The 238900-nt window shown below is 39.9% G+C and overlaps 6 protein-coding genes and 1 non-coding gene across 10 annotated transcripts; 2 read left to right on the top strand and 5 right to left on the bottom strand.

Annotated features, from left to right (window-relative positions):
• Window positions 1-25235: 25235 nt before the first annotated feature.
• Window positions 25236-128150, bottom strand: tmem104 (transmembrane protein 104). Of its 3 annotated transcripts, XR_009826513.1 has the most exons (11): window positions 127617-128150; window positions 127342-127408; window positions 123073-123194; window positions 117585-117666; window positions 101102-101195; window positions 97989-98072; window positions 78829-78928; window positions 75914-76010; window positions 41105-41198; window positions 26759-28374; window positions 25236-26576 (listed from the first exon to the last, which is right to left on the bottom strand). XR_009826513.1 is itself a non-coding variant. In XM_062050315.1 (10 exons), exons 2-10 carry the CDS (start codon window positions 127384-127386, stop codon window positions 27611-27613), a joined length of 1482 nt encoding a protein of 493 aa, XP_061906299.1. In that variant the 5' UTR covers window positions 127387-127408; window positions 127617-128150; the 3' UTR covers window positions 25236-27610. The 3 variants fall into 3 exon arrangements, 2 of the variants coding, with proteins under 2 accessions (XP_061906299.1, XP_061906300.1); XM_062050315.1 differs by having other exon boundaries at window positions 25236-28374; XM_062050316.1 differs by lacking the exon at window positions 127617-128150 and having other exon boundaries at window positions 25236-28374; window positions 127342-127558.
• A 983-nt stretch (window positions 128151-129133) lies between these two features.
• On the bottom strand, window positions 129134-146760 carry LOC133652007 (5-hydroxytryptamine receptor 3A-like). Its single transcript, XM_062050312.1, has 9 exons — window positions 146584-146760; window positions 146355-146515; window positions 138887-138931; window positions 138704-138813; window positions 135734-135906; window positions 135501-135655; window positions 135224-135434; window positions 129679-129825; window positions 129134-129542 (listed from the first exon to the last, which is right to left on the bottom strand). The coding sequence occupies exons 1-9, from the start codon at window positions 146621-146623 to the stop codon at window positions 129316-129318; spliced, it is 1269 nt and encodes a 422-aa protein (XP_061906296.1). The 5' UTR covers window positions 146624-146760; the 3' UTR covers window positions 129134-129315.
• Window positions 146761-146868: 108 nt separating this feature from the next.
• On the bottom strand, window positions 146869-163238 carry tsen54 (TSEN54 tRNA splicing endonuclease subunit). Of its 2 annotated transcripts, none has more exons than XM_062050311.1 (12): window positions 163114-163238; window positions 158681-158839; window positions 158541-158604; window positions 158389-158472; window positions 158183-158281; window positions 158071-158123; window positions 157894-158001; window positions 154669-155095; window positions 154450-154585; window positions 150069-150129; window positions 149872-149985; window positions 146869-147135 (listed from the first exon to the last, which is right to left on the bottom strand). In XM_062050311.1, the coding sequence occupies exons 4-12, from the start codon at window positions 158452-158454 to the stop codon at window positions 146985-146987; spliced, it is 1215 nt and encodes a 404-aa protein (XP_061906295.1). In that variant the 5' UTR covers window positions 158455-158472; window positions 158541-158604; window positions 158681-158839; window positions 163114-163238; the 3' UTR covers window positions 146869-146984. The 2 variants fall into 2 exon arrangements, with proteins under 2 accessions (XP_061906295.1, XP_061906294.1); XM_062050310.1 differs by lacking the exon at window positions 163114-163238 and adding an exon at window positions 162326-162833.
• trnat-cgu (transfer RNA threonine (anticodon CGU)) lies at window positions 162794-162865 on the bottom strand. Its single transcript has one exon. It is a non-coding gene; the product is annotated as a tRNA-Thr (tRNA).
• A 20040-nt stretch (window positions 163239-183278) lies between the features above and the next one.
• LOC133652005 (polycomb protein suz12-B-like) lies at window positions 183279-202226 on the top strand. Its single transcript, XM_062050309.1, has 16 exons — window positions 183279-183949; window positions 184550-184596; window positions 184678-184742; window positions 191949-192017; window positions 192084-192133; window positions 192215-192300; window positions 192369-192597; window positions 193921-194023; window positions 194096-194201; window positions 195490-195664; window positions 195732-195820; window positions 198016-198159; window positions 198223-198380; window positions 198440-198638; window positions 200561-200640; window positions 200718-202226. Exons 1-16 carry the CDS (start codon window positions 183793-183795, stop codon window positions 201022-201024), a joined length of 2064 nt encoding a protein of 687 aa, XP_061906293.1. The 5' UTR covers window positions 183279-183792; the 3' UTR covers window positions 201025-202226.
• Window positions 202227-204307: 2081 nt separating this feature from the next.
• On the bottom strand, window positions 204308-223478 carry crlf3 (cytokine receptor-like factor 3). The gene is made up of 9 exons (XM_062050308.1): window positions 223344-223478; window positions 218131-218258; window positions 213854-214061; window positions 213692-213779; window positions 211526-211703; window positions 208742-208970; window positions 208544-208682; window positions 206058-206176; window positions 204308-205996 (listed from the first exon to the last, which is right to left on the bottom strand). Exons 2-9 carry the CDS (start codon window positions 218245-218247, stop codon window positions 205731-205733), a joined length of 1344 nt encoding a protein of 447 aa, XP_061906292.1. The 5' UTR covers window positions 218248-218258; window positions 223344-223478; the 3' UTR covers window positions 204308-205730.
• Window positions 223479-224303: 825 nt separating this feature from the next.
• On the top strand, window positions 224304-232387 carry LOC133652003 (mpv17-like protein). The gene is made up of 4 exons (XM_062050307.1): window positions 224304-224875; window positions 224949-225019; window positions 225089-225118; window positions 228585-232387. The coding sequence occupies exons 1-4, from the start codon at window positions 224569-224571 to the stop codon at window positions 228798-228800; spliced, it is 624 nt and encodes a 207-aa protein (XP_061906291.1). The 5' UTR covers window positions 224304-224568; the 3' UTR covers window positions 228801-232387.
• The last annotated feature ends 6513 nt before the right edge of the window (window positions 232388-238900 follow it).

Raw genomic sequence — 238900 nt, 5'->3', positions numbered from 1 at the left:
AAGGTGCATTAAAAAGCACCAAGGGGCGCTAAAAGGACCCAACATGTCAACCATTTGGAAGCCTGAAGAAAGCGGAAAAGACACATCAACAACAACTGACTAATATTACCTTTTACACAATATCACACTTGAATATGAATCTATTAAACAATCTATGTAAATTATATATATTTAAACACATTAAAAATGTGTTTGTAAAAACATATTTAAAATAAATAACAATTTAACATGCATAAAACGTCCCTGGAAACATAAAATAAAAGTTCAATGGAAACAAATTCATAATGTGTCCATAAAGAACACAATCCAAATAAATATAAATGTAAAAATATTAAAATGTGTCTAAATTGCGGGGATTTTACTGACCTCTGCCTCAATGGGTACTCGGCGCCATTTAGCCTTTCTCGAAGAAAAAACGCACTATGCTTGTGTTGTTTGATTGTGCAGAGCGTTTAACTCACGGAAAGGATAAACGTTTCTTCATAGTTCCTCGACAGGTTATTAAAAGGGAAGATTTGTGGAAACGACGACGACAAAAGTATAGCTCACACTCCAGTCCAAGGGAGCAGAGTCAATAAAATGCACAAGCTTGCAGTGATCACTTTGTTAAAAGTTTGTTTGATATACTTTTAATGGTTATTATTTCCCATTCAAGTATTATCTTGATATTATTTGTATTTCTTAAACTCATGTTAACTACGAGTGTTTTGTAAAGCACCAACTCGGTGAGTCTAAATAAAAGAAAGCAATTGTGAACAAAACCTAAAAGAGTTCAGTTTTTACCAAAGACAACAATCACAAATGAATATTTCAGCACATACACAATGTTGACATTTACAGTTATATTTTGATAAAGACAACAATCATAAATTAATCTTTCAGCGCATACACAATGTTGAAATCTATAGTTATATTTGAAATAAACAATCATAAAATAAGCTTCCAGCACATACACAATGTTGACATCTATAGTTATATTTGAAATAAACAATCATAAAATAATCCTCAAGCACATACACAATGTTGACATATTTAGTTATATTTGAAATAAACAATCATAAAATAATCTTCCAGCACATACACAATGTTGACAACTGTAGTTATAATTTGATAAAGACAACAATCATAAATGAATTGCTCTACTATGCAAAGCGAAAGCCATTTATCAACAACATCCAGAAACGCCGCCGGCTTCTCTGGGCCCGAGATCATCTAAGATGGACTCATGCAAAGTGGAAAAGTGTTCTGTGGTCTGACGAGTCCACATTTCAAATTGTGTTTGGAAATATTCGACATTGTGTCATCCGGACCAAAGGGGAAGCGAACCATCCAGACTGTTATCGACGCAAAAGTTCAAAAGCCAGCATCTGTGATGGTATGGGGGTGTATTAGTGCCCAAGGCATGGGTAACTTACACATCTGTGAAGGCACCATTAATGCTGAAAGGTACATGCAGGTTTTGGAACAACATATGCTGCCATCTAAGTGCCGTCTTTTTCATGGACGCCCCTGCTTATTTCAGCAAGACAATGCCAAGCCACATTCAGCACGTGTTACAACAGCATGAATTCGTAAAAAAAAGAGTGCGGGTACTTTCCTGGCTTGCCTGCAGTCCAGACCTGTCTCCCATCGAAAATGTGTGGCGCATTATGAAGCGTAAAATACTAAGGCTGCAGCTAACGATTCTTTTTCTATCGATTAATCTATAGATTTTTTTCGATTAATCGGTTAATCTATAGATTATTTTTCCGATTAATCTATAGATTATTTTTCCTTTTACCGATTATTTTTTTATTCAAAATGAAGATGAAAAAAAAAATATAGGCCAGTTTTTTCAAAAGGCATGGCTTTTATTTACAAAAAAAAAGAAGTATGGCCACTCAGTCAACATTGACAACAACATGACTAAATATTATGTAACAATGTAAACATTTAAAACTTTTAACCTTTAACAAAATTAAAAGTAGCTTATTTGCTTTTTAATGTGCAAATATAAAAGTCAACATCCAGTGCAAATCTTAATATTCTGCAATAGTATAAGCATTTCAAAAGTAAAAGTATTGCTTATTTTGCTTTAAAATGTGCAAAAATAAAGATAAACATCCAATACAAAAAAGTGTAAAACGAAATATTCTGTAACAACAGTGTAAACATTTCAACAAAAGTGAAAGTATTGCTTATTTGCTAAAATGTGCAAAAATAAAGATAAACATCCAATACAAAAAAGTGCCAATCTAAATATTCTGGAGCACTGTAAACATTAAGTATTGCTTTTAAAATGTGCAAAATAAACATCCAGTCCAACACAGTACACAATAACCAATTCTACTCATTCCAGTGAGTGACTAACAGTTGTAATGAAGAAAGGTTAGCATGTCTACATGCTCTGCTTCTTTTCTTGTTTACAATATTCCCAGCAGCTGAAAATAGGCGCTCAGAAGGGGTCGATGTGGCTTGAACTGAGAGGTAATTAGCCTTCACCTCAAGCCAGGACTGCGAGTGAGCTGAGCTGCAGTTTAAGTTTCTAGAAGGTCAACGGGCTCATAGTGATGTTACTAGTAGTTGACTGGGAGGTGTTTATTATCATTTGGGGAGAGTCCGCTGCCTGATGCTCACCTGCTAAACACCTATCTGCTCCACGCTGAAGCGCTGACTACATTCGCTCTGAATACGCACTGCTGATTGGCTGATAATGCTTCGTGTGTACCAATCAGATGGTTGTGTGGGTGGGACAATGCTGCGTGTGTACCAATCAGGTGGTTGTGTGGGTGGGACAATGCTGCGTGCTGAGACAGAGGCAGGAGCGAAGCAGCTTGTTAAGACTTTAGCGGCTAAAGCTAGCTTTAGCTTAGAAACTCGTTCGGTACACCCCCGTACCGAACCGAAAGCCCCGTACCGAAACGGTTCAATACAAAACACATACCATTACACCCCTAGCAGATACAAATGACACATTCATGTTTTTGTGTAATGATGACAACGTATGCTCACACGGACGATTGACTAGTTGATGGTTGATGGTTTTCTTTTCAAATGTTCGTTCATAGCCGTTGTGCTGCTATGATAGGCCATTTCCGCTCGACACAGTGTGCATACAACAACATTATTAGGCTGTGTATTGAAATACTTCCACACTTTTGACGACTTTTGGCGTGATTTCTCCCCCTCGCTCGCACCGCTCGCATCGTCTGCTTTGCGCTTCGCCATGACGGTAGTGTGACGTAAATATGCGACGCGTCGACGCACAAAAACGGCGTCGACGTATTTACGTAACCGATGACGTCGACTATGTCGACGCGTCGTTTCAGCCTTATAAAATACGACAGCGGAGACCCCGGACTGTTGAACGACTGAAGCTCTACATAAAACAAGAATGGGAAAGAATTCCACTTTCAAAGCTTCAACAATTAGTTTCCTCAGTTCCCAATTGTTTACTGAGTGTAGTTAAAAGGAAAGGCCATGTAACACAGTGGTGAACATGCCCTTTCCCAACTACTTTGGCACGTGTGGCAGCCATGAAATTCTAAGTTAATTATTATTTGCAAAAAAAAAAAAAGTTTATGAGTTTGAACATCAAATATCTTGTTTTTGTAGTGCAGTCAATTGAATATGAGTTGTAAAGGATTTGCAAATCATTGTATTCCGTAAATATTTACATCCAACACAATTTCCCAACTCATATGGAAACGGGGTTTGTATAATAAAATATAATTATACATAAGATATGTTATGGACCCTATAATATCAATAATATCTTTATATATAATATATGTTATGTACACAATAATATCTATAATAAAATATAATCATATATAGTATATGTTATAGACACTATAATTTCTATAATAAAATATAATCATATATAATAAATGGTATAGACACTATAATATCCATAATGATATATGTTATGGACACTATATTATCTATAATAATATATAATCATATATAATATATTTGATAGGTTCTTCAGTCCAAACGCGTCCTGTCATCATGACATCACTTCCTGTCGTCGTGTCCTTAATCATCCCGCCGTGTCCGTCTTTGCTCACAAGGACAACGTGTCGCTTTAATTAATGTCCTTCCTTTCTTCTTCTCATCTGCTGCATGAGAGGACTGTCATTACGGCGGCACATTTCCTTGATGTGAACGCCTTCGTGGACCAGTCAAGGTCAAGGAAATGTGAAAGACAAAAACCTTGTCTTCCTGCGGGCTCCTTTGAGTGTGTTGAAGTTGTTGACATGGAAAAACAACAACAAATACACACGCATACACAAACAGTAAATATGGAATATTATTCATCTATCCGTTTTCTACCGCTTGTCCCTTTCAGTAAACTTGAATAAGTATACTGTGTGTACTATGTGTACTATTGTGTACTGTTGACAGTGTATTACTGTCCCAAATACATTACAGTTAATTATTGCTATTTGTGGTGGTTACGTTCCCAGACCTCTCATAAACAGCAAATAAAGGCCAGTAATCAAGACGCCCATACAATGTATATTGTATAGTGTATTTTTATGTAAATATATATGCATATATCTATATTTATATGTACATTTATATGTATATTCATATGTACATGTATATGTATATTTAATTGTAAATTCATATGTAAATGCATATGTATATTTAATTGTAAATTTACATGTGTATGTATATTTGTATGTACATTTATATGTATATTTATTATATATACATTTATATGTACATTTAAAAAACCCAAAACCAGTGAAGTTGGCACGTTGTGTAAATGGTAAATAAAAACAGAATACAATGATTTGCAAATCCTTTTCAATCTATGTTCAATTGAATAGACTGCAAAGACAAGATATTTAATGTTTGAACTGGAAAATATTAGCAAGTATTAGCTCATTTGGAATTTGATGCCTTCAACAGGTTTCAAAAAAGCTGGCACAAGTGGCAAAAAAGACTGAGAAAGTTGAGGAATGCTCATCAAACACTTATTTGGAACATCCCACAGGTGAACAGGCTAATTGGGAACAGGTGGGTGCCATGATTGGGTATAAAAGCAGCTTCCATGAAATGCTCAGTCATTCACAAACAAGGATGGGGCGAGGGTCACCACTTTGTTAACAAATGCGTGAGCAAATTGTCCAACAGTTTAAGAACAACATTTCTCAACGAGCTATTGCAAGGAATTTAGGGATTTCACCATCTACGGTCCGTAATATCATCAAAAGGTTCAGAGAATCTGGAGAAATCACTGCACGTAAGCGGCAAGGCCGAAAATGCTTGTGACCTTCAATTCCTTTAGGCGGTACTGCATCAAAAAGCGATATCAGTGTGTAAAGGATATCACCACATGGGCTCAGGAACACTTCAGAAAACCACTGTCAGTAACTACAGTTTGTCGCTACATCTGTAAGTGCAAGTTAAAACTCTACTATGCAAAGCGAAAGCCATTTATCAACAACACCCAGAAACGCCGCCGGCTTCGCTGAGCCCGAGCTCATCTAAGATGGACTGATGCAAAGTGGAAAAGTGTTCTGAGGTCTGACGAGTCCACATTTCAAATAGTTTTTGGAAACTGTGGACGTTGTGTCGTTCGGAACAAAGAGGAAAAGAACCATCTGTTATAGTTCAAAAGCCAGCATCTGTGATGGTATGGGGGTGTATTAGTGCACAAGACATGGGTAACTTACTCATCTGTGAAGGCACCATTAATGCTGAAAGGTACATACAGGTTTTGGAGCAACATATGTTGCCATCCAAGCAACGTTATCATGGACGCCCCTGCTTATTTCAGCAAGACAATGCCAAGCCCTATTCTGCATGTGTTACAACAGCGTCGTTTCGTAGTAAAAGAGTGCAGGTACTAGACTAGCCTGCCTGTAGTCCAGACCTGTCTCCCATTGAAAATGTGTGGCGCAATATGAAGCCTAAAATACCACAACGGAGACCCCAGGACTGTTGAACAACTTAAGCTGTACATCAAGCAAGAATGGGAAAGAATTCCACCTGAAAAGCTTAAAAAATGTGTCTCCTCAGTTCCCAAACGTTTACTGAGTGTTGTTAAAAGGAAAGGCCATGTAACACAGTGGTAAAAATGCCCCTGTGCCAACTTTTTTGCAATGTGTTGCTGCCATTAAATTCTAAGTTAATGATTATTTGCAAAAAAATGATGTTTCTCCGTGTGAACATTAAATATATTGTCTTTGCAGTCTATTCAATTGAGTATAAGTTGAAAAGGATTTGCAAATCATTGTATTCTGTTTTTATTTACCATTTACACAACGTGCCAACTTCACTGGTTTTGTGTTATGTACATTTATATGTATATTTATATACACATTTATATGTACATTTATATGTATATATGGACATGTATATGTATATTCATATGTGCATGTATACTTATATTTATATGTGCATGTATATGTATATTAATGGCATGGTAATAAATTCAGGATTATTCTGCCGTGCCAAGGCACCGCAGTGCGCTACACCGGCTCGCCCCTCCCCCTCCAAACGTTGAATATCCTCCTCTGAATTGGGATCAACACTTACAATAAAAGAGCGTTGTAATTATTAGATTGGATTCAACTCCAATAATCCTCCTTTAAATGGTATTGTTGCCTAGCGACGAAGGAAGCTAACAAGCTAAATGAACAATAATCCAGGTTAAAAACTGAAAGATGTCAGACATATTCATTCAGGATATTTTAAACGTGCACTTATCACTAAAGGATGGATAGAACCAGTCAAATGTTGACCCGAAATCAGAGGGATAACAAATTATTTCACTTTTAATTTGGATTGTGCTCCGAGACCACCATCAACTACTGGAACCATACATACACCTTTCTTCTGTCATTGTATCATATCTGGACTCAATGTTAGCAATATTTACTTGCATCCTTTTCCTCTTCTTCTCTCCTTATAAACTGTGAAGTGCAACTACTTGATTTAGTGTGCACTTATGCACTGAGAGACTAAGGCTAAGTACAAAGTGCGTACTTAGACTAAGTGTACACATGTATACACTTAAAACTGAGTGTAAGTAAACAAGTGTAACACACAAAGACTGAGTGTAAGTACACAAGTGTAACACACGTATGTACAAACCCTGTTTCCATATGAGTTGGGGAAATTGTGTTAGATGTAAATATAAACGTAATACCATGATTTGCAAATCTTTTTCAACCCATATTCAATTGAATGCACTACAAAGACAAGATATTTGATGTTCAAACTCATAAACTATATATTTTTTTTGCAAATAATAGTTAACTTAGTATTTCATGGCTGCAACACGTGCCAAAGTAGTTGGGAAAGGGCATGTTCACCACTGTGTTACATGGCCTTTCCTTTTAACAACACTCAATAAACGATTGGGAACTGAGGAAACTAATTGTTGAAGCTTTGAAAGTGGAATGCTTTCCCATTCTTGTGTTATGTAGAGCTTCAGTCGTTCAACAGTCCGGGGTCTCCGCTGTCGTATTTTAGGCTTCATAATGTGCCACACATTTTCAATGGGAGACAGGTCTGGACTGCAGGCGGGCCAGGAAAGTACCCGCACTCTTTTTTTACAAAGCCACGCTGTTGTAACCCGTGCTGAATGTGGCTTGGCATTGTCTTGCTGAAATAAGCAGGGGCGTCCATGAAAAAGATGGCGCTTAGATGGCAGCATATGTTGCTCCAAAACCTGTATGTACCTTTCAGCATTAATGGCGCCTTCACAGATGTGTAAGTTACCCATGTCTTGGGCACTAATACACCCCCATTCCATCACAGATGCTGGCTTTTCAACTTTGCGTCAATAACAGTCTGGATGGTTCGCTTCCCCTTTGGTCCGGATGACACGATGTCGAATATTTCCAAAAACAATTTGAAATGTGGACTCGTCTGACCACAGAACACTTTTCCACTTTGCATCAGTCCATCTTAGATGATCTCTGGCCCAGAAGAGCCGGCGGCGTTTCTGGGTGTTGTTGATAAATGGCTTTCGCTTTGCATAGTAGAGTTTTAACTTGTACTTACAGATGTAGCGAGTTACTGACAGCGGTTTTCTGAAGTGTTCCTGAGCCCATGTGGTGATATCCTTTAGAGATTGATGTCGATTTTTGATACAGTGCCGTCTGAGGGATCGAAGGTCACGGTCATTCAATGTTGGTTTCCGGCCATGCCGCTTACGTGGAGTGATTTTTATACCCAATCATGGCACCCACCTGTTCCCAATTAGCCTGCACACCTGTGGGATGTTCCAAATAAGTGTTTGACGAGCATTTCTCAACTTGATCAGTATTTATTGCCACCTTTCCCAACTTCTTTGTCACGTGTTGCTGGCATCAAATTCTAAAGTTAATGATTATTTGCACAAAAAAAAAAGTTTATCAGTTTGAACATCAAATATGTTGTCTTTGTAGCATATTCAACTGAATATGGGTTGAAAATGATTTGCAAATCATTGTATTACGTTTATATTTACATCTAACACAATTTCCCAACTCATATGGAAACGGGGTTTGTACTTCAAGACTAAGTTTAAGTAAACAAGTGTTACACACTTATATACATAACACTGACTGTAGGTAAACAAGTGTAACATACAAAGACACTTAAAGATTAAGTGTAACTGCACAAGTGTAACTGCACAAGTGTAACACACTTCTGCACTTAAAGACTAAGTGTAAATACACAATGGTAATACACTTATGCACTTAAAAACTAAGGGTAAATACACAAGTGTACCACACTTTTGCACTTAAAACTGAGTGTAACTGCACAAGTGTAACACACTTTTGCATTTAAAGACTAAGCATAACTACACAAGTGTAACACACTTATGCACTTAAAGACTAAGTCGAAGTACACAAGTGTAACACACTTATGCATTGAAAAAAGGGTAACACACAAAGGTTTGATGGACACGTGATGGACACATGATGGACACGTGATGGACACATGATGGACACATGATGAACACGTGATTGACACGTGATTGACACATGATGGACACGTGATGGACTCGTGATGGACACATGATGAACACGTGATTGACACGTGATTGACACATGATGAACATGTGATAGACATGTGATGGACACGTGATGGACACATGATAGACACATGATGAACACGTGATTGACACGTGATTGACACATGATGAACATGTGATAGACATGTGATGGACACGTGATGGACACATGATAGACACATGATGAACACGTGATTGACACGTGATTGACACATGATGGACACGTGATGGACACATGATGAACATGTGATTGACACGTGATTGACACATGATGAACATGTGATAGACACATGATGGACACGTGATGGACACATGATGGACACGTGGACACATGATAGCCACGTGATGAACATGTGATGGACACATGATGAACACGTGATTGACACATGATGAACACATGATAGCCACGTGATGAACATGTGATGGACATGTGATTGACACATGATGAACACGTGATTGACACGTGATAGACACGTGATGGACACATGATAGACACGTAATGGACACATGATAGACACGTGATGGACACGTGATGGACGTAATGTTTTTAAATATTTTTTGAATGTTTTTAATAATTATGTTTAAACGTTTTATGTAATATTTCTAATGGTTTAAAAGTTTTCAAAAATGTTTCCGTTTCTAACATTTCGAATGTAAATGTTTGTCATGTATTATTTATTTATTCATAATATTTTTAATGCTTAAAAAATCTATATATTTCTAATATTTTTATCTAATAAGTCTAAGATTTATATTACAAATAATATTATATTATTTACATTGAAATGTATGGGCAGCACGGTGGCAGAGGGGTTAGTGTGTCTGCCTCACTATAAGAAGGTCCTGAGTAGTCCTGAGTTCAATCCCGGGCTCAGGATCTTTCTGTGTGGAGTTTGCATGTTCTCCCCGTGACTGCGTGGGTTCCCTCCGGGTACTCCGGCTTCCTCCCACCTCCAAAGACATGCACCTGGGGATAGGTTGATTGGCAACACTAAATTGGTCCTAGTGTGTGAATGTGAGTGTGAATGTTGTCTGTCTATCTGTGTTGGCCCTGCGATGAGGTGGTGACTTGTCCAGGGTGTACACCGCCTTCCGCCCGATTGTAGCTGAGATAGGCTCCAGCACCCCCCGCAACCTCGAAGGGAATAAGCGGTAGAGAATGGATGGATGGATGGACATTGTAATGTTTTTGAAAATGTTTTTAATATTGATAATTTTTATGTTTGAATGTCTTATTATATTTTCAATGTTTTACAATATTTATTTCAATGTTTATAATATTTATAGTTTTTATCTTTAATGCAATATTTTTTTTTTAAATAGTTTTTTTTTTAAGGTTTTTGGAATTATTTTTTTAAGTTTTTAATGTTTATGTTTTTAAATGTAATATTTCAATGCCTCCAGTGTTTTTTTTTAGATATTTTAATGTTTTTAATATTTACCATTTTAATTTTTTATATGTAATATGTCTAAAATGTTATTGTTTTAAATATATTTTTCTAATGTTTCTAATATTTGTTTTTTAAATATATATATATATTTTTTTTAATTTTTCTAAAAAAAATATGTTTGTTTTGAATGTAATATTTCTAATGCAATTTTTTTTTTAGTTGATGTTTCCAACGTTTTCATGTTTTAGAATAAATATATATATATATATATATATATATATATGTATGCGTTTCTTAATATTTATCATTTTCATATTCGTAATGTGATATGTCTAAAATGTTTACGTTTTAGATGTTTAAATTTTTTTTGTTACTTTTTAATATTTATATTATGTTTTTTAATTCAATATTTTTAATACAGCATGTATTTGTTATTTGATGTGTTTTATTGTAGTCAAGATAGAGTATTTAGTAATCTATTACTTCTAAGGACGTCCAGTGAGTGTTTGCTGCACAAAAAGGGAGTTGTGCTGTGATGTCCAATATGAGCAAGAGTTGCATCATCATGCCAGCGTGTTGCATCACACATTCCTCAGCGGATGCTTTGAAGATTTCCTTCAATTTATTCTTGCGTGATTTGGTTTGCTGTAAATCTTGTCAAAGTCCAAACGCTGCAGTCCAACTTTCAAACTCCACATTGTCTTCATCTCTGTGGAAATGATGCCTGACAACAAGCACACAACAAACTGCAGCACCGCCTGCTGGACCTGGCAGGTCACTGCACCTTTTGGCCACAATGCAGGCGGACTGGAACGAGAGGATGGAGAACAAAAGGACGGAGAACAAAAGGATGGAGCACAAAAAGATGGAGAACAAGGAGGACCTTAATTGACTACAGCGCTGGACTCCAATGGCGGACTCGTGCAAAGCACTTTGGGTACATTTTTGACCATATATGGAGATATGTGCTGACGGCACACTTGGGGAAAAATATCACACATTGAGAAGACTCCAAATGGTTTGTTTGGAAGAAGAATGACCGCCATAACCACAACACCAGGGGGTGCTCCACTAACCACGTTAAACCCAGATTCCGAACTAACAAAGGTCTTAACTCATTCTCTTTCTATGCCACATCAATGTGGAATGCGCTCCCAACAGGTACAAAAGAAAGGGCATCTCTATCCTCCTTCAAAACCGCTATAAAAGTTCACCTCCAGGCAGCTACAACCCTAAACTAACACCCTCCCCGGATTGCTAATAATCAAATATAAACAATCAAATGCAGATTCTTTTTCTTATGCCTTCTGATCTCTCTCTCTCTCTCTCTCTCTCTATGTCCACTACTTGATGTCCATACCCCCCCCCCCCCCACCCCGCCCCCCCTCCACACTCCTGATTGTAAATAATGTAAATAATTCAATGTGATTATCTTGTGTGATGACTGTATTATGATGATAGTATATATGATAGTATATATCTGTATCATGAATCAATTTAAGTGGACCCCGACTTAAACAAGTTGAAAAACTTATTCGGGTGTTACCATTTAGTGGTCAATTGTACGGAATATGTACTTCACTGTGCAACCTACTAATAAAAGTCTCAATCAATCAATCAAAGGCAAGATTATTTTATAAACATCTCTCCATGCCTCCAGGCTTTGATTGCACATCATCAGGACTTCTGCAGATCTCAGATACACAACAGCAGTACCAACAAGGAAGAAAGTAGGTCCCCTTTAACTTATCATCATTTATGCCAACTTTCACTAACATGATAACTTGTGCTAAATTGTACTAATTTGTGCTAACTCTTGCCAACGTGTGCCATCTTGTTCCAACTTTCGCTAACGTGATAACTTGTGCTAACTTTTGCCAAAATGTCCTATATTGTGTTAACTTGTGCAAACTTTCGCTAACTTTTCCCATCTTGTGCCAACTTTTGCTCATTTGTGCCAATTCCTGCCATCTTGTGCTAACTTTTTGCCAACTTCTGCCGTCTTGTGTCAACTTGTGCCATCTTTTGCCACCTTGAGCCAAACTTTTGCCAAATTGTGCTAACTTGTCCCAACTTTTACCAACGTGCTACATTCACTCCGTTACGTCTACTTGAGTAACTTTTGGGATAAATTGTACTTCTAAGAGTAGTTTTAATGCAACATACTTTTACTTTTACTTGAGTATATTTATAGAGAAGAAACGCTACTTTTACTCCGCTCCATTTATCTACATTCAGCTCGCTACTCGCTACTGATTTTTATCGATCTGTTAATGCACGCTTTGTTTGTTTTGGTTTGTCAGAGAGACCTTCAAAGTAGGATCTATGCATGCCTGCGTTTCACCAATCAAATGCAGTCACTGGTGACGTTGGACCACTCAAACAGAGCCAGGCGGTCACGTGATTAACTGCACATAAAGTTTCAGCGGCAACAAGCTTAAGCTTACATGAACTCAACATCATATTTGAGGAAGCACATCGCGGTAAGTAACGTTAGTAGATATTTTGGCTATCACCGCAGGCTGATGTTAACTTCCCAGCTATGAATCACTGTCAAATGTACATCGTGTGGGGACATTTATTAACCCACTGCAGCCTCATAGAGAGATAGACAAAGACACACACACACACACACACACACACACACACACACACACACACACACACACACACACACACGCATGCATAGAAACACCAATCAGAAGTGCACAGTGTGTTCCCAGATGCAGCCCACACCTATCAGTTTATGGTTTGCGTAAAGGCTAACTTGTTATTTTCCTTTGTAATCTCTGCCTACTAAACCTATGGTGCTGTTAAGTTATTGTGGTTCAATTTGCCTTAATTTTTTGTATGTTAATGTCTTATTATTTAATACATATTATTGTTTTAGTTGCTTAAGAGATATTCCTGGCTCTGAATTTGCTCATTGCTACTTTTATGTTTCTGTGCATTATTTGTTGCCGTCATCATTAAACGAACAGGTTACTCATCAGTTACTCAGTAGTTTTTTCACAACATACATACTTGGGTGACTACTCCTTACTTTTACTTGAGTAATAAATCTCTAAAGTAACAGTACTCTTACTTGAGTACAATTTCTGGCTACTCTACCCACCTCTGCGTGTGTCCGCTCGTGCAAACTTGTGCTATGTTGTGCCATCTTGATCTAACTTGCGCTAACATGATAACTTGTGCCAACATGTACTAACTTTTGCTAACTCTTGCCAAAGTGTGCCATATTGTGCCAACTTTCACTAACATGACCACTAGTGCTTATTTTGAAAATGTAATTTTGTTCATAGATTATACACAATTTGTTGTTGTGTTCCCTAATTTTCAGTGTACATTAATTAAAAAACATTTTCTTGAATAAAAAAGAAATTAAAACAATATAAAACAATTACATAAAAAATAGTAATTCATGAAAATGTTAGTGTAACAGCAGCACACACAATCACGGACTGTATGTATCCCTTGCAGACTGTATTGTTCTATATTGTAGGAACCAGAATATTAATAACAGAAAGAAACAACCCTTTTGTGTGAATGAGTGTGAATGGGGGAGGGAGGTTTTTTGGCTTGGTGCACTAATTGTAAGTGTATCTTGTGTTTTTTATGTTGATTTAATAAATAAATAAATAAAATAAAAAATAAAAACTTGTGCCATCTTGTGCCAAATTTGCGCCAACTTCTGCCATCTTGTACTAACTCTGCGAACTTGAGCCATCTTATGCCAACTTGTGCCATCGTGTGCCAACTTTGTGCTAATAATTCATGCCCACTTGGGCCATCTTGTGCTGAACTGGGTTAATAATTTATGCCAACTTGTGCTAATAATTTGTCAACTTGTGTCAACGTGTGCCATCTTGTGCTAACTTGTGCCATCTTGGACATCTTATGCCAACTTGGGCCATCTTGTGCCATCTTGGACATTGTATGCCAACTTGGGCAATCTTGTGCCAACTTGTGCTAATAATTCATGCCAACTTGGGCCATCTTGTGCTAACCTGTGTTAATAATTTATGCCAACTTGTGCTAATAATTTGTCAACTTGTGCCAATGTTATCTAACTTGTGTCAACGTGTGCCATCTTGTGCTAACTTGTGCCATCTTGGACATCTTATGCCCACGTGTCCCATCTTGTGCTAACTTGTGCCATCTTGGACATGGTATGCCAACTTGGGCCATCTTGTGCTAACTCTGCGAACTTGGGCCATCTTATGCCAACTTGTGCCATCTTGTGCCCACTTGTGCTAATAATTCATGCCAACTTGGGCCATCTTGTGCTAACCTGTGTTAATAATTTATGCCAACTTGTGCTAATAATTTGTCAACTTGTGCCAACGTTATCTAACTTGTGTCAACGTGTGCCATCTTGTGCTAACTTGTGCCATCTTGGACATCTTATGCCAACTTGGGCCATCTTGTGCTAACTTGTGCCATCTTGGACATCTCATGCCAACTTGGGCCATCTTGTGCTAACTTGTGCCATCTTGGACATCTTATGCCAACTTGTCCCATCTTGTGCTAACTTGTGCCATCTTGGACATCTTATGCCAACTTGTCCCATCTTGTGCTAACTTGTGCCATCTTAGACATCTTATGCCAACTTGTGCCATCTTGGACATCTTATGCCAACTTGTGCCATCTTGGACATCTTATGCCAACTTGGGCCATCTTGTGCTAACTTGTGCCATCTTGGACATCTTATGCCAACTTGTCCCATCTTGTGCTAACTTGTGCCATCTTGGACATCTCATGCTAACTTGTGCCATCTTGGACATCTTATACCAACTTGGATCATCTTGTGCTAACTTGTGCCATCTTGGACATCTTGGACATCTCATGCTAACTTGTGCCATCTTGGACATCTTATGCCAACTTGTGCCATCTTGGACATCTTATGCCAACTTGGGCCATCTTGTGCTAACTTGTGCCATCTTGGACATCTTATGCCAACTTGTCCCATCTTGTGCTAACTTGTGCCATCTTGGACATCTTATGCTAACTTGTGCCATCTTGGACATCTCATGCTAACTTGTGCCATCTTGGACATTTTATGCCAACTTGGATCATCTTGTGCTAACTTGTGCCATCTTGGACATCTTATGCCAACTTGGACATCTTGGACATCTCATGCTAACTTGGGCCATCTTGTGCTAACTTGTGCCATCTTGGACATCTTATGCCAACTTGTCCCATCTTGTGCTAACTTGTGCCATCTTGGACATCTTATGCTAACTTGTGCCATCTTGGACATCTCATGCTAACTTGTGCCATCTTGGACATTTTATGCCAACTTGGATCATCTTGTGCTAACTTGTGCCATCTTGGACATCTTATGCCAACTTGGACATCTTGGACATCTCATGCTAACTTGTGCCATCTTGGACATCTTATGCCAACTTGGATCATCTTGTGCTAACTTGTGCCATCTTGGACATCTTATGCCAACTTGGATCATCTTGTGCTAACTTGTGCCATCTTGGACATCTTATGCCAACTTGGATCATCTTGTGCTAACTTGTGCCATCTTGGACATCTTATGCCAACTTGTCCCATCTTGTGCTAACTTGTGCCATCTTGGACATCTTATGCCAACATGGGCCATCTTGGACATCTTATGCCAACGTGTCTCATCTTGTGCTAACTTGTGCCATCTTGGACATCTTATGCCAACATGGGCCATCTTGTGCTAACTTGTGCCATCTTGGACATCTTATGCCAACATGGGCCACCTTGTGCTAACTTGTGCCATCTTGGACATCTTATGCCAACATGTCTCATCTTGTGCTAACTTGTGCCATCTTGGACATCTTATGCCAACATGGGCCATCTTGTGCTAACTTGTGCCATCTTGGACATCTTATGCCAACATGGGCCATCTTGTGCTAACTTGTGCCATCTTGGACATCTTATGCCAACATGTCTCATCTTGTGCTAACTTGTGCCATCTTGGACATCTTATGCCAACGTGTCTCATCTTGTGCTAACTTGTGCCATCTTGGACATCTTATGCCAACATGTCTCATCTTGTGCTAACTTGTGCCATCTTGGACATCTTATGCCAACATGGGCCATCTTGTGCTAACTTGTGCCATCTTGGACATCTTATGCCAACGTGTCTCATCTTGTGCTAACTTGTGCCATCTTGGACATCTTATGCTAACTTGTGCCATCTTGGACATCTCATGCTAACTTGTGCCATCTTGGACATTTTATGCCAACTTGGATCATCTTGTGCTAACTTGTGCCATCTTGGACATCTTATGCCAACTTGGACATCTTGGACATCTCATGCTAACTTGTGCCATCTTGGACATCTTATGCCAACTTGGATCATCTTGTGCTAACTTGTGCCATCTTGGACATCTTATGCCAACTTGTCCCATCTTGTGCTAACTTGTGCCATCTTGGACATCTCATGCTAACTTGTGCCATCTTGGACATTTTATGCCAACTTGGATCATCTTGTGCTAACTTGTGCCATCTTGGACATCTTATGCCAACTTGGACATCTTGGACATCTCATGCTAACTTGGGCCATCTTGTGCTAACTTGTGCCATCTTGGACATCTTATGCCAACTTGTCCCATCTTGTGCTAACTTGTGCCATCTTGGACATCTTATGCTAACTTGTGCCATCTTGGACATCTCATGCTAACTTGTGCCATCTTGGACATTTTATGCCAACTTGGATCATCTTGTGCTAACTTGTGCCATCTTGGACATCTTATGCCAACTTGGACATCTTGGACATCTCATGCTAACTTGTGCCATCTTGGACATCTTATGCCAACTTGGATCATCTTGTGCTAACTTGTGCCATCTTGGACATCTTATGCCAACTTGGATCATCTTGTGCTAACTTGTGCCATCTTGGACATCTTATGCCAACTTGGATCATCTTGTGCTAACTTGTGCCATCTTGGACATCTTATGCCAACTTGTCCCATCTTGTGCTAACTTGTGCCATCTTGGACATCTTATGCCAACATGGGCCATCTTGGACATCTTATGCCAACGTGTCTCATCTTGTGCTAACTTGTGCCATCTTGGACATCTTATGCCAACATGGGCCATCTTGTGCTAACTTGTGCCATCTTGGACATCTTATGCCAACATGGGCCACCTTGTGCTAACTTGTGCCATCTTGGACATCTTATGCCAACATGTCTCATCTTGTGCTAACTTGTGCCATCTTGGACATCTTATGCCAACATGGGCCATCTTGTGCTAACTTGTGCCATCTTGGACATCTTATGCCAACATGGGCCATCTTGTGCTAACTTGTGCCATCTTGGACATCTTATGCCAACATGTCTCATCTTGTGCTAACTTGTGCCATCTTGGACATCTTATGCCAACGTGTCTCATCTTGTGCTAACTTGTGCCATCTTGGACATCTTATGCCAACATGTCTCATCTTGTGCTAACTTGTGCCATCTTGGACATCTTATGCCAACATGGGCCATCTTGTGCTAACTTGTGCCATCTTGGACATCTTATGCCAACGTGTCTCATCTTGTGCTAACTTGTGCCATCTTGGACATCTTATGCTAACTTGTGCCATCTTGGACATCTCATGCTAACTTGTGCCATCTTGGACATTTTATGCCAACTTGGATCATCTTGTGCTAACTTGTGCCATCTTGGACATCTTATGCCAACTTGGACATCTTGGACATCTCATGCTAACTTGTGCCATCTTGGACATCTTATGCCAACTTGGATCATCTTGTGCTAACTTGTGCCATCTTGGACATCTTATGCCAACTTGGATCATCTTGTGCTAACTTGTGCCATCTTGGACATCTTATGCCAACTTGGATCATCTTGTGCTAACTTGTGCCATCTTGGACATCTTATGCCAACGTGTCTCATCTTGTGCTAACTTGTGTCATCTTGGACATCTTATGCCAACATGGGCCATCTTGGACATCTTATGCCAACGTGTCTCATCTTGTGCTAACTTGTGCCATCTTGGACATCTTATGCCAACATGGGCCATCTTGTGCTAACTTGTGCCATCTTGGACATCTTATGCCAACATGGGCCATCTTGTGCTAACTTGTGCCATCTTGGACATCTTATGCCAACATGGGCCATCTTGTGCTAACTTGTGCCATCTTGGACATCTTATGCCAACATGTCTCATCTTGTGCTAACTTGTGCCATCTTGGACATCTTATGCCAACTTGGACATCTTGGACATCTCATGCTAACTTGTGCCATCTTGGACATCTTATGCCAACTTGGATCATCTTGTGCTAACTTGTGCCATCTTGGACATCTTATGCCAACTTGGATCATCTTGTGCTAACTTGTGCCATCTTGGACATCTTATGCCAACTTGGATCATCTTGTGCTAACTTGTGCCATCTTGGACATCTTATGCCAACGTGTCTCATCTTGTGCTAACTTGTGTCATCTTGGACATCTTATGCCAACATGGGCCATCTTGGACATCTTATGCCAACGTGTCTCATCTTGTGCTAACTTGTGCCATCTTGGACATCTTATGCCAACATGGGCCACCTTGTGCTAACTTGTGCCATCTTGGACATCTTATGCCAACATGTCTCATCTTGTGCTAACTTGTGCCATCTTGGACATCTTATGCCAACATGGGCCACCTTGTGCTAACTTGTGCCATCTTGGACATCTTATGCCAACATGTCTCATCTTGTGCTAACTTGTGCCATCTTGGACATCTTATGCCAACTTGGGCCATCTTCTGCTAACTTGTGCCATCTTGGACATCTTATGCCAACATGTCTCATCTTGTGCTAACTTGTGCCATCTTGGACATCTTATGCCAACATGGGCCACCTTGTGCTAACTTGTGCCATCTTGGACATCTTATGCCAACATGTCTCATCTTGTGCTAACTTGTGCCATCTTGGACATCTTATGCCAACTTGGGCCATCTTCTGCTAACTTGTGCCATCTTGGACATCTTGTGCTAACTTGTGCCATCTTAGACATCTTATGCCAACTTGGGCCATCTTCTGCTAACTTGTGCCAACTTGTTTATAATAATTTATGTCAACTTGTGCTAATAATTTGTCAACTTGCGCCAACTTTATCTAACTTGTGTCAACGTGTGCCATCTTGTGCTAACTTGTGTCAACGTGTGCCATCTTGTGCCAACGTGTGCTAACTAGCTAGCATGCCAATCAATGCACAACAACCATCCTAAACGTTTCTCCGAGTCACACAGCAAAGTTTTTTTGAACACGGCGCCAACTGCTGGATCTGCATCCTCCGCTCATTGGCTTGGTCCTTTTGCTGACCAAGCAAAACTTCCTACTCTTAGCGCCTGGCAGAGGTACGGAAGTACGAGAGCTTCTTTGCGTAGTCGTCCTAACAGCTGGCGTGCGTGTTGGCTGGCGTTACGTCGCGTCGGTGCAGGCGAGCGGTGATGGACGCATGTGACCTCCTCACTCAACCCTGGCGGCAACTTCAAGCCCGGACTCTTCAAGGCTTTAACCCACAATGAAGCGTGTGTGTGTGTGTGTGTGTGCGTGTGTGTTTGTGTGTGTGTGCGGGCTACATTGCCGTCAAGGGTCATCAATCAGTGTTCCAATCTCGTCGTGACGCGGACTGAGAAACAATCATGGCCGCTTCACCTTCACGTGCACACGTGTCCAAGGTCACAGAGGTCAACCAAAACGTCCTTCAAAACAGCTGAGATCTCCAAACACACACACACACACACACACACACACACACACACACACACACACACACACACACACACACACACACACACACACACAATTAGCACCAAAACCCCGATGGAGCGGAGATGAAGGCGAGCCGCCGTCTGGACTCTCCCGCCGCGACGGTGATGGAAAACATTAATTCACAGCAGCTTCATCTTCCTCATCTTCATCTTGTTGCCAAACATCCGTTCCCAAAATAGCAGAGGAAGACTTTTCAGCGTGAAAACACTTCATCAGCTGGACACTTCCTTAGGTACGCCACTATGTTGGGATCAATCTTTCTTAAAAGGGCAACTGCACTTTTTTATCATTCACAATTATTATGTAAGACAAGAACACAAATGTTTTTCCTTTTTTTTTATGCATTCTAAATCGTAAACTATGGCAAGTAGGAGGTGGATAACAATCCAGCTAATAAGAGCACACTGTTGCGCCAAAAAAGCCCTCTCAAAACATCCAAAAAGCACCAACAATACTCTGCATATTACTCAAGTATTAGCGATATTGTTAGGATAAGTGCTAACACAGAGGAACTACTTTTAGTGGCGCATTAATTACAGAGTGCCAACAAGCTTATGCTGCTATATTAACACACTGAGCTGCTGCATCGCCTCTGAGTTGGTGAAAGATTATTCTAGATTATAAATCATGCCACTCACCTGGATAGTAGAAGGTTGTGGACATACACTGAGAAGTTGGCCAACTTTGACACCCAACTTAGACCCGGAGATGGCGAGAAAGACACGAAAAGAGGTTCGTTTGCGCTACCTTTGTGAGGATTATGATTCATTCTTCATATAACCTGGAAGATATAAGCATCCCAGTGAGAGCAGACATTGTACAGTGAGTGATTGTTTTATTGTGTCCATAGTTTGTATTTCTTATTTAGCACTTAGCAATACTGCTACATGATGCTTAGTGTGTTGTTGTTGAAGGGAACGTGAACATTGTGATGCGTCCGTGAAATTAATACGCAAATAAATGTACTCCTTAAGATGATGTCATCAAGATGTCTCAATCTCCCTGCAGTACCTGTGCTGACCCACTAGGGCTCACGGACCCCCTGTTGAAGACCTCTGATCTACACCAACATGAGAGCAGTTTACTAGTACTAGTACTACGAGTAGTAACTACTTCAAATGCATGTATTTTTTAATTCTAATATTTTGAATATTTTAATGTTTTTACGCGTTTAATTTTTCCATCCATCCATCCATTTTCTACCGCTTATTCCCTTCGGGGTCGCGGGGGGCGCTGGAGCCTATCTCAGCTACAATCGGGCGGAAGGCGGGGTACACCCTGGACAAGTCGCCACCTCATCGCAGTGTTTAATTTTTCTAACATTTCTAATATTTATCTTTGTTTTTTATGTAGTATTTTTATTTGTAATAATTTGTTACTGTTTCTAATAAATATGTTTGAGTTTTTTATGTTATATATTAATGTTAGTGTCTTGGAATTATTTTTTATTTGATGTTTTCAAAGTTTAAAAAAAATATATGTTTCTGATATTTTTTTTTATTTTTATTATAGTTGTAATATTTTTAATATTTTAATTTTTCAAAATAATGTTTTGAGGTTCCTAATATAGTGTTTTAATAGAATATCTATTTTTTATTTGTATTATATTTGATTTATAATACAGTATTTTGTAAAATATTGTTGCTTATATTCTCAAGTACCAAGTTATATGTTTCTGAGGTGTACGTGTCAGGTTCAAACACTGATGACATCTATTAAACAAGACAAGAAGCAAAGAATTAAACAGAGACAGAATTAAATTTGGCTCAATTTGAGGAGAGACGCCTGGACACTGTACCTTTTGCACAGGTGGCGAAAGATTGTACGCCACCTCTTATTTGGACTTTCCCTGATTACATGGCAACAGCTGTTTCTAAGGGGCGTGGGTCGTAAACAGCCATCGCCTTTGATTACAACAGTTCAAAAGAAAAGATCGTAAACAGTTCACAGAAAAGGTCGTACAACAGTTCAAAGAAGCTGTGCCTGGAGGGGAGTCTGGTCCTGCTTCCTCTTCGCTTTTGTAGTTCTTGGGTCAAGACAATATCTTTCTGTTGATTACAATACACGAAAGAAACAGAACACCTTCATGTTGCTTCCCATCGTACACAGTAGAGTTTTACAAGCCTTTTGATTGGTAGGATTAAAGACAGCTTTTGTCCTCTCGCCGGGAACTCAATGTAACACAAAGTATTGTGATAACTTAGATACAATTATTCTACAATCATTAGAGCAAACATGGCGTGTCAAGGTGACACAGGAAGACATTTCCGAGCGAACAGTCGGCTAATGAAGGGAGAGTCAAATGACTGTCATGTTGTTTCCATGATAGCGCGGCGTTAACGAGCGAGAACACGGACGCCTCTGACTGCATGGCGACATCCAATATTGGACCTGGTGAAACTTTGCAGACTTATCAGTTTGCTCTTTACGCTGACATCTCTTCACCTTTGAAGCGATGCTAAATGCTAATGAGGCGTCTGATGCGCGGAAGTGTTGAAAAAAGTTTACAAAGGGTCTGCGGCCGCCTCGCTACGTGACCCTGAGGTGCCTTTCTTCCACATAAAGGTGAAAATCTTTAGGAGAAAGGAGGCGAGAAGAGAGCAAACATCAATAAAAGAATATTAATAAACAAGATGCTAACTAACTGAAGCTAACAAAGATAAGAAACAGGAAGAATCCATGAAATAACAGCAATGTTGTTCAATGATTATTACGTATGTCTAGCTTGTGTGCTATTGTGTGCTTAGTTGTTGTGTAGCTGCTAACTCCTCGTACCCTACAGCCTAGCATGTTTACCTTTTGTAAATGAATTGACTAAAATAGAAGAAATAGTGTGCTTATTGGAGGACATTTAGATGTTATCTCTGTCCAGCTTTGTACAAGTAAACACGCTGCAGGACTGCTTGTATCGCACATGATATCACGCACAAGTGAACACGCTGCCGGACTGCTCGTATCACAGGACGTCACACACAAGTAAACAAGCTGCAGGACTGCTGTTATCGCACCTGATATCACACACATGTAAACACACTGCAGGACTGCTCGTATTGCACATGATCTCACACACAACTGAACATGCTGCAAGTCTGCTTGTATTGCACATGATGTCACACACTAGTAAACACGCTGCAGGACTGCTGTTATCTCATATGATATCGCACACAAGTAAACACGCTGCCGGACTGCTCGTATCACAGGACGTCACACACAAGTAAACAAGCTGCAGGACTGCTGTTATCGCACCTGATATCACACACATGTAAACACACTGCAGGACTGCTCGTATTGCACATGATCTCACACACAACTGAACATGCTGCAAGTCTGCTTGTATTGCACATGATGTCACACACTAGTAAACACGCTGCAGGACTGCTGTTATCTCATATGATATCGCACACAAGTAAACACGCTGCCGGACTGCTCGTATCACAGGACGTCACACACAAGTAAACAAGCTGCAGGACTGCTGTTATCGCACCTGATATCACACACATGTAAACACACTGCAGGACTGCTCGTATTGCACATGATCTCACACACAACTGAACATGCTGCAAGTCTGCTTGTATTGCACATGATGTCACACACTAGTAAACACGCTGCAGGACTGCTGTTATCTCATATGATATCGCACACAAGTAAACACACTGCAGGACTGCTTGTATCGCACATGATGCCACACGCAAGTAAACACGCTGCAGGACTGCTCGTATCGCATATGGTATCACACACATGTAAACACGCGGCAGGACTGCTCGTATCACACATGATATCACGCACAAGTAAACACGCTGCAGGACTGCTTGTATCACACATGATATCACGCACAAGTAAACACGCTGCAGGACTCTTGTATCACACATGATATCACAGACAAGTAAACACACAGCAGGACTGTTTATATTGCACATGATATTACATACAAGTAAACACACTGCAGGACTGCTGGTATCTCATATGATATCACACACAAGTAAACACACTGCAGGACTGCTTGTATAACAGGACATCACACACAAGTAAGCAAGCTGCAGGACTGCTTGTATTGCACATGATATCACACACACGTAAACACGCTGTAGGACTGCTCGTATCACACATGATATCAGATACAAGTAAACACACCGCAGGACTGCTGTTATCTCATATGATATCACACACAAGTAAACAAGCTGCAGGACTGCTTGTATCGCACATGATATCACACACATGTAAACACGCTGCAGGACTACTTGTATCGCACATGTAATCACACACAAATAAACACGCTTCAGGACTGCTTGTATCGCACATGATATCACGCACAAGTAAACACGCTGCAGGACTGCTTGTATCGCACATATCACATACAAGTAAACACACTGCAGGACTGCTATTATCTCATATGATATCACACACAAGTAAGCACTGCAGGACTGCTTGTATCACAGGACATCACACACAAGTAAACAAACTGCAGGACTGCTGTTATTGCACATGATATCACACACAAGTTAACACGCTGCAGGACCGCTTGTATCGCACATGTAGTCACACTGCAGGACCGCTTGTATCGCACATGACATCATACACAAGTAAACACGTTGCAGGACCGCTTGTATCACACATCACACACAAGTAAACACGCTGCAGGACTGCTTGTATCGCACATGATATCACACACATGTAAACACGCTGCAGGACTACTTGTATCGTACATGTAATCACACACAAATAAACACGCTACAGAACTGCTTGTATCGCACATGATATCACGCACAAGTAAACACGCTGCAGGACTGCTTGTATCGCACATATCACATACAAGTAAACACACTGCAGGACTGCTGTTATCTCATATGATATCACACACAAGTAAGCACTGCAGGACTGCTTGTATCACAGGACATCACACACAAGTAAACAAACTGCAGGACTGCTGTTATTGCACATGATATCACACACAAGTAAACACGCTGCAGGACCGCTTGTATCGCACATGTAGTCACACTGCAGGACCGCTTGTATCGCACATGACATCATACACAAGTATACACGTTGCAGGACCGCTTGTATCACACATCACACACAAGTAAACACGCTGCAGGACTGCTTGTATCGCACTTTATTTTGTACTATTGAGTTTGCCTTGATCAGACATTTGTATGTAAACAAAAAATAAGGAAAAGTGAGTAATAAAAAATAAATATAAAAATAATAAAATATTGTGTTGATATTCCATCCATTTCTACCGTTTATCCCCTTCTTGTTACACTGTCAATAGCACACAGGACAAATACAATAAAACATTAACAGTTAATACATGTGATCAGTATCTCACTCAGGGATGATTGATATTGGCAGCATCAAGGCCGTATTGGCACATCCATCATTCCAGCATCAAAACATTCAAAATAACAAGTTTCAATCTGATTTAAATTCCCACTTTTTCTGTCACTCCACATTTCCACACGTCAGTTTTCTCTAAAAATGTTCTCTAGTGGATGTTGTCACGTGTAGTCATGGCAACACATGGAGGAAAAAGATGAAAGCGAAGACATGAAGATGAAATTTTACTTTAATGAACTTTTTTTTTTCAAACTTTCATTATAAAAAAAAAACGATTGAGGCAGCAAAGCTTTGAAGTGGAGTCACATGACACAAAGAGCGGCGGTTATTGGTCGGGATTGTCAGGGTTATGAAAAGATAAGGAGCACATCAAAAGGCACGTTTTAGAATCATCATCTTCATCATCATCATCTTCTTCAGGGTGTCTGTCGTCCTTTCTTTAAAGAGCGTCTCTCACTCCTAGTGACGTCATCGCCCACTTTCTCACATAAATGATGTCATCACTCTCAGGAGGACTAAGTTATTGATTATTGATTAGTTACACCTCCAATCACTTCCCAAAGAGTCTCAGCTGTTCCTAATATTGTGCTCATCTTGGTCCTTTGGCTCTAGTCCAGGTCCTGAAACTCTTGGCGGGTGTTTTGGTCCACACCCGCCATCTTCTACCCGCCTAAAAAGTCGTTTATTTATGTCTACAGAGGGTCTGGGTTAGTTTTTACCGCACACTCACTTCAAGAAGAATGCACTACCGACATGACAAGTCCGAAAGAGAAAGAGATGATATGTTATTATCTGCTCACAGATGCTACCTGGTGGTTGTTTGGGCACACTGCAGCTAGTCCTGGATAAATGAAGCAACGCCCAGTCCTGAATGCAGGGGTGTCCAAAGTGCGGCCCGGGGGTCATTTGTGGCACGTAGCTAATTTTTTTTTTTTAATACAATTGTTAGCATTTTAATATCAGCATGCTAGCTTTTTTGCTAATTTTGTAGGTATATATACACCTCAGTGTCAAATGTTTTGTTACTTGACTAATGATACCTGTTAGCATGCTAACGTTAGTATGCCACCTTTTTTTTAAGTTAATTTTGTAGGTAAACACCTCAGTCATATTTTGGTACTTAATGCATGCCAATGTTAGCATGCTAGCATTTTTGCTAATTTTGCTGGTATACACCTTAGCGTCAAATATTTTGTTACTTGACGAATTGAATTATACCTGTTAGCATGCTAACTTTAGTATGCCAGTTTTTATTTTTTTTAGCAAATTTTTTAGGTATACACCTCAGTCATTATTTGGTACTTGATGCATGCCAATATTAGCATGCTAGCATTTTTGCAAATGTTGGTTTACACCTCTGTCAGATATTTTATTACTTAACAAATGATTCCTGTTAGCATGCCAACGTTAGTAATGTTAGCTTTTTGTTGGTTAATTTTGTAGGTATACATCTCAGTCATATTTTGGCACTTGATGCATACTAATGTTAGCAGGCTGGCATTTTTAAACAACATTTTCAGGTACACACCTCAGAGTAATATATTTTGGTACTTGACGCAGGTTACAATGAGCATTTTAGCATGAGACATATATTTTAGTTAATTTATCAGGTATACACCGCAGTGTCATATTTTGGTATTTCACTTATGCTAACTGTAATCATGCTCTTGTTAGCATGTTAGCATAGTACTATTAGCATGTTAGCTTTTTTAGTTCATTTTGCTCATGTTTTTTGTTAACTGACGCTATCTGGCCAGCTTGCTAACTGTTAGCATTTCATTTCTGCTTTGGCTCTTCAGCATGCCTCCGAAATTTTTAATGAAATTGCATTTTCTCGTTCTTTGGAAAAAAAAATCTACATATTGTACTGGTTTTAAAGGAGAAAACTACCAAAATGGCCACCGCATCCTTTGATTTGTCAGTCTATGGCCGTCAGTGGAAAAACTTTGGGCGCCCCTGCCTTAATGCTTCAGTCCCACGCAGGATTCTCACAAGAATGAGGCTAAAACTAACCCAGATCCGCTGTGAAAGTGTCAAGGTCAACAATTTGTGAGGCCACAATCCAGCAGATATGAAAACTTTGGAAACTGTGGTCCTTCCTGGCCCAGAATGAGGTTCCGCGCGCGGACGTGCGGTCACTTCTTGGCGTCGGTCAGGATGATGTTGGCCGTGACGAACATGAGGCAGAAGACGGCCCACAGCACCACAAACCACACCCACACGGCGTGGCGGAAGGGCGAGCGGTGCTTGTTGATGGCGTCGCGGCCCATGACGGGCTCCACGTGGCGCCGGGCGTAGTGCACCAGGAGCGCCGGCACCACGTACTGAATGCCCGTGCCGGCGTAGGCGCCTGTGATGCCCACCATGGTCTCCAGGTTGTGGGTGCAGAAGGCCACCAGGACGGGCGGCACCAGGGTGATGAGCGGGAAAACCACGCGGTCCACCACCCACGGGTAGGTGCCGCCGTCGCGGTGAAACAGCGTCTTCCAGTTGTTGCGCAGCGTGACGGCGATGATGGGGAAGTTGGTGCTGATGGTGAAGACTGGGAAGAGGCCCAGGAAGTAGCGCAGGAAAGGCACGTCCAGCACCTCGCAGTTGTCGGTGAAGTCCAGCGTGTACATGTCGTGCAGCAGCGAGTTGTCGAAGCAGAAGATGGCGGTGAAGGACAGCAGCAGGTAGAAGGCCAGGATGAGCACGTAGTCGGCCAGCACCAGCACGCCCACGCGCTTCTTGTCCGAGATGGGCGTGACCAGCGAGGGCAGCGAGTGCTGACACATGAAGGAGTACACGCACACGCCCAACAGGTTGGGCACGCCTGACAGCGAGGCGGCGGGCGGCCGGCCCTCGCCGGCGCCTTTGCTGATGCGGATCAGCGCCAAGATGATCATCATGGTGAACGCTGGGAACACAAAACAAGACCTGGACGTGACAACCTAACCATGCGAACGGAATACTTCAAGAAGTATACCGTGTACACTGTCCCAAAGTAGAACTACTACTGTCCTTGTGCACTTCCTGGAAATGACCGACAATATATTCACCTTCTTCTTCTCTCCTTTTTCATGGTCAATTGCAACCACTCCGGTTAGTCCCTCCCCTTTTGCTACGTAGCCAAGATGGCGACTATTGAGTGTCCTTCACTGCACACTGTCTTACAGCAAGTACAAACCCTGTTTCATTATGAGTTGGGAAATTGTGTTAGATGTAAATATAAACGGAATACAATGATTTGCAAATCCTTTTCAACCCACATTCAATTGACTGCACTACAAAGACAAGATATTTGACGTTCAAACTCATAAACTTTTTTTTTTTTCTTCAAATAATTAACTTAGAATTTCATGGCACTGTGTTACATCACCTTTTCTTTTAACAACACTCAATAAACGATTGGGAACTGAGGAAACTAATTGTTGAAGCTTTGAAAGTGGAATTCTTTCCCATTCTTGTTTTATGTAGAGCTTCAGTCGTTCAACAGTCCGGGGTCTCCGCTGTCGTATTTTACGCTTCATAACGCGCCACACATTTTCAATGGGAGACAGGTCTGGACTGCAAGCGGGCCAGGAAAGTACCCGCACTTTTTTTTTACGAAGCCACGCTGTTGTAACACGTGCTGAATGTGGCTTGGCATTGTCTTGCTGAAATAAGCAGGGGCGTCCATGAAAAAGACGGCGCTTAGATGGCAGCATATGTTGTTCCAAAACCTGTATGTAGCTTTCAGCATTAATGGTGCCTTCCCAGATGTGTAAGTTACCCATGCCTTGGGCACTAATACACCCCCATACCATCACAGATGCTGGCTTTTCAACTTTGCGTCGATAACAGTCTGGATGGTTCGCTTCCCCTTTGGTCTGGATGACACGATGTCGAATATTTCCAAAAACAATTTGAAATGTGGACTTGTCAGACCACAGAACACTTTTCCACTTTGCATGAGTCCATCTTAGATGATCTCGGGCCCAGAGAAGCCGGCAGCGTTTCTGGATGTTGTTGATAAACGGCTTTCGCTTTGCATAGTAGAGCTTTAACTTGCACTTACAGATGTAGCGACCAACTGTATTTAGTGACAGTGGTTTTCTGAAGTGTTCCTGAGCCCATGTGGTGATATCCTTTAGAGATTGATGTTGGTTTTTGATTCAGTGCCGTCTGAGGGATCGAAGGTCACGGTCATTCAATGTTGGTTTCCGGCCATGCCGCTTACGTGCAGTGATTTCTCCAGATTCTCTGAACCTTTTGATGATATTATGGACCGTAGATGTTGAAATCCCTAAATTTCTTGCAATTGCACTTTGAGAAACGTTGTTCTTAAGCTGTTTGACTATTTGCTCACGCATCCTTTCTTGTGAAAGACTGAGCATTTTTTGGGAAGCTGTTTTTATACCCAATCATGGCACCCACCTGTTCCCAATTAGCCTGCACACCTGTGGGATGTTCCAAATAAGTGTTTGATGAGCATTCCTCAACTTTATCAGTATTTATTGCCACCTTTCCCAACTTCTTTGTCACGTGTTGCTGGCATCAAATTCTAAAGTTAATGATTATTTGCAAAAAAAAAAAAAAGTTTATCAGTTTGAACATCAAATATGTTGTCTTTGTAGCATATTCAACTGAATATGGGTTGAAAATGATTTGCAAATCATTGTATTCCGTTTATATTTACATCTAACACAATTCCCAACTCATATGGAAACGGGGTTTGTACAACATCCAGTACTGCATTTTCACATACTTCTCACGGTGAACACCTCAAAGTGGAAGTGAGCACATAAAGAAAGAGAGTCGTCGTCAGAAGAAGAAAAAGAATGTGAGACTTTTATACTTTTAATAACTTGATGTGGTCTTGCTTGATGGTTTGTTGTACAGGAAACTGTTCAAAGTACTCACTCTTCTAGAACACTAAGGAAGACAAGAAGTAGCCAAGGAGGAAGAAGAAAAAGGTGAGGAGTATTTTACTGTTAAAAGTACACAGTGTACACAGTATACTTAACAAAGTCTAAGTATTACATTTGAGAAAGTATATAGTATAGTATAAGCATATAAAATATAGTATAAGTATATGGTATAGTATAAGTATATAGTATAAGTACAGAGGATGGTATAAGTATATGGCATAGTATAAGTATATAGTATAGTATCGTATAGTATAAGTAATACGTATATATAGTATAAGTATAGTGTATAGTATAAGTACATACTATAGTATAAGTATATAGTATAAGTACATATAAATATATGGTATAGTAAAAGTATAAAGTATAGTATATGTATATAGTATACCATAAGTAGATAGTATTGTAAAAGTAGACAGTATAGTATAATATAATATAATATAAATACGTAGTATAGTATAAGCACTGAATATAAGTACATAGCATAGTATAAATATATGGTATAGTATAAGTATATAGTATAGTATAAGTGCATAGTATAAGTAGATAGTATAGTATAAATGTATGGTATAGTATAAGAATATAGTATAGTATAAGTACACAGTATAGTAGAGGTATATTTTATAGTATAAGCAGATAGTCAAGTATAAGTACACAGTATAGTGTAAGTATAAAGTATAGTATTTGTATGAGTAGATAGTATACAATAAGTAGATAGTATAGTACAAGTATATAGTATAGTATAGGTACATAATATAGTATAAGTATAAAGTATAGTATAAGTACATAGTACAGTGTAAGTATATAATATGTTTTAAGTACATAGTATAGTATAAGTACATAGTATAGTATAAGTTTATAGTATAAGTACATACATATATGGTCTAGTACAGTGGTTCTCAACCTTTTTTCAGTGATGTACTCCCTGTGAACATTTTTTTTCATTCAAGTACCCCCTAATCAGAGCAAAGCATTTTTGGTTGAAAAAAAGAGATAAAGAAGTAAAATACAGCACTATGTCATCAGTTTCTGATTTATTAAATTGTGTAACAGTGCAAAATATTGCTCATTTGTTGTGGTCTTTCTTTAACTATTTGGAAAAAAATATAAAAAGAACTAAAAACTTGTTGAAAAATAAACAAGTGATTCAATTATAAATAAAGATTTCTACACATAGAAGTAATCATCAACTTAAAGTGCCCTCTTTGGGGATTGTAATAGAGATCCATCTGGATTCATGAACTTAATTCTAAACATTTATTCACAAAAAAAAAAATCTTTAACATCAATATTTATGGAACATGTCCACCAAAAATCTAGCTGTCAACACTGAATATTGCATTGTTGCATTTCTTTTCACAGTTCTTTTTGACAGACATTTAAAAAAAATCTCACGTACCCCTTGGCATACCTTCAAGTACCCCTATTTGAGAACCACTGGTATAGTATAAGTAAATAATATAGTATAAGTACATAGTACAGTATAAATATATGGTAAAGTATAAGTATATATTATATTATAATTGTATAGTATAAGTACATAGTGCAGTATAAAGATATATGGTAAAGTAAAAGTATATAGTATAGGTACAAAGTATAAATTTGTATAAGTGTGTGTCTGACATGTTTATAATACAAAGTATCAACAACAGGAAGTAGAAATATGAAATGACGGTATCTAACATGTTAGTTGTGAGCAGGACATAAAACAGTAAAGGAACAACAGGAATGATGGTGGTCATAAACGACAGCATAAACATAATAGACAGGATTATGATGAGATGTAGTAAAACTGCAGGTGAATGTCTAATTAGTGAGGTCACATGACAATTATGGGTTCTACTTCCTGTTCCTGTAAATTTGTCACAACAGGTTAAAGGTTGAGGTGGCGTTCAAGGACACGTACGCATGTAGGAAATAAAGACACTCACACGTGTGAGTACAATTAGAAGCATTTATGTTTTATTCTTCATCTCAATCTGATTATTTACAATATATGTATAATGACTGCTACTTGAGTCTGCCCTTTTTTTATTTTATTGAGTAAAACCATATTCTTCTTACAATATCACTTTTATTTTGACAGTGACGTTTTAATTACTGCTACTTGAGTCGGCCATTGGTATTTTACTGTGCATAAATATAACTATCACTGAGTTTTATTGCAGTAAATAACTTTAAAGACAACATTAGACACCAGATGGTTTTTAAACAATGGTTGTGTAGGAAGGTTACTATCTAATAAACATAATTACCGTATTTCCTTGAATTGGCGCAGGGAATATAGTATTCGCACGTCTAGAATTACTGCCGGGTCAAACTCGTTTTTCAAAATAATTAACGCATGCTTGGCCTTATCGCCGGTTTATTATTGAAGCTGGATCAAATTCGTTTCGCAAAATATTAATTTTATTATCGCATGTCTATAATTTTCGCCGGGTCAAACTCGTTTCGCAAAATATTTAACATATGGCTAGAACTTCCACCGGGTCAAATTCGTTACGTCACGAGTGACGCATCTGTCCTCATTTTCAAAATGGAGGAAGCTGCTTTCAGATTGAGTGAGCCTATGGCTTTGCACTTTGTTTATATTATATATATGTTTTTTTGCATTCTATTTTAGTTACTTTGAATTTATAACCCCCTGGCGCTGCTTTGTATTCTTTTTGTACTGTTTTGTACTACTTTTGTACTTATTTGATTGTTGAAATGTTGAAATGTATAAATAAAACTTTAAAAAAAAAAAAAAAGAAAAAAAAAAGGAAGCTGCTTTCAGTAGTTTACAATCGCACAAAGGAAAAAAGATAAAGAGCTTTTCAGTAGGATTTAAGGTCCAAGCTATTGAATACCGGTACAGTATGCTAAAGAGAACAGTAAGCAGCTATGTTTTATTAATATACCGTAGCTGCGTGTGTGAAATACTGTATAAGTCATTAAATGACTCCCGCCTCCTGGTGGTAGAGGGCGCTGCCGCGCTAGTGATCCTTCTTGCGACTTCCGGTACTGCAGAAGAAGTGAACACACGCAGCAAGAGATTTTTTTTTCTTTTAACAAGGATTTCATACCGGTATCTAAAATAAAACAGTTTTCTAAACTGGACTTTCAATCGAAGCTGGATGTAATAATTAAAGGAATATCTCCATCGAAACAGAGACTTTTAAAACTGAAGAAAGAAAATAAGGAAGACTTCTATAAACAAGTTATCGATGCTTTTGGTCAGAAGGAGCTGCAAATGGACTCCATTTATAAGTACAGGTAAGACCATAATAACGTTTTTTTAATTAAATGTGCTTTTCATGATGGTATGCTTACATCACACTCAAAGCGCACGCCTAAATTTTATGGATTCCTTTTGGTAAACGCCGGAGTGAGAAGAGGTTTTAAAATAATTACCGCATGCACGGCCATCCCGCCGGTTTCCGGTAAACGCAGGTGTGACAGGAGGTTTTAAATTAATTAACGCCCCTGCGGCTATTCAAGGAAATACGGTAATCATGATTTTATAGACATGAGTTGATGGATTAGTAGTACTACACAACCATTTGTACAATGACAATAAAGTACTATTCTATTCTACTACTTAACTGCTTTCCTAAAACTACAACAAAGGAGCACTCACACACACACACGAGGAAGCTTTTCAAATTAAAAAGCCGTTTTACTTTGTCATTACTTGCATTGGGGCCAAGTGGTGCAGTGACCCAGCAGGTCCAGCAGGTGGAGCTGTGATGAATCTCCTCACTATCACTCTCTAGCTCCCTCTATCACTCTCCCTCTCTATCACTCTGCCTCTCTCACTCTACCTCTCTATCACTCTTCCTCTCCCACCCTCCTATCACACTATCCCTCTCCCTCTATCATTCTCTATCAATCACTCTCCCTCTCTATCACTCTTCCTCTCTCGCCCTCCCTCTATCACTTTCGCTCTCTCCCTCTATCACTCTCTCTCTCCCTCTATCACTTTCTCCCTCTCCCTCTATCACTCTCCCTATGTTACGCGCTATCAATTTCCCTCTATCACTCTCCCTCTATCATTTTCCCATATCACATTCTCACTCTCCCTCTATCACTCTCCCATATCACATTCTCACTCTATCACTCTCCCTCTAACACTCTCCCATAACACTTTCTCACTCTCCCTCTATCCGTCTCCCTCTTTCACTCTCCCATATCACTTTCTCCCTCTATCACTCCTAATCACTCTCCCTCTATCACTCTCCCATATCACTTTCTCACTCTCCCTCTATCACTCTCTCTCCATCAATCACTGTCCCTCTAACACTCTCCCTCTATCCCTCACTCTCTCACCTGCTCACGCTCTCACACTCTCACTTACTCACACAATCTTTCTCTCTCACTATCACTCACTCACTCTTGCTCTCATGCTATCATTTACTTACCCCCTCAATCGCTCTCTCGCTATTACTAACTCTCGCTATCATTCACTCACTCTCACTATCATTCACTCTTGCTATCATTCACTCACTCACGCTCACTATCATTCACTCTTGCTATCACTCACTCTCGCTATCATTCACTCACTCACTCTTGCTATCATTAACTCACTCACTCTTGCTATCATTCACTCACTCAATCTCTCTCTAGCTATTACTCACTCTCACTCACTCACTCTCTTGCTATCACTCATCCACACTCTCTCTCTCGCCATCACTTACTTTCTCACATTCGCGATTGGTCTCTTGCTATTACTCGCACACGCTCTCTCTATCGCTCTCTCTCTCTCGCCATCACTCACCTACTCTTGTCATCACTTACTCTTGTGATCGCTCACTTGCTCGCTCTATCACTCACTCTCTGCAGCCATCACTCACTCGCTCACTCTTGCTATCACTCACTCACTCACTCACTCACTCACTCGCTCACTCTCGCCATCACTCACTCTCTCAGCTATCACTCTTACTCTGTGGTTATCACTCAGAGTGAATTGAGCGTGCGTGTAAGAGGCACACCTGAGGATCAGGTAAGTGTGATGTTGTGATTTAAATTGTGTTGCACCAGGCTGTGGGTGACCTTGAAGGGGGCCGAGAGCTGTGGGGTCATGCTGGGATTTAAGAGCCCTCTCAGGAGAAGAGGTCTCACGGCTGCTGCTAGCAAACAAACTAATAGCAGACGCTCTCAAAGCTCCAGGGAGTGTTTGGAGGAAGTGTGGCCTCCATTTACAGGCAGGAGTCATCTCAAGTGCAACTGTGCACGTTTGGAAGGGGGTGAAACAAGCGTCTCTTTAGAAGGACAAATGTTCAATTTTAATCTACAAACCACATGGAGGACATTACAGCATATCATAGCAATCTCAGGATACTGCCTCCTTGTGGTGAGAAGTGATAAACACAAAAAGAAGGCAGTCAAAGTCCAAAAGTCTCAAAGTGCAAAATGCATCTGGAACTTGAACTTGTCTTGCTGTAGGTACACAGGTCAACATTGATTCAACAGAGACTAATCACAGAAGATGGTGCAGAGTGAAGTGTGAAGGGGATCATCTTCATGGTGATGCTCAACCTTCATCACACCTCTGAGGTTTCCTCTAAATGGAATTGTTCAAGACCTCCAAGAAGAGGCGTTCGCTTCATTAAGACCAGAGGACCATACTTCATGGTTTCACGCTTAAGGCCACCAGAGACCCGACAACCTCCACAAGCAATCAGCCTTCATCTGGCCTTCTCAAGCACACAATGAAGACAAATGTATTGGGACAGCAGAGGCGAAGGTGGACATTTGCTAAAGCAGGGGTGTCTGAAGTGCGGCCAGGGGACCATTTGCCGCCCGCAGCTAAATTTATAACTGCCCGTGCCACATTTCGAAAATACTATTACAACAACAAAGTGGAATAAAAGACTAAACGGGTGAATTGTAACAAGAAAAAGTTGCAATGTTGACTCTTATAACACAAAGCTGCAATGCAAGCTTTATTTTTTCTTTTAAACTGTCATTGCTTAAATAATGAATCAAAATCAATGTTATGAATTATTGACCTTTTCAACGCTCCAATTACTTGAAATATTCCACTTTGAAATATTTTGGGGTGAAAATATTGCATATTTTGTGTGTTTGCCATATAAAAAAAAATAATTTGCCAAAAAGAGCATAAAACAAACAAACAAACAAACAAACAAAACACTTATAATCAATGGATAGATCTGAAGATGATTTAGAGATTTAAATGTTGAAAGTAAAACTTTTTTTTTTTTTAATGTATGACTTAATTTTAACACTTTTATGAGTGGGGCCCTTTTGGATCCCCAATGATTTTAGTGTTGTTGTTTTTAAACTGTCATTGTTCAAAAAATAATAATGAATTAAAATCAACGGTGTTACAAATTATTGACCTCTCTCCAATTAACATAAAATAATTCCACTCTGGAAATATTTTTGGGGAAAAATACTGCATATTTTTAGTTTTTGCCATAAGATAAATAGGTTTCTTTGACAATAAAAAAAGAGCATAAAACATTTTAAAAATGTAATATCTGAAGTTAATCTAGAGGTATAAGCATTGAGAAAAAAAAGTGTATGACCTATTTTTAACATTTTTATGACTGGGACCTTTCCGAGTCCCCGGGAGTCGGAAAAGTCATAAATTAAAAAAAAAGGTATATATTGTATTGGTTTTAAAAATAAAAGATATCAAAAATTGCCCCCACATGCTTTGATTTTTTAATTTGTGGCCCTAGGTGGAAAAAGTCTAGACATCTCTGATCTACAAGGTGTTGGAGTGTCTGTGTAATGAGGAACATCAGACATACAGTATGACTGAGTCAATGTGTGACTGCCTGATGATAGAACATGTCAACGTGGATATTGGGATCCCCTGGAGGCCTTAATGTTTGCATCCCAGAGGGGAGGGAAGCCAATACTATGAAAATGGAGGTTGTTAACCAAGCCCCCACCTCTCCAGCACTCAAAATCAACTAAGCCTCTCGCTGCGCCCTGCAGGGGTCTTTAGAGGGTGGTCTTCCTGACAGATCTACAATACAACATATTAAGGGTGCGCGAAAAAAATCTATTCACATTTTTATTCATCCCGATTCTAAACCGATTTATAATTAGCAAAAATCTAATAAAAATGTTTTCATAAGAATCAGTACAAACATTTTGTACACCGTCTCCATACAACCAGAAGGAGCTTTTCTAACCTGTTTTGATAAAATTTCATTACTATTACACCAAATAATAAATTGCAAGAATCGGTTTGAATCAAGAATCGTGTTGAATGGAGAATCAATTCTGAATCGAATCATCACTTCAGGAATCGGATGGAATTGTTAAGTACCTAAAGATAAAATATTCAGTCTTCTCTTTGCGTCAGTGTTGTTCTTGTGTTTGAATGAACACTAACACGATACAGTGGTGGAAGGGCTGACTGAAAACTGGCGTGACAAGGCCAGGAGGCGGAGCCAAAGCACGCCAGCCTTAACCCTGACACGGTAGCCAGGTGACAGCGGGTAAGAGGGCCAATGCTGGGTCACACGTTACATCTGTCCAATCACACCAGGAAGGAAGCAAAGCCAGCTGAGCAGGTATGCTGAGCACTCCAGGGGTCCCATTGGGATCCAATCACAGCATGGCACGAGGACAATTCATTATTTCCAAGACGGATGCTACCATTTTAATTCCAAGTAAACATTGGACGTGTGAAAAGGATGAGGCCTGTGCTGGAAAGACTCACGAGGTGACACAGCCAATCAATTAGCAGGACGCAGAAGATGGAGGCGTCCATGAGTGGATGAAGGCAAAGATTGAAAGGTGGAGCAAACAACACCTCGTTGTGTTATTTAGTGCGAGCGTGTTTGCTCACAGATGTGGCGCTATAGCTCTGTGGCCGCGGCTTTCGACCGCCACCCCCACTCGGACGGGCAGTTTATTTTCTTTCATGGCATCGTGAGTGACAGTCCAATCAAGGCTGCGATGGGCCGTCAAGCCTGTCAAGGTGAGGAATGAGAGGAGATGGCAGGGCAAGACACGGAGCAGGACCCAAACGTGATGGACGGACCTGAGCGCCACAACTGGAGGGAGAGGGGACACTGAAAACATGTGGTAATGGGAAAAAGGGCTCATTGGAGGTGGGGGACGTATGTATGTACCGTTTGTGACAAGTGTATGTATGGATGTATGTACCGTATGTGACAAGTGCATGTATGTCTGTATGTACCGTATGTGACAAGTGTATGTATGGATGTATGCATGTACCGTATGTGACAAGTGTATGTATGGATGTATGTATGTATGTACCGTATGTGACAAGTGTATGTGTGGATGTATGTATGTACAGTATGTGAAAAGTGTATGTATGTCTGTATATACTGTATGTGACAAGTGTATGTATGTACTGTATATGACAAGTGTATGTATGCATGTATGTATGTACGTACGTACGTACGTACGTACGTACGTACGTACTGTGTGACGAATGTATGTACGTACTGTACTGTATGTGACAAGTATGTATGTATGTACTGTATGAGACAAGTGTATGTATGTATGTATGTACTGTAGGTGAGTGTTTGTATGTACTTGTGTGCGTGTGTATAAATGTATGTGTGTGTATGTACGCGTGTGTGTACATTAACATAGCAATAAACTAATAATTCATGGTTGGTTAGCTAGAATGATTACGTAAACTATACAGTATGAGAAGGATGCAGAGAGGAGTATGAGGTGGAAAAAAATATTGATACGACAATATGTCGCAATACTTTTTCCTAACATTACTATACATACAGTACAGGCCAATAGTTTGGACACACCTTCTCATTCAATGCGTTTTCTTTATTTCATGACTATTTACATTGTAGATTGTCACTGAAGGCATCAAAACAAGGAATGAACACATGTGGAGTTATGTACTTGACACAAAAAGGTGAAATAACTGAAAACATGTTTTATATTCTAGTTTCTTCAAAATAGCCACCCTTTGCTCTGATTACTTTTTTGCACACTCTTGGCATTCTCTCGATGAGCTTCAAGAGGTAGTCACCTGAAAGGGTTTTCACTTCACAGTTGTGCTTTTGAAGCATAGTTTTGATGCCTTCAGTGACAATGTAAATAGTCAGGAAAATAAAGAAAACGCACTGAATGAGGAGAAGGTGTGTCCAAACTTTTGGCCTGTACTGCATGTGACAAGTGTATTTATGTATGTACAGTAAGTAATGAGTGTATATGTATGGACTTGTGCGCGTGCATGTGTGTGTGTGCACATTAATATAGCAATAAACTAATAAGTCATGTTTTTTTTAGCTAGAATGATTACGTAGACTATACAGTATGAGAAGGATGCAGAGGTGAGTACGAGTGGGAAAAAAAAATCTATACTTTTTCTTAACATTACTATATATATATATATATATATAAACATATATATATATACATATATATATATATATATATATATATACATATATATATATATATACATATATATATATATATGTATATATATATATATATATATATATATAGGGCTGCAAATCTTCGGGTGTCCCACGATTCGATTCAATATCGATTCTTGGGGTTACGATTCGATTAGAAATCAAATTTTTTTTGATTCAACGCGATTCTCGATTCAAAAACAATATTTTTACAATTCAAAAGGATTCTCTATTCATTCAATACATAGGATTTCAGCAGGATCTACCCCAGTCTGCTGACATGCAAGCAGAGTAGTAGATTTTTGTAAAAAGCTTTTATAATTGTAAAGGACAATGTTTTATCAACTGATTGCAATAATGTAAATTTGTTTCAACTATTAAATGAACCAAAAATATGACTTATTTTACCTTTGTAAAAATATTGGACACAGTGTGTTGTCAAGCTTATGAGATGTGATGCAAGTGTAAGCCACTGTGACACTATTGTTCATTTTCATATATATATATTTATTTATTTTTTATAAATGTCTAATGATAATGTCAATGAGGGATCTTTAATCACTGCTATGTTGAAATTGTAACTAATATTGATACTGTTGTTGATAATATTTATTTTTGTTTCACTACTTTTGGATTGTTCTGTGTCGTGTTTGTGTCTCCTCTCAATTGCTCTGTTTATTGCAGTTCTGAGTGTTGCTGGGCCGGGTTTGGTTTTGGAATTGGATTGCATTGTTATGGAATTGCTGTGTATTGTTTTGTTGGATTGATTAATTAAAAAATTAAAAAAAATAGATTTTTAAAAAATGAGAATCGATACTGAATTGCACAACGTGAGAATCACGATTTGAATTTGAATCAATTTTTTCCCACACCCCTAATAAATATGGCAGTGCCATGTTGGCATTTTTTTCCATAACTTCCATCCATCCATTTTCTACCGCTTATTCCCTTCGGGGTCGCGGGGGGCGCTGGAGCCTATCTCAGCTACAATCGGGCGGAAGGCGGGGTACACCCTGGACAAGTCGCCACCTCATCGCAGGGCCAACACAGATAGACAGACAACATTCACGCTCACATTCACACACTAGGGCCAATTTAGTGTTGCCAATCAACTTATTATTTTGGATAACCTTGTTACATTGTTTAATGCATCCAGCGGGGCATCACAACAAAATTAGGCATAATAATGTGTTAATTCCACGACTGTATATATCGGTATCGGTTGATATCGGAATCGGTAATTAAGAGTTAGACAATATCGGAATATCGGATATGGGCAAAAAAGCCATTATCGGACATCTCTATTACTATTTATTATTATCAAATTAGAGGGATGATATGTTAGAGCTTTGCTTACCAATCCATCGCATGAGTGAGGTGAGGATCTGAAGATATTTGGTCTTCTGAGCGTTGAAAAAAGTGAAGGGTCCCAACAGAACAGTGAAGATGCTCTGCAACAAATAAAGAAGACAGGATGTAATATTGTGACACTAACATTGCACTTTTTACAGTATTTTCCTTTTTTCAAGTTAGGCCAGAGGTGACCAAAATGCGGCCAGGGGCCCATTTTTGGCCCGCCCCTTAGTTTTTTTAATGGCCTGTGGAACATTTTAAAAATACGATTAAAACATTTAAAAATTGGAAACAGGTGAAATGTAACTAGAAAATGTTGCGATGTTGACTCTAATAACACAAAGCTGCAATGCAAGCTGTTTTTTCTTTAAATCAGTCATTGCTCAAAAAATAATAATGAATCAAAATCAGTGTTATAAATTATTGACCTACTCAAGACTTAAATTCTTCACATCAAATATTCCACTTTGACATATTTTTTGGGGGGAAATATTGTATATTTTGTGTTTGCCATATAAACAAAAGTTTTCTTTGACAAAAATTGCATAAAACAAACATAAAACTTTTTTTTTTTTAAACTTTAATCGACGGATAGATCTGAAATTGATCTAGACAGGCATGTGATTTGAACTTAATGAAAAAGACTGAAAATAAGCCCGAGGTCTGGGGGCCGCAGGTGGGGGGACAAGTCATGTTGTTTATGTTTCAAAATTATTTAAATATTCAATGTCAAAATATAAACAGTCCAAAAAATGAACAAATGTCAGCTACTGTTTTGTTCTAAAAAAACAAAGAAAATTAAATGTAGGATTTAGACAGGCTATATTGTAGCAAAAGTCATCACATGTCTGCCACAATCATGTGTGTTCTTAAATGTGTATTCCACGTCTGCCATGTCAGGAGCAGTTTTGATTTGGGCTTACATGGTAAACAACTCAAATGAATGTATTGGGCATTGTTTTATCCAGACGCATACATTTGTCCAAATGTGGCCAGGTACACGCATTGTGGGTTTCCTGGACGTCGTCTACATCGCTAAAAGAAAAATATAAGGAAGAGCATCCTTCTGTCATCTTACACTGTTTTTTTTAATATATAAATTGCCCGCTTGAATAGTCCCTCTTTTCTCGTCGTCATTTGGGATGTGCGTGTCTGTCGTGATTTCTCTTCCTGGTTCGATGACTCGCCTGTAATGTTTTGCACTAATCTCAACCAATCGTGACTCATCATTGTAAACCAACCAACCAATCCCGGATTTTATTATACGTAAACCAACCAATCATCATTGAGGTTCCCGTATATTTTGTCCCCCGCCTGTGGAGTTGCTTCGCGACGCAGCTTCGATTTTTAAGTTAATAATTTTTAATAGAAAACCGTAGTTTTTACCACTGGATTATCAAAAACCGTACTCATTACGGGAAAACCGTAGTTGTTGGCAGGTATGGCAAAGAGGCGGATCAAGATTTTAACACACATTGTAGGTCGGAAAAAACAAGACAAAGGGAAAATATTTTTACAATATTTTTACAGAGATAAGAAAGACGGATTTCCGACTATAGACGGAAAAATCATATGCCTGATTTAAGTGTTAAAGGTAAACAAAATAAAACTGCATGACTTACTTTAAACACTTTCATGAGTGGAGCCCTTTTGTGTACCCAAAAATGTATTGGAACTTAATATTTTTTAAACTCAAAAATTAATATCAACGTTATGAATTATTGACTTATTTATATATATTCAAATATTCCAAGCTGAATTTTTTAAGGGAAAATATTGCATATTTTGTGTTTTTGCCATTAAAACAAAGTTTTGACAGAAAGGGCATAAAATATTAAAAGAAAACATTTAAAAACAATATTTGTATTGACGGACCGATCGGAAGTTGATCAAGAGATTTGAGCATTAAGTAAAAAAAATTAATATATGAAAACATTTTTACATTTTATGATTGAGACCCTTCTGGGTCCCTGGGACCAAACTTAACACACACACACAAACACACATGTTGAATTGGTTTTGAAAATTAAAACTATTACAATGGCTTCCCCGCATGCTTTAATTTTTCAGTGTGTGGCCCTCAGTGAAAATGTTTGGACACCCCTGGGTTAAGCCAAGGTCTATTAAAACCCTTTGGCCACACTCCAAAGTAAAGTAGACGGCAAGGTGAGTACATCCACAGTCCAAACAACTGATTGCCTATCAGCAGCTTTCTTTATCACCAGCTGCCATCAGAGGCAGCAGATCAGCTCCGGCTCTAATTCCGTCTGTCCTCCGTCATCAGCGTGTGACATCATTGCGTCTCCGTGCAGACTCTGGGTCACATGATCTCTTTCCCTTCGTCCCAGCAGTGTAATAAAACGGCCACATTGCAAAAGTACAGTATTTTTAGTGGTGTGGGACAGTATGATGAAAGCCCCGCTAAAGACGAGAGGTCAGCTGTGGTATGCACCAGCAAGGTGGTGTATGAATGTGAGCGCAAACAACATAAATCTGCAGAGTAATGGTGACACCTGGTGCTTATTTATCTTTGTAAGGCTGAGCAGAAGGATACAATAACCATGCGTTAGGAAGAGAGCAATCAATGGCTGCTTTTTTTTGCTGAAGTATTGTTGCGTTACACTGCTTCAAATATAGCCATCGACCGATTATATTTTTTTCCGATGGATTACTAGTAGTCAAAGAGGCCGATAATTGATATTTGGAGCAGATATTCATTTGCAGTAAAAGTTTTTTTAAAACATGAATAGTACACCTCAGTTAACAGCTGGACAAAGCTTTAAGTTATTTGAACATAATTTTTTTTTGAAACGTGGAACCAGTTTTATGCTGCGCTAATGTTGTGGTTAATTTAGCAGCAAAAACATTAAACACCTTAATTATGCGTGTCTAAGAGGAGCATCAACATTTGCATTTCAAAATTTGGCAAATATGGCGTTTCTCTACATCACAATAACTCGCCATCTACTCAGTTTTATACAATTTATAACAGTTTATGGATACATTGTAAAGTTTTGTCGTGACGAATCCTGAAATATTGCGAGTATTTTAATAAAAACTATTTTGGGCTCCTGCACGTAGATTATATAGTTGAGACATTTTTCAAGATGGCTGACATAATTTCTTCCTGGATGTCACAGAAAGTATGAGAATGTGTGAGCTGCTGCCTGCTCTTCTGTACTTAAACAAATAATCTCCTATTTGTCAAGATATTTGTTTGGATTTTTGGCAGAGATATCTTTTCTTTTGTCCTCATGTCCACCCATATCTGCTGCGTTATTTGATTGAATAACAGAACATGAAACTCTGCGCGCTCCTTTAATGACCCACGCTCCCGAGTGCTGCAGACGGAGGCTTGTCGAGGGACTTCTTTGTTGCAATAGCCAATAAAAACTAAACAGGCCCGGGCATATGCCAGGAAAGAACGTCAAAATATGGTTTTCCTGGCAAAAATGAAAAGTTTTGACATGTAAGCAGAGGAGACATACTACAAGAGACCAGCACTACTTTAGAGGGAGAGAAAGGAGGGCGTGGCCGTGTGAGCGCAGCTGAGCAGACTGTAGAAGAATTCTCACAAGACCTCAAATAAATACCCTTTCAGATATCAAATATTTGGTGAGAATAATTAACAATAAGTGTCATTTATTTTCTTGAATGATTTTGTGAATGTTGTCTGTCTATCTGTGTTGGCCCTGTGATGAGATGGCGACTTGTCCAGGGTATACCCCGCCTTCCGCCCGAAATGCAGCTGAGATAGGCTCCAGCGCCCCCCGCGATCCCGAAAGGGACAAGCGGTAGAAAATGGATGGATGGATAGATTTTTCTTTTTAAAAATGGGCTCCAGCAAAAAGGGAACTTTTCTCATGCAGACCATGCAGTGCTTCTTACCACCTAACTATTTGTATTTTATTTTTTTCAAACACAAAATACTGCGATCATATGTGTATATATTATATCGGCTGATGCAAGTATGTTGTAGCAAAAAAAAAAAAAAACGTAAAAAAGCTCAATAAAATAAAAAGGCTGATAATGATAAACATCAAAATGCCAAATAATCGGTCGATCTCTATTCAAATACAACTTTTAGTGCCACTTAAAAAGCTGGTCCACTGAAATGTTTTTAAGATAATATCAATTGCTGTGTAAAGATGTCATGTTAGGGAAGTGGTAATTTGCCTTCACACTGCAACTAACGACTATTTTGATAGTCGATTAGTCATCGACTATCTTAACAATTAGTCGACTAGATTATAACACATTCAGTGACTCTAATTTGCCATCAACTTTTAAATTCAGCTTGAGATATTTTTAGGCATGTGCTCACAAACAACAAGATGACTAATTCATAAACATTTATTCATGATGTAATTATGCTGCTCATTAGGCTGTTACAAAAATGTAAATAATTAAACTTGTATCCATTTAAAAGTAAGGACAGGAAAAGTAAAAAAAAACAAGTATTTTTTATAATGTAAAAAAAGGACAGTTAAAAAAGCAGCAATAAGAACAAACAATAAAACAACAAAACTATAAAACTTGCTCAAAAAGAAAATTATTTTTTGATGAAGTGTTTAAAAAGCTGCACACTAATTTATTATTGATTATTGATTAAATCCTGGCATTTTTAGCAATCTAATAGACTCAATGCACATAATTGTATCATTGATTTTTTTCTCAACCTGTTAGCTACCTAATAGATTGTATGTTTAATCTTACGAAACCTGAGCATTGGTGCCAAATGTTTTGTGTGCGCGTGCGATTGACGTTCGTTATTGTGCCTTTCTTCATTGCATTGCAAATTTCCGCTGCTTGCGTAAGTCCTTGAATTGATGAAGACAAAGTTAAGGTAGCGGACTTTGGCTGAAATGATACTTTAATCAATGTTTCACACAACTTTGCCTCACTCTTGTCAGCTGGTTAGCAAGGTACAAGCTAACAATCTTACAGAGTTGAGACCGCATCCTGCAGATGTCTGACATTCTCCGCCTTAAATGCTAACATATCACTGATATAGTGTCATAAAAACAAGATATGCTTTGCAAAATGAGCATGTTTTTAACAAGAATAGGTTGAAATATCACCACATTTTACATGTTTTCACCCACGATGTTAATGCGAGTAGCGGTGCTGACTCGCGATTGATGACGTCACGAGTATGTTGACAAACGTATTTGTTGGCAGCAAAATTTATTGTCGACAATGTCGACGGATCGTTGCATCCCTACATGGCATACATACCCGATCTATAGCCTCCTACGAAAAAGCTCAACTCAGAATCGTACTATTCACATTGACGTGGAAAAAATCAGATACAGGTCAAGTAGGGGCAAAAAATCAGATTTGACCTGCAGTGTGAACAAGGCCCGAGTCAATGTGTGCCTTGTGATAGAAAACGTCAATATTGGGATCATCTGGAAGCCTTTGTGTTTGCATCCCAGAGGGGATGGAAGTCATTACTATTTGTTCATTGAGCGTGGCAGATAATCGCTCGGTCTCTATTCAAATACAACATTTAGTACCACTTAACAAGCTGGTCCGCTGAAATATTTTAGCTGAAATAGGATAAAACCAACTGCTGTAATGAGTGAAGTAATCTGGTACCAAGTCATGTGCTATTGAGGGTAAAAAGCGTAATGGTGGTATGCGGGGTCACATGACTGATGAATGTGTGGACCTCCCATGAATCAAGAGGACACTTCCAAAGCGAATCACCCTCAGGACACAGCAGTCCAGTCAAGTGTATCTTCACAAACACCTGCAAGAAGGCACCTGGCAGTGGAAGCGGGTCAGTAGCAGCCCAAGTTTCATATGTGGTGCAAATGATCTGCCAGAGGAAAATGGATCCCGTTGAGTCATCAAGTTGTGAGCCATGTGGAGGACCAGTGACTAACTAATCATCCCAGAAAAAACATGATTTCCTACAAACGACCACGGAGATGCTTAAGTGTGTTTCAGACCACCGGCTTCATGTCGCCTCTCTCATCAGGACGCGATATTTGTCGGTTATTACCTTGGTACCTGAAAACATGGTTAGAACTCATGTAGGATTTGTAGTATTGATACTTCCTTACCAAGTCAATACTAACGTGCAAAAAATATATGGACACCTGCTTTTTTTCAGTATTGTCACCAGGGGTGCACGAATTTGAGGAAAAAGCTCATTGCGATTTTTCTCTCCAAAACTGTGATTAGCGATTTTTATATTTTAGACATGAAAATGCATAAACCTGCAAAATAACGAGACAAGGAAGACATGTTACTTTTAGACTGTCTGAAGGTCACAAACATTATTACAATATGCAATAATTTAATATGCAGACAAACTCAGAGCATTTGTCTACATGCTGCTCATAAACTGAACAAAATAAACAATAACTATACAGTGTTTATAATGTAATAATCATCATATTGCAAGTAACCATTTTAGGAAGGATATACCGTATTTTTCAAAGTATAGAGCGCACTCGGACATAAGCCGCACCCACTAAGTTTTAGAAGAAAAAAATGTTTTTCTATATATTTAACCTTTTTTTTTTTTTTTTTTTTTTAAACTCTCAGGGCTCCCTTCAAGTTTGGTTACGGGGACCCGGGAGGGTCTCAGTCATAAAAGTGTTTAAAAAAACTATATATGTAACTTTTATTTTAATTATTCAAGGCTTAAATCTCTAGGTCAACTTCAGGTCTGTCAATAGAACGTTTTTTTTTTTATGTTTATGTTCTTTTTGTCAAAGAAAACATTAATATTAATACTATGTGGTTCGGGCATCTGGTCAGGATGCCACCTGAACGCCTCCCTAGGGAGCTGTTTCGGGCACGTCCGACCGGTAGGAGGCCACGGGGAAGACCCAGGACACGTTGGGTAGACTATGTTTCCCGGCTGACCTGGGAACGCCTCGGGATCCCCCAGGAGGAGCTGGACGAAGTGGCTGGGGAGAGGGAAGTCTGGGCTTCCTTGCTTAGGCTGCTGCCCCTGCGACCCGACCTCGGATAAGCGGAAGTAGATGGATGGATGGATAGACTATTAATATTCAATATTTTCCCCATGAAAATATTTCAAAGTGGAACATTTGATGAGAACTTATTAGAGCCTTAAATAGGTCAATAATTCATAACATTGATTTAAATGTTTCAGCAATGACAGTTAAAAAATAAAACAAAGTACCACTAAATTTTTTAGGAATCCACTCATTAAATTGTTAATGTCACACTTTTTTAATTTTTTTTTTTACTTTCAACACTTGAGTCTCTAGATCAACTTCAGATCTATCTGTTGGTTGTAAGTTTAAAAAAAATGTTTTATGTTTGTTTGTTTTCTGCCCTTTTTGTCAAAGAAAACTTTGTTTTTTTATATGATAGGAAAGGCACACAATATGATAAATGATAAATGGGTTATACTTGTAATAGCGCTTTTCTACCTTCAAGGTACTCAAAGCGCTTTGACAGTATTTCCACATTCACCCATTCACACACACATTCACACACTGATGGCGGGAGCTGCCATGCAAGGCGCTAACCAGCAGCCATCAGGAGCAAGGGTGAAGTGTCTTGCCCAAAGACACAACAGACGTGACTAGGATGGTAGAAGGTGGGGATTGAACCCCAGTAACCAGCAACCCTCCGATTGCTGGCACGGCCACTCTACCAACTTCACCACGCCGTCCCCAATATGCAATATTTTCCCAAAAAAATATTTTAATTTGGAATATTTGATGTGAAATAATTGGTGCCTTGCATAGCTCAATAATTCATAACAACATTGATTTTGATTAATTATTATTTTTTGAGCAAAGAGTTTTAAGAAAAAACTGCCTGCATGGGGGCTTCGTGTTATTAGAGTTTTTATCGTTACATTTCACCTATTTGCTGTTTTATCCCACTTTTTTATATTTAGGTTTTTTTTAATAGTATATTTACAATGTGCCGCGGGCCATTTAAAAAAATTGCTGCGGGCCACAAATGGCCCCCTGGCCGCAATTCAGACACCCCTGCTTTCCTACTTGTGTACGATCAATAAGAGTGTTTACTAGACGCTGGGCTTGTAAAGTAGCATTCAGAGGACGTGTCTCCATGTGAAAGAAAAAAGCTGCTTCACATGAAGGATGGAGAAACGCTAGGAAAGGCGGGTTCTATGGAGAGGATGATAAGGAAAGCAAAGGAGAGGCCTGAGTAACCTTCAAAAACATGTTCAACTATTTTCTTATTTAGGGTGGCCAATGAATGTTTCACGTGCGACAAGGAGGATATTCCAAAGAACGCTTCATTTCTCCTTGGCAACAGCGAGCGGGATAACGCGTCCCGAGGCTTTCACCTGGCCGGCCGTAATCACACACTTCACTGAGAGGCAATAAACGCTGAGTCAGAGATGAGAAACTGCAAAGGTGACCAAAGCAGTGATGGATACAAGCGCCGGGCTTCATCCTATTAGCTCCTCCTAAAAGGTCACGCAAGTAAATCAAAACCCAAGAACACACTCAAGTAGAAAAAACATCAAGATAATATTATCAAAGGGGAGTCGATACTTAACCGTGCATGCTAATGCTAATAAGCTTGTGTCAAAAATGACATTAATCCAACTTCAGCTTTTTTCTCTTTCACTTTAGCCTTTAATTAGCTTATTTACTCTCTAAAGGCATTCTGCTGACTTTTAACACTTTTCTTTAACTTTCAATCATAGTACAAACAATATAATGAAGACTACAACTGTAAATACCAGGAGTGTCCTGATACATTTTCCACCTTAAAAATACGATACCGATGTTGGAGCCTTAAATATTGTGTGATACAGACCTTGATGCAATATGATATCATCAGAAATCAAACATACATCTATTATATGGTAGCGTGGATTATAAGAAAAGGTTTGATCAAGTGAAATGAGTCAAACACAGAACAATGGTAGGTATGAAAAGCACTAACCTATTTATTATTAACCGTCTGGAATGGACTTATGCTGTCTTTAAATTGAAGTGGAGTGGTAATTGGGTTCTTTTTGTGAAACCTAGTGGCCACAATGATTTATTGAGCAGTAAGTTGATTGATGCGGACACGTTTGTTACTGGATACATTCTAATATGCTTCTGCCTTCCAGACTTTGTATGTGTAAGTACGCAACTCTAATTATTTGACACTTGCAGCCATCTTGTTGCGTGGGTCATGCTAACAATCATTAGAGCAAACATGGCGTGTCAAGGTGACACAGGAAGACATTTCCGAGCGAACAGTCGGCTAATGAAGGGAGAGTCAAATGACTGTCATGTTGTTTCCATGATAGCGCGGAGTTAACGAGCGAGAACACGGACACCTCTGACTGCATGGCGGCATCCAATATTTGACCTGGTGAAACTTTGCAGACTTATCAGATTGCTCTTTACGCTGACATCTCTTCACCTTTGAAGTGATGCTAAATGCTAACGAGGCGTCTGATCCGCGGAAGTGTTGAAAAAAGTTTACAAAGGGTCTGAGGCCGCTTCGCTACGTGACCCTGAGGTGCCTTTCTTCCACATAACAATAAAGCAGGAAGTAGTTTTGAGGGGAAGGTAAAGGTAAAAATCTTTAGGAGAAAGGAGGCTTGACGTCTGCAGAAATGAGCAAACACCAATGAAAGATTATTAATTAATAAACAAGATGCTAACTAACAAAAGCTAACAAAAATATGATGGCACATAAATGATAATTATTTGGCCAATAATTCATCATCATTGTGTTTTCAGCTGACAAAAATAAATACTAAGAAATGTAACCGCTTATTTGTTCAAACTATTGTATTCATTTGTAAAATTACAATAAAGTTATTAAAGTTGGATATTTGTAGCATGTCCTCGAATTGTTAAAATTAAGTCATTCTGCTACTAAATGATTTATACAAAGTGAAAATAAACATTAAATTAAATATTCAACAACTAAATCATTTATTTATACTGTTGTAAGGGTGTCCTGATACAACTTTATCTCGATATTGTAGCCTTGAGTATTGGCTAATATTGATATTGAACTCATACGATATAAAACAAGACGGCAGCTATAGAAGGACTTCCCCGCTTATACCCTCTTAATAACACAGGAAAAACCCGCCAGGTGAACAGCTGCTTTTACTAGATCCGGCGCTAATGTAAGCTGACTCGAGTCCAATATGTGACCATAAAATGAACAAATATAGAACAGTACTAGTACTATATTGGCCTTAAACAGTTAGCTTCTGCAACAGGGGTGCCCAAAGTGCGGCACAGGGGCCATCTGTGGCTCATGACTCGTTTGTCATTGGCCCTTGGCATATTACAACAACAAAAAAACCAGCAAAAATTTGCAAAAAGCACAATGAGAAAAAGACTAAAGGCCGACATCAGCTAATAATAACACAAAGCTTTTTCTTTTAAAAAAAACAACACAAAAATCTGATGAAACATGTTTCAGACACACACACACACACACACACACACACACATATATATATATATATATATACATACATATACATATGTATATACATATATACAGTGGGGCAAAAAAGTATTTAGTCAGCCACCCATTGATTGTCAATGGGTGACTGACTAAATACTTTTTTGCCCCACTGTATATATATATATATATATATATATATACATATATATATATATATATATATATACACACACACACATACAGTTGATGCAGGGGTAGATCTTGCTTTTGGCTGAGACCAGGGATCCTTGGCTTGAAAATGTTAGACATACTGTATAATCACATGCTTGTATTTTTACGGATATTGGACCAAAATACGATATCTATGTGTAAACGCAGGAACAATTTTAGCTGTCGGAAACAATAATAATACATATTGTCACTATAAAAACTATTCTTTTAACCCGCAGCTATACTTAACTATTTGTAAAAAAGGAAGGCTAGTTTGTAATTTGTCAGTAAGAGATTAACGGGTCTTAGAGATGGCGAGCGAGCCTCTTAATGGCGACTCTGTGCTCGGGCTGCAGCTGTCAATCACTCTGCAGTGTTTTGGACTTAAGAGGACGTGATAGACATTTAAGCGACACTCAGGGCTCACTGCTCACCATAATTGTCACACGCCAGTGTTGTGTTGGGACTCGTCTCTTCATCGTCTGTCACAGTTGGCCAACATACGTCGTCCCATTTCAGTAATTAATCGGCATATTCTTCTGCCGGCTTTGGCATGGTCGGCCACACGCCGCGACGGAGCGTGACAGATGTTCTCCGGCCTCTGAACTTCAAACTTGCCGAATTTACGTTCGAGAGTCGCACGAGTCCAGTACAGACTGCCAAGTGCATGGAAGCGTTTTGGCCGATGTTTCCTCAGACGTCGGAAGGAAAGTTAATTATTGGGACGGGAGATAGGGTGTTAATAGCGGGTGATCGCTCTAAGTGCCTGTGCAGCTCCATGTGTCGGACCAGCCTGGACACCCGTAATCACACAACAATCAAACAGAGGACGAGGATTACTCGTCCAAATCCTCGTATTCCCAACCTCCCCTCGCCATTTGTGTCCCGTACTAATCTGCATTCCATACGCTAATGTGAGCAGAAGTGAACTGTCAGCAGGCCGACTTACCAAGCACGTCATGCCAAGGTTTGTCACAACATACAAATACTGCACTTCCTATTACTCATGGCAACAACACCAAAATAATGCACCACTTCACTTTGTTTACATGAATATCTCAAATCCAGACACAAATTTGCATAAAACTCATTTTCAGGCCGTTTTCCTCCATAAAAGCAAGAAAGACATGATTAAAAAAAAGGCTGTTGGATGTGTAAATATTTAGAGACTGCACACCTCATCTATCTTTGTCTAATAAACTTCCACTGGAGAGCCTGAATGCTTTTGGACAAGACCCCGCTGTTCATTTACACAGCGAATGATCCACAATTTGCTTTTCTTCCCACAGGAAATGATTAGAATGAATTAGGGAGAAATTATTCATTAGGCAGCGACATGACTTGCCGTGACTCCTGATAAATGGCCCACATCTTGCCGTGATGTCTTTGTATGCACACTAAAACAAATAGTTCACTTTACTCTTAAGGACACAAAGGAGCAAGCGGAGAGTAGGCACACACATTCAATATGTATGCATATAGATTACTGGACATTAGGAGGTAAATCACAGCCGTGCATGATAAACATCTCCTGGGTGAGGAGCACCTACTGGTGAAAAATAGACTGTGCAAAATGGGCCATAAACGCCCAGGAGACACAAGGAAAGAGCGTCTAATGGCGAAAACAGTCAAGTGGTTCAGTGAGGAGAGACAAGTGAGACAAAAGATGCTGCTATGGGGAAGGGAGGACAAAGGAAGACAGAGAAAGAGAAATGAAGGATGGAAAGAATTACAAAATAAGGAAAATGGGGGGTAAAGGAAAAAAGGAACAAAATAAACAAAGAAGGAAGGAAGGAAGGAAGGCGTTTAACAAAGAAGGCAAAAAAGAAAAAGACAAAGAATGACCAAAGGAATGACAGAAACAAAGAAGGAAAGAAACATAAGGAAATAAAGAAAGAAAGAAAGAAAGAAAGAAAGAAAGAAAGAAAGAAAGAAAGAAAGAAAGAAAGAAAGAAAGAAAGAAAGAAAGAAAGAAAGAAAGAAAGAAAGAAAGAAAGAAAGAAAGAAAGAAAGAAAGAAAGAAAGAAAGAAAGAAAGAAAGAAAACAAAGAATGAAGGAAGGAAGGCGTTCAACAAGAAAGGAAAAAAAAGAAAAAGAATGACGAAAAGAATAAAAGAAACAGAAGGAAATAAGGAAGAAAGGAAATAATTAAAGAATGAAGGAAGGAAACAAAGACAAGAAGGAAGAGAAAAAAGAAAATAAATAAGTTAAGAAGGAAAGAAACAAAGAAGGAAATAAGGAAGACAGGAAAAAAACTAAGAAGAAAAGAAAAAGGGAAGAAAAGGAAGGAAGGAAACAAAGAAGGAAGGGTTGAAGAAAGAAAATAAAATAGAAGGTAGGAAAGAGGAAACATAAACACAAAGAAGGGTGGAAGGAAAAGGAAGTAAAGAAACAGAAGGAAGAAAGAAAGAAAACAAATAAAAAAGGAAGTAAGAAAGGAAGAAAACATAAGGAAGGTCGGAAACAAAGAAGGCTAAAAACTAATAAGCAAGGAAAGAAGGAAGGGAAGAAAAACAGACGAAGAAGGGTGGAGGGGAAAAGGAAAAAAGAAACAGAAAGAAAACAAAGAAGAAAGTTAAAGTACCAATGATTGTCACACAATAAAATTTGTCCTCTGCATGTGACCCATCACCGTTGTTCACCCCCTGGGAGGTGAGGGGAGCAGTGGGCAGCAGTGGGCAGCAGCGGTGCCGCGCCCAGGAATCATTTTGGTGATTTAACCCCCAATTCCAACCCTTGATGTGGACACTTTAACCACTAGGCCACTGAGTAGGTGGAAAGGAAGGAAGAAAAGAAGAAAAAAAAAAAAAAAAAAAGAAGGAAGGAGAAGGGAAGGAAGGAAACAAAGACAACGAAGGGTGGAAGGAAAAAGGAAGTAAAGAAACAGGAGGAAAAAAGAAAGGAAAAGAAGAAAGGAAATAAAAAAAGGAAGGAAACAAAGAAAGAAGGAAGGAAGAGGATTGCAAGGTTGCAGCCATCTTAAACGCACACTTTTGTCACCATGACAGCATCAACATCAGCATCCTTTATCACTCACCTGCATCTCCATCAGCAACACATATGGAAATGTATGGTAAAATTCATCATTCTTGTCATGTTGTCAAACTAATAAACGGAAGAAAATTAGCATGTACTGTATGTATGCAAGCTGCTTGGGATTCTACTCTGCTTGCCTAAGTGCACTAACAATATATGGTTAAGTGCACTTACAATAACACGGTTAAGTCCACTAATAACATGCTGAAGTGCACTAACAAAAACTTGTTTAAGTGCATTAACAATACCATGGTGAAGTGCAATTTCAATAACATGTTTAAGTACACCCACAATAACATGGAGAAGTGCACTAACAACAACACGGTAAAGTGCACTCACAACGACACGGTGAAGTGCACTCAACGACACGGTGAAGTGCACTCACAACGACACGGTGAAGTGCACTTACAACGACACGGTGAAGTGTACTCACAATAACATACTGAAGTGCACTCAGAATAACATACTGAAGTGCACTCACAATAACACAGTGAAGTGCACTCACAATAACATAGTGAAGTGCACTCACAATAACATTATGAGGTGCACTAACAATAACATGAAGTGCACTCACAATTACTTGTTTAAGTGCACTCACAATAACATAGTGAAGTGCACTCACAAAAACATAGCGAAGTGCACTCACAATAACATAGTGAAGTGCACTCACAATAACATAGTGAAGTGCACTCACAATAACATGATGAGGTGCACTAACAATAACATGAAGTGCACTCACAATTACTTGTTTAAGTGCACTAATAATAAAATGGTGGAGTGCACTTACAATAACGTGTTTAAGTACACAAACAATAACATGATGAGGTGCACTTACAATAACATGAGGTGCACTCACAATAACACGGTGAGGTGCACTCACAATAACACGGTGAGGTGCACTCACAATAACACAATGAGGTGCACTCACAATAACCCGATGAGGTGCACTCACAATAACACGATGAGGTGCACTCACAATAACACGGTGAAGTGCACTCACAATAACACAGTGAAGTGCACTAACAATAACTTATTTGAGTGCACTCACAACTTGTTTAAGTGCACTAACAAAAAGACGATGAGGTGCACTCACAATAACACAGTGAAGTGCACTAACAATAACGTGTGTAAGTGCACTAATAATAACTTGTGTAAGTGCACTAACAATAACATGGTGAAGTGCACTAACCATCCCATGGTGAAGTGCACTAACAACAGTGGCAGTGATTGATGTTTTCTAACAAGGAGCAAGCTGGACAGTAACACTGACAAAGATATGTGATCCATTTAAGAATGGATCAATAAATGGCTTGCTTCCATGAGATTGAGTATTTACACATCCTCTTCATCATGCTGTTCACATTTTCTCACCATGAGACCAAGACCACGCCTAACAATCAATCCAGCTCGCCATGGAGCAACACGCACATTAAACGCGAGTGAAGTTCCACATTGATGAGTTCCAGCTCCGATGTGCTACACAGGAAGCTAAATAGCGGAACACCTGCCCCTTAGCGTTTGGGCAGAGAACTGCAAGTCCGGTTCAAAGAGCTTAAAACAGAATGAAAACGTTGCACTACGCTGTGGCATAACTAAGACTTCAGACTCAGGCTGTGTCCCAATTGAGTTTGGAAACAAAAAAAGTAAAGTGAAAGTGACAATGCTGCCATTGGGAGGTGAGGACACGACCCTGCAAAGCCAAAGTCTTGTTTGTCCTCGCTGTGCAGTGTTTGACAGAAGAAAATTGGAGAAACCATCTTCCTGTCACATGGTCGTTCTCACGCCTCACTTCTGTGTAACGCGCTAACCAGCAGACCTGTGGTGCATGCGTGTGTGTGTGTGTGTGTGTTGGCCTCACAGGTGTAAAAAGTGAGGCAGCAAATGAGTGGGTCTGAGCAGGTGTTGTTCATCACAGAGGAGAAATGTCTCATTTACCACACTGATGCTGTCACCTTCACTTCCAAGATGATCACAGCTGCGCTTGTCAAGCGTGTGAAGGTTAAAAAAAAAGACTTTTCATCCCTCATTTGGCGGCAAAGAGCACCGGTAAACAAGAGTAAACACTCATCTCCATGGCTAATAACACATACAGTATGAACATGAGCTAATCTGAGGAAAATGGCGATGCACATTCCCTTCAGCTGAAGCAATGATCCTATAAAGCTGATTGCATATGAGCCCCGATGGACTGGATGGGCGAGGGCAGGCTAGAGGTTAGCAAAGTCATTGCCTGGTCAAAAGTTTAGCTTCAGGAATAAAGATGGGTAACTTAAAAAGAGTAAAACAAAAATTCTTGAAGTTGACCAATTGCTGGTGCAATATTTAAAGCAGCAGTACGTAACTTTTCAACGTTCATAAAATGTCATGGCCTGAGGGGGTCTGTGTTGCTTTTACTGGCACTTAGCGACTTTGAGGAGGGGAGCAGGAACCCTGCCACACAAAACACTACAAATGTGCTGACTTGCTTTACGGCATATGTCACTCCCCCTTTTCCCCATTCATTAGAAAGACGGAAGTCGATGGAAACTACTACGTGCCTCTACAAAACTAAAAGAAGAACAACGCCTGCGTGCAATTACTGCTATCATGGCAGAAGCTCCAAAACAACCAAGGAAACAAAGTTTTGTCCGAGGAGACGAAAAAGGATAAAAGGAGTTTACCCTGATAAAAGGACAGTCAGGATCAACATTGCCCCAGCTTTCACTTGCTGACGTGAGCTCAAAGATGTGAAGGGATTTTTTGGATCTGTTCCTGCTAAACTAGTAAGTGACTTGTTATGCTCAAATCAAAATAATGCTAATATTAGCTATCGGAAATTTGTGTGGTAGCAATAAATAGCCACTCTACTTCCGGAAAAAAAACTCTCCCGCCGGTCTTTCTTTGCTTCGGACCTGCATCCTTCCCCGATACATTCTTTGTAGTAGCGTCATGTTTGTAGCACAATCCAAGATCATTTCTTAAAGGCCTACTGAAACCCACTACTACCGACCACGCAGTCTGATAGTTTATATATCAATGATGAAATCTTAACATTGCAACACATGCCGATACAGCTGGGTTAACTTATAAAGGGCAATTTTAAATTTCCTGGGAAATATCCGGCTGAAAACGTCTCGGTATGATGACGTTTGCGCGTGACGTCACGGATTGTAGCAGACATTTTGGAACAGCACGGTGGCCAGCTTAAGTCGTCTGTTTTCATCACAAAATTCCACAGTATTCTGGAAATCTGTGTTGGTGAATCTTTTGCAATTTGTTTAATGAACAATGAAGACAGCAAAGACGAAACTTTGGGGAAATATATGTGCTGTATGAACTTTACGAAAGCCACAACGCCGTCTGCCGCCGCGCCGCTGTCCTCACCGGTGTCTGGGTTGACTTCCTCCGTCTCCGGGCCGCACCAATGATCCTGGTGAAGTCCTCCGTCGCGCCGTTGATCACTGGAACGCAGGTGAGCATGGGTGGTGATGAGCAGATGAGGGTTGGCGTAGGTGGAGAGCTAATGTTTTTAGCATAGCTCTGTCGAGGTTCCGTAGCTAAGTTAGCTTCAATGGCGTCGTTACCAACAGCATTGCTAGGCTTCGCCAGGCGGGACAGCATTAACCGTGTGGTTACAGGTCCAGGGTTTAGTTCAGTGTCTCCTGAGAGTAGAAGTAATAGTAGTATTGTTGATCTTCAGTCTATCCTTCCAGTCAGGGGCATGATTCTTCTGTTTCTATCCGCAGTTAAGCACGATGCTATCACGTTAGCTCCGAAGCTAAAGTGCTTCGCCGATGTATTGTCGTGGAGATAAAAGTCACCGTGAATGTCCATTTCGCGTTCTCGACTCTCATTTTCAAGAGGATATAGTATCCGAGGTGGTTTAAAATACAAATCCTTGATCCACAATAGGAAAAGGAGAAAGTGTGGAATCCAATGAGCCCTTGTACCTAAGTTACGGTCAGAGCGAAAAAAGATACATCCTGGCGTCCTGCACTGCACTCTAATCCTTCACTCTCACTTTCCTCATCCACAAATCTTTCATCCTCTCTCAAATGAATGGGGTAATCGTCGCTTTCTCGGTCCGAATCGCTCTCGCTGCAGGTGGGAATGATTGTAAACAATGTGCAGATGTGAGGCGCTCCACAACCTGTGACGTCACGCTACTTCCGGTACAGGCAAGGCTTTTTTATCAGCGACCAAAAGTTGCGAACTTTATCGTCGATGTTCTCTACTAAATCCTTTCAGCAAAAATATGGCAATATCGCAAAATGATCAAGTATGACACATAGAATGGACCTGCTATCCCCGTTTAAATAAGAAAATGTCATTTCAGTAGGCCTTTAATAGTGTCTGCTATTTAATATCAGCATACCCATTAGATATCTAATGTTTGTGCCAATATTACAGCAGGTATATATTACAGGTATGGATATCTCAGTTTCGATCCGCACATCACTAATATTTAAACTACGACTGAGGGGGTAAAAACCTCAGCACAAAGTCATCTAGGGTAGACTCCAGCTCCCCCGTGACCTAATGAGGACAAAGTTTCACGTAGAAAGAGATGACTTTGGGCTGGATTGTGCTTGATTAATGACACAAGCACTCAGGTTAATGATGGAAGTTCTGGTGGAATATTAGGACTTAAGTTGTGGTTGAGGACGGATTGAGAGGTCAGCATGTTGCCGTCAGACGAGAATCATGAATAATTCAACTGGTTTATTAATGAAGAAGACTCGTCGGAATGTGTGTAAAGACAAAATTTGAGGATGATTAAATCCTTGATGGGGAAAAGAAAGTTAAATGTTGACATTGAGAGACATGAAGAATTACACAAGTTAACACAGGTCCAAACAGTTACCGTAAATTTTGGACTATAAGCCGCTACTTTTTTCCTATGCTTTGAACCCTGTGGCTTGTACATCGCCTGATGGCCATAAAGCAAATAGTTTTTATTAAACACATGCAAAGACACTTAAATGGTGTATTATTGTTTGTGCCATGGCGCCATCTTTTGGATGAGTTCGCTCACTGCAGGATGAATGTGAATTCCTGACGTTTAAAGCTTTGAACCGGAAGTAGAAGTGCCATTCGGTCTTCTAATCGTCAATAGCGTTTCCACTTGTATGGATTCTTCATTCATAACTCCAAGCAACGTTTGTAAGTTTAATAATATAACTCAACAACTTATACCTTCTAAACCGTCCTATGTGTGATGTCTGTAGGAGTGTTTGCGTTGTTAGCATTAGCTAATATGCCAACACATTACGAGTGTCTGTGTTAGTATTAACAACTTACAATGGATTTTTTTTTTGTATTATTTCAGTTTCACAAATTCCTCAGTACATTCACCAATGTCATCTTGGAGTTATTGAGTCTGTTTAGCTGATTGGAGAGCTAGCTTCTGCAGCTAGTGGGTCCATGACGATGACTTCTGTTTTGTTTGATCAGCCATTTTTACTGCCGTGTTACAGACACCGTTTGGAAACGGTTTAGGTATGTAAATAAACATTCACAAAATGTTTCTGTGTAAATAACTAATTTCACAACATATATATCTGTGGCTCTTAGTTCGATGTATTTTTTTATTTACTGGGTGCAGCTTACAGTATATACCGACGCGCTCTATAGTACGGAAAATACGATAATTAAATTTAACTGGTGCTTTCCAAAATAAACTTGGCATGAAGATGGCGAATGAGGATGTTTTTATATGAGATGGAAATTACTCTGTCTCCTCTTTGAGAAAATGAAATCCCCCACTGGAGGCCAGCAGGCATCACCTGTGCTGCTCCTCCCTGAGGACCGCCACACAAGCAACCAACCACTTTCAGGGAACGGCGAGCCGGGCTGCTCCCGCAGCGTTACCTTCAGCATACAAACATGTCTGGCCACATTCTGTATAATAAAGTCAGGGTCACGCCAGGTCGTCGAGAGAATATTTGACTGTCTGCATTTTAAATGTCCCCATGACCCGCCGCGCATTTTATGACCAAGTGATTCTAATTTGCAAGAGGTGGCATCTGACACGCCTCCTGTCATGTGACCATACTCTCTCTCTCTTTCGTCACAATGTATAAAGTTTGAAGAACAATGCTTTTTTGTGACACTACATCCCCAGATCCTCAAAGAATCAAATAAACACAGTGAAACATCCAAGAGTCCACACCCTGAGCTTGTCAGGTCAGACTTTAGCTCAGTGAGCATCTGAAGGAGGGCAGCACAATTCATCGAAGTTTAAAATCACTGCCCACACCAGAGGCCATTGAGTTTGGGCACAGAGCTCCATGACCACGAAAACTTGACTGGCATTAACAAACGCTTCCCTGGTTGCTGCAGCCAGTCGTCACGTTTCACTGCCCGACTTTCGTAAAGTCTAGTTCGGCGTGTGTCAAAGAGCTTTGAGTGACACTTTTCTGTCGTGTGACAACACTTTCCGCTCGCCTGGAGAACGAGGTCAAGCAGGGGGTGTCCAATTGACGATGCAAGGGCCAGCCATGGAACTCCCCTACCCCCGGCAAAATAAATGAATATAGCTACAGTGGAACCTTGATTTACCAACTAATCTGTCCGAACTTCTCGAATTAAAATCTTTTGTTCGGCCCAAGTATGCCGCTGTGTGTTAGCCATGTCTCTGTGTACGAACGCTTCATTCAGTCATTTATTTTTGCGCCTGCAGACAAAAATGCTGGGTGTATCGTAGCGGAGTCGGAGCCTTCCACTCGCTTTCTCCACAAGACACTTTCACGTCTCAACGCTTCAGTATGTGTGGATTTTGTGTGTTTTTCCCCTTTTGACTAGTTTTGTCCATTTTGCAAACTCAAAATGAGTCACAAAAAGCCAACAGACCAGCAGGGGGGGAAAAAAAGGGAATACCTTTGGCTTATAAAAAAAAATACTATTTGCGAGGGGTACTGTACATTAATGGGGCTTGCAATTCATCAGGCTCCGTGACGGTGTCACAACAAATTGTAATTTTAAAGAAACCGGACTTTTCTGGAAAAATGTGCCATAGCAGACTTATTGCATGACAAGGAAACGATACGACAGGTACCGCTCCTTAAACACAAAGGCACACATGCACACACGGAAGAGCCCCCATCTTTGTTAAATGTTTATTATTGTAACAATATGGTTGTTGAAGCTAAGGATTTGTGATAGTTTGTGTGTGCACCATAGAGGCTTCTGTGTGTGTGCGCATGTTGGTAGAGCAGCGCATACAACACAATTCTGCTTGTTAATAAATGAAAGTTGATCCTTCACCTCCTTGTTATGTTTGTTTGACATACAGTACTGTACAGCACTTTATATTGTGCTCAAAGTGTACAAACCTTCACTAAAATGTTGACTTTATTCAAGGCTGGAACCAATTTTTTATATTTACATTGTTTCTTATGGGGTACTTTGCTTCACTATACAAACTTTTATATTTACGAACCATGTTTACCAACCCATCAAGTTCGTAAATCAAGGTTCCACTGTATAAGCATATTCAGACAAAGGTGACATTTTAATACTGATACTGAACAAAAACAATTATTTCCCTTCGAACATATGTATGTATACGTATGTTTATTTAGCCTTTTCATTCGACTATTTCATAACAAATGACATGATGACCTCACAATCACATGCCCCTCCCCAACTCCAGGACCCACCACTGCAAGTAGATTGCTGATAAAAATAATTGTGATTATCATTTTGGTAATAATAATAATAATCATTATAATAATCTGAATCACTGGTTTCTAAAACATGCCCCTGAGTTTTTTATTGCTGTTGTAAAAATAAAACATAAATTATTTATGAAATACAGTGGTACCTCCATTTATGAGTATTTTCGGATACAAGCTGTCTCTCTGCTTTTTGTTATGCTTATGGTTCATATTATGATTCTTTCCTACATGTACAATACTTCCTTGTGGTCTACATAACATGTAATGGTGGTTCTTTGGTCAAAATATTGCATGGATTATGTTTTACAGATCATCTTCAAGCCACTTTCTGACCGTTTCTTTAGGATGCGCCGTTTTGTGGGCGGTCTTATTTATGTGCCTCTACTTCAACTGCATCTTCTCCCCGTCAGCCATGTTGTTGTTTTTAGTACTTCCCTATGGATTCTAATGAGGGATATAAGTTAGAACTTTAAACTACGTTGTATTAGAAATGGCAACAGCGGAGGCTGCATGTGCATGTACGAGTCAGTCTTCCCCACAACAAGCGGATAGAGAACAAGAAGGAACTTAATGACTAAAGTGCGGACTACATTAGAAGACTGGCGCAAAGCACCTTGGGTAAATTTATTTCCCTATATGGATATTCTGCTTATGTCATTGGTGCAAAAAACATCACAGGTTTGCACATTTCAAACGGCTTGTTTGGCAAGATTGTTTTATAATATCTCCACAACATTTTTGGGACATATGCAGATCCCAAATACTGTAGCTAGGAAAAGTTGGTTTTGCATAATAGAGCCCCATTAATTTCTTCTTAACTTGTATAACCACTAAGATACTTCAAACTACACAGTTAAAAAGGTGTTCTGGTGGCCACAATTTGACCCAGGAACAGATTATTTAGGTTCAAACACAGATTTTTAGAGGTTTTACTGTACGAGGCCAACTTTTTTCAACAGCGCCTGCAACGTATCTCTACCATCTCCTTGACAACGCCCTCTGGTCACCAACACTTCAGCAGCTTGAGGCGTCTCCTCTGCTGCTCTGACACCGCCTCTTCAAAGCCCGCAGCCCCACCCTGGCCACCTGCTGCTCTAATCTCCACCAAACCATCTGCACTGTCATCTCCTCACAGCGCCACTGGACCGCGCCTCCTTACGACTCAAACACCTGCAACTTCTTAGCACCTTGATGGAATAAAGCCATTGTGCCGCTGCCGGGCTGCTGCTTTAATGAGCATGTTTGCCTTTTGTCCAATATTGAGTGAAATGTACTTGGGAGCTGCTGCTGCGGGCGTTTGAGGCCAAGTGCATACTAGATAGCGTTGAGGGAAGAGGCTTATCTGCATGAGGACAGACAGCCAGGAGCAACTGAGAACTGAAGGGTAGAGCGCTAAATTTTTTTTGTTTATAGGGAAATATTCTGGCGCTTTAAGTCATCATTGTTATCAGCACAACACATGCCAGAAAAACACACACCTGGGAATAATACACAAGAGTACAGAAGAAATTAACGCTTACATTAAGCTGCACAAAGTCACAGATTAGTTGCATTTAGTATCACAATGTGACAAAGTAAATACAGTGGAACATCGGTTCATGAACCCCTTTATTTGCAAACTTGTCGATTGACGCACTTTTAGATCGAGCCAAACCGTGTGCGAACCATGTCTGTGTGTACGAACGCTTCATTCATTCATATTGTGTCACGCCTGCAGGAAAAAAAGCAGGGCGCCGCATTTTTGGGGAGGCGGGCTACCCAGTACACTACTAGTCACTTCTCAGCGTTTCAGCCTTTTCTGTGTTCTTTGCCTTTTGACAAGTTTTGACCATTTTGAAAACTCAATATGAGTCCCAAAAAGACAACAGAACAGCGTGGAAAGAAGGAGGGAATCGCTGTGGAGTTGAACAAAAACAAGACAATTTGCGAGGAGTAGATTAATAGCGCTCACAAGTGTGGAAGAATCGTACCACAGCAAGTTTTAAATGTGGTGAGACCGGACTTTTCTGGAAAAACATGCCAAAGCAGTCTTATTATAGAGCAGAGGAGAAGAAGAGCTACTCTTGTTCAGCGGAGCCTCTTAAGGCACACACACACGGCCCCTCCCCTTGTTCCCCATTCTCCCTGTATGTGCTCCTTTCACAGGCATGTGAGAAACCTTTGAGGGAAAAGAAAAAAAAAGGAAAATTGAGGAAAAAAAATAAAAAATTATGCAATACAAACACTGAAAGAACATTTTTAAAAATCAAGACTACATTTCTTGCAATTGGGTGCATTTCTACACTATGTGTGACCTTTAGATTTATTCTCATCTACCAACATTTTTGGCTGTCTTTTTGACGATTACATGTCCATTCTAATGGACCACACAATTTTTACTGGATCATTTACTAACATTATTAACATTGAAAATGCCATGTCAAACATGCATGCAAAGAACTCGTGTAAAATACTTTCGGTGTTGTGACCTCACGTCAAAAATATACCTTCTCGCTGGCTACTTATTATACTGTAGAGCTACAACTCGTTCGGAACTAACAGTGTTCGGATGGTAATCGTCCAAATATGAGTAGCAGCAAAGTGTGTAGCTCGGAGAACAAACGGAGACGTCAACAAGTAGGCTAGCTAGATGGTTAGCTAACTCGCAAGCTTGTTTTGATGCTACTGATCATCTCCCCATCCTGCAACTCAGTGCTGCGTTTAGCAAGGGGAACAACAAGTACATTAACGGAGGCAAGCCTTCAAAACATTTTTGGGGATTGTATTTTTATTTATATTTTATTAAAAAAACGCAAAGGTGATATTTTAAGGCAAAAATGAATGTCTAAAAACACAGATTTCCGTCTGTTTCTAGTAATTCCTCCTTCACAAATGTTTATGTAAATGAATTTTACTTTTATAAATGTTTTTTATTGTAGCAATACGGTTGTCAAAGTTAAGGATTTCTGATCGTTTGTGAGGGCATAAAGGACTTCAATGTGTGTGCGCCAGTTAGCAGATCAGTGCACACAGGGCAGTTGAGCGGGTTTTGGTTTGTTAATAAAGAGAAAGTTGATCCATCGCCTCCTTATGTTTGATATACAGTACTGTATAGCACTTTATATTGCATTCAAAGTGTACAAACCTTTACTAAAAAAAATACTTTTGTCGAGGCTGGAACCCAACATTCATATTTACATTGTTTCTTATAGACAAATTTGCTTCACTATACAAACTTTTTCATGTACAAACCCTGTTTGTAAATTAAGTTCATAAATCAGTGTTCCACTGTACACAAACACACACACACACACCACCACTTTGTGTCGTCAATGACGCGCACACACACTGCACACGCTCCCAAACAACCGGACGTGTGCAGCGAAACATTTAAGATGGCGGCCCCCAGAAGGCACTCACATCAAGGTCAATGACGTTATTGTCGGAATAAAACGTTTAGGAGGTTAATCAAGAGGAAGCAGTAGAGGTCACTTTTGAAGCTGCAAGGGAAGGAGAGGGGGGCGGTGTCTTAGCTGCACCTCTAAATTAACTCCAACACGTAGGACAGCGGACATCTGAATGGACACAAAATGTAATTGAAACATCTACATGGAGATAAGCCGTGAACAATGCAAAGTCAGCATAAAGGGGCTCGCTGCTCATATAGCGCATTGATTTTCCAATGGCGCTCCACACGCAGCGGGTGCCATAAATCAGCCATTTAAATGGCGCTGGCCGTGTAACCGACCGCCGCCGTGATAAAAGCGGAGCCGAAGAAGTTGGGAAAAGAAAACGCAGTGGGGGGACAATCAAAGACATGAGAGGTTTAATTGAGGTCTTACGGCGCCCAACTCAAACTCCTAAACATCCCAGGGCGTCCTAATCTTTTCAATCACAGCGGCGCTGCAAGGCTAGGATCAACACTGGCCACGGCGTTACACAACGACCGTGATGATGGCCGTCCGCTGTGAACATGAGGAATCAATCAGCACAGCAAATCACAGCCAATTGATCCTCTTAACAGCTTTCACAGGCTCGGATGAGCAAAATGTCTGTTGGGACATCTCGTCCGCTGACACTGTTGATGTGTGTGAGCTCGATACTGATTAAGTCTGACCACATGAAGAGTCAAGTGGCTGACACTCCGCATGCTAGCACACGCTAATTGGTCTGCTTCTTAGGAGGAAAAACATACTCAGCGGCCACTTCATAAAAAGTACATGAACAATCTGACGACAATCAACACGAGGATTGTCATAAAAAGTGCCTTTGCAAATAGAGCTGGAACCAGAAGATCAAGTTCAGACAGAAGGGAATAAGCTTTGGTATTAATGACATGATCTGATACTGGTAGGGACTGGTACCGGATTCTGTATTTTTATAGGCACCGACTGAATTCCGTCAGTCGCACCGGGTATCGATTCAGGTAAAATCAAACAAAATATTTGGATATCTTTGTCGCACGTGCTGTCATGTCTGGTTGCCGACTCGGCACTGGCTCAAGGGAAATAAAAAAATCAAGGGCGGACTCAGCCAAACTGCCTCTAAGTAATGTCGCAATTTTCAACACCAACAAAGCAAGTATGCTTGGTAGAAAACATTCAAACGCAAAGTAAGGCTCCACTCTTCCAAATCGCGCTATCTTGATGGTAATTTACATTGGATTTGTAATTGACAAGCTACTATCAACATTAGCGATTTTACATGGCGATTTCAACACCTCCAAATTTGGTAAATGAAAATTACAATTAAGATGAATGTTACAATCAAACAGCTAGTGTGTAAAAGGGAAATACAGTATAACAATTTTGTAGGGCACAACATAAGACATTTAGCTTCATGGAAAAAGCTACTTCCTATAGGACATCATACCATTGACAGTAGAGGTGTAAAGATTAATCGATATATCGGTTGACATTCCTTAGCTTCAACTACATCCATCTGGGCTGGGCAAGTTTGCCTTCCGGAAGATAGGCATTGATCAACAATAATTGATAATTGGCCCACTTTCTGGGGCAAACCGGGCATGCTGAGGAGGGACGGCCTTCACCCTAACCAGGAAGGCCCTATCACTCAATCTACAAACATAGAGTACTGTTTGAGTCACACTTGACTAACTACACTAGAGCAAGCTCGGACACAGGCAATTACAGTGTATGTTAGCCCAGATGAGGAGTCAATTAAGCTAGAACTAACCAGCGCCAGGCTGGACAATTCCTACACACATACCCTCTCTCTTAGAATAACACATGACTCACAATGTTTTTTCTGAAGTGACTGTGCCAGAGGTAGTAGACATGGACTGAGGCAGCACTCTATGACGCGTTAAATCTATCGCAGCACCAAGCAAATAATCTCACGATCCCCACTATATCAATTTCTAGTTGTGTACCACATCTGCGGTCCCTTCCAGGGTTTCTCGTTGTTCCCATTGGGTTGAGTTTTTTCTTGCCCTGATGTGGGATCTGAGCAGAGGTTGTCGTTGTAGTTTGTGCAGCCCTTTGAGACGTTTGTGACTAAGGGCTAGATAAGTAAACTTTGATTGATTGATTGATTGATTGATGTGTGCTCTTCACAAGAAGATGACAAAACTGCATTTCACCTTGCACGGCACACAGTTGACTTCTTTAAGTCTTAAAAACAGGTGTTGATAAAAAACTTCCCTGCTCTGAGATGTTACAGTACATCATGCTGGAGGTGTTCAACCTCTTGTGCTAATATAAATGCTAATAAAATGCATTTTTTCACATCTTCATTTCCACAAATGACATATAGTACCGATAAGAGTACCGATAAATATTGCTATCGATAAAGAATATTCATAAGGGTATTGTACAGATAAAATTGTAACGATATACATGTTTACCGTTGAATATCGGTATCGATTATCAGGTACCAGGAATTGGTAACATACTGGTTCAAATGTGAACGTTACCGATCCCTACTTTCAAGCACTTGTTGCCGGTGGCTGAATCCGTAATAATTACTAGTAAGTGCAGAAATAGGAACCCGATAGCCCAGGGGTGGGCAATTAATTTTTACCGGGGGCCGCATGAGCAACCCGAGCACTGCTGGAGGGCCACATCGACAATATTTCAATTAAATTTTGCTCAATATTATTTTTGATATATACCGTAAGATAAATAATAATAATAATAATAACAATGAATAATAATAGTAATACTTCAACATAGTGTGTGTAACAGCATTCCATGACTAATATAAATAAATTAACATTAATAATAAATGACAGTAAAATAAGCACACGTATGACTGAGGAGTCATAGTGTAACTTTGTGTGGTGTTTGAGTTGTCCGACTTTTTGTGTGGCCATAAACGCACCAGTGGTTTAGTGCTATGCGTGTTGGTGACAGATGACAAGTTGGTTTTGGCCTGGTTTGTACGGCAGAAAATGACTAGTTTTTCGAGATAGAATTGTTTTACTCATGTTTTTGGTGTGGTTATGTCCGAATATAAACAGTTTTGCTCAATAAAGTGATCGATATAATTCCTGTCCTCGAAGCATCTCGATAGACGTTACAATAATTGAACGGTGTTCAATTGAACGGTGTTGACGAACACCGTTAGGGCCGCTTGTTGTCACTGTCACTCAAAGTTGCATTGCAAAATTACATAGAATAAATATGTTTATTTTGTTTAGAATTCAGATGGGATTTGATTTGGTGCGCGGCATATATTTGCTGCGCGCAGCAGACGCTTGAGTAGTGCGCAATTGCGCAGGCACGCACCTTAGAGGGAACGTTGCTTTGCAGTCCATGTCTTGTTGGAAACACGCCATTCTTCATCAACTTTTCTCTTTTTAGCGTCTCGGGTGTAAACCGTGCATCACTTGTCGCTGCATGTGCACCTTCACTCGCAGGTTACACACGGACACACGCCCATAAATAATACTTTTCAAAATAAAAGCAGCACAGTTGTATTGCGCGCACGACATAGATGTTTTTTCAACTTTATTTTGTAATTAATGATTGCAGCTGTTCACATTCACTCACAATCACGCACACGCATACGTCCACACGGAAGTAATACAAATAACGATTTTCAAAACAAAAGCAGCACCGTTGTATTGCACACTCGACATAGATACTTTTTAAAATTTATTTTGTAATTTATAATTGGCCTCACGCGGGCCGGACAGGGACGCACAAAGGGCCGGATGCGGCCCGCGGGCCGCAGAATGCCCAGGTCTGCGATAGCCGGTCTGGCTGCTACCGCTCACGTCGGCATCGGTGCAATTATGTGACCAAGTTTTGGTACGCATCTTTTGAAGGAATCCTCACAAAAAGATGCTAAAATGGCGACCCTATCAATGCAAAATGAGGACATATCACCTCTAAAAAACACTTTTTAAGGAGAGAGGATAAATAGTCAGCATTAGTCAGGTACAACGTGAAAAACCAACGTTTTACAACAATTGTAACATGATGGCATCTTTTTGCGGTGGCGGCGTTAAGTAAGCATCTGGATTATGACTGACAACACTGACCGTTCTCCCGGAGGCCAAGATTTATGGCTATGGCCGAACATAACGACACACTCGTGTAGGACTCGGAACACAGCAGCTGGCTTTATTCCCTCTTTAATACGCCGGGATGCTTTTATGTTCGTCATATTCATCGTCAGCCTTGTTCGCGGTCTACTTGTTAAACATTAACGTGAGCAGAAGGCTCATTTGCATTCTGCCTGCGCTGATCATTTAATATCTGATTTATTCCTCGCTTTGTGTGTCCCTTTCAGAATTAGCGCCATTTTTCTCCTCTAATAAGCCATAAATCAGCCTGAGACGCATTCAGGGTGGGGAGATTAGCAGGAATTATAGCGACTTTACAGACCCGAAAACGACTTTCGTGTTTTTCAGCAGAAAAGCAGAGCTGCTTTCATTGACTCAGAAGTGCTTCAATTAGCCCGTCTGCAACATGAATGATGGAGTGGAAAGTGGAAACGCAATCGGAATGGTTAACTGCAAGATCATTTTGGGACTATAGCCCCTCTTGAATACTGGGCCAGTTGTCAGTGGGGACACGAACAAGCCCGTGTGGTTCCAAGAAGAAGACCCAGCTGCCGGTAGATAGTTAAACACCTACTGGCTAAGAGGGAGCTCTCAATTATTTAAACTCTTCATTCAACAGTCTGCCAAGTGTCTTTGGGCCAGAACCTTTGACACGGTCCACTCCGTGTACTTCATGCTAACAGGAGGCTGCGGAATGTACCACCACAAGCCGGTGGTTTCCAAATGATTTCATCAGAAGTCAACCAGAAAAAAAACTGATTTCATGCATGAACGTGTAAGACAAAAACGCTAAATCCTATTTAAGAAAAACCCTGGCACAATTTGGCGCTTATAACTAGGGCTGGGTGATAAAACAATATCAATATATATCAACAGCGTAATTGATACTAATTTAAGGTTGGTTGCATTAATAAAGGTACTCGTTCGCTGGTAACCAAGCAACACGATAAGTGATCACTGATCAGTGGGAGTGACATGCTAACAGCCAATCAGATAACAGTATCAACTATCAACTTTGGTTGCGCCATCTTGTTGTCTGAAGAAATTAAGAATAAAACAGAAAAAGTCACCTGGACAGTATGGCAGTGTTTTGGATTTTTGTCAAAGAGACAGTAGTCAGACAAATGTGGTCTGTAAATGATGCAAGGCGCTCGTCCCTACCAAGACCAGTAATACCACACCACCTTAGCCGCGCTCACCCTTTAGAGCACAGCTGCAACCTTCTGGCACTAAACTTGCAGAAAATACTTCTTCTCAGGTTTCTCTCTGTTTACATTTTCACACTTTGCACTATTTTGTTACACTTTATTAAGCATTTAAAATGTGTGCACTTTCTTTTTAAGAGCTTATTGTTGGGTGTCCAATGTGATTTAACAATTTTGTTTACATTGATTGTTTTCCATGCTTGTGTTGACATTTCCTTGATAGCGGAGGGGATTATAATCAGAGGAAGGTAACATTTGATATACATTTTTTTACATTTAATGTATTTTTGTCCTGCTTTTTACTTTCCATATGTTATAGAAAATGTCAAGATTTATCAATATCGGCCGATATAAAACATTTATATAGTGATACAGTTTTCAGCCATATCGCCCAGCCCTACTTATGACATCATTAAACAATTTGCTTAATTTCTAATGACACATGAGCAAAAAACATGAGTAAAATATCGATGACAAATATAAATTTGTCACCACTAAATTACTCTATTGCAGCGGTTCTTAAGTAACCAAGTACCACCATAATGACCAACATTAAAATACAGTAGCGTAGTAGGCCTAAGTATTCATTAAAACAAGGCTGAGCTTTTATTTTTGGCCACTGTGACATTACACACAGTTTGAACAGCAACACTGTGTTTAAATATAGGATAATAAAACACTGTCCTTTAATTCAGTGATTCTTTGGCGTACCACTAGATGGAGCCCACATTTGAGAATCCCTGCTCTAGATGGGTCTCAATACAACGGTACGTCGGGATGAAAGTTCAATTGGTTCTGTGACACGGCTGGTACCTCAAAAAAACCTTATTGCGAAACCGCCTCGCTCGCTGAATTGAAATAATACACATTACATTTGTGCTTGGCCCGTAAAACATCACAATTAACATGTAACATGCCTTTTAAAAAGAAAAATAAACTTTTAAGATAAAAATTGTATGAAAAAAACAATAGAATATAGTACAAACAACGACCGTACTTTTTGGAAGTAATTTAATATTTCCAGCATTTACCGTGGAGAGTGGATTTCTCCATCAAAGACACCATCAGCAGCTTCTCCATATTTTCATGGTCAGCTGTTTGGATATTATTTTAACATACTTGGCTGGCATTATCGACTCGTTTTGCTTCAGTGTGATGTGGACTAGCAGGGCTACGCTCTAACTACTTCCGAGTCCAATAACAAGATCTGATAGCTCAGGCACAGCTCATTTTATTACCTATTCTGTGTGATGTGTTTTATGTTGCACTATTGCACCAAGAAAAATTCCTAGTTTGTGAACCGTTCTCAAACAATGGCAATAAAAAAACTATTCTGATTCTGAGTCAATTACACGCTCTGTCATGTTTTATGGATGATATATTTCTTTAAGTCAATGAATATTATCCACTTCTTTCACACTCACTTTCTTCCTTGCCATGCTTGGAAAAACACATTTATTTCTAGCTATAAGCTAATGCTAGCGAGCATTGGGTTTCACTGTGATATTCGCTACGCCACCTAGTGGTGGGGAGGTTCATAATTCAAATTTTGCCGAGAGACAGCTCGTATTTATACTTGCTGAATATATTCACTCTCTGACAGACCAGGTGCTTATGAGGTGTGTTGGAAAGAGTTACGGTGCCACCTGCTGTACAGGGTTGTAACAGTCCCATTATAATGTGTTTATGAGCAAGGGCGTAACAGGTAGCGCCAAATTTAACTCTGTAGCGAGCGATACAAATAAATTAATGTACGGACTCTTTTAGGGTAAGTGAGCAAAAAGCTAACAACAAAGAGGCATGTCATTAATATATTTATTTTCATTATGTTTTGGGCTTGGGGAAAGAATGTTAGGGTAGAAAGTCGTCACCAATATGAAGTTGGCCCCCTTATCGTTGCAAATATTAAAATAACACCGGCATTCGTTTTTGCTATGTTTATGCCGTAACATTTTACTTTGTGCCACTACGGTTTTTAAAATACATTTTCTGACTAATGTCATCTGGCCTCCCCACCTTGTCAAACTCTCCTCAAACTTGTTTTTGTTTAACTATTATAGTTGTTATGTCATTAATAGGGGCGTAACGATTTCATTTAACAACGATTCGATTCGCTATTTGTGGTTATCGATACAATTCAGGAACAATCTCATTTTATTGGGACCACTGGATCCATAACAATTCAGTGAGTTGAAATCGATTCAGTAACTTTTTAGCAAAACCAATTTAAGCAGTGTGACTGAAACAGTAGATACTAGACACTGCAGGTGAAGTTTCCTATATTCATGTTATTTCTTGTAAGGGAATTGTGTATGAATGAATTATGGATGCAAACAAGCAAGTAAAGAACAATTCATGGCCAATGCATTCACCTCTTATTTGAATGAAGCAACACTTTAGTTTAAATCAAAAACAGGAAACTTTCTGCTCACATTTTCAATATTCAAGCAATTTTCAATAAAAGTGCAGGAACCAACATTTTAATCCTAGATTTACCTGCTAAATAAACTCGGCAATACAGTATCTGTTCCCCACCATGGTGTCGCCGATGACGAACAGTATCCCAGGTGTGTAGATGCATGTATGCTCCCTCATCCCTGTTAATGGTGTTGGCCCCTCGCTGCCTAATTTCCATATCCTTCTTCATCCATCTCTTCTATTTCTTTCTCATCGAATGACTTCTCCTTGTCTTTCGGAAATCGGTGCATCGGCGTAACTTGCTCCACTGTCACTTCCGTTATGTCGGCCAAGTCTTTTGTGGCTTAAAAGTTGTATTGGGGCTTCATAATATTGTGTTGTGTCGTTTGTATTTGCTGTGGCTTTTGCAATGGTGCTGTAGTTGAAAGTTGTTGTGTTGTAATTTATGATATTGTCTTGTGGCGTTTGCGTTTTGATCTTTCTTGACCACCCTAGCTTTCCGCCATTTTTTGTTTTGATGACATCACAGACGGGCAAATAGACTTAACGTTTAACGTCCTATTTTTATAAGTGCTAAATTTCATATAAAGTCTGCTGTTGTTAAATCCAATGGTTTAATTTTTCTACTATCGATAAAATCGACCTAGTCCCTTTTAAAATGATGTTGGATCGATACCTATCTTCCTGAAGGCCCACTAGCTGAGCACAGATTGATGTACTTGAAATTTAGGAATATAAATCCATCTATCGTTACACCCCTCCCAGCAGGCACAAGACATTAAAACTACATTGAGAACTTGTTGAATTAGGTCCTGACGTTGAGCAACTCAAACAACGTTGGAACAACATTCTTTTTGACGACGTTAAATCAATGTTGGTTTCTGACGTTGATCTGACCATTGATATTTGGTCATTTTCCAACCAATATTTTACAAAACAAATACAACGTTGTAACAACTTGCTTTTTGACGACGTTTATTCAATGTCAGGTTGTGACGTTTATTTGGTCATTTCCCAACTTAACAACGTGGATCCAACGTTAAACATCAATGTTGTCTCAATTTACAAATACAACTATTTTGCAACATTGTTTTAAAGTCAGTTTTAAAGGTCATGTTTGTATAATTAATGTTGTATCAACGTCTTGTGCCTGCTGGGCTAGTAACTAACTATTATATTTTTTATGTTATTAACGTTTTATGGTTCATAACCAGCCCCCTCGCTCCCCCAGTCAAAATCTCCCAACACTTCTCCCACTCGTTTTAGCTACGTTTGTGATAAAATAAAAACGTGTCTATTATCATTTGTATGTTATTAACGCGTTAAATATTCTTAAACAGCCCCATAACATAAACTATGATGCTAAGCAAAATATTTTGCAGCAAAAATTAATGGGACAAGTTGTGGGAGATTTAGACAAAGTGGAGGGGCTGGATGACATCACTAGTCAGAAAATGTATTTTAGAATATGTGAAAAACCGTAAGGGCACAAACGAAAAGTTTCATAGTGCAAACGAATGGCAGTGTTATTTCAATATGTGCAATGATATGGGGGCCAACTTCACACAGGTAAAGTCATCCACTGTGGATAAGTGCTAGCATGATAACGTTAGTATGCTAACATTTAGCATGTATCAAGTAAGTTATACGAGTAAGGCGTTCAGCTGCAAAATTGGCTAAAAGACGTGCACACTAATGCTAGCATGCTAATAGTTAGCATGTAAGTTAAAATGAGTCTGAGGTGTTTGGCTGCAAAATTGGCTAAATGGATTAAATCCATGATGGTTCAAGTACACGAGCCTGTGGCACAAATTGAAATTATTCATATTACATTTGTTGGCAAAGCTTGGCCAATCAGGTTTTAATGTTAAATGTCCTATTCCTCCCCCCTTGTTTACCTTTTCCGACCTTCTTATTACAGGGCGACCCATCAGTCTTCCTGTTGTGTACACCGCTGTAACTGTATATTGAAAATAATCTCCTTGTTTTTAATTTTTTTAAGTGCAATGACAAAGTTCTTCTGTTCTATTCTTCTGCATGACTTGAGGTGGTTTTAAAAGTGGGAGTGAGGACTGTGAAGGGGAGATCGGCACATCTATCAGTGCATCGGAATTGAGATAAAGCAAACGAGAAACCAGAGTTTGGCTCACTTAAGACTTCAAGGACACGTCCGCTCATCGCACAAGCGGCCTGAGCAACGTTATCAGGGGAGCCGAGTGAGCGATGGGCTCGCGGGGCTTCAACGTGCTGTCCAGTGTGACGATGACGCACATTGTGGGCTCATGCCGTTGAGGAGACAAGCGCCGCTACATTGTCATGGTTGCCAACGAAATGAGTGAAAAAAAAAAAAGTTTCAGTTGACAGAGGAATGACTCACCAGAAACACCCTGTAGGCATCTTTCCTGGTGACGGAGCCCCAGCATGCATCTGTGTCGTTGTACTTCACAGCTCCAGCGCTGCACGAGTGGTTTCCACTGCACACAAGCGATTTACAGCGTAAGCAATGTTGTAATGTACGACAGCATTAAAGGGGAACTGCACTTTTTGGGGGAATTTTGCCTATAAATGTACAATCCTCATGTATGACAAGAACACATGTTTTTTGTTTTTTATCCATTCTAAGGCAAGTACAAGGTGGCTAACAATGCAACTAATGGGAGTACACTAATGCGCCCATAAAGCCCTCTAAACAAACATCCAAAACTGCCAACAATACCCCGTTAACATCTCGTGACCTCAATTTTAACCAAGTATTAGCAATATTATTAAAAGCGCTAACGCAGACAAACTATTTTTAGCAGCGCACAGAGCGCTAACTAGCTAATGCTGCTATATTGACATATTGAGCTGCTGCATCGCCTCTGAGTTGGTGAAAGTAATTAGTAGATTATAAATCATGCCTCTCACCTGGATAGTAGAAGGTTGTGGGTATAAACTGAAAAGTTGGTCAACTTTGACATCCCACTTATACCCGGAGATGGCGAGACAGACACAAAAAGACGTTCGTTTGCGGCCCCTTTTTATTTTATTTTTTTGTATTTAAATAAAATTATGATAAATTCTTCATCTAAACGGGAAGATATGAACATCCCATCAGTCGTCATACCAGTGAGAGCAGACATTGTACAGTAAGTCAGCGTTTAACCGCGACCTTTAGAGGGTCGCCAAAAAATATCTGTTTCTTAACTGTGGTCTGTATGGGTGGCAGCGGTACTCAGTTGTAATACACTTTTCCACCACTTGTGGCAGTAATGACAATATCAAACAAACTGAGTTAAAGTCATAGGAGTTTCTTAAGCGCAAAAATTATGACTTAAGTGGTGAAGCTGTATTTTCATTTGTAATTACATTTCATTGACTATTTATGAAAGAAAAAAATATATATTTATTTAGTTAGAATTTATTTATTTTAGCACTTGCTAAATTGTAAAAAAAAAAAAAAAAATTATTAGTTCATTCTTTTGCAGTAAATGTAATAAGTATTTAGTTTAGGAATCAGCCTGACCCAATTTTGATAATCTTTGTGATTAACACTTGCTTTCATATAATTTGACAAGGGTTGTCCTGTTAAACTGTTAATGGGTTAGATATAATTACTGAATATGAATCAAAGAGCAGGAGCATCAAAATATCAGTGTTGATATATGAGTGGTGCATACATATATGAGTGGTGCATACAGGACAGTTCAGCCTGTCGTCGTTGTTTTAGATTGTTCATAAAGGGAAACGAGATCCATCACCTCCTTGTTATGTTTGTTGATATATGGTACTGTATAGCAGGGTTTGTTAACCTATTTGACCTTAGGTCCCAATTGTTCAACTACAGAGGGGCCCACTCAAATATTAACACTGAAACAGTCATTTTACTCTTGATTTTAAATGAATTCAATAATTATTTCGAACAGGATAAACCTTTTTAAATGATATGAAAGCATGTGTAAATCACAGAAATTAGTACCAAGGCTTAGGTCAGGCTGATTAATAAAATAAATCTCAAAGAAATATGCCGCAAAAAAAAGGGCATTTAGAAAAAAACTAAAAATAAATGTATACAATACATGAATTCTAATCAAATTATTAATAAAAATTATGTCTCTTAAGCCCAAATAAAAATAAAGCTTCACCACGTTAGTCATAATTATTGCGCTTAAGAAACTTCTCTATGACTTTAGCGCCAGACTTCTTCTATTTGTTTTTTACAGAGTCATGTATGAAGAGAGTAGGACCAACCTGGTTTCAAACAATCTCCTTAAAGACTGAGAAACACATTTTTTTGTTGGGTTTCCAGAGGGCGCTTGGGGGCCATGCCCTATAATTAAGAAACACTGTTGTATAGCACTTTATATTGTGTTTAAAGTGTACAAACCTTCACTAAAATATGGACCTTTGTCAATGCTGAAACCCATTATTCATGCACGGTGGAAGAAGGGTTAGTGCGTCTGCCTCACAATACGAAGGTCCCGGGTTCGATCCTGTGCTCGGGATCTTTCTGTGTGGAGTTTGCATGTTCTCCCCTTGACTGCGTGGGTTCCCTCTGGGTACTCCGGCTTCCTCCCACCTCCAAAGACATGCACCTGGGGATAGGTGGATTGGCAACACTAAATTGGCCCTAGTGTGTGAATGTGAGTGTGAATGTTGTCTATCTATGTTGGCCCTGTGATGAGGTGGCGACTTGTCCAGGGTATACCCCGCCTTCCGCCTGATTGTAGCTGAGATAAGCTCCAGCGCCCCCGCAACCCCGAAGGGAATAAGCGGTAGAAAATGGATGGATGGATGGCATTCCATTTTCAAAAACCAATTAAGTCTGTAAATGGAGATTCCGCTATAGTTTTGTTGACATTATGTACCTAATAAAGGCGGATTATATCTCCACAACAACTTTACTGCAGCCTGTCTTTTACAAGTATGAAGAGGCACCATTGTTGCAGGCTTCCATCCTGCCACTAAAACAACACAATGTGCTTTTGCATCTTTCGAGGGCCACCTGTGTAAGTTGATAATAAAACATATTCGCATCCCAGCCTGGCCAAACGTTGCGTAATAAAAACGGGTGTGGAAGCCAGTGGACACGTCCGAGATTCCCGGGAGCAGCAGCAGGGGGTCGGTGGTGTCAGTTTATTGTCTCACTCGCCGCAAACACATCAGCCAACCTGGTTGTTCTGCCAAAACGCGGCCGAGCGCGAATTGCAAACGCGGAGGGAATGGGGGGCGGAGGGTCGAGCCGTAAAAGTAATTTCATATGCAAGTTTTATTCCTCAATAAAAGACAATACGCGATAAAGCGCGTTCTCACCATGCCACCTCCATCAGCGAGATAGGGACAGCTGCGGCGTAGATGGCCAGGTCTCCGTACAGGTACACAATGATGCAGATGTAGAACATGTTCACGCCCACTGAAAGACAACATTGGAAGGATCAACAAAGGTTTAATAGGACTCCATCAGCTGAGCAAACACCTCATCAGGAAATGCTGTTGGCAGACAAACATGGCCGGCATGTGCTCGCCTATTTTAACATGCACACTCATCCCTCAGCGTTACTGCTGCAAAATATTAAACAGCAGCAATTAAATACAATAATTAACACACAAAGAGTTTTCCTCACCGCCCGGCTTCAAACAGCCGACTGATCATCACCATGACCCGCTCATCCATCACCCTCCGGGGGCTCACGACCGGGCGGGGGGTCAGCAGTTAGCGGCTAATTGATTACTGCCAAGGAAAGTCAAGGCAGGTCCATTGAAGGGGAATAAAAAGTGGCAGATATACAACTCCACTGCTTCTTCCATCAAAGACGGTGTTAGGGAATCAAACGGTGGGAACGATAACAGCGCGTAAACAAGCATTCATCAAGTTAATGAGCACAAAACCACTCTTTGTGCAGTTAAATACAACATAAGATGTTAACTACGAATGCAATGAAAAGGGAGTAAATAAAGCTGACGTACAAAACGCACCTTTGAAGTTATATAAAAGCTCGGAGTTTAAACAGTCTTCATAATTGACGTCCCTTTTCTTGTCAGTGATGTTAAATGTTTACTGTTGTAGCAATATGGTTGTTAAAGTTAAGGATTTTTTGTGGTTTCTGATTGTTTGTGAGGGCATCAAAGGGACTTCTGTATGTGTGTGTGTCGGCAGAATAGCGCATATACAGTAATTGACATCTTGCCAAAGGCAGCTGCGTTAAACAAGCATCAAAGTGTTTTTGTTTGACATTGGAACAGATTACAGTAGTTACTAAAGGCTGCACCCATTACTAGCCATAAAAAAAAATATTTTTGATATTTAAAACTGTAACGATAAAAACTGTAATATTGATACCCGTAGTAAAACTCCTAATTGTTATGGTTTAAGTTTATTTGATGGTTAGTATAACCGTTTTAAATCAAAGCGATGAAAAAAACGTGATTGATAACTGCACTTTCATAAACTCACGAAACTGACTGGCGCCAGCTCGGTAGCTTAAATGCTAACATGAAAACAAAACTAATAGTTCATTATTATTACACATTATTAACTACCTTCCAACCCAAATTCAAACAAATGTAACTAACAGTACATTAGTAGCATGAACAACATTATTACAGATTCATTCCCAAGTCAGACATTTGTATATTTTTGGTTTAAGAAACAAAAAGGATAATATAGTTTTTTACATTAGATGTTGAATAGAAATATATGCAATTGCATGCATGTATTTTTTTCTGTCAAAACAACAAATACATTTAGTAAGAAGAGATTAAGTAGTTTTATTTCCACATAAAATATGTAGATCTGGCCTCCAGGCCTTGAGTTTGACACCTGTGGTATAAAGTTATCAGAGGTGAACGCCAACACCGCAAAAAAACAGGGTTTTACTTTCTTGTTTCCTACAGGAATTACGGTTTTCTAAATCGAAACAAATCCAAGGTGAACCAGTGGACTGCATGTGGCCTGTAGATTAGGGTTTTTTTAGCTAAAAGAGTGATAACTTGAGTCCATGTATCAACACAGACGAGGTAAATGAGCTCAGCATGAGCGTGGCGATGATAGCCATTGTCGCTATGTTAGCTAATATTTCCCAATTATCATGAGCCACAGGCGCTCGTTCTGCAAAATGTGTCTGGGCGAAGGAGCGAGAGGTGTCGTCATCGTCCATCAGCAGGACGCCGGTGAATGACAGCCGCCATTACACCCTCCCAGCAGCGAAGCAACATTTTAATTAAGTTCTCATCAACGGGGGGCGGATGTATTACCACATCCAGGTGAGCACGAGGCTTATAAGATTGTTTTTTGTTGTGGTTCTCGTTAAAATTGTGTACCCAATAGTACTTTTCGAAGAGAAGGACGGTGTGGTGCAGTTGGGAGAGCGGCCGTGCCAGCAACCTGAGGGTTCCTGGTTCAATCCCATCCTTCTACCAACCTCGTCACGTTCGTTGTGTCCTTGAGCAAGACACTTCACCCTTGCTCCTGATGGGTCGTGGTTAGGGAATTGCATGGCAGCTCCCGCCATCAGTGTGTGAATGTGTGTGTGAATGGGTGAATGTGGAAATAGTCAAAGCGCTTTGAGTACCTTGAAGGAAAAAAAGCGCTATACAAGTAAGTATAACCCATTTATCATTTAGAGTGGGATCCTTTGGGAGATCCAAAAATGATGTCCCCCAAAGGGCATGAGAGAAAATAATTGAGAACCACTGGTATATAACAATAAGCTAACATTAGAATTAAAAATAAATAAAATACTGAAGGTGCTTGGTCACAAATTATTGACTCATCTGAGGCGCTGGAGAGACTTCCACCTCATTAACCTTGCTGCGCTTACATTCAAATCCGTCTGCTGGGGAAATATCAGAGGGAAAGTTTGATGAACGGATGATTCAGAGCATCACAAATTGAGTCTAAATGGAGCCGAGCCCTGAGGCGGCAACGACACAGACACTTTGTCCCTAAAAATAAGCAAATAGGACAAAGCAGAGAGGTGCTACCTTGTAAACACACAAACATATGCAGGAACATTTTTAGTACAATTTTTTTTTTTTTTTATTGGCCCATAACATTTTAAAGACAAAATAAAAACATCCTGGGTTAGAACATTGGACAAAAAACTAAAATATGCAAGCTGCTGAAATGCACTACCCGAACTTAAAGGCCTACTGAAATTAAATGTTTTTATTTAAACGGGAATAGCAGATCCATTCTATGTGTCATACTTGATCATTTCGCGATATTGCCATATTTTTGCTGAAAGGATTTAGTAGAGAAAATCGACGATAAAGTTCGCAACTTTTGCTCGCTGATAAAAAAAAGCCTTGCCTGTACCGGAAGTAGCGTGACGTCACAGGAGCTAGTATTCCTCACAATTCCCCATTGTTTACAATGGAGCGAGAGAGATTCGGACCGAGAAAGTGACGATTACCCCATTAATTTGAGCGAGGATGAAAGATTCGTAGATGAGGAACGTTACAGTGAAGGACTTGAGAGGCAGTGATGGACGCATCTTTTTTCGCTCTGACCGTAACTTAGGTACAAGCTGGCTCATTGGATTCCACACTCTCTCCTTTTTCTATTGTAGATCACAGATTTGTATTTTAAACCACCTCAGATACTATATCCTCTTGAAAATGAGAGTCGAGAACGCGAAATGGACATTCACAGTGACTGAACATGTAAATACACGATTAATAATATTCAGCTTTGCGAAGCTAAAAAAATAGAAGCTAACCTAGCAACGTAGCCAACGTAATAGCATGGCAGTCTCAAATGCAGATAGAAACTAAATTTGAAAAAACCCTGACTGGATGGATAGACAGAAGATCAAAAATACTATTAAACCATGAACATGTAAATACACGATTAATAATATTCAGCTTTGCGAAGCTAAAAAAATAGAAGCTAACCTAGCAACGTAGCCAACGTGATAGCATCAGTCTCAAATGCAGATAGAAACTAAATTAAAAAAAACCCTGACTGGATGGATAGACAGAAGATCAAAAATACTATTAAACCATGAACATGTAAATACACGATTTATCTATTGTAGATCACAGATTTGTATTTTAAACCACCTCAAATACTATATCCTCTTGAAAATGAGAGTCGAGAACGCGAAATGGACATTCACAGTGACTGAACAGGTAAATACACGATTAATAATATTCAGCTTTGCGAAGCTAAAAAAATAGAAGCTAACCTAGCAACGTAGCCAACGTGATAGCATAGCCGTCTCAAATGCAGATAGAAACTAAATTTAAAAAAACCCTGACTGGATGGATAGACAGAAGATCAAAAATACTATTAAACCATGAACATGTAAATACACGATTAATAATATTCAGCTTTGCGAAGCTAAAAAAAATAGAAGCTAACCTAGCAACGTAGCCAACGTGATAGCATCAGTCTCAAATGCAGATAGAAACTAAATTTAAAAAAACCCTGACTGGATGGATAGACAGAAGATCAAAAATACTATTAAACCATAAACATGTAAATACACGATTAATAATATTCAGCTTTTCGAAGCTAAAAAAATAGAAGCTAACCTAGCTACGTAGCCAACGTGATAGCATAGCAGTCTCAAATGCAGATAGAAACTAATTTTAAAAAAAACCTGACTGGATGGATAGACAGAAGATCAAAAATACTATTAAACCATGTACATGTAACTACACGGTTAAAAATTCTCAGCCTGGTAAGGCTTAACTATGCTGTTGCTAACGACGCTAAGGCTAATTTAGCAACTTAGCAACCGGACCTCACAGAACTATGTACTCTCTCCGTTTTCTATTGTGGATCACGGATTTGTATTTTAAACCACCTCGGATACTATATCCTCTTGAAAATGAGAGTCGAGCACGTGAAATGGACATTTAAAGTGACTTTTATCTCCAAGACAATACATCGGTGACACACTTAGCTACTGAGCTAACGTGATAGCATCGTTCTCAAATGAAGATAGAAACAAAATAAATAAACCCCTGACTGGAAGGATAGACAGAAGACCAACAATACTATTAAACCATGTACATGTAACTACACGGTTAAAAATTGTCAGCCTTGTAAGGCTTAAAAATGCTGTTGCTAACGACGCTAAGGCTAATTTAGCAACTTAGCAACCGGACCTCACAGAACTATGATAAAACATTAGCGCTCCACCTACGCCAGCCAGCCCTCATCTTCCCATCAACAGCCGTGCTCACCTGCATTCCAGCGATCAACGGCGCGACGAAGGACTTCATCCGTGGGTTTGGCGGCAAGCATCGGCTAGGCGTAGTAAGTAGTCCTTGTTGTGTTGCTGTAAGTATTGTACTTAGCCGCTAAGACAACGATCGATCCCACCTACAACGTTCTTCTTTGCAGCCTCCATTGTTCATTAAACAAATTGCAAAAGATTCACCAACACAGATGTCCAGAATACTGTGGAATTTTGTCGAAGAAAACAAGAGGCTTTTCTATCGGGTCCGATGGGGTCCAACCACTTCCGTTGCTTTTGTGACGTCACGCGCATAAATCATATCCAAAGGAGTTTTTCAACCGGAAGTGTGGCGGGAATTTTAAAATTGCACTTTATAAGTTAACCCGGCCGTATTGGCATGTGTTGCAATGTTAAGATTTCATCATTGATATATAAACTATCAGACTGCGTGGTTGGTACTAGTGGGTTTCAGTAGGCCTTTAAATGCTAAGTCAGAATGCGTAAAGTACAAAGTTATTCAACTCTGGGGTGTTTGGCTGTAAAACTGGCAAAAATGTTAGCATGCTAATAGTTAGCATGTGTCAAGTACCAAGTCTTATAACTGAGGTGTTTGGCTGCAAAAATAGCACAAAAAAAGTTAGCATGTTGATGTTAGCATGCTAACATGATAACATTAGCATGTTAACATTTAGCATGTATCAAGTAAGTTATACAAGTCTGAGGCGTTCAGCTGAAAAATTGGCCTAAAAGAGGCAGTACACTAATGTTAGTATGTGTCAAGCAAGTTATAAGAATCCAAGGTGTTTGGCTGCAAAATTGTCTAAGCAATTAGCATGCTCATGTTAGTAAACACTGCCTGAGGCTGAGCCAATCAGTGGCCACGATACTAGTGAAGTGAAGTGAATTATATTTATATAGCGCTTTTCTCTAGTGACTCAAAGCGCTTTTAGTGAAACTCAATATCTAAGTTACATTTAAACCAGTGTGGGTGGCACTGGGAGCAGGTGGGTAAAGTGTCTTGCCCAAGGACACAACGGCAGTGACTAGGATGGCGGAAGCGGGGATCGAACCTGCAACCCTCAAGTTGCTGGCACGGCCACTCTACCAACCGAGCTATACCGCCCCTATACTACTGGCCAATACTAATGTAACATTTATATTTTTAGTTTTTTAAGGCAATTCTTATGTTTGAAAATGCTTAATTTAGAGCACAATTACATAAATAGGATTCGTTAGCGATAACACAAAGTTAAGATATAGATGTGCTCAGATAGTTTGATTGACCTATATTGTATAGCTTTTCATATTTTTTATGTACAATATGTATCCACGTGGCCTTCGCATCCCCAATTTTTTTCATTTATGTGGCCCTCGCTAGAAAACGTTTGGACACCCCTGATCTAAATAAAACATTAGATATGTAAATAGAACACTAGATATATAAAGCGAGGTACACACAAAGACCAACGGGCTGTTCCCCCTCCTGACCAAAGACGTCAAATGCCCAATAAGATTGTCTTAAGGTCTGAGGTGTGTTAAGAGTCAATTTGTCCCAATAATGAGCTCCTAAACAGGTCGACGCAGACACCCATAAGAATTGAACTTGTTCAATATTTACAACGAAAACTCTTCACGTCTGTGGGGAAAGTCAACAACTCCATAGTCATTGCTTCGTCAATTGTGACGTGGCCCCTAAAGTAGCCGATCAAGAAGCTAAAAAAACATTAGGGCTACTTTGTTGAGAACATACTCACCTCAACTATAAAGTCATTGTTCACAATGTTGAAATTTTTCCCCCGACAGACTTTTCTTCTTTTCGATTATTCGTTAAAAAATAATCATTGCTATGTTCCTTCTTCAATTTTGTTAGATCATGTTCATCTGCGGGAAATTTCGGGCTTGTTGGACTAAAGTCTGGCTCTGTATCAGTACAGAATTTCAGTATTGCCATATGTAGATACTTATCGTATTGTACGGTAATTTCCCTCTATGTACATCAATAATTCCCCAAATCCCACAAGCTACGATTCTTTGACCGCTTCAAAACATATTTGTTATTAGCAAATACAAACAGGATATGTCCCATTTACAGCCAGGTGGGGGCACCGCCCATGGCCTTTTATAGTGGGCAGCCTAAGACACACCTGTGCAATAATCATACTGTTTAATCAGCATCTTGATATGCCACACATGTGAGGTGGGATTGATTATCTTGGCAAAGAAGAAATGCTCACTAACACAGATTTGCGGACAATATTTGAGAGGAATAGGTATTTTGTGTATATTGTAAATGTTTTCCATCTTTGAGTTCAACTCATGACAAATGGGAGCAAAAACAAAAGTGTTTAAGCATTTATATTTTTGTTCAGTAACACTTTTGGCTCATTTCCCAAACTGATAAATGTTTCATATTTGAAGAGGCATTGAGTGTTCCAAGGTGCCATGATAATAAATATATAATATCATTAGGATTAACATGAGGACAATCGTTGCAAGTATGCAAGGACAACACTGCTCGTGTCTTTTTTGGTGACTTTAGAGCCGCCGCTTCCCAAAAAGAGGAAGAAGTGAATATCAGACGCTAACATCTGTCTCCACACACCCATAATCCTTTGCAATTTAGACTTTTGCAAGAGTCACTTTGGAATAAATCCACACATCTCTTGAGTAGGACAAAACAATCTTGACTGTTGGAATGATTTTGGTTCCGTTTGATTAAATGTGTTTTTATGCTGATCTTTGTCAGCTGTGCACACGGAGGTTGACCAGGGTGAACTAATTACCTCCATCCCATTAGTAATGCACGATATTTACACGGTTACATTTACTGAAGTAACTTTATGGATACATCTTCCTTGTCACAGCAGTTTTATTGCAATATACTTTTTGCTTTATTTGAATATTTTTGTGAAAAAGAAAGGCTACTTTTACTTCTAAATTAATCTATTGGTTACTGCTTGCAGAGACTTATTGTTTTGGCTTGTTAGAGACATTTCTTCAGGTGGGCACTGTCACATGACTCTGCTTAACCAATCCAACGTAAGCACTAGTGACCTTTGACTCTATTTCACCAATCAAACAGAGCCTGGCAGTCATATGACCGCACTCAAACTACACACTGTAAAAAGTGATTATTTGTATTAAAGTACGGCGTGCAACGAGAGGCAGCATAATTCTTTTTTTTTTTTTTTTTTTTTTTTTGTCCTGTCCAGCTTCTCAGGCAAATCATATAGTTGATGTACACTACCGTTCAAAAGTTTGGGGTCACATTGAAATGTCCTTATTTTCAATGAAGATAACTTTAAACTAGTCTTAATTTTAAAGAAATACACTCTATACATTGCTAATGTGGTAAATGACTATTCTAGCTGCAAATGTCTGGTTTTATGTGCAATATAATGTATAGAGGCCCATTTCCAGCAACTATCTTTCCAGTGTTCTAATGGTACAATGTGTTTGCTCATTGGCTCAGAAGGCTAATTGATGATTAGAAAACCCTTGTGCAATCATTTTCAAACATCTGAAAACAGTTTAGCTCATTACAGAAGCTACAAAACTGACCTTCCTTTGAGCAGATTGAGTTTCTGGAGCATCACATTTGTGGGGTCAATTAAACGCTCAAAATGGCCAGAAAAAGAGAACTTTCATCTGAAACTCGACAGTCTATTCTTGTTCTTAGAAATGAAGGCTATTCTACAAAATTGTTTGGGTGACCCCTGTAAATGTTCTGTTTTTGCATTGCGCATTATTATGGTACACTCTTTTAGTGTATTTACGGTAATTCCCAGCATGCATTGCTCTATGCGCGGGCTCCGGTGTTAAGTCTGTTATGTGAACGGCAGTGGCCGGTTTGTTATGGTGTTCCCTCAGTAAAGTATACGTATAAAAAGAAGAAGGTTGTCGTCATTGAGTTATCAATGGTAGCAGAGGATGTCTAACAACGCTAACTACAGAGTCCCTCCTGCGTTTGAAGAAAAGAAGTCATATGAGAGCTGGAAAAATGAGGTTGAAATGTGGATACGTGTTACCGATCTGGATAAGGAGAAACAAGCATTAGCTGTTGCTCTCTCACTGAGGGGGAGAGCTAGAGATACAGCTTTGGAAATACCTGCGGATGATTTGAACAAAGATGACGGGATGAAGACCCTTGTAAAGGCATTGGATAATGTATTCTTAAAAGAAGAAAAGGACAGAGCTTATGATGCATACACGGACTTTGACAAGATTCGGAGAGAAAACGAAGTTTCCATGGTGGATTACATCGTTCAGTTCGAGCAGAGGTACAACAAAATGCGCAAATTTGACATGGTTCTTCCCGACGCTGTTTTGGCATTCAAGTTGTTGGATACAGCCAGTCTCGATGTTAAAGATAAACAGCTTGCGCTTACAGCTTGTTCAACACTTACATTTGCAAGCATGAAGTCAGCTTTAAAAAGGATTTTTGGAGACAATGTGCAGCCGCCCACATGCAGCGGGGGAATTCACATGCGCGAAGATGTTGCTTTTTATGTGGATCAAAGGAAAAGAGACGGAAGGAAATTTCGTTCCCAACCCGACCAAAAGGGGGCGCCATTGACTGGCTCAAACCCACTGGATAGGTTCGGCAGAAGATCTAAGTGCGCTATCTGCCAGAGTACATTTCACTGGGCTAAGGACTGCCCAAATAAGGCTGAACATGTAAAAATGACAGAGGAAAATGCAGAGACAGAAACAATTGAAGAGTGCAATGTTACATTGTTTTCTAAAGAGTCCGTTTCTGATGCTGAAATACTCATGGTAGAAGCCTTAGGTTCAGCTGTAATTGACACTGCATGCACCAGAACAGTCTGTGGTGAAAAATGGCTGGAGAATTACATTCATACACTGAAGGAGAGTGACAAGAAAAAAATGGAAAATACACAGAGTAGAAGAGCTTTTAAGTTTGGTGATGGACAAGTTGTTCATTCCATAAAAAAAGTAAAAGTCCCAGCAAAAATAGGACAAACCAGGTGCCACATAGAGACTGAGGTGGTCTCAGTGAACATTCCTTTACTACTAAGTAAAACGTCACTTAAGAGGGCAAAAGCAGTGCTTGACATTGAGAATGATAAAGCCACAATGTTTCAGAAACCAGTGCCTCTTGAGATTACATCCTCAGGACACTACTGTGTAAACATAGTGGACAGAGATTGCACAGCCACCCGTGAGAATGAACCCCAAACTGATGAAGTTCTGGCCATAACAGATGGCATGAGTAAAGATGAAAAACTCAAAGTATTGGTGAAACTTCACAAGCAGTTTGGACATGCCTCAGTTGATAAACTCAAAAAATTACTAATTAGTGCTGGAAGTAATGATGATGAGAGTGTTACTATTCTGAATGACATCGTAAGTAGCTGTGAAACATGTCTCAAGTACAACAAGCCCAAACCAAAGCCATCAGTTGGTCTACCAATGGCTTCAACATACAATGAAACTGTGGCATTAGATCTACACGAGCTAGAACCAAATGTGTGGTACCTCCACATGATTGATCACTTCACCAGGTTCAGTGCTGGTAGCATTGTTACAACAAAAAAATCCAGTGAAATTGTGAGGCACTTTATTCATTCCTGGGTGAGTGTTCATGGAGCCCCATCTAAGATTTTTTGTGACAATGGAGGTGAATTCAATAACGAGGAAATGAGGGACATGGCTGAGAACTTTAATATTGAAGTGAAAACCACTGCTGCCTACAGTCCATGGAGTAATGGATTGATGGAAAGACATAACCAGACCCTTACAGAGATCCTGTTAAAAGTGAAGAAAAGCAGTGTTTGTGACTGGAAAACAGCCTTAGATTGGGCCTTGATGGCAAAGAATACAATGCACAATGTGCATGGATTTAGTCCATACCAGCTGGTGTTTGGACAAAACCCGAACCTACCTTCTGTGCTGGTTGATAAACCACCTGCCCTGGAGGGCACTACCATGAGTAAATGGGTAGGACAGCACATTTCAGCATTACATGAAGCAAGGACAGCGTTTACTGAGGCAGAGTGCTCTGAGAGAATCAGGAGAGCTCTGCGCACACAGCTTCGCAGCACAGATGAATACTACGAAACTGGAGATAAAGTGTACTACAAAAGAATGGACTGCAATGAATGGAAAGGCCCTGGGGTGGTAATTGGACGAGACGGGGTGGTAATATTTGTTAGACATGGAGGCTCCTATGTCCGGGTGCATCGCTGTAGACTGCGCAAGGCCACAGATCACTACACTGACACGTCTCGTGACAGCCAAGAAAGCCAGACAGAACTTAATGCAGCAAAATGTGGTATTGAACATGTTGAAGATCTACCCAATACTGTATCTAGTGATGGAGACAGTGTGCCTAACACAGAGAATGCGGCAGGGAGCTCTAATAATGACAGAGACAGCAATGAGCAAGATAATGATCCATCTGACAGACAACCTTCTATCATAAGAACAGACCGTAGTATGAATCTAAAAGCAGGACAATTCATTAAGTATGTGGAAAGAGACACTGGAATTTTACACACAGCAAAAGTGCTAGGTCGAGCAGGAAAGGCAACTGGAAAACACAAGAACTGGTACAATCTGGAGTACATTGAGCCAGTTAACCTCACTGGCACAACAAGGTCAGCTGACCTTTCACAGGTTGACACACTGCAGATTCAGTCATTGGACAGGGTGGAACAGCCATCTGATCACGAGGATGTACTTGTTACAAAGGATGTGTCATTTGAATCAGCTAAACTTACTGAAATCAGTAACTGGGAGAAACACGGTGTGTTTGATGAAGTAAAAAACATGGGACAAAAATGTATTTCCACAAGATGGGTGTGTACACTCAAAGACACATCAGACGGCATAGTTCCAAAAGCAAGGCTAGTGGCGAGAGGATTTGAAGAGCTAAACACAAAAGATCTCCCAAAAGACTCGCCAACATGTGCCTCAGAGTCTCTTAGACTACTCATGTCTGTGATATGTCAAAACCGATGGACACCCCACTCTATGGACATTAAGTCAGCATTCCTTCAAGGAAATGAGTTATCCCGAGACATCTATGTTCGTCCACCACCTGAAGCCAAGAGTGAGGGAACTCTATGGAAGCTAAACAAATGTGTTTATGGACTAAATGATGCATCACTGTACTGGTACAATAGGGTTAAAGAAACAATGTTGCAAACTGGAGGAAAGATGTCACAAATTGACCCTGCTATATTTTATTGGTTGGATAAAGATTGTAATGTGTCTGGGGTGCTTGCTTGTCATGTTGATGATTTCATCTGGGGTGGTTCACAGATTTTCACAACAACTATAATCCCTCACCTGCAATCTGCCTTTCAAATGGGCAGAGAAGAACATGACAGCTTTCGCTATGTAGGCATGGAGTATGTCACTGCAAATGGAGTAACATGTATGCATCAAGACAATTACATACAGAATCTCCAGCCAATTCACATAGACATCTCCAGAGCCATGAGACGGGATGCTCTTTTGACTGAAAGTGAAATTGATGACCTGAGATCAAAAATAGGTCAACTTCTGTGGGTTGCCAGACAAAGTAGACCGGATATTATGTTTGATACATGTGTCCTTGCAGCTAACATAAAACATGCTACTGTGCAGACTTTACATGACACAAACAAGGTGGTGAGAAAATTGAAATCAGAACATGTGACACTGAAGTTTCAGAACCTGGGAAAAGACAGTTCTCTAAAGCTAGTAGTGTTCTGCGACGCCTCGCTGGGAAACCTTACAGATGGAGGCACTCAAGGGGGACATCTCATTCTGCTGATGGGTGAGGAAGGAAGATTCTCCCCTGTGTATTGGCAGTCAAAAAAGATCAGAAGAGTCGTACGGAGCACTCTTGCTGGAGAAACTCTTGCCCTTGCCGATGCTGTTGACAGTGCCATTTCTTTATCTGACCTTCATGCAGAACTTACCACAGGGAATGTATCACAACATGTCTTACCAATAGTGTGTGTCACTGATAACCACTCCCTTGCAGACGCCATCAAGTCTACTAAGTCAGTGACAGAGAAAAGGCTCCGCCTTGAAATAAGTGGCATCAAAGAACTTCTTCAGTGTAAAAGAATTCCACAGATTCTCTGGGCACCTACTGGAGAGCAGCTAGCTGACTGTTTGACAAAACGAGGTGCATCCGCACTTCAGCTCCTAAAGGCACTCAGTGTTGGAGAGTGGAAACTGGAATAGAGACTATTCTTTTGTGGACAGTTTTTTTGTATAAGTTTTTTTGTTGATCACCATGTTCTTACATTTTCATACTTATGGACATTAATAATAGACTGATTTTTTGTGTTAAAAAAAAAACTAAAAAGAAAAAGTGGGAGATTGTAAATGTTCTGTTTTTGCATTGCGCATTATTATGGTACACTCTTTTAGTGTATTTACGGTAATTCCCAGCATGCATTGCTCTATGCGCGGGCTCCGGTGTTAAGTCTGTTATGTGAACGGCAGTGGCCGGTTTGTTATGGTGTTCCCTCAGTAAAGTATACGTATAAAAAGAAGAAGGTTGTCGTCATTGAGTTATCAACCCCAAACTTTTGAACGGTAGTGTAGATGCCCATATCGGCTGTTCAGATTTACTTTACAAAAGAGAAGTGTAGGATACTTCTCTTGTTGCCTTATTTGTATTTGACTTTATTAAATGTATTTATATTATCATTTGGTGCAGCCGGGCCGGAGCAGGAGGAAGACGGAGGGGGGAATTGTGGGGACAAGAGGGGGATTAGACAGAGAGACAAAAACAACAACAGCAAACACAACAACAACAACAACAACAACAATAGAGCAACATCAGCGAATACGACATGTACAAATATGATGGTAAAAGTAATAGCAAATAAGCCGTTAGCGAAAATAAAATAAAAAAATAATACAGAAATGACAATGACCATTATTACACTAAAAATGGAGCAATACAAATACCAATAGAAATAGCGCTGTTGATAATGAACAATGCCAATACTTTACCTTTATTATCAACAATACAGTTGTTCAAATGCAACAATACATACACTACCGTTCAAAAGTTTGGGGTCACATTGAAATGTCCTTATTTTTTAAGGAAAAGCACTGTACTTTTCAATGAAGATAGCTTTAAACTAGTCTTAACTTTAAAGAAATACACTCTATACATTGCTAATGTGGTAAATGACTATTCTAGCTGCAAATGTCTGGTTTTTGGTGCAATATCTACATAGGTGTACAGAGGCCCATTTCCAGCAACTATCACTCCAGTGTTCTAATGGTACAATGTGTTTGCTCAGTGGCTCAGAAGGCTAATTGATGATTAGAAAACCCTTGTGCAATCATGTTCACACATCTGAAAACAGTTTAGCTCGTTACAGAAGCTACAAAACTGACCTTCCTTTGAGCAGATTGAGTTTCTGGAGCATCACATTTGTGGGGTCAATTAAACGCTCAAAATGGCCAGAAAAAGAGAACTTTCATCTGAAACTTGACAGTCTATTCTTGTTCTTAGAAATGAAGGCTATTCCACAAAATTGTTTGGGTGACCCCAAACTTTTGAACGGTAGTGTATACGTAATGATAACTTGAGATACGAAAGAATGCAGAAAAATGGGGGGAAGAAAGAGAAGCAACCTACATTAACATTGTAGATTGTTATAGTAACAATAGGTTAAGCTTTGTCAGAGTGCCATGTGTTATACCCAGTTTACCCTAGGGCAACAACATTAATATATGTTTGATGAAACGTGATTATGTGCATGAGTGTATGTGTGCATATGTACTTGTATATGTACAGTATGTGTATATGTGTGCTTGTACAGTGAATGTATATGTATAGTAGGTGTATGTGTGTGTTTGTACAGTGAATGTATATGTACAGTATGTGTACAGTGAATGTATATGTACAGTATGTGTATATGTGTTTGTACAGTGAGTGTATATGTACAGTATGTGTATGTGTATGTTTGTATAATGAATGTGCGTGTGGATGTACGAACTTTGAGTGTGTAAATATGTACTGTATATGTATGAGGGAGCGTAGGTACCTATGTATGTGTGTATGTATGTATGTGAGTATATGTGAATTTGTGTGTACAATACATTTGACTCCCAGTGTGTGTGGGAGCCAGAGTACGGCCCCAGCCTCCCCGAGAGCCCAACCCATAAACAGTACTTGTGGTGCCCAGGGAACCAGGGACCACCGCCCCCACGCAGCCAAGCCGGACAGCGACAGGAACCCCAGAGCCCGGCCCACAGCGCCGTCCACAAGGGCCAGCAGCAGGCCGCAGACAGACGCACCCGGCAGAGGACAAGGCACGAGAAAAGCAGGGGACAGCCAGACCCCAAGCCAGCGAGAGACCACACCCCACACGGGCAGAAAGGCGGGACGCCCCGCCCGAGGGGCCCGGAGACCCCCCGCAACCGGACGGGAAGACTGCCCCCGCCCCACCGGCAACCGGGCCCCCACGAGCCCACCCCCCACCCCCGGAGAGCGCGGCGAGGCCAGCCCCTGGCCACCCCACCCAAGTCGGCCGCCACAGGACCACCCAGCACGGGGCCACGGGAACCACCCACCCCACCCGCAGGGACCCCAACGATGGAGATGGAACAACCAGCAACCGCCCCGCCGAGTCCCCCCCGGAGGTAGGGGAAAATAAAAAATAAAAATTAAAAAATTAATAAAATATATTAAAAAAATAAAAATAGAGGCAGCACAACTCTAATCAATGTTTACTTACCTTTATATCATGTGTGTCAGTAGAAATTTTCACATTTAAGCCTACAAGAATTCCACTTCCAACGAGAGAAAACATGTTGCAGGAAATTATAGATGTTTTTATGTTTTAGCTCGTATATGCTAACATTAGCCCAGTTATAACATCACTAGTAACTGTAAAATGTGCATCTTTTGTACTACATGTTTTACGCTCGCACAAATGACTACTAAATAAATCAGAAGTTACTCAGTACTTGAGTAGTTTTACACTGAGTATTTACTTAATAAATTATTTTGATGACTACTTTTCAACTTTTACTTGAGTCATATTACAATACTCTCAAGTGACAGTACTCTTGAGCACAACTTATGGCTACTTTACCCACCTCTACAAGGATAAAATGGCAGGCAGACGTTTATGTTGTTTAAGTGGAACTGCACTTTTTTGGGAATTTAGCCGATCATTTACAATCCTTATGTACTGTAAGACAAGAACACATGTTTTTAATGCATTCTAACTTGTAAATAAACACTAGCAAGAGTCATCCAACAATGGAGTCATGCAGACGTTTTTAAATCAAAAATATTTTTTCTCCTCTTGCTCTGGCACTTTTTACCCCTCACAAGCTTCCGTAGCTTGCGCCGTCCCATTACTTCCTTAGCAGCACACATAGCAAAACATGGCTAATGCTAACGCTAACGAGAGCGAGACGTTCGTTCCCAAGAAAAAAAAGGGTTGTTAGTATTTTGCTTTTGCGGCAACAGGCGTGGAACAAACCACTGCACGGTGAAAAGTTTGTTTACAAAAAGGATTTGCACGACTAACTTATTCCAGCATCTGAAACCGAAGCCTCCAGCCGAGGGTGGGAAATACAATTCTTTACGAGGCGAACAAGACCAGCGACAAAAAAACTACAGGATAAAAATTACCTTACTGTGGTGGAATCATTTACACCAGGTATGTATGATGATGTCTTGTATGATAAGAAGCACAATGCGTATAGCGATATGTATGTAAATATTACATGTTATATTTTATATTGCTACCAGGATACATTTTAATCTACTTTATACCTTTTGTTTTCGCCCTCTTTTTGTGCCCTTGTGTGCATTATCCTTTCCATCCTTTGTAACTGAGCTACAGTGTGGAACCATTTCCCTTGTGGTTCAATAAAGTTTATCTAAGTCTAATATCACTAAAGCCGCTGCTTTGCACACAGCCAAAATGTGTGAATGAAAAAGGCTGCGTTTATTTGATCTACTTACTGAAATAAACTATACTACTCTCACTGTTTTACTTCATTATTCATTTACATACAATGTATAATACTGCATTTTTATTTACAGAAATATGTTATTCAAGACAGAAGTTTGAACTATATTGACCTCGATGTTGGAGATTTGCATTGCTACATTTTTGTTAAAGGTATTCTATTCAAGCAGAAGTGTTGCTTCCAAAAGGAAGCTCTTAATTTAATTTTTGAAAATGATTCCATTAAAAAAGTACAATTTATATCTGGTCTAAAAAGAACATCATTATACAAATTAGAATTTTGCCAAGAGTGAGATGCTGTGTAAACAGTGTCATTTCAAGCTACTAGTTTTTGATTAAATACAATTTAAACTTTTTTGAATTATCTGTCATTTGTATTAAAAAAAAGTTTAAAGTAAAGAAAAAAAAAATCGTAAAAAATTGTAAATTAAACTTTTTGTGAAAAAAATCGGGGATTTTATTTTTAGGCCATATCGCCCTGGCCTACTGTAAATATAGTAAAACATTCACTTACGGCACAATGTCTGCTCTTAATTAGATGCCGACTGATAGGATGTTTACATATTCCCATTTAGACGAATAGTTAATAATCCACCCGGAGGTTATTATAAAAAAATTGGCTGAAAAACGAGTGCTTTTTCGCGTCTTTGTGTCAAAGTTGACCAACTTCTCGGTTTATGTCCACAACCTTCTACTATCCAGCTGAGAGGCATGATTTATAATCTAGAATTCATTTTCACCAGCTGAGAGGCGATGCAGCAGTGATGTTAGCACTCTGTGATCATGGCGCTACTTCGTTAGTGTTTATAACAATATCGCTAATACTTTATTATTCAGATCGCGACATGTAGATGGAGTATTTTTGGCAGTTTTTCAATGTTTTTTCAAGGGTTTTATGGACGCAATAGTGTACTCTCATTAGCTGCATTGTTAGCCATCTCGTACTTACCGTATTTTACGACTTAGACTGAATTTAAAAAAAAGGGAAATTTATGTGTTCTTATTTTACATAAGGATTGTGAATGATAGGCAAAATTCCAAAACAGTACAGTTCCCTTTAAAGGTTTGTTAGTTAGCAGGATACAAACTACTAACTTGGTAGAGGTATGGCATGGGCCAAGGAGACGTCATAAATATTGGTTGGGATTCATTTAAAAGAATAATTTCATTTTCACTTTTGGTCATTACGGTCAGCTTGCAGCAGATGGCACTGTGGTGAAAAAAAGATGACTTTTAATGTGAAAAACTGCTACTTTTAGGGCCGAAAATGATATGACCCAGATACAATGACATTTATTAAGCAGTATAAATGAACGCTATATGTCTGTTGTTCATAATTAACTGTTCAACTGAGCAACGTTGCTCAGTTAGTAGAGCAGCCATTCCAGCAACTTGAGGGTTCCATGTTCGATTTCAGCTTCCGCCATGTTACTGCTGTTGTGTCCTTGGGCAAGACACTTTAATCTTGCTCCCAGTGCCACCCACACTGGTTTAAATGTAGCTTTAAATGTAGATAATGCGTTTCACTTCGTACAGCGCTTTGAATTTCTAGAGAAAAAGCGCCATATAATGTAATTAATTTCACAAATACAACTAAAATGTGAGACAAGAACTTTCTGTATTGAATGGTGACTGACCAAATTATTTGTCCTTTCATCCTGAAGCCTAACAACGCCATCAGTACCTCAGCCTGTCACCTGTACACCATCATGGCGGCTCACACGTGAGACTTGGCGTAGTGACGGACGAGAGGCCGAGTGCAAACCAGAGCGCTAACATGGCCGCCTGTGCACCAGGAGCTCCACCTGCTGGCCATGTGAGGTGCGGGCGCTGACCGCCACAGTCTGACCTTTAGCTGTTCCCTCGTTTGTGCGACAATGACAAGCGCCGCGACAGACCGTCGAGTCGCAGACGTGCGCTTGAAAAGGAGCTTAGTGCGATGCAGGCGGACAGACGAGGGGGGAGGAGTCAGGAGAAGGACAAGTCTGCCACCACGTTGCTGATGAGGGGCACACAGCTCCCCGTCTACATTTGGCCGAGGGCTCATTAGCTCCTTAATCACTCAGGTAGGAAAGAGCAGCCTCAACGTCTTTGCCAGCAGTACAGCTTGTACGCAAGCACACACGGACAGTGTAGGAATTATTAGCCTCGATGAAGTCTCCCACAGGTAATTATGACCAGAGGCACGTCCTCCTTTAATAATTACGGCCTCTTCCTTTGTGAAGACAGTGGACAGGTACAAACTTCCTTCCTAGACTGTTCCTCTAGAAAGGAAGGTGAATGGCGTGATGCGGCAGGCGTGAACATTTACCTTTGTTGAAGAACATGGAGGCCATCTGACCCATCTCCACGCGCTCAGCAATGTCAAAATGGTCCCCGTGACCTCCTGACCGCTCTGGAAAAACAGAAAGGTGCCATGTCAGCAGAACTCTAGTTATAGTTAAACTCCAAACTTTTTCCACGGAGGGCCGCACGCTGTAATATCAAAGCATGCGGGGGCCATTTTGATGCTTTTTCATTTTCAAAATCTATACAATATATAGTAACTAGGGGTGTGGGAAAAAATCAATTCGAATTCAAAACGCGATTCTCACGTTGTGCGATTCAGAATCGATTCTCATTTTTAAAAAATCGATTTTATTTTTTTATTTTTTATTTTTTAAATTAATCAATCCAACAAAACAATACACAGCAATACCATAACAATGCAATCCAATTCCAAAACCAAACCCGACCCAGCAACACTCAGAACTGCAATAAACAGAGCAATTGAGAGGAGACACAAACACGACACAGAAAAAAACAAAAGTAGTGAAACAAAAATGAATATTATCAACAACAGTATCAATATTAGTTACAATTTCAACATAACATTGATTAAAAATCCCTCATTGACATTATCATTAGACATTTATAAAAAAAAAAAAAGAACAATAGTGTCACAGTGGCTTACACTTGCATCGCATCTCATAAGCTTGACAACACACTGTGTCCAATATTTTCACAAAGATAAAATAACTCATGCTTTTGGTTCATTTAATAGTTCAAACAAATTTACATTATTGCAATCAGTTGATAAAACATTTTCCTTTACAATTATAAAAGCTTTTTACAAAAATCTACTACTTTTGCATGTCAGCAGACTGGGGTAGATCCTGCTGAAATCCTATATATTGAATGAATGAGAATTGTTTTGAAACCAGAAAAAAACGTTTTTGAATCGAGAATTGTGTTGAATTGAAAAAAAATCGATTTTGAATCGAATCGTGAACCCAAGAATCGATATTGAATCGAATCGTGGGACACCCAAAGATTCACAGCCCTAATAGAAACTATTAGGGCTTCCCTCAATTTTGGTGAACATTAAGGTCTTGGGGACCCAAAAGGGTCTCAGTCATTAAAATTATAAATATATGTCATTATTTTTTTTTACTTTCAACACTTAAATATAAATAAATAATGATAAATGGGTTATACTTGTATAGCGCTTTTCTACCTTCAAGGTACCCAAAGCGCTTTGACAGTATTTCCACATTCATCCATTCACACACACACACATTGATGGCGGGAGCTGCCATGCAAGGCGCTAACCAGCAGCCATCAGGAGCAAGGGTGAAGTGTCTTGCCCAAGGACACAACGGACGTGAATAGGATGGTAGAAGGTGGGGATTGAACCCCAGTAACCAGCAACACTCCGATTGCTGGCACGGCCACTCTACCAACTTCGCCACGCCGTCCCTAAATATCTATATCTCTATATCTATATCTATATCTATATATATATATATATATATATATATATATATATATATAGATATATATATAAGCCCTTTGAGACACTTGTGATTTAGGGCTATATAAATAAACATTGATTGATTGAGATTAACTTCAGATCTATCCGTTAACGTAACATTTTCCTTTAATGTTTTGTGCCCTTTTTTTTGCAAAGAACAAAATATGGACAATTTTCCCCAAATAATTACCTCAAATTGAATATTTGATGTGAAGCAATTGGAGCTTTAAAGGGAAACAGAACTTTTAGGAATTTTTTCATTCACAATCATTATGAAAGACATGACAATGGATGGATATTTTTTTATGCATTCTAAATATTAAATACATTTTATCAAAAGTCTGCTAACAATGGAGCCTATGAAAGCTGTGCAATTGTGCCTAAAAATCCTTTAAAAATCGTCAAAATACCTCAATTAGGGTTTTATACACACATGATGTAAGCATATATGTAATGTAGTAATGGGCACATTTATATAATAACATTTAATATTTACATATTTTGATCATTTTAAGCATACGCAGTGCATTAACTTTAAAAAGGCATCACTACATTTGCTTTTTTTTCTTCATCACTGATTTGTGCTCACTGCAGACTTTATGAAAACATCACTTACTGTACAATGTCTGCTGTTATTAGGATGCCGACTGCTAGGATTTTCACGTATTCCCATTAAGGTGAAAAATGTCTCATAATCTTCGCGAAGAAAGGGGCTGGGTGGTGTGGGGGCGCAGAACAAGTGCTTTTTGTGTCGTCCTCGCCAGTCCCAGGTCCTAAACGGCTGTCAAAGTACCAACTTGTCGGATTATTTTTTCAGCCATCTATTTTTCCGGTGAGAGGGATGATTTATGATCTTGAATAAACTTGCAGGGAGAAGGGAAGCGAGGAGCACCTTACCACTTAATGTCGTGCGACGGCACCGGTACAAACAGTTTGCCTGCGTTAGTGTTTATAATAATAACATCACTAATACTTGGTTAATATTCAAGGAACAAAATGTAAATTGAGTATTGTTGGCACTTTGGCTATTTATTGGATTTTATGGACTGGATAGTGGAGCTCCCATTGGCTCTGCTGTTTGCGGACTTTTATTTACGTTAATTTAATATATAGAATGTATTAAAAAAAATCCATCTCTCGCCATGTCTTTCATAATGATTGTGAACCTTTGGAAAAATTCCCAAAAATTGTGCAGTTTCCCTTTAAATAGGTACATAATTCATAACAACATTGCTTGGGGTTCATTATTTTTTGAACAATGACTGTTCAAAAAAAGTCTGCTTAAGGTCTCTGGGATCCAAAAAGCATCCACTCATAAAAGTGTTAAAAAATAATTAATATATAATATTTTTACTTCCAAGCTTAAATCTCCAGATAAACTTCAGGTCAATCCAGTTTTTTTTTGTTTTTTTGAGCAAAGACAGTTTTGTACAAAATAGCCTGCATGGCAGCTTTGTGTTTTTTTAAATTGAAACATTTTCTTGTTACATTTCACCCATTTGCTCTTTCATTCCACTTTTTATTTAACTGTATTTTTAAAACGTGCGGTGGGCCGTAAGTGGCCACCGGGCCGCACTTTGGACACCCCTGGTTTAAGCTGATGATGCTTCATTTATCAACATAAAACTTACGGACAGACAGGATGGGCTTCGTCTCTGGTTCAGACCGCCCCCTTCCTGTGACGTCATCATCCGAATAGTCCGAGGTGGAGTCGTCGTCGTTGATCTATGGATGAAGACAAGTTTATAAACTCCAATCTGTTAAGAGCGTTTATTTGCTGTGTGCAGGATGCAGATGGAGATGGGAGGGTGGCGAAGGGGAAAAGGGGACATAGGACAGCTGGAAATGACTTAACAGCTGGGACGAATCGTGCAGAACGAGCGACTAAATGATTCACATCCAGCATGTGCACCTCGCTCTGCATCAAATAATGTTTGTGATGTCATCAGCGCCACTTCACATGCAGTCTGACAAGGTCACACAACGTGTGTGTGTATGTGCTTACAATACTGCCAGACTATCCGGCTGTCACCTGATTTGTGTAAACTTTTCATGTGATTTGGACTGTGACACTTGCACACTTTTATAGACTTACTATGCATACTTTTGAGTACATAAGTCACAGCCTTTGAGATAAAAGTCAAGTCAAATAATTCTGGGTTTAACCAAGAGAGTACCACTCTTAAAACACCCGGCAAAAGAGCGTCATACTTTAATCTAGGGCAGTGGTCCCCAACCACCGGTTCGGGACCGTGCGAGTCCGTGACGCTTTTGTTACCGGGCCACACAGAAACATTAAATAACTTATAAACGACTGCATTTTCGCCTACTTAACTTTGGCCTGTCCCACCAGACACGCCCATAAGCTTGTTCATAAATGTTTAGTAAAACTCCTGATAGGAAGTCACCATTTGTTACACCATATTTTTCAGACTATAAGGCAAACTTAAAATACTTTCATTTTCTCAAAAATGGACAGGTACATACGCACGCACGCACATACACAAATTCACTGTACAAACATACATACATACTGAACATACACATACAAACACTCATGCATATAATCACATTTCAAACATAACGTTGTACCCACACCGGGGGAAACTGGGTAAAATACGGCACACTGATAAAGCTTAACCTAGTTTTACTATAACAATCCATAAAGTTAATATTGTCCACTCTTTTTTCTTCTCCCCATTTACTTGCTTTCTTTTGTAATTTATTCACTAAATTTATGTATTGTTGCATTTGAAGCACTTGTATAGTTGATAGAAGTAATTATCGTTATTTATTATCAACAGTGTTATTTCTATTGGTACTTGTATTGCTCGATTTGTAGTGCAATAATGTTCATTTTCATTTCTGTGTTATTACTACCTACTAGATCGGTAGCTCGTGAGTTCAAACCCCGGCCAAGTCATACCAAAGACTATAAAAATGGGACCCATTACCTCCCTTCTTGGCACTCAGCATCAAGGGTTGGAATTGGGGGTTAAATCACTAAAATGATTCCCGAGCGCGGCCACCGCTGCTGCTCACTGCTCCTTTCACCTCCCAGGGGGTGGAACAAGGGGATGGGTCAAATTCAGAGAGCAATTTTACCACACTTAGAGTGTGTGTGTGTGTGTGTGTGTGTGTGTGTGTGTGTGTGTGTGTGTGTGTGTGTGTGTGTGTGTGTGTGTGTGTGTGTGTGTGTGTGTGTGTGTGTGTGTGTGTGTGTGTGAGACTATCAGTGGTACTTTTTTTTTTTCTTCCATTAACTGCTTCTTTGCTATTATTTTTAGTATCATATTTGTACATATCGAATTTGCTGATGCTGTTCTGTTTTTGTTGTTGTCGTCTGTCTTATCCCCGTCTTGTCCCCGCAATTTCCCCCTCAGTCTTTTTTTTCCTTCTTCCTATCCCCTCCGGCGCCAAACATTAAATAAATCCATTTAATAAAGTCAAATACAATAAGGCAACAAGAGAAGTTTCCCACACTTCTCTTTTGTAAGGTAAATCTGTACAGCAAATACATCAACAATATGATTTGGCTGGACAGGGAATGTTTAAAAAAAATAAAAGAATTTTAAAAAATAAAAATTAAAAAATTAAAAAATCGACCGTGAGCCTTATGACGTGGTGCGCCTAATGTACATATTACCTCTGGTTATGCATACCGACCTCAAAGCAATTTTATTTGGTACATGGTGTAATGATAAGTGTGACCGGTAGATGGCAGTCACACAGAAGAGGTACGTGTGGACTAGGGCTGCAACTAACGATTAATTTGATAATCGATTAATCTGTCGATTATTACTTCGATTAATCGATTAATAATCGGGTAAAAGAGACAAATTACATTTCTATCCTTTCCAGTATTTTATTGGAAAAAACCCAGCATACTGGCACCATGTTCTGGACATTGGGGGTGCAGCATACACCAATAATAACACAGAAATGTAACTCATCAGATCAGAACTGAATCTTGTACACGTTTCTGTTGTGAATAATAAAGGATTCATTTTAGGCTGCATCTGAATTTGATTGATTGATTGAGACTTTTATTAGTAGGTTGCATAGTGAAGTACATATTCCGTACAATTGACCACTAACACCCGAATAAGTTTTTCAACTTGTTTAAGTCGGGATCCACTTCAAATGATTCAGATACAGATATATACTATCATCATAATACAGTCATCACACAAGATAATCACATTGAATTATTTACATTATTTACAATCAGGGGTGTGGAGGGGGGGGAATAATAGCATGAAATATTCCAGCACCTTCATAACGTTTAGTTATACTAAAGCGTCACTCAAATCTAAATATATTTATATAGCTTTATCAGCCCGGCTACATTGATCCATTATGAAACCAACCTGTCCGTTACGTTTATTTCGAAATTGGTAACCGTGCGTTTTCTCTCTCAAAACGGAGTCAAATGTGCCGGAGACACATTATCAGCCCCGCGTTGCAACAAAGGCATAACGTTAACGTTACTCACACAAAAGCTGAACTCATGAAAGCTTGTTGCCACTATGGACTTAAAAAGTTACGTACCATGAGTTCCCTTCATCCATGGCTCCAACATGTTTCCTTTTCAGGTGCTCCTGAAGCAATGTTGTACTTCCGTGCCATTTTGCAGGAAACGGTCTTCTTTGAAATCTTTAAAGTGAAGTGTTCCCACACTTTTGACGACTTAGGTCGTACACTTTTCTCCATTGAAGCAATAACCTCAAGATGTTTCTCCGCTAAACTATCGGTAGTGTTTTCCTGCGCCATTTTTCGAATGTTTCCAGCAAAGGAGACGCCGTCGTCACGTGAGCTGCACATGACCACATCATTGGCTAGCTTACGCCACCTCATGAGACGTAGCCTCAGCGCTGTTTTGCACTGTTTTTGTACTTATTTTGATTATTGTTTCTCAGCTGTTTGTAAATGTTGCAGTTTATAAATAAAGGTTTATAAAACAAAAAAAACCAACAACAAAAAAATAACCAAAAAAAAGAAAGAAAAAAAAAAGCCTCCGCACATGCGCATAGCATAGTTCCAACGAATCGATGACTAAATTAATCGCCAACTATTTTGGTAATCGATTTTAATCGATTTAATCGATTAGTTGTTGCAGCCCTAGTGTGGACTGCAAGAAGACGCTAGCAAGCAAGACCAAAACTTTGATGTTTCAATTGAGAATACAGAACATTACACACAGCGCTAAAAAATCTGTCAAAATGTTTTTAGTACTAATTTGGTAAGCTACGAAGCCACAGCACTTGATGGATTGTTGGTGCTTCAACATACGGGTATTATTATGGTGTGTGTATAAGGACCCCAAAATGGCATCTATTAGGAGACATTATCTGGTGTTTTGTTTTGCAACATTCTGCAAAACCAACTTTTTTTTTTACCTATTGGTACTTCCTGGTGTGTATTTGGGATCTGCATGAGTCCCAAAAATGTGCGCATGTCCGCCATTGTAGTCAGCGCCGTACACAATTAGCTCCTTTTTATCTATACCTACTCTGGCCTAGTGGTTAGAGTGTCCGCCCTGAGATCGGTAGGTTGTGAGTTCAAACCCCGGCCGAGTCATACCAAAGACTATAAAAATGGGACCCATTACCTCCCTGCTTGGCACTCAGCATCAAGGGTTGGAATTGGGGGTTAAATCACCAAAAAATGATTCCCGGACGCGGCACTGCTGCTGCCCACTGCTCCCCTCACCTCCCAGGGGGTGAACAAGGGGATGGGTCAAATGCAGAGGACAATTTTCACCACACCTAGTGTGTGTGTGTGACAATCATTGGTACTTTAACTTAACTTTAACTTTACTTTGTTGTGGGGCATTCATCATCCACTGTTGCCATTTATAATACAAAGTGGCGTACAGTTCTAACTTATATCTGTCAGTAGACTCACTATGGAATCACCAAAAACTACCGGTACAACAAAGATCACGGGGAGAAGACGCTGTCGAAGTCGGGGCAGGTAAATAAACGGTCAGAAAGCGGCTTGAAGATGGTTTTGAACTTTTTGACCGAAAAACCACCATTACATGTTACGTAGACCACAAGGAAGAGTCTTACATGTAGAAAATCAATCAATCAATCAATCAATGTTTATTTATATAGCCCTAAATCACAAGTGTCTCAAAGGGCTGTACAAGCCACAACGACATCCTCGGTACAGAGCCCACATACGGCTCTGTACCGTATGTGGGCTCTGTACCGTAAAGAAAACAAATCTGAATAAGACCCCTTTAATGCGCCTTATAATCCGGTGCGCCCTATGGTCAGAAAAATACGGTATTCGCTACACCTTTGTGACATGGGACAATATACCTTAATGAACATATAAAACATTGTTTTTGTGTCTGACAAAAAAAAAACACAAACGCCATGCTTCCTGTATTACCAATGCCATGTTTGTTATGGATAAAGTTGTTCTAAAAAACGCTGGTTAAACATTGTAGAGACACGCATCTGCTTGCTTGATCGCCCCCTCGTCTCTCAGTGTGGCTAACTTAGAGCCTCCAGCTTAGCTTTTCTCTATTTTAGAGTCCGATTAATAAGAATAATGTTGTCACACTTACATTAAACAGGCTGTAAATTATACATACTAGAAATTCATGGTGTAAAAATGCATCCACAAACATTATTCTAGCAACATTGTGCAAGCAGACAGGCAGTAAGCCATGCCCTCTTACACACACACACACACACACACACACACACACACACACACACACACACACACACACACACACACACACACACACACACACACACACACACACACACACACACACACACACACACACACACACACACACACACACACACACACACACACACACACACACACACACACACGTGAAGCAACAACACATGCTGAAGCCTCATGATTGCTGTGTGCAAACTTATTGATTTTTACTCAAATATTTAAAAGTGATTTTAAATCATACAGTTATAACAGTTTAATGAACAAATATTAATATTTATTTGGGGTTTTTTCCCCCATCATGACAAGTGATGCTCTGCCTCACCTGCCTACACATCCCTGGTAGACTGTGTGCTGACTGAGTGTGTGAACTCTGACAGAGCCAAAAATGTATTACCGTCGTCGTACAAATTGTGATCGCAATATTTGCCCTCTCTCCATTTTAATGGTGAATTGTACTCACTCGATGTATCCCTGCTTCAAAATGAGGTGGCACTTTTTGTTTGGTAGTCCCTACTCTTCCAGTACATAGCCAAGATAGCGACTATGGAGGCTAGTTGGGCTGTGCGATAAAACGATAAATATTTATCGCGACAGATACGTAATCAATATAAAATGTGTTCCATAAAAACTATGCTATTTTTTTTTTTTCTTCGGCGCAAGAAAGCGGAATTTGCGAAACAAAGTTGGTAGCATGAAAACTCGCTCTCTGGTAACTGAGCAACACAGGAAGTCATCACTGATCAGTGGGAGTGACATGCTAAAAGCCAATCAGGTAACAGTATCAACTATCAAGTTTGGTTGCGCCATCTTGTTGTCTGGCGGTTGATACTTTGCAAGGAGTGAGAAGAGAGTCAAAATGAAGAAATTGTGGATAAAAGAGGAACAGTCACCTGGACTGTCTGGCAGTTTTGTTATTTTTTATTTAATTTAATTTTTTTTATTTTTGTATTTTTTTTAAAAAGGGACTGTAGTCAGACCAATGTGGTTTGTAAATGACGCAAGGCCGGTAATACCACACCACGTTGGCTGCGCTCGTCCCCACCAAGACCGGTAATACCACACCACCTTAGCCGCGCTCGTCCCCACCAAGACCGGTAATACCACACCACCTTAGCTGCGCTTACCCTTTAGAGCACAGCTGTAACTTCCTGGCACTAAACCGGCAGAAATAGTTCTTCCCAGGTTTCTCTATGTTTACATTTTCACACTTTGCACTATTTTGTTACACTTTAAGCATTTCTTACATATTTTAAGAGGTTATTGTTAAGTGTTCAATGTGATTTTACAATTGTGTTTAATTGATTGTTTTCCATGCTTGTGTTGACATTTCCTTGATAGCTGAGGGGATTATATTCAGAGGAAGGTTACATTTGAAATACATTTTTACATTTCATAAAGGTTCTCATGGTCCTTATTTTCCATAGGTCATAAAAATATAAATAATTATCGATATCAACCGATATAAAACAGTTCTTAGCGATATTGCCCAGCCGTAGAGGCTGGTATAGTACGTAAGTGTAACTCAGCATTCGTTAGTTTTGATTGAAACATTCACGTACTGACTGCCGTACTTCTAAGTGTCAACGCACAAGTCAAAAGACGAAGAGCCTGATTTACTAAAGGTTTGCATGTACTAAAACAGGTGCCAACCTGATAACACACGCAAAGCTGGTCTACTAAAAGTGTTCAAAGTTGATTGCATCTGTTAAGTGAGTAGAATAAAGGCGTGCAATCAATTTTTTGCACCTGTCTTCATTAATATGCAAAATATATGCTGATCATCAAAATGCCCACACAACTGGTAGTAGAAAATGCGAATATAATTATACAGCACACGCAATGTGATTTATCAACACCGTTTTGCGACCACTATTTAGCTTCTTTTTTTTTAAGCACATGTCAGGAGGACGTGCAAACTGACAGTTTCACATGGTTGCAGGATCAGTACTCGCGCTGTACAGACGATGGACAGACGACAATCCTCAGTGTGTGTGAACATTTTTGGACAGTCAAAAATGAAATATTAGACATTGTCTATTTAGCAATTTCCTTTTATAATCTTATTGCTGCTGGATGACTTAAGGGGCTGATTAAAATTAATTCAACTGCTGCGTTTTGGTGTCTGCTAGCGTTTTTTTTATTTATTTATGAAATATATTACTATATCTCCTATATGAAAAGACGTCTTTCATTATGCATTTTCTTGCGTTTGAGTCATTCCAGGCACACAAATACGTTGGTGATCCACAGCCTGGCGGACAGAATGAAGTGTCAGTGTGCTAAAACCATTTCTGCTGTCTTGATTGCGATTCCGGAAAGGTGTTAGATTATAGATGTGTGCTGCTGGTTCAACACATCGCACACATGAATGTGCGCAAAATCCTCATTTAAATTAGGCGGTCTCAGGGGCGGATTAAGAAATTTTGGCCCCCTGGGCCTGACATGGTCTTGGCCCCTCAACCCCCCGCGCGTGTGGGCGCACACACACGCACGCACTATGCAAGAAATACTGTATACTGTGAACAGACATGCACACTGTACTGTACAGAAGAGTGCACATACTGCACACACACTATTAGGTATACCACACAGACACTGACAAGCACAGGTTTCACACAGACACAGGGGGAGGGGATAAATGGCCTAAAAATAAACATTTTTGAAAATGATTACGCCCACTTCAGTGATGGTGCATTGGGTCATTTGAGAGATATTATGTATTGGAAGTTGGTAGCTATCATGAAATAAACCCCCCAACCCACCCAAAAAACTAAATCGGACATGATTTTTGCCCCCTTTTCCTCCCTTCTATCATTAAAAATAAAATAATATCTTAGGAAAACACATTGGCATAACGGCAGCTGTGCAGCAAATTGAGGCTCAAAGTCTGTATCTATTTGTGGTTAAGCTTGAGGAGAAGGAGAAAGGTAAAATGATAACATGCATCGGAGAGCACCACAAAGAAAGGTGTAGGCCAGTTCATGGTACAAGGGCTGCATGCAGGTCAAGATAGCCCATTTCCAAGAATGCTATAGTGGCTGGACAGGCACTGGACATGTCCTGAACTCAGTGTCAGACGTGGCTGCCGAATACTTGGATGAAGTGAAGCAGCTGACAGATCTCATGCTGCCCCATCTGAAGACTGTCCTGGCCAGGCAGAGGATGGATGAGGAGACCTTCCCAATGGACCCTGTCAGTGAACAGGCTAGTAACATTGATGGCACCCCTGTGCACAACATTGGGATGGAGAGACAATGTGGCAAGGTGGACTACAAACTGAAGAAGTTGGGCACACTGAACGCAGTCAATAGGTCAATAATTTTACAGAAGAGCCAGGAGCTTCAGAGGTTTCAAGGCAGCAGCACAAGCAAAAAGGGAGGTTGAACTCAACTGGAGTAAATTCATGAAGGCAAAATTCGAGAGTAGGGCAGATGAGAAACAAGAGATGGCTCAAAGAAAGGAGAGTAAGAGACTAGACATGCTGGACACACTGAAATCTTTTGATGGCCCCTTCACGATAGTGGGGAAGTTGAAAAGTTCCTTGTGGATGAAAGTCTGCACAAGAATGCAAAGCTGCAGAGAATGAAGCTTGAGGTTCAGTTTGCCAGAGAAAGCACCAAGCTTCTGCCTAAAGTCAATCCTATCTTCACAATCCAGGTGACACTTCCCAGAAATGGCAAAAGTGCAATTCTCCAAGTCATAATGGATACTTAGAATTTTATGGTGGTGGTAAGTATTCATGAAAACAGGTAGCCTAACATTAGTGAATGGGTGAATTCTGGAAATAACCTAAAAATCTTACACAGTGCACCTTTAAGCAAGGGGTTTCTTTCGTGCTTTCAATTTTGCAAAATCATCCACCACATCATTGAAGTCCAACTCTCTTGTCAGCTCACTCTCAATTGCCATTAGAGATAACGCATTTAATCTTTTCTGAGTCATTCTTGTGCGCAGCTCATTTTTTACTCTTGACAAAAGAGAGAATGAGCGTTCTCCCTCACAGTTACTGACCGGTAGAGTGAGAAAAATCTGTAGCGCAATGTATGTATTAGGAAACGTAGGCTGTAGTCCAAAATGTATTATTGTTTTGAGCAGTCCTGAAGGGGTCCTCTCCTCATCAGTGTTGTTGAGCTGTATAAAAGATTTGAACTGTATAAGCTCCTGTCCAAGACTTTCATTGAGGTCAGATGGGTATGATTCAGTGAGAATCTTGGCCTTGTGAAGGACTGAAGCATTGGACTCTGTATCCAAAGAGAAAAGGACACTGAACAAATTGTTCAGATGTTTGTAGGCCTCCAGACGGTGATTAAGGATTGAACTCAGTTGATCAATAGAGGCAATAAATGTCTCTATTTGAAACAGTTGCCTTCCCTCAAGCACAACATCTGGGGATGCTGATTCATCAGCAAACTTTTTACGTTTCCTCGTCCGTTCAGCCCTGTAAGATGGGGTGCCACCCAACATGTTTAAGGCTTTCTGCTCAAAATGATCAAATAGATCTCTTTGGGAGAGAACAAAGGTGCGCAGAGATTCCAGCAATCTAACTGCTGTACCAAGGTCCATGTCTGCTTTTTGAAGTTGCAGACTTGTGGCCTGAAATCTGGACAGAACAGTGTCCCAAAAGCCTGCCATGAAGGCCATCTCAAGTGAATCCAGCTTCCGCACTAGACTGTCAGCTTCAGTTCGTGTGTCTCGTTTCTCTGTGTCATCAGTGGAAATAACCTGTAGTGCTGCTTTTATTTTACTGTAGTTCTGCCACAGTGCTTTGGTAGATTCTGCACGGCAACTCCAACGCGTGTTGGATAAAGCTTTAAGTGTGAGATCTATGTTGGAATTGCCAAATACCCTGTCCCATCGGTGTGTGGATGCAGTTGTGAAGTTGTAAATAGACTGAATCAAGTCAAAATACTTAGAGACTTCATTTCCACATCTGTCAATGCTGTTGACTCCCACCAAATTCAAAGAGTGAGCTGCACATGGAATATAGTGTATTAATGGGTTGCTTTTCTTTAAGTGAGCCTGCAACCCATTATACCTCCCTGACATGTTGCTGGCATTATCATAAGCCTGCCCCCTGCAATTTGACAGCTCTAACCCTAGATTTTCCAACACAGACATGACACAGTTAGCCAAACTTTCACCTGTATGGCTAGTAATGGGCTCAAAACCCACAAAGCGTTCAACAACACTGCCCTCTTTGCTAACAAAACGGAATATGAATGTCAATTGGTCCACATGAGATAAATCTGGGGTTGAATCCACAATGATAGAGTAGTATTTGCTTGCTTGCAGTTCATCTGCTATAGCCTGTTTGGTTTTTGCACCCATCAATTCAATGAATTCCTCACAAATGGTGGAGGACAGATATGAGGTATTACCTCGACCCATCTGCCCAAACTTTCTGATGTGATCCTTTAGAAAGGGATCAAATTCAGCCAGGACCTCCAGAATACCAAGGTAGTTCCCATTGAGAGGAGACCCTAACGATTCATTTTTACCCCTAAATGCAAGGCCCCTTTCTGCAAGGAATTTAATGACTGCAACAACTCTTTGTAACACCTGCCTCCAATAGCTGCTCTCTGCCTGAAACTGTTTGAACAGGTCTGCATCAACTGTGGCACCTTTGGCGCGGTTCAAGACTGCTTGCATGCAGGTTATGTGCTCAGCACTTCGCTCATGTTCACCAAATCTTTCTGAGTGTTTCCAATCACAATAGCCTGTCACAAAAGAATGCGTTTTTGGGGAAAACAGTTTGCATGCAAAGCAGTAAACATTACCAGTAGAGGGAGAGTACATCAGCCACTCTCTTTGTACTCGTTGTCCATTGGGCAAGTGTGAAGTAAAATGTTCATTGTTTAGGCATCGGGTTTTGCCTCCTAGCCCACTGTTCCTCACAGAAGCTGGATAATGGCTGTGACGGTTGTGAAATGATTTTGCACCTCTTTGAATAAGAACTTCCTTCATTGACTCAGTGAGGGTCTCAGCCCATTTAGCGGGATCACTAGGTAGAGTTGTCACTGTAGATGGTGTTGAAGAAAGATTCAGCTCATTTTCTATGCTGTCCAGAGGTGCAGTGACCTCACATTCATCCGAGCAACTGGCTACTGCTGAATTGGTTGAATCATAAGCATCAGAAGCATTTGGTTCAGTGTCTACACTTGTAGTGGTCTCAGGATCTTGGGAGCTACATGCTAGCTCAGGTGCATTGCTAACCTTAGCTGAATTTGCAGTAGCATTTATAGAATTGCTTTCAGCAGATGTCTTTGTACTGAAGAAGCTGGAGATATTTGGAACACTCTCAAGTAAAACTGATTCCTTTTTTTTCTTTTCTTGCTGAATTTTTTTTCTAGCTCCTCCACTTAAACGTTTATGATCCATATTTCCCTTCTTTCTTTGCACATTGGCTCTTTGCCTATCACAACAGATAAACCAACTATGTGTGTGTGTGTGTGTGTGTGTGTGTGTGTGTGTGTGTGTGTGTGTGTGTGTGTGTGTGTGAGTTTGTTTGTGTGTTTATGATCGGTGCTGCTTCCTTCAAGTGTGTGAGGTGATTTAGAAAACTAGCAACCCAGCATCAACACTCCAAAGCAGAGAATAACAGCTTACTAGCATAGACAATTGAGAGCAGAGAATCAACTGATTCGTCTGATAGACAGCAGGAGAGCAGAGTGGTCAGTGATGATCGAATCAAGAAAATGTCTAAATGGCAAGGGAACAGACTGATTTGTACTGAGGAGAAAGAGAGAGAGCCAATTACAGTGAAATATATTCCAAAAGAGCCAAGTGACTAGCTGAAGGCAGGGACAAATGCCTTGGAGTGACCAACAAGAGTGCAAAGTACCAAATGGCAAAATGTGGAAAGACCAACAGGCAGATCTGCTTTTACCTCTTATCTTCACAACCAAAAAGTTGCTAAATGATGTTTTCAGTCGCTAGCCAGGTATGGCCAAAAGACGCGAAATCTAGCGGCAAAGTCGGTCAATCACACTGACAGTGAAACAAATATTTTGAAAAGATAATAATTGTACACCTTTGTGCACTTTAGTCTTCTATCTAAATATTTTCACAAAGGACACCAAGGCAGCTTGCTAGCTATGATGGGAGCAACAATGTCTGATAGACAGCAGGAGAGCAGAGTGGTCAGTGATGATCCAATCAAGAAAATGTCTAAATGGCAAGGGAACAGACTGATTTGTACTGAGGAGAAAGAGAGAGCCAAGTACAGTTAAATATATTCCAGAGCCAAGTGACTAACTGAAGGCAAAGACAACAGCCAGATACCTTAGCAGAGACCAACAAGAATTCAAAGTACCTAATAGCAAGATGGCGAGACCAACACAATAAATTGTATTAGGATTTAATTTATTAACGTTAATCTTAACAGCCAAAAAGTTGCTGAATAATGTTTGTAGTCGCTAGCCAGGTATGCCCAAAACAAGAGTCGCTAAACCTAGCAGCAAAGTTGCTTAATTGCAACACACTCTAGGATTCAGGGGAATTAAGGATAATAAAGATATTAATTGTACAACTTTTTGTACTTTTTTTCTAGTTTTTTGAGTCGCCAGCCATGTATGGCCAAAAGTCGCTAATTGAATGCCAACGTTGCTTAATCGCCAACACACTGGGACTCACTGAAGGACTGACTGAATAAAAAAGATAATTAAGATAATTGTGTACTTTTCTCTTCTGATATTTTCTCTAAGGACCCCAAGCTATCTGCAAGCAGCAATAATGTCTGACAGACAGGAGAGCAGAGTGGTCAGTGATGAATGGCAAGGGAACAGGCTGATTTGTACTGAGGAGAAAGAGAGAGAGAGAGCCAATTACAGTGAAATATATTCCAAAAGAGCCAAGTGACTAGCTGAAGGCAGGGACAAATGCCTTGGAGTGACCAAGAAGAGTGCAAAGTACCAAATGGCAAAATGTGGGAAGACCAACAGGAAGATCTGCTTTTACCACTTATCTTCACAACCAAAAAGTCGCTAAATGATGTTTTTAGTCGCTAGCCAGGTATGGCCAAAAGACGCGAAATCTAGCGGCAAAGTCGGTCAATCACACAGTGAAACAAATAATTTTAAAAAGATAGTAATCGTACAATGTCTTGTACTTTTGTCTTCTTTCTTAATATTTCTCAAAGGACACCAAAATGTCGCTATCTGCAGGCAGCTTGCTAGCTATGATGGCAGCAACAATGTACCTTAGAGTGACTGACCAACAAGAGCTCAAAGTACCTAATGGCAAAATGTGGAGAGACAGACACAATAAATTGCATTAAGATGAAGAGAACTGTTGCTATTATTAATCTTAACATCAACCAGAAAGTCGCTAAATGTCACCAGCCAGGTATGGCCAAAAGTCGCTTAATTGGCCACACACAGTAACAGAGAAACTAACAAAAAAAAGATCATAAAGATAATAGTTGTACAACTGTGTGTACTTTTGTCTTCTTTCTAAATATTTTCCCAAAGGACACCAAAATGTTGCTATCTGCAGGCGGGAGCGTGCCTATGTTCCCCGGGTCCTATGTTCCCCGGGTCCTATGTTCCCCGGTTGTTCCTGGGTCTTTGTATGCGACCGGGGAACTTAGGACCCTTTTTCTAAAAAAGGGTCCTATGTTCCCTGCATTGTATCTGGCGAAATTGCGAAATTGTGCCCTGACCAAAACCATCCCTAAACCTAACCTGTCACAGGGCGTTGTGGAGCACTTTTTTTTGGCGAAATTGTGCCCTGACCAAAACTATCCCTAAACCTAACCTGTCACAGGGCGTTGTGGAGCACTTTTTTGGCGAAATTGTGCCCTGACCAAAACCATCCCTAAACCTAACCTGTCACAGGGCGTGCGGCAGCAGATAGAGCAACTCAAACGCGAACTTCCTTCCTTCGACAACTTAAACGCGTCTCTGTCATGCGTGTCTGCGTGCGTCTTACTTAGTCGCGCATTGGAAGCAGCGGGGAACATAGAACCCTTTTCTGGAAAAAGTGTTGTACGTTCCCCGCAGCGGGGAACATAGAACCCTTTTTTTTAAAAAGGGTCCTTAGTTCCCCGGTAGAGGGGAACATAGGACCCGGGTAACATAGGGACGGGGAACATAGGGATGACCCGCTGCAGGCAGCTTGCTAGCTATGATGGCAGCAACGATGTCTGCCAGACAGGAGAGAGTGGTCAGTGACGATCGAATCGAGAAAATGACAAAATGGGTCAAAGACCAAAAAGTTATTAACTGACAGCAGTGACAAATGTCAGACTGTAAACTTTCTCGAAAGAAAAGGACAAAATGGGAAGATGCTGATAATAACAGCAAAATGGAAAATATAAGAATTTCCAAGTAATGCTCAACTCAAGTGTGTGTGTGTGTGTGTGTGCGCGCGTTAAACTTCTTGTTGAATGATTTCAAATTATCTCTGAGTCTGAACTGAGGGAAAGGAAACCAAATTTTGAGCAGTCTCTCACGAGTTCAAAATACCAAATGAGGAGATTCTAAAAGAACAGACCGGTTTATGAAAGACTTGATGGGGGAGGGGCACAGCTAAGAATACTTGAGTGAGATTCTGTGATCCAAATTCGAGATAGAGCTTTTTGATAATGATAATTTGTCAGAGTAAGGTTGTGTAATCAAAATTTGAGAATGAGCTTTGTCAATCAATCAAGAATATTTGCATTAAGTTCTGTGATCAAAATTCAGAAACAACCTTTAATAATTGATAAAGAATATGTGAGTGAGGTTGTGTGATCCATCCAATTTGAGAATTAGCTTTGATAATAATGATTGAGAGCCTCTGGCCCTCTGTGGATCATGGCCGCGGGGCCAATTTTGCCTGGCCCCTTGGGGCCTCTGTGGGTCGTGGCCGCGGGGCCAAGTTGGCCTGGCCCCTTGGGGCCTCTGACCCTCTATGGATCGGGGCCAAGTTGGCCTGACCCCTCGGGGCCTCTGGCCCTCTATGGATCATGGCCGCGGGGCCAAGTTGGCCTGACCCCTTAGGACCTCAGGCCCTCTGTGGGTCGCGGCCGCGGGGCCAAGTTGACCTGGCCCCTTGGGGCCTCTTACCCTCTATGGATCGTGGCCGCGGGGCCAAGTTGACCTGGCCCCTTGGGGCCTCTGGCCTTCTGTGGCTCGCGGCCGCGGGGCCAAGTTGGCCTGGCCCTTTGGGGCCTCTGGCCTTCTGTGGGTCGTGGCCGCGGGGCCAAGTTGGCCTGGCCCCTTGGGGCCTCTGACCGTCTATGGATCGTGGCCGCGGGGCCAAGTTGACCTGGCCCCCTGGGGCCTCTGACCCTCTATGGATCGTGGCCGCGGGGCCAAGTTGGCCTGGCCCCTTGGGGCCTCTGACCGTCTATGGATCATGGCCGCGGGGCCATGTTGGCCTGGCCCCTTGGGGCCTCTGGCCCTCTGTGGGTCGCGGCCGCGGGGCCAAGTTGACCTGGCCCCTTGGGGCCTCTTACCCTCTATGGATCATGGCCGCGGGGCCAAGTTGGCCTGGCCCCTTGGGGCTTAAGATTATTATTTTTGCAAAAGTAGTTTTGCTTGGGTCGCGGCCGCGGGGCCAAGTTGGCCTGGCCCCTTGGGGCCTCTGGCCCCCTGGGCCTGGGCCCGGTAGGCCCGGTCATTAATCCACCTATGGGCGGTCTGCACCACTTTTGGATTGCACATGCATTCTTAGTAGATCACACGCAACACACACACTCATAGTTGACACCGTTTTAGTTTTTGCATTCACCGTCTAGCGTGTGGTACTTGGATCTTAGTAAATCAGGCCTTAAGTGTAAGTAAAAGTGCACCAGTGGAGACTTTGCAAGTTCAACCACATGGGAAGACTACACTTAAACAGCCAGAAGAGGGCGCCTAATGTGCAGTAGATAATTTGAAGTTCTCTTAAGTAAAAAATGTACAAAGCACTTTCACTTTTGCTGGTTCACTGCCAAGCATCCGCCAAGCAGAGAGCAATGAAGTGTCAGGTTTGCACCGAGTAGGAGGAAAGAGACGCAAAGACGCTATGAATCAACGTGGAGTCTCTCTGGGGACGATTGTCCACATGCTTGTGAAGGACCTGCTGGAGCAGACTATTAAGTCGGAGCCCATTTCACAGTCCGAGTAAACAAGATTGAAGACTTGACAATTCAATCCTGTCCCCCAGTGACAGCTTCGGCCAAGATTTTCCATTTACGTCCAGAACGGCAATGAAGTGCAGCCCACAAGGAGAGCAGGTTTAAATATTTACCCATAAAGCTCTGCTGGAATTAAGCAGGAGGAGGAAGAGGTAATGATGAACATCATGTTCCTTCAATCAACTTTTGGCACGAATAGAGTAGATTTATGTGTGGAGTAAAACAAAAAAGATGGCTTCCATACATACCCAGATCACACCTTACTACACTTGTTTGCATACGGGGAAGAATAATGAGCTCACCTCGTCCTGTTCCCGCCTCTTCCAGCGCAGCTGAGCGTTCGCCGCCGCCATCGCCTCGATCACGAAGGTGGTGGTCATGTAGCTGGAGGAATGAGGTATAGGTGAATTATTCTATATGAAGGGTGTCCAAACTTTTTATAACAAGGCCTGCATAATTATAAACTGAAGGATGCGGGGGCCACTTTGATACATTTTATTCATTAAAGATACTAAAACCAATACAATGTCAGTCAATATCTGCTAAACTATCTAAACATCCATGTTAGCTTTGTGTTATCGCCAACGAGGCATATTGTACCAAAGTTTGCCAAAGCTTCAGCATTTTCAACCATAAATTTGGCAAAATTAAGAAAAAATATCATTACTACAATCGTATTGGCCACTAAACGAGACCACAACAATCAGTATCGTAGCCACTGATAGTAATGCTGCCTGGGGCTGAGCCTAACATTAGCATGCTATCTTCTTAACCAATTTAGCCAAGCCGAACGCCTCAGTTTCATATAGCTTGGTACTTAATGCATGCTAAATGCTAGTATGCTAACTTCTCTAGCCAATTTTGCAGCAAACACTTCAGAGTCATATGAATTGGTATTTGACACATGCTAACATTAGTGTGCTCACTTTTTCAGTCGAATGCCTCAAAGTTGCATATAACTTGGTACTTGACAGATGCTAAATGCTAGCATGCACATAACTTTTAGAGCCCGTTTTGCAGCCAAACAATTCAGAGCCATGATTTGGTACTGGACACATGTCACTGTTAGCATGCTAACAGTGTGCTAACTTTTTTGGCCAATTTTGCAAGTGAACGCCTCAGTTCTATATGACTTGGTACTTGACACATGCTAAATGTTCACATGCTAACGTTAACATTCTAGCATACTAACTTTTTTAGCCGAACACCTGAGAGTCTTACAACTTGGGGCTAGATACATGCTAACTGCTAGCATGCTAACTTTTTTTTGGCTTTTTTCAGTCGAACACCTCAGTCTTATAACTTGGTACACAGTAAATGTCAGTATGCTAACTTTTTTTTTTTTACCCAATTTTGCAGCGAACCCTTCAGAGTCATATGAATTGGTGCTTGACACATGCTTACTGTTATCATTGATTGATTGATTGAGACTTTTATTAGTAGGTTGCACAGTGAAGTACATATTCTGTACAATTGACCACTAAATGGTAACACCCGAATAAGTTTTTCAACTTGTTTAAGTCGGGGTCCACTTAAATTGATAATGCATGCAAACAGTGTGCAAACTTTAAGCTTCATATACATTGGTGTTTGGCACATGTTTAATGATAGCATGCTAACGTTTTTTAGCCAATTTTGCAGCCAAACATATCGTAGTCATATGACTTGGTGCTTGACATATGCTAACTGTTAGCATGCTAACATTAGCATTCTAGCATACTAACTTTTTTGCCAATTTTTTAGCCGAACACCTCAGTCATATATATTTTGGTATTTGATACATGCGTTTCAGCGGCCTTCACACTTCAGTATTCCCACACAATTTCTCCCATAATTGCATAGTTTAGTTATTTGTGTAATTTTCTAATACAGGATGTTTTAATTTCGTTTTTCAAATGTGTCGCAGGCCAATTATAAATTTTAAAAAAAAGCTGCAGGCCGCACTTTGGACACCTCTGGTCTATCTCTGACCACATCGAGTTTTGATGTGGGGTCATTTTTTTTAAAGCATATTCTAGGTATTTTAAATACAAAAATGACAAATTACCTACAATTTCAATACTGCAATAGTATTAAATGAGACCAAAACAGTCAGCGCTCGCTGTTCAGTATTGTGGCCTATGATTAGGGATGATGTTCGTTAAGAAATTATCGATGTTGATGCCATTATCAAATCCTCTTATCAAACCGATTCCTTATCGAATCCAGATAGGTTGTTGTGTGTGCACTGAGTTTCACTTTCAACATCCCGGTGAAGCACACTGTGGAGAAGAAAGGGACAAGCATGGTAGCGAATCGATACGCACAACGGGGCAAGAGAAGTCTGCTTTTACTGTTGTGCTAGCTTGCTATGCTAATGGATAGAAACTGCCACCTATGGTGATTTTCAAGGGGAAGACCCTGCCGAAAGAAAATTTTCCACCTGGAGTCATCATTAAGGCATGACGAAGGAACTCCAACCGCTGGAAATGGGTGCAAACAGGACATTCAAAGTGAAGTTGTGAGCGTCATGGGAGCAATGGATGACAGACGAACACAGCTTCACGAAAACTGGGAGGCAGCGTCGGGCGAGTTACGCCACAATTTGTGAATGGATCGTGGATGCTTGAGCTAACGGGTCTGCTTGCACTGTTGTTCGAGCTTTTGCAAAAGCCGGCATCTTTTCCGAGGAGCCCCACGGCAACGAGACTGACTTTGAAAATGAGGAGAGGGAATCTGGCGTGTTTGATGGAGAACTTGCCCAGCTGTTCATTTCGGACACAGAAGATGAGGACTTTGATGGATTTGTGGATGAGGATTGATCAAAAAAATAATGTGAGTACATTGATAAATACTTCAATAAAGTACAACCAAACTCAGCTTTGCTCCTGCTGCCTTTTTAAAACAGCGTCCATGCATGCTAGCGTATGTTTAACCATGCTTATGCCCAAAAATACGCTGTGCCTTATTTATGCATTAAATACAGAAATAACACCCGTAACTGACACGGCGCCTTTTAATATGGTGCGCCCTATGATCGCGAAAATACGGTATAGTGGCTTCGATAATGGGAACCGGTTCTCAAAAAGGGATTCAAATCCATGGAATCGGTTCTTTTCTTATCGCAGCATCGGGAGAACCGGTTTTCGAACATCATCCCTACCTATGATTGGCTGAACCTCAGGCAGTATTGCTACATTAAATTAAAGAAGTGTGAAGGTGACTACGTGGGTGTCATTTCATGTCTGGATGGCTCTAATAATGTTAAAATGTTATTTAGAATATCAGAAACAGGTTTTGTTATGCTCTGGCTCTGAAAATATTAGATTTATGATTCATACTTTGAAGAAATTAATTTGAACTGTTCATGTATCCACACGTACAGGACACTTCATTAGGTACACCATCAGAGGTGTTTATTTTACTATACTGTCTCATAGTGATGCATTCTAAACGTGTAGGACTACTAGACTAGTCTTTTTTTTAAACCAGCAGTGTCCAAAATGCGGCCCGATGGTCGTCTGCGACCTGCAACTAATTTTTTTAAAGGCCTACAACACATTATAAAAATACTATTTATAAACAGGTGAAATGTAACGAGAAAAAGTTGCAATGTTGCCTCTAATAACACAAAGCTGCCGTGCAGGCTGGGTTTTTTTGTCATTGCTCAAAAAATTTTACTCAAAATCAATGTTATTAATTATTGAACTATTCAAGGGTCCAATTACTACACATCAAATATTACACTTTTAAATATTTTGTGTGTGTTTGCCATATAAAAAAGTTTTCTTTGACAAAATGGACAAAACAAAAACAAATATATAATCGAATAGATCTGAAGTAGGGCTGGGCGATATATCGCGGGTTTGTCTCTGTGCGATATAGAAAATGACTATATCGTGATATTCGAGTATACTTTCTCACGCAGTTGCTTTTAGCTGCAGGCATTACACTAAAGGCTCTTCTCACTCTTTCTAGTCTCTCCTTCTCAGAGACAAACAAGCGCACCTTCTTACATACGTCACATACGTATACGCCCTCACTGAGCAGAGCGGTAGCAGCATGGCTAAAGTTAGCTGTGGTGCGAGTGGTAATACGAGAGAAAGAAGGTGCGAATCTGGTAACAAATGAAGGAAGAATTAATTCTTAAGAAAAACAGCAGGGGGTCCATCGTCTGGCGGTGGTTTGGCTTTAAGTGGGAATATGTCGAACAGACAACCGTAATTTGTCAAGTGTGGGGCGAAAGCGTTGCTACAAAAAGTAGAATTACTGCTAAAATGTAGCATCATTTGAAAAGTCACCCGCTAGAGAATGAACAGTGTTTGAAACTCCGCACGTCAACATCTCCATTCGGTGCCACACCAACAAAATGCCGAGGCAACCATTTCCACATCAACACCGTATGAAAAAAATTGTCCACGACATAAGGAGATAACGTCCGCCGGAACCTACCACATAGAGAAGGACGTACACAATTGATTTCCTATTATGCAGCTCATTTTTATTTGACAGTTATTGAAATATCTTGTGTGACATCATGCACAAAAGTGCACTTTATTTGTTTTAAACTATTGTAGTGGCGTTCTGTACAAAAAGTGCACTTTAATTTAGTGTTGTTTTGATTTGTCATCTTGAGGACATTATGCACAAAAGTGCACTAATAGCTTGTTTGAAAATGTCTCTGACAATCTTGCACGTTCTGTTTTGAAATGACATGAATGTTTGTGCCACTGCTTAATAACTGTTTAATAAATACAGTTTTGGTCAATTGACTTAGTTGTGATTTCCCTCTCTGCATGAAAGTTTAAAATGAGCATATATTAATGCAGTATGAACAAGAATGTTTTAATGTAGACACATAGAATCATCATACTGGTGTGATTATATGCATCAAGTGTTCATTCAAGGCTAAGACAAAATATCGAGATATATATCGTGTATCGCGATATGGCCTAAAAATATCGAGATATTAAAAAAAGGCCATATCGCCCAGCCCTAATCTGAAGTTGATCTAAAGATGTAATTGTTGAAAGTAAACACAATGTATGACTTATTTTCAAACACTTTTTGGATCCCCTGCGAATTTTAGCGGGATTTTTTTTTTTGTTTGTTTTCATTGCTCATTTAATAATGAATCAAAATTAATGGTGTTACGAATTATTCCAATTAGTTTACATCAAAGATTCCATTTTGAAAATGTTGGGGGGATAATATTGGACATTTTGCCTTTTTGCCGTAAAAACATTTTTCTTTGACAAAAGGGCATAAAACAAAACAAAAAAAATTAAACTTTATATCAACTGATAGAACTGAAGTTGATCTAGAAATGTAAGCGTTGATAAATATTAATGTAAAAAATATTTTTTATATTTTTTTACCATTTTTATGACAGACTATTTTAAATTTGAGGGGAGCACTAAAGGTTTAAAAAAATCTATTTATTGTACTGGTTTTAAACATGAAAAATATCAAAATGGCCCCCACATGCTTTAATTCTTCAGTGGAAAAAGTTTGGACACCCACTGGTCTAAGCAAAAACATTACAACGGTTTGCTGAAATAAAAGCGCCGCTTCTTGTTACTCCTTTTCCAACATGCAAGTGTAAACATGTGACCTTCCTTAATGGAACTTGTTAAAGAAGTCCAAAACAAATACAACTAATTATCTTTACAAAAGCACAATTTTTTATACATTGTGCTTTTTGTGCAAGTGTTGCTGTTCATAGGTGCCAGTTAGCATCTTTACGTCGCACGGCCGCGGGACATAAAACGAGTATGTGGCCGTCGTCCGGCAGTAGAGAGAGACAATCACCTCATGAACCCCAGGAAAGAGATGAGGGCCAAGCTGACCACCCAGCCGGCTGTGGCGAAGGCTTTGGGCATGGTGAGCGCTCCCGTTCCCACGATCAGGTTGAACATGTACACCAGCCCCACCTTGCAGGAACAACAACATGTATTGATTATTATGTTGATGCTGGTAAACAAGCACTCAGGAAGCATCTTATCATACAGACTGGGAGCTTCAATCATTCAACAGTTTGGAGCCGCAGACTCATCGGATATGCTTCAGCATTTTAGCTTCCTGTTTCATTGTCTCAAACAGGCGCATCTGCAAGCTTTACTATCCCCTAAGAACATGAGACAATCAGCACACTGGAACACGACAAAGAGCCTCTAGCTTATGAAAAACTAATAAAGACCCAATATATGAAACCATATGTAGAACAGCTATACAAATACATTCCAGCAAATAATAGGTACAGTATGTGTGTCACTCAGAGTGTCTCACGCAATCTGAATAGCGACAAGACTGCAATCTGAATAGCGACAAGACTGCTGTATTCACAGTTCAACCGCAATAAAAAAAAATTTAAAAAAGTTCTACTGCATAAAAAAAAAAAATACAAATAGACAATAAAAAAAAGTTCAGATTTCAACTGCATAAAAATATAGAAAATTAAAAAAGTTCAGAGTTCAACTGCAGTAAAAAAAGAAAAAGTTCATAGAAGTTCAAAGAAATAATAATGTAAAAGAAAACAAGTTAAGAATTCAACTGCTTTAAAAAATATATTTTAAAAATAAAAGTTCAAAAGTCAACTGTATAAAAAAAATAAATAGAAAAAGTTCAGAGTTCAACAGCTAAAAAAAGACTTTAGAATTCAACTGCATAAATAATGGAAAATAAAAAAGTTCAACTGCATAAAAAAATACAAATACAAAATAAAATAAAGTTCAGAGTTCAACAGCAAAAAATAAATAAAAAGTTCAAATAAAAAGTTTAGAGTTCAACAGGGACAAGCGGTAGAAAATGGATGCATGGATGGAGTTCAACAGCATAAAAAAGTTCAGAATTCAACTGCATTAAAATTTTAAATAAACAAGTTCAGAGATCAACTGCATAAAATACAAATAAATAAAAATAAAAACAAAGTTCAGAATTCAACGGCATTAAAAAATAAAAATAAATACAGTTCAGCGATCAAGTGTGTAAAAAAATGAAAATTGAAAAGAAAAAAAGTTCTGAATTCAGCTGCATTAAAAAAAAAGTGTGTTGGCGTCGTTTTCATCACCACTACAGATCAATACAACCAATGACGTGCAACTCATATCCTTGTTTATTACAAAAGTACACGCGCCACAAATCTCTGACATTTTCCAAGTTTACACTCAAAAAAACTCCCCTGCAAAACATTTAAAAAGGTGACTAAAATGTTAATTGGGATCCCTATTATAATATACTGCAAGTAATTCATTTATCTGCGAGTCTGCCAAACATCTTTTCAACTGATCGATTCGCACACTGATTTTTTTGTGACCCACCGATTTCCTAATCACTTGTGATGACTGAAGTCCAGTTACAGCAGTCATGTTTACTTAAATTGTCCCTTACTTCCAATGCTAATTTCATTAATTTAATCAACTAAACATACGCTGTAACTGTGCTTTATGTTTCAGTCACTGTATATTTAAACAACTTACAGCACATTTGTTCATTCTGGGCTATCAATTTGATTTTTCTATGCATATTTTGTGAGCCAAATATAAAAATTTAAAAAAGGGAACTGAACATTTTTTAAATTTTGCCTGTCATTCTCAATCCTTTGGAGGACAAGAACACCAAAGTTTTTTTTAGTTTTTTTTTTTTAAAGGTATTCGAAGTCGTAAAATACAGCAAGGGCGAGGTGGCTAACAATGCAGCTAACTGGAGTACACTATTGCATCCATAAAGCCCTCTAACAAAACATCCTAAAAGCACCAACAATACTCCATCTACATCTTGTGACCTGAATATTAATCAAGTATTATCAATATCAATAGACAAACTATTTTTAGTGGCGCCGTGATCACAGAGAGCTAACTAGCTTATGTTGCTATATAGACTTATTGAGGTGCTGCATCACCTCTGAGTTAGTGAAAGTTAATTTCTAGATTACAAATAATGCCTCTCACCTGGATAGTCGAAGGTTGTGTCAACTTTGACATCCAATTTAGACCCAGCGAAAAACACGAAAAGACGCGTGTTAGTTCCTTTTTTTTTTTTTTTACCTGCGTGAGGATTATGATTAATTCTTCATCCAAACCAGTGGTCCCACGGACCGGGGGGGAAGATGTGTTTGTTTTTTTTTTGTCATAAAGAAATACAATCATGTGTGCTTACGGACTGTATCCCTGCAGACTGTATTGATCTATATTGATACATAATGTAGGAACCAGAAATATTAATAACAGAAAGAAACAACCCTTTTGTGCGAATGAGTGTGAATGAGTGTAAATGGGGGAGGGAGGTTTTTTGGGTTGGTTCACTAATTGTAAGTGTGTGTATCTTGTGTTTTTTATGTTGATTCAATAAAAAATTAAAAAAAAGATTTTTATTTTTTTATTTCTTGTGCGGCCCGGTACCAATCAATCCACGGACCGGTACCGGGCCGCGGCTCGGTGGTTGGGCACCACTGATCTAAACGGAAGATAAACATCCCACCAGTCAGCATTCCAGTGAGCGCAGACATTGAACAGTAAGTGATTGTTTTATTATGTTCAGTTTCTATTTCTTGTTTAGCACTTAGCAATACTGCTACATGATGCTTAGTGTTTCACTAAAGCTGGATCTGTTTAGCAGTTTCTAAAACTTGTAGATCATCCTCCTTATATTCAGGCTAAAAAATATTAGTTTCTGATCATCATTTGTCCCAAAGTTGTCTCTCATTAAGTCTGCCATGATTAGTTGTGTTGTTGTTGAAGGAAAAGCCAACACTGTGATGCCTCTGTGAAATTAATACGCCGCCGTATGCTTAAAATGAGCAAAATAGGTCAATGTTACTACATTACATATAAAATAACAGTATGTACTGTATATAAAACATTGATTTGTGGTTTTTGAATGTTTTTAGAGCATTTTATAGGCGGAAAAGAGCGACTTCCGTTAACTGCACGGCTAGTTGACTTTTGCTAGCGTTTATTTACGTTTTAGAATGCATGTAAAAGAAAAACATATGTGTTCTTGTCTTACATAAGGATTATGAATGACAGACAACATTTTCCCCCAAAAAGTTCAGGCCCCCTTTCACATATTGACCACCATCTTGGGTTTTCATCGGTTCTTGTCCATTATTTTGAAAAACATTGGTCATGTGCTTCCTCAGTTTGACTAATTATTTACATTAATTAGATTGGTGGCGACTTGTCCAGGGTGTACCCCGCCTACCGCCCGAATGCAGCTGAGATAGGCTCCAGCACCCCCTGCGACCCCGAAAGGGATAAGCGGTAGATAATGGATGGATGGATGGATAGATTGGTGGATTCCTTTTGGCTGTTTTGTAGCACTTAATAAGTAATTGATTACAAATAATCAACAGCATTATAACATAATTAAGTCATGTTTTGTTTCTTTGTTTAGCAAGCTTTCAAACCTTTTTAAAATGTGGTAAATACAGTTATGCCACCTAAAATATCGACCCCTATCGACCTAGTATTAAGAGGTTGACCAGAAATGTGTGCATTTTCACCGGTTTTAATAATCCATAACTTAATTACTCACTTAGAGGTGACAGAGCTTTACAGATTTAAAAGTGTCAACTGTTTTAACTGTTTGTGTGTTTATGATGATGAGGTGCTGAGGTGAGGGGGGGTTGAACCACATCTCTTCTGTTTTATTGACATTGATTTCCAGATAACTGGCTGTGCATGACTATGTGAAATGTTTGACTGTGTTATGATAGTCCAGGATGGATTGACTGTTGGAGAGGAGTGCAAGAATGGCTGTGTCATCTGAGTATTTTAAGTATATTGTGGTGGGTGAGAAGCTACGGTAGTCATTTTTGGTGATTTAACCCCCAATTCCAAGCCTTGATGCTGAGTGCCAAGCAGGGAGGTAATGGGTCCAATTGTTATAGTCTTTAAGAGGTTGACCTGAAATTTGTGCATTTTCACCGGTATTAATAATCCATAACTTTCTTAATATTTATCACAGGGAAATGATACTTATATCACTGGGGTCGTCTTTACGACACCTGCCTGATAGGTTTGATGCTAAACATAAAAATCTGACAAACAGTTCCACACCAAATAATTCAGTGTTACTCACAAATGGGGAGTAGGGCTCGCCTGTGTCTGTGATTCCACCCGCCATGACTGAAGGGACGTGTCTTCACCTGAGAGGACAATCACGCAATTAATTAGTTAACGTGACAATATTTCTGTATAAGTCATTTCTGGTTGTGGGGAAATAAACAGGCGTTTTTGACTGTTGTGAGTTCAATGAATGAACACAGCTCGTGTTCACATCACTAAGGTCTATTAAAAATGATGATTAGGTGTGATTGTGCACACCTTTGATTGACTTGAAAGGAAACATCTCACCTGGCCGCCTCACTTCTGTGTTTTGCTAGCTGGAGCAGCTAAGCTAGCAACATCCGCCGAGCTGTCAGTTGGATCCAATCCACCCGCGCCGGCCAACGAGCCGCATCCAAAAGCAGAACCTTGCCCCGTTGTAACATTAGATGGGGTTTTTTTTTTCGCTAAACAGCGGCACGGAAGTTCAAACTAAACCGAGCACTTCATGCAAACTAGCACTTTCTCATTGGCTAGCATGTGCTGTGGTCGTCACCCGTCCTGTTTCCGGTTTGAGATTTCAAAGTTGAATATTCCCGGTATGTTGATGAAAGATGCTTTCATTTTGAAGAGTGCCGAGGCGGTGTTTGTTGTTGTAAAAGTGAACTTTCCTGTTTGAACGTTTGCTCGGTTTGGTCATAACTCAATCCGCCGGGTGTTTAGATTAGAATTGTGATCATACGTCATGTGACTGTCATGTCACAATGACACATTAGTGTCAAGGACGCTCGTTGTCACTGTATAAAACACGTCTTCAAGTTGTAAAAAGGGGTTTTGTTTTGTTTATACCCGCCCTTCCGTGCTGCCCAAATAAACAAAACGGCTACTAACGTCACGCGCCTTATTTGGCATGACACGTAGACGTCACATGACACATTTTTAAATACTATTTTGTTTTGCAAGGAATCAATAACTATTACCAGTTATACGATAAGATGTAGATTATAAATTAATTTCCACAAATATTACTCTCTAGTTTGAATTTTTCCTCAGCTAAATAAATGTGTAGCATTTTAACAATATAGAAAAAAATACACAAATGAGTATGAATAAAATGCTTTAAAAATGACTATAAAAAGTATAAATTACACACACACAAAAAAAAAAATACATTATAAAAATGTGAGTACAAAATTATACTATCATCCCTGGTGTGTGCTTGCATTAACGACTACCCTTTAAAGTAATGAACACGAAAAATACAGTAAAAAAATTGAAATATGTAAAATTCCATCCATCAATCCATTTTCTACCGCTTGTCCATTTTGGGGTCGTGGGGGGTGCTGGAGCCTATCTCAGCTGCATTCGGGCGGAAGGCGGGGTACACCCTGGACAAGTTGCCACCTCATCACAGGGCCAACACAGATAGACAACATTCACACTCACATTCACACAATATGTAAAATTATGTATTTTTTTTAAAAAGTTAATCGAAATTGTGAATTTCCTTTAACTCAGACTCATTTTCTAGTCCAGTTGCCAGTCAAGTGGCACACGAGCGAAATTGCTGACGCTCGATTTGCAAGTCTACAAAAATTGGCTCCCAAACCAACGGCTCACAGCTGGGAATCACTTTAAAAAAGAGCAGTTCAAAAGACTTGATTTGTTCGCTAACATCACATCTCTGGTCGCACATGGCTTTATGGACGTGTAGAGACCGGAGCTAGCTTGGCTGTGATCTGCACATAAAAACTAAATAAAAGACTCAAACATTTACTGTAAATAAATGTACTTTTATTGCAACACTAAAATACAAAACACGTTTATCCAGAACACGTCGTCCTCCTGTCAGTTTGACACTAATTACAAATATCCAGTCTAACATATGTCTGAACATTATTCATAGAATCATCTTCATATTTAAATAATCGTTTTTTTTAAACAAACAGTACAATACAGAGTGAGACTGAGTGTGTCATGTTCTCAACCCCTGATTTTAGGATTGCTTTTAATCAAAAAAATCTTTTGGCACCCACTTAATATATACGACGGTCACAAAAATTCCAACGGTACATACGTAGCAGCAGAAATAAATTCCATCTATGATATTAACCACTGTTCTGTAGCAGCTCTGCTTTGGCTCGACAGCGCCTCCTTTGCCCACTTCCTGTGCGCTCGATCTCACTTCCTGCAGCACCAGCTTCATCAGGTCGCGCTCTGTGAGTTTCACGTCATCTGGGGGCGACAAGAGACAGATGGTCCAGTGAGTCTCAATGACTTTACTTCCCTTAGCAAAAGTCCTACCTGGCCATGATGAGAGCCTTAAACTTCGATACCAGATTACATTTAACGAGTCAAACTTGGATCCCACCTTTCTGCTGCTCTACTGCGACGGGAGTATTCATGCGTGAGTTGTCTGTCTTTGCGCATTTATTGTCCAGGTCGATGAGGAAGCTCATCAGCATGGCCTCCAGCACGCTGAAGCCCACCAGGGCAAAGACCCCAATGCAGTAGCTTGCTGTAATGTGAACACAATGAGTGTGAGGGGGCGTGAGAGGCAATTGTGTAATAAGAGTACATCTTGACATATACAGATAAATAAATAAACATTCACTTCAGGATGGGGTGTGAGAAATAATAGCATCTAACTTGACACATACGGATAGATAAATAAACATTCAATCAGGGGGCGCGTGAAAAAAAATCAGTCTCCTAAAATGTTTTAAGATCTAATGCAGTGCTTCTTAAATAGTACACGGGGCAGAGTGGAGGCGTGAGAGGCAATGGTGTAAAAGCATCCTTAGTGTTAATTTTTAAAAAAAAAAAGATTAACACATACAGATATATTAACACATACAGATAAAAGATGAATGAAGATCAACTTCAGGGGAGGTGTGAAAAAAATTGTCCCATAGGGCAGTGGTCCCCAACCTTTTTTGCACCACGGACCAGTTTAATGTCGGCATTATTTTCAGGGACCGGATTCCCACTTGTGAAAAATACAACTCACTATAACGCTGAATTAGTGGGAGCCCTGGGCTTGTTTCTTTACAATGAGATGCTGATGGAAATCAGTCTTTGGCTACAATCTGTCACATTTATATTTAATATGTTCATTAATGTGCATTGTATCCATCCATACTTGCCAACCTTGAGACCTCTGAATTCGAGATGGGGGGCGGGGTTGAGGTGGGCGGGGTTAGGGGGCGCGGGGTTTGGTGGTACCGGGGGGGGGGCCCTGTATATTGTAGCGTCCCGGAAGAGTTAGTGCTGCAAGGGATTCTGGGTATTTGTTCTGCTGTGTTTATGTTGTGTTACAGTGTGGATGTTCTCCTGAAATGTGTTTGTCATTTGTGTTTGGTGTGGGTTCAGTGTGGAGCATATTTGTAAGTGTTAAAGTTGTTTATACGGCCACCCTCAGTGTGACCTGTATGGCTTTTGATCAAGTATGCCTTGCAGTCATTTATGTGTGCGTACAAACCGCATATATTATGTGACTGGGTTCGGCACGTTGTTTGAATGGAGGAAAAGCGAACGCGACGACAGGTTGTAGAGGACGTTTAAGAGTGTGTCTTTAAGGCACGCCCCCAATATTGTTGTCCGGGTGGAAATCTGGAGAAATTCGGGAGAATGGTTGCCTCGGGAGATTTTCGGGAGGGGCACTGAAATTCCTGAGTCTCCAGGGAAAATCGGGAGGGTTGGCAAGTATGATTGTATCATGTAACAAAGTTATAACAAATGGCAACTTCCTATGAGTTTTATTGTACATCTATAAACAAGCTCATTGGTGTGTCTAGTGCACAGGTGTCAAACTCAAGGCCCGCGGGCCAGATCTGGCCCTCCACATCATTTTATATGGCCCGCAAAACCTTGGAAATAATGTGTCAATAAAATACCTTATATTTTCTTTTTTTACTTTCTTATTTTCTTACTAAAGGTATTAGGATTTTTTTGTAGTTTGACAGGGAAAAAAATAGTGTCCAATGTTGCAACAAATATCATTATCTAACTTTGTTGGTCAAAATCCAAATAAATACTTAAATATCTGCTTAACTTATAGGTTCGAAGCAAGTTATCCATCAAATTGTACACTATAAATATGACCAATAGATTTTACTGTACAATTTAGGGAGTTTTTTTTACAGCATATTACTGTAAGTTGAAGGAAAAAAAAGACCAATGTTTGTTTTTTACAGTAAAATTCTGTCGACTGAGGTGTCAATTTTTTGTTGTTTTAAATCCATGGTTGATGATTTTATGGTACGACATTTTATTATGCTAAAAAACTGGCAGCTGAGTTGTCAAAATACAACTAAACAGCGGTACTGTATTTCTATTTATAGTAATATGTTGTGATAATAAAAATTAAAATAACACCATATATTTTACAGTAAAAGTCTGGCAACTAAGCTACCAGTTTTTTTTCTGTAAAAAACTGGTCAAATCCACAGATTTTTTTTTACTCTTAACGTAATTTTTTTTTAAATATTTAAATTCATAGGCAAATTCATTAATTATTTACTGTTACAAGCAGCCCTCTTATGGCAGCCATGACTGCGCTGTGGTACTCAATGAAAACAAGTTTGACACCCTTGGTCGAGTGGGACAGGCCAAAGTTAAGTCGGAGAAAATGCAGTCCTTTATAAATTATTTAATGTTTCTCTCCGGCCCGGTAGAAAATGCTTCACGGACCGGTACCAGTCCCCGGACCAGTGGTTGGGGACCACTGCCTTAGGGGGTCGTGGTCGTTTAATGCAGTGCTTCTTAAATAGCAGGGCAGGCGGAAAGGGGGCGTGAGAGGCAATAATAATAATAATACATTTTATTTATAAGGCGCCTTTCTGGGCACTCAAGGACACCGTACAAAATCAAAACAATAAAATCTAATTGGATAAAAAACAACAACAACAACAAAGATAGAGAAGAAAAGATGATTACAATGAATAAGCAGTCAGGAATAGGTGTGTAATGGCGTAACATCATAATTAGTGTTACTAACCTGTCTACACTAAGCCGGATAACTCATTAAACAAATAATTATTTAGCCTAAGCCCCGTTTCGGCCACACAAAATCATCGTTTAAGGTCCCCCTCCTTGGATAATTTTTACACAGGTAAGTGCGCCGTGTATTTCTTGAATCTCTGGCTCTTAGCTTTGTATGGACTCATTGATCGTTTACAAACTGAGTTCGGAGAGGAAGTGACGCCAGAAAGGCCGCGCCCTACACAGGAAGTGATGTCAGAAAGAACGCGCCACAGCCAGCTTCATAATAAAGCGGTTTCGTAACTCGGAGCTAACACTGGAAATATGGAGGCGAGTCATCCAGACATAAATAAATATAAATAATAAATGCCCGTGTTTCTCCTTCCGTCTGTACAGACGCTTGTGGAAATCACACATGAATACTTTAAGAGAAAGCGATTGCAGCTATTTGGGCTACAACACATCTCAGATAGCAATAGAACTTTCGAAAGTCCAGGTCAGCTGTGATTCTACGTACCAAAAAACTTTGTCCATTTGTCGAAGAAGAGACAACGAGAATGCGGGCTTCTGTGGATGTGATAAAAAAGATAGCATGTGCTTTGTATCACCTGGCCGTCGAGGGAAGACTACAGAAAACATTGAATGCATTTGGACTGGCAAAGCAGACTATCAGTTATTGTCCGCCATGTATGTCGCGGACTCAACGTCTAGGTCCAGAGTATATTAAGTCACCAAAAAGGAATGGACAATGAAGGTGAAGGCAAAAGAGTGAGGAGTGTCCTGACCAGATATCTAGATCCTAGATTGATTGATGTAAAATGTTCTTTATCACATTGTTTACGTGTCTAGTAAAGATTTGATTAATTTATAATGGCTCAGGTGTGATTCACTACAATAGGGCACCACAGCAGACTGGATTCCAGTTAATTTAAATACCACAACACTGGAAATTGTTCATCCAGCCATCCATTTTCTACCGCTTGTCCCTTATGGGGTCGCGGGGGGAGCTGGAGCCTATCTCAGCTGCATTCGGGCGGAAGGCGGGGTACACCCTGGACAAGTCGCCACCTCATCACAGGGCCAACACAGATAGACAGACAACATTCACACTCACATTCACACACTAGGGACAATTTTAGTGTTGCCAATCAACCTATCCCCAGGTGCATGTTTTTCGAGGTGGGAGGAAGCCGGAGTACCCGGAGGGAACCCTTGCAGTGACGGGGAGAACATGCAAACTCCACACAGAAATATCCCGAGCCCGGGATTAAACTCAGGACTACTCAGGACCTTCGTATTGTGAGGCACATCCACTAACCCAGGGGTGGGCAATTAATTTTTACCGGGGGCCGCATGAGCAACCCGAGCACTGCTGGAGGGCCACATCGACAATATTTCAATTAAATTTTGCTCAATATTATTTTTGATATATACCGTAAGATACATAATAATTATAATAATAATAATTAATAATAATAGTAATACTTCAACATAGTGTGTGTAACAGCATTCCATGACTAATATAAATAAATTAACATTAATAATAAATGACAGTAAAATAAGCACACGTATGACTGAGGAGTCATAGTGTAACTTTGTGTGGTGTTTGAATTGTCCGACTTTTTGTTGGCCATAAACGCACCAGTGGTTTAGTGCTATGCGTGTTGGTGACAGATGACAAGTTGGTTTTGGCCTGGTTTGTACGGCAGAAAATGACTAGTTTTTCGAGACAGAAGTGTTTTACTTATGTTTTTGGTGTGGTTATGTCCGAATATAAACAGTTTTGCTCAATAAAGTGATCGATATAATTCCTGGCCTCGAAGCATCTGGATAGACGTTACAATAATTGAACGGTGTTCAATTGAACGGTGTTGACGAACACCGTTAGGGCCGCTTGTTGTCACTGTCACTCAAAGTTGCATTGCAAAATTACATAGAATAAATATGTTTATTTTGTTTAGAATTCAGATGGGATTTGATTTGGTGCGGGGCATATATTTGCTGCGCGCAGCAGATGCTTGAGCAGTGCGCAATTGCGCAGGCACGCACCTTAGAAGGAACGTTGCATGGCAGTCCATGTCTTGTTGGAAACACGCCATTCTTCATCAACTTTTCTCTTTTTAGCGTCTCGGGTGTAAACCGTGCATCACTTGTCGCTGCATGTGCACCTTCACTCGCAGGTTACACACGGACACACGCCCATAAATAATACTTTTCAAAATAAAAGCAGCACAGTTGTATTGCGCGCACGACATAGATGTTTTTTCAACTTTATTTTGTAATTAATGATTGCAGCTGTTCACATTCACTCACAATCACGCACACGCATACGTCCACACGGAAGTAATACAAATAACGATTTTCAAAACAAAAGCAGCACTGTTGTATTGCACACTCGACATAGATAATTTTTAAAATGTATTTTGTAATTTATAATTGGCCTCACGCGGGCCGGACAGGGACGCACAAAGGGCCGGATGCGGCCCACGGGCCGCAGAATGCCCAGGTCTGCACTAACCCCTGTTCCACCGTACTGCCCAGATAAGGTAAATTTAAGAACTTACACACAAAGCAACACTGGAGGTGACTATGACGTGCGCATTTTCCATACATGCGTACTAGGTCACGTTGCGCCAGCGGACAGAGGGGTGGGGGGCTTAAACGACCATTGTGTGTGTGTGTGTGTGTGTGTGTGTGTGTGTGTGTGTGTGTGTGTGTGTGTGTGTGTGTGTGTGTGTGTGTGTGTGTGTGTGTGTGGACAAGGATAAGGTTAGGTGGGATTTACCTAAGGGGCCTAAATTACTATCTTGACACATACAGAAAAAAAAAATTTACTTGGAGGGCGTGAAAATAATTATGTTCCTTGGGGGGGTATGAGAGAAAATAATTGAGAACCACCGCGCTAAGAGCACCCACAGGTGTGACTTCCTCACCAATGAGTGGCAAGTTCTCCTCAGTGGAGGGCAGCATTTCCTTCAGAATGAGCAGCAGGACAGAGATGGACAGCAGCACTGTGATTTTGAAGCTCATCTTCTCGCCCCGGGCCTCGTTGATGAAGAAGGACGCCAAGTCCAGCAAGAGCAGGCACAGGATGGGTACGATGAAGATGATGACGTACAGCATGGGCTTCCTGGCGATTCTCACCTGCGCGGAACATCCACACGTCGCTGAAGCACCTCACGCAGGTGTGCTTCTCAACCTTTTGCTCACCTGGAAAACAAGTATGTGTCGGTTTGAGTATTGAGTCCCGTTCTGCTCAGCTTCCACGGCCTTCAGCGTCCACTCTCCCTTAGTCACCAGCTGCTGCTCGGACACGTCAGTGATGAAGTCGTCGGCGCGGAGCGTCAACAGGGTTAGAGTTTTTTCTGTGCAGATGAGAGGAGCACCTGTCAGAGCCGCCTATTAGTCACCTGCAAAAGTCTAGAAGGAGAGCGCTCCGTTACGGTCGTAGTTCATGGAATGAAAAGAGAGATTGCAGTTCTGCTTGTCGAAGGGGAAGGAGTAAAGATTGAGGGTGCAGGTGGAGGTGAGCCGCTGCCGAGTGTAGATTTGCATCAAGCCGTTGAAATGCAAGGTCACGTAGGGACTCACTTTCATGCTTCCCGAGTCCGAGGCGCTGGGGACACAAGAACACTTCAGTTTCACTTTAGACAAACATTGTTCAAAATTAGGGCTGTCAAATGATTTTTTAAAATCCAGATTAATCACATTTTGGAATTTAGATTAATTGGCAATTAATCACAGGTGAGTACTCGTTTTAATAATTAAAACCTGCTAAAGGGAAAGAAAAAAAAATTGTATACAAACGCAATTTTATTGTTAAAATGTCCTTCACATGGCACATGTCAGTAAACAGTGGGCTTACTTTTTAAAATAATTTTACAACCATTTAGCCCAGATGTATATCACTTGGTATGTGACACTAATGCTAGCATTATAAAGCTAGCACATGACTGGGTAAGAAGAAATACCAAATTTGTTGGTGTAGTCATACAAACCCCGTTTCCATATGAGTTGGGAAATTGTGTTAGATGTAAATATAAACGGAATACAATGATTTGCAAATCCTTTTCAACCCATATTCAATTGAATGCACTACAAAGACAAGATATTTGATGTTCAAACTCATAAACTTTATTTATTTTTTGCAAATAATAATTAACTTAGAATTTCATGGCTGCAACACGTGCTAAAGTAGTTGGGAAAGGGCATGTTCACCACTGTGTTACATGGCCTTTCCTTTTAACGAACACTCAGTAAACGTTTGGGAACTGAGGAGACACATTTTTTAAGCTTCTCAGGTGGAATTCTTTCCCATTCTTGCTTGATGTACAGCTTAAGTTGTTCAACAGTCCGGGGGTCTCCGTTGTGGTATTTTAGGCTTCATAATGCGCCACACATTTTCAATGGGAGACAGGTCTGGACTACAGGCAGGCCAGTCTAGTACCCGCACTCTTTTACTATGAAGCCACGTTGATGTAACACGTGGCTTGGCATTGTCTTTCTAAAATAAGCAGGGGCGTCCATGGTAACGTTGCTTGGATGGCAACATATGTTGCTCCAAAACATGTATGTACCTTTCAGCATTAATGGCGCCTTCACAGATGTGTAAGTTACCCATGTCTTGGGTGCTAATACACCCCAATACCATCACAGATGCTGGCTTTTCAACTTTGCACCTATAACAATCCAGATGGTTCTTTTCCTCTTTGGTCCGGAGGACACGACGTCCACAGTTTCCAAAAACAATTTGAAATGTGCACTCGTCAGACCACAGAACACTTTTCCGCTTTGTATCAGTCCATCTTAGATGAGCTCAGGCCCAGCGAAGCCGACGGCGTTTCTGGGTGTTGTTGATAAACGGTTTTCGCCTTGCATAGGAATTTAGGGATTTCACCATCTACGGTCCGTAATATCATCAAAGGGTTCAGAGAATCTGGAGAAATCACTGCACGTAAGCAGCTAAGCCAGTGACCTTCGATCCCTCAGGCTGTACTGCATCAACAAGCGACATCAGTGTGTAAAGGATATCACCACATGGGCTCAGGAACACTTCAGAAACCCACTGTCAGTAACTACAGTTGGTCGCTACATCTGTAAGTGCAAGTTAAAACTCTCCTATGCAAAGCGAAAACCGTTTATCAACAACACCCAGAAACGCCGTCGGCTTCGCTGGGCCTCAGCTCATCTAAGATGGACTGATACAAAGTGGAAAAGTGTTCTGTGGTCTGACGAGTCCACATTTCAAATTGTTTTTGGAAACTGTGGACGTCGTGTCCTCCGGACCAAAGAGGAAAAGAACCATCCGGATTGTTATAGGCGCAAAGTTGAAAAGCCAGCATCTGTGATGGTATGGGGGTGTATTAGTGTCCAAGACATGGGTAACTTACACATCTGTGAAGGCGCCATTAATGCTGAAAGGTACATACAGGTTTTGGAGCAACATATGTTGCCATCCAAGCAACGTTACCATGGACGCCCCTGCTTATTTCAGCAAGACAATGCCAAGCCATCAACGTGGCTTCATAGTAAAAGAGTGCGGGTACTAGACTGGCCTGCCTGTAGTCCAGACCTGTCTCCCATTGAAAATGTGTGGCGCATTTTGAAGCCTAACATACCACAACAGAGACCCCCGGACTGTTGAACAACTTAAGCTGTACATCAAGCAAGAATGGGAAAGAATTCCACCTGAGAAGCTTAAAAAATGTGTCTCCTCAGTTCCCAAACGTTTACTGAGTGTTCGTTAAAAGGAAAGGCCATGTAACACAGTGGTGAACATGCCCTTTTCCAACTACTTTGGCACGTGTTGCAGCCATGAAATTCTAAGTTAGTTATTATTTGCAAAAAAAAAAAAGTTTATGAGTTTGAACATCCAATATCTTGTCTTTGTAGTGCATTCAATTGAATATGGGTTGAAAAGGATTTGCAAATCATTGTATTCCGTTTATATTTACATCTAACACAATTTCCCAACTCATATGGAAACGGGGTTTGTAAAAAAAACGATAGCATGCTAACGTTCTCGCACGTAAAAAGTGTAATACTAACTGGAAAAGTCAGCATGCTAATGTTAGAACACTACCATGCTGACGTTAAGAAGCTTGCACATGACTGGGTAAGAAATACCAAATTGTAGTAATTGTTGGTGTAGACATAGAAAGTCGCAAGAAAGCTAGCATAAAATGTTAGCATGCTGATATAAGAGACGCTAACTAAAAAAATGTTAGCATGCTAACGTTCTCGCACGTAAAAAGTGTAATATTAACAAACATGACACTATTGTAGTAGAATTGTAGTAGTACTGTAGTAGTATCGTAGTAACAATAATTGGTTGTTTCCAGGCAATATTCAATCCAATTCTAATCAGTTGGAATAATCTTTAAGTTCAACAGGATTTTCAGAATAAGACTCACTCCTCTTCGATGATGACGTCCGGGATCCAGAGCATGGATTTGGGAACAGTCAGCCTTTTTATCCCACAAAACTGGACTGGGTCCCAAGTGAGATATTCGTTGTTCCACACCTGTGAAAAAGATAGTTGTGTTAAAAAGACAACACTAGTGAGCTAGTTCTCCATCAGTTAAGCATCTTCTCACCGTTTGGATCCACACGTGGCTCGTCAAGGTTTGAGACTTTTCATCCTGCAGACGAGGAAAATCGATGAAAACATTTAAGAGATTAACTTTTTGACTTTATTATGGCATTTTTTTTGTATCTATTGCTACTTAGTCTTTATCATTTTGTATTTATGTTACCAAAATATAACATGTAAGAACAGGAAGTGAACAAAATTGTTAATGAATAAAGTAATCCCATTTCGTCCATTGATAACTCGTGATTAATCGCATTAATCACAGATAGAAATACACTATATTGCCAAAAGTATTTGTCCACCTGCCATGACTCACATATGAACTTGGAAGTGCCATCCCATTCCTAACCCATAGGGTTCAATATGATGTCGGTCCACCTTTTGCAGCTATTACAGCTTTAACACTTCTGGGAAGGCTGTCCACAAGGTTGCGGAGTGTTTATAGGAATTTTTGACCATTCTTCCAAAAGCGCATTGGTGAGGTCCCACACTGATGTTGGTCAAGAAGGCCTGGCTCTTAGTCTCCGTTCTAATTCATCCCAAAGCTGTTCTATCGGGTTCAGGTCAGGACTGTGTGCAGGCCAGTCAAGTTCATCCACACCAGACTGTCATCCATGTCTTTATGGACCTTGCTTTGTGCACTGGTGCACAGTCATGTTGGAAGAGGAAGGGGCCCGTTTAAAACTGTTCCCACAAGGTTGGGAGCATGGAATTGTCGAAAATGTTTTGGTATCCTGGAGCATTCAAAGTTCCTTTCCCAGGGAACTAAGGGGCCAAGCCCAACTCCTGAAAAACAACCCCACACCATAATTCCTCCACCAAATTTCACACTCGGCACAATGAAGTCCGAAATGTACGGTTCTCCTGGCAACCTCCAAACCCAGACTCGTCCATCAGATTGTCACGGCCCGGGCACATGCCAATGCGCATTCCTCAATGATCGCAGCAGGGCGCACCTCGGGACACGCCCACGGCCGCTCCTCTCCTGCACGCGTCACTCCACCGGCTGCAATCAATCTGAAATCAACGCACCTGTCGGTGATGATCTTCCTGTTCTTAAGCCTGTACAACCTGCCATCCCTCGCCGGAATATAGTTTCTCGATGGTGAACCTGTTTTCCTTCCGTTGCCCTGGATCTCGACCACCTCCCTCGTTCCTCGACTCCTCGCTCGCCCCCGGACTCTGACGTCTCTCTGCCCCACGGACCTCTCGCGGATCTCGGACCCCTTTTGCCTTGCCCTCTTTGGATTTGTCTGTTTCCTTATCCAACATCACGGTAATACACAACAGCTAACTACACACATAGTCTAACACCACTCACTCTTGGGTTTTGTCACACACTCCATTTCCTTAGTTTAGTTTGTATTGTTTTGTATTATTATTATATATATTAGCTATATATATAATAAATAATCTTAGAACTATACTGCTCCCTGGTGTCTGTTGCCGTCATCTCCCCTTAGTAAACATAAGACAGATTGCCAGATGGAATAGCGGGATTCATCACTCCAGAGAACGCGTCTCCATGTGCTTTACACCACTGCAATCTGACGCTTTGCATTTGGTAATGTATGGCTTCGATACAACTGCTCCGCCATGGAAACCCATTCAATGAAGCTCTCTGTGTACTGTATGTGGGCTAATTGGAAGGTCACAAGAAATTTGGAGCTCTGTAGCAACTGACTGTGCAGAAAGTCGGCGACCTCTTTGCAATATGCGCTTCAGCATCCGCTGACCCCTCTCTGTCAGTTTAGGTGGCCTACCACTTGGTGGCTGAGTTGCTGTTCCCAAACTCTTCCATTTTCTTATAATTAAAGCTGACAGTTGACTTTGGAATATTTAGGAGCGAGGAAATTTCACGACTAGATTTGTTGCACAGGTGGCATCGTATCACAGTTCCACGCTGGAAATCACTGAGCTCCTGAGAGCGGCCCATTCTTTCACAATGTTTGTAGAAACAGTCTCCATGCCTATGTGCTTGATTTTATACACCTGTGGCCGGGCCAAGTGATTGGGACACCTGATTCTCATAATTTGGATGGGTGGCCAAATACTTTTGGCAATATAGTGTATCTTTTATTTGTGACTGTCATCTACTGGTCACTTATCATTACGCCATGTACCAAATAAAATTGCTTCGAGGTCGTTAAGCACAACCAGAATAATTCCGTACATTAGGCGCACTATTGATTTTTGAGAAAAAGAAAGAATGCGCCTTATAGTCCAAAAAATACGGTACATTGTTTCTGGAAAAAGTTGCTTCACTATACAAAGTATTCTATTTACGAACTATGTTCAAGAACCAATTAAGTTCGTAAATCAAGGTTTCACTGTATAATAAACAGTGTTGGGTTAGTTACTGAAAACCAGTAACTAGTTACAGTTACTAGTTACTTTATCCCAAAAGTAACTCAGTTACTAACTCAGTTACTTACACCAAAAAGTAATGCGTTACTGTGAAAAGTAACTATTTAGTTACTTCTTTTTTTCCTTCTTTTTTTAAAGCTCCCATTAATGCCCTTTTAGCCTTCATTTCAGTACTGTTATTACACTGGAGAATAATATAATCTGTTGATCAACTTGACATGCATTTGCATCACTGAACTCTGCTAAGCAATGTGGTCTACATACAACACACAAAGACAAAGATATGTTTCAAAGGGCCAACTTATTTCAGGCCAGAACAAATTGACAAAACTATTTTAAATAGCTGCAACATAACATACATAAGTAACAAACAGCATAATAACAACATAGCTGTAAACCAAATAAGTACTTTAACTTTATTTTTACATACAAAAGCCTAACCAGGCGTTTTTTCTCTCAAGGAATTCTGAAATAAAATCATGTCTGAAGCCCAGAACACTCTACACCAGGGGTCACCAACCTTTTTGAAACCAAGGGCTACTTCTTGGGTACTGATTAATGCAAAGGGCTACCAGTTAGATACACACTTAAATAAATTGCCAGAAGTAGCCAATTTGCTCAATTTACCTTTAACTCTGTTATTATTAATAATTAATTATATTTATCTTTGTGGAAACATTGATCATCTTAATGATTTCTCACAATAAATATATATAGAAACAAATAAATATCAATATGCAACACTTTATTTTTATATTTTCTCTAAGTGCACATTTTTCAAATTGAACATTTTCAAATGATCACTTCTAAGACGGTCTTGTGATATCACAGTATCCCATTTTAACTAGCTAGCCACTAACATTTTTTAACAAATCATGAATTACTTTGCACCATGTTTGTACAAATAATAACTCATGTAAAATACAAAAGTAAACTCTCAAATTTTTAAATCATGTCACACTTTGAACTGGACACCAAATCTGTTATCTGTTTCTTTGTCAGTTAGTGGGAAGCCTGGCATTGCATGCTGTTAACTAGTGTGTTGTACTCTGGTGTGTAACTTGACACTGCAACTCTGAGTGAGTCTTGCAGATGCGCATCAGTGAGGCGTGTTCTGTGTTTGTTCTTGATGAAGTTCATGTCAGAAAAGGCTGATTCACAAAGATAAGATTTTTCCTCATTGTTTGCGGAACCTTCTTAATCTTTTGGACATATTTTCACAGCAATCTGGCCTTAAGCTTAATTATGATAAATGTAAAATGTTAGGGATCGGAAATCTAAAGGGAACGTCCTTTCGAATGGAATGCAAAGTGCCTGTTTTGTGGACAGATGGACCAGTTAACATACTTGGTGTTGTTGTCCCAGAAAATCTGGAAGATTTAGGCTCAGTAAATTATGATAATCGACTAAGAAAGCTGGACAAAATTATGCAATTATGGAAAGGGAAATCCCTAACCTTGTATGGTAAAATGTCTATTGCCAACTCGTTAATTATTCCTCAATTTATTTATTTGTTTTTGTCATTACCAGCTCCATCACAAAACGTTTTTAAGATTTATGAGCGGAGGGTCTTCGATTTTGTCTGGAACGGCAAACCAGAAAAGATTAAAAGAAAGGTTTTGTACAAAGAGTATGTATCCTTTTTTACAAGTGATCCCCTCCCAGAGAGTCTGCTGGGAAACATGGCGGGGTTCATAAAGGAAACAATCCACTCATAGTGGTGTTTTCAATTTTATGTGCCAGAAAAAAGAGATGATATTTTGCAGCAGTTAATATGGATGAACTCTAATATTGTAATAGATGGAAAGCCTTTCTTTTGGAAAAATATGTTTGAAAGAGGAATCATTTTTGTCAATGATATTATCAATGAGAATGGTAAAATTATGAAGTATGATGAATTTAGAGCTATGTATGGTGATGCTTGCTCAAGCTTTTCATTTTATCAACTAACTGGAGTAATTGGGAAAAGATGGAAACAAATAATTAATTATGGAACTACTAAATTATTAGTTTGTAAACCTCTAATAAGAAATTCTAGTTGGCAAAAAGGAACTAAAATGAATAGAAAAATATATAATTTCTATTTAATAAAGAAATCTTTGAAGGCTGCCTCATACAACACAAATGGAAAATGGGAAGACTTTTTTGACTGCCCGTTGCCATGGGATGCCATATTCAAACTAATCTATAAAACCACTATCGATGTGCAAAATCGTTATTTTCAAATTAAAATTATTTATAACTTCTTACCCACAGGGATTTAATTATTATTATTATTAAATTATGGAATATGACAGAGTCAGATGATTGCCGATTTTGTTGTCAGGAGCCTGAATCCACCCTGCATTTGTTTTGGTATTGTCATATTGTGTCTTTGTTTTGGGTGGAAGTTGAAAAAATGTTTTTAAGGATTGGTTTGTTTATGAAGCTTAATGTGGTTTCTGTTATTTTAGGAGAGTTCATTGACAATCATGATATAGTCAATTTAATTATAGTACTCGGTAAAATGTTTATTTTTAAGGCCAAAAACAGATATTCACTTAGTATTACTTTTTTTAAAACATTTATTCAGTATTTTCTAACTTTAGAAAGTTACATGGTTGAAAACGATAATGATGCCAAAAAACATTAAAAAAAAGATGAGAAGTCCTCAAAGGTTTATTTTGAAAGTATAATTATGTTTATAGATTATATGATATCTGTTGTTGTGTTCCCTAATTTGAGTGACCTGGACATAATCTGGACTGTACATAAATGCTTATTTTAAAAATGTAATTTTGTTTATAAATGATATGCAATCTGTTGTGTTCCCTAATTTTTTTCTGTGTACATGAATGAAGGTGTGTGTTGCTGAGTCCGACTTGGACATTATCTGGACTGGGCCTGGTTTAAAAAACCCTTTAAACAAATCTAATTTCATTGACAACCTGGTCTGTTGAAGATAAGGCCCTTTTTTAAAAAATAAAATAAAATAAGATAAATAAATAAAAAACATTTTCTTGGATATAAAAGAAAGTAAAACAATATAAAAATAATTACATAAAAAATAGTAATTAATGAAAATGTTAGTGGACCAGCAGCCTATACAATCATGTGTGCTTCAGGGACTGTGTCCCTTGCAGATGTGTTGTCTATGTTGTGGGAACCAGAATATTGGTAGCAGAAAGAAATAACCCATTTTGTGTGCGTGGGTGTGGATGAGTGTGCATGGGGGAGGTTGTTTGGGTTGATGCACTGATTGAAAGTGTATTTTGTGTTTTTTCTATGTAGATTTAATTTTAAAAAATTAATTAATTTTATTTTTTTTATTTTTTATTTTATTTTAGAACAGGCCCGCGGGCGACTCATCTGGTCCTTACGGGCGACCTGGTGCCCGCGGGCACCGCGTTGGTGACCCCTGCTCTACACATTTCCCCAGTTTTAGTTTAGAGATAAGGAAATATTGGCCTGGCCCACTAGGATCCCTCTTTATGTTTGTGAACTTTATATTCTATACATTTAGAGTGATGTGATAATCAAACACTCTAGAAGTCTAAAATGAAAGAGTATATAAGAGAATTGACAGAGTGTGTGTACAATAATTCATAATAACATTGATTTTGATTCAATATTATGTTTTGAGCAATGACAGTTTGAAAGAAAAAAAAAACAGCTTTGTTTTATTAGTCAACATTGCAACTTTTTCTAAATTACATTTCACCTTTAAGCTTTTTGATTTCACTTTTGTTATGTTTTTGTTTATTTTAATAGTATTTTTAGAATGTGCTGTGTGCCTTTAAAACATTAGCTGTGGGCCGCAAATGGCCTCCGGGGCACACTTTTGACACCCCTGCTATAGATAATAAAAAAATAAATCTACATATACATATACATTCACTGTACAAACACACATATACACATACATTCACTGTACAAGCACACACATACACATACTGTACATATACAAGTACATATGCACACATACGCTCATGCACATAATTACGTTTCATCAAACATATATTAACGTTGTTGCCCTAGGGTAAACTGGGTATAACACATGGCACACTGACAAAGCTTAACCTATTTTTACTATAACAATCTACAAGGTTAATGTAGGTTGCTTCTTTCTTCCCCTCCATTTTTCTGCATTCTTTCGTATCTCAAGTTATCATTACATACTTGTATTGTTGCATTTGAACAATTGTATTGTTGATAATAAAGGTAAAGTGTTGGTATTGTTTATTATCAATAGCACTATTTCTATTGGTATTCATATTGCTCCATTTTTAGTGTAATAATGCTCATTATCATTTCTGTATTATTTTTTATTTTCGCTAACTGCTTATTTGCTATTACTTTTACCATCATATTTTTACATGTCGTATTTGCTGATGTTGCTCTGTTGTTGTTGTTGTTGTTGAGTTTGCTGTTGTTGTTTTTGTCTCTCTGTCTAATCCCCCTCTTGTCCCCACAATTCCCCCGTCTGTCTTCGTTTTTTCTCTTTCTATCCCCTCCTGCTCCGGCCCGGCTGCACCAAATGATAATATAAATAAATTTAATAAAGTCAAAATACAAATAAGGCAACAAGAGAAGTATCCTACACTTCTCTTTTGTAAAGTAAATCTGAACAGCCGATATGGGCATCTACATCAACTATATGATTTGCCTGAGAAGCTGGGCAGGACATAGAAAAAATAAAAATTAAATCTGATGAATCTATCAATAAAAAGCTGAGCCTGGCGACGCATGCGTGTTAACAACTCTCTCGCTCTCTCTGTCTCCGCCCCTCCCTCACGAATGCTGCTGCGCGCACCCCTCCCCTCCTTCCCCTTCCCACACTCAAACACACACGCAGCGCGGCTCCTCCGTGTGACACGAGATTCAGAAGAACGACACCGTAGCGCTGCCACAAAACACACTCAGATCTTGTTTCTAGCCGATACTACACAAAAAGTAACGTAAAATAACGCAGTAACGCATCATGTAGTAACGGTAACTGAGTTACTGAATATAAAAAATAACGCGTTATATTACTAATTACCGCCGAAACTAACGGCGTTACAGTAACGCGTTACTTTGTAACGCATTAGTCCCAACACTGATAATAAATCATGTTGGTCACTTACCACTTCCAAGATGCCGTACAGCAGGATGTCCAAGCGAACCACAGAGATTGTAGTCCAGTTTCTGACAGGCCTCATGATGGTCAGAAGGTCATTGGAGGTGCTGAGGTTCAAGTGGCTGAGAAGCGAGGAGTAGGAGCAGTCCAAAGCCGCGGCGCAGGAGCCTGCCGGGAGGAAGAGGAGGATTCAGACTGCAGGTAAGAAACGTTGTGGAGATTTGAAGCCTACTCACCAGTGAAGGCCAGGAGCGCGAGCGTCCTCCAAGCGGACATGGCTGTCGGCTCTCAGCGCAGCGTGAGCTCAGCGTGCGCTTATGTAAGCCACCGAACGCATCTTTAACAATCACATGTTTACCTTGTTTGATGAGAGCAAACATGTGACGCCAGTCCCGCAAAAAGCTTTTGCACTTGTGGTAATGAACGACGATGTCATTGATGGAAGATCATTGTCTAATTGAAGGAATAATTGTCCTGATAACCTGGACAAACACAAGCAGGTGCAGAGAACAGACATGCTATCGTGCTCCAGCTGGTCAACCTTTTATTGCGTATGAAAACACATTTTCATTCATGAGGGCTAACGTCACCCAGCACCAACATGGAACGTTAAGAGCATTTCGTGGCGGCATCGGAGTCAGGGGTACACGTCTTTGGGCAGCTGGAAGTCTTTGCAGGTGTAAAAGGAGATGTCCCCGTGGTCCACCACAGCAAAGACCATCGGGGTGTCGGCACTCTGGAAGGTCAGCTGCTTGATGGCCCGCAGGTCCGGCGTGGGCCCGTTGAAGCTGGAACAATGTCTTGTAAGACTCAGGGACTCAAGACAACATTTCACTGATTCATTTGATATGACACGAGACGTCCCAATTATTTTGTCCATTTAGTGCAGGGGTGTCCAAAGTTTTTCCACTGAGGGGCCACGCACTGAAAAATGAAAGCATTTGGGGCCATTTTGATATTTTTCATTTTCAAAACCAATACAATATATGTATATATCTTTTTTTTACCTTTAGGGCTACCCTCAAGTTTGGTCCCAGGGACCCGGAAAAGTCTGAGTCATGAAAATGTTCAAAAATAAGTCATATTTTTTCATTTATTTTATTCAACATATCAACTTCAGGTCTGTCGATATAAAGTAAACATTTTTTAATGTTTTATGCAATTTTTTTAAAGAAAACCCAAAATATAGAATTTTCACCTGCCCCATTTTGTAAATAACTTCATAATTTTAATTAGAATTTTTTTTTAAATTTTTTTTTTTTTTACAATGACGGTAACAAAAAAAATTACCACAAATTCTTAGGAATCCAAAAAGGCCTACTCATAAAAGTGTTAAAAATAAGTCTTTTTTTTTTTTTTTTTAAATGTTTACGTTCAACACTTAATTCTTCAGTTCAACTTCAGATCCATCCATCGATTACAAGTTTTTATGTTTTTTTAATAAGTCATTCATTTTTGTTTTAACTTTCAACACTTTTAGTCTCCAGATCAACACATCATTTTTAATATTTTCTTTTTATCTGTTTTATGCTTTTTGTCAAAGAAAACCCTATTTTTTATGGCAAAATCACAATATATGCAATTTTCCCCCCCAAATATTCTAAGCGTTTGATGTGAAGTAATTGGAGCCTTAAATTATGTAGGTCAATAATTCATAACTACATTGATTGTTTTTTGGGGGGGTTTTCAACAAAAAAATCCCACTACAATTCTTTGGGATCCAAAAGGTCCCCCACTTATTAAAGTGCTTAAAAATAAGTCATACATTTTTTTTGTTTGACTTCCAACATTCATCTCTAAATCAACTTCAGATATATTCAATAAATTATTTTATTATTTTTTAAGGTTTTCTTTTTATTAGTTGTTGGGGGTTTTTTGCCCTTTTTGTCAAAGAAAATCCTGTTTTTTTATGGAAAATACACTTACTATGGAATATCCCCTTTCCCCCAATTTTGTTTTGTAACTGGAGCCTTAAATAGGTCAATAATTCATAACATTGATTTTTAACAAAGACAGTTTAAACAAAAATCCAACAAATTCTTGGGGATCCAAAAGGACCCCTCATTAAAATTAAAAAAAATAAGTCATACATATAAAAAAAAAAAAGTACGTTCAACACTTAATTCTTCAGATTAGCTTCAAATCTATCCATGGATTACAAATTGACGTTTTTTTAATATACATGTTTTTTATGCCCTTTTTGTCAAATAAAACCGTTTTGTTTTTTTTTACTTTGAAAGTTTAAAAAAATCCCACAAATTCTTGGGGATCCAAAAGGGCCCCACTCATTAAAACTTGAAAAATACGTCATATATATCAGTAATTTTTTTTACGTTCAACACTTATTCTTCAGTTCAACTTCAGATCAATCCATCTATTACTAGTTTTGATGTTTTTTTTAAATATATATATTTGTTTTATGCCTTTTATGTCAAAGAAAAGTCTGTTAAGGCAAAAACACAAAATATGAAATATTTTCCCCAAGAACATTCAAAGTGGAATAGCATACATATGTGAAGTATATTTATATTTCATAACATTGAGTTTCAATTTTTAAATCCCACTAAAATTATTGGGGATCCAAAAGGGCCCCATTCATTAAAATTGTAAAAATAAGTCATATATTTGTAATTTTCTTTTACATTGAACACTTAAGTCTCCAAACCAACTTCAGATCTATCAATCAATTACAAGTTTTGATGTTTTTTTTAATATATGTTTGTTTTATGTCGTTTATGTCAAAGAAAAGTCTGTTATGGCAAAATCACAAAATATGCAATATTTTTCCCCCGAGAAAATTCAAAGTGGAACCGCATACATATGTGAAGTATATTAATATTTCATAACATTGAGTTTCAATTTCTAAATCCCACTAAAATTCTTGGGTATCCAAAAGGGCCCCACTGACAAAAGTGATAAACATTAGTAATACATTTTTCTTGTCTTACTTACTTTCAACACATAATTCAATCACTTAAGATCAATTTCAGACCTACCCGTCAATTATAGTTTTATTCTTTTTTTAATGTTTATTTGTTTTTGTCAAAGAAAATTTATTTTTTTATATGGCAAACCTACAAATTATGCTATATTTTCCAAAAAAATAAATTGGAATATTTAATGTAAAGTACTTGAATAGGTCAATAATATATAACATTGATTTTGATTCATTATTATTTTTTGTGCAATTACAGCTTGAAAGAAAAAAGATCATGGAAGCTTTGTTAAGCTTTTTCTTGAGTTTTTTCAGAGGGTTATTTGGAGTCAACATTAAAAAAAATTCTTGTTACATTTCATCTGTTTATTACTTTTTTTTTTTCTTTTACGTTTTTTTTTAATAGTATTTTTATAATGCACTAAAAAATAAAAATGGCCCTACTTTGGACACTCCTGTTTTAGTGTGTTTCACACTGAAAGCAGTTAATGATATCAGGATGGGGACAATAGAAGCACTCAGCATGCTAAGGAGGACACGCAATGATCTATTCAGAGGTAATAGAATATTAGGTAAACATGTCCCTCACCTGCACACACACATGCGCACGTATGGCTTCCCTGGGTTGCTCTTCTTGAAGTCAGCCACAGTGTCAGGCTGGTAAACACTGAAACTAATCCTCCACTGATCCGAGGCCTTTATGCTAGGACAACAAAACATTAAAATAACGCTAACAGCAATATGGTTGACATCATGGCGGACATTAAGTGAAAGGACGAGCGATACCTGGACACTCTCTCCAGCAAATGTGTGGACTTGATCACGCTGATTTTGTCCAACAGCTCACCTGGAAGAAACACCAACAAACGATGCGATTTCAATAATAATGGAGGGGAAAAATGGTATCAGTGTAGCGGTACTCGTAATCAGATTCTATGGTACGGAACATTTGGTGCCGAATTCCCGTAAGGTCCCCCCGCCACCCTCAGTAAGCTGTGGAGTCCCCCAAGGCAGTATATTAGGGCCTTTACTGTTCCTAATATACATAAACGACATGTCATCAGCATGCGTCTGTGAATTGTCTTGTTTGCGGATGACTCAGCCCTGCTGGTAAGGACAAGTCACAGGTGGAGAAAAATCCTCAGTGCTGAACTCTGTAGAACTTGCACCTGGCTCGCTGACAACAAGCTATCCATACACTTGGGTAAAACGGAATCCATCCTATTTGTGTCCCACATCAACCTTAAGAAAGTCAATGACTTCACTATAAAAGTGGGTGACATTGTTATCACCAGGAAAGATGAGGTCACCTACCTAGGTTCCATTCTAGAGGCTAACCTTTCCTGTGATAAAATGGCAACCAAGGTAATCAAAAAGGTCAACCAACGAACGAGATTTCTCTATAGAATCTCCTCTCTGGTCAACAAAAGCACCATGAAGATTCTAGCGGGAACTCTCATTCAACCCTTTTTCGATTACGCATGCACCTCCTGGTACCCTAGCACCTCTAAAACCCTCAAATCTAGACTCCAAACATCCCAAAACAAGCTAGTCAGATTACTTCTAGACCGCCACCCAAGATCACACCTCACTCCTACCCACTTCTCCAAAGTGGGCTGGCTTAGGGTGGAGGACAGAGTAAAACAACTTGCACTGAGCCTAGTCTATAAAATCCACTACACCTCCCTGATACCGAAGTACATGTCGAACTACTTCCTTAACGTAAATGACCGCCATAACCACAACACCAGGGGGAGCTCCACTAACCACGTTAAACCCAGATTCCGATCCAACAAAGGTCTTAACTCATTCTCTTTCTATGCCACATCAATATGGAATGCACTCCCAACAGGTGTAAAAGAAAAGGCATCTCTATCCTCCTTCAAAACCGCACTAAAAGAATACCTCCAGGCAACTTCAACCCTAAACTAACACCCTCCCTTCCATTTCCTACCTCCCCGGATTGTAAATAATCAAATGTAAATAATCAAATGTAGATACTTATTCTTATGCTTTCTGATCTCTCTCTCTCTGTCTACTACTTGCTGTACATATCCTACCAAGTCAGTCCTACACTGTTCCAATGTCCATTTCTCTGATGATGCAATTGTTGATGAATGTTGTGTTGATATCAACCAAACCCCGGATTGTAAATAATGTAAATAATTCAATGTATATACTCTGATGATTATCTTGTGTGATGACTGTATTATGATGATAGTATATATCTGTATCATGAATCAATTTAAGTGGACCCCGACTTAAACAAGTTGAAAAACTTATTTGGGTGTTACCATTTAGTGGTCAATTGTACGGAATATGTACTGCACTGTGCAATCTACTAATAAAAGTTTCAATCAATCAAAAGGAAGTGTAAAACATGCAGTTCAGCTTGGATTTATGGCTGTTTGGGGTTTTTTTAATCAAGAAAAAAATCACTAGTATCAGTTCTACAAAAAGAAATGTAGCTCAGAATACATTTAATTTACACAAAAATATTCTACGCAGAGATCAGAATCAGAATCAGATTATGATCTCTGAGTATTTTTGTTGAGTTTTTTAGAGGGTTATTTACGCTGATTTTGTCCAACAGCTCACCTGGAAGAAACACCAACAAACGATGCGATTTCAATAATAATGGAGGGGAAAAATGGTATCACTGCAGCGGTACTCGTAATCAGATTCTATGGTACGGAACATTTGGTACCAAATTCCCGTATAAATACTCTACCGGTGGGAATTATTCTGAAATATAGGCTATAAATGTATTTTTTGTTATTTCATTGTAAGCATTCCATAAAGCGGTGACATATTTCCATGCTTTGGTAGTGACATCACTAATTTTAATTTTACCTCACCTCAAATATGTGTAGCATATTAACAATATAGAAAAAAATATGCAAATGGAGAATAAAATGTATTAATGATATAAAATGTATAAATAAAAATAAAATTAAAAAATAGGACATAATAAAAATGTGAGTACAAAATTATACTAACAAAAATATAAATACAATAAAGAATAATAAAAATATACTGTATATATTTATTTATTTATAAGAATTTATATGTAAATAAATAAATCAGCAATTGCCCACTCTGCACACAAAAGATCATCTAAATCAGGGGTCCCCAAACTACGGCCCGCGGGCCAAATGCGGGAAGTCTCATGTTTTTTTTTTATTTGTCCGACCGCTTCAATGTTAGCTACCTCTCTTTATTTAAAATGTCTATTTTCTGCTGGATCTACTCTCTATTTTGTCCTGCCATTTTTTTTACTGCAGCTGTTACATATACTGTAATACTGTACATCAGGGGTGTCTAACTTATTTTAGCTCAGGGGCCGCATGGAGGGAAATCTGTGCACACACGGGCCAGACTATTAAAATCTTGGCATTGAAACTAGAAAATAAAGACAACTTTAGATTTACTTAGATTTACTTACTATGGCCAAAAATAGAACAAACACATTCTGAAAGTATTACAATAAAAGTACAGAAAAAAATATCCGGCAGCGGTAAAGTTTATCAGTGGTCCTCAAACTAGGGCCCTTGGGCTGAATACGGTCAGCCAGCATCCAAGATCCGACCCGCGGGAAGTCTCACGTTTTTTTTTTAATTTGTCCTTTCTAATCTATTTTCTACCGCTTTTTACTCTCTGGGTCTCCCCAGCATGTCCACTTTAAACAAACGCAACAAACTGGTCTCATCATGCCGGCACAGAAGGCACTACATTTTTTTAACCCAATGCGGCCATACAATTTGTAGCCCGCAATTATATTTGTCGACAAATGTTGTGACGTCATCACTTGTGGGTAGTGGGTCACTCGCAAAAACATGGCCAGTGATAACATGTCAAGTGTGAGAACATTTCCTCTTATTTTTGTTAAAAACATGACTACCTTGCTCATTTTGCAAAGCGGACCTTGTTTTTAAGGCAGTACATCTGTGATACGCCAGCATTTAAGGCGGAGACATGATGTCAGACGTCTGGAGGGAGGATGCGGACACAGCCTCGGTAAGGGTATGTTCTAGCTAACAAGTGTGAGAGGAAGTTGTGTGAAAAATAACTATCATTTTAGCCAAAGTCAGCCGGCTGAACTTAGTCTACATCAATTCAAATTTCATCAATTTGCAATGCCATTAAAAAAAAAAACACATTTGGGGATAAAAATACAAAATTCTTAAATTCAAAAATACAATTCTACACATTGAGTCTATTAGAGTGCTAAAACTGTTAATCAATAGTCAATATAACAGTGTGCAGCTTTTTAAACATCACAAAATGCTTTTCTTTTTGAGGAAAACATATTTTTGTGTTTTGTTTTCATTGCTGCTAATTCAACTGTTATTTTAATACATAAACAAGGTTAAATGTATTTCAGCCCTTTCTTTTAAATTGACATTTTATTAGTCATTTAAATTTTTGTAACAGCCGAATGAGCAGCACAGTACAGTATAAATAAATATTTATGAATTAGTCATCTTTGTTGTTTGGAAGCACATGCCTGAAATTACCTAAACTGCTTTTAAAAGTCGATGGAAAGATTAGAACCAATAAATATGTGTACGCTTTATTGGCCGACTAATCGCTAAGATAATCAATATGAAAATATATCAAAATAATTGTTAGTTGCAGCCTTAATGTGCACGGTGGGTAACTGCCGGTGTTAAATTTGCACGTGCATAAAAAACAGCTCCCTAACAAGCGGCTTACAACTAGGAATTGGTTCTCATCATTCACTAGATAGCTTTTCAAAAGACTTGATTTGTTCACTAACGTCACATCTCTCACAGTCCTATACAAACATCATTGTGGAGACTACCAATAAACCTCAAGTTTTAACAGTTCTAATTCAAAAGTTTAGTTTACACACCTGCAAAAATGAATTCTAACATTAAGGGAGAACAGAATCAATATTTAAATAAACCAGTGGGGTACAAAGTGCCACCTGTGTTACATTGTAGTAACAAAATAAGCAGCAAAAACTGAAAAATAATGCAAAAATTATATAATGTAACCCGAAAGATTTATTGGTATTTTAATAACACAGATGACTGTATAGAAAATACACCCGATGACATCATATTGATGCCACCAAGGCCACGCCCCCTGGCCACAAATAAGATTGCGTAACACTGCGCCGACGTGCGATTAGAAGGTTCACCTGTGGAGATGGGTTGTGTCGGGTCGTGTAAAGGAGCGACTTCCTTCCTCCACAGGTGTGAGGGTCGACCACTGTGCCTTCCCCGCCGGCTGGCCATAAGCTGATGGTACTCCGCCCAGTTTCTGCAATCTCGCACCTAAATGTGTGCAAAAAGAAGCGAGAAGGCTGATAAACGTTTAATGTTTTTATGTACTGACTGACACTTGAGCTGTTTCAAACCTTTTTGTCACGATTACGACGTCTGCGCTTGTCCCTTTGTCTCTCCTTTGCAGACATCTTCACCTCATGCTGGTTGATCCTCCCCATCCAGGGCGTGAGGTCGCACCCCCCCACAGTGAGGCCTCCGGGCAATAGAGACGGGTCGGGGGACGACAGGCAGCTGGAGGACCGGCGCAGGGAGCCCAGGTCCGGGAAAATGATGGAGTTATCCCAGGATGAGGAGCTGCCACGGGTGTGCTCGTCGGCCTCATGGCCAGCAGCACTGAGGAGCTCCGTCGGCCACCATGGCCGACCTCGGCTTTGGCCTGGCAGGGTGCTTTGGGCCCCCGAGGTCGCTGGGGAGGACGTTGACTGTGACTCAGAACGTTTTTCACCTTCCTGTGCTTCCGCGCTCCCAAGATGGGACGCTTCTTGTGCTTCTGTGTGGCTGGATAAAAACAACCAATCAGTGTCGCCATACTTAAAAAATTATGTTATCATTTTGGAAAATTATGTTATCATTTTTGAAAAATTATGTTATCATTTTTGAAAATTATGTTATCATTTTTGAAAAATTAATGTTATCATTTTGGAAAATGATCTTAGACTCAGACAAACTTTATCCACAAGGATCAATAATGTTTAAAGTATTAGCATTTTGAAGAATGATGTTAACATTTTAAAAAAGGATGTTGGCATTTTAAAAAAGGATGTTAGCATTTAGGAGTTTTGTTAGCATTTTGGAAAATTATGTTAGCATTTTGGAAATTGTTAGCATTTTGGAGAATGATAACATTTTAGAAAAGGCTGTTAGCATTTTAAAAAAGGATGTTAGCATTTAAGAGAGTTTTGTTAGCATTTTGGAAAATGATGTTAGCATTTTGGGAATTGTTAGCATTTTGGAAAATGATGTTAGCATTTTGAAAAATGATGTTAGCATTTTGGAAATTGTTAGCATTTTGGAGATTGTTAGCATTTTGGAAGATGATAACATTTTGAAAAATGATGTTAGCATTTTTTTAAATGATCTTAGCATTTTGGAAAATATCTTAGCATTTTGAAAAATGTTAGCATTTTGGAAAATTATATTAGCATTTTAGAAAACAATGATAGCATTTTAGTAAATTATGTTAGCATTTGGAAAATTATGTTAGCATTTTCGAAAAGGATGTCAGCATTTTAGAGAATTATGTTAGCATTTTGGAAAATTATGTTAACATTTTGGAAAATTATATTAACATTTTGGAAAATTATGTTAGCATTTTGGAAAGTGATGTTAGCATTTTAAAAAAAAGGATGTTTGCATTTTAGAAAATGTTAGCACTTTTTAAAAAATATACCGTATTTTTCGGACTATAAGTCGCAGTTTTTTTTCATAGTTTGGCCGGGGGTGCGACTTATACTCAGGAGCGACTTGTGTGAAATTATTAACACATTACCGTAAAATATCAAATAATATTATTTAGCTCATTCACGTAAGAGACTAGACGTATAAGATTTCATCGGATTTAGCGATAAGGAGTGACAGATTGTTTGGTAAACATATAGCATGTTCTATATGTTATAGTTATTTGAATGACTCTTACCATAATATGTTACATTAACATACCAGGCACGTTCTCAGTTGGTTATTTATGCGTCATATAACGTACACTTATTCAGCCTGTTGTTCACTATTCTTTATTTATTTTAAATTGCCTTTCAAATGTCTATTCTTGGTGTTGGGTTTTATCAAATACGTTTCCCCAAAAAATGCGACTTATACTCCAGTGCGACTTATATGTTTTTTTCCTTCTTTATTATGCATTTTCGTCAGGTGCAACTTATACTCCGGTGCGACATATACTCCGAAAAATACGGTAATTATATTTTAGAAAATGATGTTAGCATTTTAAAAAATTATGTCAGCATTTTGGGAAATGATGTTAACATTTTGGAAAATTATGTTATCATTTTAACAACACGTCTGTGCCAAGGGGTTAATACGAGCTCAATGATGATTCAATAAGTATTTGATTTATTACAATAAAACCATGTAGTCTCTTGCACATACATTGTAGATGTCAGTGCGTCCAGGATTTTCTAGATTTTTTTGTGATTGTTGCAGCCTAAAATGCTTAATTCATGGTAACTGTTTAAGAAAGTTGGGCTGTTTAAAATTTTTTGTAATAATACAATTTTAAAAGGTTAGAAAATAGAATACAAAATTAAAATGCAAAAAAATATTCAATTATTTTATAATTAAAATATTAAAAATAAAATGTATACAAATTTTAAAGTTGCAATGTTTAAAAATAATAAAATAATTAACATTTAATCAAATAGAAACTTGAAATGTAAACAAAACTATTTGTTAAAAAGATTAATAAAGCACGAAACCTATTTTGAAAATATTTTTTAAAAGTTGCAATGTTTTGTTTGTTTTTGTTCAATAGCATTAAAGCAACGTGTGATTTTATACATTTCTTATCAATGTTCCTTCTAATCTCAAAAGGACAGGATTTCAACAAAAATTGGAAAATACTACACTGATGTTTCACTTGTTTTATACCACACGCTTAAAAGTACACATAGATGGCAGTAAAAGCATGTACTAAGAGCTTATTGTCAAATAACTGTACTGTTTCACCTCATTACAACTAATAATAGCAGTAAATAATCATAATTACAGAAAACAACAACAGTATGCTTCCTTTGTTGGTGTCTGCAATTATCCATGTTTATTTCACGCTTAAAAAGTGTTTGTCCATTTAAAGCATTATTTTTATTTCGAACACATTAAGGCCATTTGTTGGGAGCGGTCCGGAGCGAGCGCTAACTTTTGTTGGTAAACGAGACGACGTGAGTCGCATCACACTTCAACATCTCTAATGTTTACATGCTGCCTATTTTCATGGTCAGCATTGCAAATGAAAATGTCCTTAATTGTCCTATACTAACTAAAGGTTACATATAAAAATTAGGATTCTAGTGTGTTTGACCCAAAAAAAATAGTATACAGTATATATATTATATATAGTACATATATATAATACATTGTTACACAGTGCGTGTTTCTTCTTTGTCTAGACAAGACACATAAGTTGATGAAACAGTTAACGTGCGTGTTTTGAGTTAAATAAGCCAAAATGTTTAGGAAGTCGCAGTCATTTGACAAAATTGCGAGGCCCCTATAATTTTATGGGATTGGTGGAGTTTGTGCAAATTCCTGGAGGGACTGAGATGTGCACGCCGACACTACAGCACCTGGATGAGGGGGAGGGGCTGTCGCTGCGCTTCCTCTTCAGTGACCTTCCTGCTCGGTCACGTGACAGCGGCAGGTTCAGCTGCCTGGCGTAGGACGATGGCTCCGAGCTGCAAAAAGACCGAAAAAACATTTTCCAACGGTGCGCCCTCCTACCGCCTCAAAGTCCACTACGTTACCTGGCATCGAACCTGTGCACCACGAAGCCCAGCCTCTTCAGATGCCCAAACACCTTGGTGATGACACATGAGACGTTAGAGCAGCTCTTCTCCTCTCCAAAACACTCCGTACCTGATATTGCTGTAGGTTCACAGTGTCGGGGGACAAAAACCTCTCGTAGCCATCTTGGATGGACAGGGGGAGGTCCTGGTGGAACACCTGCACACTTCCCTGGTAAACAAGCCCACAACAAGCGCTCAGAGAGCCAATGAGTGAACAGTAAGGGTGTGTCCTAAAGAAAAGCACAAGCTAGTGGGCAGGACTTAGCAGCCACTCACACACTCCATCAGGTAGAGCGCCTCTTCAGGGAGGAGACACTGCTTGCCACGGACGGAAAACCCCATCGTCTGCCAGAACTTGCCCTGAGTGGTGGAGGAGCAGTGTGACACGGCGAAGGACGCCACAGAGGGGGTGACGTTCAAACACTCACTGCTGGAGACTGAAGCTCCACAATCCGCTCGCTTGGAATCCACGTGGCCCTCACCAGGTTCCCCCTGCAGTGTCCCAAAGAACGTGATGGGTTAGCGGGTGAGCCTCGTCACCATGACACCTTCTCGTGTTCCCACTCACAGCCTCTCCACTCGCTCCTCGGACACCAGACCCCAGTGCTCCTTGAGGCTCTGCTGGAGCCTCTGCTGCTGCTCAGCTGAGTCTTTGGGGTAGAAATCCTTCTGACCTCTGATGGGGATCTTGTGGCTCCTGGACCTGGCCGAGAAGAGCTCAGATGGGCTGAGAGTTGAGAGAAAAGCATTAAATATGAACAATATTCAAACAGCCATTAAGCACCACAACCAAGATGTCAAGCTTGCATACAGTGTTCCCTCGCTACAACGCGGCCTCGCTGTATATAGTACTAGCCAAAAGTTTGGACACACCTTCTCAGTTCAATGCGTTTTCTTTATTTTCATGACTATTTACATTGTAGATGGTCACTGAAGGCATCAAAACTATGACACTTGTGAAGTGAAAACCCTTTCAGGTTGAAGCTCATCGAGAGAATGCCAAGAGTGTGCAAAACAGTAATCAGAGCAAAGGGTGGCTATTTTGAAAAAAATAGAATACAAAACACGTTTTCAGTTATTTCACCTTTTTTTGTTAAGTACATAACTCCACATGTGTTCATTCATAGTTTCATTCATAGAGTTATGTACTTAACAGGCGCAGCACCGCTGCTGCCCACTGCTCCCCTCACCTCCCAGGGGGTGAACAAGGGGATGGGTCAAATGCAGAGGACACATTTCACCACACCTAGTGTGTGTGTGACAATCATTGGTGTAAAAAAAATAAATAAACAAATTTTTTTTTTAAATTAAAAAAAAGGTGAAATAACTGAAAACATGTTTTGTATTCTAGTTTCTTCAAAATATCCACCCTTAGCTCTGATTACTTTTTCACACACTCTTGGCATTCTCTCGATGAGCATCAAGAGGTAGTCACCTGAAATGGTGAAGTGGAAAGTTAGTCCAAATTAAATGACGTGGCGGGCCAAATTTGATAGTCTGGTGAATCAAATAAAATGACATATTAGACAACAGATGTGGCAGACCACATAACAATTATGTGGCAAACCATATAAAATGAAGTAGCTGACCACACAAAATGATGTGGCGGACCACATTAAATCATGTCGAAAATGATGTGGCGGACCACGTTAAATAAAGTGGAAGACCACATTAAAAGAACTGGAGGACCACACTAAATAATGTGGCAAACCATACTAAATGATGTGACGAACCACATTTCATAATGTGGTAAATCAATCAAAATGAAGTGGCTGACCACATTAAATGAAATGGAGGACCACACTAAATGATGTGGCGGACCATACTAAATGATATGACGAGCCACATTTGATAATGTGGTGAATCAATCAAAATGATGTGGCGGACCACATAAATTAAGTGGAGGACCACATTAAATTAAGTGGAGGACCACATTAAATGAATTGGAGGACCACACTAAATGATGTGGCGAGCCACATTTGATAGTGTGGTGAATCAACCAAAATGAAGTGGCGGACCACATTAAATGATGTGACGGGGCCACATTTGATAATGTGGTGAATCACATAAAATGACATAATGGACTATGTTAAATAATGTGGCAGACCACATTAAATGATGTAGAAAATTAAGTGACAGATGTGGTGTACTTCATAAAATGAAGTGGCGGACCACGTTAAGTGATGTGACGGGCCACATTTGAAAATGTGATGAATCACGTAAATAAATAAATAAATGGGTTATACTTGTATAGCGCTTTTCTACCTTCAAGGTACTCAAAGCGCTTTGACAGTATTTCCACATTCACACACACATTCACACACTGATGGAGGGAGCTACCATGCAAGGCGCTACCAGCACCCATCAGGAGCAAGGGTGAAGTGTCTTGCCCAAGGACACAACGGACGTGACTAGGATGGTAGAAGGTGGGGATTGAACCCCAGTAACCAGCAACCCTCCGATTACTAGCACGGCCACTCTACCAACTTCGCCACATAGCGCACAACATACTGTAAATGATGTGGCAGGCCATATAAAATGACATATTGGACCAAGTTATACAATGTGGCGGACCACATTCAAGCTAATTCGCAGATCTGGCGGACCACATAAAATGAAGTTGCGGACCACATTAAATAATGTGGCGGACCACATAAAATGATGTAGTAGACCACAAAAAATTATGTAGTAGACCACATTAATGGACGTAATGGACCTTATTAAATGGTGTAGTCTTGGACCACATAAAATAATGTGTCAGTCTTCATTAAATGACGTAATGACCCACATTAAATTACGTAATAGACCATTTAAATTATGTAGTCTTGGACCGCGTTAAATAGTGTGGCGGACCAAATACAATGATGTAGTGGACCATATAAAATGATGTGGCAGACCACATTAAACAATGTGGCAAACTACATAAAATTATGTAGCGGACCACTTAAATAATATTGCCGACCACTTAAATAAAATGGCAGACCAAGTAAAATAATGTGGCGGTCCAAATAAAATGACCGAGTGGACCACATAATGATGTGGCAGACCACTTTAAACAATGTGGCAAACTACATAAAATGATGTAGCGGACCACTTAAATAAAGTAGAAGACCAAATAAAATGATGGAGTAGACCAAATAAAATGAAATTGCAGACCACATAAAATTATGTAGCGGAACACATTAAATAAGGTTGTGGACCACTTAAATAAAGTGAAAGACCACATAAAATAATGTGGCGGACCAAATAAAATGATGTATTGGACCACATTAAACAATTGATTGATTGAGACTTTTATTAGTAGGTTGCACAGTGAAGTACATATTCCGTACAATTGACCACTAAATGGTAACACCCGAATAAGTTTTTCAACTTGTTTAAGTCGGGGTCCACTTAAATTGATTCATGATACAGATATATCCTATCAGATATATACTATCATCATAATACAGTCATCACACAAGATAATCACATTGAATTATTTACATTATTTACAATACGGGGTGTGGAGGGGGTTAGGTTGTTATCATCAGTCATCAACAATTGAGAACAGAGAAATGGATATTGGAACAGTGTAGGTCTGACTTGGTAGGATATGTACAGCAAGTAGTGGAGAGAGAGAGCGAGAGAGAGCGATCAGAAGGCATAAGAAAAAGTATCTGCATTTGATTGTTTACATTTGATTATTAACAATCCGGGGAGGGTGTTAGTTTAGGGTTGTAGCTGCCTGCTGTTTTGAAGGATGTGGCAGACTACATGAAATGATGTAGCGAACCACATTAAATAATGTGGCGGACCACGTAAAATGACGTGAAGAGGCCAGATTTGGCCCCTGGGCCTTAAGTTTGACAACTATGACCTAAACCATCAAACAGTGAACAAATGTTTTCAATGAACACGTTAGATGGCGACCGAGTATCCAGTATGGACTGAAACAACGTAGCTTGTCTGTGAAATCGAAACCAAAAGTCAGCTAATGCGCGAATAACATGAACTCAACACAACTCATCAGCAAATATTGTTAACTTTACTTATCAGCATGCGTTCCTTGAATGCCACACACGTGTACTGACAAATGTAAAATAGAATCACCCATATCATGCATATAAGAGGAAACGATGTCAAATATAATAGTGGATGTAACTATCTTTTCTTTCCGTTACATCCATAACTATACTTTCTTTTCTTGAAATCTATAAAAAAGACAGCATACCTTAATATTTCACTGCAAAACTTTGGCCCGGTATCTTCCTGGTTTTGCTCCGCCATGTTTGGGGGCTCTTGTGTGCTCCTGGGTCCTAATGCTAGTCCAGTTTAAGCTCGGGTGCCGTTGACGTGTATGGCAGGTTAGGGTTAGGCTCAGATGCTATTACTTTGAAAAAGCTGCCTGACTACATGTTTTAATACGTTATGACATACTGGGTGTACAGCGTGTAAGTGCAATGTAGTCATTCAAAGACAACACCTACAAACAGGTGTGCCGTTGGAAAATGACAATAAAAATAAATAAAAGTCGTTAGTAATACAATATATCTGGTAATTTATATTATTTTGTGTGAATAAACAAATATTGTTAGTGGGCTAATATTGAAAGTATAACAAAGTATATGGTAGTTTATACGATTTCGTGCAGGCATTCCACAAGATTCCTTTAAAAAGTAGCATTACACACTATGCTCCTAGGCACGGACGGGGTTCGAACCCGCGATCTTCGGTTTACGAGACCGACGCCTTACCACTTGGCCACCGCGCCTGGTAGTGCTGAAGCGGCGCAAGTTACTCTTTTTTACTTCACACTAGCTGTCTAAGCTTTTTAAACGTGTTCTGTCAAACTGAACGCTATTCAGAACATTTGTCATGGTTAGCGCATTGCTAGTTTTGCTCTTTCGGTGACGTTTGGCAACCAACCGCCAATGGCCCGAGAGCCGAGACGGGACGAAATGAAAACAAATCATGTGAACTGGTTCCTGTAACTTTCATATCATGTTCATAAAGTCTCACCGGGCGACAATGCAAGCTCTTAGGTGTCTTTGTTTAAGAGGTCTAAACGCCTAGCTCATGGTTAGCACGTCGGCTAGCTCGCGGGCGTGTCGTCATGGAGGAGGGACGTCACGTGGCACGTCACGTGGTACACCCGGAAGTCGAATGACGAAGAAGGCGATGTCCGCCGCAAGTGAACTGGCGTCTTCTTCAACATTTACGGCAATGACTTGAACGCTGCCGGCTCATCCCGTCGGGTGGGAAGGCTGCGTTACTCCGGGGGATTTCAGGGTTAAAGTCGTCGGATGCTGTGAGTATAAACACCCGCTTGTTAGCTAGTTCGGGAGCTGACTCAGTTAGCTTGTGGACATGGAAGACAAACATATCCGTAACTAGATGAGGCACTTCCTGAAGGAATTGCGTGTGAACGCTCCAATGCTGAAGTTGAACTGAAATGCTGACAGAATTTAGTATGAATGTAAGAATAGTTTGAATGTTGAAGAGTTTGAATTTCCAGGAAAACCGGAATTTGGTTTGGAACTTGGGAAAGTGAAGGTGGAATGGTTTGAATCGGTTGAAAAATGTCCCATTCATTTAAATGGGAACTTCCTGGAAATTTGGGAATTTTGGGAAAAGCGTGCTTTAAAAAAAAAAAAAAGATTAGTAGCATGAATGTCCTGAATGAGCTGAATTGTTTAAATCGGGCAAGAAATGTTGAAGTAGTAAATGGCATTAGGGAATTCCGGGAAAATGGGGAATTTTTTTGAACTTGGAAAAAGGGTAGTTTGAATTTCCAGAATGGTGAAATGTGTTAATATTGGAATGGTTTGAATAGGTTGAAAAATGTGGGAATTGTGCAACTTGGAAAAAATGTCCCATTCATTTCAATGGGAACGTCCTGGGAATTTGGGAACTTTGGGAAAAGTGTGATTTTTTTTTTTGAAAATGATTAGTAGCATGAATGTCCTGTATGAGCTGAATTGTTTAAATTGTGGAAGAAATGTTGAAGTAGTAAAAGGCATTAGGGAATTTCGGGAAAATGGGGATTTTTTTTTAACTTGGAAAAAGGGTTAGTTTGAATTTCCAGAATGGTGGAATGTGTTAAATGTTGGAATGGTTTGAATAGGTTGAAAAATGTGGGAATTGTGCAACTTGGAAAAAATGTCCCATTCATTTCAATGGGAACTTCCTGATAATTTGGGGAAAAGTGTGATTTAAAAAAAAAAAGATTAGTAGCATGAATGTCCTGAATGAGCTTAATTGTTTAAATTGGGCAAGAAATGTTGAAGTAGTAAATGGCATTAGGGAATTTTTGGAAAACTGGGAATTTTTTTGAACTTGGAAAAAGGGTAGTTTGAATTTCCAGAATGGTGGAATGTGTTAATGTTGGAATGGTTTGAATAGGTTGAAAAATGTGGGAATTGTGCAACTTGGAAAAAATGTCCCATTCATTTCAATGGGAACTTCCTGGAAATTTGGGGAAAAGCGTGATATATTTTTTTTTTAAGATGATTAGTAGCATGAATGTCCTGAATGAGCTGAATTGGTTGGTGTTAGAATTGTTTAAATCGTGCAAGAAATGTTGAAGTAGTAAATGGCATTAGGGAATTTCGGGAAAATGGGGAATTTTTTTTAAACTTTGAAAACAGGTGGTTTGAATTTCCAGAATGGTGGAATGTGTTAATGTTGGAATGGTTTGAATAGGTTGAAGAATGTGGGGGAATTGTGGAACTTTGAAGAATGTCCCATTCATTTCAATGGGAACTTCCTGGAAATTTGTGGAAAAGCGTGATTTTTTTTTTAAAATGATTAGGAGCATGAATGAGCTGAATTGGTTGGTGTTAGAATTGTTTAAATCGGGCAATAAATGTTGAAGTAGTAAATGGCATTAGGGAATTTCGGGAAAATGGGGATATTTTTTTTAACTTTGAAAACAGGTAGTTTGAAATTCCAGAATGGTGGAATGTGTTAATGTTGGAATGGTTTGAATAGGTTCAAAAAAGTGGGAATTGTGCAACTTGGAAAAAATGTCCCATTCATTTCAATGGGAACTTCCTGGAAATTTGGGGAAAAGCGTGATATTTTTTATTTTTTTTAAGATGATTAGTAGCATGAATGTCCTGAATGAGCTGAATTGGTTGGTGTTAGAATTGTTTAAATCGTGCAAGAAATGTTGAAGTAGTAAATGGCATTAGGGAATTTCGGGAAAATGGGGAATTTTTTTTAAACTTTGAAAACAGGTGGTTTGAATTTCCAGAATGGTGGAATGTGTTAATGTTGGAATGGTTTGAATAGGTTGAAGAATGTGGGGGAATTGTGGAACTTTGAAGAATGTCCCATTCATTTCAATGGGAACTTCCTGGAAATTTGTGGAAAAGCGTGATTTTTTTTTAAAATGATTAGGAGCATGAATGAGCTGAATTGGTTGGTGTTAGAATTGTTTAAATCGGGCAATAAATGTTGAAGTAGTAAATGGCATTAGGGAATTTCGGGAAAATGGGGATATTTTTTTTAACTTTGAAAACAGGTAGTTTGAAATTCCAGAATGGTGGAATGTGTTAATGTTGGAATGGTTTGAATAGGTTCAAAAAAGTGGGAATTGTGCAACTTGGAAAAAATGTCCCATTCATTTCAATGGGAACTTCCTGGAAATTTGGGGAAAAGCGTGATATTTTTATTTTTTTGAAGATGATTAGTAGCATGAATGTCCTGAATGAGCTGAATTGGTTGGTGTTAGAATTGTTTAAATCGTGCAAGAAATGTTGAAGTAGTAAATGGCATTAGGGAATTTCGGGAAAATGGGGAATTTTTTTTAAACTTTGAAAACAGGTGGTTTGAATTTCCAGAATGGTGGAATGTGTTAATGTTGGAATGGTTTGAATAGGTTGAAGAATGTGGGGGGATTGTGGAACTTTGAAGAATGTCCCATTCATTTCAATGGGAACTTCCTGGAAATTTGTGGAAAAGCGTGATTTTTTTTGAAAATGATTAGGAGCATGAATGAGCTGAATTGGTTGGTGTTAGAATTGTTCAAATCGGGCAATAAATGTTGAAGTAGTAAATGGCATTAGGGGATTTCGGGAAAATGGGGATTTTTTTTTTAACTTTGAAAACAGGTAGTTTGAATTTCCAGAATGGTGGAATGTGTTAATGTTGGAATGGCCCCGAAGGGAATAAGCGGTAGAAAATGGATGGATGGATGGATGGTTTGAATACGGTGAAAAAAGTGGGAATTGGGCAACTTGGAAAATTGTCTCATTCATTTCAATGGGAACTTAATAGCAAGTGTGCTGACATACTGCATGTGTGTATGGTATGCCAGCTGCACGGCAGCAGAGAGAAATGCACTTCAGAGGGTCATAAAAACTGCCATGAAGATCACTGGCTGCTCTCTCCCCTCCCTAGATGAACTGTACAGTGCCAGGTGCCTCAAAAAGGCCCAAAACATCATAAGGGACCCATCCCACCCTGGACATAAACTTTTTGAACTGCTGCCCTCGGGCAGGAGATACAGGACAATGAAATGCAAATGCAAACAGACTCAAGAACACTTTTTACCCGAGAGCAATAGTGTCGCTGAACACAAGACGACAATAATGACTGTGCATGTGAGCTGTGTGCTTGCTATTTTTATGTATTTTATGTATTTGTATCTATTTATTCATGTTCTTATGGTTTTATGTGTTATGAATTTGCACTAAATTAGTTTTGCTTACAATTTTGTTGTACAATGACAATAAAGATATATTCTCTTCTATTCTAACTTCCTGGAAATTTGTGAATTTTGGGGAAAGCGTGACTTTAATTTTTTTATTGAAAATGATTTGGAGCTTGAATGTCCTGAATGAGCTGAATTGGTTGGTGTTAGAATTGTTTAAATCGGGCAAGAAATGTTGAAGTAGTAAATGGCATTAGGGAATTTCGGGAAAATGGGGAATTTTTTTTAACTTGGAAAAAGGGTAGTTTGAATTTCCAGAATGGTGGAATGTGTTGATGTTGGAATGGTTTGAATAGGTTGAAAAATGTGGGAATTGTGCAACTTGGAAAAATGTCCCATTCGTTTCAATGGGAACTTTCTGGAATTTTGGGAAAAGCTTGATTTTTAAAAAAAAAAAGATTAGTAGCATGAATGTCCTGAATGAGCTGAATTGGTTGGTGTTAGAATTGTTTAAATCGGGCAAGAAATGTTGAAGTAGTAGATGGCATTAGGGAATTTCGGGGAAAATGGGGATTTTTTTTAACTTGGAAAAAGGGTAATTTGAATTTCCAGAATGGTGGAATGTGTTAATGTTGGAATGGTTTGAATGGGTTGAAAAATGTGGGAATTGTGCAACTTGGAAACATGTCCCATTCGTTTCAATGGGAACTTCTTGGAAATTTGGGGAAAATTGTGATTTTTTTTTAAAAATGATTAGGAGCATGAATGTTCTGAATGAGCTGAATTGGTTGGTGTTAGAATTGTTTAAATTGGGCAAGAAATGCTGAAGCAGTAAATGGTATTAGGGAATTTCGTGAAAATGGGGACTTTTTTTTAACTTGGAAAAAGGGTAGTTTGAATTTCCAGAATGGTGGAATGTGTTAATGTTGGAATGGTTTGTATAGGTTGAAAAATGTGGAAATTGTGCAACTTGGAAAAAATGTCCCATTCATTTCAATGGGAACTTCCTGGAATTTTGGGAAAAGCGTGATTTTTTTTTTTTATTGAAAATGATTAGGAGCTTGAATGTCCTGAATGAGCTGAATTGGTTGGTGTTAGAATTGTTTAAATCGGGCAATAAATGTTGAAGTAGTTAAATGGCAGTGTTTCCCACACATTCATTTATTTGTGGCGGCCCGCCACGAAAGAATTAAGGCCGCAACAAAAATTTTTTTTAAAAAAAACAAAAAACAATTATTTTATTTTATTATTTTATTTTATTTTTTATTTCTATATTTTTGTGTGTCCTGTCAAGCTTCTCAGGCAAATCATATAGTTGATGTAGATGCCCATATCGGCTGTTCAGATTTACTTTACAAAAGAGAAGTGTAGGATCAAGATTTTTGGAGCTCTTTGTTCAGTGGATCAGATGTTTGATGAAGCTTTGTGTCTATCTACCACCACTACTGTTTTCTGTTTATTTGTTACTGACTGTGGCAGGACACCTCTACCTCTGTTTCACTTTATGTTGCTGGTAAATAATATGGTTGTAGTAGTAGGCTAAAGTTAAATTATTTAGTATGCACCAATTAAAGGGGCAGTGCTTTAAGAGACATTTTAGCTTTTATAATTTTATAAGATATATTTTTTGTAAGAACCACAATTAATAAATATATTTCAGTGAATAACTTATTGTTCAAATCTGTATATAAATATGTACATAAAGTGTTGTAATTATATTGTCAAATGGATGGATGGATGGATGGATGGATGGATGGATGGCTGGATGGACGTTTAAAAAAAACTATTATTAATTAGTAAGTATACATTTTTTGAGCCTTTTTAGAGAAAATCATATCATTGTAGTATATTGTGCAAATTACTCGATGATGTCATGTGATCACGCCCACAGCAACGCCCATAGCCACGCCCCCACCGCCACTGGTATCTTGGCAGTTTATGGGAAACACTGAATGGCATTAGGGAATTTCGGGAAAATATACCACATTGGTTCAAATGTGAATAATACCCACTCCTAGTACTGTGTACTAATGTTTAAATAAGACGCGTTGATAATATTGATGGTTGGGCCTGTTAGGAGTCTCCCTTTTTAGGAGGGCAGAGTCCTCCCAGATCCTTTTGTTCTAAGGCTGTCTAAAATGAAGAGGTTTTTTTTTTGTTGCAAATAATCATTAACTTTAGAATTTGATGCCAGCAACACGTGACAAAGCAGTTGGGAAAGGTGGCAATAAATACTAATAAAGTTGAGGAATGCTCATCAAACACTTATTTGGAACATCCCACAGCTGAACAGGTGGGTGCCATGATTTGGTATAAAAGTAGATTCCATGAAATGCTCAGTCATTCACAAACAAGGATGGGGCGAGGGTCACCACTTTGTCAACAAATGCGTGAGCAAATTGTTGAACAGTTTAAGAAAAACCTTTCTCAACCAGCTATTGCAAGGAATTTAGGGATTTCACCATCTACTAGGGGTGTGGGGGAAAATGGATTCGAATCCGAATCGCGATTCTCACGTTGTGCGATTTCAGAATCGATTCTCATTTTTAAAAAATCGATTTGTATTTATTTTTTATATTTATTTTTTAAAATTAATCAATCCAACAAAACAATACACAATACCATAACAATGCAATCCAATTCCAAAACCAAACCCGACCCAGCAACACTCAGAACTGCAATAAACAGAGCAATTGAGAGGAGACACAAACACGACACAGAACAAACCAAAAGTAGTGAAACAAAAATGAATATTATCAACAACAGTATCAATATTAGTTACAATTTCAACATAGCAGTGATTCAAAATCTCTCATTGACATTATCATTAGACATTTATAAAAAAAAAAAAAAGAACAATAGTGTCACAGTGGCTTACACTTGCATCGCATCTCATAAGCTTGACAACACACTGTGTCCAATATTTTCACAAAGATAAAATAAGTCATATTTTTGGTTCATTTAATAGTTAAAACAAATTTACATTATTGCAATCAGTTGATAAAACATTGTCCTTTACAATTATAAAAGCTTTTTACAAAAATATACTACTCAGCAGACTGGGGTATATTCTGCTGAAATCCTATGTATTGAATGAATAGAGAATCCTTTTGAAATCGTTTTGAACCGAGAATCGTGTTCAATTGAAAAAAAAAAGATTTTGAATCGAATCGTGACCCCAAGAATCGATATTGAATCGAATCGTGGGACACCCAAAGATTCACAGCCCTACCATCTACGGTCTGCAATATCTTCAAAGGGTTCAGAGAATCTGGAGAAATCACTGCACCTAAGCAGCTAAGCCCGTGACCTTCGATCCCTCAAGCGGTACTGCATCAACAAGCGACATTAGTGTGTAAAGGATATCACCACATGGGCTCAGGAACACTTCAGAAACCCACTGTCAGTAACTATAGTTGGTCGCTACATCTGTAAGTGCAAGTTAAAACTCTCCTATGCAAGGTGAAAACCGTTTATCAACAACACCCAGAAACGCCGTCGGCTTCGCTGGGCCTGAGCTCATCTAAGATGGACTGATACAAAGTGGAAAAGTGTTCTGTGGTCTGACGAGTCCATATTTCAAATTGCTTTTGGAAACTGTGGACGTCGTGTCCTCCGGACCAAAGAGGAAAAGACAGCATCTGTGATGGTATGGGGGTGTATTAGTGCCCAAGACATGGGTAACTTACACATCTGTGAAGGCGACATTAATGCTGAAAGGTACATACAGGTTTTGGAGCAACAGATGTTGCCATCCGAGCAACGTTACCATGGACACCCCTGCTTATTTCAGCAAGACAATGCCAAGCCACGTGTTACATCAACGTGGCTTCATAGTAAAAGAGTGCGGGTACTAGACTGGCCTGCCTGTAGTCCAGACCTGTCTCCCATTGAAAATGTGTGGCGCATTATGAAGCCTAAAATACCACAACGGAGACCCCCGGACTGTTGAACAACTTAAGCTGTACATCAAGCAAGAATGGGAAAGAATTCCACCTGAGAAGCTTAAAAAATGTGTCTCCTCAGTTCCCAAACGTTTACTGAGTGTAGTTAAAAGGAAAGGCCATGTAACACAGTGGTGAACATGCCCTTTCTCAACTACTTTGGCACGTGTTGCAGCCATGAAATTCTAAGTTAATTATTATTTGCAAAAAAAAAAAAAAAGGTTTATGAGTTTGAACATCCAATATCTTGTCTTTGTAGTGCATTCAATTGAATATGGGTTGAAAAGGATTTGGAAATCATTGTATTCCGTTTATATTTACATCTAACACAATTTCCCAACTCATATGGAAACAGGGTTTGTACGTTGCGGCCTCTTAGGGGAAAAATGTCCTTTCCTTTTTGGCAAAATATGAATGCCTTTAAAAGTGGCCTTCATTCTGCTACGAGGAGATAATAAACACAATGAAAGCACCCTGTGTTTTATCTATGCACTCACACACATACAGTGGGGCAAAAAAGTATTTAGTCAGCCACCCATTGATTGTCAATGGGTGGCTGACTAAATACTTTTTTGCCCCACTGTATATCACTATTAATGATGTCAGGAGGTACCAGTCTGTGGGGAGAGCGATGGAGGAGAATGTGTGTGCGCTAAATACACAAGTAAAATTAAGTTTCACTTTCATTTTTACTTCACGCTAAAGGCGGGCTGATGAAGGAGGACAAAATGCGGGGAAGAAGATAGCCATCTTTAGAGAGACTGCTTCGACCTCCTGATAGCTGGTTCGCTCTCTCTCCAACGCTGGTATCTCTGTTGTTTGTACTTACTCCTGTTTTGCAGAATAAATTGTTAAACGTCAGTTCTAGTCACCCAGAAACCCCGCCGGCTTCGCTGGGCCCGAGTTCATCTAAGATGGACTGATGGAAAGTGGAAAAGTGTTCTGTGGTCTGAGGAGTCCACATTTCAAATTGTTTTTGGAAACTGGACGTTACGTCCTCCGGACCCAAGAGGAAAATAATAATAATAATAATACCTGGGATTTATATAGCGCTTTTGAAAGTACCCAGAGTCGCTTTACATGTTAAAAATCCATCATTCATTCACACCTGGTGGTGGTAAGCTACTTTCGTAGCCACAGCTGCTCTGGGGTAGACTGATGGAAGCGTGGCTGCCAATTTGCGCCTACGGCCCCTCCGACCACCACCTATCATTCATTCAACATTCATTCACCGGTGTGAGTGGCACCGGGGGCAAGGGTGAAGTGTCCTGCCCAAGGACACAACAGCATGGTAAGAGGTGGGGAGCGAACCTGCAACCCTCAGGTTTCTGACACGGGCGCTCTACCCACTACGCCATGCCGCCCCAAAAAGAACCCTCCGGATTGTTATAGGCGCAAAGTTCAAAAGCCAGCATCTGTGATGGTATGGGGGTGTATTAGTGCCCAAAGCATGGGTAACTTACACATCTGTGAAGGCACCATTAATGCTGAAAGGTACATACAGGTTTTGGAGCAACACATGTTGCCATCCAAGCAACGTTCAGCAAGACAATGCCAAGCCACGTGTTACAACAGCGTCGCTTCATAGTAAAAGAGTACGGGTACTAGACTGGCCTGCCTGTAGTCCAGACCTGTCTCCCATTGAAAATGTGTGGTGCAATATGAAGGCTAAAATACCACAACGGAGACCCCGGACTGTTGAACAACTTAAGCTGTACATCAAGCAAGAATGGGAAATAATTCCACCTGAAAAGCTTCAAAAATGGGTCTCCTCAGTTCCCAAACGTTTACTGAGTGTTAAAAGGAAAGGCCATGGAACACAGTGGTAAAAATGCCCCTGTGACAACTTTTTTGCAATGTGTTGCTGCCATTAAATTCTATGTTAATAATTATTTTAAATAAAATAAGTTTCTCAGTTCGAACATTACATATCTTGTCTTTGCAGTCTATTCAATTGAATATAAATTGAAAAGGATTTGCAAATCATTATATTCTGTTTTTATTTACAATTTACACAACGTGCCAACTTCACTGGTTTTGGGTTTTGTTGATGATCATATCTGCTGTACAGATTTACTTAGAAAAGAGAAATGTTGGATACTTTTCTTGTTGCCTTATTTGTATTTGACTTTATTAAATATTTGGGTAGAATTTTATTTAAGAAAACCAAGTTTCTTTAAGTAATATATACATTTATTACAGCTGTTTATCTATTTTATGGAGGAATGTAGTTAACAATAGAATTATCACCCAATGTTATTCAAAAAAGTATTAATTTTGAATCAAGAATTGTTTTTAATGGAAACATTACTCCCAAGAATCTAATTGAATCGTGTGGTGTCAAAGATTCACAGCCCTACGACTTCTGGCCATAAGCAGTTATTTTCAGGTGGATCTGGCGTAATTACAAACGACGGAATGCAGGTATTTTGGCGTCTTTGTACAGGAAATATCTTCCAACCCGACTATTTGTCTCCTGCAGTGATGGTGTGACGGCAGCGCAGCCGAGAGTCCGCGATGCCACTGGTGGTGGATGCCGTGTGGGCGCTGTGGAGCATCACTGCCGGGATCTACGACTACTTCCACACCAGCGCCATGGAGGAGAGGATCCATACCCTGGAGAACGTGCTGTCCATCCACCAGTTTGTCATAGTGGGCCTGTCAGCGGGCCTCATCCTGCTCATGACGTACATACTCTGGAGAAAACACTAACCAGTTGAAGGGTGTATCGCCATGTACTAGCTTGAAGATGTGCACTGATGACCACTTAAAATCATCGTAACTGGTTAAAGACCAACAATTGTCGCTATTCTGTTTGCTAACATTACTGACATGGCCACTCGATTTTTAACAACAGAAAACGGAAACATTTGTCTGGCTGCTTCCATGTTTAGGAATGAAAGTTATTTTTGTCATGCTGAGCAGGATTATACCAGTCGGCAGCAGAATACGTTTTTGAAGTGCGACAATGTGTTTTTGTTGAGTGTTTTAACATTGAAATGTTTCTACCTAGTGTGCAATAGTTCTGAAAAACCACTGACATGGCCGCTTTGAAAGGGAATACTGTATGTTGGAAGAATAAACATCTATCAGAAATTATTGGGAGTTTTGTTTTTCCCAAAATGTTTCATTGCAATATTGGTCTAGTTGAAATGTGTTTCTGTCGACCAGTCAATCAATATGGACCTTTTCCTGGCTACTTATCTTCCACAGATCAACACTGAAAATATTCCAAAGTGTGTTCTTGAGCTGTTTTTCATGTTTGAAAAGTCATTGAGGCTACCTAAATATCACGTTAGGCCAGGAGTCAGCAACCCAAAACATTGAAAGAATATTGGACCCAAAATACAAAAAACAAATCTGTCTGGAGCCGCAAAAAATGAAAAGCCGTATACAAGTCTTATAATGAAGGCAACACATGACGTTTCTATATTAGCTATAATCAGTGTTGGGACTAACGCGTTACTGTAACGCCGTTAGTTTCGGCGGTAACTAGTAATCTAACGCGTTATTTTTTATATTCAGTAACTCAGTTACCGTTACTACATGATGCGTTACTGCGTTATTTTACGTTATTTTTTATGTAGTATCGGCTAGAAACAAGATCTGAGTGTGTTTTGTGGCAGCGCTGCGGTGGAAAATAAGAGGCGTACGTGCTTTGTGTGGGTGGGGGCGGGGGGGGGGACTCCCATACCGTAGTTGAGGAGCGCAGGGGGGGAGACGTTCCTTCGGGTCTAACAACCTTCACTTTACCCGGAAGTGGTCTTTACAGCTGAGGGTGAATGACGAGGCCGGCGGTTTGTTGCAACTTTGTGACTTTATTGGACGCAGCCATCCAGCAAGCTAGAGAGAGCACCTGCAAGCACTCACTGTCGCCGGTGCCTCACTTCTCTCGCCCACTCACTCACTGACGTCCCTCACCCACATGCTGTCATATCTTAAAGGGCCACACACACACACACACGCTCACACATAAACGCTACTATCATAACAAGACATCAAGGCGAAGCCAAGAGTCGATTTTTTTAACAAGGAGAAATTCTCAATACTTTTCTTTTGTCGAGCACAAAGAAAATAACATTTTAGTTAAATGTAAGTTGTGTCTTGGATCAAAGATCCTATCTACTTCAAGTTCAAGTTAAAGTGCCATTATGTTGCAGCTATTTAAAATAGTTTTGTCAATTTGTTCTGGCCAGAAACAAATTGGCCTTTGAAACATATCTTTGTCTTTGTGTTTTGTATGTAGACCACATTGTTTGTGTGTTGTATGTAGACCACATTGTTTGTGTGTTGTATGTAGACCACATTGTTTGTGTGTTGTATGTAGACCACATTGCTTAGCAGAGTTCAGTGATGCAAATGCATGTCAAGTTGATCAACACATTGTATTATTCTCCAGTGCAATAACAGTACTGAAATGAAGGCTAAAGGGCATTAATGGGAGCTTTTAAAAAAGAAAAGAAAAAAAGAAGTAACTAAATAGTTACTTTTCAAAGTAACGCATTACTTTTTGGTGTAAGTAACTGAGTTAGTAACTGAGTTACTTTTGAAATGAAGTAACTAGTAACTATAACTCATTACTGGTTTTCAGTAACTAACCCAACACTGGCTATAATAGCCTACTATCAAAATGACTGTGTTGCAGGCTGAAGTAAATCTTCGTTGACAGAAATGTTGAAATTTAATATTTATTCTACACATTTTTACAACATTAGAAACCATTAGTAAATCAGGGGCTACTCAGAAGGTGAGATAACTCCTGGAAATTACTGGCTTTTAATGGCCAAAGGTATTGATGTGTGTGTCCAAGTTAAAGGAAACTGCAGGCAGTCTTTTAATAGATTTATTACAATCTTTGGCAAGCTAGGTAATGTTTGCTGTGGTCTGGAACAACATGGCACACAACTATCAGAAATGTGTCATAAGACATGCAAAACTTAATTATATACAAAGAGGATAAAAGTAAAGGATATTAATTTAGCTCAAATATACCTACAAATAAGGCATAATGATGCAATATGTACATACAGCTAGCCTAAATAGCATGTTAGCATTGATTAGCTTGCAGTCATGCACTGACCAAATATGCCTGATTAGCACTCCAACAAGTCAATAACATCAACAAAGCGCACCTTTGTGCATTCACGCACAGCATAAAACGTTTGGTGGACAAAATGAGACAAAGGAGTGGAAGATTTTACATGTAAACAAACTGTTGCGTCACAGTCCACTCTATGGTGAGTTCAAGAACCGCCGAAATTAGTAGGACAAAACGATGTTCACCAAATACTCTCATCGGTGAAGAATACACACAAACATATTAAACAGTGGGCGTTCTAACAATTGGGAATGTTTGTGTCAGGTTTGTCTTCAAACAAAAACATACTAAAACAAGAAAATTATTTTCCCCCCATCTCTTTCTATTTTCAATCCTTTTTAAAAAAAAATGCTCCAAGGAGCCACTAGGGCGGCACTAAAGAGCCACGGGTTGCTGAGCCCTGCTTTAGGCCATCTTCATACATTATTTTGATTCCATTCATTATATTGAATGTGCTTCAGATAATCTTACAAAGTAAGGTCTACTGCATCCATACATTTGGAAGATATATACATTATTACGATTGGAATGTCCTCTAAAGCAGTGATTTTCAAACTGGTACGCCAATAAATATTGTAAAATAGTTCATTATTTAATTTATGTTTTAGTGTTAGTGTTCAAACTGTGTGTAACGTTATGGTGGCCAAAAATATTACATATACTTGATAAATAAAACCTCTGCCTTGTTTTTAATGAATACTTAGGCCAAGCAGCACGGTGGAAGAGGGGTTAGTGCGTCTGCCTCACAATACGAAGGTCCTGAGTAGTCGTGAGTTCAATCCCGGCCTCGGGATCTTTCTGTGTGGAGTTTGCATGTTCTCCCCGTGACTGCGTGGGTTCCCTCCGGGTACTCCGGCTTCCTCCCACCTCCAAAGACATGCACCTGGGGATAGGTTGATTGGCAACACTAAAATTGGCCCTAGTGTGTGAATGTGAGTGTGAATGTTGTCTGTCTATCTGTGTTGGCCCTGCGATGAGGTGGCGACTTGTCCAGGGTGTACCCCGCCTTCCGCCCGATTGTAGCTGAGATAGGCCCCAGCGCCCCCGCGACCCCGAAGGGAATAAGCGGTAGAAAATGGATGGATGGACTTAGGCCAAGTACCATGAATTGATTAACGTGGACCCCGACTTAAACAAGTTGAAAAACTTATTCGGGTGTTACCATTTAGTAGTCAATTGTACATAATAATACTGTGCAATCTACTAATAAAAGTCTCAATCAAAATCAATCAATCAAAGTATGCTACTGTATTTTAACTACTGGCTTGTTTTTAATGAATACTTAAGCCTGGTACTCTAGTGTATTTTAACCTCTGTCTTGTTTTTAATGAATACTTAGGCCTAGTATGTAACTGTATTTTAATGTTGGGCTTTATGGCGAGGACAAGTGTTTTCTGAGGTGTAACTGGGTGAGAAAAGTTTGAGAACCCCCGCTGGAGAGATGTGACGTTCCAGAACAAAATGAGTCGTTAAAGCGGCTCTTTTAAGTGAACGATGAGAATCGATTCACTGTTTGTTTGGGAGCAGTTTTTTATGCACATGCGGATATAGCCTAGTGTGGTGACCCAAACCATATAATGAGAGACATTCACCTAAGAGGACACTGTAGCTTTAAGAGAAGAAGCGGAGAGGGAGTTAGGAACTTCCGCTTCCGGTTGAGAGGTCGTTGTTGTTGTCGGATGTATGACATGCTATGTTGGAGCTAGTAAACTTCCTCGACTACGCTCACGTCTCCTGTCTCGTTGTTTACAAACTCCACATTGGTGACCCCGAGAATACGAACTACGAATACGAGCATGTCAGACAATGAAGGCGCTGACAATTTTGTTGACGCGGTACCCGCAGACGGAGTAGCTGCTGCTAACAACAACATGGCTAACGCGGTACCCGCAGGCGGAGTAGCTACTGCTAACAACATGGCTAACGCGGGAATCTACGCCGTTACTGTGAAGTTACCCGATTTCTGGCAGCATAACCCACGGCCGTGGTTTCAACACGTGGAAGCCCAGTTCCAGCTAAGGGGAATAACGCAGGATTCTACGAAGTACTTCCATGTAGTGGCGGCGTTGGACGCATCAACGACGGCGCGAGCGATGACACTGTTGGAGGCTCCACCGCCTGCTGGCAAATACGATGCTTTAAAGACTTTCCTCCTGAAGTTATTTGAGCTGTCGGAGCTGGAAAAAGCGGACCGTTTACTGTCCCTACATGGCCTTGGTGACGGGAAACCGTCTGAACTGATGGAAAAAATGCTGTCTGTGCTGGGATCAGCCGACCCGGCGTTTCTGTTTACACACATTTTCCTGAGGCAGCTCCCCGCACCGGTACGCACACCGATAGCCAGTTCTCCACTCGCCGCCTCCAAGGACTACCGTGCTTTGGCCGCTGAGGCGGACAGGGTTTTCCTGGCCAACCGGCAACAGTTTGTGCATGCCCTGCTGCCCCACCAGGCCGTCCCGCCACCTCCTGTGGATGACTATGTGGACACCGCGGCTGCGGTGACGGCTCGCCGCCAACCTGAAGACGGGCTCTGTTTTTACCATGCCAGGTTCGGGGCCAAGGCGAAGCAGTGTCGCAAACCCTGCAGTTACAGGATTCAGGGAAACGCCAGGGCCGGCGCTCGTTAGCGGCTATGGGCGCCGGCCGTGACTGCAAGCTGTTGTTCATCAGGGACTCCTTGTCGGGCCGGCGGCTGCTGGTGGACTCTGGTGCGCAACGCAGTATACTACCAGCACAAGCTGTGGACACGATGACCGGCAGCCACGGCCCCCAGATGGACGCCGCCAACGGCACCTCCATTCGGACGTACGGTGTCAGGCGCGTGGATGTTAGTTTTGGCGGCCGACAGTTCGGTTGGGATTTTGTGATGGCTGCTGTATCCACCCCGCTGCTAGGTGCGGATTTCCTCTGCGCGTTCAACCTGCTGGTGGATATTAAGAACTGTCGCTTGATTGATGCCGTCTCTTTTGCGTCATACCCCTGCACGCTTGGGGGGGCTGGGGCGTTGTGCCTCGCTAACACACTCGCCACCGGGGATCCATACCAACGCCTGCTCGCCGGTTTCCCTGGGCTCACCACGCCCACCTTTTCCTCGGCGGTGGCCAAGCACGGTGTGGAACATCACATCGCCACTGTGGGCCGCCCGGTTTACGCCCGGGCCCGACGCCTCGACTCGTCCAAGCTCGCAATAGCCAGGGAGGAGTTTTCGATGATGGAACGCCTCGGCATTGTCCGCCGTTCGGACAGCCCGTGGGCTTCTCCGCTACATATGGTTACTAAGGCCGGCGGGGGTTGGCGCCCTTGCGGAGACTTCCGTCGCCTAAACAACGCCACGACCCCCGACCGGTACCCCATACCGCACATCCAAGATTTCTCTTCCCACTTGGCGGGCGCTACCATCTATTCCAAAATTGACTTAGTGCGAGGCTACCACCAGGTACCGGTCCACCCGCGAGATGTCCCAAAAACGGCTGTCATCACACCCTTCGGGCTCTTCGAGTTCTTACGTATGCCGTTTGGCCTTACGGGGGCGGCGCAGACGTTCCAACGTCTTATGGACTCTGTGCTCCGGGACATGCCATTTTTGTTTGTGTACTTGGACGACATCCTTGTGGCCAGCGCGTCGGTGGAGGAACACATGACACACCTCAGGCAGCTGTTCGAGAGGCTTAGCGAGCACGGCCTCATCATCAACCCAGCCAAGTGTCAGTTCGGGGAGTCGTCCATCACCTTCCTCGGGCACCACATCACTCCGCAGGGGGCCGTTCCCCTGCCCGACAGGGTTGAGGCTGTCGCCGCGTTCCCCCGTCCCCCTACTGTACAGGCCTTGCAGGAGTTTTTGGGCATGGTGAACTTTTATAACCGTTTCCTGCCTCGTGCTGCACACGTCATGCGTCCCCTTTATGGGGCCCACCGGGGGAAGAAGTCTAAGGACAAGTTGGACTGGTCCCCAGAGATGGATGAGGCTTTTGAGGCTGCCAAGTCTGCGCTGGCCAATGCTGCGCTGCTAGCTCACCCGTCGCCGGCCGCCCCTATAGCCCTTACGACGGACGCCTCCGACTATGCCGTGGGGGCCGTATGTGAGCAGTGGGTGGCTGGTGGATGGCAGCCATTGGCGTTCTTCAGTAAACAGCTCCGGGAAAATGAGCGCAAGTACAGCACCTTTGATAGGGAGCTACTGGGACTTTTCCTCGCAACCAGACACTTTCGGTTCCTGTTGGAGGGCCGGCAGTTCACCGCTTTCGTGGACCACAAACCGCTGACGTTCTGCATGGCCAAAACTTCGGAGCCGTGGTCTGGGCGTCAGCAGCGCCATCTCGCGGCGGTCTCTGAGTTCACTACGGACATACAACATGTGTCTGGCAAGGATAACTTTGTCGCCGACTGCCTTTCACGGGCTGTTGTTAACTCCGTTCACTTGGGGCTCGACTACGCCGCTATGGCAGCGGACCAGGCCAAGGACGCGACCGTTCAGGACTACCGGTCGGGCCCTACGGCGCTGCGCCTGGAGGACGTGGCGTTTGACGCGGCTAACACTACCCTCCTCTGCGACGTCTCCACCGGCCAACCGCGACCCCTGGTGCCTGCTTCCTGGCGGCGCCGGGTTTTCGACACCGTCCACGGCCTTTCACATCCTGGGGTGAAGGCCTCGACCAAGATGGTGAGTGTCAAGTTTGTTTGGCCGGGGCTCCGCAAGGATGTTAGAGCCTGGGCCAGCTCGTGTGTGGCGTGCCAGCGCGCCAAGGTGCACCGCCATACCAAAGCCCCTTTGGCGCCGTTTGTGGTTCCAGAGAGGCGGTTCGACCACGTGAATGTTGACCTTGTGGGCCCTCTGCCTCCCTCCCGTGGTTATACCTTCCTCCTCACTATTGTGGACAGGGCTACCAGATGGCCGGAGGCTATCCCCTTGTCCTCGACGACGGCCGCGGAGGTGGCACGGGCGTTCATCGGCTGCTGGGTGGCCCGTTTTGGCACGCCTGGTGACATCACAAGCGACCGAGGCTCCCAATTTACCTCTGAGCTCTGGACGGCGGTTGCTGAGCACCTCGGGATGAAGATCCACCGCACTACTGCCTACAACCCGCAGAGCAACGGACTGTGCGAGCGGTTCCATCGGGACATGAAAGCAGCTCTGCGGGCCAGCCTCACGGACGGCGACTGGGTGGACCGGCTTCCGTGGGTCATGCTCGGCCTGCGTTCAGCCCCTAAGGAGGACCTCCAGGCATCCGCCGCGGAGCTGGTGTATGGCGAGCCTCTACGGGTTCCAGGGGCGTTCCTTCCGACTGCTACGGCTCCCTGGTCGCCCGCCTCTCACCTCAGTGTGTCCCGGAGCGCTGCTGACGCCTTCGTTCCCGTTCCGACGTCTCGACACTGCCTTCCCCAGTCCTACGTCCCCAAGGATCTGCCATCGGCGAAATACGTCTTCATAAGACACGACAGCCATCGGTCCCCGCTGCAGCCTCCATACGACGGGCCCTTCCGTGTCCTGGAGGCGGGGGATAAGAACTTTGTGGTAGACATGGGGGGCAGACCGGAGCGGGTGGCTATAGACCGTCTCAAGCCTGCTCACGTGGACATTGGGGAGTCGGTGCAAGTGGCCCTGCCGCCGCGACGGGGGCGCCCTCCTCAGTCGGCCCCTGCGCCTGCCTCTCTTCCGGCCCCAGCTCCACCGGTGGCTCGCGTTTCGGGCCCATCTGTTTCCCCTCCTGTCAAGCACAGCCGTTACGGACGGAAGGTCCTCCCCCCGGCCCGTTACCTGTTGCCCCATTGACTTTGCACTGTGTTGGTTACTGTTCATTTACTGCAGGGTCATGTTTTTCTGTTATGCAATTGCACTTTTTCTGTTTTGCAGGGTTTTGTGTAGGTGAATTCTGGGGGGGCCTGTGTGGTGACCCAAACCATATAATGAGAGACATTCACCTAAGAGGACACTGTAGCTTTAAGAGAAGAAGCGGAGAGGGAGTTAGGAACTTCCGCTTCCGGTTGAGAGGTCGTTGTTGTTGTCGGATGTATGACATGCTATGTTGGAGCTAGTAAACTTCCTCGACTACGCTCACGTCTCCTGTCTCGTTGTTTACAAACTCCACACTAGGCAATTGCCCACATTACTAGAAAATTAGTCATACGTTAATCAATTCAATAAAAAAAACAAAAACGTTTTTTTATTGCATTTATTTTAATCTTATCTATTTGAATTGGAATTCACTTTTCTGGTTCATTGTTCTGATGTGTAGTAGTTCCAGCGTAAACACACCAGGTAGGCTGGTAAAATGTTGTACTCACATTTATACTTTTGGTATTCATTAATGCATTTTATTCTTACTCATTATGTGTGTATTTTTTAATGTATTCTTACAAATGCTCTTATGCTAAAACGTTTTTCGGGCGGGTCTCTCCCTTAGAGATAGGGTGAGAAGCTATGCCATCCGGGGGAGGCTCAAAGTAAAGCCGCTGCACCTCCACATCGAGAGGAGCCAGATGAGGTGGTTCGGGCATCTGGTCAGGATGCCACCCGAACGCCTCCCTAGGGAGGTGTTTAGGGCACGTCCGACCGGTAGGAGGCCACGGGGAAGACCCAGGACACGTTGGGAAGACTATGTCTCCCGGCTGGCCTGGGAACGCCTCGGGATCCCCCGGGAAGAGCTGGACGAAGTGGCTGGGGAGAGGGAAGGCTGGACTTCCCTGCTTAGGCTGCTGCCCCCGTGACCCGACCTCGGATAAGCGGAAGAAGATGGATGGATGGATGGACGGGTGAAAGACAATTCCTAACTTGTGACGTCCCTGTCAAAGTGTGGAAATATGGCACCGCCTTCTCGAATGTTTACAATGAAAACAACAACAAAATTAATTATGGTATAAATAATATTTCTGAATAATTTCCAATAATAAAGTAATAATTGTGTAAATGTATATTTTTGTGATCCAGATATTATGTTTACTTTAAAAAAAAGCAACAAAAAAAAACGTTAAGCGTTAAAAATAAGGAAAATATACAATAATAATAGTAATAATAACAAACCAGTCTTTGTAACAGTTCTTTGAAAGAAACAGCTCTTCGAGAACTGTCTCCCTTCAAAAAGCCATACATCCCATCTCGAACATCTTCGAGTCTTGCCAGCCCGCTTTGATTTTGACATGACGGAAAAGGCAAAGGTGCCCACGAATCACACATCTGTGTTTCACAAACGAGCGCAGTGATTGGCTAGCGCACTCGGAAGGCGGGCTCTTTCAAAGCACTGAACGCTTCCAATTCTTATTAGTGAAGTTTTTGAATTTATTCCACAGAAAAAGTAGCGTCGCCAAAATAAAACTCCAGGGTGCAAAACATACGCGCAAATATTAAGAATATTACATACATGTATGCATTTGTTCACATATATTAAAATTATTATTAAATATCCAACATTTAGGTTGGTCAAAGTGATAACGTACATTTTAGTATAACAGCTTATTAATTTATTTTGAAAACTCTCACCGGATGATTAGTTGTTTTTAATGCTTCACTGGATGATAGTTGTCTGATTAGTTTATTTTATTGCCGCCTACTCAATTTGGCAAAGCTGGCATTATTGTTATGGCATCAAAACTACTATTTTTTAATGTCATTGTTGTGTTTTGAATGTCGGTGTAATTTCTGCTCTTTTGTCGTCTTAAAGTGAGGTGGTAAGAGTTGAACACAGCTAGCAAGTTAGCTAGCCGGCTAAGGAAGTTAGCCAAACATTTAGCTGTCGAACCGCGTCAGCTCGCGGAGGACATCGCTATTTTCTCCTGCATTTCGAGCCTCGTCGTCGGCTTTTGCAACCGTCCATTGCCGCGGGAAGCCACCGATTAGAAGCACTTGCAAAAATATTCAAAATTAAATCTCCTGTGTTGTATCGTAAGAAGATGTTTGTTTCCAATCTGCCGCCGTTTTTATGAGGCGCTGCTGCTTCTTTTTTTGACAAAGAAAGCCGAGCGGGCTTTCTGTCGCCTTTCGCCGGATTATCTTCTTGTTCGAGCGGATGGCGCCACAGAGGCACGGCTCCTCGGTTGGGAGCCAGCCGGTGGCTTCTGGTGCCGCCGGGAGAGCGGACGGACTGTACTCGTCCTCCGAGGGAAAGAAGGCCAACATGCAGCTCTTTCAAGCCGACCACGAGTTGTTCCTGCAGGCCTTCGAGAGTGAGTTTCCTCTCGTAAATCTACTTTTTCCACTTCAATTTACAATGCACAAGTGAAGTACATGTATATGTTTGCTTTTACTGTATATGATTTCTTGCGATGCACAAAAAAGTACATACTTCCCATGAAGCTGGGTTGACTTGTGTGTTGCTACTCTTTTTTGATCAATTTAATTGTACTAACATGTCCTTGGGGACTTCCAAACTTCTCACAAATTAAAATATGAGTTTGACCGGTGCAGCTGCTACTTAAAAGTACTTAAACTAATCAACTTGGAGCCAGATGAGGTGTTTCGGACATCTGGTCAGGATGCCACCCGAACGCCTCCCTATGAAGGTGTTTAGGGCACGTCCGACCGGTAGGAGGCCACAGGGAAGACCCAGGACATGTTCGGAAGACTATGTCTCCCGGCTGGCCTGGGAACGCCTCTGGTTCCCACGGGAGGAGCTGGACGATGTGGCTGGGGAGAGGGAAGTCTGGGTTTCCCTGCTTAGGCTGCTGCCCCCGCGACCCGACCTCGGCTAAGCGGAAGAAGATGGATGGATGGGCCTCACAAATGAATAAATGCTGATTATGGAACTTGCATGTTGATTTTTGCAGAGCCCACCCAAATCTACAGGTTCCTCCGCACCAGAAACTTGATAGCTGTGAGTTTTCTTCTTTTCTTCACAACTTTTTTTCCCCACCTTTTTGACATTTTATTGTAACATTTGCATTTCACTTTGCAGCCCATATTCCTGCACAGGACCCTCACCTACATGTCCCACAGAAACTCCAGGAAGAACAGCAAGAGGTACTGTAAGAGTAATGTTGATAATTTGATTTGACAGTCTAATGAGTTTCACAGACGTGTGCACACTTGTTTGACTCATTGAAATTACGCATTGAAATCGGAAAGAATGTGAAATTCCGGAAGTCCACACGTTCCCAGGACGCAGATTTTTTATTTTTTTTAACTGATTATCGCTTTTCGCCAGTGTTTTGATTTGTTTATATTTGCCGGGTCAAATTATTAATTATTAATCGACTTCAAAGTAATACACTTTCCGGTACAATTTCTTAAATTTAGATTCGCTGAAAGTTTTATTGATCACAAATACTGCATTTCCGGTATTGGACTCCCGTGTGGTATTGTTTTCTTCATGGCGAGCAATGAATTGTCATTGAAGCTTCAGGAGACACTTTTTAGCAAATGGCTCACTTATAGAGATGGAAAGATGTTTTGCACGCCATTTAAACGGGCTAAGGAAAATAACACCTTTGCGACCGGGTGCACTGATTTTCACAGATCCAGCCTCACCAGGCACCAAAAACACCCTCCAAGGGCGGGATGTGCTGTGTAAAATGCATTGGAAATTTGGCACCCTCTATGTAAATGTTGCAAACAGCCCCTTTAAATGGGAGCCAATAGTCATTTTTGTTTGTTTTACTTATTGTACACAAGACACTTTATTTTGTTAAAAAAATGTCCAAATCAGAAAAATTGATTCACATCCAAATGGCGATACTTAAACCTTTCAGGACATCTTTATGCAACAGAAAGAGCTTTTCTAAAATAAAGTATCTGATCAAAACGTAAAATCCAATCAGATCTGACGCCAGAAATGCTTAAGAGGACATCTCTGATTTGTGTTGAAATATGGAGGAGTCAATCTTGTTAGGCACTTTATGTGCAATAAAGAGCACAGGTTGAGGGTTCAACTCCTGAAATAAGCTAATTTGCTGCCGGTTATACTTCACCAAGTCTTTCTCACATGGCAGCTCGTCAGAGTGAAGCAGCTCAGTTTCACTTCCTGCTGCGTGTGCTTTAGATGTGAATAAAACACAAAGTATCACACAAAGAACTTCCACCAACCTGCCTCATTGTGTTTTATGTCCAGTGTGAAATCAAAGTGCTTCACGCTGTAAATGAGGACTTGTCTGACTCTTTGTGGCATGTGAGTCGTCCACTTTGTGTGCCCCTGAAGCCTCACTGGGTCCTGACAGGTGTTTTTACTTAGCGCCTCCACGGGCCTTCTTTACTGGGCTTTAGAGGCCACGACAACCCAACTGGTCTGACTTAAAAGTGTCAGACAAGAAAAATGGGCGGGAGAAAGTTGCCAGGAAGGGAGATTTCTTTTTTTTTTCTTTTTGTCTCTGCCTTCAGCAAAGAAAATCAAACACAGTTGTAGTTCAACACAGGTGGTGTCCTGTAGGGATGTAACGATAAACCGCTGTAAAACTCCCAATGGTTAGTATTACCGTTTTTATTAAATGGCAAATTTGATGGTAAAATTGTGATCCATAACACCGATAAAGTCACGGACCGGTAACACTGCTTATTTACTGGAGAAGCCAGCTAGTGCCAGCTAGCTTAAATGCTAACATGAAAACATGAAGGATGAACATTTTTCTCCATTAAAAAAAACATTGCCCAATCTAAACTTCTATCAACACATTACTGTCTGAGCAACTAAGATATTTAATTGTGTACACTAACCCTACAAGCTGTACTCTCTTGGACCAAGATAGCGATTCATACTCAAACTCGAAGCAATATGACAACAGGAAGTGAATTTAAGTGACGTCACATAAACCGGACGTGACGCACCCAACCCATGTTTTTTTCCACGTTTTTTTCTTTGTCATTAAAAAAACCCATCAACTTTTACACATCTAAAACAGAAGAAGATTAAACACTCAATCAAAACTAATATTGTTATCATAGAACATATTTCTTCTTTCTTTCTTTCTTTCTTTATTTCTTTCTTTCTTTCTTTTTTCTTTCTTTCGTTTTTTGGTTTATTTCGAACATGAACACACTTCTAGTACATCACACAATTTCTTATCATTTCTCTTTACATCATGTCCGAAAAGGAGTAGGAAGAAGCTAAGCTTATTTAATCCTACCCCTTTCCCACTTCAGAGCATTTACAAATACATACGTTCATTTACGGCAGGGGTCACCAACGCGGTGCCCGCGGGCACCAGGTAGCCCGTAAGGACAACATGACCTGTTCTAAAAATAGCTCAAATAGCAGCACTTACCAGTGAGCTGCCTCTATCTTTTAAATTGTATTTATTTACTAGCAAGCTGGTCTCGCTTTGCCCGACATTTTTAATTCTAGGAGAGACAAAACTCAAATAGAATTTGAAAATCCAAGAAAATATTTTAAAGACTTGGTCTTCACTTGTTTAAATAAATTCATAATTTTTTTTACTTCGCTTCTTATAACTTTCAGAAAGACAATTTTAGAAAAAAAATACAACCTTAAAAATGATTTTAGGATTTTTAAACACATATACCTTTTTATCTTTTAAATTCCTTCCTCTTCTTTCCTGACAATTCTGACTATGTTCAAGTATTTTTTTTTTTTATTATTGTAAAGAATAATAAATACATTTTAATTTAATTCTTCATTTTAGCTTCTGTTTTTTCGACAAAGAATATTTGTGAAATATTTCTTCAAACTTATTATGATTAAAATTCAAAAAAATTATTCTGGCAAATCTAGAAAATCTGAAGAATCAAATTTTAATCTTATTTCAAAGTCTTTTGAATTTCTTTAAAAAATGTTGTTCTGGAAAATCTAGAAGAAATAATGATTTGTCTTTGTTAGAAATATACCTTGGTCCAATTTGTTATATATTCTAACAAAGTGTAGATTGGATTTTAACCTATTTAAAACATGTCATCAAAATTCTAAAATTAATCTTAATCAGGAAAAATTACCAATGATGTTCCATAAATTATTTTTTTAATTTTTTCAAAATATTCGAATTAGCTAGATTTTCTCTTCTTTTTTTCGGTTGAATTTTGAATTTTAAAGAGTCAAAATTGAACATAAACTATGTTTCAAAATTGAATTGTCATTTTTTTCGTGTTTTCCCCTCTTTTAAACCGTTCAATTAAGTGTAAATATAATTAATTATTAATAATAACATAGAGTTAAAGGTAAATTGAGCAAATTGGCTATTTCTGGCAATTTATTTAAGTGTGTATCAAACTGGTAGCCCTTCGCATTAATCAGTACCCAAGAAGTAGCTCTTGGTTTCAAAAAGGTTGGTGACCCCTGATTTACGGTCTTCTTTTTGTTTTTTCTTCTGCCAAGAAAGTATATTGTGTGGCTTTTTATTTATTGGATTTGGTTATAAGTTTGTTTGAGTAGTTTTTCAGCATATTCTACAATATCGTGTTAGTAACCGTGATCATTTTGGTGACTAACCGTGATATGGAATTTTCATATCGTTACATGATAGAACTTTTTTGCTTCTGATCCCATACAGATATTGGAGCCTTGGCTGACACCAATATTGATCTGATATCAGCAGGAATCATGCATACTTTTATTATTTTGTAGAGTGGAATCTTAGAAAAGGTTTGAGCAAGTAAAATTAGTCCAAGAACAATAGTAGGTATAAAAAACAGTAAAATATTTATTATTAACCATCTGGAATTGACTTATGCCGTCTTTAGGTTGAAGTATAGTTAGGGCTTGGCGATTATATGATTGGATTAATTTGAGATTGATCACGGTGATCGGCTGTTAGCATATTTTCTCGATCTAACATGGCGGAAATGTCTGTTAGAAGTTACCGCAGTAGTAAATAGTAGGGAAGCAACAATGCTTGGTATAATCCTGCACGGAAAAAATCCACTTTTCTTGACCGTGATCTCGTGTGTGTCTGTGAATGTGTGTGTGTTTCAGTACGTTTGTGTGTGAAAGTGTGTCCGTGTGTGCGACCATCTCGTTCCACTGTCGTGAAAGTCAGTCTCCTCATGGCGTAAATAATGTTCTATCGCGTTGTGCCTCGTCCCCTTACACAGTTGGAAGTGCAGCCCAGATGAACAAAATAAATATGACTAACACTAGCATAGAAGTTGAAACACAACATTTAAAAAGAGCAGCGACTTTGTGTCCCTGTTGTTGGAGTAACAAACACATTAGTACCGGTATTAAAAAAAACAAAATCTCTGCAGACAGACACTTTGTGTTCTTTTTGTTTGTTTGTGGATGAAAAAAAAACATTTTGTTCCTGACATAATCATTAAACTTGTTTTATGTGTTGGTGCACATTATTTTACAGTACCTCAAATACAAATTGCACTTTAAAGGCCTACTGAAATGAAATTGTTTTATTTAAACGGGGATAGCAGATCTATTCTATGTGTCATACTTGATCATTTCGCGATATTGCCATATTTTTGGTGTAAGGATTTAGTATAGAACAACGACGATAAAGATCGCAACTTTTGGTATCTGATAAAAAAAAGTTTTGCCCCTACCGGAAGTAGCGTGACGTAGTCAATTGAACATATACGCAAAGTTCCCTATTGTTTACAATGATGGCCGCATGAAGTGTGAGAGATTCGGACCGAGAAAGCGACAATTTCCCCATTAATTTGAGCGAGGATGAAAGATTTGTGGATGAGTAAAGTGCAAGTGAAGGACTAGTTGGGAGTGGATGCGATTCAGATAGGGAAGATGCTGTGAGAGCCGGGGGTGACCTGATATTTAGCTGCGAATGACTACAACAGTAAATAAACACAAGACATATATATACTCTATTAGCCACAACACAACCAGGCTTATATTTAATATGCCACAAATTAATCCTGCATAAAAACACCTACGTGTTTGTTATGCTAGCTCCTAGCTCCTCTGCTAGCTCCTAGCTCCATAGAACACGCCAATACAATTCAAACACCTGATCAACACACACAATTACTCAGCCCAAAAGACCGTTCACCTAACCCAAGGTTCATAAAGCTTATATATTTAAACAAAGTTACGTACGTGACGCGCACGTACGGTCAAGCGATCAAATGTTTGGAAGCCAAAGCTGCATACTCACGGTAGCACGTCTGCGTCTTTGTCATTCAAATCAAAGTAATCCTGGTAAGAGTCTGTGTTGTCCCAGTTCTCTACAGGCGTCTGTGTATCAAAGTCAAAAGTCCTCCTGGTTAGAGTCTCTGTTATCCGAGTTCTTCGATCTTGACTGCATCTTTCGGGAATGTAAACAAAGAAACACCGCCGGCTGTGTTGTGTTGCTGCTGACTTCCTTCGCAAAATACGTCCGCTTTGCACCGAGAACTTTCTTCTTTGCTTGCTCAGCTTCTTTCTCCATAATGCAATGAACATAATTGCAACAGATTCACCAACACAGATGTCCAGAATACATCCAGAATGAGATGAAAACAGCTATTTCGTATTGGCTTCAATGTGGAAGCCATACCCGTGTTCCCCGGGCTACGTCACGCGCATACGTCATCCTCAGAGGCGTTTCGAACCGGAAGTTTAGTGGCAAATTTAAAATTGCACTTTATAAGTTAACCTGGCCGTATTGGCATGTGTTGCAATGTTAAGATTTCATCATTGATATATAAACTATCAGACTGCGTGGTCGGTAGTAGTGGGTTTCAGTAGGCCTTTAATGTATTTTCATTCAATATAAAATACAAAATTTGGGTTTGAAAGACTCCACAAAGTGGGTCACCGCTTGCCGTTTGCCAAAGCACTGGTGAGACGCACTGATGTATACAAGTCCTCAAAGAATACAAATATTAATTTACCTTTTGAATGTTTAGTAAATGTTAACTTGAAATAAAAGTCTTATAGTATCCACTAGACCAAATGTACTTTTACTGCAGAATGTTTGTGATGACAAGCAAATAAACAAAATAACTTTGAGAAGGAAAAAAGTTGTTCTCTTTACCCCTACAAAACGTACCGAAAAAGGAAAACTGTGGCTCTAAAATCAGATATGAACCGTAGTGTGGGTTACCTGTACAGGTGCATCTCTAGTAAACACAAATATAGACAAAATGACAGTTGTCAGCTGTTAGCATATATTACCTCAATCAAACATGGTGGAAATGTCTTTTACAAGATACTGCTGTAGTAATCAGGAGGGAAGCGGTACTCGGTATAATCCTGCACGGGACATTCCACTTTAATTAAAAAAATAAAATAAAATTGTGATATTATTTGAGATCGGATGACATGAAAAAAAAAATCGTGATCATATTTTTGCCATATCGCCCAGCCCTAAGTGGAGTGGTAGTTGTTTTTTGGGGACACCTAGTGGTCACAATAATTCTTGAAGTTAATTTCATGACTCAGTAAGTTGAATGATGTGGACACGTTTGTTACTGGATAATTTCTAATACACTTCTGCCTTGTAGACTCTGTATGTGTAAGTAATACGTAGCTATAAATATTTTATACTTGTTTATAGTAGACTGGTTGATTACTATGTATGTCTAGCTTGTGTGCTATTGTGTGCTTAGCCGTTGTCTAGCTGCTAGCTCCTAGAAGCCTATAGCCTAGCATGTTTACCTTTTGTAAATAACTTGATTAAAATAGAAGAAATTGTGTGCTTATTGGAGGACATTTAGAAGTTAACTGGCTGTCCAGTTGGGCACAAGTTAAGTTAAAGTTAAGTTAAAGTACCAATGATTGTCACACACACACTAGGTGTGTCGAAATTTGTCCTCTGCATTTGACCCATCCCCTTGTTCACCCCCTGGGAGGTGAGGGGAGCAGTGGGCAGCAGCGGTGCCGCGCCCGGGAATCATTTTTGGTGATTTAACCCCCAATTCCAACCCTTGATGCTGAGTGCCAAGCAGGGAGGTAATGGGTCCCATTTTTATAGTCTTTGGTATGACTCGGCCGGGGTTTGAACTCACAACCTACCGATCTCAGGGCGGACACTCTAACCACTAGGTCACTGAGTATGTAACACGCTGCAGGACTGCTTGTATCGCACACGATGTCACACACAAGTAAACACGCTGCAGGATTGCACTTGTATTGCACATGATATCTCACATTTTACATGCAAGCACATATCACAGTTGTTTTTTTTAAATATTGGATCAATATCAGATCAAGATTCCTCTAGGTCAAAAGCAGTTCAGCAGCTTTTGAAAAATGTAGCTGAGAAGAAAATGGCTTTTAAGCTTGTGAACATTGCAAAAGTTGAACAATGCTCACTAACGCCTGCTGTGGGTGTGCAGGAAAAGCTCAAAGGTGGACAATCTGCTCTTCCAAGTGGAAAAGATGCGAGGCGAACAGGAGCTGAACAGGTAAGAAAGAAGCCCCCGTCCTGCTGGTAGAATGTTCTAATTAGAAATATGACGTCGTTTCACCAGTTTGGCATCAAACCTGCACCTCACCTTCAGCGGCTTCTTCCACAAAGCTGGTAAGTTTGTGTGTCGCCCGCTCTGTGCCTGATGAAGCTTATTGACTCGTCCGTTTCAGTCCTGCTTTGTGTGGTTGTCAGGGAAACCGTCTCAGGACTGCGAGAACGAGCAGAGCTCCGTCTCTCTGGAGGTTCTGCTGGTCAAAGTCTGCCACAAGAAAAGAAAGGTTAGCATCATCATCATCTTCTTCGCTAGCACCAGATCATGAGCGTGCCCAACTTACTTCCTGTCCAGGACGTCAGCTGTCCAGTCAAGCAGGTTCCGGCCGGCAAGAAGCAGGTCCCTCTCAACCCAGACACCAGTTCTAGCCCGGCCAAACCCGGAAGCTTGCCCACCCTGCTGGTCCCGAGCAGCGAGTTTGAAGCCAGCAACTCTCACATCTTCAAGTCCTACTCGCTGCTCTTCAGAGTGTCCCGGCCTGCATACTCCTGCTCGCCCATTAAAGCAGAGTCCCACCACACAGGTGAGATAACACGCACCACACCACGGCTGTCTAAACCTTTTCCACTGAGGGCCAAACACTGAAAAATAAATCTTGCAAGGACCATTTTGATATTTTATACAGATTTTTGTAACGTTTAGGGTTCTCCTCAAGAAGGGTCTCCATCATAAAAATGTTTGGTTTTTTTTCAACGCTTGCATCTCTAGATCACTGGTTCTTAAACTTTTTCATCAAGTACCACCTCAGGAAAAACTTGGCTCTCCAAGTACCACCATAATGACCAACATTAAAATACAGTAGCGTAGTTGGTACTATTAATTAAAAACAAGGCAGAGGTTTTATTTAACAAGTATATTTAATATTTATGTATTACATAGGAAAATAAAACACTGTACTTTAATCAAGTGATTCTTTGGCGTACCACTAGATTTAGCCCGCGTAGCACTAGTGGCACACATACCTCAGTTTGAGAATCACTGCTCTAGATGAACTTCATATCTGTCGATATAAAGTTGTATTTTTTAAATATTTATGACCTTTTTGTTAAAGAAACCCCTGTTTTTATGGCAAAATATGCAACATTTCCCACAAAAAAATGTTCAAAGTGGAATATTTGATGTGAAGTAATTGTAGTCATCCATCCATCCATTTTCTACTGCTTGTCCCTTTTGGGGTCGCGGGGGATGCTGGAGCCTATCTCAGCTGCATTCGGGCGGAAGGCGGGGTACACCCTGGACAAGTCGACACCTCATCGCAGGGCTGTAATTGTAGTCTTAAATAAGTAAATAAATCATAACATTGATTTTTATGAGTTATGTTTTGAGCAATGACAGTTTCAAAAAAATCCCACTAAAATGATTGGGGTTTCAACAGGGCCCCACTTGTAAAAGTATTACAAATAAAAACATTTAAATTATTTTTACTTTGAACAGTTTGTCCGTCGATTATACGTTTTTATCATTATTTTGTTTTATGCTTTTTTTGTCATAGACATTTTTTTTAATGGCAAAAACACATCATTTGCAATATTTTCCCAAAAAACTGTTCAAAGTGAAATATTTGATGTGAAGTAATTGGAGCCATGAACAGGTCAATTTTTTTTTAGAAATGACAGCTTTGAAAAAATAAAAAAAGGGCCTGCATGGCAACTTTTAGAGTCAACATTGCAATTTTTTTCTTACATTACATCTGTTTGCTTTTTTATTCCACTTTTTTATGGCTCTTTTAAAATAAAAGTAATTTCAGAATGTGCCTAGGGGCCATTAAAAGTTAGACTTTGGAAACCTGCACTCATTTAAAGTCCAACTTACTTGATTGTCATACATTTGACACGTCCCTGTCCAGAGTTGACCGAGGAAGTGACGCACAGGAAGAGGCGGAGCTCCCCTCTGAGGGAGGATGGAGAAAGCACGCTGGTGGCTCAGATGACGGTCTTCGATAAAAACAGGTGACACAGAAGTAAAAAAAGGTGTTTTTGACCTCCATAAGAGAAAGTCAGACGGAATGTTCTCTGGCGCAGACGTCTGCAGCTGTTGGATGGCGAGTATGAAGTGTCCATGCAAGAGATGGACGAGTGTCCTGTCAACAACAAGAGGGTCACCTGGGAGACCATCCTGGATGGAAAGGTAGGATTGTGAGCTGCCAAAGTTGGTGCTAGTGTTGGGAAATATCAATGTGGCCGACTAGAGATTTGAATACTGTCGTTATATCCTGATAATGACGTATTCTAGCTGTGCCCGCAAATTTGACAAGGACAAGCGAACAAAGTAGAGATGTCCGATAATATCGGACTGCCTATATTATCGGCCGATAAATGCTTTAAAATGTAATATCGGAAATTATCGGTATCTGTTTCAAAAAGTAAAATTTATGACTTTTTAAAACGCCGCTGTACGGAGTGGTACACGGACGTAGGGAGAAGTACAGAGCGCCATTAAACCTTAAAGGCACTGCCTTTGCGTGCCGGCCAAATCACATATCTACGGCTTTTCACACACACGAGTGAATGCATTCCATACTTGGTCAACAGCCATACAGGTCACACTGAGGGTGACCGTATAAACAACTTCAACACTGTTACAAATATGCGCCACACTGTGAACCCACACCAAACAAGAATGACAAACACATTTCGGGAGAACATCCACACCGTAACACAACAGAAACACAACAGAAAAATACCCAGAACCCCTTGCAGCACTAACTCTTCCGGGACGCTACAATAACATCTACGGCTTTTGGAGCTGTGCACAACTACATACACAACAAGAAGCAGAAGAACGAAGAAGAGACATGGCGACGACGAGTAAAAAGAAGAAATACGAGTCAGGAAGTCTGTCCATGATTACGCTGCAGCATGTCGGGAGCACGTTAGGCCGAGCTAAAAGCAGCAGGCCGACCATTCACATCCAAACAAACGGTCCCGAGTCAAAGAGAAGTCATGCTAGTGTGTCGCGAGCAGCACCCAAACAAGCATCTTCTCCCCCCCCAATAGTAGGAAATGACTTAAACAATTGATATTGTTACACCACCATCCTGTGTTTTTGTCTGATTATGATTGTCATTAAAAACTGAATGATCTTCAACATTTTCAGTATTAGCACTGGCTTGTTATGCAAATTTGTAGTATCACCAAAAACTAATGTAAAAGTATTAAAAAATATATATTAAACGTAAAGTTTAACAAAAGTGTAGATATACTTGTTACAGCACAGAGTAACCCGATATTAACAAGTACCGGTAGATTAATAATATTTTTGATAAAATAATACAACAGGAAATGATGCAATATGTTATTGTAGGCGTCAGCAGCTAATAAGGAGCCTTTGTAACCCCTTTTTGAAAAATGTCCTCAAATATATACCACCAAATGTTATTTGGCACATGATATTGCTAACACAGGTGTTCTTTCAGCACCTGCCTGCGTTGGAGACCTTCTCTCAGGGTCCCACGCTGCACTTCACCCTGCGTTGGACCACCGACGCCTCCGAGCGCTCCACCGCACCCGTCGCCAAGCCTCTGGCCACCCGGAACTCCGACGCCAACCAGGAGAGCAGGGCCGCCACGCAGCGGGCCGCGCACGCCCCCGGTGAGCGAGTTGACGCTAGTGACAGAGACAAGATGGCTGACCTCAACTGACTGATGTTTGCATGCAGCGCTCAAAGAATCCATCAGTGACAAAGTTCAAACCAGGAGAGATCACATCGCAGCAGAACCACTGCAGAAACTCAGGATCTTCTACCAGGTAGGACTCATTGCTCACATTTCAACCGCTTAAGTAGTTATTTTTTTAACATTCTGCGGCACATTCTGAAAATACTATTACAAAAATAACAGAAAGCTGCCATGCAGGCTGTTTTTTTTTCTTTAAAACTGTCATTGCTCCAAAAATAATAATGAATCAAAATCAATGTTATAAATTATTGACCAGTTCAAAGCTCCAATTACTTCACATCAAATATTGCACTGTGACACTTTTTGGGAAAAAATATTGCATATTTTGTGTCTTTGCCATATCAAAAACTTAAGTTTTCTTTGACGAAAAGGCCCTAAAATTAACAAAATAAAAACAATACTAACTTATAATCGATAGATCTTGAAGTTGATGTAGAGATTTAAGCGTTGAAAGTAAAAAACAAATGGATTACTTATTTTTAACACTTATGAGTGGGGCCTTTTTGGATCCCCAATAGTTGTAGTGTTTGTTTTTTTTAACTGTCATTGCTCAAAAAATAATCATGAATCAAAATCATTGTTGTTATGAATTATTGACCTATTTAAGACTCCAATTACTTCACATCAAATATTCCACTTTGAAATATTTTGGGGGGGAAAATATTGCCTATTTTGTGGATTTGCCATATAAAAAACAGTTTTTCATGACAAAAAGGTCATAAAACATAAAAAAAGGAATACAAACTTATAATCAACATATTAATCTGAAGTTCTAAAGAGATTTAAGTGTTAAACTATCTGTGTTGGCCCTGTGATGTGGTGGTGACTTGTCCAGGGTGTACCCCGCCTTCCGCCTGAATGCAGCTGAGAGAGGCTCCAGCACCCCTCGCGACCCTGTAAGGGACAAGCGGTAGAAAAAGGATGGATGGAAGTAAAACAAAACAAAAAATAAAGATTTATTTTTACCATTTTTATGAGTGGGGCCCTTTTGGATCCCCAATAATTTGAGGGATTTGTTTTATTTATTTCATTACTCAAAAAATAACAATGAATTAAGTGTTGTTATGAATTATTGACCTATCTCAGGCTCCAATTACTGCACATCATGCAATGGAATGTTTTGGGGGGTAAATATTGCATATTTGGTATGTTTGCCAAATAAAAAAAAAAAAAGTTTTATATGACAAAAAGGGCATAAAACAAAAAAAATATTAAAAAAAAAGGAATAAAAATGTATAATCGACGGATAGATCTGAAGTTGATAGAGATTTAAGTGTTGAAAGTAAAAAAAAAAAAATGTATGCATGCATGTATGTATGAGGCCCTTTTGATCCCCAATAATTTTAGTGGGATTTATTTCATTACTCAAAAAATAATAATGAATTAAAATCAATAAGTGAAGTGAAGTGAATTACATTTATATAGTGCTTTTTCTCAAGTGACTCAAAGCGCTTTACATAGTGAAACCCAATATCTAAGTTACATTCAAACCAGTGTGGGTGGCACTGGGAGCAGGTGGGTAAAGTGTCTTTCCCAAGGACACAACGGCAGTGACTAGGATGGCGGAAGCGGGGATCGAACCTGCAACCCTCAAGTTACTGGCACGGCCGCTCTACCAACCGAGCTATACCGCCCCATATAATATTGTTATGGATTATTGACCTATTCAAGGCTCCAATTACTTTACAACTATTTTTAGGGGAAAATATTGCATGTTTTTTGGGTTTGCCATATAAAAAAGTTTTCTATGACGAAAAGGGCATAAACCAAAAAAAGTAATAACTTATCGACTGAAAGATCTAAAGTTGATGAAGAGATTTAAGTGTTTAAAGTAAAAAAAAAAAAATGTATGACTTATATTTAACACTTTTATGAGTGGGTCCCTTTTGGATCCCCAAGAATTGTAGTGTTGTTGTTTTTTCAATGGTCATTGCTCAAAAAATTATAATAAATCCAAATCAATGTTATGTATTGACATATTTAAGGCTCCAATTACTTTACATCAAATATACCACTTTCACATTTTTGAGGGGGGACATATTGCATATTTTGTTTTTCCATTAAAATTTGACAAAAGGGCATAAAACTTAAAATCTTAAGTTGATCTTAAAATTTAAGCATTCGGAAAAAACATTTATATATTGTCTTTGTTTTGAAAATGATAAAAATCTAAATGGTTCTGCATGCTTTTTTCCGTGTGCGGCCCTCAATGAAAAAAGTTTGGACACCCCTGGTGTGGTTCATGACATGTGTGTGTGTGTATAGTTCCAGTACAAAAACAACACTCGTCAGCAGACGGAGGCCCGGGACGACCTTCACTGTCCTTGGTGCACACTAAACTGCAGGAAGCTCTACAGTCTCCTCAAACACCTCAAGCTGTCCCACTCGCGCTTCGTCTTCAACTACGTGGTCAGTAACAACACGCTTCACCGACGTGACGTGACCAGAGACTTACTTGTGTTCGCTTATCAGCCTCACCCTAAAGGAGCAAAGGTGGAGGTGTCCATCAACGAGTGTTATGATGGCTCCTACTCTGGGAACCCTCAGGATGTCCACAACCAGCCGGGCTTCGCCTTCAGCAGGAACGGGCCCGTCAAGAGGGCAGCGGTGTCGCACGTCCTCGTCTGCAGGTACGCCGCCACTTCCTGTAGCGTCCGCGCGACCCCAACCCGCCTTGTTGTCCGCCCAGGCCCAAACGGACTGAGCCGAGTCTGTCGGAGTTCTTGGAGTGGGAGGATGGCGAGCGGGAGCGGCAGGGGACGTCCATCAGCGGACACAACCGCCTCTACTTCCACAGCGACAGCTGCGTGCCGCTGCGGCCTCAAGAGATGGAAGTGGACAGCGAGGACGAGCCAGACCCCGACTGGCTGAAGGAGAAGACGGTCAAGGTGAGTTAGTGTCACCTGTGTCGGAAACGTCTTGGCGTTCGAACAGGGGCCATTCTAAAAATACTAACACAAAGAAAACATAATAAAGTGGAATAATCATTCAAATCAATATTATCAATTATTGACATATTCAATTACTTCACATCAAATATTCCACTTTGAAATATATTTTGGAGAATTTTGTGTTTGCGCCATGTAAAAAAACGGTTTTATTTGACGAAAAGGACATAAAACAAACAAAAAAAAAAGGAATAAAAACTTATAATTGACGGACAGACCTGAAGTTGATCCTTAGATTCAAGTGTTTAAATTTAAATAAAAATAGTATCACTTTTTTTTAACACTTTTATAAGTGGGACCCATTTTTATCCCCCAAAATTTGTGGGATTAAAAAAAAAAATTCTAAAAATATTGATTAAAAATATATGTATGATTTATTTTTTTAACACTTTGGTGTTATTATTATTAGTGTAATTCTTCTTTTTTTATAATAATGAATTCAAATCAACGATGTTATGAATTATTGACACATTTAAGGCACACATTTAAATAATAATAAAAAACTGTTTTATTATTATTTGACACAAATGATATGACAAAAAGGTCATAAAACATTTTAAAAAATATATAATTGATGGAGAGACCTGAAGTTGATCTACAGATTTTAGTGTTGAAAGTTAAAACAAAAAGTATCACTTCTTTTTAACACTTTTATGATTGGAACCCATTTTTATCTCCAAGAATTTTAGTGCAAATTAAAAAAAAAAAAAAATTCTGAAAATAATTTTTAAACATCAGTATTATTGACCAATTCAAGGCTCCAATTACTTCGTAACAAATATTCCACTTTGAAATATTTTTTGAGGGAAATACTTTTTTGTTTGCCATATAAAAAACAAAGGTTTCTTTGAAAAAGAGGGCATAAAACAAACAATAATAAATTTTATAATTGAGAGATCTAAAGTTGATCTGAGACTAAGTGTTGAAAGTAAAAAATATATGTATGATTTATTTTTAACACTTTTATTGTGTTATTATTAGTGCAATTCCTCTTTTTTTCTCCATCCATCGATCTTCTTCCGCTTATCCGAGGTCAGGTCGCGGGGGCAACAGCCTAAGCAGGGAAGCCCAGGCTTCCCTCTCCCCCGCCACTTCGTCCAGCTCTTCCCGGGGGATTCCGAGGCGTTCCCAGGCCAGCCGGGAGACATAGTCTACCCAACGTGTCCTGGGTCTTCCCCGTGGCCTCCTACCGGTCGGACGTGCCCGAAACACCTCCCTAGGGAGGCGTTCGGGTGGCATCCTGACCAGATGCCCAAATCACCTCATCTGGCTCCTCTCGACGTCGATTTAAAAAAAAAAATTATTAATTCAAATCAACGATGTTATAAATTTTGACACATTTAAGGCTCCAATAACATACAAAAATACTTTCAACATTTTTATGACCGACACACCCTTATGGGTCCCTGGGACCCCAACTTGAGGGGACCCTCACAGATTAAAAAATAAATAAATCTATATATAGTGAATTATATTTATATAGCGCTTTTCTCTGGTGACTCAAAGCGCTTTACATAGTGAAACCCAATATCTAAGTTACATTTACACCAATGTGGGTGGCACTGGGAGCAGGTGGGTAAAGTGTCTTGCCCAAGGACACAACGGCAGTGACTAGGATGGCAGAAGCTGGGATCGAACCTGGAACCCTCAAGTTGCTGGCAAGGCCACTCTACCAACCGAGCTATACCGCCCTCAGATAATCCAGGTATCGGTTTTGACAATGAAACGTATCAAAATGGCCCCTGTCTGTGGAAAGAGTTTGGACCCTGTGTTAAGACATAATGCAGCATAACATGATGAAATACTAACGATACTAATTAATAATCCACACTCGTCCTAATGAGTCGCTCCGATTGTTGCAGCAAATCGAGGATTTCACGGACGTGAACGAAGGCGAGCAGGAAATCATGAAGCTGTGGAACCTTCACGTCATGAAACACGGGTCAGTAGTTGTTGTTGCTTCGCCACCGTACCATCCCAGCGTGCTCACCAACGCGCTGTGTTCTGATTGGCCGGCAGCTTCATCGCCGACCACCAGATGAACGAGGCCTGCCTGCTCTTCACCGAGCTGCACAGCGCGCACATCATCGAGCGCAAGCTGTGTCGCAACTTCCTGCTGCACCTGGTCAGCATGCACGATTTCAGCCTGGTCACCACGCTCACCATCGACCGCGCCATGGCCCGCCTCCGCCTCCTGCAGAACCACCGGGCCAGCGAGGACCACCACCACGAGGACGAGGAGGAGGACGTGTGGGAGACAGCTGTGGAGTCTCACTCCGAGCTGGACATGGACCATGAACCCACCTGCAGGTCTGCAATAAAGTGACCATGTCAGCACAAACAACTTGTGGACCACCACAGACGTCACGCTCTTTCCTTTCTTTCTTTTTATCTGCTGAACTGAAGCAGTATTCTTTGGATACAACACATGTCTCGTTTAAAAAGGACATTCCAGTCAAAGAACTCTCTGGACCGGCTAGGAAGTTCCTTTGGAAAGTGTTAGAAAAAGTGCCTTAAAGCTGCATTCTTCCCGGAGGCCAGCAGGGGGCAGCCTCACTGTTTGAAAACAAAGGTGCTGATAAATAGAAGTGTCACAAAGTAATGATCTCACTTCAGTTTTTTCCTTCAAGAGTTCCTGATGTGCAACATAAGTTTCTAGTTCTTTATGGGTTTTTTTTGTTGCGTCATACGAAAAACTACACAAAGCCGGTGTGTACGGCGGGTACTTCTTGTGATTGACACTTACGACCAAGTATTATTTGTTGTAAACATGTTCAAGATTTGAGTTGTGACGTCACGCGGATGCCATCACTTTATTAGGATGTTCCCAAGCATGAAGAAATGTGTGCTCAGCACTTTTGGTTCGCCCAAACTCACATCTTTGGGGTTCTCCTCCGCGCGAGACCAGCAGGAGTTTTTGCACAAGTTGTCAGCAGCGGCGTGAAGCAATAATGTCAAAGCAGCCAGATGTCAACTTCCAATGGTTTTCCAGTAAAAGAGCACACCTGTATACTTTCTCTCTGTCACACCTAAATGTGCATTTTAATTGAGCAAACCAAGCTCAAATTGGAGTTTTAAAACTACACGCTGACATCCTGATTGTCAACACAACTCAAAAGATATTTGATATTTTTAGGAAAATAAGTGAAAACTTCGATTAAAACTAGAAATTTACCGATTATTGGCGTCCATATTTGACAAATATCGGTATTGCCTTTTTTCGTACAACTCAACAGATTCAATATGCACGTGATACCAGTATTTAGTATTAAATTAGTGACATATACAAGTAATACTCAAGCACTGCATGAGAAAAGTTCCTTTTGCTCGAGCCAAATGTATTTTATTTTTTAAATCTCATTTAAGAACTACTACACTGTAAAAAAAATAAATCCTATTTTTATGGTTAATTTACTCTAAATTTCTACTGTAATTTTTCCATTTTTTAAAAATAGTTTATAAAACTGTATAATTAAAAACATCTGTAAATAAACAATCCGCCTGTTATTTTAAGTAATATGCCAGTAATGACAAACTATGTATATTTCTATTTTTTTTACAGAAAAATACCAAATTAATTATACATAGCATTTTCTGTTTTCTTAAATTACTTTCAAATTCATGTAAAATTACAGTAATTATCTTTCATTAAATATGTAGCTTGTTATATAAAAGTCTGTCCATACTAACAATCTAACAATTGTATATGTAATTTTAAGGTAAATCTTATTTTTTAAATATTTGTGTATTTTTACATTCAAGTTGAAAAATATATGTAGCCTGTTGTATAAAGGTTTATGCTCATACTAACAATTTAACATTTTTCTCTGTAATATGATGGTAATTATCTTCAATTAAATATGTAGCTTGTTATATTAAAGTGTACATCCATACTAACAATCCTAACAGTTTTATATGTAATTTTAGGGTAAATCTGAGGTTTTTTTTTAGTTGGTGTATTTTTACATTCAAATCTGTAATTAAATATGTAGCTTATGTAGAGGTTTATGCCCATGCTTACAATCTAACATTTTTCTCTAGTGTAAAGGTAAATCTTATTAGTTTACTGGTACTTATATAGTGTGTACCAAGCCACCTGGTGATGTCATAGTACATACATTCCAATGAATCCGACAAAACTAAAATGAGTAAAAGCAGGTCCCTCAAGTCAGGAAACGTGCATTGCAATACTCCAGGCAGGAATTAGTTGAAGTAAAAACGAAAAGCTGTAAGCACTTTAGGACAGCAACATGCTTGAAATTTTCAACCTCAAAAGAGCATAAAGATTTTTGCCATGTTAGGATTCTGATTATTGGATTTGAGACTTTTTAAGATTTGCAGGAACCCCATCTCCAAGTACTTTATACTCTCATTGTCAACAATCCTCCCCTGATATTTGACAGCCCTTTGAGTTCTTGTGAGAATTCTTCCCCAGTGTGCTCACACGGCCAAGCTCCCCTTCTCTCCTCCACAGCAGGGGTTCTTAACCTTTTTGACCTTGGGGCCCAACTTTTCCACTGCTAACTAATCTTAGTTGTGTCTAAATGATATGAAAGCATGTGTTAATCGCAAAGATTATTATTTAACACACAAACCTGCGGCTTAGGTCAGGCTGATTAGACATAAGTACTTATCAAAAATCCTGCTTAAACGGACTCAAATAGTTGGTAAAAAAAATATACAAATAAATACATAATGGTGTGCTGAAATAAACTGAATTATTAATGGATATTTTTTTTAACTAAACTGTCAAGTGTAAATAAAGACGGCTTCACCACTTTAGTCATCATTTTTGCGCTAAAGAAACTTTTTTATATTGACGAAAAGCGAATACCGCTGCGGCCCATAACTGAGTAGGACAGAAACAAATAAAGTTAGTAGTTAAATTTGTGGAAAAAATCAGTTTTGGAAGTCAGACAATTTCAGTCGGTGATTTATTAATACAGGCACATCTGTTGCTCGACAGTTTTTGTGACATACAAAAATGATTGACATTATGTATCCATGGCGACAGCCTCCGCCATCTTTAACCAATAAACAAAACAAAACATTCATTCATGTAAAATCCCAGGCAACATGAAGTGGCCTTGGCTTGCGAATAAGGTTAACTTCCTGTTTGACTTCCCCGTTGCATCAAACCTCTATTTTGCCTAACATGTGACGGATTAATAATAATAATAATAATATGAGTAAAGGCGGGAGGTGAACTTTGTACCGTCATGTGGTCCTGAAGCGGACACGATAAGTCACGTTTGTTCGCCACTCATTTAATCAAGAACACATGAAATATTCTCTCAAAAGCTGCACGGTCTCCATGGTTACAGGAGGGGTCGGGTCCCTAAAAGGGGCTAGACAGCGTGTCGATTTGCTGGACTTGCAGAAGGGGAGGATGTCCTCCATTGTTTACTGTGCGGACTTCCTCTTCTTTGTTGGGAAAGTGATCCCAGTCGATTATTAATACACAAAGAAGGTGTGACGCACGGGAGACTTTCATCGCACGCTGTAAGGATGCTTCAAGATGAACTAGGACGTGACTAAGGGCGTCTTCACAGTGTTCCTGGTGGACAAAAGGTGAAACTGCGGTGTTCCCGCTTCACATAAACCAGGGGTCGGCAACCTTTACCACTCAAAGAGCCATTTTGGCAAGTTTCACAAATTAAAGAAAGTAATGGGAGCCACAAAAATTTTTTTTACATTTAAAGTGAAAAACTCCGCATACAAAGCTTAAATGCTGTGTGCTATGTTAACCAGGGGTCTCTGACACACGCACCGGCACACACTTTAATGTGGACATTTGATGTTAGTCAGCCCGCGAGTTATGAATAATTGATTGGCGCTTGATAGCGTCATACTTGCCAACCCTCTCATTTTTCCCGAGAGACTCCCGAATATCAGAGCGTGATGGCACTGCATTTGGCGCCTTCTACAGTCTGCCCTAACAGTGTACCTGCTCGACTACACGTACAATGCAGTTTCAGCCTGTTCACGTAAGCGACAGCAAGGCTACTACCTCAGCTGCCACACATCTTACACTGACGGTATTAATACCCAGAATCCCATTCAGCATTAACTTTTCCGTACTAGGTCAGCAGCCACACATCTTACACTGACGGTACTAATACCCAGAATCCCATGCAGCACTAACTCTTCCGTACTAGCTCAGCAGCCACACATCTTACACTGACGGTACCAATACCCAGAATCCCATGCAGCCCTAACTCTTCCGCTCAACCAACGCACGGAGAGAGAGAGGGGGGGGGGGGTTGATGTGTGGGGGGATTTGGTGGTAGCGGGGGTGTATAATGTAGACCGGAAGAGTTAGGACTGCATGGGATTCTGGGTAATGGTTGTGTTGTGTTTATGTTGTGTTACGGTGGGATGTTCTCCAGAAATGTGTTTTTCATTCTTTTTTGGTGTGGGTTCACAGTGTGGCGCATATTTGTAACGTAACAATGTTAAAGTTGTTTGATACGGCTACCGTCAGTGTAAGCTGTGTGGCTGATGAGTAAGTATGCTTTGCTGTCTCCTGTGTGTGCAAGTAATAACAACATGCAACATGTGGCTGGACTGGCACGCTGTATGTTATAGAGGACAATTACTGCAGTGAAAGTAGGGCACGCCCTTTATCTAGTAATTACAGCGTAAATAGGATTATTTATCCCTGGGAGTTATCTATGAGAGACACTGAGATCCATAAATCTCCTGGGGGAATCGGGGGCGTCGGCATGTATGTAGCTGAGCCGCATCAGAGTGGTCAAGGAGCCGCATGCGGCTCCGGAGCCGCGGGTTGCCGACCTCTGACATAAACACACCGAAGAATAAAAAGCGATCGACTTTCACGAGCTTGTCACTTTTCCGCCTTCGAATATGTAAACAAGACGACTTTAAGGGGAGGAGGCGGGGCCTATGATGTCATCATCAGTATGGCTAATTCCAAGTTGTGGAGGGAAATGAAAGTGAGAGTCCTGCAGACGTGAGAAGTGAAAAAGCCTCACGCTTGACATTGAGAAGTACAAAGAGACCAAAGAAAAGTTAAAAGACGAGAACTTTCCACCCCGAGTGGACGAAGGAGCATCCGAAGAAGAGGCCGTCCACCGCCTGCTCCAGCAGCCAATCAAACACCACCTCCCTGCTACCTGAGCCGATGGTGACCCTCAGCTTGAAGCCGCCGCCCTCGATCACGTTGTTGTTGTTGACCGGGAGCACGCCCACCACCTCCATGTCAAAGGTCACGGCCGAGCCCAGGCTGATGGCGGGAAGCTGATTGGTCATCTCTTTGCCGTTCACGAAGACGGCGCCTAGACGCCACAAAGCACAACCAATCACCGTGAAACAGAGGGGGACTTGTTGTGAGCGTACCGTTGGTGGAGATGCAGACCGCCTTGTCGCTCTGGAGTGACCTTTGACCCCCTGCTCCTCTTCCATCCACGCACACGCCCAGACTGTCCCTCCGATCTGGGTGGCCTGATGCCGTAATTCTGAAAGAACATTTTAACAAAACTGTTCAATGACTACTGATTGGACCAGGGGTGTGCAAAGTGAAGCCTGGGGGCCATTTTAACAGCACATAATACAAATACTACGGTATTTAAAATAAAAAAAAGTGGAATAAAAGCACAAACAGGTGAAATGTAACGAGAAAAAGTTGCAATGTTGACTCTAATAAGACAACGCTGCCATTGCTAAAAAATTACGAAGAATCAAAATCAATGTTGTTATAGATTATTGACATATTCAAGGCTCCAATTACTTCACATCAAATATTCCACTTGGAAATATTGCTTATTTTGTGTTTGCCATAAAAAAAAAAGTTTTTTATGACAAAGGGCATAAATCAAACAAAAACATAGAAAAAATAATAAGTGTTGAAAGTAAAAATCAATCAATCATATAAAAAAGTATATCTTATTTTTAACTTTTATGAGTGGGGCCCTTATAGATCACTGAACATTTCAGTGGGATTTTTTTTTTTTTTTTTAAACTGTCATTGCGCAAAAAAAAAATTCAACCAATATTGTTATGAATTATTGACCTATTTAAGTCTCAAATTACTTCACATCAAATATTCTACTTTGAAATATGTTTTGGGGAAATATAACTTATTTTGTGTTTGCTACTTAAAAAAGTTGCTTTACAAAAAGGGCAAAAGACAAACAAATAATAAAAATATACATGTTATAATCAATGAATAGATCTGAAGTTGATCTAGAGACGTAAGTGTTGAAAGTTAAAAAAATATATATTTTTAACACTTTTATAAGTGGGCCCTTTTGGGATCCCCAATAAATTTAGTGGGATTTTTTTTTAGTAATAATGAATTAAAATAAATGTTTTTATGAATTGACATACTTAAGGCTCCAATAAATCCACATCAAATATCCCCCTTTGACATTTTTTGGGGGGAAACAATTGCATATTTTCTGTTTTTTCCATAAAAACAGGTTTTTTTTCCACAAAAAGAACAAAAAACATAATTATTTGATTTATGGTACTTTACATCGACAGATAGACCTAAAGTTGATCTAGAGATCTAAGCATTGAATAATAATAGCAAAACACTTATATAACTTATTTTTATGAGACCAAACTTGAGGGAAAACATAAAAAAAACAATAAAAACTTATAATTGACGAATAGATCTGAAATTGATCTAAAGACTTAAGTGTTGCAAGTAAAACAATTTATGACTTCCTTTTAACACTTACGCGTGGAGCTTTTTAGGATCCCCAAGAATTTGTGTGGTTTTTTTTTTTTATAAAACTGTCATTGCTCAAATAATAATGAATCAAAATCAATGTTATAAATTATTGATCTATTTAAGGCTCCTCCAATTTCCTCACATCAACTATTCCAATTTTAATACATTTTGGGTGGGAAATATTGCATATTTTGTGTGTTCACCATAACAAAATAAAGTTTTCATTGACAAAAAGGGTATAAAACCAACACAGAAAGCACCGCCGGGCTTTCTGCTCGACCGCTCCCGAACTTTGGAACGCTCTCCCCGACCATCTAAGAGCACCACAGTTGGTCGACCATTTTAAGAAGGGACTAAAAACCCACCTTTTTAGCACAGCTTTTATCTAATTTCTCTGCCTTCTTGTTTTTAAATGCACTGCTTGCTTATCTGTTTTTTTATCCAGTGCTTTCAGGCTCTTATTTCTGCTTTATCTATGTTTCTGTTTTATCTAGTGTGTGTCATGATTCATTTCTATTTTTATTTTTTATTATATATTCTTACTTTCTATTTTTATTTTTAATACTTTGTAGCACTTTGAGATTTTAACAAATGTAAAGTGCGTAACAAATGCAATTCATTATTATTATTACATTAAAAAAATACAAACTAAATAAATAAAAACTTAGTTAACTGATAGATCTGAAGTTGTTGAAAGTCAGAGAAAAAAAAAAAGTAATGACTTAACCTTTGCATCTCCAATAATTTGGAGAATTTTTTTTTAAACGGCCATTGCTCAAAAATAAAATATTGAATTAAATGAATTGTTGTTTATTTATATATTTTGTAAATATTCCTCTTTACAAACATTTTGGGGCTAAATATTACACATTTTGTAAAACAAAGTTGTATTTGGCCAAAAGGGCATAAAACTTAAAAAAATTATATATGACTTATTTTTTAACCTTTTTATGACTGAGAACGTTCCGGGTGCCCAGGACAAAATTGAGGGGAACCCTAAAGGTTAAAAAAAAATCTATATATTATATTGGTTTTGAAAATGAAAAATATCAAAATGGCCCCAGCATTCTTTAATTTTTCAGAGTGTGGCCCTCAGTGGAAAAGTTTGGACACCCCTGGATGAAAGTATGTTTGTGTGTGCGCGTACTTGAAGGTGAGTGTGAGGCCACAGAAGTAGGTGGGTGCGTTGGAATAGAGGACGGGGCAGCCAGATTGGGAGGAGTCATTCCTCAAGGCCACGTTCCTCCTGCTGCCCAGGATGTAGCCCTCAGTGCCAGGACTCCACTCTGCAGGCCACACAAACATGAATAAAAGGACATCTCGCCACTTTTCAGACTCCGCCCACCGTGTGGCGCCAGGGTGGTGTATCCAGTCTGCGGGATGCTCCAGGGGCTCCACTCGGTGCGACCCTCCCCGCGGGCGCACACCCTGAACAAGTAGTCCGTGTGAGCGTCCAGGTGCAGGACCAGGAAGTCACAGTCCCGACCGATGTAGGCGTCTTCGTATTGGCTTCCCCCGTTGCCGGCTCGCCGGTGCTGCAGCCGATAATCAGCGGCGGCAAAGTCTTCATCCACCTGGAGAGAGCACACAATGACATCGTTTCAGATAAAGAAACTTTTTACACTTTATTTACGAGCAAGGTTCCCTCTAATTTTTCATGTGTGTGAGCAAACGCACAAACACCCTGAGCATTCAGTGGAATACAGACGTACACACTGTGGTCATACCAGCAGCACATTTGTCTCAAACCTGACATAACCATTTAAATGTCTTATTATTATAATCAAGTGACTAGTCAATTTCAAGAGATTATTTTCTAATATATGTGATTTGGCCCACTTAGATATAGTTTTTTTTTAAATCAGCTATGCACTATAGTATTTTATGCCTGGGTGGGGGTCCTGCTTTGGAAATATTGTGTACCCCTTTCAGAGATCACATTTAGTTCCCCTTAAAACATTCACATGTTGAATGAGATGAAGTGTTTATTAACTTTCTGTCCGTAAAAATAAATATTTTTATTAGCAATTATGTAGTCCTGTAACATCATTTCATGATTAATATCCAAAAAATAACATTCTTAACAAATGACACTAGAATAAGCACACTGATTGAAGAGTCATAGTAAAACGACTTGAAATTTACACTTTACGTGTAGTGTTGGAGTTGTCCAACTTTTTGTGTGGCCATAAACGCACCAGTGGCTAATTACCATTGTGCATGTGTTGGTGCAGGTGAGAGAGAAAGCAAGCGGCTGCTGTTGATATAACAGATGACAAAGAGTTGCTTTTGGCTTAGTTTGTATGGTAGACAACGACCAGGTTTGCTAGATAAAAGTATTTTACACATTGTTTTGGTGTGATTATGGCCGACAAACAAGTTTGCTAAATAAAGGGACCGATGGAATTCCTGTCCTCCTTTAAAGGCCTACTGAAACCCACTACTATCGACCATGCAGTCTGATAGTTTATATATCAATGATGAAATCTTAACATTGCAACACATGCCAATACGGCCGGGTTAGATTACTAAAGTGCAATTTTAAATTTCGCGTGAAATATCCTGCTGAAAACGTGTCGGTATGATGACGCCTGCGCTTGACGTCACGGATTGTAGCGGACATTTTGGGACACCATTGTGGCCAGCTATTAAGTCGTCTGTTTTCATCGCAAAATTCCACAGTATTCTGGACATCTGTGTTGGTGAATCTTTTGCAATTTGTTCAATGAACAATGCAGACAGCAAAGAAAAAAGCTGTAGGTGGGAAGCGGTGTATTTCGGCCGGCTGCAGCAACACAAACACAGTCGATGTTTCATTGTTTACATTCCTGAAAGATGACAGTCAAGCTTTACCATTGGCCTGTGGAGAACTGGGACAACAGAGACTCTTACCAGGAGGACTTTGAGTTGGATATGCAGACGCGGAACCGTGAGTACGCAGCTGCGGCTTCCAAACATTTGATCGCTTGCCCGTACGTGCGTGCCGCTATGTGCATATCACGTACGTAACTTTGGGGACTTTGGGGAAATATATGTGCTGTATGAACTTTGGGGAGGTGAACGGTACTTTGGGCTGTGGGATTGAGTGTGTTGTGCGGGTGTTTGATTTGTATTGGCGGGTTATATGGACGGGAGGGGGGAGGTGTTGGTTATGCGGGATTAATTTGTGGCATATTAAATATAAGCCTGGTTGTGTTGTGGCTAATAGAGTATATATATGTCTTGTGTTTATTTACTGTTTTAGTCATTCCCAGCTGAATATCAGGTTCCACCCGCCTCTCACAGCATCTTCCCTATCTGAATCGCTTCCACTGCCCTCTAGTCCTTCACTCTCACTTTCCTCATCCACGAATCTTTCATCCTCGCTCAAATTAATGGGGAAATCGTCACTTTCTTGGTCCGAATCGCTCTCGCTGCTGGTGGCAATGATTGTAAACAATGTGCAGATGTGACGTGCTCCACAACCGGTGATGTCACGCGCATATCGTCTGCTACTTCCGGTACAGGCAAGGCTTTTTTTATTAGCGACCAAAAGTTGCGAACTTTATCGTCGATGTTCTCTACTAAATCCTTTCAGCAAAAATATGGCAATATCGCGAAATGATCAAGTATGACACATAGAATGGACCTGCTATCCCCGTTTAAATAAAAAACTCGCATTTCCTTAGACCTTTAAGTGTCTCCACAGACGTTACAATAATTTAAGTGGTGACAAACATTGTTTTATCTGTTGTGGCCACCTTTCGTCACCTGTTACTCACAGTTGCATTGCAAAATCATACAAAACAAACGATTTGTTTATTTTGTTTAGAGTGGGATTTGATTTTTTGCGCGGCATAGATTTGCTGTGCGCAGAGGACGCGTGAGCAGTGCGCAATTGCGCACCTTAAACGTTGTTTATGAGCAACAGAGAGTATGGCTGTGCCGATTTGATAGTCGTATCACTCAAAACAATTATGGGGTGATATGTGTGATATCATGTGCGATACAACATCCAAATGTCCTCCAAAAAGCACACAATTTCTTCTCTTTTACTTAAGTAATTTACAAAAGGTAAACATGCTAGGCTATTGGCTACTCAATACCGGTATCATTTTAGAAGTGAAAAGGCTCCCCCCTCCTGGCTGACCTTACACCAGCGCACCAGGATGCTGCCCGGTCTCTCCTGCAGTTCTTCTATCAGCACAGGCGGGTGGGACGCCACAGAGCCGTGACGGCACACGCGCTCCCGCAGGAGGCCCAGCAGGGAGTCGTCCAGCTGGGCTGAGACGCACGGAACGTCCACCAGAGCCGGAACCTCAGGGAGGCTGAAGCAGCAATGAAAACAGTTTTGGTTAGATTTAATTACCCTAAATTCTGGACTATAAGCCGCTACTTTTTTCCTACGCTTTGCACCCTGTGACTTATAAAGTGATGCGACTCATTTATGAATCTTTCTTTGCTGATGGCCGTAATGCAAACAGTTTAAAAAAGACAAACAAGAAAATACACTATAAAAAGTGTTTTTTGTGCTATGGCGCCATCTTTTGGACGAGTTTGGCTTATTTATAGAGCTCTCAACCATAAGTAGAAGTGCCATTCGGTCTTCTAGCCGTCAATAGCGTTCTACTCGTATGGATTCTTAATTCATCACTCCAAGCAACGTTTGTAAGTTTTACAATATAACTAAAACAATTCTTACTTGCTAAACCATCCCATGTGTGAGATCTGTTGGGAGTGTTTTCATGCATTTTTGTACTTGCTATCATAATGTTACCTAACATGCTAACGTCTATGTTACTATTATTAAATTACAACGGCATTATTTTTGTATTGTTTCAGTTGCACAAATTCCTCAGTAAATTCACCAAAACGTCACCGTGGAGTTATTGAGTCGGTTTAGCTGATTGGCGAGCTAGCTTGCGCAGCTGGTGGGTCCATGACGATGACTTCTATTTTGTTTTACTGCCGTGTCACAGACACGTTTTAGTAACAATTAAGGCATGTAAATAAACATTTACAGAATCTTTCTGTGTAAATAACTCACTACGCAATGTATATATCTGCAGCTTATTATTTTGTTATAAGGATCGTGGTGTCAAATGTTCATTAAGTGACTTAAAGACTCACTCAATCAGCACCTTTATCCAGATCTGCACCAACAAGATAATGTCTTTATGTAAGTGTACAGCTCTGGTAATGGGTACATTTGCACCCACCTGCACAAATGTACTTCAAAATGTAACAATCAAAATAAATATGACTTTCTTTTTTTGTTTACTAGGGCATGCATATGTTATATGTAGGGCTGCAACAACTAATCGATTAAAATCGATGATAAAAATAGTTGGCGATTCATTTAGTCATCGATTCGTTGGATCTATGCTATGCGCAGAGGCAATTTTTTTTTTGTTAATTTTTATTTAATTTTTTTATATACACCTTTATTTATAAACTGCAACATGTACAAACAGCTGAGAAACAATAATCAAAATAAGTATGGTGCCAGTATGCTGTTTTTCCCCCCAATAAAATACTGGAAAGGATAGAAATGTAGTTTGTCTCTTTTATCCGATTATTAATCGATGAATCGAAGTAATAATCGACAGATTAATCGATTACTAAATTAATCGTTAGTTGACCATTTAAAATCAACGATAATAAAAAGGAGATGCTTGGAAATAGCATAAAAATGCCCCAAAAACTCAGAAAAACGCGATTCATAGCGTTACTTTTTGGTGTAACCATCCTGAGCGTTCTGTTCAGGCATATTTCTTTTATATTTTGATAAATCATCATATTTATGTATTACTAAATTTAAAAAGGTATTGATCAATCTTTAAGCTGTGTGTATTGGATTTCAGTTTGCTTTTGACATCTTATTTAGAGTTGTAGTTGAAACTTTTACAACCTTGCGTTGCGCTCATGATGGCGTAACCAAACTAGATTTAATTTAATGATCTTATTTTGAATATTTATTCCTTTTTTTACATTTAGTTTATTTAAATATTCATTTATAAACATTGAATACATTCCAAATATCAATAAAATGCTATTGCCTTCATCTTATAGGGTAATGTTTAGTTACACCAAGTCATGAGCGTAACACTAAGCTTCATCACTTTGACTTGTAATATCTCTAATTCTGGTGGTGTTTTATGCTTTTTTCTTTTTGGAACATGTACTATACATATAATACAATAAAGTACCATATAAAATTATGTTTCTAGCAATACTTTAATTTTGCCTTTGAAAGTAACACTCCAATGTCCATTAGTGGAGCTGTACACGTAACTGTGGACGTGTCTCGTCCTACCTGTCCAACTGGATGTGCATAGCCTTCTTTGTGAAGCTTCCCAGTTTGTCCTCTTTCTCGCCGAGACCACAGCGCAGGGCGGCTTCACCTGCGAAGATAACGCCGCCCTTTAAAAGTCACGAGCACGCCCCAGCACAGGTGTCACGTTCGCACGGGCCGCACCGTCTCGTAGGAGCTCGTCCGCCTGGCTCACACCATGCTCGATGAGGCTCTGGCAGTCGTCCAGAGGCTTGATGCTGTCTGCCTCCACGGCGTCCACCTCGGACAGCAAGACGCTCAGTCGCTCCGACAGCAGACCGGTCGCCGCCGCTTGCAGTTCTGCGAAGTGCCTCCGGAGGGCCTCGCGGGCCTGACCGGAGCTGCCCCGCACCTGGAGACCAGAGAGGAGGAGAGACGGGAATGAGGACTGGGACACACGTCAGGGAAAGTGACGATAAGAGTCATCAGGAAACGGAAGGCGGATTGAAAAGAGTGATAAAGCTATCATGTGGACATTGTCCACTGGAGACGACGCAACACTTCCTCCTAATTATCACAGCGACTGATGATATGAAAATATGCGTACGGCGAGAAAGGAGCACAAAAACAAAGTAAAGATTCCCTCAAATAATTGGACTCTTTTGCTGTGATTTTATTTTTTGTGTTTAAAAGGAAAACTGAAATTTCTGGGATTTTTTTCAGTGTTTTCTATATAGAAAAAACACTGCGAGAACAATGCAGATAATGAGATTCTACTATTCTGCCTATGAAAACCATCTATAAACCTCCAATGTTTTATATAAATAAATAAATGATAAATGGGTTATACTTGTATAGCGCTTTTCTACCTTCAAGGTACTCAAAGCGCTTTGACAGTATTTCCACATTTACCCATTCACACACACATTCACACACTGATGACGGGAGCTGCCATGCAAGGCGCTAACCAGCAGCCATCAGAGGCAAAGGGTGAAGTGTCTTGCCCAAGGACACAACGGACGTGACTAGGAAGGTAGAAGGTGGGGATTGAACCCCAGTAACCAGCAACCCTCCGATTGCTGGCACAGCCACTCTACCAACTTCGCCACGCCTACAAGCTATAACTATAGAGCAGCAGGCAATTTTAATAAATGTATTTATTTCCTGGGCCCACTCTCACAGAGCTTGTAGGTCAAATGCAGAGAATAATTTTGCCACACCTAGTGTGTGTGTGACAATCATTGGTACTTTAACTTTAAATAACACTACCTCTGCCAAACACATGGAGCACCTTCTGTGTTTGGCAGACTTCATTAGAGACAACAAAGACTACTTAGAAACAAATGATGATCCAGAAGCTTACATTTTTTATTCTGAATATTAGGAGGATGATCGACAAGTTTTAGAGGCTTTGTGCTAAACAGATCCAGCTTTGGTGAAACACTAAGCATCATGTAGCAGTATTGCCAAGTGCTAAACGTTTCATCAAATAAAACACTACAGTGACTTACAATGTCACTTCTTACTGGGATGCTTGTATCTTTCAGCACAAGACTTGCTGGGAGGAAAAGGAGCATCTTAGCAATCTAGCATCTGTCTCGTCTGAGTTGAATAGAGATCGAGCGATATTTTTTGTTTCAGGACCTATGCCGATTATTAATAGTTAAGGAGGCCGATGACCGATATTTGGAGCCGATATTCATTTGCAGTTAAAGCTAGTTAAGCATGAATAGTACACCTCAGTAAACAACTGGACAAGGCTTTAAATTGTTTTTTTAACATTATTTTAGGTACAGGGTGTACCTCGTCTTCCGCCCGAATGCAGCTGAGATAGACTCCGGCACCCCCCGCGACCTCGAAAGGGACAAGCAGTAGAAAATGGATGGATGGATGGATAATGTTTTATGCGGCGCTAATGTTGTGGTTATTAATTTAGCAGCAAAAAACATCAGGGTATTTCACAAACACCTTTATTACTTTATTATTTAAATATCTCCCGGAAAATTAGGAATTTATGGATTTAATACATTGTAAGGTTTCTTTGAGAGGAACCTTGAAATATTGTGAACTTTTAAATACAATTCTGGGCTCCTTCACGTAGATTATAATTGAAACATTTTTCAATCTGGCTGACATAATTTCTTCCTGGATGTTACAGAAAGTGTGAGAATGTGTGAGCTGCTGCCTGCTCTTCTTCTATTATGTTATTTTATTTGTCAAGAGATTTACATAAAGTTTGTTTTTTTGCCAGAAATATAATTGATAAATTTCGTCTTTATGTCCATCTCTGTCGCGTTATTTGATAAGAAGAAAAAAAAGGTTAGAGATTTTGGCAGGTACGCAGAGGAGAGAGACGTACTGTAGGCGACCAGCAATGCAAGGAGCCGAGCAGACCGGGGAAGAATTCTCACAATAACTCAAATAAATGCCCTTTCAGTAAGGGTGTAACGGTACGTGTATTTGTATTGAACCGTTTCGGTACGGGGGGTTCGGTTCGGAACAGAAGTGCACCGAACGAGTTTCCACACGGACATATTAGGTAGCGCACCGCACGTTGTGTAAACAATGCACACCGAGGCACAACACACGGCATGCTAGCAACGACGGGGCTACTACAACATGCAAAAGCCAGAGCTGGAAAACCCTCCTGCCTCATTAAGATCTCCCATTTGGGAACATTTCGGCTTTGCGGTGCAATACAACAATGGATAATATCGCTTCAACGAAGAGAAAGACGAGCGTCGTGCAAACACAGCATTCAAGCAGCCTCTCCTCGGCGAGTCAGGCAGGGCTAAAGCAATAACAAATGTTTTTATAGCAGCAGATTTAAGACCGTATTGCATTAAAAACTAGATTTTGACCCACTTCTATGGTGGACGAACAATGAGCCCATATATCCTCTTACTGCCAAGTTAGCCAGGCACTACCTCGCCATACCTGCTACCTCCGTGCCCAGCGAAAGGTTATTTTCCACAGCTGTAGACATTGTAGCTGCAAGCAGGTCGGCTCTATCTGCAGACAATGTGGATAAACTGTTTTGTCTGTGAAAGTCACCAGGGTTAAAGGCGGGGGGGGGGGGGGGGGGGGGGGGGGTTATCTGAGGCTGAGTTGACATGAAACTGTTCAATGTTGCACTTTTTGTATGTAGAAGAAAAGTTTTGTCATTTTATTTAATTTGCGCAACAACTTGAAGCAGTTTAATGTTGCACTTTATATGTAGAAAGGTTTTGTTAAGAAACTAATTCTGAGCCTTATCTTATTTAGTTTTTTTTTTATATATGTTGACTGCATTAACCCTGGCAATCGACCCTGTTTGTATATGTATGTTATTATCATCCTTAGCATTCATGACTGCCTGCTGTTGCACTGATCAGCCTAGTGGTGGCTCACATCCATCACTCACAGAGCTATTTTAAAGCAATGTTAAAAGGATAAAGCCATTGTTTACAAATTTTGGTAAATAAATAACCAGAAAATGTATATTTTGTGGTTTTCTTACTGTACCGAAAATGAACCGAACTATGACCTCTAAACCAAAGTACGTACTGAACCGAAATTTTTGTGTACCGTTACACCCTTACCTTTAAGACATCAAAACATATTTGGGGAGAATTATTGACAATAAGAGGAATTACTACCTGACTATTTTTTTTTAAATGTTGTTAATACTGGAATCATATTTTTATATATTGTATATGCTGATGTAGTTGTAGAAGAAAAAAAAGGCTGATACCTTTATGTCGAAATGCCAAATATTAAGTTGAGAGCCAGTATCCACTGCTTCAGTCGGTCCAGATTTGTGGAATTTCTTAAGTTTTAATCCAAACTTAAAGGTGGCAACTCCCGTAGCTAGCTGGCGTTATTGCTCTCTTGTAGTTTGATGTGCTGTGAGTAAGGCCAGAAAAGTAGTTCCTCTACAGCACCAAAAATAACAATGTCCTTTTTTTCTTGGTTAATATGCAGGTCAAAGCATGGAAATCGAGCGTTGCTTGTTCTTTTTAAATATTATATTGAGAGTGCTTAAAAATCCCCATCACCTACATTGTTAGCAGACGCCTCGTGGTAGAAGTTTTTTGTTTTTTTTACTATCAAGAACATAATGAAAGTCCTCAGAAAATATGACGCACTCTTTATTAAAAGCATTGACATGGAATTTCTAAGGCCATTTAATTTGTCATCATAAACATCTTGTACATTTGTGAGGTCCCACGCTAGTAAATAGTCATTGGTTTACACACAATGTTTCTGGACAAAAACGGGCCCTCTGGGATGCGATGGTGCATTTGTGGCAACAGGAAATAGCAGCATTGTTTACGGCTAGCAGCTGAGTGAAGACAGCAGGAGGAAGGAAGAGATAGCAGAGCCAGGGAGAAAATATTCCCCTGGGTTGATTGTTGATTGATCATGTGACTTTCTCCAGCAGTCTTGTGGAATTCAAAAGGCGTGTGGAAGGTACGGCATGCAGTAGGAAGTGTTGGTACCTGTTTGCGCGCCTGGTTGAGGCCATGCAAGCGCTGCTGGAGCTCACTGCGATAGTTCTGAGCTGCCTCGATGCTCTCCTTGGCCTCCTGCAGCAACACGTCCACCTCCACTGACATCCTCCCGCCTCCTGAGACACACACACACACACACACCAGAGGAAGTTAGGACGCATAGCTAACATAGCGCTTGACAAATGTGATGTGTGACTACGTCCGGTGAGATTGCAGAAACATCTGAAACATGTGAAACCTCGAGTCAACTGAAACCAGAGTGTCACTGAGCAGAGCAGTCCTGGCTTGGAGGAGCAACAATTGAATGTTGTTCAAAGAGTGTGTCAGCTAGACATGAAGTTGCATGTGCACCGGGGGTGTCCAAGGTGCGGCACCGGCGACCATTTGCGGCCCGTAACAAATATTTAACGGCCTGTGGTAAAATCTAAAAATACTATTAAAAAACTACAAAAACATGAAGTGGAATAAAAGAGCAAACAGGTGATATGTACTGATAAAAAGTTGCAATGTTGACTCTAATAACACAGAGCTGCAATGCAGTATTTTTTTTTTTTAACCATCATTGTTAAAAAAAGAATGAGTTAAAATCGATTTTATGAATTATTGACCTATTTAAGGCTTAAATTACTTTACATTAAATAGTCCACTTTGAAATATTTTTTTGGGTAAAATATTGCATATTTTGTGTTTGCCATAAAAAACGTCAGTTTTCTTGAGGAAAAAAAACATTAAAAAAATGAAAATGTTTAATGTCTTAAGTTCATCTAGAGATTTAAGTGTTGAGAGTAAAGGAAAAAAAGTAAGACTTATTTTTAACATTTATGAGTGGTGCCCTTTTTGATCCCCAATAATTTTGGTGGGATTTTCTTTTCAACTGTCATTTCTCAAGAAATAATAATTCTAAATTATTGACCAATTTAAGGTTTCAATTTCATATCAAATATTGAAATATTGCATATTTTGCATTTTTCGCCATAAAAATATGTTTTTCTTTTGTGCATAAAACAAAAATACAAATACATTGAACTTTAAATCAACCGATAGGTCTGAAGTTGATTGATATATTTAACTGTTGAAAGTAAATAAGTACAAATATTACTTATTTTTATACTTTTACGAGTGGGGCCCTATTGGATCCCCAATACTTTTTTGGTGGGATTGTTTTATTTATTCTGTGATTTCTTAGAAAATAATTAATTTTAAATCAATGTTATGAATTAGGGACCCATATAAAGGCTCCAATTACTACAAATATTTCAATTTTATTTGTATTTTTTTGGGGGGTAGGGAGATATTTTTTTCATAAAAATAAGGGTTTTCTTTGTCAAAAATTTTTTTTTTACTTGATATCGACAGATAGACCTGAAGTTTATCTAGAGATTCAGACATTGAACATAAAAAATATATACACAATATATAATTAGTTTTTATCATTCTTATGACAAAACTTAAGGGTAGCCCTAAAGATTAAAACTAATCTATATATATTGTATTGGTTTTGAAAATGAAAAATAGCAAAAGGCTGATGTACAGTATCTGCATATTATTATAACATGTATTAATAAGCCTTAAAGTTTACAATTCAATGTACAAGAATGTAACTCCTCAGCATGTTTTCCAGTCAATTAATTGACTCCAAGTGAAAGATGGTTTATACATGGTACTATCAACAATCCTTAACTACTTCTTACCAACATTGCCTGTTCATATCATATGCTGCCGCTTATGTTACCATAAGAGATTGTATAAAAGCAGACAGACAAGAATTGTCTTTGTCGTGGCTGAAAGACTGTACAGAGTTCTCTTGCTGTGGTCGACCTCGTTTCCGTCGCCGTGTCGAAAGAGGAAGTCGCTCAAGACTGCTGAAGCTTTTTACAACAAACTGGAACCGGAGAAACACATTGAGTCACCTCCTTTGCCGCCTATAAAACATGTATCATTTCACTCATTATCAAGTGATTTGTAATACACAATTATGGCACAACATGACCGTCACATTATTTAATGTGCTGCAAACAGAAGTGTACACCAATGAACATGTGTGTTTACACACTGCAGCCATTCAACATTTAATTATGCATGCATCCACCATAACAATACTCCTGTCTCTCCCTCTCACGCTTCTCTTTTTCCACCAACCTTTTATCATTTCTTTAGCACAGTAAACAAGAGGCCGAGGTCATTAATCCTCTTGTGTGTAATCCTTCTTTTTGGGAAGAATTGGGCCAAGAAGACATCCAGCTGCACAAAATATGTCTCATCTTATTGCCTGATGCGGGCGTGGCTGCAACAATGAACCAATTCTCCTTTTAATTGCTTTTTTAAAAGGACTTTTTTGAAGTATTTAGGTCAGCGTGCGAGTGACGATGACACGACCGTGTGTGTGTGTGCCATGGCAAGTACAGAGAATGTTTGTCAAATTAAAGATTATTTGCAGGAGATGCATGACTGCACATTTAAAGGGAAACTGCACTTATTTTGGAATTTTGTCTATCATTCACAATCATTATGTAAGACAAGAACACATGTTTTTCTTTTTTTATTCATTCTAAATCGTAAAATACGGCAACTACGAGGTGGCTAACAATGCAGCTAACTGAAGTACACTATTGTGCTCATAAAGCCCTCTAAAAACAGCCAAAAACCACCAACAATACTCCATTTACATCTTTGTGACCTGAATATTACTCAAGTATTAGCAATATTGTTATGATAAGCTCTAACGCCGAAATAACTACTTTTTGTCACATTGATCACAGAGCGCTAACTAGCTTATGCTGCTATATTGACATATAGAGCTGCTGCATCGCCTCTGAGTTGGTAAAAATTAATTCTAGATTATAAATCATGCCTCTAATTTGGATAATAAAAGGTTGTGGTAATAAAACCGAGACGTTGGCCAACTTTGACATCCAACTTAGACCCCGGAGATGGTGAGAAAGACACAAAAATACGCTTGTTTTAGGCACTTTTTTGAAACCCTTTGTGAGGATCATGGTTAATTTTTCATTTAAACGGGAAGATATGAACATCCCATCAGTCGGCATCCCAGTGAGAGTAGACATTGTACAGTAAGGGATTGTGTTATTATGTTCATAGTCCGTATTTCTTGTTCAGCACTTCGCAATACTGCTACCTGATGCTCAGTGGATCTGTTTAGCACAAAGCTTCTAAAACTTGTAGATCATCCTCCTTATATACAGGATAAAAATATATAAGTTTATGGATCATTATTTGTTCCTAAGTAGTCTTTGATGTATCTCATTAAGTCTGCATGATTAGTAGTGTTGTTGTTGAATGGAAAGTGAACGTTATGTGTCTGAAATAACTACGCCGCCGTATGCTTAAAATGAGCAAAATAGGTAACTATTACATGTTATTATGAATGTTACTACATTACATATAAACTTAAAGCGTGTGTATAAAATGTTGATGGATGTTTTTTGGAGGGCAAAATAGAGCGACCTCCATTGTTAGCTGACTTTTGCTAGCCTTTATTTACGAGTTAGAATGCATTAAAAAAAGAAAAACAAATGTGTTCTTGTCTTACATAAGGATTGTGAATGATAGGCAACATTTAAAAAAAAAATGCAGTTCCCTTTTAACTCACTGAACGTCCATTAAAGGAAAACAACAGAAAACCCCAACTTAAACATTGAGTGTACTTATGATGCTGTGACAAACAGGAAAGCTATGGACGGCAGTGGAGCAGAAAAGCCACATAATTATGATCATTGAGCAGACAACAGACATGTCGGCACTTGTTGCAACAAGTTCCGTATCTTTGTACTTATTTTTATCCGATGACACGATCGTACACTACACACTCATATAAGTACGTGTTGGCTTATGCAAAAGTGCTCTGCACTTTTAGCTGTCAACAATGACGCCAAGGGGAAAGCTGTGCCAAACTCCGTTGGAAAAAGTCACATTTTTACATCCACAAGACTCGCAATGCATTGCAATGCATCAAACAGAAGTCAATTTGCAGCTTGCTAAATAGACTGTATATTTGGCTAACGTCGGCTGTGGTTATTCACTAAATAACGCTTTTATCGACACAAAATCGAAGACAATTGACAGAAGACAAGCCAACTAGCCAAAAGCTGCACCAAACTCCGTTGGAAAAAGTCACATTTTTACATCCTCACGACTCGCAATACATTACATTGCATATAACAGAAGGCAATTCGCAGCATGCTACATCGATTATATGTTCGGCTAACATCGGCTGTGTTTATTCACTAAATAACGCTTTTATGGACACAAAATCGAAGACAATTGACAGAAGACAAGCGAACTAGCCAACAGCTGCGCAAAACTCCGTTGGAAAAAGTCACATTTTTACATCCTCACGACTCGCAATGCATTACAATGCATCAAACATAATATAATTCGCAGCTTGCTAAATATACTGTATGTTCGGCTAACATCGGCTGTGTTTATTCACTAAATAACACTTTAATGGACACAAAATCGAAGACAATTGACAGAAGACAAGCGAACTAGCCAAAAGCTGCACCAAACTCCGTTGGAAAAAGTCAAATTTTTACATCCTCACGACTCGCAATACATTACAATGCATCTAACAGAATATAATTCGCAGCTTGCTAAATATACTGTATGTTTGGCTAACATCGGCTGTGTTTATTCACTAAATAACGCTTTTATGGACACAAAATCAAAGACATTTCACAGGGCAGACCCCAGTCGAACTAGCCAAAAGCTGCGCCAAACTCTGTTGGAAAAAAGTCACATTTTTACATGCACACTACTCGCAATACCTTACAATGCATCAAACAGAATATACTTCACAGCTTGCTAAATCGACTGTATGTTCGGCTAACATCGGCTGTGTTTATTCACTAAATAACGCTTTTATGGGCGCAAAATCGAAGACAAATGAGAGGGCAGGATGAGCCTAACAGTCACTGCGGTAACGCTAACGGAGAACAATGAGGACTTCTTTAACAACCTCGGCTAAGGTTGTGTTGTATAGTTGGTTATCTTGGGGCGGGAAATCGGACACATTTTAAGAAGAGTTTTTCTTTGAAATCCTCAAAAAGGAGAGGAACGTTAGCTCGTGATTCAAAGACAATAATCACTGGCGGGAGATAACGCACAACTGCCGTGGTAAGCTAGCAATAACACAAAAACATTGTCAGACACGTACATTATGCGACCCGAAACACAGAAAGTACCTCTTTTAATGTCTTCTCCCCTTCATGTGCTTGTCAGAGTCCAGACTTGAGCACTTAGGCTGAGCACAGCGCCGCTGGAAGGATAGAAGTTCAGCTCAAGTCCACTGATGACACTTAGTGTGGGGCCTTTAAGCTCGGCAGCCAATAGCAGAGAAGAAGACTTTGATTGACAAGCAAGTCAACCAACAGAAAGCTCCGCCTCCTCTCCCTGTCCCTGATCACGTGACCACGGATGATGCGTGTCCAACGCGGACCGTAATAAATGCTTTGAGACTTTCACAGCCTTTTAATTAACATTTCGGTGCGCTTAGTGGCCGTTGCTAATGTGTAATCTAATAAACAATACATCAATAATTCGTTATTGTGACCGCTAGACTTTGAACGAAGGTGTATGTAGCGACACATACGCCGGAGTAGCGCTAGCTTGTACGCTAATGACCACGAAGAAACGTCACATAACGTTTTACATTGATGTTAAAAGTGTTAAAATGGGGATACAAAAATATTTTCATAATTTGTCCGTTGGTCCTCTTTCTTGACCTGGCGGACCTTTACTCCCCTCTAGTGGCCATTATTTATATTACTGTTTAATTATTTTATGATGAACTTTATTGGCAGGGAGAAATCACGTGGTATTTTTCAGCGCAACGTGCTGTAAGCAAAACATGGCGTTCAATTAAAGTTGTTGGCTTTTGTTTAGCGTGATTTATGACGCCGACCTTGATGCTTTTAATTTGCTAATAGACAGTTCGTTACGTCATCGTGTGTGTTTGTGTGTGTGTGTGTGTGTGCGCGCGTGTATGTCATACTCGTGCAGAAAGGACACAGCTGCTGCACTCATCTGACCACACACGCACACGCACACACACACACACACACACACACACACACACACACACACACACACACACACACACACACACACTCACACACACACACACACACACACACACCCACACACACTCACACACACACACACACACACACTAACAAGTGCAGATTAGTGTGGGATTGGAGGCTGTCCTGCCACCTGACTGAGGCAGACTCACTTGGCTCCATGTTCTACTTTGAGCGTCTTCCATAACGGTTGCAGCTGTCAGCTGATGGACGCCGTCACGCCGTGAAGTCCGGACTGATGAGTCCAAGCGGAAGAAACTTTTCCCCGTGAGTCCGAGAGCTTGAATGGATCTGGAGTGAGCATCGAGCGGCATCTCTCTAAGGTGGGATGAGGAGGGCCGTGTTACGGGAGGCCGCCAAGCGCTTCCCCTGGCTGGCCAACGTGACCTTGTACGGCTGCCTGTTCGCCGGCGGGGACCTGGCGCACCAGCTGATGGCGCCCAAGGATCGCCTGGACTGGAGGCGCACCGGCAACGTGGCCGCCGTGGCCACCGCCTTCCACGGGAACTTCAACTACTTCTGGATGCGGGCTTTGGAGCGACGCTTCCCCGGGAAGTCTGCCGCCATGTTGTTCCGCAAACTGCTGCTGGACCAAAGCTTTGCGTCGCCTTTGGCCACCAGTGTCTTCTACACGGGTTAGATAGAAAAAAATAATAAATAATAATAATGTCACATGCAGGACTCATTAGTGTGCCCTTTGACCTTTAGGGGTCAGCTTCCTGGAGGGCAAAGAGGACGTCTTTGAGGACTGGAGGGAGAAGTTCTTCAACACGTGGAAGGTGAAGTCAAGATGAACACAGATTGTAAGGCCAACCTCAAAATGATCAAACTTGTGTTTTCTCCCTCAGACTGGACTCATGTACTGGCCTTTCATGCAGGTATATATATATTTAATTATGGTTCCATTGATTTCAAACATGTAAACAAATACGATGTGATCTGTCATCTATTTATCTATATCTGTCTATCTATTATCTATCTACCTCTATCTATGTATATATACACTGAAAACATGTTTTATATTCTAGTTTCTTCCAAAATAGCCACCTTTTGCTCTGATTACTTTTTTGCACACTCTTGGCATTCTCTCGATGAGCTTCAAGAGGTAGTCACCTGAAATGGTTTTCACTTCGCAGGTGTGCTTGAAGCTCATCGAGAGAATGCCAAGAGTGCAAAAAAGTAATCAGCGCAAAAGGTGGCTATTTTGCAGAAAGTAGAATATAAAACTAGCGGTAGAAAATGGATGGATGGATGGATGGATAGAATATAAAACATGTTTTCAGTTATTTCACCTTTTTTTGTTAAGTACATAACTCCACATGTGTTCATTCATAGTTTTGATGCCTTCAGTGACAATCTACAATGTAAATAGTCATGAAAATAAAGAAAACGCATTGAATGAGAAGGTGTGTCCAAACTTTTGGCCTGTACTGTATATATACATATATACATACATATATGTACATATACATATATACACATATATGTACATATACATATATACACACATATATATATGTGTATGTATATATGTTTATTTATAATGTTTATTTATATATATATTTTCATTTTATTCTATTTTGTATATATATACACTGTATATGTATATTTTTAAATCAATATTATTCAACACTGACATTTCTAGATCAACTTCAGGTCTATGTGTTTTTATTAAGTAAAAAGAAAAATTATGCTTGATGCCCTTTTTGATCAAGAAAACCATGTTTTTTTTATGGCAAAACATAGAATATGCACTATTTTCTGTCCAAAAATTTCAAAGTGTAATATTTGATGTAAAGTAATTGGAGCCTGTAAATAGGTCAGTAATATTTCATAAATCAGTTGATTTTAATTCATTATTATTTTATAGTTAAGGTTTATAGACAGTTTATAAAAATAAAACAATCCCATTAAAATGATTGAGGATACAAAAGGGCCCCACTCATAAAAGTGTTAAAAATAAGTCACTTACTGTATTTTTAGGACTATAAGCACTTAAAATCCTTTCATTTCCTCAAAAATCGACAGTGGGCCTTATGTACGTCTTGACTCTGGTTATGTTCACCAACCTCAAAGGAATTTTATTTGGTACAAAAATAAGTCAAACAATTTTTTTTAATTCAACGCTTAAATCTCTATATCAGCTACTACACTTCAGGTTTATGTGATATACACTATATTGCCAAAAGTTTTTGGCCACCTGCCTTTACTCACATATGAACTTGAAGTGCCATCCCATGGAATTGTACAAAAAGTTTTGCTATCCTGGAGTATTCAAAGTTCCTTTCACTGGAACTAAGGGGCCAAGCCCAACTCCTGAAAAACCAACCCCACACCATAATTCCTCCTCCACCAAATTTCACACTCGGCACCATGCTGTCCGAAATATAGCGTTTTCCTGGCAACCTCCAAACCTAGACTGGTCCATCAGATTGCCAGATGGAAAAGCGTGATTCATCACTCCAGAGAAGGCGTCTCCACTCTCTGCGTACTGTACGTGGGCTAATTGGAAGGTCACATGAAGTTTCGAGCTCTGTAGCAACTGACTGCAGAAAGTCTTTGCACTATGCACTTCAGCATCCGCCGACCCCTCTGTCAGTTTACGTGGCCTACCACTTTGTGGATGAGTTGCTGTTGTTCCCAAATTCTTCACTTTTCTTGTAATAAAGTTGACTTTGGAATATTTAGGAGCAAGGAAATTTCATGACTGGATTTGTTGCACAGGTGGCATCCTATGACAGTTCCACGCTGGAAATCACTGAGAGGGGCCCATTCTTTCACAAATGTTTGTAGAAACAGTCTCCATGCCTGAGTACTTGATTTTATACACCGGGCCAAGTGATTAGGACACCTGATTCTCATCTTTTGGATGGGTGGCCAAATACTTTTGGCAATATAGTGTATGAAGTAAAAAAATGTTTTTTATGTTTTATGCCCATTTTTGTCAAAGAAAACTTAGTTTTTTAAATGGCAAACACACAAAATATGCAATATTTCACCCCCAAAGTATTCCAAGTGGAATATTTGATGTGAAGTAATTGGAACCTTGACAATGTCAATAATTCATAACAACATTGATTTTGATTCATTATTATTTTTTGAGCAATGACAGTTTTAAAGGGGAAAAAAACAGCCTGCATGGCAGCTTTGTGTTATTAGAGTCAACATTGCAAATTGTTCTACTTATATTTCACCTGTTTGCTCTTTTATTCAAGTTTTATTTATTTTTTTAGTAGTATTTTTTTAGAATGTGCCGTGGTCTGTTAAAAAATTACCTGTGGGCTGCAAATATCACTTAGCCGCACTTTGGACACCCCTGTTCTAAACCCACAGTATATGTTTATCATCTAGTATAGTAGTAGTTAAGTTAAATGACCACATGCTAATAATTGTGTGTGTTCTGGCAATGCTTACTTAATGGGGACATCGCTCTGTTTACACAGTCACCTTTAGGGGACCTCTGACGGTATGGGGACAAAAAAACAGGTGCCCCAAAGCAGTGGTCCCCAACCACCGGGTACCGATTGGCACAAAAAATAAATAAAAAAAAATATATATATTAAAAAAAAACAAAAAAACTTTTATTTTATTTTTTTTATTTTTATTAAATCAACATAAAAAACACAATATATAGATTATATATCAATATAGATCAATACAGTCTGCAGGGATACAGTCCGTAAGCACACATGATTGTATTTCTTTATGGAAACCCCCCCCGGTCCGTGGGACAAATTTTCAAGCGTTGACCGGTCCGCAGCTACACAAAGGTTGGGGACCACTGCCCTAAAGGGAAACCTTTTTAAATGATAGTCAGATCCATTCTGAAGATGCCTAAGTGATTTTTAAGCTTTGGCCCATAAAACATGTTTACTGGTTAGTTTGAGTGTGAGACATTTGCACAGCAGACCCCTCATCGGGCTGTAGCTGGTACATTTAAGTGGTGAAACTTCTTATAAGAGGACAGCTGTAGTGCGTCTGAGGATTAAGATTAGATTAAAGATTAAAGTACCAATGATTGTCACACACACACTAGATGTGGTGAAATTTTTCCTCTGCATTTGACCCATCCCCTTGGGGAGCAGTGGGCAGCAGCGGATCATGTCATATTTAATTTGAACTTTTTTTTTTTTTAATGGTCCTCAGTAGTCACGTACAAATTTGTGTGAATTATGCAAAATTATTAAAATTTGGTCCCCATGAACCATATTAACTCTTTTTCCCCAGGGTTTATGCCTCCACAACCTGTAGAAAACGTGGTCCCCACAAGTGATGACCAAAAACTTGGTCCCCATTCCGAATGATAACCGGTATGTGTGTGTGTGTTTGTGTGTGTGTCCGCAGTTCCTGAACTTTGCGCTGATGCCGCTGCACATGCGGACGGCCTTCATGGGCTGCTGCGCCTTCCTCTGGGCCACCTTCTTGTGCTTCTCCCGCCAGGACGGCGACGGCACGGCCGCCGTGGCCCTGGCCTTCGTCATGGACCCCCGCAAGACTCTAGAGGACATGCGCCAGGCCCGCTTGGCCCGCAACAGGGAACGCTCGCAGAGGGAGAACTAGCGAGAGGAGCGCCGTGCAGGTTTTAAAACTGGTGTGTCATATACTCTGCTGCCACTAGGGGCGCTCTGTGAGTGTGGAGGGAGGTCAGGACCCAGGAGCACCTGTTGGTCCAAGGCCACTTCCACATGGACGAGTATTTTTAAAATGAGACGCAAACATCTTGTAGCAGTCTGTCTTTTAAGGACCTAAATTCTTGAGTTTGCACAATGCCAAAAGGTCAAATATAGGCTCAGCAACTAGCATGTTTGTTTTGTTGTTATCATCATATTTGTGCAACAAATGAAGCTGCTTCACCAGAGGTGTCCAAAGTGCGGTCCGGGGCACATTTGCAGCCCGTTTCGCTGCTTGTTTTTATTGACACATTCTAAAGACAAAATAAAAACATCCTGGATTAGAGCGTGACACACAAAAACTAGAATATGCAATGTGCACGCCGCTAAAAATGCACAAGCCGAACTTAAATGCTACCGTTAGCATGCTGACAGTTTTAATGTGTGAGTAATCAAGTCATTTGACTATTAAGCGTACACATTTTAAAATTAGCTACAAAAAAAACTAGCATGCTAACAGTTAGCTTGTATCAAGTAGCAAGTTATATGACTGAGGTGTTCGGCTGCAAAATTGGCTGAAAAGGACAGCATGCTAATGTTAGAAGGCTAATGTGGGCATGCTAACAGTCAACATGTGTCAAGTACGAAGTTATATGACCCCGAGATGTTCGGCTGTAAAATCGACTAAAAAAAGTTAGCATGCTAACATTTAGCATGAGTCAAGTACCGAGTTGTATGAGTCTTGAGACGTTTGGGTGCAAAATTGGCTAAAAAGTTTAGCATGCTAATGTTAGTATGCTATGCTATCACTAGCATGCTAACAGTTAACGTGTCACATTCCAAGTTATGTGACTCTGAGGTGTTCGGCTGTAAAATTGGCAGAACATTTCAGCATGCTAATGTTAGTATGTTAGAAGGCTAATATGAGCACGCTAACAGTCAACATGTGTCAAGTACCAAGTTATATGACCCCGAGGTGTTCGGCTGTAAAATTGACTAAAAAAAAGTTAGCGTGCTAACATTTAGCATGAGTCAAGCACCAACAGCCCTTTGAGACACTTGTGATTTAGGGCTATATAAATAAACATTGATTGATTGATTGATTGAACTTAAATGAGTCTGATGCATTTGGCTGCAAATATTCTGCAAAAATTTAGCACACTAATGTTAGCATGCTAACAGTTAACATATGTCAGGTAGCAAATTATGAGTCTGAGATGTTCGACCACAAAATTGGCTAAAAAGTTTAGCATGCTAGTGTTAGTATGCTATGCTATCACTAGCATGCTAACAGTTAACGTGTCACATTCCAAGTTATGTGACTCTGAGGTGTTCGGCTGTAAAATTGGCAGAACATTTCAGCATGCTAATGTTAGTATGTTAGAAGGCTAATATGAGCATGCTAACAGTCAACATGTGTCAAGTACCAAGTTATATGACCCCGAGGTGTTCGGCTGTAAAATTGACTAAAAAAAAGTTAGCGTGCTAACATCTAGCATGAGTCAAGTACCAACTTAAATGAGTCTGATGCATTTGGCTGCAAATATTCTGCAAAAATTTAGCACACTAATGTTAGCATGCTAACAGTTAACATATGTCAAGTAGCAAATTATGAGTCTGAGATGTTCGACCACAAAATTGGCTAAAAAGTTGGCATGCTAACATTTAGCATGAGTCAAGTACCAACTTAAATAAGTCTGATGCATTTGGCTGCAAATTTTCTGCAAAAAGTTAGCACACTGATGTTAGCATGCTAACAGTTAACATATGTCAAGTAGCAAGTTATGAGTGAGACGTTCGGCTGCAAAATTGGCTAAAAAAGTTGGCATGCTAACATTTAGCATGAGTCAAGTACCAACTTAAATGAGTCTGATGCATTTGGCTGCAAATTTTCTGGAAAAAAGTTAGCACACTAATGTTAGCATGCTAACAGTTAACATATGTCACGTAGCAAATTATGAGTCTGAGATGTTCGGCTGCAAAATTGGCTAAAAAATTGGCATGCTACCATTTAGCACGAGTCAAGTACCAAATTATATGAGTCTGATGCATTTGGCTGCAAATTTTCTGCAAAAAGTTAGCACACTAATGTTAGCATGTGTCAAGTAGCAAGTTATATGAGTATGGAGCGTTTGGCTGCAAAATGGGCTAAAAATGTAAGCATGCTCATGTTTGTAATGAGCCAATCAGTGGCCACGATACTAAACAGGTCTGATTGTTTTGGTCTCGTCTAGTGGCCAATACTACTGTAGTATTGGTATTTTTTTTAACTTCATTTAGCCATTTTTACGCTGGAAAATGCTTATTTTATGGCAAAATGACATCTGCTTTGTTAGCGATAGCACAAAGCTAAGACGTTCAGATAGTTTAGCATGTATTGGTTGACCTATATTGTATTGTTTTTAGTATCCATAATGTGCAAAATGTATCAAAGTGTACATTTTTCTCAATAGAAAAAGTGTATAGTTAACCTGTGCTGCTCTAATAACGGTGCCAAACATGGGTGCTGAACAAAGAGTTCCCGCCTGAACCTACCACACAGTGCAGCTTGATGGCATTGAGGGCTCAGCACCAGCTTGTGCCTTATGCCCAGTGACCTTTGACCCACGTCATGATGGGAAATGTTTGCGTCTTCTCTACCTCTGCATTCTTCTGGCTGAACGTGTCAGCTGTCAGATTAGTTCAAGGCAGCGTCTGGTCGACAGGCTCGTGTTTTGGAAACAAAAATGTCAAGACTCTCAGGCAGCAATTTTGTTTTGTTTACATAGCTTAGCATTTATTTACAGTGGATCGCTGTTTCCTACAGTAGGGGTGTCCCGATCCAATAGTGATATCGTGTATCGGTCCGATATCAGCTTGCATGCAAAATGTCCGATACGAGCACACTGGGTCGATCTTCTATTTTAGTTCAGTTAAACATGCATATAGGCAACAAGGAGCTAGTCAGAATGGCAGGGGCGAACACACAAAACAGGAAGAGCGACCAAAATAAGAGCGCTAGATTAGGAACTGAAACACCCGACATAAAACAGCACATTAGTAAATATAAACAAGTATTAAATATTTATAGTGGTGTATTACTTACACATGCAAAGTCTCCGAGGCAGGAGCGTTTTAGAAAGTGTCCAGTAACAAACGTGTCCGCGTCACTCCACTTACTGCGTCACGGGCTTAACATTTTTAAATGTCATCGAAAAACAAATGACCACTTCACTTCAACTTAAAGACAGCCCAAGTCCATTCCAGACAGTTGTCAATAAATAAGTTAGTGTTTTGTTCTCACATACAAATTAATACAAGTATAATATCGTATTGGATCGATATCAGAATGGGGCAAAATTCAATGCTCCAATTTTGGTATCATATTAGAAGAGGGAGAAGTAGAATCGGGACAACCCACATTTTTTACCCCGCAGGGTATCTTTCAATGGTTTTACCTGCCCTACAGAATTTTTACTCCTCAGAGCAATAATAACACGCACATCTTTAAGCGTTAATTAGCTTTTCCCCCATTGTTAGCATGTTAGAATAATCTGACCAATAACAATAAAATCGCTTGAATACATCCAAAATAATTTGTACTCCTAAGAGCAATAATAACATGCACAACTTTGAGCATTAATCAGCTTTTTCCCCCATTTTTAGCATGTTAGCATGTTAGTGTAATCTGACCAACAGCAATGAAATCGCTTGAATACGTCCAAAATAATTTTTACTCCTCAGAGCAATAATAACACGCACAACTTTGAGCGTTAATTAACTTTTTTCCCCATTGTTAGCATGTTAGCATAATATTGACCAATAACAATGAAATCGCTTGAATACATCCAAAATAATTTGTACTTCTTAGAGCAATAATAACACGCACAACTTTGAGCATTAATTAGCTTTTTTTCCATTGTTAGCATGTTAGCATGTTAGCATAATCTGACCAATAACATTGAAATAGGTTGAATACATCCAAAAAACTGAAATGAGCTTTTTTTCCATTGTTAGCATGTTAGCATGTTAGCGTAATCTGACCAATAACATTGAAATAGGTTGAATACATCCAAGAAACTGAAGCTTCTACTGTTATTTACGTATGTCATCAAAATGTGTTGTGTCTCCTAGTTTGAAGCAAACATCTCCACCCTGTCATATTTTACTTGAATGACATCACAGCCAAGTTACTTTATGTCACTTTTTTGCCTCAAGCCTCACTTACAGCGTGAGTGAAGAATGCACTACCGACCTGATAAGTCCGAAAAATTAACGAGCTGATACAGTATTATCTGCTCACAGAGGCTACCTGGTGCACATTGCAGCTAGTCCTGGATATCCTCACTCCTAAATGCTTGGGTCACATGCAGGATTCTCACAGGAATGAGGCAAAACGTAAGCTTGCTTACCGTAAAAATTCAAGAATTATGATTGCAGTCTATATCTTGTCTGTTTTGTCCAAAATAAAAAATAAAATCATCACTTTTGTTGTGTGTGTGTTTGTGTGTGTGTGTGTGTGTGTGTGTGTGTGTGTGTGTGTGTGTGTGTGTGTGTGTGTGTGTGTGTGTGTTGTATTTCTACCCTTGAGACATCAACAAGAAGAAGTACCTTCCATATGAGGAGGTGTGAACAAGTTAGGACATAAATCATGGTCCCAATACGGAAAACCATTGCATCTAATACAGAGCCAAATACTAGAGTCCGTGAACATTGCTCCAAAGTCAGGATTTTTTGTTGATTTAATGTGCATACAAAAGTAAACATTGACAGGTGCAAAGGCAGCAATATATGATAAAACAAGCTAAAGAAGGACTTCCCTATTCATCCCCCCCAAAAAACGCCAGGTGAACAGCTGATTTTACGACTTCCGGTGCTGACGTAAGACAACCCGCGTCCCATATGTGACCATAGGATGAACAAATACACTACGGTACTAAGACTATAGTGGCCATTAACAGTCAGCTTCTACAGCTGGGGTCCCCAAAGTGCGGCACAGGGGCCATCTGTGGTCCGTGACTCGTTTGTCATCGGCCTTAAAGGCCTACTGAAACCCACTACTACCGACCACGCAGTCTGATAGTTTATATATCAATGATGAAATCTTAACATTATAACACATGCCAATACGGCCGGGTTAATTTATAAAGTGACATTTTAAATTTGCCGCTAAACTTCCGGTTCGAAACGCCTCTGAGGATGACGTATGCGCGTGACGTAGCCCGGCGAACACGGGTATGCCTTCCACATTGAAGCCAATACGAAAAAGCTCTGTTTTCATTTCATAATTCCACAGTATTCTGGACATCTGTGTTCGTAAATCTGTTGCAATTATGTTCATTGCATTATGGAGAAGGAAGCTGAGCAAGCAAAGAAGAAAGTTGTCGGTGCGAAATGGACGTATTTTTCGAACGTAGTCAGCAACAACAGTACACAGCTGGCGCTTCTTTGTTTACATTCCCGAAAGATGCAGTCAAGATGGAAGAACTCGGATAACAGAATCTAACCAGGAGGACTTTTGACTTCGATACACAGACGCCTGTAGAGAACTGGGACAACACAGACTCTTACCAGGATTACTTTGATTTGGATGACAAAGACGCAGACGTGCTACTGTGAGTATGCAGCTTTGGCTTCTAAACATTTGATCGCTTGACCGTATGTGCGCAACTTTTTTTTGCGTATGTACGTAACTTTTTTAAAATATATAAGCTTTATGAACCTTGGGTTAGGTGAACGGTCTTTTGGGCTGAGTGATTGTGTGTGTTGATCAGGTGTTTGAATTGTATTGGCGTGTTCTATGGAGCTAGGAGCTAGCATAGGAGCTAGGAGCTAGCATAACAAACACGCAGGTGTTTTTATGCAGGATTAATTTGTGGCATATTAAATATAAGCCTGGTTGTGTTGTGGCTAATAGAGTATATATATGTCTTGTGTTTATTTACAGTTGTAGTCATTCCCAGCTGAATATCAGGTACCGTGAGTATGCAGCCTTGGCTGCTAAACATTTGATAGCTTGACCGTATGTGCGCGTCACGTACGTAACTTTTTAAAAATATATAAGCTTTATGAACCTTGGGTTAGGTGAACGGTCTTTTGGGCTGAGTGATTGTGTGTGTTGATCAGGTGTTTGAATTGTATTGGCGTGTTCTATGGAGCTAGGAGCTAGCAGAGGAGCTAGGAGCTAGCGTAACAAACACGCAGGTGTTTTTATGCAGGATTAATTTGTGGCATATTAAATATAAGCCTGGTTGTGTTGTGGCTAATAGAGTATATATATGTCTTGTGTTTATTTACTGTTGTAGTCATTCCCAGCTGAATATCAGGTCACCCCCGGCTCTCACAGCATCTTCCCTATCTGAATAGCTTCAACTCCCCACTAGTCCTTCACTTGCACTTTACTCATCCACAAATCTTTCATCCTCGCTCAAATTAATGGGGAAATTGTCGCTTTCTCGGTCCGAATCTCTCTCACTTCATGCGGCCATCATTGTAAACAATAGGGAACTTTGCGTATATGTTCAACTGACTACGTCACGCTACTTCCGGTAGGGGCAAGCCTTTTTTTTTATCAAATACCAAAAGTTGCAATCTTTATCGTCGTTGTTCTATACTAAATCCTTTCAGCAAAAATATGGCAATATCGCGAAATGATCAAGTATGACACATAGAATAGATCTGCTATCCCCGTTTAAATTTAAAAAATTCATTTCAGTAGGCCTTTAAGCACATTACAAAAAACAAAATAGAGATCTCATTTGCACCCCTGGTGGTGAAATCTATCAAAATGAGGGTGGTCCCAAAAAGGAGGGATTTTTCAAATTGACTGTCGGTTTTAAAAGTGCTCCACCTCTGGTCAAAATATGAAGTAACAAGTGTGTGTAAGAAATTGAAATGCGCCCCCTTTGGCCAAAATAAATAAAACAAATAAAATACATTTGTATAAAGAGACTTACTGTAATAACTTGAAGTAAATAATGAAGATTAAGAACCAATTACAAACAAAAAATTCAAAAAAAATTAATTAACAAAATTTCTCATATTCTGTTTCTGTAACATTGCAATATTTTCTCGTAAAATTATTACTTTTTTTTTTATGTAGAATTGATACTTTTTAATGCAAAATGGTGACATTTGTCATAAAAAATTCTGACTTTTATCACAATATTGCCAATTTTTTGTTGTTCTTGTAAAACTGACATTTTTGGAGTAAAATTATGACTTTTGTCATAATTTTGCCAAGTAAAATTCAGTTTTTTTACAATATTGCCAACATTTTAAAGTTTTCTTATAAAATTGTGACTTTTGTCGAGTAAAATTACGACTCTTTTTATAAATTGCCAAATGTTTAAGCTTTTCTTGTAAAATTGCAACTGTTATTGAGTAAAATTTCAACTTTTATCATAATATTGCACAAATGTTCAGTTTTTCTTGTAAAATTGTGACTTGTGTTGAGTAAAATTACAACTTTTATTATAATACTGCCAAAATTCAAAATTTTTCTTGTGAAATTCCAACCCATTTTTCACAACAAGCTTTTTTATATCTGCATTGTATGTATATATTATTAATGTTGTAAATACACATCTTTATATATCTAGAAAGGGTGGTGCTAAAGAGGTAGGCTTTTTTTCTCAGGTCTCAAGAAGGTAACAAATATCAGTGTGTGCGTGTGTGTGTGTGTGTGTGTGTGTGTGTGTGTGTGTGTGTTTGTGTGTGAGTGTAGGTGTGTGTGTGTGTGTGTGTGTGAAGCTTTATGCCCCAGGGATGGTGCGTGTGGATTAACCAGGATCGGATAGGCCGCTTTAATCCCTCTCTAAAGGACAATGTTGACCCGGTTTGACCTCTGACCCCTCCTAACAGGAAATACAATTGCCCAATCAGAGTCAAGGAAGCTGTCAGGCGCTTCCTGCCCAATATATTTTAAACACATCCTCCTTTGTGAGGCCTTAAAACCACCATCCTTAATAATAAAGTTTATTCAAATGGTTAAAATTGGGGTGTCCAAACTTTTTCCACTGTGGGCCGCGAACTGAAAAATTAAAACATTTGGATATTTTTCATTTTCTAAACTAACACAATATATAGATTTTTTTTCAACCATTAGAGTTCCCCTGAAGTTGAGACCTGGAAGGGTCTCAGTCCTAAAAAGGTTAAGAATAAGTCATATATTATATATTTTTTAAACTTATTATTCAACGCTTAAATGTCTAGGTCAGGGGTGTCAAACGTACGGCCCGAGAACCGGATCAGGCCCGCGAACAGGTTTTATCCGGCCCGCAGGATGAGTTTGCTAAGTATAAAAATGAGCCGAAATTTTTGAATGAAAGAAACAGCTGTTCTAAATGTGTCCACTAGATGTCGCAATAGCAATTTTTTGTATCTTTGTAGATGATGCTACATATGTACAAAATAAGCCACATGATGTTAGTACATCAGTCGAGGAAAACAATCAAACTACATAAATAACATCCTGTAATTTGATTTTCATATAATTTTTTTATCTTGATAGATAGAAAATTAACACCAATGAGTTGACTGATGAACATTATCACATAATTTATTCATAAAGTATAAATAACGACAAATAAAGATAGAATACTATTAACCGCAACATGTAAATGTAAAAAACCCCAACAACATTATGATTTGTACAATTTCAGAATGTGCTTATTCTATTTTTAAACAAAGAAAACAATCTGAGACTTTATTTTTAAGTTATCATGCCGTGATTTTAAAAGTCCGGCCCACTTGGGAATAGATTTTTCACCATCTCTCTCTCTCTCTCTCTCTCTCTCTCTCTCTCTCTCTCTCTCTCTCTCTCTCTCTCTCTCTCTCTCTCTCTCTCTCTCTCTCTCTCTCTCTAAGAAACTAAACTAAAAAAAAATCCTACTAAAATTCTTGGGGATCCGAAATAAAATTGGTAGAAATAAGTCATATGTGTTAATTGATTAAAATATGTATCGCGATTAATCGCAGTTTGTTAATTGTTAACTCAAAATTAATCGCAGATTTTTCCATCCATCCATCCATCCATCCATCCATCCATCCATCCATCCATCTTCTTCCGCTTATCCGAGGTCGGGTTGCGGGGGCAGCAGCCTAAGCAGGGAAACCCAGACTTCCCTCTCCCCAGCCACTTCGTCCAGCTCCTCCCGGGGGATCCCGAGGCGTTCCCAGGCCAGCCGGGAGACATAGTCTTCCCAACGTGTCCTGGGTCTTCCCCGTGGCCTCCTACCGGTCGGACGTGCCCTAAACACCTCCCGAGGGAGGCGTTCGGGTGGCATCCTGACCAGATGCCCGAACCACCTCATCTGGCTCCTCTCGATGTGGAGGAGCAGCGACTTTACTTTGAGCTCCCCCCGGATGGCAGAGCTTCTCACCCTATCTCTAAGGGAGAGCCCGGCCACCCGGCGGAGGAAACTCATTTCGGCCGCTTGTACCCGTGATCTTGTCCTTTCGGTCATAACCCAAAGCTCATGACCATAGATTTTTCATCATTGATAAATAGACATAATTTTCAGGGGGGTTGGCTTCATATTGACAATGTTTTAACCTCCATTCATTAATAAAATTAATAAAATTTATTTAGGTGCAAATATCACAGACTAACATTACAAAACATGTCTGACAAAGCATGATCGCAATGTTAGACATTTTTATTTTGTTAATGTCAGGGTTTCCCCTAAATTGCCAAAATACCTGTGGCGGTGGGGGCGACGTTAGGGGCGTGGTCTACATGACGTCATCGCATGATTTGCTATGATGCATATATTCTTTAAAAAGGCATGTAAATATACATTTAAAACTAATATGTTATTAAGTATAGTATTAACATATATATGTTTTCTTACATAATATGGCACTCCCGCGACCCAGAGAGGGACAAGCGCTAGATAATGGATGGATGGATGATATCGTTTTGTTCTATTTTTAAATTGTTGCTGCTTATTGTGCAATGTACTTTGTTGAGAATTTTTGTATTTTTTTAAAAATTTTTTTAGAGATTCTTCTAATCCTTTCAGTCAATTTTTATGTTATAAAAACGATTGGCAACAAATCTAGCATCTA

The sequence above is a fragment of the Entelurus aequoreus genome, linkage group LG06, assembly GCF_033978785.1.
Source record: "Entelurus aequoreus isolate RoL-2023_Sb linkage group LG06, RoL_Eaeq_v1.1, whole genome shotgun sequence".
Lineage (NCBI taxonomy): Eukaryota > Metazoa > Chordata > Actinopteri > Syngnathiformes > Syngnathidae > Entelurus > Entelurus aequoreus.
Note: the sequence above shows the minus strand (reverse complement) of the source record. Positions and strands in the feature narration are given on the sequence as shown.

What these genes read in the sequence shown, in the direction of transcription:
- tmem104 (XM_062050315.1), bottom strand. Translation starts at nt 127,386, where the DNA reads ATGGCGGGTGGAATCACAGACACAGGCGAGCCCTACTCCCCATTT. An exon ending in TCGCTGATGGAGGTGGCATG is followed by an intron (nt 76,011 to 78,828) that starts GTGAGAACGCGC and finishes GCTTGTGTGCAG; the next exon opens with TGGAAACCACTCGTGCAGCG. An exon ending in ATGCCTACAGGGTGTTTCTG is followed by an intron (nt 41,199 to 75,913) that starts GTGAGTCATTCC and finishes TATTTGTTGCAG; the next exon opens with AGCATCTTCACTGTTCTGTT.
- LOC133652003 (XM_062050307.1), top strand. Translation starts at nt 224,569, where the DNA reads ATGAGGAGGGCCGTGTTACGGGAGGCCGCCAAGCGCTTCCCCTGGCTG. An exon ending in CACCAGTGTCTTCTACACGG is followed by an intron (nt 224,876 to 224,948) that starts GTTAGATAGAAA and finishes TTTGACCTTTAG; the next exon opens with GGGTCAGCTTCCTGGAGGGC. An exon ending in TGTACTGGCCTTTCATGCAG is followed by an intron (nt 225,119 to 228,584) that starts GTATATATATAT and finishes GTGTGTCCGCAG; the next exon opens with TTCCTGAACTTTGCGCTGAT.
- tsen54 (XM_062050310.1), bottom strand. Translation starts at nt 162,381, where the DNA reads ATGGCGGAGCAAAACCAGGAAGATACCGGGCCAAAGTTTTGCAGTGAA. An exon ending in GAGGAGCGAGTGGAGAGGCT is followed by an intron (nt 158,605 to 158,680) that starts GTGAGTGGGAAC and finishes GGGACACTGCAG; the next exon opens with GGGGAACCTGGTGAGGGCCA. An exon ending in GACACAACCCATCTCCACAG is followed by an intron (nt 150,130 to 154,449) that starts GTGAACCTTCTA and finishes TGTTTCTTCCAG; the next exon opens with GTGAGCTGTTGGACAAAATC.
- LOC133652007 (XM_062050312.1), bottom strand. Translation starts at nt 146,623, where the DNA reads ATGTCCGCTTGGAGGACGCTCGCGCTCCTGGCCTTCACTG. An exon ending in TGTACGGCATCTTGGAAGTG is followed by an intron (nt 138,932 to 146,354) that starts GTAAGTGACCAA and finishes CCTCGTCTGCAG; the next exon opens with GATGAAAAGTCTCAAACCTT. An exon ending in GCCACGTGTGGATCCAAACG is followed by an intron (nt 138,814 to 138,886) that starts GTGAGAAGATGC and finishes TCTTTTTCACAG; the next exon opens with GTGTGGAACAACGAATATCT.
- crlf3 (XM_062050308.1), bottom strand. Translation starts at nt 218,247, where the DNA reads ATGTCAGTGGAGGTGGACGTGTTGCTGCAGGAGGCCAAGGAGAGCATC. An exon ending in TCAACCAGGCGCGCAAACAG is followed by an intron (nt 214,062 to 218,130) that starts GTACCAACACTT and finishes TCTGGTCTCCAG; the next exon opens with GTGCGGGGCAGCTCCGGTCA. An exon ending in GGTCTGCATCTCCACCAACG is followed by an intron (nt 205,997 to 206,057) that starts GTACGCTCACAA and finishes TGTGGCGTCTAG; the next exon opens with GCGCCGTCTTCGTGAACGGC.
- LOC133652005 (XM_062050309.1), top strand. Translation starts at nt 183,793, where the DNA reads ATGGCGCCACAGAGGCACGGCTCCTCGGTTGGGAGCCAGCCGGTGGCT. An exon ending in GGCGAACAGGAGCTGAACAG is followed by an intron (nt 192,018 to 192,083) that starts GTAAGAAAGAAG and finishes TCGTTTCACCAG; the next exon opens with TTTGGCATCAAACCTGCACC. An exon ending in CGGCTTCTTCCACAAAGCTG is followed by an intron (nt 192,134 to 192,214) that starts GTAAGTTTGTGT and finishes TGTGGTTGTCAG; the next exon opens with GGAAACCGTCTCAGGACTGC.